Source organism: Rhamphochromis longiceps, linkage group LG7, assembly GCF_057381845.1.
Source record: "Rhamphochromis longiceps isolate RC_006_pf linkage group LG7, R_longiceps_female_GT1.1, whole genome shotgun sequence".
Lineage (NCBI taxonomy): Eukaryota > Metazoa > Chordata > Actinopteri > Cichliformes > Cichlidae > Rhamphochromis > Rhamphochromis longiceps.
The window spans coordinates 60,175,410-60,431,474 of NC_140563.1; the positions used below are offsets into that span (position 1 = coordinate 60,175,410).

At 40.5% G+C, this 256,065-nt stretch overlaps 11 protein-coding genes and 1 pseudogene across 20 annotated transcripts in view; 6 read left to right on the plus strand and 6 right to left on the minus strand.

The window, feature by feature from the left end:
• aebp1a (AE binding protein 1a) overlaps window positions 1-6,111 on the plus strand; it is a 22,802-nt gene extending 16,691 nt beyond the window's left edge. For both annotated transcript variants that reach the window (XM_085414638.1, XM_085414639.1), the window contains exons 13-21: window positions 493-572; window positions 715-838; window positions 1,147-1,343; window positions 2,052-2,225; window positions 2,343-2,468; window positions 2,559-2,805; window positions 3,304-3,443; window positions 4,996-5,095; window positions 5,192-6,111. In XM_085414638.1, coding sequence (XP_085270764.1) covers window positions 493-572; window positions 715-838; window positions 1,147-1,343; window positions 2,052-2,225; window positions 2,343-2,468; window positions 2,559-2,805; window positions 3,304-3,443; window positions 4,996-5,095; window positions 5,192-5,760 — 1,757 coding nt within the window. In that variant the 3' untranslated portion in view covers window positions 5,761-6,111. The remainder of the gene's footprint in view (window positions 1-492; window positions 573-714; window positions 839-1,146; window positions 1,344-2,051; window positions 2,226-2,342; window positions 2,469-2,558; window positions 2,806-3,303; window positions 3,444-4,995; window positions 5,096-5,191) is intronic.
• A 1,595-nt stretch (window positions 6,112-7,706) lies between these two features.
• Window positions 7,707-23,514, minus strand: ddx56 (DEAD (Asp-Glu-Ala-Asp) box helicase 56). Its single transcript, XM_085414640.1, has 14 exons — window positions 23,367-23,514; window positions 21,384-21,545; window positions 20,965-21,119; window positions 20,022-20,192; window positions 19,374-19,464; window positions 18,320-18,561; window positions 17,122-17,262; window positions 16,123-16,236; window positions 15,946-16,040; window positions 15,227-15,300; window positions 13,924-14,013; window positions 13,732-13,837; window positions 9,450-9,550; window positions 7,707-7,951 (listed from the first exon to the last, which is right to left on the minus strand). The coding sequence occupies exons 1-14, from the start codon at window positions 23,421-23,423 to the stop codon at window positions 7,868-7,870; spliced, it is 1,683 nt and encodes a 560-aa protein (XP_085270766.1). The 5' UTR covers window positions 23,424-23,514; the 3' UTR covers window positions 7,707-7,867.
• A 373-nt stretch (window positions 23,515-23,887) lies between these two features.
• Window positions 23,888-37,574, plus strand: LOC146666534 (dual specificity protein phosphatase 26-like). Of its 2 annotated transcripts, none has more exons than XM_085414642.1 (4): window positions 23,888-25,301; window positions 25,602-25,785; window positions 26,186-26,397; window positions 29,448-37,574. In XM_085414642.1, exons 2-4 carry the CDS (start codon window positions 25,607-25,609, stop codon window positions 29,651-29,653), a joined length of 597 nt encoding a protein of 198 aa, XP_085270768.1. In that variant the 5' UTR covers window positions 23,888-25,301; window positions 25,602-25,606; the 3' UTR covers window positions 29,654-37,574. The 2 variants fall into 2 exon arrangements, with proteins under 2 accessions (XP_085270768.1, XP_085270767.1); XM_085414641.1 differs by having other exon boundaries at window positions 23,888-24,645.
• A 5,391-nt stretch (window positions 37,575-42,965) lies between these two features.
• On the minus strand, window positions 42,966-45,448 carry LOC146666535 (peptidyl-prolyl cis-trans isomerase-like). The gene is made up of 5 exons (XM_085414643.1): window positions 45,278-45,448; window positions 44,468-44,498; window positions 43,752-43,840; window positions 43,487-43,659; window positions 42,966-43,392 (listed from the first exon to the last, which is right to left on the minus strand). Exons 1-5 carry the CDS (start codon window positions 45,344-45,346, stop codon window positions 43,257-43,259), a joined length of 498 nt encoding a protein of 165 aa, XP_085270769.1. The 5' UTR covers window positions 45,347-45,448; the 3' UTR covers window positions 42,966-43,256.
• Window positions 45,449-50,712: 5,264 nt separating this feature from the next.
• LOC146666536 (uncharacterized) lies at window positions 50,713-57,100 on the plus strand. Its single transcript, XM_085410987.1, has 3 exons — window positions 50,713-51,963; window positions 55,904-56,070; window positions 57,082-57,100. The coding sequence occupies exons 1-3, from the start codon at window positions 50,713-50,715 to the stop codon at window positions 57,098-57,100; spliced, it is 1,437 nt and encodes a 478-aa protein (XP_085267113.1).
• An 8,574-nt stretch (window positions 57,101-65,674) lies between these two features.
• LOC146666537 (zinc finger MIZ domain-containing protein 2-like) lies at window positions 65,675-98,443 on the minus strand. Of its 8 annotated transcripts, XM_085414647.1 has the most exons (22): window positions 97,986-98,304; window positions 97,586-97,769; window positions 91,294-91,369; window positions 90,245-90,372; window positions 89,335-89,452; window positions 88,155-88,357; window positions 85,495-85,663; window positions 83,800-84,018; window positions 83,016-83,228; window positions 78,082-78,165; window positions 76,635-76,812; window positions 75,984-76,125; window positions 75,559-75,637; window positions 74,940-75,071; window positions 74,700-74,805; window positions 73,405-73,562; window positions 73,247-73,314; window positions 73,087-73,155; window positions 71,536-71,777; window positions 69,062-69,183; window positions 66,886-67,095; window positions 65,675-66,584 (listed from the first exon to the last, which is right to left on the minus strand). In XM_085414647.1, the coding sequence occupies exons 4-22, from the start codon at window positions 90,277-90,279 to the stop codon at window positions 66,477-66,479; spliced, it is 2,655 nt and encodes an 884-aa protein (XP_085270773.1). In that variant the 5' UTR covers window positions 90,280-90,372; window positions 91,294-91,369; window positions 97,586-97,769; window positions 97,986-98,304; the 3' UTR covers window positions 65,675-66,476. The 8 variants fall into 8 exon arrangements, with proteins under 8 accessions (XP_085270773.1, XP_085270774.1, XP_085270771.1 ...); XM_085414648.1 differs by lacking the exon at window positions 97,586-97,769 and having other exon boundaries at window positions 90,245-90,389; XM_085414645.1 differs by lacking the exon at window positions 90,245-90,372.
• A 13,071-nt stretch (window positions 98,444-111,514) lies between these two features.
• Window positions 111,515-128,893, minus strand: LOC146666538 (E3 ISG15--protein ligase HERC5-like; annotated as a pseudogene).
• An 8,158-nt stretch (window positions 128,894-137,051) lies between these two features.
• LOC146666539 (putative E3 ubiquitin-protein ligase HERC3) lies at window positions 137,052-145,301 on the plus strand. The gene is made up of 23 exons (XM_085414653.1): window positions 137,052-137,372; window positions 137,469-137,589; window positions 137,799-137,875; window positions 138,508-138,729; window positions 138,827-138,918; window positions 139,165-139,295; window positions 139,411-139,535; window positions 139,624-139,697; window positions 139,777-139,892; window positions 140,000-140,059; window positions 140,351-140,456; window positions 141,033-141,228; window positions 141,342-141,490; window positions 141,600-141,716; window positions 141,904-142,002; window positions 142,396-142,551; window positions 142,642-142,782; window positions 142,887-143,056; window positions 143,252-143,315; window positions 143,405-143,475; window positions 143,572-143,755; window positions 143,875-143,974; window positions 144,742-145,301. Exons 1-23 carry the CDS (start codon window positions 137,147-137,149, stop codon window positions 144,957-144,959), a joined length of 3,015 nt encoding a protein of 1,004 aa, XP_085270779.1. The 5' UTR covers window positions 137,052-137,146; the 3' UTR covers window positions 144,960-145,301.
• Window positions 145,302-148,766: 3,465 nt separating this feature from the next.
• Window positions 148,767-166,800, plus strand: snrkb (SNF related kinase b). Its single transcript, XM_085414655.1, has 5 exons — window positions 148,767-149,088; window positions 150,889-151,246; window positions 151,361-151,755; window positions 162,132-162,273; window positions 164,274-166,800. The coding sequence occupies exons 2-5, from the start codon at window positions 151,011-151,013 to the stop codon at window positions 165,355-165,357; spliced, it is 1,857 nt and encodes a 618-aa protein (XP_085270781.1). The 5' UTR covers window positions 148,767-149,088; window positions 150,889-151,010; the 3' UTR covers window positions 165,358-166,800.
• Window positions 166,801-168,494: 1,694 nt separating this feature from the next.
• ano10b (anoctamin 10b) lies at window positions 168,495-190,491 on the minus strand. Its single transcript, XM_085414654.1, has 16 exons — window positions 190,067-190,491; window positions 189,893-189,955; window positions 188,003-188,265; window positions 185,283-185,456; window positions 184,250-184,387; window positions 174,598-174,714; window positions 174,311-174,427; window positions 172,677-173,015; window positions 172,402-172,584; window positions 172,197-172,252; window positions 172,035-172,109; window positions 171,544-171,708; window positions 171,171-171,362; window positions 170,958-171,095; window positions 170,763-170,879; window positions 168,495-170,672 (listed from the first exon to the last, which is right to left on the minus strand). Exons 3-16 carry the CDS (start codon window positions 188,256-188,258, stop codon window positions 170,649-170,651), a joined length of 2,091 nt encoding a protein of 696 aa, XP_085270780.1. The 5' UTR covers window positions 188,259-188,265; window positions 189,893-189,955; window positions 190,067-190,491; the 3' UTR covers window positions 168,495-170,648.
• Window positions 190,492-192,382: 1,891 nt separating this feature from the next.
• Window positions 192,383-231,217, minus strand: fa2h (fatty acid 2-hydroxylase). Its single transcript, XM_085414656.1, has 7 exons — window positions 230,821-231,217; window positions 201,435-201,560; window positions 198,255-198,397; window positions 196,563-196,663; window positions 196,279-196,451; window positions 195,220-195,472; window positions 192,383-195,129 (listed from the first exon to the last, which is right to left on the minus strand). The coding sequence occupies exons 1-7, from the start codon at window positions 231,100-231,102 to the stop codon at window positions 195,062-195,064; spliced, it is 1,146 nt and encodes a 381-aa protein (XP_085270782.1). The 5' UTR covers window positions 231,103-231,217; the 3' UTR covers window positions 192,383-195,061.
• A 15,096-nt stretch (window positions 231,218-246,313) lies between these two features.
• Window positions 246,314-252,442, plus strand: LOC146666543 (uncharacterized). The gene is made up of 4 exons (XM_085411375.1): window positions 246,314-246,368; window positions 248,385-248,421; window positions 249,480-249,703; window positions 251,699-252,442. Exons 2-4 carry the CDS (start codon window positions 248,404-248,406, stop codon window positions 251,805-251,807), a joined length of 351 nt encoding a protein of 116 aa, XP_085267501.1. The 5' UTR covers window positions 246,314-246,368; window positions 248,385-248,403; the 3' UTR covers window positions 251,808-252,442.
• Window positions 252,443-256,065: the final 3,623 nt, after the last annotated feature.

A 256,065-nucleotide genomic window follows, 5' to 3' on the forward strand; every position in this document is an offset into this window, starting at 1 on the left:
GCAACACAATCAGCTGTGGCCAAGCTTTTTTAATTACTGCATGCAGCAGAGCTAACACACATCAAACATCACAGCTCCACAGTCATGAGAGCTCTATCACTGGGACGTCTCAGCCTCTCTTTTATACATTCACACACAACTCCTGCATTGCTACAGTTATAACAGCTTCCTGTCTCAACCCCCGCTGTTGCTGGGCAGGGATTTTCTAACTAATTCTACAGTGAATTTCTAACCACATAAAACGTAATGTGAGAATAAACTAGAAATGATCTAAAACAGTGTTTTAATTCCCAATGATTACTTGTGCCAACACTAGACCTGTTAAACATTTTTGTTTATAAGCATATTAGGTACCCTTAAATAAATTAAATAAATTCTAAATGCATAACAAATACTTAAAGTGGAGTAGTGTACTTGAAACTGAAATTAAAAACTTCTGCTTAGTAAAATATCTCCTTCCCACTCTGCTAATCTCTTTGCCAACTTTTTCAGGAAGCCACCACAGTGAGAATGAGGTCAACCCATCCGATGACCTGGACTTCAGACACCACAACTACAAGGATATGAGACAGGTCTGTTTCTCACTTGGGACACTATCAGTCTACTCCATAATGCAACATTTCAACCTTGCCTCTCTAGCAGTATGCCAAAACCTACAAAAGCAATAATGTTGCAGCAACCATCCATAAATGTGTTTTTCCTTCACTCTTCTAGATGATGAAGGTAATAAATGAGGAATGTCCCAACATCACCAGGATCTACAACATTGGAAAAAGCTCCCAGGGCCTGAAAATGTATGCCATGGAAATCTCCGATAACCCCGGGGAGCATGAGCCTGGTAGAGAGATCTATAATATTTTTACTTAAGTGTAATTCTCTCAGCTGAAGCTCATCTTAGAATTGCATAATTTACACAGATTATGGTTCACCGTGAGACACAGATCTGAGTGTCATTACACTTGTTGCTGGCAAAGTAATATTTTGTTTTTTTGACTTGTAGACATTGCATGATGTCTGTCATTTAATGTACATGTATAACGCTTTGCATCTTTACAGAGCAATGTAAATAGGTTTTACCACATTCAAGTGGCTCTTAGTCCAGAAAATAAATTGTTAGTTGCGTTAATATGTTGTCTTTTTGTTTAGGTGAACCAGAATTTCGTTACACAGCTGGCCTCCATGGTAACGAGGCACTTGGACGAGAGCTCCTCCTGCTGCTTATGCAGTTTCTATGTAAAGAATACAATGATGACAACCCAAGAGTCCGTCGCCTGGTGGATGGTGTTAGAATACACTTGGTGCCCTCACTGAACCCGGATGCTTACGAGCTGGCCTACGAGATGGTACAATCAAAGGCTTCAAACTTTGTTTAGTGGCACATACCGCAAACAATGTGGAGAAAAGTGAAGCAATTGTGGAAGTGCCTTAAACCTACAAACTTTAATGTTCAACAAGGTTGTAAAAAAGGTCGAGCAGTCTGTGGAGAACAACCCTCGGTTCCATCAACTCATAGCTTATAGATACCATTTTTAGTGCAGAAGGACAATAAAATAGGTAACATTGTAAGTCAGGCCTTACTTCTTACTGACAAGTCACTACCATATGAATATCTAATATCTGCCAGTTTCATTGCTAAAAACATGCTAAAGGCTTAAAAATCCTAAGCTCAAGATTTCATCAACAAGATTTCCCAAACCAGTATGATACATGATGATGCCTGTGTCCGCCTTTCAAAGTAACAGTGGCTGTAAACATCTTTTTGTTTACAGAGCCATAATCAGTATGAAATTTTTGATCCAAATTTAGTATCTCATACCAGAATTTCTAATTTCTTAAATTAGTTACATTAGTTTAGAATACAGTTTTTAATGTTTTTTTAATTAAGTTGTTTTCTACAAATCTTGCATTTATAAAAGGAATTTTGTTGCTTCGTCTCATGTCTGAGCCTACTTGTCTTCACCACAACTGACAGATTTTTCAAAACACTGTAGAAAAATTATTCAGAGATCCCAGAGAGCATGAATGACCTAACACCATCCTCACTCCTGCAGGGATCAGAGATGGGAAACTGGGCCCTGGGCCACTGGACTGAAGAAGGTTATGACATTTTCCAGAATTTCCCAGATCTAAACAGCATCTTGTGGGGAGCTGAAGACAGAGGCTGGGTGCCTCGTATAGTGCCTAATCATCACATCCCCCTTCCAGAAAACTTTTTGAATGGCTCTGTGAGTTTGTTTACCGTCCTTTGGGATTGTGTGTGTGTGTGTGTGTGTGTGTGTGTGTGTGTGTGTGTGTGTGTTTTAATTTACTACAAATTTATTAGCAATCTTTATCTCTTTTAGCTTGCAGTTGAGACAAAAGCTGTAATTACCTGGATGGAGCGCAACCCTTTTGTTCTGGGAGCTAATTTGCAAGGAGGCGAAAAACTGGTCACATATCCTTTTGACATGCAGCGTCCACCAATTTCTGTATGGCTCTTTTACTAAGAACACCTAACAAAAGCACTCTTTGGCAGCTGTACACTTGTATAATAACTCTATGCTGTCTTAATGTTTAAGCTAACTGACAACCGTCGTTGGAGAAATAATGCAGAAATGAACGAGGACACCTGGGCTCGCATTCAGCGCCAGAATGAGGGTGCTCTGAGGGAGACTCCAGACGACGCCATGTTTCGGTGGTTGGCAATGTCATATGCCCACAGCCATCTAACCATGACAGAGACCTACCGAGGTTCCTGCCATGGAGATGATATCACTGGAGGACAGGGGATCACTAACAGAGCCACCTGGAAGCCAGTGGTGGGAAGTAAGTGTTAACATGACACAGCAAAAAGGTCATAAATGAAAAATATTTCAGTCAAGACCATTAAGGGGTCTTTCTGTCTCAAATCATCACCTTAGAACATCTCCTGATCGACCATCTCCTGTTTGCATGAAAAGTTTATGGTCCAAAGTTTGACCATTTATAATTTTACAATATTGCTGGAAAATGTACATTTTTTATGTGTCTTTCCTAATTTCTTACCATCATTGTGATGGTAAGAAAAACCAGTGAAAATGCCATGTCAAATGTCTTTATTAATATGACAATCATTATAAATGTTTAGGGTTGTTTATTAAAATGTTTATGCAAATCAGAAACAGTCGACCAGAATTCTATCACAAGATTTATCCTTAAATATCAAGGTTATCAAAAGGCTATTTTTCTGTTTCTCCAAAAATGGACAAATAAAATCATCTAAATAGCCAGATGATATTACAACTGAAGGAGAATATTTCCTCTAAAACACAATCTCCTCCACAGGTATGAATGACTTCAGCTACCTGCACACAAACTGCTTCGAGCTCTCCATCTTCTTGGGCTGTGATAAGTTTCCCCATGAGAGTGAATTGCCTCTTGAGTGGGAGAACAACCGTGAGGCTTTGTTGTCCTTTATTGAACAAGTGAGAATTTTATTTCATTATATTTACACTCAACAAAAATATAAACGCAACACCTTTGTTTTTGCTCCCATTCCCCATGGGATGGACGTAGAGACCTAAAATTCATTCCAGATACACAATATAACCATCCCTCCCAAACAGTGGTCACAAATCAGTCCAAATGTGTGGTAGTGGGCACATCTGCTATATTGAGATAATCCATCCCACCTCACAGGTGTGCCACATCAGGATGCTGATCTGACATCATGAGTAGTGCACAGGTGTACCTCAGACTGCCCACAACAAAAGGCCACCCTGGAATGTGCAGTTTTTTGCGCTATTGGGGGTCTGGGGACCCAGAACCAGTCAGTATCTGGTGTGACCACCATTTGCCTCATGCAGTGCAACACATCGTCGCATGGAGTCTATCAGATTGTCAATTGTGGCCTGTGGAATGTTGGTCCACTCCACTTCAATGGCTGTGCGAGGTTGTTGGATATTCGTGGGAACTGGTACACGCTGTCGTATACGCCGGTCAAGCACATCCCGAACATGCTCAATGGGTGACATGTCCGGTGAGTATGCTGGCCATGCAAGAACTGGGACATTCTCAGCTGCCATCTGCCCTGAACAATGTGAACCATGATTCATCCGTGAAGCGCACACCTCTCCAACGTGCCAGACGCCATCGAATGTGAGCATTTGCCCACACAAGTCTGTTACGGCGACGAGCTGGAGTCAGGTCAAGACCCCGATGAGGACGACGGGCATGCAGTTGAGCGTCCCTGAGACGGTTTCTGACAGTTTGTGCAGAAATTGTTTGGTTGTGCAAACCAATTGTTCCAGCAGCTGTCTGGGTGGCTGGTCTCAGACGATCTTGGAGGTGAACCTGCTGGATGTGGAGGTCCTGGGCTGGTGTGGTTACACGAGGTCTGCGGTTGTGAGGCCGGTTGGATGTGCTGCCATATTCTCTGAAACGCCAGTGGAGACGGCTTATGGTTGAGAAATGAACATTCAAAGCACGGGCGACAGATCTGGTTGACATTCCTGCTGTCAGCATGCCAATTGCACGCTCCCTCATTGCTTGTGGCATTTTGCTGTGAGACAAAACTGCACATTCCAGGGTGGCCTTTTGTTGTGGGCAGTCTGAGGTACACCTGTGCACTACTCATGATGTCAGATCAGCATCCTGATGTGGCACACCTGTGAGGTGGGATGGATTATCTCAATATAGCAGATGTGCCCACTACCACACATTTGGACTGATTTGTGACCACTGTTTGGGAGGGATGGTTATATTGTGTATCTGGAATGAATTTTAGGTCTCTACGTCCATCCCATGGGGAATGGGAGCAAAAACAAAGGTGTTGCGTTTATATTTTTGTTGAGTGTAGTTAAAAATTATATTTTCATGTCAGTTGCTTATCTGCTTTAGTGGTAGCTGAACGCAAGCTTTTGTCACGAAAAGTCTTGTACATAGCAGCTTTGATATGTCATTGACAAACGTGGAAATTAATGTTTTCTACATGTGAAATTTCCTTAAGATTCACTGGGATGTACTTTTCTTGTGCAGGTACATCGCGGGATAAAGGGTATTGTGAGGGATATAGATGGAAATCCACTTCCCAACGCGACAATATCTGTTGAGGGGATACGGCATGATGTTAAAACTGGTAAACTATTTTATATAGTGTTTCAGATCATGAAGATCCAGTCATTCGTTTACAGCATTTTTTAACATGACCTTTTTTAATGTAACCATTGTATAGCTGTGGGCGGGGATTACTGGCGACTGCTAAATCCTGGGGAGTACAAGGTAACAGCCAAAGCTGATGGCTACACCCCTCAGACACGGCTCTGCATGGTGGGCTATGACTCCGGAGCAACACCCTGCAGTTTCACCTTAACCAAATCCAACTGGGATCGCATCAAGAAAATCATGGCACTCCACGGCAAAAGACCCATTCGACTCATCACCAAAGCGAATGTAGTGAAAACAACTGCAGCCAGCACTGTGGCAGCCCCCAGCATTGATACAGAGCTTGAAAATCCCGCCAACACTCACGACATTGCGCGACGTAGACGGCTGCGGCTGATGCGTATACGGAGGCTGCGTTTGCAGAGGTTACAAGCCAGCCTTAGAACCACCCCTGCGACTACAATGACAACAACCACCACCACAGCATCCACCACTCTACCACCTGAAACCAAGAGAACAACCTCATGGTATGACTCTTGGTTTCCTGTGGATGAATGGTCCACTGAAAACCCATTCGATAGTGTTGTCTTTGACTCAGTGCCCACACAGGACTATCCTTTTGAATACACTATAGACTGATTACTGCACATACAAACCCAGATCTATCTTATAGAAAGTCCTTACTAACCAAATCTGCTGCAAGATCACAGCTTTAAAACAAAACAACAAAAAAAACCCACAAAAAACATCTTTAATGATTTAGCTTGGACAAAATAAGACTTGTTGGCAGCATTGTGTATTGAGGGTTACATTCTTGGGAACAAATATTTCTTGGAGAGAGATAAAGAAGAAATGGAAGTCTCTGCTGAGCAAAGACTACACAGCACATGTTTAATTAGCTCTATGTTAAATTAAACATACAGTATGTTCAATAAGACAGGATTAGGTCTGTCTTCATTTTTTTAATGGCTTCATAGAATCATTTCTGGCTTCAATTAAACTGATTTATTGTACTGCTGAATGCATTGCATTAAAATGACGTTATTTTCTAAATTACTATAGTCTATGTATTTATTTATAGTTCAAAGAAGGTCCGTAACAGTTCACTCATGGGGAAATGTGCCACAGATGTAGATTGTAGATGTAGTTATTTATGTAATAATAATGGATTGCATTTTATATAGTGCTTTTCTAGACACTCAAAGCACTTTACAATTATTCATTCACTCTTCTTCTATTATCTTTCTATTATCTTCCTTTTATTCTCTATGTTACTTGTTAAGCACCTTGGCATACCCTTGGTTTTTAAGTGTGCTTTATAAATAAAGTTTATTATTATTATTATTTATCACTCTCACATTCACACACTGGCAAACCATAGTTGTAGCAGACTTTTTGCTTGTTTTTTGTTTGTTTTTTAATAAATAAACCTGTCTTTGATGGGAGACCAGAGTGCCAGACAAGCTACCCCTGACTTGGCTTTTACTGCTCCAAGATCAGTTACCATTACTACATACATATGCAAAAATAGATAGGAAATAGAGCTAAAATTAGCAAAATACTCTATGATATGAACAGGTTTTCTCTTATTAATTACCTTGAGCAACAGTTATGATGTAGAGGAGTAGAAAACATTGAAACCTTACTCTTACTGAAGTCACCTGCAAGCTTCATTTGTAAGCTGCATTGTAAAAGGAATTGGTGAGAGAGATTTTGAGAGAAATTTGCCTCAAAAGTGTTACAAATGTGTATAACATGATTGATGACAAGCCTAGAGTAAGATTTGCAAATGTGTGTGGTGATTTGTGTGTAACTTGAGGTCTCACAATGCTCCAATCCACACAAATACTAAACAAACTAATCATAAAACAGTTGCACAAACACATACAGCCAAACCTGAATAAACAGTGATCATTTATACCCAAATTTCTTCCAAAAAGCTTCCTGTGCATATAGATGTCTCCCTAATGCAAATATTCAATTGCGTATCCTTTTGTTTGGCAAATCGCTGAAACTCCTTCAGATTTAATAGTCGTCTGGCATGGACCTTGGTCTTCAGTTTTACAGAATATTAATAGGATTCAATTCAGGGCTTTGTGCAGGCCAGTCATTTAATTTGGCTCATCTGGATGTAGTTCTACACCAAGGGTGATCGTTTTGGCAGGTGAAGCGACCACCCAGAAAATAACTGGTTTACAAGTTACTTATAATCCTATGGAGTATTAGATTGACCCACTCAAGATCCTTACCCTCCATGAACTTTAGAGTTTAAATAAACCATACTTTTAACCTAAAAGCATTTTCAGATCAAAATTAACAACTACTAAGGACTTAGATTCTAGGTCTAAAAGGTTAGAAACCTCAGTTTTAGCCTCTGGGCTTCTGAGTCAAATACACAGAGAAAAGAGAGAAGTCACGAGACAGACCAAATTATTGCCAAGTAACAAAGTACTAGAATTTCACTCAGGGAAACTAAAGTTTTCTAAACTTTACCAACGTTCCTTTGTTTTAGGTGTCATTTTGCAAACATCAGCATGCTAATGCTCATCGAATTACAGCACAACAGAGACACTGTTTGACAAAAAATGTATTCCAACATGTGTAATTATACAGAGCAAATGCACTGTGTATACAGTTAATTATTCAATGGATCAAATAAAACAGATATTGCTAATGAGATATAATAGACTGGTGTATGAGTGTAATAACATTTGCAACTCAAACGCATTCAGGTGTGTTCCAACGGCTATGACTGGCTCGCTTTGCCTTTTCTGTTTTTCCCTCCAGTGTACTGGAAACTCTTCAGTGGGTTCTTCCCCCGGATGTTCTTCTACCAAAACCAAAAGGGAACACATTAGCTCAGAACAAGGGGGTGATTTCATCAAACTAACTGGACATTTTTGTTTTAATATACATTTTATATTGTGAGCTTTGTAAAAGACATAGAATGGCATCTCACTAATATCAATTAGGGCTGCACGATTAATCGTTAGAAAATCGCGATCTCAATTCATACTTATGTGCGATCTCATTTCCAAATGACAACGATTTAAAAAAAAAAAAAAAAAAAAAAAAAAAAAAAAGACGACGACGATTGTACCGCATTTTGATCCGGGACGTACTCTGCATGAAAACAAGCGCTCACTCTTCCTGCTCAACAAATGACAAGGGCAGAGCCTTATACCACGTGATACAGAAGCTGTGCCGTGTGATGCTAAAATTAGCAGGGAAAAAACAACGGAGAGCACGTCAGGGATGACGAGAAAGTGACAGGAGAAAATCCGTCTTCGTCAACCACCCAAACACCAATAACAGGAACCTTATACAGCGCTTCCCTATACATGTCGAACTCCCGCAGGCACAAAGAAATTACGGAGGCTATCACTTATCACCTGACCAAAGATTATGGCTCCCATCAACACTGTGCAAAACGAGGGATTTAGGAAAATGATCAACACCCTAGACAAACGCTACACAGTGCCGTCCCGCAACTATTTTTCTATTGTTGCACTACCTGCTCTATACACGCAGCGCCGAGCAACGGTGGAGACGGAATTTCAAGCAGTACAACAACAAAACGTGAGACATTTGTTGTTTTTATGTTTATTTATTGTTTTTATGTTCAGTCTCAACTGTTACGAAGTTGATGTGCAGTTAATAAGTGCAATAAATATTTATACTGGAAAAGAAAATCGTGAGAGAATCGTGATCTCAATTCTAAGCCAAAAAAATCGTGATTCTCATTTTATGCAAAATTGTGCAGCCCTAATATCAATATAAATAAAATTGATAAAACGTGTCATCTAAGAGTGATGCTCAAAACTAGTTCATGCATTTATTACATCTAGGCTAGACTATTATAATTCATTATTATCAGATTGTGTCTTTTATCCTGCCAGCTGCAGTAGATGTCTGCCCCTCCCTGTTTCTGTTAGAGGTTTCTTCCTATTAAAAGGAAGCTCCTTCTTCCCAATGTCACCAAGTGTTTGCACACAGGGGGTCGTTCAACTGTTGGGGTTTTCTTCTGTACTATCATAGGGTGTTTGCCTTACAATATAAAATGCCTTGAAGCAACTGTTCTCATTTGGTACATTATAAGTAAAAGTGAACTGAAATTTAGAAGTAAGAAAATAGTACAAACGCTCACAACTCAAATTGCCTGATTTTGTTTAACTAAAATCTAATAGATATACAGTTTGTTTTCACAGTGAAACAGAAAATACATGACAAAAAATATGCCAAAAAGGTGAAACCTGGAACAGAATTCAAACTATTACACAGATCTGTGGCGTATCAAAGATCTGGTGTCCCTTCCAACCAAATCTCACCTTAAAACTGCTCTTGATGACTCCTCCTGGTCTCTGTATCTCTTTTCTCCGCCTTCTTCTGCTTGTCAGTGGATGTACCACGCCCTTCAGTGCCTCAGGAACTGCAGGAAAGTGAAATGAAAATGAAAAAAAATTGCATACTCAAATATACATCGATACATTGTAATTAGATCTTCCAGCACACTGATGCATCCTTATAAAATAAATTAATCCATGAAACATACTTAGGAGTAGAAAGCCACCATGCTTGCCCTTAGGGCTGCTCGATTATGGCAAAAATGATAATCACGATTATTTTCACTGAAATTGAGATCTCGATTATTTGACGATATTTATTTAACCCTTTAAGACCTACTACAGAACCAAGTCCGCCAGAGCTTATATTATTTTTTTACATGTTGTAGTGCCATTTGTGGGAGCATTTCAAGTTGCTATACAACTGTTATAGCCCATATTTTAATAATATGTATGCATTAAGTCCATAGTAACTACATTAATTGCAAAAAAGTGCAATAAACTACAAAAAAATTGAAAATCGTTTTTGGGTTTTTTTTTTTACATATATTTCTACTTGGAGAAATTTAAGAGGTTTATCCCTCAAAACTTTAAATACAAAAAAGTTACAAAAAAGTTGCAAAAAATAGTTTACAACAACAGGAAATTTATTTTGAGTGTCTTCATAGTTTTATTTTGGAGATACAGCAATTTTTATATACTGCAGGAAAAATGAAAAAACAATCCTATGATGCAAATTTGCAAAGAAAACAGCAGGTGCATCAAAATAAACTATTTCCAGCAGTGCAATTCGAGTTCTAAGCATCCCAGAAACTATTCAGAAAAGTCTAACATGACCAGTATAAGCCTATACTGGTCTTAAGGCCTTAAGGCCTACAAGTAAAAAACTACATTTTCCGCGAAAATGACGTCACTTCCGGTTTCGGCCAGGAAATGGCGGACATGCGACAGTTCGCGCTGACGTCTGTTTCACTGTGGGAAGTGTTACGAACAGCTGATCGGATCGGCAAAGCGTGTTTCTGGAATATTATGTTTTTGTTCCTGCAAGCGCTTTTTATGCAATTTTTGCAAAGCTTTATGTGGAAGGAAACCGTGACCGAGGACAAGCTGATGGCATAAGATGTAAGTACAACTCCTCCGGTTTCATATGCAAAACAAATTATTGCGCTAGCTTACACGGTTCAGGTTCTACAGGGATTTAAAAATAGTTACGCAAAACGGAGCGTGCTGCTCTGACCGGCTTTAAAGGGTTAACAATGACTTTAAAAAATAATATAAAATAGTGTGCAACACCACTGAAGTTTTTTTTAACCTCTCTTTTCAACCAAAGGCAGTCACTCTCTCCTCTCCAAATAACTTCTGCTTAGCTTTCCGAGCTTCCCTCGGGTCCTCTTAATCAGCGGTCTCCAACCTTTTTTGCGCCACGGACGGTTTATGCCCGACAATATTTTCACGGACCGGTGTTCCAGATCTACTGGCGTTTAGATCAACTGGCGTTGGTCGAACAGATGTGTGGCAAACTTGCGTTTCAGGAGCTGCTACTGACAAACCAGCAAAAAAAAAAAACGCCAAATGTGTCATCTGTGACACTTGTGAGGTTGTCTCAAACACACTCCGTCAGTCTTGATGCTGTTGAACAACAAAATGTATAAAAATGTGGCGAGTTTACCTGGTGATATCCTCATGCGCGACGCGATCGCGAAAACAGCAAACAAGTAATACCACGGCGATGTTGTTCACAGGACAGCAAGAGTAAACGATCGGGAGACTCTTGTCATCGTTATCGTTCCCCTCGCACGGTTTATTTCTCCGAATTCAGCGTTTTTGCTTCACAACTAAAGCGAGCAGTTTACTTTGTGCACTAACATGGACTCGAGTCAACCAGCGCCACCTCTGGCCAAGTGCCACAGCCTACAGCCAGATCAACTTGTGACACACATCTGCACCACGTTTGAATTCGTTTCATGCACAACACATTTGTACCTTTCAATTGTGTCTGTTTGTGCGTCATGCAAATAAACCTTTGAAAAGAATGAAATGACACTAATATTTCACTAGTTTTGTAACATCACGTGTCGTTAGCGTAGTCTGTCTGTGTCTTTTCTCTGCGAACAAACATGTTAGAGTTGGTTGTTATATACAGTCTGTATAAGTGTGGTTAATCTAATAAACATGTGTAAGGAGATGGCAGTTACGCTGAATGTACAGCAGTTACACAGTGATTAGTAATAAACAGTCAGACAATGACTCTGACAATCTCATTCAATCTTGCAGACTGAATGCACCTTCTGTGGAAAGTGGTACCACACAGTGTGTGTGGACTTCCCCTGTGCAGAAGGTGCAATTGAAAGGTACAAATGTGTTGTGCATGAAACGAATTCAAATGTGGTGCAGATGTGTGTCACAAGTTGATCTGGCTGTAGGCTGTGGCACTTGGCCAGAGGTGGCGCTGGTTGACCCGAGTCCATGTTAGTGCACAAAGTAAACTGCTCGCTGTAGTTGTGAAGCAAAAACGCTGAATTCGGAGAAATAAACCGTGCGAGGGGAACGATAACGACGACAAGAGTCTCCCGATCGTTTACTCTTGCTGTCCTGTGAACAACATCGCCATGGTGTTACTTGTTTGCTGTTTTCGCGATCGCGTCACGCATGAGGATATCACCAGGTAAACTCGCCACATTTTTATACATTTTGTTGTTCAACAGCATCAAGACTGACGGAGTGTGTTTGAGACAACCTCACAAGTGTCACAGATGACACATTTGGCGTTTTTTTGCTGGTTTGTCGGTAGCAGCTCCTGAAACGCAAGTCTGCCACACATCTGTTCGACCAACGCCAGTTGATCTAAACGCCAGTAGATCTGGAACACCGGCCTTTAAGGTGTCGCGGATAAATGAGGGAGGGGCTAATAATCGGCTCAGTCATTGAATGATCGTTGAAAGCCCAGATCGTAATCGTGATTAAAATTCGATTAATTGAGCAGCCCTACTTGCCCTGCCATCTTGAACACAGTGGCTGATTTGCCATTTTGCGTTAACTGCGTTTTATGTATGTGGACAGAGAAGGATCCACATGTGCAGTACACCAAAGGCAGAAGAGAAGAAACACGTAGGCATTTGCGTGCCACTGAGACAAATTTTAATTTGTCTGTCGACTTTCACACTCAACATATGAAGGATCATTCTTATATTTTTTTCATTTGAGAAACTGTCTCCACAAAAGAAGCAAAAATGCAAAGGGAAGAGACAACACAACAGGCATCATTATAAGACGCCATCTTTTCACCTCATTCCTCATCTGAAGTCTTTAGTCAGGCCTCTAACATACAAAAACATATGTAAACATTCTTATTTATTCCTGATATTGTTGCAAATGCTTATGGTCAACCAAATTAGACATGTGACCATCCCACCTCCGGACAGCTAACAACAAGCCAGTTAACAATAGCTGATTATATGCTAGCAATATACCAGCTAATGTTAGGTTCGAGTTTCCTAAAAAATGTACTTTCTGCTCTGATGAATAGTTTGCTCAGTCACATTATATGACAGTTTTACAAACAATGACTAACAGCAGGACAAACAGAAGCACTTACTGACAGAAAAGTTTAGATCTCTTCAGTAACTCAGTATCACTGTCATCAGACTGACTCGTGGATTTGTATCGAATTCTTTCGGCGTAAATAGATTTGACCACATATTGACAGCTGATTAACATTTTTTTGTCCTACAGCAACCATTATGGCTAGGATTATTGAACTGAATTGGGAGGCGTAAGAAAACAAAACTCAACTTGACTGAAATTTGCAATCTAGTGGTGAAATTTTACACAGTGTAACTTAAGCTCTGTAAGTTCTGAAAATATGCTACTGTAACTTAACTCCAACTTTCAGTTATCTCGCCCAATTACATTTTTCACAATAAAAAAAAATGACGTTCTGTTAATGTTAATTTCCTTCAATAAAAAATGAACTAACAGAATTTTAGAAGAAATTATCCAAATTTGAGCTAACACTATGTAAACCTAATTGTTAATGTGATGTGCTCATGGGTAATAGTTTCTTTCAGTATTGCATTTAGAGTCAAACTTTCAACAAAAAAAATGAATTATTTCACACAAATCACTCCTTACTAGCCAAGACCTACATGGCATCATGGAAGTAGAAGATCAATATTTTTTAGCATAAACAATATACATTATAAACAGGAAAAATATCTTAATGGAAAATTTTGGTTAGGGTGATATTCATATATAATCAGACACTTACTGAGATACTCAGGTACATTCTTAAGGTGAGGTTTGACAACAGCAGGATGGAGGTCTTTGTCATGCCGGAGTAGCTGCAGATCTCTGGGGTTGTCCTCAAAGTATGTCTGAGTGAGAGCACAAGCATGCAATCAAAACGTGTTCAAACACTTCTGCCTTCCTCTGTCTTTAGAAAAAAAAAATCATCTCTCACCTTAAGTTTTTCTGAATTGAGCAGCTCCTGTTTGATCTCTTTTAGTCTGGCCTCCTTCACTGCCTGCTTTGTCACTGAGCGCATTGCGTCCTAAAGAAAAACTAAAAATAATCAATTCCCCTTACATTACACTTAAAAAAGAAAAAAAAGGGGCTAGGACTTGGCGATAAAACGATAAAAATGGTTATCTTTCCTCGTCTTTCCATCAAAAGAAATATGAGAAATGGTCAACATAAAGTAGAACTTGAAATTTGACAGACATCACAAAAGGCACAATGAGAATAGCACTGGACCAAATCAATCATGTGCTCGAAAACTCAGCTGATGGCATTACTACACAAGACAACTGAACAGACACAGTCCAAAGGTCAAACGATGAACAACCAAGGAACTCATCACCATCTTTATTTCTAGCATTTTTCTACCCGGCTGCCTCCCATTCACGCACCTGCCTTCTGTCATGCTTCTACTGACTTTTGTTCTTCTTCTCTGTATACTTCACTCACTTAACATCACAATGTCATCTGCAAACATAGGGATTCCTGCCAACCTCATCTGTTAACCGAGATTCACAAATACACAGTGCAACTGCTTCTGGCTTCTCTGACCTACTCCATCAACACATTGTATCTGTAGTGCTCTTTCTCAGCATGAAGCAATACTGCTGCTCACTAACTGTCACCTCCCTTCTTAGCCTAACTTCAACAACGGGTTCCCATACCTTCGTGATATGTCTCATCCCTACCAGTACACTTTTTCTCCATTCTTTAGCCTCACTGTCTCACTCTCCAAGACTGTTTTAAAACAGTTTTGTCAGAAGGTCCACCGCTGTCTCTCCCACACATCTCCCTCCTTCAACTGAGCCAAAAATCTTTCCGCTCTTCATCCTCTGCCTCCTTCTCCTGCCTTTCCTTCTCTCTTGTTGCCTCCTAACATGTCTTCCCCCTTTCCCATTTCTTTTTTCAGCCAACACTAACACCCTGTTGGCCCAGAGAGGTGGTCATTGTTGAGTCAAAACTTGACCAATCGGTAGGGAAATCTTTTTTGATCAGTATGTTTGATTTGTCCAAGATTTTACACCAAATGCCCTTCCTGAAGGAACGCTCCCCATTTACAAGGGCGAAGGGACTGGCACAGAGTATACTGGCTTGTGCTGATATGAAAAACTGATTATAAGTTTGTTTGTTTTTTCCATTTGTTGTTCAGCCATAGACTTAACTAATGCCAACAATCAGCAAATGTTGAGGAATTTGCCATTTTTGGAATTAAATTGAGCTTCCAAAAGGAGGAGGAGGATACTCACCCGGCATCTGTACCTGAAGCCTTCAATCTGCTCCATTTTAAATTCATAAGGTTTGAGGGGAGAATTGGTCTCATCTAAACACAAACAGAATAAAAACAACTTACAAAAAATTATCTCACTCCATTTAAATATCATGCTACACTCTAAAAGTATTTGCACCCATCCTGATTTCATAGTTATTTTGTACATTTGTCTTCCCTTCACTTGTTGGTAGACAGCAGAATCCATACTTCCACCAGGTTTCCAGCAAAACAAAACATTAAAAACTGCAGTTTGTGTTTAGTCTGGTTATCAATTTCTTCGATAATGTGAAACATGCAAATGTGACAAATATGCAAAAAGATATAGGGTGCAAGTACTTGTTCACAGCACTGTATACTACTCCCTGAGGTTCAATATTTTAGCACTGAGACACATCAAACTCTGATGCAGCTGTAGAAGGTGAAGCTGACTAACTAGAGAAACGGTCTACCATTTCACTTATTCAGCGAAAAACTAGATGTGGGCCTTTTTCGCATGTGAAGTGAACATAGCCTAACTGTGTTTAAAGTAAAATGAAAAACAACATGCTACAGTCATCAACACAGAAACAGTCATAATGATAATGATGATATTAATGCAAGTGGATCTCTCTGCAACTCCATTTTTACTTAATTTTCACATTAAAAAGTCAGTAAAAGGTGTAGGCCTAAAATTAGATCAAAACACATCTTCATTACCCCCAGTGAGAGCTTCCTCCACCTCTGACAGCAAACCAAGCTCGGTATGAGATACAAATGACAGAGCGGTGCCCGGGTTGTCTGCTCTTGCCGTTCTGCAAGAATAAAAGTGGCCATCAGAGTTTGATTTTTAGTAAAGATTATCATGTCATTTTTTTTAAAAGAAACTGTACATACCTTCCAACTCGATGAATATACGATTCCGCAGTTTTTGGGAAATCAAAGTTAATTACATTGGCAACATTTTGGAAGTCCACACCTCTTGACACTCCATACTCTTTATCTTTAGCTCTAAAGAGACAACAAAACAGTCAATACAGTGTCCAAATGCAATTTTTAATAGGCTGGTTCTATCATCCAATATCTGACGACATGGGTTACGCCACATAATGTGGGTTTTTCAATGTGGCTGCAAACACAGCTTGTTTAGAAGGTTTAAATGTATTTATTGAAATGGTAAAATCTCAACTTCAGCAATCCAACTGACCATCAAACTCTTTTTCCACTGATAAAGACCAACAACCTGAAAGCTTCCATTTATCCATCCATCCTCTCCTGCTAACCCTGATAAGGGTCGTGGAGAGACTGGAGCCTTTTGTTTGACTATATTACTGTCTGTAATATTGTTAAAGTCCTAAATTATCCCCTTTAAAGTGTTTGCACTCACAACATCATGTACAGTAAGACAGGCATGGAGAACAGTGGCAAGGCAGCCCAGGCGGAGAAATTTTGCTTTTAGACTTTGTGACTCATTTAATTTCTATATGTGAAGGAGAAAAAAAGAACTATCCAATCAGATAGGTATTTGTGGTGAATGAAAGACAGTTATAGTTTCAAGCAGTTTTAAGCACCACATCCAAAATTCAAGCACTTTTCAAACCACGAAAGGGCAATGTTAAAATTTAAGCAATTTCTAGCATTTCAAGCACCCGTACGAACCCTGGGCACCATTTCTGGTAACCAGCACCAAAAGACTTCACTGTTGTCTATACTTAAGAATATAAACTGTAGTTTTACACTGTTGAGAAAGTCCAACTGGTTACTGAAACATCACATAAAATGTATTCTACTAACATTAGTTTTCCCCCTTATGGCATTTTTCCCCATCTTGTGCTGCTTCAGAATATTATCTCTCTAATATTTTTTATTTGAGTGTTAATCAATAGTCTGACTTACTTTCCTCCCTTCTTTTGGGCCTTTTTCTTCTCTTTCCCTGCAGTCGTCTGTGGTGCAGCGGCTGTATCAGTCAGACTCTGCTCATCTGAGGCGATGATGTAGTCATAAAACCCCTGATTAAACTGGGCAATGATGTGACACCTGCAACAGAGTGATACAAAACACAAACACAGAGAGAAGAGAAAGGAATCAATAATGCACCATACATACTGGATGACTGCCTGCTACAGTATACTTTTACTATTGTGGGTGTCATGTGCCGTGTCGGGTCCAAATTAACAAGACGCTTAAAAAGAAAACAAGCAAATAAACAAAAATCTTAAAACAGATGCATTAATAGTTCAAAACTATGATACTTATATTTGTGGACAGACTATTCTGTGTAACACTACACAAGCCTCTCCAATAGTGCCTTGAAACGTGATCCTTTGTTGTTACTTTGCTGTCTAGACTGATTATTGATTACGGTAGTTTTTGTTCTTTAAGTTATCCAGCTATTTATCAACAGAGGTTCCAACCCTAACCCACAGGTAAATTTACCTTAATTTCACCAACTTAGACTGCAGTACTAACTTTTCTTCAAAACATGCAGGGCATTTTACAATGTGGCGAGTTCAAAACTGGATTTGTGCTGCTACACAGAGCTCCCCATGGCTACGGTGCAGAACAAAGACCATCAGCTGCAGTCTAAGCTAGTGGAGCTGGAGCAGCTATTGGCTGCAAAGTGCAATATTTGAAGGACTTCCTTTTACTGTGCTCACAGATACTCGCATGCTTATTGAGCCCAATTCTTTTAATTTTTTTTTTTACACAATCTTGGGATCTAAAGTCTGATCTTCAAAGCGCATGTTTCATGCAGGTTCTGATGTTAATCATTTAAGGAAATATTACAGAATCATCTGCACTGTCACATTGCGTATAAAATCAATGAAATTGACTGTCCCTCTTCACGGGAGTCATTGACCAATAAAGTTTACTGCAACAGTCTAGATGGTCACAAAGGAACTCTGGCCTTTTTAACACTTATGTTCATGTTCATCAGTCCAACATCAGGAGAAAACTCAATAATTACACTGTATATAGCCCAATGTTGTGCTCTGAATAAGGTGACTGTACACCTTCATATTTCCACACAGAACCAAGTTGAAAAAAAAACCTGAAAATGTATATAACACTGTCCTGTGAATTCTCCTCTCACCTGGACTGGACCGGCAGTTCAGAATTGAGGACGCAGGCAGGAATGCCAAACTGTTCGAGAAACAGTTTGAGTCTATAGCATCTGTCCACAGTTCCCACAAACAATAACGTCTTCCCCTTAACCAGGCACAGCTTGAGCAGTGTGTACACAAGTAGAAACTTGTCCTCCTCCTCACATTTGATGCTGTACTGCTGCAGCTGGCTGCTGTCTGGGAGCTGGGATCCTTGAAGCTTCAGTATCACCTAACAAAACACCATATTCAAAATGGATGTGTGGGTCAAGACAAAACCAGAAACATCAACACATCCTGCATATCACCTCTGACTGCAGCTTAAACTTCACTCTTATTCTTCACTAAGGTTTTCGCAAGAGAATAAAGTTATGTTTTTTTGTACTCATTTACTTTGCGCAAGTCTTTAACTGCACAATGCAGAAGAGAACACTGATAATGATAATACAACAATGATCAATTCACACTGTGTGAAATTAACTCTTGGTCTCAGTCTGTACAGTATTAATTAGAAACATAGCAGGCTAAGAGTGTTTTCACAACTATAGTTCTTTTACTCTGGTCCGAATCAGGTGGCTAGTTGCTAACTTGTACTGACCTTCGCTTCTATGATGCCCCGCCACATCTCAGGTGGGAAGGTGTGTATCTCAAACTTACTAGTATTTGGGTTGAATCACGTTCATACCATAAATTTGTTAGAAACAAATTTATGGTATGAACGGTATGATTGTTTTCTTTTGTTCTCAACCCAAGTGCAATTACTGTGTTCTGTTAAATTTATATAGCCATTTGCTGTTACTGGTTGGGGGTTAAGGGAAGAAAAAATATAATAATAGTAAATCTAATAATAAATACTGAATAAATATATTCAGTAAGTGGGAGTCTCTGGGAGAAATCTGTGTTGATACCTGAGGCTGAAGGAGAAAGGCAGGGCTGATTTGACTTGACAGGAAGTAACTCAAATGTTATTAATAATGTATCTAAACATTCAATTGTATAGAAAACAATAAACCTTTGATCAAGTGAGTGTTAAGGGGACATTACAGGATTGTGCAGCAACAGCTCCTTGAGGCTCTGGACATCCTCATTAAATGTAGCAGACATCAGGAAAGACTGGTAGATATTTGGTAAATGGCTGTTTTAAAAAAAAGAAAAGAAAGAAAGATAAAAAAAAAAAACAGTTAAATTTGACATTAAGGCTACAATAACTAACCTAAACCCAACTGAAGCCAAACTAAATGTAAACACAGGCAACTTGTGGCTGCAGGGAAGAAAAGTATGTTTGGTGGTCTTTGAAAAAGACTGATGCTCCAATCTAAAACAGATTTTTGCTTCATTTCTTTTTTTACCAAGTTTGAGATTTTAAGAACAAGAACAGAAGAAAACTATGATGTGAAAAAAGAGACTTCTTTCTTCTTTGCCTCTTACATTTAAATTAGTTTGGAAAATGGATGAGTTGAAAACATTATTAGCTCGTGTCATATTCATAAGAAGGCTATAACCTATAACACTATTACACATGTAAGTTTCATGCAACTTTCACCTAAAACAGGCTGGGAATCTCTCATTTAAATCCCGGACGTTAAAAACAAACAAAAACACCACCTTTCTAATGCAAATTTTAAAACAAACAGCAGCAGGAGACGCTTGCATGAAGCGAGTTCCCTCTGGTGAAAATCTGTACACTCTCACCACAACAAGTTCTTCAGGTCAGACTCAAAGCCAAAAGAGAAGATTAGGTCGGCTTCGTCTACCACCAGCATCTCAAGAGAAGAACGCAGGACCAGGTTCTGTGCGTTGAGATGGGCAAGCACACGGGATGGCGTCCCCACAACTACATCCGGCTTCTCCATTAAAATGGGCCTGTCCACACATAAAAGTGATCATTTAAAATACATCTCCTCATTTGACAACACGGACTTTTTTATTAATCTATGAAGTCCACAATTACACTTTGCGGATTTAAAAATATTATATAACTGCAATACTGTGGAAAAATGCAGGCACTTGAAGTCTTTAGATTCTTATCACACAATCAGGGACTTTTGAGCTTGCTAAATGCACAACAGAACAATAAACCCAAGCAAAGCATAAAACAGGAAGGGGTAAGAGCAATTAAAATCAAAAGAACAAGGAGGACTGTTCACTAGCAAAATGATTGCAGATTTACAAAAAAAAAAGAAATTAATTAATAAATAAAATACTAAAAAAATGACCGTACCATGAAATCAAATACAGACGTTACAGTAGCATTGTACCATGATAGATCAAATTCTACTTTACTGTATTCATAATTCCATCAGTATTGACATGATCCCAAACACCACTGGCTGAAATGCAGCTCTAAAGCATGGCGAGGCCTCCACAATGTTTTAGAGATTACTGTAGCCACACACAGCTGCACCCATCTTCTGACGTGTTCCATACATGTTGGCACTAATCAGAACCAAAGTGAGAACAAAAGTAACCTGATGACAGCAATATTGAGGTCACTGTGTTTTTTTTCTGTGGAGTACTCTTTCCGTGAAGTTAAACGATAAATAAAAACTATTCAGACCACGTGGACCAGTGTCTCCCACACAGACTTTATTTGAACAGACCGCTTCAGCTTTCTGACTGAAAGAAATGTGCTGACCTCTGTGTTGACAGATCAACCTTGCTAGAGATGTCGGCCACTCGGACGTCCCTGGAGCAGTACGCTGTTAACTGTCTCATCATAATCTGAACTTGGTGACCCAGTTCTTTGGTTGGCACCACAATCAGAGCCCTCACATCTTGCTCACGCACAGTCTAACAGGAGAAACAACAAACAGTGAATAAACAACTCTGGAGTAAAACAAATTGTCTGGAGAACAGAAAACATCATCCTAAGCAATGGGAACACCATTTTGTTTTTTCAATTTTATACACTAAACAATAAAAAACAAAAAACCAAATCTGGATAGTCACATTCTCTAAGGTGCAGAGATCATCTAAGATGAAAGTAATATCAACCTACAGTGTGTAAACTCAGCATTTGAATCTGCTTCCAAAAACATTATTGCTGTTTCTCACCTGTTTGGAAGCCAGGATGCGCTGTATGACAGGTATACCATATGAGGCAGTCTTCCCAGACCCAGTCCGGGCTCGAGCCAGAAGGTCCTTTCCATCTAAAGCCAAAGGGATTACCTTTTCTTGGATCAGAGTGGGCTTTGACCATCCCAGATCTGCGACTGCCTGAGTCAAGAATAAAAAACAAAAAAACCCAGAGGTGAAACAAATTATTATAGTGACACAGACAAATGTCAGACAAATCTCAGTTTAATATTTGGTGCAGAGCATTCACCCATGTTGACTGCTGTGCTAAATGTAAATGGGGCAGTTTTCTCATCTACTTGAGCACTCAGAGTGCTTTATACAACATGTCTCATTTACTCAATCACACAACCACTTTTTCTACACTTAAGTGCTTAAAACACACACACACACACACAAAAAACCAAACCCCAAAACAAAACAAAAAACCCACTGAAAACAGGGAGGTACAGGGCTGGACTGAAAATGAATGAAAAAGCAGCAAGCATGTCCACAAAAACAAACAAACTCTGCAAAAAAATTTCAACAAAAGGACTAGCAACACAGCAGCAGCAGTGTAACATGGAGCTGGAATTTGTTTACACACACACACACATACAGCAAAGACTCTGAGCTGGCTCCCCCAAATGCAGCCCCCTTCGAGGCCCACCCTATCCCAAGATGCTTTGCATATTGGTGAAGAAATCTTTTGAACAAAAATGACGGACAGTCGAAGTGAAGTGGTCCAGGAATAAACTTGTTACACATAAAATTTGTACATCTGCCCAACCTTATTTATTTTATCTTGTGTGTATGCGTTTGTTTTTTTTGTTCTTCATTTTGTCATTGTTCTACTACCGGTATGTGTTTTACTCTATTGTTTAGTGTCCTTGAGTGTCTTGAAAGGTGCTTTTAAATAAAAGTTATTATTATTATTTCTGTAGGATTTTATGTCCCATTTCACCTTTCTTAGTTTTTCCTTTTGATTAAAATATATAAAATATGTCCATGGGATTCTAAGTCAAAATTGTGTTTTCATTTTGCAAGTTAACAAAAATAGCAACATTTTATAAAATATCTGTTAAATGCCATGGTTGAAGTGTCCAAAGTCAAGAGAGACTAAGAAACCCACACTGCAAAGTGAGAGGTGACAGGATAGACACTTTCCACCCTTGACGATAGGCCAAGACAAATTGTGTGTGGAAGATTAGAAGGAAGAGAAGCCAGAAGCAGCCAAGAGCTGGAGAGGAGAACAGGGAGAGAACAGACAGCTGTTCTCTGTAGCTGAGGGAGAACAGCTGTCTATTAACAACAACAACAACAAGAAGAATAATAATAAACACATTTAATTTGTAGTGCACCTTACATTTGCAAAACAAAAATTGGAACTAGCCCTTTTTTGTTTTACATTCTAACCGTAAAATTTTATTGCATACAATGAAACACGGATCTATAATTTTTGTAGTAGTTTTGCTGCTAAAAAAGAAGGACAAATTCAATATGGCGGACGCGCTGACGGGTCGCAGCAACGGGTGAGCCCCCTCCCTCAATGTGGCGTCTGTGTATGCATGTTTATGTCGAAATCATCATTTATGGGTTAACTGAATGCCCATTTAAGTAAATATCGTTATAACCGGATTTTGTCATACATGATAAACGGGATACTAGGAAGGCAGTTACAACCAGGAGAAAGTCAAAAACAATGTAGGGTAATCAAACTGTTATTAGCTTTTGATAAAAGTGCGAAACGGCGTCTATACTAGAAAACAGCGGACATGATTTCTATTACTTCTGTAATCCAGCATTTTTCCATGTCTAGTAATTTCACCTACGCACAACTTCATGTTTGCATAAAAACTTAACTCTGCCACCGAGCGAGCAGTTCCGACTCCCGAAGTAACTGTCGGATTTTCAAACTTCTCGGAGGATTTTATTCTCCACCTGAAAATTCACAGTTCCCCCGACAGCCTCGAAGTTTGTTACCTTTAGCAGGCGGTCGTCTAAGCCCATTTCATGGAATTGTAGCCTCTCATGAGCCATCGCTCGTCTCTCACCAAGCTCACACGTGCGTCGCAAGTTTATGACGTCATGTCGCTTTTAAGCACCTCCGAAATAAAAGAAAGAACATTTTGTAGTCAATCTCTACTTTATAACTAAAAAGTGTACTTTTTAAATATTAAACAGAGTTTTCTTGCTCTTAAAAAAGAAACTGAAGCATATTTCAAATACATAACCAAGGTTATTTATATATATATATATATATATATATATAAATATAAATATATATTTAAATATATATTTAAATATATATATATTTAAATATATATATATATATATATATATATAAATATATATATATATATATATGTATTTTTTATATATATATATATTTAAATATATATATTTAAATATATATATATATATTTAATATATATATATATATATATATATATATATATATATATATATATACACACACACATAACAAGACTTAGATGGTATGAGCAAGTGCCGTAAAGACAGCTTACTGGACAAAAGATGCTGTGGATGGAGCTGTCAGGCAGGAGGAAAAGAGGAAAACCATCATGGATGTCATGAAGGACCTTTAGTATGTTAGTGTTGCAGAAGACGGTGCTTCAGATTGGATGAGATAGGCATATGATCTGGATATATTCATTTTTACGTTAAATTTCAACTCAATATTGTTTATGACCAGTAATACTATTTTCAGGTTTATATACTTTTCTATATACTCTACCGCAAGTTACCATTGTGATGTACCCTGGCAAGCAACCACCTCAATAATGAAAACTAACCTCACCAAGACCATAATATTGCTTCATAATACAGGCCTCTGATAATGTTATTTATGTTGTTATTGTCTGATGCTGGAAAGAAATCGTACTATTTCACACAATCATTCCAAATAAATTTTCATTTTCCCTATATTTTTTTTTCCGTAGAAAGCCCAAATTTAGATTTTTTTATGGTTAGATTTTTTTAAGTGGGTCTAACGTTTCTTCATTATATTTTTAAATGATTTATTAAACCAGTTATTATTAAATCAGATTTAAAACTAATTTTATTAATTGTAATTTGTAATTCATAACATATATTATTTTCTGCACATGGGTCTTCCTAAAGAAAAACTAAAACGTAATCAGTTTTATGACAGAATTTTCCATCACTCTTTATACAAGGAGAACAACACCGCACTACTCCAGCGGTGTGATGGAAAGTTCCAGAGCAGATGGACCTTGTGGTAAGACTGCTATTCATTTTTTCCTACCTTGACATTTTTAATGCTTTACCCCAATTTGACCAGCAGATGGTAGCAAACACCACAATGACTAAAATCCATTAATGTTAAATAATACCATTAATGCCATCATTTCAGTTAGCAATAGCAACATTCGCATAAAAACTGAAAGATCCCTCTTCGATCCCAGGAGTGCTCACAAATCCTTTTGGGGTTGCGTCGGGAAATAAACGACCTTCAATTGCTTCCTTTAGTCACAATGGTGTCAAGAACTCGGTGTAAAAATCTTCCAAATCAAATATGCAGACTTACTCGCTGTGGCGACCCCTTGTGACCAATGTGACTAAAGGAGCAGCTGAAAGTCGCTTATTTCAACACAACCGACTATAAATTGCCACAGAGAAGAACTGGAGAAGCTCTTTGTACTGTGTAAGCTCACATTATTTTAAATTTCGTTAAATTTCGTTTTAAAACGGGAGCTATGTCCTCGGAGTCACGCACCTCAATGAAGACTTGTTGAGAAGACGGTGAAGATGCCCACTGAATGCAATAGCAGCTGTCTCGTCTACACAGTTATCCTCCCATAACAAATAAATTAGTCAACATGGCCGCAGAGCACCTAGCCCCACATAACTGAGACACGGAATAAAACAACACAGGTAAATACAAATATGGTATTCGCGTTTTTAAAAAACACGTAAAATTCATGATCTGCATGCTTTTGTTTGTATCCGCAACTGTAAACTAACATGCTACGAATTATTTACATAAAGCTATAGGTACATTTGTTATTAAAATGTCATATTCAAATAATAAACGTAAGGATTACAACACACAACCAGTTTATATTTTAATTTTATTCGTTTTATTCTGAACGCACGCGCGTGTGAATTTCTTTAATAATAATAATAATGATAATAATAATAAAAGACCCGTTCTTTTCATCTCTGTTTTCACAGATTTAATGGCGTTCATGTCTCGATTCTCTCGGTCCCGGAGCAGCTCCAGGTCTCCGAGCCGAAAAGACTCTGAACGTTCCTCCCCGATCCTGACCGTCTCCGAGCTAGAAAGGCTCCTTTACACGGGCAAAACGGCCTGCAACCATGCAGACGAAGTGTGGCCACGACTCTATATCGGAGACCAGTGAGTGTTTCTAACCTCTAAACGGTGGCAGAAGAAGTAAATACTCAGAGTGTCTTAATAACAGTGAATAAATACTTAAAGTATTAATTTCTTAGTAACGTATTACTTAGAAATAAAAATACCCATTACTACGAGTCAGTAATGAGCACCCAATGAGAACTAATTTTAATGAAGTAAATATTCTGGCATTCCACCATATAAGCTGAAAGTTGTTTAGTCTAAAGCAAGCGTATTTATCTAACATCTATATCTAGCTCCATCACCCAGCAGTATCTGTTTGTCTCATTCATAAGCTTAGGAGTCACATAAGAGTTACATGTCAGCATAAATCATACAAGTTATGTAGTCAAGTGAAAACAGTTTAACTGCTAGAGCTGGAAATACCTTCTCTCCTCTGCAGGGACATTGCATCAGATCGACGAGAATTGGCCAAACTTGGCATTACACATATCCTCAACTGCGCACAAACGAAGTGGCGCGGGGGAGCCGAATATTATGCTGGGATGAACATCACCTATCTTGGCATTGAGGCTCATGACTCACCAACTTTTGACATGAGTGTTAACTTCTATCCTGCTTCTGAGTTCATTCACAAAGCCCTCACCAGTGGAGGTTTGTCTGAGTCTGGGTGTGTGGGGGTCTGTGTGGGTAGATTCTCTGTTCTACTGTGTTTGATTTTAATTTTATGATCTATTAACTTTTAAATCTATGCACTCTTCCAATTGTTATTTTTTGCATGCTGTGTTTTTTGTTATTTAATTGCTTACAAGGTATCTTTGATTCTTTTGAAAGATGCCTATGAAAAATGTATTATTAATTGATAACATGAGGGAAAATTATCATTTCAAATAGCAGGTCATCTAGCAGTTAGAAGCTCTGTGTTCTGCATATCAAAAAAAGATCCCGGGGCAAGACTGAACCCCATATAACCCTGATGGCCTGATGGATAGATATTGACTAAAGTAATTTTAAGTAAAAATGAGTTATTATATTACTAGAGTAAACAAATACATTTGTTGTTTGACCTAAGACTTAAGACCTAAGACTGTTCTTTGACCTAAATGGTACATGGTAAATGGCCTGTATTTGTATAGCGCTTTTCTAGTCCCTAAGGACCCCAAAGCGCTTTACACAATCTGTCATCCACCCATTCACACACTGGTGATGGCAAGCTACATTGTAGCCACAGCCACCCTGGGGCGCACTGACAGAGGGGAGGCTGCCGGACACTGGCGCCACCGGGCCCTCTGACCACAACCAGTAGGCAACGGGTGAAGTGTCTTGCCCAAAGACCTAAGACCTAAAAAATTTTCAGACTGTAGTATCTTCTACATTTTAAATGAATCTCTTTTTGATCTAGGAAAGGTCTTATATAACTACTGGGAACGCTTAATGTAACCTTGCTTTAGCAGATTCATCCATTTGTATTTGAATGGCCCTGTTTTTAGTTTATAAATTTTCCCACTACATGCTGTTGCTTCTTCAAAAACACTTAAATGTTGTGTTATATAGTTAGACTTGTGTGGCTCAACAGGTCTAAATAATGATGCAAATGTCTAATGTAGTGAAGAAGAAGAAGAAAAGAGGAATTTGGGGCACAGCCCTTGTCTTAACTGGTCATTTAGCTTTTTCTTTAAAGTATGAACAAATATTTAGTATATTGCTTTACACTGATTACATGAAACTATTTTCATTTATATAAAATATGTATAAATATTTTTAGGGTAGCTAATAGTCTTTTGTAAATCATCAATTTATCCTAGTAATTTGCACTGGGATGAGGGGAGCAACCATTTGTGTTTAATAGCAGTGATCAGGGGCACAGCTATCCTAAAACCACGCTGAAGATTGTAATATAAACAAACATCCACAAGCTCACACTCTGGTTCTGTATGTCTCTTTTGCAGACTGTATAAAAATAATGGAAGTTTGTGACATCATCCATTGATTTCTGGAATCTGGCGTAATGTTAGTTTTGTGGCCACTGGCATGTTGTTTTTGGAGCCAGAGATGGTGGGAATTCCAATTGCAGAACAAACTGACCATTTTAAGCAAAACATTTTGACCTAACATTTTGTAATCTTATGGAATTGTTTATGTCAAAAATTCCACGCAGGAAAAAACGTAATCTAGAATTAAATTCCTCTGCATAAATTCAACAACCTGTGCATGCAGAACTTTGATTCACACTCTCACTCTTGCTCCTGCAAATGAACTGAATTTTGACTGTTTGGAGCAGAGCCCAAAGGAAGAGGGGTTCTAATGTGATTGGTCACTTTTAATGGACATTTCAGGTTACTGCATTAAAGCAAGGTGGCGCCATGATCAGCGTTGTTTTGAACCGTATTTGTGTACAATTTGGAAACTAAATTTGGAAGCCTCTCCAGTGCTTATGTTGCTGCCAAATGGTCACTCAGTGAAACACAGCTGTACACCTCTGGCTGCAGAGTTCCACTCACTGCGGGTTCAGGTTCCAGTATTATAGGTCATCTAGATAAAGTTACACGTCCGCTGAGCAGTGGACAGAGAGGAGTATGTGACAGACTGTCTTTTTACAATATATGACAACAATAAGTAGCTCATTTGTCTGATCTGAACAGTTCAGGTTGTTTCTATCATTTTACGTAAATCATCTTATGTAAATCTGGTGGTACTTAGATCTGTGTTTACTAGTAAAGCATTCTTCACTGTTTTGATAAACAGTGAACAAATGCTCTGATCAAATGCTGATTATCAGCATTTTACAGCTTTGGAAGAAGTGTCCTAAATCTGCTACTTATATAAAAGTAATACAATAGTGTATGTATATTCAGTAAAAATAACATTTTACTGAAATAAAAGTATAAATGTGCTGCAATAAAATCTACTTGAATCTCTATAAAAGTATTTACTCATTAAAGTCTCCACCCGAGCTGGAACAAATTCACTGTAGCTAAAACACACCATAACTTATTATTTATTTTGCCTGTTTATAGTTTGAATAAATTACAAAATCACTATGAAAGATTTGATATGTGTGCTGCACATCAATAATTTGTTGTCTTCAGGATTTGTTGACTTTTTGAAAGTTAAGTTTGCCATTTTAACTATAGCTGTAATTTCCACTGTACATGGGTGGATGTATTGATTTATCACTGGCTTCACTCTAATACAGAAAAAAATGCAAAACCTGAAACTCATCCAGTCATGATACGTGCAGTTACATGTGTTGCTGAAGGCTGAGCAACTTTTTATTGGCGAATGAAATGTCTGTATTTTGGCCAAAGTTATAATTGCTGGATCACAATGCACACTTACTTTCCTGAGCCTCGTTATGTTTGTTTGTTTGTTTGTACAAGATATTGATATTGTACAAGACTAATGGAACAGGAGTGCTGAGGCTTCAGAGCTCGCCTTAGAATCCTCCAGTTTTAAAGATTCATGTAATCCAGTGGCAGTTGTTGATATTTCCACTGCTACACAGCAAACAATAACTGTTGACAAACTTCATTTTTCAAATAGTAAAAAAATGCATTTTAAAACAACGCTGATGTTTCTGCCACAGTGGATACAAAGCAAACAGTTTTGTGTATGTGCTGGGTTCTTTGTGTGCATGGCTACTGAGTTCTATGCAGGTTGTTTAATTTGCGTGGACTTGTGATTATGTTTTTTGGTATGTGCAGGTAAGGTTCTGGTCCACTGTACTGTGGGAGTGAGCCGCTCAGCTACTCTGGTGCTAGCCTACTTGATGATCAGACAAAATCTGACGCTTGTGGAGGCCATCAAGACAGTAAAAGACCACAGAGGTGTCATCCCTAACCGAGGTTTCCTCCGCCAGCTGAATGGCCTGGACAGCATCCTGAGAGAGAGCCGAAAGACATCACCATAGAGCTGAAAATACTGTCAAGACACACTCCACCTGAGGTAGCAGCCCATTACACTGGGAGATATTCTGGGACCAAACTAGGAGCAACCTGTGAATTTCTGACTTTGCATCTCTGAATGGTAGCCAGTGATACCACAGATCAAGTGATGCCATTATTTTCATAGTCAATTTGCTCAGTTTGTTTAATCTTTGTAGTTCTGTAGACTCTGAAACAGCAGCACCAAATAATTTTATATTCCTTAAGATCAAAGTTTACTGGTACATTAAGATTCTAAAAAATTAGAAACTTTTATTAATAATTCCACTATTTCCTTCAAAGTGTTTTTTTCAATTTGTAACTGACCTCTGCCTTTCAGATTCATTCACGCACATAATGGTAGAAATTTTACAGCAACATCAGTTGACCTATGTAAGTTAAGTAGTAAAACCTTACCTTTGACGTATAGGATTCAAAAGTTGACTGCGAGTCCAAAATTGAGGAAACTGCTGCACGGGGTTTGAGTCAGATGTGAAACAGGAGTTTGGTGTGTAACCTCTGAATTATGTTAATTTAGGCTATGTCCACACTAGCCCGGATAGATTTGAAAACGGCGTTTTCGTCTGAAAACGCTCCGCGTCCACGCTGTGCGTCCACATTGAAACGGCCAAAAACGCTTACGTTCCAGTCCTGCGCATGCGCAAAAGTGGGTGAGAATTAAAGAATTTGACGAAAAGCTATCTGGAGCATGTACAAACTGATATTAATCTTTTTTAGGGCTGTCAAAATTGAGAGCAATCAAAACAACTGCTGTATAATGCCCTCCACTATCTTTGTTTAATTGGTCACATGAATGCATCACAGGACAAAAATGCATCATCGTTTTAGAAAGTCTGCGTTTTCGAGTGTGCACACTGCGACGGGACAGCTCCGTTTTGAAATATATGCATTTTCGAGAGCGTTTTCAAAACGCTGCGTTTTTCCTTGGGGAAAATGCCATCTCAGTGTGGACGGGAGGCCAAAACGGAGAGAAAACTATGCGTTTTCAAAAGAAAACACATTAGTGTGGACGTAGCCTTAACTTAGCTTCTATTTATTGATCTGAGATCTAGTTTCGATGCTCGGTAAACAATTTTTGCACAATTATGGCTGATAAGGGGAAAACACCTACGTTAAAAGTATAAAGGACTAGAAACAATCATTCTTATGGTTGACAAGTGCTAACATGTTTATTCATGGTACCATGTTTGCAGTTATCTTGACAGCCACAGATGTCCACAAAATTTATGCCAAAAGCTTTTACAGGATTCATCTACACATGTTTTTGGACGCTTCTGCAGTTTCGAACTCATATCCATTGTTTTTCTTTTTAGTCAAGCTTGTAGAGAACACGTCTAACAGAGATTCCTGTCTGACTTTTTTAAATTTCAGAAGAAAATAGTCAACCTGAGGCAGGTTATCGCCAACCTGATTAACATATCTGGGGTCTGAACCCAGCAAAGAGTCACAAAATAACCCCAGCAGACACTGTGATATTGAATAGGATGTTAATCTTTTTTGTTATCTAGTCTTTGTAGAGAAATAGTTCCACATATGAGTTGTGCCAAGGTTGCAGATGTGAGTTTACTGTTGTCTTGACATACTTTCTGAGTGTTGTCTGACTTTCTAGCAAGAGAAAGTATGTGTTCAAGAATGGTTTTATATCAGTATTTTAATGATTACAACAAAATGAAATAAACAAAACTGCCTCAACCCAGAGAGAAGTAACAATATCAAAAAACTTCAGCTGCTTAGTTTGAGCTAACCAACCACACACTGAACTATACACTGAACTACTCAGATCACAAGGTTTATAATGCTGTTTATTGGTCCTGGTAGTCCAGAAACGTTAGGTTTATAACGTTTTGTGTAAATTCCCTCTCAGTTGTTAAAATGAGAGGGAATTTACACAAAGGTAACACAAAGGTACTTGGCTTTAAAGTTATGTGAAGATAAGAATTTTAAAACAGACTCCATGTTCTTGTCTGTCTATTTGGAATTAACATTATGTGGCTGTAACTGCATTACAAAATATATTTTTAAATAGATAAGAAAAATGAAAGGTGCGAGTGATATTACAAAAATCAAATCATTAAGCCTAAAATTCAAACAGGCATTGTTGTTTAAAATAGTTGTATAGATTTGCAAGTCTTAAAGATTTGTGAATCCACTTCATGCCTGAAATTAAACTGGCAGATGTTTTAAAGTGGTTAATGAAGTTATGAGGTCCTTTGCAGAAAGGAAAGGTATTTTACTATGATCAAAAATTATAATATGTAAAAGTAGAATAGAATCGTATATTAAAATAAACCTCAGCCTGTTAAAAAAACATGATGAAAATTGGCAGAAGAAAATTGTTTGTGCTAGGAAATTTAAATGTTTGTGTGACAGCAACATTAGGCCCTGTGTGATACTCCATATCAATTTAATGTATTCCCTCATCATGTTGAAAGTAATTTCTTTAAATGTTCCACAACTTTAGCCCGAATCTTATGGATAAAATACACGGGTCACTGTTATGATTCAGGAGTGTCAGTAATTAAAAACTGATCACAACTGACCCTAAGCAGACACGTTCCTTGTTGTATTTTCTAGTTAATATAGAGCGTAAATAAGTTATATCAACCCCCAAAAATGTTCTTTGTGATTTTTTCCCCCGTGGTTCCAGTCACTTTTACATTTGTGAAGTGCCCTATAACCCGGGTCTAATCCAGCAAAGTTATGTAGCTTATAGAATTCCAGCGTAATTACAGCATATATAATGTAATTATTTGTTTGTGAACACAAAAGCAAATGCACCAATTGCAATTTGGTTGTTTGCTTCCAAGTTCCTTTTTTTTGCTGATTCAGATTTTTTTTTCTAAAAACTATAACTTACAGCATATACAAACAAACTTTTCAACTTTTCTCAAAGTAAAATATTATTTTCATACTAAAAGAAATAATTAAACTTCCTAAATCCCCCAAATTGCATTAAATAACAGGATCTTCTCTTTTTTAAACAGTGAAAAGAGGTACAAATAATTAACAGAAATGAGTTGGTATATACCCACTGTTATCTGACATATCTTAACTTACCAAAAGTAAGCAGGTGGATTTATATAACAAAACAAATATCAGGTAGTTGCATTATTTCCAGTATGTTTATAAATTTACCAGATAAAATTATGTTGACCTCTCTTTCTTTAACATTTTTTTTAATTTTCATAATTTTTCTTGTAACTGTTTTTTTTTTTTCAGAGCAGCTTCTGGTTGGCTCTGAGCTCTGAATAGCGTAAGGCTGTTCCAAGTAGATGGTCCCTGGCCAAGCCATTGTTGCATCTTTAATTAATTAGTTGCTTACAATTTGGTGTTGTGTAAGTAAACCTTTTTATGGGGTAATTTATCAAAATAAATTCGTGCTCTCTAAGTATCTCCCAGTCCAGTGTATCACCTTAACTTTACAGTGACTGTTAGCTGTCCAGAGTACTACTCGAAGTGAAGATGTAGTATGCTAGCTCAAGAAGCATTTTGAGTAGACATGCAGTGAGAGACAATACCACAGATGTGCCGTTGCAAAAGCTACCAACTGCCTGGATAACATACACAGTAATCATGCTGCGTGCACAAGTCGGGTAAAGTCTGCTGTTTTGTCTTGATGTTAAAAGTGAGGCTTGTAAAAAAAAAACTTTAGAAGAGCCAATTCTGTGCTTTTAACCAGCATTTCAAATACTTTCCAGTGTGTTACTAACGATTACCTCAAGAATGATGTTTGAAACACATATTTTGTGGCTTGTAGAATTTGTGCTGTGTAACATCACCATGTTGAAGTACAAGGGGGAATGAATTGAGCATTGTTACTCTCAGCAAATGGAGATAAAAATAACCCCCCAAAATGAGGATCTGTACAGTCTGTGGATATTAAAGAGGGTGTACTATGCTCATTATATATATATGCATATGTAGACGCATTAGTGTTAAAATATTGGATTTTCATATTAAACATGTTTAAAGTGTTTAAAGTAAATACACTGATGCCAGTGTATTTACAAGTAATTTTTATTTACAAGTAAAACCTCTGGCTTCACATTGTACAGTTTCACACAGCTTTTTTCTACTCTTAGCTCTTTATTATCTCAGTGAGTACAGATATCTCCAATAAGGTCATCTCAGGCACACAGCTCTAGTCTCCCAACCCATATGGTGTTCAAACCTGTTTGCAAGGAGCAGCAAATCTAAAGAAAGTTGGCTGTTCTTCAGACAGAGGATAAACTTAGTGCCTGCACCTACACCCAGCATAAAAGAAATAGTATAATCTATTATGATTGAAGAATAAAAATGAGAATCTGGAAATGAGCAGACTGTGCTATTACTATTGCTCTCAGCAGCTTGGTTGCTGGCAAATATGAAGTGTTGTCAGAATCTCCAAGTAAGAAATACATTCCTTCCCACGCACTGCTGACTCTGTTGTGCTTGTTCCAGGTCCATTGTGTAACTGACGCCACCAACATTAACAGGATGCTTACATTAGAGACTTGTATTTTGCGTTTTGTTTGGGTTTCCAGGTTTGGGTTTGCGGGGAATTGCCAAAATTAGAGACGGGACAGCCTGTGAAACAGGAAATGACTGCAGTGTAATCCATTTATTTCAACACAGTAACTGTATTCTTATTATCACTTTTTTAAACAGTAACTGTAATGGAATACAGTTACTCATATTTTGTATTTTAAATACATAACGCCGGTACATGTATTCCATTACTCTGCAACACTGCTCTTGGCAAGAAAGGGTGTATTTCACAAAATACATACCTGTATTTTGAACCATTGTATTGGAACGCAAAAAAGAACAACAAGCAATCTGAACTCAACTGTCATGACTTTTCAGTGACAATTTGTGTGCATTTTATAGGGAATTAATTGCATCTTAACTGGGTGCTTAGGGCTCAATAGATAATCAAATGGCCACATCAGACTATAACTTTCTGTTATAGAAAGCATATAAAGATGGATGGAATACCCATTATCACTTCCTGCCTTTTTAGCCCATGTCTTTGAGTGTAACTAGCATGACATTACCATAGTATTGTAGCCACAACTTGTGCCTGACCCAAATGGTAGCTCACTTGATAACAGTAGTTTATTGTTGTATATCTAAAATGCTGTGTCAGCCATAAGAGAAACTATTAAAAAATGTTAAAAAGTCCTCCAATGTTTTTATGTACAATATCTAAACAGATGCTAAAACATGTCTACATTACTTATTTGTTCAAAGGAGCTACCTGTCACTTTCAGTCATCAGATACCTTTTTTTAGAATCAAGCAACTAAACAGTGACAAAATATCACAGTGATGCGTAAAAGTCAATTTGACTACATATTTGCTACAATTGATAAAATATGTTTTAGTCAGGCTCATATCCTCTATGCTAACAAGAATAGGGAGCTGTGATGTTGTCCATCTTAATGTCTATGCCTTGCAGTATTAAAAATTACTTCTACTGGCAAAAACCCACTTTATGTGTGTTTTTTGCAAGGACTGTGGTGCTTTTTCAGTTCCGTCATTCCAATTCCATCGCAGGTACAATTTTTAGTGACCATTAACTTAAGGGCAATATACATAAAAAGTGATAAGTGAAAGAAATGCAAACGGAAGATGTAACATTGCATTCGAAGGGGGATAATGAAATGAACGTCCTGTTTAGAAATATCAAAATAATTTACATTTAGAATAAATAAATGCTAAAATAATTGCTCTTTGTGACATTTTTCATTCAGATTGGCCCATCCTTTAAGGAGGAGATAGGGTGCATATATACATACATATAGTGGAGGAAGTCATTGTTTGAGCCCCTGCTAAATGTGTAAGTTTACTAACTTAAAAAACAAATGAACTGTAGTAGTAGTAATTTCATTTTAATGGACAGAGAAAAATATCAACCAAAATCCAAAAAACATGAAAATTATGGTTTGAGTGAAATAAGTATTTGATCCTCAGGCAAAACATGACTTAGTACTTGGTAAAGAAGCCCTTATTGGTAGATGTAGTTGTGAGATGTTTTTTGTAGTTGTCACCAGGTTTGTGCATTGTAGCAAGTGTGACCCACGCTTGGCAGTGTAATTACAGAGTCTTCATTTACAATGTGCATTGTAATCTTGTGCTTGCGTGAGCAGCTTTCCAGCTTCTGGTCACTTGGCAGTGCTTCTTGCCCTCGCTCTTCTTGCTACTGCTCTCCTCAGCTACTGCAGAAAAAGTGGATGCATGATTATGATGATAGGTCCTTGCTGTGTCTGCCAGCCTCCCCTGACTCTACACCCTTACCCCGCTGCACCATCCCTCCTCTACGGCAGAGCCAAAGACAACACCCCGCCACACAAACATCTCAGGAGTGATTATGGCCCAGAAATTTTCTAAATCCTTTAGGTTTTTGGAAACTTGAAGCTTTAGCTGCCTTCACTGATTTTCTATAGGACTGACATCTGAAAACTGGCTAGGCCACTTCCTGACCTTAATATGCTTCTTTTTTTAGCCACTTCTTTGTTGTCTTGGCTATATGTTTGGGGTATTTGTCATGCTGGAAGACCCATCCACGATCCTTCAGTGTTCTGGCTTGGGAAAGGATGTTCTTGTTCAACATTTTACAGTACATGGCCTGCCAATTGGTTCCTTAATGCAGTGAAGTCATGCTGTAACCTTAGCAAAAAAAAAACAGCCTTAAAGCATAATGTTTCCAGCTGCGTGCTTGACTGTGGGGATGGTATTCTTTGGGTCAACATCTTTCTTCCCTAAAACGCTCAATTTTAGTTCTATATGACCACTGGACTTGGACTGATTCTTATATAGCACTTTTCTACTTTCCTAGAGCACTCAAAGTGCATAATACAACAAGCCACATTCACACAAGCACTGTCTTCTATGCTTTAAGTGCTTTCTATCTAAGCATTCACACACATTAATATGAGCTTGGGGTTAGGGTTAGGATACTTAGCATGCAGACTGGGGCAGCAAGGGATGAAACCACCAGCCTTCCAATTAGTAGCTGACCTGCTCTACCTCCTGAGCTACAGCCACCCCACTTTCACCTGACTGTTCCCAGAATCATTTAGAAGTGTGCAAACTGCACATGTGCTTTCTTGACCAGGGGGGTCGTGTGGGCTCAGCAATATTTTAATCCATTACAGTTTAGAGTGTTATCAATGGTGTTCTTGGCGACTGTGGTCCCAACTGCCTTCAGATCGTAGTCTTGGGTCATGATCATCCTTACCTATTAAGGCAAGATCTTACATGGAGACCGAGAATGACTGATAGTCGTTTTATATTTTTATTCCATCACACCAGCAGCTTTCTCACAAAGCTTTTCCTGAAGGCTTTGAGATCAGAAATTGTAATGTTTGATAGACTGAATATAGTCTTTGTGCTACATGGGCACATAACCAATCTGTGGAGGCCAGAATTCTGGCTGTAGGTTATAGGGGATCATTTACCTATTCCACTAAATGATATGCTATTCAATTTATAACTTTTAAGTAATGGAGTTGTCTGGATTTTTGATTGATATTCTGTTTCTCCATTAAAATGCAACTACAATAAAAATTAGAGACTGTTCATTTCTTTGTAAGTGAGCAAACCAAATTCAACAGAGGATCAGATCATTATTACCCTGAATATACTGTATGAACATTATTGTAAGAATATGGGATTCTGATTGATATGATTGATATGATGATGTTGCTTTAATGCGTCAATTAGTATTTGGAAAAAAAGGAGCATGGTTTGCAAAATTTGGCAAAGCATCCTTAGTTTTACTGAGTTAAAGCACAGGAGAGGCATATATATATATATATATATATATATATATATATATATACATATATATATATATATATATATATATATATATATATATATATATATATATATAGATATATATATAGATATATATAGATATAGATATATATAGATATAGATATATATAGATATAGATATATATATATATAGATAGATATATATAGATATAGATATATATAGATATAGATATGATAATTTCTAGATGGGACCTGTATTACCATTGTATTACCTATGCTGTATTGCATTTGCATGTTTTGTATCCGTGAATTTTTTGTGCTGTGATTGATGTTGTTCTCAATTCCTGTTTCTATCTCTATTGTTTTGTTATAGAGCCCTTTCTATAGAAAAACTTGAATTGTTTTAAATTTATTTTTGTATCACTTTCTGTGCGGTTCATTAAAGGAGACACTAGCAAATGAGATGTTAATGCCTTAATCTGTGTACTTCAAGTTGGTTTTTAATCTTGTGTGTCTGTTTTTATTGTAAATAACACTGAACATTGCTAATTTTGTTTTGATAAATTCTCTACTAAATGTAATAAAAATATTCTAACTGAGATATTTTACTGTTTTCATTTTTTACGAACTGTGTTGTGTCAGAGCAAATATTTTATATTTTTAATTTTAATGTTCATGCAAGGAAAGAGGACATTCAACTTGAAGAACACACAGACTCGCTTCAGAGACATAAAAACAGCTGATGATAATACCATAAGGTGATAATATACATCTTGTGTCAAACCTGTGATTTATGATCCCCATATCCCCCTGAAAATCAGAATCAAAGTCAGACTTACTCTCCACAGAAACGTGAGACTGTCGTACTGGAGCAAAGATCCCAGAGAAAAGCCAGTGTGGGTAAAATGACTCATGCGGGCCGCAAGTAGAGGTGACATGGGCCGTGAGATTGAGACCAAGGCATTAGAGCCTCTTAATGCGTGTTTTGTTTGGGTTTTCCACCAGCATGCAGTTACCAAAAATAAAGAGGGGACAGCTTAACATATGAAACAGGAAAAGACCGCCGTGTAATCCCTTTATTTCAACAAAGTAACTGTATTCTGAATACCATCTTTTTAAACAGTAACTGTAACAGAATACAGTTACTCATATTTTGTATTTTAAATACGTAACGCTGGTACATGTATTCCGTTACTCCCGAACACTGAGTACAAGCATCATTTAACTTTTCCTTGCTTTTCAGCATAAATGCAGGAACTTGCAGGTTTTATTAAAACTGTCATAATTGCCAAAAACAGGGTTGACCCATGTTTAAATGAGGATTGCTTCATATATCAACAGTTCTGAAAATCCCTTTTTAAAAAAAGGAACCTAGAACATGCTCTCTCTGTCTCTAAACCTTTTCATCACGTGCCCCCCCTGTAATGGCTCAGCACTGCCTGGTCTTGCAGTGTGTCCACCTGTTGTTGACACACCACCGCCTGCTCCGAATACATAATTTGCCAATGTCAGAGTTTCTGCAGAGATGGTAAAAATCAGTGGGCGACATGTTGTGCCACTGTCACCACAGCTGGGCAGCACAGAAACAGCGGCTCAGGGCAGAAGATTGCAGATATATCGGCAGATATATCAGCCCATCGATAACTCAGTTGGGTTCTACCATATTGGAGTTGTTATTGTTTTGGTTAATTGGTATTCGAAATTGGTTGTAGGTGTGAATATGAGTTTGCACTGTTGTCTGTCACTATGCATTATCCCTGCAACTGACTGACAAGCTCCATCTCTGCTATGACCATCAATTGGATAAGCAAAACAAAATGGATGGATGTCAACCATCACCCCCAATCACGACAGATGGAGGCCCCTTCCTGTACCTGGTTCTGTTATGACAGGAGTGGGCAACTCCAGGCCTTGAGGGCCAGTGTCCTGCAGGTTTTAGATGTGTCCTTGAGCCAACACAGCTGACTCAAATGGCTAAATTACCTCCTCAACAAGCCTCTGGAGAACTCCAGAGGCTTGGTAACGAACTAATCATGTGATTCAGGTGTGTTGACCCAGGGTGATATCTAAAACCTGCAAGACACCAGCCCTCGAGGCCTGGAGTAGCCCACCCCTGCGCTATGACCTGTTAAAAGAGTTTTTTTTCCTTTCCACTGTTTGTCAAGTACTTGCTCATAGGTGGTCATCTGATTTTTGGGGTTTCCTATTATTGTAGCACCTTTACCTTACAATATAAAGTATAATACAATATAAGTGTGATTTGGAGCCATAAAAAAAAATGGAAGTGAAAGTGGATAGAGGGAAGGTTTAGCTTCAGAATTAGGGGGCTTGGATAGTAATTTCACATACTGATTAGGGCTGCCACAAACGATTATTTTGATAGTCGACTAGTCACTGATTATTTTTGCGATTAGTCGACTAATCAGATCATCATCCACTGGACGTAAAACTACAGCTTATATAACTATCATTAGCTTACAGCTTTAAGCTTTTAAGGTGCTAACTAAAAATAAAGACAAGATGATAGTTTATTCAATTTTAATGAAATTTGCAGATTGTTTCGGTGAAGTTTAATGAACTCCTTGCTATCTAAAATATAACAGGACACCGGGGTATATTCTCCAGCATCTCACACTTCTGATAATCAGCTGTCTGCTTGACGTTTATTCAGCGGTGTAAAAACTATAACTTTAATCTCAGCCAAACCGATTTACTCAGGAACAAATAAAATACTAAAAAAAAAAAAAAAAAAAAAAAGCCAAACAACAACATTTTTAATTTATCTAAGTGACTCATATATATTTAACCTGAGTCGCGAAAGACTGCGGTGGGTTTGAAAATGATTTGCCGGGAGTCCGGTGTTCTCACGGCGCTAGTGACCTAGCCCCCGGCTAGCTATCGAGCTAGTGGGTAACAGACGTCTCCGAAAACGTCGGAGCGCTTTTGAAAATATGTGGTGTCCTGATAAACTGAGCCGATATTTGAGGTTTACACAGCTACATTCTCGCCTGAAAATATGTTAAACGTTTATTTTGTGACCCAGAAAGAATAATAAGAGTAATATTAAAACTAACTAGCTACCGCCATTGTTGGAAACTAAGCTGGGCCGCGCTATGATTTCTGGGACACAGCTGCTTCTTCTTCTTCTTCGGGGTTTAACGGCAGCTGGAATCCTTGTACATGCAGTGCTGCCATCTTCTGTTTCAGTCCGTTATTACACTCTTAAATCCTGCTATTATTCCTGCGTCTTTTGCGATCTTACAAAGCTTCAAACGACACGTCGACTATTAAATCAGTCGTCGACGATTTTGATAGTCGACATAATCGTGACTAGTCGACAAATCGTGGCAGCCCTAATACTGATCAGTAAAGTTTACATTTATTTCTTTTGGCAATCTCTTGTTTTAACAGATGGGATGTAATGCTCCAAGAAATGTGCCCCGCTTGTCTGCTCTGTGTTCTTATCAATCCCAGTGAGTATATGCAACAAAGAACACATGCTGTAAATACACCTGAAGGACAATGACTTGCAAACAAGCAGGCTTCTTCACGTTGCTGTGGAAATTTCAAGCAACAAGATAATCCAAACCACTGGAAACAGAATTCTGAAACCAAAGTATTATGTGATTTCAGCAAAAGTGGCAGAGCTGGCTAGATGACTTTAGAATTTAAGTTAATCTCAAGGGTTTGCATGCTCCCTAGTGCATGTGTGTATGTTACACCACTCTAAAAGATGCCTCTGTGCCCCGGGCAGCTTTGGGACATTCTGATCACTGCGTGGTCCATCTTATTCCAGTTTATAGGTAAAAACTCAAACGTGCCAAGCCTGTAGTCAAAACTGTGAAGAAGTGGACTAACGCAGCAAAGCAGGAACTGCAGGACTGTTTTGACTCCACTGATTGGACTGTTTTTGAAGCTGCATCTGAGAACCTAGATGAGCTCACGGACACTGTGACATCATACATCAGTTTTTGTGAAGACGTGTGTGTGCCAACAAAGACCTTTTGCACATACAACAACAATAACCCATGGTTCACTCCTAAACTCCAACATCTTCGTAAGGCCAAGGAGGACGCCTACAGAAGTGGTGACAGGGCCCTGTACAAGCAAGCTAGGAACACACTGACCAAGGAGATGAAAGCAGCTAAAAGGATCTACTCCCAGAAGCTGGAAGAACGGCTCTCAGCCAACAACCCAGCGTCAGTGTGGAAGGGCCTGCAGGAAATCACCAGCTACAGACGCCCCACCCACTGTTGAAGCAAACAAAGACCTGGCCAAGGAGTTAAACACATTCTACTGCAGGTTTGAGACGGACAGACTTCCACGCCCCACCCTCCCCTCCCCAGAGACATTGCTTCAGACATTGACCCCCAACACACCTTCCACCTCTCCCCCCTTCATCCTCCCCCTCCCCAATCCAGTCAACGACCACCCCCACCCTCCCCAATCCAGACTCAACGACCTCCACCACACCTCTCACCCCCCTTTCCTCCTCCCTGAAACTCAGAATACACACTGAGGATGTGAGCCGACTATTCCAGAAACAGAAGCCCAGGACAGCCCCCGGACCAGACGGCGTCTCACCCTCCTGCCTCAAAACCTGTGCTGAACAGCTGGCTCCCATCTTTACTCGCATCTTCAACAGATCCCTGGAGCTGTGTGAAGTTCCCTCCTGCTTCAAACGCTCCACCATCATCCCTGTTCCCAAGAAACCCACCATCACAGGACTGAATGACTACAGACCTGTCGCCTTGACGTCTGTGGTCATGAAATCCTTCGAACGACTGGTGCTAGCCCATCTGAAAGACATTACAGGCCACCAGCTGGACCCTCTGCAGTTTGCCTACCGGGCAAACAGGTCGGTGGATGATGCAGTGAACATGGGGCTGCATTACATCCTGCAACACCTCGACCGCCCGGGAACTTATGCCAGGGTCCTGTTTGTGGGCAGGAGAAAGGATCATCGGCACCCCCCTGCCCTCCATCCAGGATCTGTACCCGCCAAGAACCAGGAAACAGGCAGGGAAAATCATCACAGACCCCTCACACCCTGGACACAGACTTTTTGATCTGCTGTCCTCTGGCAGACGGCACAGAAGCCTGCAGACCAGGACCACCCGACACAGGAACAGTTTCTTTCCCCTCGCCATCTCCCTTCTAAACAGTTGACCTGTCACACTGCTCCCACTGCCAGACTGCAACTGCACCTTATGTACATTCTGTAGTATTCATTCCACCTCATTTCATTTCTGTATTTTATGTATATAAGTTTAGATTAGTTATTTATAGTTGGTTTACACAGCTTTGTGTATGTATGCGTATGCATATGTAATGTATATATAGACACGTGTGTGTGTGTGTGTGTGTGTGTGTGTGTGTGTGTGTGATTTACATTGCTGTGCTTGAGAGCCACCATCTACCGGAACCAAATTCCTTGTATGTGTCTGCACATATACTTGGCACATAAACACGATTCTGATTATGTATAAATAAAAGAGGGCATACACAAAAAAACATGCTTTCAATTAGTTTATTTATAACACCACCACCATTTTATCTAGATTTTGTTAACAAATGTGATCATGAAAAGGATAATGTTATAGGTAAAAAGAAATAAAACAAAATAAATTATTTAAACAAACAAACAAAAAGTAACACGACAAATGACAACACAGCAGAGAAACATTTTAGAAGGAGAAAGTTGGTCAACTTGGTGTTTTTCCCCATTCTGACTGTTGATATGCTGAACCATAAAAACTGACTGGCGTGGATAATAAAGGCTATATCTGATAAGGGAATGAGTTACACTATTTTAGTTCGCCACAGTCAGCAATGACAATCTTGGCTTTAGTTGTGCCACTCTTTGTGCCTTGCTTCTCCATTGCCTTGACAACATCGATACCCTCCACAATGTTGCCAAACACCACATGCTTCCCATTCAGCCTGGAGAGCAGAGGAAAGTATTAGTATGCGAGAAAGACACCTGAAATAAGCTGAATAGAACCTGAATGCAGCAGCATTACTAAGTAGAGCTTACCAGTCAGTTGAGGCTGTGCAGATGAAGAACTGGGAACCATTTGTGTTGGGCCCTGCATTGGCCATGGACAGTGTCCCCATGCCTGTGTGCTTCAACTGAAAGTTCTCATCAGGAAATTTCTCTCCATAGATGGACTTGCCCCCTGTTCCATTGTGGTTGGTAAAGTCTCCACCCTGAAGAGAAAAAATGAAGCACATGTGGTAAACATACATAAATACATACAGGTGAAAGTGAGGACACTACATATTCCAAGCCTCGACTGTACCTGGCACATGAATTTAGGGATCACACGGTGAAATGTGGAGCCTTTGTAGCCAAAACCTCTCTCTCCAGTGCACAAAGCACGGAAGTTTTCTGTAAAATTAGCATATTGTTGCTTACTTAAAAATATATAAAGCAACTAAAGTCAATAAAAATAATAAGCAAACTATTTTTCTGCTTTTGGTAAAAAAACAAACAAACAACAACAACAAACAAACAAACAAACCCTGAATACTCAATTTCCTGGAGGAACCTACCTGAGGGATTAATAAAGTTCTATCATCTTTACAGTAAATTTGAAACTTCATGGATAACAATGATAATTATATTTTAACATTTTTAGAAATACCATTTTGATTAAGTAAGTTATGGTGAATTATTCATCTCAGAAACATAATAAATAATGTCATAATAATATAACTTTTAGGCAGCTGTGGCATAAACCTTAGTGGCTGGTGATCTAGTAAATTTGTAAAGCATTACACAGATCCTTCTCTTTCTAGTATTAAGCTATAGGTGTTAGTATCTCCACGTGTCAGTTGATTCATGTATTATTTTCACAATCTCTATCACCCATAGCCCTGACAGATATTTAGAATAAATCCCGCTGTGGTTGAATGGGAACGAAAACTTTTCAGCAGTGAAACATAAATTGATTGTTGGGTGTGAGGAAGCTGAGGACGCACAGTGACACGGAAAATGTTTTTCTACCTCACCTACCTGCAGTCTTTGGGACCACATCAGCCCGGAGCTACAGAACACAGAGATTTCAATTAGTGGAAAGGAAACAGGGGATTCTGTTTTAAGGTTGAGAATTTATTGATGTCATAAATTGATGACTGATTATTGATTGATTGATGTAGCTTGCCATCACCAGTGTGTGAATGTGTGTGTGAATGGGTGGATGACTGGATATGTAAAGCGCTTTGGGGTCCTTAGGGACTAGTAAGGCGCTATATAAATACAGGCCATTTACCATAAAAACACGCAAGTTTGAGACCTGCTAAAGGATACTTGCTTTTATTTATTTGCTTAAATTTTAATATATTTGTAAGCAGCATATTTATCGACACTCAACCCTATACTAGAGACAGCAACCCCACCCTTCCCCAAGCACTACTCGTAGGAATTGACGATTCTGCGAATGCAACATCTGGAACATACAAATATAAGTAGTTCATGTAAAAAAAACCGTTAACCTGGAACACTGGAGTACCCGGAGAGAACCCACGGAGACACTGGAAGAAGCCATAGGCCGCACACAGAAAGGCTAGATTGGAAACCACAGTGCTAACCACAGTAGCACTAGGTTGCCCTCGGTTTATATTGTCACCTGACGATAACACTGACACCTACATGCAATTGCTTTAGCTAAAGTTAAAAAATAAATAAATAAATAAATAAAGCAGCGAGGTTTTAAATCTCATCAGACTATTGGGAATGAAATTGAGACTACTCCTTAGAAGATGACGAAGGCTGTAGCTCTGGAACGCAGAGTGACAAAATAAATGATAATAGGAAATCTCTTACCTCCATTACAATTCTGCCGGCGTTAGCGCCATCAATTGTTATGTCAAAGAAAACTCTGGGGTTTCCCATGTTCACAAATGTGCTCGCGATTCGTTCGTGATAGAGAATAACGTACTGAACCTGACAGCGACACTCGGGTCTATTTTTGGATGGGTCTTGCGGCAGCGATGTAAATGGCCTACAGCCAATCACAGCCGTTCCCTTTCAAAGACTCCAATGCTGACCAATTGGATTTAAGATAATCGAGGTTACGTGTGACATTTCCACGGCAACCCTCAAGGGCTGGGCAGGAAGCAAAACAGTTAGGTGCCTGACCTAAATTATTCCCTTTTGATAGACTTGTAGTCAAGACCACCTAAACCAAGACCAAGACAATACCAAGACCAGAGGGTATCGAGACCAAGACAAGACCGAGACAAAAAAAGTCTTTAAACTGCAGCCAGATGCTGCTTCGTTTACGGGTGTCAGGCAAATTTATGTGTTTTTGCGATGCACTCGCACAGCCCTCTTCCCCACCGCGGTAAAGTGAGCCGTCATTTGTGAGCCGCGGTCAAGCCAGCCGCCTCCTATCCGCCGCATAAATTTCCTTGCGCTTTTACACCAGTCTTTACGGTAGCGCCTTTTCGCTTTATGTGCCGATTGAAAGCCTATACCCGCGCACACGTGCACGCGCGCGACTGCTCGCGCGCGCATGCGCGCGCACCAATTACAATGTAACGGCCCGATACAGTCAATACAATTATGGAAATGTCAGAAATTCATTAAAAATCATCCTGAGTAGTTGATGTACAACTTTCAATACATCCCCCCTCTGGGACACCTACTGTACCTGTGTGCCAGGTTTCAGCCCGATTTACTGTAGAATTCCTCAGAAATTAAAGGGTACTTGTATTCAATGCAGTCGGCCAATACAGTAGAATTATGTCAATTTTCAAAAATTCATTAAAAATCATCCTGGGTAGTTGATGTCCAACTTTCAACACATCTCCCCTCTGGGACACCTACTGTACCTGTGTGCCAAGTTTCATCCAAATTTACTGTAGAATTCCTCAGAAATTAATGGAAACATTTATTCAATCTAATACAGCCAATACACTACAATTGTGTCAATTTTCAAAAATTCATTAAAAATCATCCTGAGTAGTTGATGTCCAACTTTCAACACATCCCCCCTCTGGGACACCTACTGTACCTGTGTGCCAAGTTTCATCCAGATTTACTGTAGAATTCCTCAGAAATTAAAGGGTACTTTATTCAATTCAATACAGTCAATACAATAGAATTATGTCAATTTTCAAAAATTCATTAAAAATCATCCTGAGTAGTTGATGTACAACTTTCAACACATCCCCCCTCTGGGACACCTACTGTACCTGTGTGCCAGGTTTCAGCCAGATTTACTGTAGAATTCCTCAGAAATTAAAGGGTACTTGTATCCAATGCAGTCAGCCAATACAATTTAATTATGTCAATTTTCAAAAATTCATGAAAAATCATCCTGAGTAGTTGATGTACAACTTTCAACACATCCCCCCTCTGGGACACCTACTGTACCTGTGTGCCAAGTTTCATCCAAATTTACTGTAGAATTCCTCAGAAATTAAAGGGTACTTGTATTCAATGCAGTCGGCCAATACACTACAATTATGTCAATTTTCAAAAATTCATTAAAAATCATCCTGAGTAGTTGAGGTCCAACTTTCAACACATCCCCCCTCTGGGACACCTACTGTACCTGTGTGCCAAGTTTCATCCAGATTTACTGTAGAATTCCTCAGAAATTAATGGAAACATTTATTCAATCTAATACAGCCAATACACTACAATTGTGTCAATTTTCAAAAATTCATTAAAAATCATCCTGAGTAGTTGATGTCCAACTTTCAACACATCCCCCCTCTGGGACACCTACTGTACCTGTGTGCCAAGTTTCATCCAGATTTACTGTAGAATTCCTCAGAAATTAAAGGGTACTTTATTCAATTCAATACAGTCAATACAATAGAATTATGTCAATTTTCAAAAATTCATTAAAAATCATCCTGAGTAGTTGATGTACAACTTTCAACACATCCCCCCTCTGGGACACCTACTGTACCTGTGTGCCAGGTTTCAGCCAGATTTACTGTAGAATTCCTCAGAAATTAAAGGGTACTTGTATCCAATGCAGTCAGCCAATACAATTTAATTATGTCAATTTTCAAAAATTCATGAAAAATCATCCTGAGTAGTTGATGTACAACTTTCAACACATCCCCCCTCTGGGACACCTACTGTACCTGTGTGCCAAGTTTCATCCAAATTTACTGTAGAATTCCTCAGAAATTAAAGGGTACTTGTATTCAATGCAGTCGGCCAATACACTACAATTATGTCAATTTTCAAAAATTCATTAAAAATCATCCTGAGTAGTTGAGGTCCAACTTTCAACACATCCCCCCTCTGGGACACCTACTGTACCTGTGTGCCAAGTTTCATCCAGATTTACTGTAGAATTCCTCAGAAATTAATGGAAACATTTATTCAATCTAATACAGCCAATACACTACAATTGTGTCAATTTTCAAAAATTCATTAAAAATCATCCTGAGTAGTTGATGTACAACTTTCAACACATCCCCCTCTGGGACACCTACTGTACCTGTGTGCCAGGTTTCAGCCCGATTTACTGTAGAATTCCTCAGAAATTAAAGGGTACTTGTATTCAATGCAGTCGGCCAATAAACTACAATTATGTCAATTTTCAAAAATTCATTAAAAATCATCCTGAGTAGTTGATGTCCAACTTTCAACACATCCCCCCTCTGGGACACCTACTGTACCTGTGTGCCAGGTTTCAGCCAGATTTACTGTAGAATTCCTCAGAAATTAAAGGGTACTTGTATCCAATGCAGTCAGCCAATACAATTTAATTATGTCAATTTTCAAAAATTCATGAAAAATCATCCTGAGTAGTTGATGTCCAACTTTCAACACATCCCCCCTCTGGGACACCTACTGTACCTGTGTGCCAAGTTTCATCCAGATTTACTGTAGAATTCCTCAGAAATTAAAGGGTACTTGTATTCAATGCAGTCGGCCAATACACTACAATTATGTCAATTTTCAAAAATTCATTAAAAATCATCCTGAGTAGTTGATGTCCAACTTTCAACACATCCCCCCTCTGGGACACCTACTGTACCTGTGTGCCAAGTTTCATCCAGATTTACTGTAGAATTCCTCAGAAATTAAAGGGTACTTTATTCAATTCAATACAGTCAATACAATTTAATTATGTCAATTTTCAAAAATTCATTAAAAATCATCCTGAGTAGTTGATGTACAACTTTCAACACATCCCCCCTCTGGGACACCTACTGTACCTGTGTGCCAAGTTTCATCCAGATTTACTGTAGAATTCCTCAGAAATTAAAGGGTACTTGTATTCAATGCAGTCGGCCAATACACTACAATTATGTCAATTTTCAAAAATTCATTAAAAATCATCCTGAGTAGTTGATGTACAACTTTCAACACATCCCCCCTCTGGGACACCTACTGTACCTGTGTGCCAAGTTTCATCCAGATTTACTGTAGAATTCCTCAGAAATTAAAGGGTACTTGTATTCAATGCAGTCGGCCAATACACTACAATTATGTCAATTTTCAAAAATTCATTAAAAATCATCCTGAATAGTTGATGTACAACTTTCAACACATCCCCCCTCTGGGACACCTACTGTACCTGTGTGCCAAGTTTCATCCAGATTTACTGTAGAATTCCTCAGAAATTAAAGGGTACTTTATTCAATTCAATACAGTCAATACACTACAATTATGTCAATTTTCAAAAATTCATTAAAAATCATCCTGAGTAGTTGATGTACAACTTTCAACACATCCCCCCTCTGGGACACCTACTGTACCTGTGTGCCAGGTTTCAGCCCGATTTACTGTAGAATTCCTCAGAAATTAAAGGGTACTTTATTCAATTCAATACAGTCAATACAATTTAATTATGTCAATTTTCAAAAATTCATTAAAAATCATCCTGAGTAGTTGATGTCCAACTTTCAACACATCCCCCCTCTGGGACACCTACTGTACCTGTGTGCCAAGTTTCATCCAGATTTACTGTAGAATTCCTCAGAAATTAAAGGGTACTTTATTCAATTCAATACAGTCAATACAATAGAATTATGTCAATTTTCAAAAATTCATTAAAAATCATCCTGAGTAGTTGATGTACAACTTTCAACACATCCCCCCTCTGGGACACCTGCTGTACGTCTGGGCCAAGTTTCAGCCAGATTTACTGTAATATTCTTCAGAAATTGCAGGGAACTTATGTTCAGTGCAAGAAAGGCTGAAAGACGACCACCACTGAACAAGACACACAAGCTGAAACGTCAAGACTGGGCCAAGAAATATCTCAAGACTGATTTTTCTAAGGTTTTATGGACTGATGAAATGAGAGTGAGTCTTGATGGGCCAGATGGATGGGCCCGTGGCTGGATTGGTAAAGGGCAGATAGCTCCAGTCTGACTCAGACGCCAGCAAGGTGGAGGTGGAGTACTGGTTTGGGCTGGTATCATTAAAGATGAGCTTGTGGGGCCTTTTCGGGTTGAGGATGGAGTCAAGCTCAACTCCCAGTCCTACTGCCAGTTTCTGGAAGACACCTTCTTCAAGCAGTGGTACAGGAAGAAGTCTGCATCCTTCAAGAAAAACATGATTTTCATGCAGGACAATGCTCCATCACACGCGTCCAAGTACTCCACAGCGTGGCTGGCAAGAAAGGGTATAAAAGAAGAAAAACTAATGACATGGCCTCCTTGTTCACCTGATCTGAACCCCATTGAGAACCTGTGGTCCATCATCAAATGTGAGATTTACAAGGAGGGAAAACAGTACACCTCTCTAAACAGTGTCTGGGAGGCTGTGGTTGCTGCTGCACGCAATGTTGATGGTGAACAGATCAAAACACTGACAGAATCCATGGATGGCAGGCTTTTGAGTGTCCTTGCAAAGAAAGGTGGCTATATTGGTCGCTGATTTGTTGTTGTTTTGTTTTTGAATGTCGGCGAGGATTCCGCACGGCACTCCCCTCCATTCACCTCGCGAATCTCCGCTCTCTTCCAAACAAAGTCGACGAATTACTGCTCTTAAACCGGACTAACAAGGACTTTGCACGCTCTGCTGCCCTCTGCTTCACTGAAACCTGGCTCAGTGAGCGAGTCCCAGACGCTGTCTTAAATCTGCCGGGCTTCCAACTTCACCGGGCGGACCGCGAAACAGAGCTCTCAGGGAAAACAAAGGGTGGTGGAGTCTGCTTCTACATTAATGAAGGTTGGTGTACTGATGTCACAGTGTTACAGAAACACTGCAGCCCACACTTGGAAAGTTTTCTCATCAACTGTAAACCTTTTTATTCACCGCGGGAGTTTTCTTCCTTCATGCTGGTCGGAGTTTACATCCCTCCACAGGCCAACGCGAACAACGCACTGTGCGAGCTGGCTGACCAGATTACTACCCTGGAGAGGAAATTCCCGGATTCCTTTACAATTATTCTTGGGGATTTTAACAGAGCAAACCTAAACTACGAATTCCCTAAATACAGACAGCATATAGACTGCCCCACCAGGGACAACATCATACTGGATCACTGCTACACCACTCTAAAAGATGCCTATCGCTCTGTGCCCCGGGCAGCTTTGGGACATTCTGATCACTGCATGGTCCATCTTATTCCAGTTTATAGGCAAAAACTCAAACGTGCCAAGCCTGTAGTCAAAACTGTGAAGAAGTGGACTAACGCAGCAAAGCAGGAACTGCAGGACTGTTTTGACTCCACTGATTGGACTGTTTTTGAAGCTGCATCTGAGAACCTAGATGAGCTCACGGACACTGTGACATCATACATCAGTTTCTGTGAAGACGTGTGTGTGCCAACAAAGACCTTTTGCACATACAACAACAATAAACCATGGTTCACTCCTAAACTCCAACATCTTCGCAAGGCCAAGGAGGACGCCTACAGAAGTGGTGACAGGGTCCTGTACAAGCAAGCCAGGAACACACTGACCAAGGAGATCAAAGCAGCTAAAAGGATCTACTCCCAGAAGCTGGAAGAACGGCTCTCAGCCAACGACCCTGCGTCAGTGTGGAGGGGCCTGCAGGAAATCACCAGCTACAGACGCCCCCCACCCACTATTGAAGCAAACAAAGACCTGGCCAACGAGTTAAACACTTTCTATTGCAGGTTTGAGACGGACAGACTCCCACGCCCCACCCTCCCCTCCCCAGGGACATTGCTTCAGACATTGACCCCCAACACACCTTCCACCTCTCCCCCCTTCACCCTGCCCCTCCCCAATCAAGACTCAACGACCACCCCCACCCTCCCCAATCCAGACTCAACGACCTCCACCACACCTCTCACCTCCCTTTCCTCCTCCCTGAAACTAAGAATACACACTCAGGATGTGAGCCGACTATTCCAGAAACAGAAGCCCAGGAAAGCCCCCGGACCAGATGGCGTCTCACCCTCCTGCCTCAAAACCTGTGCTGAACAGCTGGCTCCCATCTTTACTCGCATCTTCAACAGATCCCTGGAGCTGTGTGAAGTTCCCTCCTGCTTCAAATGCTCCACCATCATCCCTGTTCCCAAGAAACCCACTATCACAGGACTGGATGACTACAGACCTGTCGCCTTGACGTCTGTGGTCATGAAATCCTTCGAACGACTGGTGTTAGCCCATCTGAAAGACATTACAGGCCACCAGCTGGACCCTCTGCAGTTTGCCTACCGGGCAAACAGGTCAGTGGATGATGCAGTGAACATGGGGCTGCATTACATCCTGCAACACCTTGACTGCCCGGGAACTTATGCCAGGGTCCTGTTTGTGGACTTTAGTTCGGCTTTTAACACCATTGTGCCTGAACTTCTTTCCTCCAAACTCTCCCAGCTCAGCGTGTCACCAGCTACCTGTCAGTGGATCACCAGCTTCCTGACAGACAGAAAGCAACAAGTGAGGCTGGGGGAGATCACCTCTGAAACCCGGTCCCTCAGTATTGGTGCCCTCAAGGATGTGTCCTCTCACCACTACTGTTCTCCCTCTACACTAACGACTGCACCTCCAATAACTCTGCTGTCAAACTCCTAAAGTTTGCAGATGACACCACTGTCATTGGCCTCATTCAAGATGGTGATGAGTCTGCATACCGGCAGGAAGTTGAGCGGCTGGTACTCTGGTGCAGTCAGCACAATCTGGAGCTGAACACTCTTAAGACTGTAGAGATGACAGTGGACTTCAGGAGACATCCCTCAACTCTGCTCCCCCTCACCATATCAGACAGCCCTGTGTCGACTGTGAAGATCTTCAAGTTCCTGGGTACAACCATCTCCCAGGACCTGAAGTGGGAGACCAACATCAACTCCATCCTCAAAAAGACCCAGCAGAGGATGTACTTCCTGAGACAACTGGGGAAGTACAGTCTTCCACAGGAGCTGCTGATCCAGTTCTACACTGCGGTCATTGAGTCTGTCCTGTGCTCCTCCATCACAGTCTGGTATGGAGCAGCCACTAAACAGGACAGGAGCAGACTGCAGCGGACTGTACGGGCAGCAGAAAGGATCATCAGCGCCCCCCCTGCCCTCCATCCAGGATCTGTACCTCTCAAGAACCAGGAAACGGGCAGGGAAAATCATCGCAGACCCCTCACACCCTGCACACAGACTTTTTGATCTGCTGCCCTCTGGCAGACGGTACAGAAGCCTGCAGACCAGGACCACCCGACACAGGAACAGTTTCTTTCCCCTCGCCATCTCCCTTCTTAACAGTTGACCTGTCACACTGCTCCCACTGCCAGACTGCAACTGCACCTTATGTACATTTTGTAGTATTCATTCCACCTCATTCATTTCTGTATTTTATGTATATAAGGTTAGATTCGTTATTTATAGTTGGTTTACATAGCTTTGTGTATGTATGTGTAATGTGTATATATAGACACTTGTGTGTGTGTGTGTGTGTGTGTGTGTGTGTGTGTGTGAGATTTACATTGCTGTGCTTGAGAGCCACCATCTACCGGAACCAAATTCCCTGTATGTGTCTGCACATATACAGTGGGGCAAAAAAGTATTTAGTCAGCCACCGATTGTGCAAGTTCCCCCACTTAAAATGATGACAGAGGTCAGTAATTTGCACCAGAGGTACACTTCAACTGTGAGAGACAGAATGTGAAAAAAAAATCCATGAATCCACATGGTAGGATTTGTAAAGAATTTATTCGTAAATCAGGGTGGAAAATAAGTATTTGGTCACCTCAAACAAGGAAAATCTCTGGCTCTCACAGACCTGTAACGTCTTCTGTAAGAAGCTTTTCTGTCCCCCACTCGTTACCTGTATGAATGGCACCTGTTTGAACCCATCATCTGTATAAAAGACACCTGTCCACAGCCTCAAACAGTCAGACTCCAAACTCCGCCATGGCCAAGACCAAAGAGCTTTCGAAGGACACCAGGAAAAGTATTGTAGACCTGCACCAGACTGGGAAGAGTGAATCTACAATAGGCAAGCAGCTTGGTGTGAAAAAATCAACTGTGGGAGCAATCATCAGAAAATGGAAGACATACAAGACCACTGATAATCTCCCTCGATCTGGGGCTCCACGCAAGATCTCATCCCGTGGGGTCAAAATGATCATGAGAACGGTGAGCAAAGATCCCAGAACCACACGGGGGGACCTGGTGAATGACCTGCAGAGAGCTGGGACCAAAGTAACAAAGGTCACCATCAGTAACACACTACAACGGCAGGGAATCAAATCCCGCAGTGCCAGACGTGTTCCGCTGCTGAAGCCAGTGCATGTCCAGGCCCGTCTGAAGTTTGCCAGAGAGCACATGGATGATACAGCAGAGGATTGGGAGAATGTCATGTGGTCAGATGAAACCAAAGTAGAACTTTTTGGTATAAACTCAACTCGTCGTGTTTGGAGGAAGAAGAATACTGAGTTGCATCCCAAGAACACCATACCTACTGTGAAGCATGGGGGTGGAAACATCATGCTATGGGGCTGTTTTTCTGCCAAGGGGACAGGACGACTGATCCGTGTTAAGGACAGAATGAATGGGGCCATGTATCGTGAGATTTTGAGCCAAAACCTCCTTCCATCAGTGAGAACTTTGAAGATGAAACGAGGCTGGGTCTTCCAACATGACAATGATCCAAAACACACCGCCCGGGCAACAAAGGAGTGGCTCCGTAAGAAGCATTTGAAAGTCCTGGAGTGGCCTAGCCAGTCTCCAGACCTCAACCCCATAGAAAATCTGTGGCGGGAGTTGAAAGTCCGTGTTGCTCGGCGACAGCCCCAAAACATCACTGCTCTCGAGAAGATCTGCATGGAGGAATGGGCCAAAATACCAGCTACTGTGTGTGCAAACCTGGTAAAGACCTATAGTAAACGTTTGACCTCTGTTATTGCCAACAAAGGTTATGTTACAAAGTATTGAGTTGTATTTTTGTTATTGACCAAATACTTATTTTCCACCCTGATTTACGAATAAATTCTTTACAAATCCTACCATGTGGATTCATGGATTTTTTTTTCACATTCTGTCTCTCACAGTTGAAGTGTACCTCTGGTGCAAATTACTGACCTCTGTCATCATTTTAGGTGGGGGAACTTGCACAATCGGTGGCTGACTAAATACTTTTTTGCCCCACTGTACTTGGCCAATAAACACGATTCTGATTCTGATTCTGAGATGTATATTTGTGAATGTGGAGATGTTATATTGGTTTCACTGGTAAAAATAAATAATTGAAATGGGTATATATTTGTTTTTTGTGAAGTTGCCTAATAATTATGCACAGTAATAGTCACCTGCACACACAGATATCCCCCTAAAATAACTAAAACAAAAAAAAAAAAAAAAAACTACTTCCAAAAACATTCAGCTTTGATATTAATGAGTCTTTTGGGTTCATTGAGAACATGGTTGTTGTTCAATAATAAAATTATTCCTCAAAAATACAACTTGCCTAATAATTCTGCACTCCCTGTAGGTCTGTTGACAGAGCTCTGTACAGGTCTGCTCGAGCTGACCTGAAAAGGGGTCCCACCTGTCCAGCAACAACACATGGCATGGAATAATAGACATCATAAACCACAGAGGCAGAACTGTGAAAACAGAAAACCTGAGTGTGCAGCTAGCAGAGGACATAAACAGCTTCTTTGCCCGCTTTGAAACACCACAACAGCAGCATTCATCTGCCTCAGCCCTGCTCCCATCCTCATCCTCACCTGGTTCCTGCACCGCTCCATTCACTGTAACGGAGCACGATGTCAGATGAGTGTTCCTAGCAGTGAACCCCAGGAAGGCGTCCAGACGGAATACGTGGTAAAGTGCTAAGACCATGTGCCCACCAGCTCACCCTCATCTCCACCAGAATCTTCAACCTCTCACTGGATGAAGCAGCCATCCCATCCTGTCTAAAATCAGCCACAATCATCCCAGTACCAAAGAAGTCTCCCATCACCAGCCTGAACTATTATTGCCCTGTGGCCCTCACACCGGTAATCATGAAACTAGTCCTTCAGCACACCAAGGATTACCTCCCCCCAGAATTCGACCCCCACCAGTTTGCATACCGTGCAAACAGATTCACAGAAGATGCCATCACCCTCCACTCGGTGCTGAGTCACCTAGAACAGCGGCAGAGCTACGCCACAATGCTCTTTGTGGACTACAGCTCACCCTTCCACCACTCGCCCATTGAGAGCCTACTAACTTACTGCATCACAGTATGGTACAGCAGCTGCACTAAGGCGGATAGAGCCACCCTCCCAGCATGTTTGCAATGAGTAGGAGATGCTCTGTCTCTCACTGTACAACTGTATAGTGACAAAGGTATTGGGTTCTTTTCTAAAAATTGCTATAAACAGAGGAACCCAAACTGATGAAAAGTGGCGAATATTTTTTTTCAAATGACTATTTTTAGTGGATTTTTGATATAGAAGCAGAATGACAGAATGTTAAAAGAAGTTACTTTTAGTCATTCTAAGCTGGGCATTGCGTTCTCTGGCTGTTCAAAGCCATGGAACTTTAGACTTTCCAAGCAAATAATGATGGCCATACTGATGTTCTTTTCAGTACATTTTACTTTATGTTCATTTTCATTTTTATGATGTTTCTATTTTTACATAATTCCTCCCACATAGCAAAATTGGTATGGCCTGGATCTGTCCCACACAATGTGCTTACACATGGCCTGCGTACCGCAAAGAATGACGGCCCTATGGTGGCCCAGATCTGGTTTACCAGAGGTGGCCCACACATGAGCCAGCACAAGGCCAGTTGCAGACACACTGCTGGCCCTGTGCTGGCCCAGAACAGTTTCAGCTCTGGCCCCAGATGTCAGCCTAATGTGTACCTTAGCCATGTAAGCCATGTAATAACAACATGTGCTGGAACATAATAGTGCAAAAGTAACATGACGAAACTCTGTTCAGACAGTGAATGGACTGATTCTTATACAGCACTTTTTTACTCACCCATATTACTCAAAGTGCTCTATACAACATGTCACATTCACCCAATCAGGCCAAATGTGGCATGCCATCACATAAACAGTGCCATCTTACCATGCCAGAAGTCAGCCAGCAGTGCCGGCTTGACACCAGATCCAGGCAAGACCCGTCTGCTATGTGGGATGACTTGTTCTTTTGGCATTTTAGTTGTGAATTGTGTTTGGACTGTGTCTCTTGCCCTTTCAGTATTGTTTCCTTGTGCTTCTAAGTGTCCCTTTGTTTCTTTTTAGGTTATGTAGTATGGGTTAGAGATATTTTGTATGTTGTTTTTGTTTAATAAATCCGCCTTTTGGATTATTCCCTGATGTGCCTGAGTTCTGTTATTTAGTGTCACTTTGAAAGGACACACATCCAGCATTGACATATAATTGTTCTTTCAATTTTTGATAAAGATTACAGTGAATTGAGATGTAACTTGGCCCAGAGGTACGGTAGGACGCCCAGAGTAAGAAAGTGTTGAAAGTTGGACCTCAACTATTATGGGTGATTTTTAATGAATTTTTGAAATTTCCATAATTGTAGTGTATTGACTGTATTGAATTGAATAAATGTTTCCATTAATTTCTGAGGAGTTCTACAGTAAATCTGGATGAAACTTGGCACACAGGTACAGTAGGTGTCCCAGAGGGGGGATGTGTTGAAAGTTGTACATCAACTACTCAGGATGATTTTTAATGAATTTCTGAAAATTGACATAATTCTACTGTATTGGCCGACTGCATTGGATACAAGTACCCTTTAATTTCTGAGGAATTCTACAGTAAATCTGGCTGAAACCTGGCACACAGGTACAGTAGGTGTCCCAGAGGGGGGATGTGTTGAAAGTTGGACATCAACTACTCAGGATGATTTTTAATGAATTTTTGAAAATTGACATAATTCTACTGTATTGGCCGACTGCATTGGATACAAGTACCCTTTAATTTCTGAGGAATTCTACAGTAAATCTGGCTGAAACTTGGCACACAGGTACAGTAGGTGTCCCAGAGGGGGGATGTGTTGAAAGTTGTACATCAACTACTCAGGATGATTTTTAATGAATTTTTGAAAATTGACATAATTCTATTGTATTGACTGTATTGAATTGAATAAAGTACCCTTTAATTTCTGAGGAGTTCTACAGTAAATCTGGATGAAACTTGGCACACAGGTACAGTAGGTGTCCCAGAGGGGGGATGTGTTGAAAGTTGTACATCAACTACTCAGGATGATTTTTAATGAATTTCTGAAAATTGACATAATTCTACTGTATTGGCCGACTGCATTGGATACAAGTACCCTTTAATTTCTGAGGAATTCTACAGTAAATCTGGCTGAAACCTGGCACACAGGTACAGTAGGTGTCCCAGAGGGGGGATGTGTTGAAAGTTGTACATCAACTACTCAGGATGATTTTTAATGAATTTCTGAAAATTGACATAATTCTACTGTATTGGCCGACTGCATTGGATACAAGTACCCTTTAATTTCTGAGGAATTCTACAGTAAATCTGGCTGAAACCTGGCACACAGGTACAGTAGGTGTCCCAGAGGGGGGATGTGTTGAAAGTTGGACATCAACTACTCAGGATGATTTTTAATGAATTTTTGAAAATTGACATAATTCTACTGTATTGGCCGACTGCATTGGATACAAGTACCCTTTAATTTCTGAGGAATTCTACAGTAAATCTGGCTGAAACTTGGCACACAGGTACAGTAGGTGTCCCAGAGGGGGGATGTGTTGAAAGTTGTACATCAACTACTCAGGATGATTTTTAATGAATTTCTGAAAATTGACATAATTCTACTGTATTGGCCGACTGCATTGGATACAAGTACCCTTTAATTTCTGAGGAATTCTACAGTAAATCTGGCTGAAACCTGGCACACAGGTACAGTAGGTGTCCCAGAGGGGGGATGTGTTGAAAGTTGTACATCAACTACTCAGGATGATTTTTAATGAATTTCTGAAAATTGACATAATTCTACTGTATTGGCCGACTGCATTGGATACAAGTACCCTTTAATTTCTGAGGAATTCTACAGTAAATCTGGCTGAAACTTGGCACACAGGTACAGTAGGTGTCCCAGAGGGGGGATGTGTTGAAAGTTGTACATCAACTACTCAGGATGATTTTTAATGAATTTTTGAAAATTGACATAATTCTATTGTATTGACTGTATTGAATTGAATAAAGTACCCTTTAATTTCTGAGGAGTTCTACAGTAAATCTGGATGAAACTTGGCACACAGGTACAGTAGGTGTCCCAGAGGGGGGATGTGTTGAAAGTTGTACATCAACTACTCAGGATGATTTTTAATGAATTTTTGAAAATTGACATAATTCTACTGTATTGGCCGACTGCATTGGATACAAGTACCCTTTAATTTCTGAGGAATTCTACAGTAAATCTGGCTGAAACCTGGCACACAGGTACAGTAGGTGTCCCAGAGGGGGGATGTGTTGAAAGTTGTACATCAACTACTCAGGATGATTTTTAATGAATTTTTGAAAATTGACATAATTCTATTGTATTGACTGTATTGAATTGAATAAAGTACCCTTTAATTTCTGAGGAATTCTACAGTAAATCTGGCTGAAACCTGGCACACAGGTACAGTAGGTGTCCTAGAGGGGGGATGTGTTGAAAGTTGTACATCAACTACTCAGGATGATTTTTAATGAATTTTTGAAAATTGACATAATTCTACTGTATTGGCCGACTGCATTGGATACAAGTACCCTTTAATTTCTGAGGAGTTCTACAGTAAATCTGGCTGAAACCTGGCACACAGGTACAGTAGGTGTCCCAGAGGGGGGATGTGTTGAAAGTTGTACATCAACTACTCAGGATGATTTTTAATGAATTTTTGAAAATTGACATAATTCTACTGTATTGGCCGACTGCATTGGATACAAGTACCCTTTAATTTCTGAGGAGTTCTACAGTAAATCTGGATGAAACTTGGCACACAGGTACAGTAGGTGTCCCAGAGGGGGGATGTGTTGAAAGTTGTACATCAACTACTCAGGATGATTTTTAATGAATTTTTGAAAATTGACATAATTCTACTGTATTGGCCGACTGCATTGGATACAAGTACCCATTAATTTCTGAGGAATTCTAAAGTAAATCTGGCTGAAACCTGGCACACAGGTACAGTAGGTGTCCTAGAGGAGGGATGTGTTGAAAGTTGTACATCAACTACTCAGGATGATTTTTAATGAATTTTTGAAAATTGACATAATTCTATTGTATTGACTGTATTGAATTGAATATAAGTTTCCATTAATTTCTGAGGAATTCTACAGTAAATCTGGATGAAAATTCGCACACAGGTACAGTAGGTGTCCCAGAGGGGGGATGTGTTGAAAGTTGTACATCAACTACTCAGGATGATTTTTAATGAATTTCTGAAAATTGACATAATTCTATTGTATTGACTGTATTGAATTGAATATAAGTTTCCTTTAATTTCTGAGGAATTCTACAGTAAATCTGGATGAAAATTTGCACACAGGTACAGTAGGTGTCCCAGAGGAGGGATGTGTTGAAAGTTGTACATCAACTACTCAGGATGATTTTTAATGAATTTTTGAAAATTGACATAATTCTACTGTATTGGCCGACTGCATTGGATACAAGTACCCTTTAATTTCTGAGGAATTCTACAGTAAATCTGGCTGAAACCTGGCACACAGGTACAGTAGGTGTCCCAGAGGGGGGATGTGTTGAAAGTTGTACATCAACTACTCAGGATGATTTTTAATGAATTTTTGAAAATTGACATAATTCTACTGTATTGGCCGACTGCATTGGATACAAGTACCCTTTAATTTCTGAGGAGTTCTACAGTAAATCTGGATGAAACTTGGCACACAGGTACAGTAGGTGTCCCAGAGGGGGGATGTGTTGAAAGTTGTACATCAACTACTCAGGATGATTTTTAATGAATTTTTGAAAATTGACATAATTCTACTGTATTGGCCGACTGCATTGGATACAAGTACCCATTAATTTCTGAGGAATTCTACAGTAAATCTGGCTGAAACCTGGCACACAGGTACAGTAGGTGTCCTAGAGGAGGGATGTGTTGAAAGTTGTACATCAACTACTCAGGATGATTTTTAATGAATTTTTGAAAATTGACATAATTCTATTGTATTGACTGTATTGAATTGAATATAAGTTTCCATTAATTTCTGAGGAATTCTACAGTAAATCTGGATGAAAATTCGCACACAGGTACAGTAGGTGTCCCAGAGGGGGGATGTGTTGAAAGTTGTACATCAACTACTCAGGATGATTTTTAATGAATTTCTGAAAATTGACATAATTCTATTGTATTGACTGTATTGAATTGAATATAAGTTTCCTTTAATTTCTGAGGAATTCTACAGTAAATCTGGATGAAAATTTGCACACAGGTACAGTAGGTGTCCCAGAGGAGGGATGTGTTGAAAGTTGTACATCAACTACTCAGGATGATTTTTAATGAATTTTTGAAAATTGACACAATTGTAGTGCATTGGCTGTATTAGATTGAATAAATGTTTCCATTAATTTCTGAGGAATTCTACAGTAAATCTGGATGAAACTTGGCACACAGGTACAGTAGGTGTCCCAGAGGGGGGATGTGTTGAAAGTTGTACATCAACTACTCAGGATGATTTTTAATGAATTTCTGAAAATTGACATAATTCTATTGTATTGACTGTATTGCATTGAATACAAGTACCCTTTAATTTCTGAGGAATTCTACAGTAAATCTGGATGAAAATTGGCACACAGGTACAGTAGGTGTCCCAGAGGGGGGATGTGTTGAAAGTTGGACCTCAACTATTCAGGATGACTTTTAATGAATTTTTGAAATAAACATAATTGTAGTGCATTGACTGTATTGCACTGAATATGAGTTTACTGTGATTTCTGAGTAATATTACAGTAAATCTGGGTAAAAACTGGCCCAGAGGTAAAGTAGGTGTCCGAGAAGAGGATTGTGTTGAAAGCTTGGCATCAACTTTTAATAATGATTTTTAATGAATTTTTGAATATGCAACCAGACTGTCACGATGGCTGTATTGGGCTGTTCCATTGTAATTTGTGTGCGCGCGTGCGTGTGACTGTTCACGCGCGTGCATGTGTGCGCGAGTATAGGCTTTCAATCAGGATATAAAGCGAAAAGGCGCTACCGTAAAGACTGGTGTAAAAGCGCAAGGAAATTTATGCGGCGGATAGGAGGCGGCTGGCTTGACCGCGGCTCACAAATGACGGCTCACTTTACCGCAGTTCTTCCCCGCTGTCTACTGTCTCACTCACTTACAGAGAGGACAGACGCACGCTCCACTTGACTGTCGCGTCTCTCACCCTCTCTGTTTTTCACATAATGATATTATCCTATATGCTCGCATGTGATTGGCCACAATATGGAGGGATTGAAGCATAGCTGAGCCACTGTGTGAGAGCTGAGCAGCGAAAGGAAATTAAGTGAAGCTCTTAGAGAACTTACGTTGTGTGTCATGGATACTGTTGACTCCAAATCTCCCCCGACCACTATGTCGATCTGAGACAGCAACACCGAGAAAGCGAGACCAAGACAAGACCAAAGTCCATCGAGACCATTACATCAGTTACATTTGGGGTCAGATGATGATTCATCTGAGCCCAAAACAGCTTTCCACTTTGCCTTGGTCCATTTTTGAATGAGCTTTGGTGCACATACAATGGTGACACTACTGGATCATTTTAACATATGGCTTCTTTTTTGCATATGCTTCAGCCAACATTTGTGGATGGCACGATGAACTGTCTGAACAGAAAATTTAGGAATTTTTATACATAGTCCCCCATTTTCAGGTTCAGCATTAATTGTACAGTTGACTAACAAGCAGTTTCATGGTCAGAAGAGGTCTATGACAAATTAAGTAGATCAAAGATTTGAAGCTGATTCCAAATGTTGGATTTCCATTTGGTAGCTGCTCAATGGAACTCTCAATATGAGGTCCACAGAAATGTCAAGGTGGCCATCATTACACTGAAAAAACAGATAAATCAAAGATTAACTTGGGACAGCATGCTAGTAAGGGAAAAGTATGGAGAAAGAGAGAAATGGTGGAGGCAATGTTATGGCATAGGCATGGTTGCCAGTAGAACCAGACCACTACTGTTTATTGATGATGTGCCTGCTAATAGAAGTAGGATTAATTCTAAAGGCTATGCTCTGAGCCCAAAAATGCTGTAACATACAAACTATTTCAAAAAATTATTTATGCTATTAGTTTTATCCATTTATAACACAGAGTTTAAATATCCAGCTAAAAGCAGACTAATAGTTAACTATTAGTGAAAACAAAATTAATAAAGATGACTAACCCAAACAGCAGTTGGCATTCTGATGGAAAAAGCTTTACATACTATAAATACATTCAAAAAGCTAAAACTAAAATAAATGTTAAAGTTAAATAGAAAAACGCCATTGGTCAAATAGCAATGTTTAATTCTGATTCAGTTTCAGGAAGGGGACAAAGCAACTGTGAATACAATGATAATTATAATTAAAAAATAAATAGAAAATAATGGCAATTACAATGTGTTACAAAATAGGCAGAACATTTTTAAAAATCTTTTTTGTTTTTTGTTTAGTTTTTTTGTAGTAAATTTGTTTGTTCATACTTTTCAAATATAATTTTGCGTAGCTCAACGTGGAAAAGAATTTCTGTTGCTTTGTCAACACAATGTTGGACCACAACGAGTAAACAGTTCATACAAAAAAATGTCAACTTTAAAAAAACCACATTAAGAATAATTTCAACTTTATCTTGATGACTGCTGACTGTCCATTTTTTTGTCACACATGCATCTTTTATGTATGACCTTGATTTTTACAATTGGTTTAACACTTTTAAACATACAGTATACAGTGCCAACAATGATCCTTTATCCAACTAATAACATTAAAATGATCATGTTTAACAATTTGTCTGATACACACACACGTTCTCTAATGAAAACAGTTGATTATACAATACGTAAACCCGTGCCATGATGGGTTATAAATGTAAAACAATATAAAAACATACTAACTTTCAAATGGCAGAAAAATGCCATGACACACAGCTCATATAAAGTATTTTTGAAAGCCCTCAAAAGAGGGTAAACCAACAGAGGGAAAATGAGGCTTTGTACATTTCACAGTGCTGAAGGATGTCAGAGAGACAATGAATGTCAGTGCTCTCCCAGCTTTATGTTGTGGAAAAGGCCTACTGGCAATGCCTTCATACTTTGGGCTTTTTCTCATTTACTCTATGACGACATGTGTCTTTTAGCTCTACACCTTAACCACTCTCATTTTACATTGTAATCATGTGTGTATTTAAGAAAATGTTTTCTCAGTTTTCTTTATCTTGCATTATCATCAATTCCCAGAAGATGACCACAACTAAGAAATGCATCATGCTACCAATTAGTGGGTCTCAAGCAAGAAATACTTGTATGAATAAATATAGTTACTTATAGTATTTAATTTAAATAAAATTGCACAAAATCATCAATCTTTACCTGAATAAATGTAAACAAACTAAATTATGTAAGATTAATATTTAGTTATTTAATTAATAATATTATCAATTACCAAAAATGTCCAATGTAATCATCTTCAGTTTCCCAAGGTTGGCTCAAACTCATCAAACCACTGCTGCTTGAAAATAACTATAAATACTTTTAAATGACCCCAAGTTTACTGGGTTTGGATCATACCACATTCCTTTGCAATCTTGTAAATTTGAATTTTCTCATAAATTGACCACAGCGTTATAAGGTTAGATCAACCTCACCTCACCATTGACACCACTCATGGCTTCCCCCATTATAATCTCAGAAGATCTGGCTGTTCTTATAAATAGATCACACAATGCTTGTTTGGATTAACATCAACTTCCAACAGATATCACTTACAAATTTATGATTTATAATATGAGAATGTCAGAGCTGTGTGTGTGTGTGTGTGTGTGTGTGTGTGTGTGTGTGTGTGTGTGTGTGTGTGTGTGTATATATATATATATATATATATATATATATATATATATATATATATATATATATATATCAGCTCTTTCAATGATGGTCCCATGTAATATTTTCATATGAATAAAAGGGAAACTGCTCCAGCACCTCTTTACACCCTATATGTGATTTGACCTCAGTAACTTATTTCTGAGTTTAGTTTACAAAATACTGTTTTGTAAATCTTATTCACACTATGCTTCAAAATGAAAGTTTACATGACTTGTGATCGACATGTCATTAGCCAATACACAACTAGTTTCGCAGTCAGACCCGCCCCTCCTTGTCACATTCAAATGTTTGTTAACCAAAAGCTGAAAACAGTAAATTCAAACCTTCAAACGGGGCTCCAACTTGTATACCGTCTATCGAAAACACACTTATCCCAAGCCCCAGTTTGATTTAACTGGTCATTCTTGGGCAATGTGTTTATGTAAATAACCAGTGCTAAATGTTTTCTATTGCTTTCCATTGTATTACTAACAAAAATCTTAGAAAAACAATTGCTTTCAACTTTTTCAACTCAGAAAGTGAGCTCATAGTTGGATTTGACTTTCCCCTCAAAAATTAAATGCAACAATGAACCTGCACAGCCATGATACAACCCTGGCCGTTGGTCACATATTCTGTAGCATAAAATTGTCTTTCTTTTGGCTAATATTACCAGACAATGCAGATGCAGACAAATTGCTCGTCACTGGCAATATGCTATCTGAAGCCATATCAGTATTTGAGTCGTGAAGTTTATGTTGGAGTCTGTTGGTAATTAGTGGGATATTATTGGCTAGAGCCAAACAAGTTTATAAATAATCATTATACCATTTAGGAGCAGTGTATCCTATGGGGGAGTGACCCTGTTTAGCTTGAACCTTTACTTTTAGAACTGTGTAAACTTAACACACACAAAGAAAGCTACAGAATGAGAAAAATCCCAAAAGCATAATAGGGGTGCTTTAAACTAAAGGTGCTATGTAATGGAAGGAAATTCAAATTAATTGTATATATAAATAAATATATATGTTTTTTAAGCTGAGTTGGCATTAAAAATAAGCCAATAATAACCTTACAGAAAACCCTAATTTTAAGGCAAGAATACAAAAATATTCTTGCATGAAACTTTTTGTTTCCATTATCATACTTAACATGTGGACAAGTTACAATACAACGATCTGCAGACAATTTGCAGCACTCACGATGTGCAGAAGTGTATGTTAATGTATGAAAATCCCCAGTCAAATTTTGGGAACTCCTTTATGAATGTACACCAATAAAAAAAACCAAACAAAAAACAATTTAATCATTAAATACAAAATACTCCAGCCAGTGATTTGTGCTATAGTTTCAAATGCTGGTCTGTAGAGTCAATGCCTGTGTACTGTTGCATTCTTCAAACTCATAATAGTGTTCACATTTCGAGAGTGTTCCTACGTACACCTTAACACTGTACTCAAAGAATTTCAGCAGCAGGACACTTCAGAGCAACTGATACACAAAAAACAACATAACACACACAAAGAAGTTGGTGAAAACTGAGCCGAGCTACAGCAAAGAGAGAAAGAGGTTGGAATGGAAGTTTGACTCAGTTGTTCTCGAACAGAGAAAGCAGATCATCACTGCTGTTGTTGGGAAGGTCCGGAGGGCCCAGATAGGACAGCAGCTCATCTGGGTTGGTCAGCTCAGGAAGAAGCTTGATGACAGATAATTAAGGAAAAAAAATAGACACTTAAAATGTTTTTAAAATTAAATAAACACTGAAAGTTTGAGATACAGCAATCTTATTAAAACTGTATTCAAATCTTTATATACACAAACAAGAACTAAACTTCTTGTTTACCCCACTCTTTCTGTGGATCATGTTCATATTTCTGTTCCTTTATGGGAAATGTTTTGCTACACTATGTTTATACGTTTTTATGATTTCTTTACTATTCTTTTTTTTTTTTTTTTAAACTGAAAATTTAGTACGACATCAACAGGCCTCTACTCACATCTAGCGTATGATCTGTCCCCTCTCCTACAGGCAGTCCCGGGCCGCTCAGACCAAAGGTGCCTTCGCTCTGTCCGAGGGTATTCTGGGTATTGGTGCTCCGCTGTGGCAGAGGGCTGCTAGTGTCACACAGACTCGGGTTACTGTGCACACCTGAGCCATGCTGCTGGAGGATGTTATGAGAGTGGTCAATTTGTCCAGAATGAGCCGTCTGACAGGAAAAATAAAATAAAAAAGGAAACAAGAAGGGAATGCTTATTTTACAGTATCACATGGACAACATTATTCACCACAAATAATACAATAACGAAGCAGCTGCATGTGACAGGATTTGTTTTAGTGGCCGATGACTGTAAGTGTGAGCAAACATGTTGTTGATGACAGCCAAGCGCAGAGAAGCATGATTATAAGCTGGATGCCAAATGATTCAAACCAAAACAAATAACTAACCAATCAAAAGGCAAACACTCTTAAAGCTAATTGATAACTTTTAAAATATTAGGGGGAAACTTTACATTTTGTCTATTTTGCCAAGCACTTTCATGACCATGAAAGGTGTGCATTATTTTGAAGTCTAAAATCAGAAAACTGCTCTCCAAAAATAAAGAACATTAAACTTTTACAAAACACTCTTTTTTTTCTCACTTTTAATGAGGCAGTGAGAGAACAGTGTGTTACCCAGGAGCTCTAAGAGACCATAAAAGACTTTATATACTTAAATTTACCATAACAGTTCTGCTTACTTAACAGTTAATAATAATCCTCATCTATCTTATATTGGGGCTTGGTGCAGACCTCAGTTCATCCTCTATGTGAAAAAAAGCCATTTTAGCCCATTAAGGCCATGCTCCCACATAAGCCCACATTATTTCTGATGGGCTGCCCTTTGCAAAACAAGACCATCTCTGAATTGAGGATGGGGCCTAAGGGTACATCTTTCGCCATTTTACAATGCTGTGATTGCAGCCATTCCCCGACTCTCTGTGAATGGTACTCGTGGCCATTGATCAGTGGTTGTTGATAAATGGTCATGAGAATTTGCATAATTATGATAAAGGAACTGACCTCCCAGCCCATTGTTCCTTCAGTTGGCTGGTTTCAGTCATTATGCAAATGTACTGTTTATAAGATTGGGGAAACCTGCAGTCAGCTGAGACTGAAGAAGTCACTTGGATGTGTGATGAAACGTTTCTCCCACAAAACGCTACGTCCAGATGAACAGAATCAACTTTTGGAGAAGTGGGGTCACTGCCAAACGGTGTGGGTGAGAAAAAACAGTGCACAATATCCACTCAGTAACATCCTATTACAGCACTCATTGGTTAGGTTAGCCGTTTACTCCGTTCATAATCTAAATCAGGAGCGTCAAACATAAGGCCCAGGGTCAGAACTGGCCTGACAAAGACTCAAATCTCCCCCACTGAACAGCTTTAGAAAATCTAAAGGAGGGTATCAAGCTTGGACTTTTAACTGTATTTTTATATCTTATATAGCTTTTCCTGTTGATAAAGCTCTCCCCCATGGACATTAAGGTTGGGCGACGTAAAATTTTTCCAATCGTCAATCCAGTAAATGACGACAGGCGATAGATTTGTGCAAGTGACTTTTTAACAGGCAGAGCAATGTAATCATGCACGGACTGATTTGCACATTTAGAATTTATACGTTTTGTTTGGAGGGAATATTTTAACCTTGTTTCAGCATTAATATAGCTACTTTTTGGATTATTCATTTATTTATTTATTTGAGATGCGCCAAATCACACATAAGACTTAACATTACGTTGAAGATTTAAATGTTTTTTAAAAAGTTTGGATTTAAGAGCAGGAATCTCTGAGATAGAGGTTTTCAGTTGAGAAAACATAACAGACAAAATAATTTGAAACAAGAAGTCAGACTTCCAGTAGCTTCTAGTAGCTAGCCCTAAGATAAACTACTATGTGTGCTTCTTCAAGTAATGGACTGCATCAATTAGGGTTACATAAACAACAGTACAGTATATAAGAAGCCTTTGACTGTGGTGCATTTATTCTTGTTTATCGCTGAAGTCTACTTAGCATCAAAGGAAAATACCTGAGGAAACTGACCCTAATTCTCATTGCTGTGGCCATAAGGTCCCTCTTTTTTCCTGCCCGTTTATTTACATATATATTAATTGGGTATTAAAGATATCCAACCTGCTCAGACTGATAAGGGAGTGGAGGTGGTGGTCCAGAAGGTGCATACTCTCCTAGTATTGGGGTCCCAGGAGTGTTGGGGAAATCTGTAAATCCTGGCTGGTTGGAGAATCCCTGATTCCCTACAACAAAAATAATAGCAAACATTATTTCCATTGAGCAAATAAAAATGGGCCAGTAGATACTTTTTTTCCCTGTTGCATAATAGTACTCAAGGCAACAGTGGAGAGAGAAAACTTCCTGCTGAAGAGTCAAAGAGCATATCTTTATTGCAGTGCTTGTAATATTACTTAGGTCACCTCACATCTATCTTCTATGCTTGTCTATAGTTTCTGCAATGATGCACAATATATATCATGAGTTACAAGTGGGGATAGCATGGAAACCATGGAAACTTCATTTTCTGGGCATTTCTGACCAAGCAAACAGTCCTCTTTAAAATGGTATCAATTAAAGAAAAAAAAAGCTGTCAAAGAAAGTTGCACCGAAAAAAGTAGATCCAGCAATACATTTGTCAGGCTTTTAAATCCATCTGATTAGAATCAGTGGTTCCACATCAGATCAGGGCTCTTAAACCATTTTATAAATCAAAATTACGTTTTTCTTAAGACCTATTTAAAATCTCAACCAAAAAAAAATCTTGACATGAAATGGCTATTTAAGACAGCTTTTTTGGTATACAGCTCTTTAGCAGTGTAATCCCTATAATAATCCCTTAAACCACAGGGTATGGATTACTGGTATGATAATGGACCGGTGTGGTAAAGTGAATTTGGGAAAGTGTTTCACATCAAGTAATTTTGTGTTTTTACATCAGTAAAAATAAATGAAGACACATAAGCTGCTACCTTAACTCATTTGACTTAACAGAGTACTAAACAGACCTTATTTGATTGAGGGAGCATATTAGTTATTGTTATTTATCATTTTATAATTTTTATTTTTAATACAGTTACAGTCATGTAGGGCTTTTGTACTGAGCACTCAAAGCACTTTTTTAAACATGTATCTGGGCAACATGGGTTCAGTATCTTATTCAAGTATAGGTTGACATGTAGGTGGGAGTATCCAGGGATCAATCCACACTTTCTAACAGTGTTGCATCGGTTAATTGAAGTTTGTGGGCATGTCTTTATGCACAGTTTTTTTAAGGTCTCAACTTTGGTCTTGTTGTCCACAGGACATTGTTCCAGAAGTCTCATGGTTTGTTCAAATGCAAATTTGGAAAGTGAAGTAGTGTTGCCATGCTCTTTTTAGTGAGATGAGGCTTTCTGTACTTGTGCAGTGTTTTTCTAATCTGATTGTCATAAACGTTAACATGCTAACTCTGCTCTGTAGTATCTCAGATGTAGCTCTTGGGCATGGTGCCATTTCTCTGAGCATTGTATGACCTTGGCTTTTTGGGGGAAATTTGTTGGAACGATCACTCCTGGAAAGATGGCAAACTGTCTGTTTTCTACTGGGGAAAAGCTTCAAATTGTCTGGAAAAGGCCTTTTAACCCTTCTGAGAAAGAAAGAGAGAGAGAGACAGACGGACGGACGGACAGACAGATAGCAACAATTGCTACCTTAAAATCATTGCTGGCTGATATCTTTCCTCCTTGGTATCGTGATAATAGATAACTGTCACAATTTGTAAATGATACAGACTAATGAGTGAGGACCAAGAATGCTATATCATAGGTAGGCAGAAAACGAGCCAATTATTAAGGCTGGAAAAATGTAAAAAAGCATAACACAAATCTAATGAGGAAACCGTGACACTAAAATCAAACATGCAGGCAGCCGCCAGTGCTACTCAGCCTCCTAGTAATCTGAGAAGGTAATTTCATTTCATGGTGCAGGTATTCATTGCCACTCGCGCAATTAAATTCCTTGTGTGCAAATTCAACATCCTGTGTGAATAGAACTTAGCAGCTACACGCACAAAGAAGCCTTTGCACACGTGAGTCTGCTTTGTGTGTATGGGTGCAGCTTCACACTCTTGTGGGTAGCTTTTGCGCTAAAAGCTGCTCGCTCAAATCAGACTTTTCACTGTCTGGATGCGGAGCCCAAAGGAAGAGGGGTCCTAAAGTGAATGGTCACTTTAATGGAGGTTATTGCATTAAACAGAGTTACACCATGGCAGCAACTTAAGTGTTGTTTTAAAATGTATCTGTTTATAATTTCGAAAATAAAGTTTGCTCTTAACAACAGTTGCTGTTTGCTGTGCAGCAGTGGAAATACTGGCAACCGGTGTTGGTCAAGCTACTTGAAAATCGTAATTAGATACTAATTACGGATTACTTCTCCAAGAAGTATTCCGTAATTATTTTTTACATTTTGATCTTGGAGGTTAGGTGGGTTAGGGAATGTGAATAAAATGGAATCAGACTTAAACTGTAACAAAAAAATCTCATTATATTTTATGTATGTTAATTATAACCGCCTCTCTTCAAATTATAACAACAACAAAAAAAAGTCCTCTTTCATACCTGGCCGACTGTACTCTGGGGTGTTCCTGCCTCCTGCATTCAGACTTTGGTAGGGGGATGATGCTGGGCCCAGAGCAGCAATCATTTCCATCACATTTGGTAAGACCATGTGACTTGGACTGACTGTGCGACAGCGTTTGAGGACTGGTCCATCAGGCTCCTCTTTTATGTGAAGGTCAGGTTTAACAGGCACCGGCCTCCAACCACATACTGGGTCAATAGTGATCTCCTCATAGTCTGAACTGAGGAAGGGAGGGAAGGGTGAGACATGAAAATTGAGGACATTAAATAACAAAAATAAATAAAATGTGGAGCTTTTATCAAATTCTGTCCATTTCTAATATCATGTGTCCATAATTCATTAAATGCAGTTTTACTTATATAGCACCAGTTCCCAGCAACAGTCATTTTAAGGCATTTTATACTATGATGAGCTTCCAATATTAAAGAGAGAACCCAAACCATCTGATGATTCCCAATTAACAACACTGGAGTGATGAATGGAAACTAATGCTCCTGTTTAGATCCATCACTTGTTGTCCTCCACTTGTTCTGTTTCCTCATGTTTTTTAAGGACACACCACACAGCATGTTAAGAAATGCCAATAATAGCTATTTCTGCTAATAGCGCTTTTGGAATCCTATTGTTGGTGAAAAAAAAACTATTTTATGTCTTTCAAACTATGTTATCTTTGTCATTTCTCATAAATTCAACTAAAATGTGAACTAATTAAGTGTGTTTGCAATGGTCTGCTATTAAAGTACCTAAAAATACTATTTAAAACTGGTTCTTGGCTTAAGTTTTCTGTTATGTGTAGCGACAAGACTAGTTCATTTCATGAGTTGGGTGCCTTTTTTACACTTGAATGATTCAAAAGGTCAGAGCTAAGTTGTTCACCGAACAAAAAATAGTCCTCTGAAAATGGTCAAGTAAAGACTGGGCAAAAAGTATGTGAAAAAGCAAAACTTTAAAAGATTTTAAAAGAATAATTGGAAGCAAAATATAAAGAAATAAAAGGTGACTCAACATTTTTGTTGTGTGTGTGTGTGTGTGTGTGTGTGTGTGTGTGTGTGTGTGTGTGTGTGTGTGTATATAGCATTATTGTGAACCTTGTTCTTTTTAACCACAAAAATGTAGTGAACTGAAAATTGGCAAGCTCTTTAGATAGCAGTTTATCATTTTTCAGGATTATGGCAAATAAAGAATTACTTTGTTTTTTGTTAAAAATGACAGCAGTACAGAAGTGCGTATATCAATTAAATTCAATGTCATTTTACTTGTATATATCAACGGTAGTCGTCTCAGGTACTTTATATTGTAAAGACTGTAGAGACATAAAGAGAAAGCACCAACAATCAAACTACCACCTTGGAGCAAGCACTTGGTGACAGTGGGAAGGAAAAACTCCCTTTTAACAGGAAGAAAGCTCTGGCAGAACCAGGCTGGGGGAGTAGCAAGCATCTGCCATGACTGCTTGGGGGGTGAGTATCATGACCCAGTGGTATGGAAATACCACTGGTTAAGTAACTATTTACAGTAACAACACTTACTTTTGGATATAGACAAGAATCCCAAGCATATATTGGTCAACCTCCAGTCCTTCTAGCAAAGCTGTTTTACTGTGAACAAGAGGAGCAAACAGCTGGTGAAAACTTTATGCTGATTACTGATTATGAAAAAAGGGCAACAAGTCATTGTTAATGCACTTACTTGCAAACAGGGCATCGCCAGGTCCCTCTTTCACAGTTTAGCTGCAAATAGGACTCCAGATCAAAACACTATAAAAAAAAGATCAAAGATTTCCACGTTGAAAGAACTCCACCGAATTTATCTGGAGGTGTAAGTAATAAGTGCACACATGACCTTACCTGTATGTGCCTGCAGTCATGGCCTCTGGCTGGCAGCTGGATTCGTTTGAATGTGATGGGGCATTTGAGAGAAACTTTAATAGCCGTCTGCTCCACTCCATCCTCCCCATTCAGACCAGGGGTTCCAGGAATGGTGCCACTGCTGAAGTTTCTTTTTACTGAAACAAAATGACCATAAAAAAGAAAAAGATGACTACCCGAGTGCTCCTAGTACTCCTTTGAGGAGAAAACTCTACAGCCGAAATAGACAAAGATTTTTCTGTATCAATGCTGGTGTGAAAACTGTTTGTCCTGTACTGATCCCCTTGCAAAGTTTCTTTCAATAAATCCCCAAATCAGTTTTCTTTCAATGGTGAATTTTATTTTTCACAACTGGAAGTCTACAAAGTTAGCTCCTTCATTCTTAATTTTGTATTCTCTGTAACTTAGAAGGTAGAATGGGTCATTTACTAATCAAACGCTTTGTGGTTTGATCCCTGACTATGATAGTTTGCATGCCAGATATCCTTGGGGAAGCTGCTAATCCCAAAGCTGCTATTTGATGCATCCACCAGAGTATGAATGTTAGATAGAAAGCACTTAGACAGAAAAAAGTGCTTGTATGAATGTTGAATGAGACATGTTGTACAAAGTGCTTTGAGTACTCAGTAGTGCTATGCAAGTACCAGTCCATTTGCCAGTTGCTACTTTTCACCAATACTGAATACAATAAGGAATTCGGTTCATAAACTATCGTGTCCAATGATTAGCATTATCATATCTCTAGACTATAAGTGTTAATTGTCTCTCTGCTTTTCAAATCTATTTCTTCACATATCCTGCATACTTTTAAAAAACCAAGGTGGCTATGGTAAAACTGGGGTGGCTGTAGCTCAGGCGGTAGAGCAGGTCATCTACTGATTGGAAGGTTGGTGGTTCGATTATCCTTACTAACCCCATGTTGCTCTCTAATGCATCCATCGTAGTGTGAATGTGTATGAATATTAGATAGGCACTAACAGCTTAGAAAAAGTGCTTGTGTGATTGGGTGAATGAATTACTTGTATAAAGTGCTTTGAGTGCTCAGATAGGATAGAAAAGCGCTATATAAGAACCAGTCCATTTACCAAAACTGTTCAACTCGAGGCTTAGTCACAGAACCTTGGTAATCAATATGCGACCTCACAGCTAGTGTTGCATAAAATACAAATACACATACACACTATACCAAGTTGTACAGGGCTTCACTGAATGAATGCACAGTGTTAAGTGGAAACCAGTGGGCCCTGCTATAACTGATGAGGTTGATAACTCACTCTTTGTAATGCAGTGCTCGGCCGGCAGCAGTCTCTTCTTCATCAGACCCTGCAGAACAGACCTGACAGATGGCCGGTGCACCAACTGTAGAACAAACAGGTGGGACTGGGGACAAAGAGACATGAGGGGCAAACAGGAGTACAAAATGAGGTTAATTCATTAGTTCAATGTAACATACTGTACTAAATTTTCTGCATTTCTGTGACTGAGTCAGGAAACAGTCACATCGAGGAACTTACACAGCAGCATGCTGTCACTGTGATCTGTACAGTGTTGCGCCCTGGCTGACACACTTGCTTTAGATACAAGGGCTTGTGGGAGGTTTTGTTGTCACCTCTTTCAATGGACAGAGGAGTTGCATTAACACTGACCTGATGAAAATGAAGAAGAGAGAAGAAGAGAAAACGTCAACAAAATCCTGGCAAATTAATTACCACCTTTAGAAGATCCCTTCTAAAGGTGGTAATTAAAGTTGAAATGTGGGGACAGTTACCTCTTCAAAATGTTATCTCAAGAACTGTTTATAATTAGTCACAGGAAACCAAACCAATAAATACAAAACATATCCAGCTATCTCAGCTATCTCTATTATAGACCACTGAGTTTTAGACCATCAGTGTGATGACACAAAGTTTCCCCTTTCATATCCATTCAAATGCCTCTTTAAGGGTTCAGACTTGGCTTCAGGTTTAAAGTAACAATTCGATTTAGGGTCAGAGTTTAGTGCTTAGTCTAATCGTTAAACCTATGAATAACAGACATATGAATGCACTGATAATAAATGTCCATACAAAAAGCCAAACGTACATACGTGTGTATATTGACGTCCACAAATATATAACAGATATGGATGCTTACTTGCACAGAGGCAGGCCAGTTAGTGTTCATTTGTCTGTCTTCGTGGTGGTAACACTTAAACTGCAGCTCTAAATCTGGCCTGTGGAGGGAGACACAAAACAGCTGTCAGGGGAAAAGACTGGGTGGGGTTGTCAGACATTCTTCATTTGTTTTCTTTCTGCTGTTTTAAATTGCTCAGGAAGAGAGCAATTTATTTACATATCACACCACAGTCAAGCACAGTGTCCCTCAAATATTTTCAAAAAGAACCTATAACATTTTTTTCTTTTCTGTCATATCCTGGTCCAATGGTGGATGATATTAAACATGGTCAGTGTATGCACAAGTAATCTATGTAAGCCAAAGCTCAGGCTTCAAACTGTTCCAAACACTGTTTCTCACTTTGTTCTGCTCTCGTCATGTGACTGCAGTGTCAGTCTTTATACCTCATCATTAGTGTTTTGTAGACAGAGTCTCGCAGATGGAAGGCGTGGTTGCTGACAGCCAGGTTGTGCTCCAGTCTGAAAGGCTCCAATACTACACCATCTCGTACAGGGAAAGTCAGACGCAGGTCGTCACTGGGGTTACCTTGAATGAAAAGTTGCAGTTTCTGATGCATCAGTGAATTCAAGGTCTATCTGGTGCCTTGACAGACAACTGAGGCACGAGGTTGTGATCCCATTTTTTCAAATAAAACAGACACTTTTGTTTATGCCTAATTTTATCCTGAGAGGAGTCTGAAAGGAAACAAAAGTAACTGTACCTTTTTAGATGAATACTAAAAACCTCTGACCTGCACGTGTTCTCATTTACATTTTTTTTGTGATCAGTTGTTCTTTTGTGGATACAATGTTTATGACTCAATCAATTTTTAATTAAACATTTTGATGTTTGTTTGTTTTCTCAATTGTTAATTATTCTTCTACTCTGTTATTAACACTGTGAGAGCTGAGGTAGAGGCAAGTTTTCAGTGCCATTCATCACAAGATTAAGGAAATGCTACAGAGCCTAAATTCAAGTAATTTGTTATTTCCAGTCAAACTTCATCTGTATATCATCTTTAGCAGTGTACTTACTCTGTGGCAGCTGAGTCTCACCTGTAACGGGCTGCTGGGTGTTGATGTTGGCTTTGGTTTCTGTTGTAAGGTAGGGGGGTTTGGTTTCCTGGCCTGGAGAAAGGTAGGGAGGTATGGAGGTCCCCGGTGTCATTGGAGGGGTAGGATTCCCTCCCATTGGTGAGGTGGGATACCCAGGAAGCACCCCACCCCGAACTGGCTGAGAGACGAGGATGAGGAATATTTAGAGCATCAAACCTAACTAAAAAGTATTTTCGGTACTTCACTTGTTCCACATTTTGTCATGTTACAACCTTATTACTAAATGGATTAAATCGATTTTTCACCTCTCTACATGCACAACCCTATCTAATTTAAGCACATGTTGTTCTTTAATTTAAGTACTTTAACTTAAGTGCATTAGAAAAGTTCAAAAAGCATCTAGGACAGAAATAACTGCATTACACTTCAGAACAGAACTTCGGCTCTTTGTAAATACCTGTACAGACAGCATGCTAATGCTAAGCTAGTCAAGAACCCTGAGTAATATTAAAGCTGACTGAATTCTAACCTCAGCAGCCAGACGCTGAATTTCAACAGGCAACAAAAGCATGAGCATTCAGGTTGCAGCCTGAATACCTTTCTCCCTGTTCATGTTTCTACAGTAGAATCACTGCGGTGATTGCTTTGAAGCGTCTTTGTACTGGTTTTCTTCTTTACTTTATACTGTTAGCTTGTGTAAATACTGAGAGACAAATCATGTGTCCTCATTAGGAAAGGGATTTATGTTAGTGTGTGGGACTGTAGCCTATAGATTCATATTGTTAAATGCTAATTATGAGACAGTGATTTTCAGATAATTTCACAGAGAACCATGAAAGTAATGTAACGAGTAGTGACACAAAATACTTTCTTCAGTGTGTAATTAACTAACTACTGCATAACTTAAAAAAAATTTCTCTTTGTAATATGTGTAATAAATTTTTGGAGTAACGACCCCAACATCGATCATAACAAACAGGGGCAACATCTCCATCACGCACAAAAATTTGACAGCATGCAAATAATTGCACGACTGTAATGACTTTCATATGTTGTTCTTAAATCAGAGTTGGTGAGAACCTAATGCGAACTGACAAGGAATCAAATCTAAAAGTGATATCGATAATGGAATTAAAACTACTAAATTCTTATCAAATTATATGATGCCCCATGATGAACATTAGATACTGTAAGCAGTAGGAAACTAGCTTCTGCTTTACAATCCTCACACAGTCCTGCAACCAAACATCACGACTTCTAAGTAGAATGAATCAAAAACAGCATGAATTAAATTCAAACATTAAAAAATACTTAAACTTCTAACTTTTAGATATTAAAATCTTCATAAAATATAGGAAGCCATAGAATTTTAGTATAACAAAACTAAGAGAAACTGAGCTTAGGTGTTCAGTGTTGACAGCATGGGGTGAGTGCATGGAGGACTTACCCCGTTCACTGCAGCCTGTGTGAAGGCATTGTATCCTCCTGGTCCTCCAGTTGCCATGCTGCCCTGACCATTGAAAGGCTCTGACTGAAGACCACAGAAACCAAACATGACATTGAGTACCCAGGTATGTCGACACAAAGATGTGGAGAAAACACATCTGCAATTAATGCAATTCTGTTGTTAAACCCTTTGGATGAAAGGTGAGAGTCTGCACTTCACTCACATTGTATTAATTATTAGGGTCCAAGCACAAAATTGTGAAGGCCCTACTCTATCTACTCTGTGAAGCGAATAGAATATTTAAAACCCTAAACATACTCAAAAACGAATTCAATTTTGCACATGCATCAAAACTGGTGAAAATGTCTGTATTTTACTGGTTTTGGGACATGGACAGAGCAAAATAACTCTGTAGTGACCCCTAAAAAATTGCAAAGAAATGAGCCCACATGCTGTATTTCATGTACATGTATGAAATTTGGCAGACATGTAGCATCTGTAGACACACATAAAATCCTCTAGGAGTGATACCCTAAACCCAACAGGAAGTCTACCATTTTGAATCGAAGATAATAAATTTTGGCACCACTTTTATCATTTCAACTTGGCAAATTTAAATGTTTTGCCATGAAGCACGAAACTGCTGTAACTCAAAGACACATTGTCCAACATAACACTGTCTCTCCTAAGCTTCTCGGGGGTCATGAGAGTCCAGAAATGAACACATTGATATGTCAAATCTCAGCAAAAGTTGGTGTGCCACCTAGTGGGAACAGGAAAAGTCATGTAATATACTTTGAAATACTGGTTCACCAGATTCACGTGAAATCCAAATAAACATCAGACCTTGATGACACTTCAGTGTGAACACTTTTATTTAATGGCACACCCTGGGGTGGCTGTAGCTCAGGTAGCAGAGCAGATCAGCCACTAACCAGAAGGTTGGTGGTTTAATCACAGGCTGCTCCAGTCTGCATGCCAAATATCCTTGGGCAAGATACTAACCCCATGTTGCTCTCCGATGCATCCATCGGAGTGTGAATGTGTATGAATGTTAGATACTTAGCACTTAAGCTTAGACATGCTTGCGTGAATGGGTGTGATTGGGTGAATGAATTAGTTGTACAAAGTGCTTTGAGTGCTCAGACAGAGTAGAAAAGCGCTATATAAGAACCAGTCCATTTACCATTACCATTTACCCTGATGTAATGTCTCAAGCTGTAGAAAAAAGTCTCTTGGAACTATAGCCCAAACCCAACAGGAAGCCAGCCTTTTTAATTTAAAGGGAAATTTTGGCTGCAAATTTTGTATATTTGTTACCAATTTCAGGCAAATGGAGGCAAGTCCCTCCTTCAAGGGATTTCATCTGCTCAACATGATATTTAGTTAGTGCAGTTAAAGACTGTGATGATATTAAAGGGCAACACAAGTGGCAACAGGAAAAACGCATAATCGCGTGAATCTGCTTACTCACAGCGCGCAGGAGCTGTAGCTCGGCTTGACCAGGACCCTCCTGGACATGCGCCAGGGTGTCAGGCTTGGATGCTTGTACCTTCAATTTTGTTTAAAATCCACTTTGGTGTTATATAGAGGCAAAACTAGACTCTAAATAGTTCATCTTTATAACTCAATAAACTTCAGTTAGTTATTTTAACAAAAACAGCCAAGTGGTTTCAATTGTCCTCTCATTTCTGTTTTGTAAAAAATAAATAAATTGGTTCAAGTAGACAAAGCACTCGCCCTAGACTGCAAGACCAGACTGACCAACCTGTGACTACAAGACCTATGACTTGATGCCCCACACCTGGACTGAAGGACAATGGAATGTCTTTAGGACTGGAGAAGTGTAGTCACATGGTAACAAAGAGAGGGAAGGTAGTCAGAACTGAGGGGATCGTACTACCAGAAGGCAAAATTGCAAACACTAAAGACAGCTACAAATATCTGGAAATCCCACAGGTAAATGGACACCAAACAGGCTGCTAGGAAAGCTGCAACCACCAACTACACAGATGGTCAGAGAAATCCTGAGGAGATAGCTGAACGGTATGAACAAGATCTGGGCTATCAACATCTACCTGCTGCCCGTGATCAGTTACCCTGTTGGGATAATAAGCTGGCCAAAAGAGGAGATAGAAGCCACTGACATGAAGACGAGAAAGCTCCTGACCATGCATGGAGGGTTTCACCCCAGTCCAGCACCCTGAGACTGTACACTAAGCGGAAGGAAGGAGACCAGGGCATAGTGAGTGTCAGTACCACAGTCCAGGATAAGACAACAGACATCCACGAGTACATCAGGAAGATGGCTATAACCGACCACGTGCTCAGTGAGCAGAAACCCAAGAAAGAGGAGCAAGAGAAACCATACCATGCATTGTATGTACTAGGGCAGTCACAAACAATTATTTTGATAGTGGACTAGTAACAGGACACTGGAGTAAATTCTCTACCATTTCACACTTCTGTTTGACATTTATTCAGCTGTGTAAAAACTATATCTTTAATCTCAGCCAAACCAATTTACTCAGGAACAAATAAAACACGCCAAACAATAACATTTTTAAATGATCTGAGTGACTTATATATCATGTTCAACCTGAGTAGAGTAAAACGGCGGGGGGTTTGAACATGATGTGCCGGGAGTTCGCGTTTCTCGCCGGCTCTAGTGAGCCTTCAACCCTCTAGCTATCGATGGGTCTCCGAAAACGTCGGCGCACTTTTGCAAATATGTGATGTCTTGATAAATCGAGCAGATATTTGACGTTTACACAGCTACATTCTCGCCTGAAAATATGTTAAAAGTTTATTTTGTGACCCAGAAAGAGTAATAAGAGCAATATTAAAACTAAGTAGCTGCCGCCATTGTTGCAAACTGGAATTGGCTGGGCTGCGCTATGAATTCTGAGATAGGTTGGGCCACGAAGGATACACCCGACCCATCCTTCAAATCTGGGGAAATGAAGGACGCATTTTTCGGCCGGATTTGGGGGAGTCTTCGAATTTGGACAGGCTTCACCGCATCGCTGTAACATAATTGGCCTACAAATGCGGGCACAGGAGGATGCAGCCGCTAAATTTGGACAGCTATGAAACCGGACACTGCTTCTAGGTCTGGGTATCGTCACTGATTACTAGAATCGATTCGATTCCGATTCACAACGTCCCGAATCGATTCAATCCACGATTCGATTCAATTCGATTCGGGGAAATCTTGCTCAGACACTCAGAAATATTATAATTCAGATCATGCACCAGTACATTTCCATGCTTTTATATCTATAAAAAGAAAGCTGACACTTGCAAGACTTTATCAAAGGTGTAAGCATCACAGATGCCTTTGTGTCAAAGTAGCTGAGGATAAAACACAGAAAAACGATTTTATAAAAACATTCAGCAGTAGATCAAAAACGAAAGAAAACCATTAATCAACATCTGAACATTACCCGATGCTGCTGAGGTGAAGCAGGGCAAAGTTATAGAGGTTTTAAAGACACAGCTAAGCGTTTTGCAATTTTGCATAATTTTAAAAAGTTTACATTTGTTCAGAAGCCTATTGAACAACAGAAATGAGGCTTTTTTTTCCGGAAGTAAGTAAAAGGAGACTTGTGCGTAATAAGCAAGCGAATAATGCACAAAAAAGATTTTTAGACGGAAATTGTTCTTGAAGTGTACTATGAGAGAGAGAGAGAGAGAGAAAGCTGTGCATGAAGTGTGATTTTATCTCGGTGGAAGCAAAACAGCAAAAGTAAGAGGAAATTCATGACGATGTTTATGTGAAGGGTAGTTTGGATCTTTTTTTGCTGCTGGTTCAATCAATATTGTTTGGAGAGAGATAAAACCTACAGCTTCAGAATCTAGCGCAAAAAGGACGTAAACACAAAGCATGGACCCGCCAAAACATTAGAATCAGCGAGCTGTCGGCTTTCAGCCCGACTGTGTCCGTGCCGTCGGGTGAGAAAGGCGACATCTCGCTGATTCTGATGCGTCAGCGGGTCCTTGCTTTGTGTTTACGTCTTTGTGCAGAATCCGTGTACCTGCTCTCATTTATTGTTTTAGCTGTTTGGTGGTTGTTGAAATTTTGTGAGGTTTAACCTGAGATTCTGGCGTTTTGGGAAAAATAAATTTATATTGAAAAAATCGATTCAGGATTTTAATGAATCGATATCACGTTATCCAAGCTAGAATCGATTTTAATTGATAAACTGATAATCAAAACCCACCCCTAACTGCTTCTGCTTCTTCTTCTTCGGGGTTTAACGGCAGCTGGCATCCCTGGACATGCAGTGCTGCCATCTTCTGTTTCGGTCCGTTATTACACTCTTAAATCCTACTACTTATTCCTGCGTCTTTCGGGATCTTACAAAGCTTCAAACGACGCCTCGACTATTAAATTAGTCGTCTGCGATTTTAATAGTCGACGTAATCGTGACTAGTCGACTAATCGTGGCAGCCCTAGTATGTATCACCGGCTAGCTAGCGGATCTAAGAGCAGACCACAGCAACCTCCCCGAGCAGGTTTCAGTAACCATTACAATGGCAGACATCCAAGAAAGGGTCTCCAGTATGAAGCACTGGACAACACCAGGCCCCAACATGATTCAGCCTACTGGCTGAAGAAGCTGACTGCGATCCATGAGCATCTGGCAGTACAAATGAACCACCTGCTAGTTGATGAGAGAGACCCAGGCTAACTGAAAACCAGACAGTTCTGATTCCCAAGGACCCCCCCCCCAGAAGGTACTGGCACCATCTAACTACCAGCCAATAACCAACATTCTAGATATAGTTGTGCCAGGTGAAATAGTTTCAGCATCTGCTTTTATTCTGTACATTACAAGTTTTATTTAGGAATTTATAAGATAGTCAAACATCCTTAAAAATTATGTTAATCTCAAACATCCCAAAGCTGCTTGGCTCTGTTTTGTGGTCACCTTATAATACTGAGGAGGATTGGGCTGTCCAGCTCCAGGGGAAAACTGTGCTGGATTGTGTGATCCAGCAGAGTAGTGTCCCACGTGAGGCATCCGGCTGGAGAGGTAAGAGGGTGAGGTGGCGCATCTCTGCTGCGAACCAGAGGGGTATTGCAGAGGCTGGTTAGTGTACCCCGACATCCCACCAGAGCCATACTGTGGTCCAGAAAAACCCTGGAAAAAGACAGAGACGGTAAAGTGGAATTAGAGCTGTTTAATCCATAATTTAATGGGAAAGTATGATATTGCATGAGTTATCAAGTAAGTATCTAATTCTTTCTGCCTTTTGAATAAACCAAAATAGGACAGATGAGAGGTAGTTAGCACTGTTGCCTAACAGAAGGTCCTGATTTTGACTCCACCATCTGACCAGGGCCTTTCTTTGTGGAGTTTGCATGTTCTCCTAATGATTTCGTGGGTTCTCTCCGGGTACTTTGGCTTCCTCCCACGGTCCAAAGACAATTAGTGGGGATAGGAAGTGAAATGATGTTTTTAAACTGGTGACTATAAATTGCCCACAGGTGTTAATGTGAGTGCAAATGGTTGTCTCTTTGTTAGCCCTGTGATGGATTGGCGATCAATCCAGGGTGTACCCTGACCCTTGCCCTATGGTAGCTAGAATATGGTAGCTACCCCACCCCACCCCAAGTCCCTGATAAACATATACAGAAAAAAATTGATGGATGGAGGACAATATACTATAATATAGTTTGAGTTTGAGCAAACATTTGGTGGGATCACAGACCTCGGAATGGAAAGGCCGTTTGAGTCCTTGTTGTCCGCCTGGATAGCCTCCTTGATGTGGAATCCTCTGAATATGCGCAGGGTGAGAAGGATACAAGCCTCCGGTGGAAGGTGGAAGTCCAGACCTTGAAGAGATCATCCCGCCAGGGTTCATCCCTGGAGGGCCACGGGGGCCCGCATGAGATAGGAATTGGGTGCTGTAAGAGGATGTTCCGCCCAACTGAAAAGGAAAGGAGAAAAAAACAAAAATGTTATAAAGTTAACTGGATCTTTTCCACAGCATTGACGGTTCACAGAGTTCAGTCACAGCGAGTCAGGGTCTGCATTTATTAAGCAACTCAGAGCTGTGAAAGTTACTTTTGCCCAGTCGCAGTTTTGGTAGTTGAAATAAATACAACCTGTAACTTAAAATGGGAATCCCATTTAACTTAAGTCTAATCAATATCAATATAGTGCTGTGGATCAAAAGACCCCTACCTGATGTTTTGTTTTGGGTTTTTTTCCCATATTTGTCACACTTTCAGATACAGTACATTTTTCAGATTATCAAACAGTGTTTAATATTAGACAAAGATAACCCAAGTAAATAAAAATAGCATTTTTTTTTTTATTTAAAGTGTATTTTTTAAGGAAAATAAGCTCAGTATTGCTCAGCCTATCAAAATTACTCCAAGTGTAATTAAGAAGTCACACAAGTCTCATAAGAACCCAGAACAACATCTAAAAAACTGCAGGCCTCAGTTAGGTATGATGATTCAACAATGACAAAATATTAACAGATTGCAATTTTTGCTCAGAGTTTCAATGTAAAAATCACTGCTGACTAAAAAGAACTGTCAGGTTCATCTCACATTGCCAAAAAAAAAGTACCTTCGTTGTTCCCTGAAATTTGGGGGAAATATTCTGTGGATTGCCAAGACAAAAGCAGAACTTTTCTGAAGACTTACAACCCATTACATTCAGAATGAAACAGTATTTCAGAAAAAGTACATCATACCAACAGTCAAACATGATGGTGGTAGTGTGATTCTCTGTGACTGCTTTACTGCTTCAGGATCTGCACGACTTGCCATAGCTGATGTAATCATGAATTCTGCTCTCTACCAGAAAATCCTGAAGCTCAAACACACTTGAGTCATGCACCAGACGTATCTTAAATACACAAGTCAACATCTGAATGTTTCAAAAACACACCACAGTAGGTGAATTAAAACAATTCTGTAAGGAAGAGTGAGCCAAAATTCCTCCACAGTGATGTTAAAGACTTATTGCCATTTATTGCAAATACTTGATTGACATGTCTGTTTAAGCTAAAAGAGGATGCACATGATCACTGCCTGCTGCTCTCTTTGTGCTTTTGTGTCTTCATTAATAACTTCAGAGGAGATTATAGGCAGAGAGTGGGACATGTAACAGGTCCAACCTTGGATGCTAAAATTATCCGAGTCAAAAATTTGGCAATCAGGATCAACACGAACAAGTTGAAACTAGAGCTGCAACTACCAGAAACATCTGGTAACATCCAACGCAGAGTTCAGATGTTCAACTCACTATCATTTATGGAAAATAAAATCAGCTAATTACATCAAATGATTGCACCTGAACCATGAAAGCTATGTGCAGCTTCTCCCTTTTCTCTTCTTGCATGCCTCCCCTAACACAAAGAGATGCACATATTTTTCTCAGAGACCTTTACCTGGCCATAGCTCAGCTCCTGGTTCTGTTTTTCCTGTATTGCTGCAACAGTCGCTGTAGCAGTGGCAGTTGCTGTGGCAGCGGCGGCAGCAACAGCAGCAGCAGCAGCCTGAGTGAAATCTGAGGGTGGACGAACGCCTAGACCGGCACCTCCACTGTTTCCAGAGTAACTGTGGGGAGAGAAAGGAAAACTGGGAGATGAGTGGGATTAGTAAACTACACATAACTATGTGACGTTTTGTCACTAGCATGAGTCAGAGTCGTGGGTGAGAGCAACCATATTACATTACATGCATGTAATTAAAAAAAGCATTTCAGTCCTAACCACTAGAGTCAAAACAAGATATTTATATTTGATATGGCTCTGATTTGGGAGATCACCCTCTTCCATCCGATATATGAAGAGCCTGAGGCAGAAAAAACTATAGCAGGGAATCAAAACAAAACAGAAATGGAAAGAAAGAAATGTGGTGGGCTGCATAGCTGTTTGCAGTTGTTTAGCAACTGTGGGCAAGAAATATTTACTGAGGTTATGTAAAAGGTTACTAAATGCAGGACCTATCTCTCATGATGACCTTCTGTACCACAGTTAGATCAACTATCATCATTCCAGTGTTAACTGATGTTGGCTTCCAGCCTACTTCTTCAAGTGTTTCTACAGGGAGTGCAGAATTATTAGGCAAATGAGTATTTTGTCCACATCATCCTCTTCATGCATGTTGTCTTACTCCAAGCTGTATAGGCTCGAAAGCCTACTACCAATTAAGCATATTAGGTGATGTGCATCTCTGTAATGAGAAGGGGTGTGGTCTAATGACATCAACACCCTATATCAGGTGTGCATAATTATTAGGCAACGTCCTTTTCTTTGGCAAAATGGGTCAAAAGAAGGACTTGACAGGCTCAGAAAAGTCAAAAATAGTGAGATATCTTGCAGAGGGATGCAGCAGTCTCAAAATTGCAAAGCTTCTGAAGCGTGATCATCAAACAATCAAGCGTTTCATTCAAAATAGTCAACAGGGTCGCAAGAAGCGTGTGGAAAAACCAAGGCGCCAAATAACTGCCCATGAACTGAGAAAAGTCAAGCGTGCAGCTGCCAAGATGCCACTTGCCACCAGTTTGGCCATATTTCAGAGCTGCAACATCACTGGAGTGCCCAAAAGCACAAGGTGTGCAATACTCAGAGACATGGCCAAGGTAAGAAAGGCTGAAAGACGACCACCACTGAACAAGACACACAAGCTGAAACGTCAAGACTGGGCCAAGAAATATCTCAAGACTGGTTTTTCTAAGGTTTTATGGACTGATGAAATGAGAGTGAGTCTTGATGGGCCAGATGGATGGGCCCGTGGCTGGATTGGTAAAGGGCAGAGAGCTCCAGTCCCACTCAGACGCCAGCAAGGTGGAGGTGGAGTACTGGTTTGGGCTGGTATCATCAAAGATGAGCTTGTGGGGCCTTTTCGGGTTGAGGATGGAGTCAAGCTCAACTCCCAGTCCTACTGCCAGTTTCTGGAAGACACCTTCTTCAAGCAGTGGTACAGGAAGAAGTCTGCATCCTTCAAGAAAAACATGATTTTCATGCAGGACAATGCTCCATCACACGCGTCCAAGTACTCCACAGCGTGGCTGGCAAGAAAGGGTATAAAAGAAGAAAAACTAATGACATGGCCACCTTGTTCACCTGATCTGAACCCCATTGAGAACCTGTGGTCCATCATCAAATGTGAGATTTACAAGGAGGGAAAACAGTACACCTCTCTGAACAGTGTCTGGGAGGCTGTGGTTGCTGCTGCACGCAATGTTGATGGTGAACAGATCAAAACACTGACAGAATCCATGGATGGCAGGCTTTTGAGTGTCCTTGCAAAGAAAGGTGGCTATATTGGTCGCTGATTTGTTTTTGTCTTGTTTTTGAATGTCAGAAATGTATATTTGTGAATGTGGAGGTGTTATATTGGTTTCACTGGTAAAAATAAATAATTGAAATGGGTATATATTTGTTTTTTGTTAAGTTGCCTAATAATTATGCACAGTAATAGTCATCTGCACACACAGATATCCCCCTAAAATAGCTAAAACTAAAAACAAACTAAAAACTACTTCCACAAACATTCAGCTTTGATATTAATGAGTTTTTTGGGTTCATTGAGAACATGGTTGTTGTTCAATAATAAAATTATTCCTCAAAATTACAACTTGCCTAATAATTCTGCACTCCCTGTAAGGTTACTTTGGCAATGATAAAGATGAGTTCAGTTGCTTACGGTGATATTGGTAGTCGGACAGTATAAAACCATCTCTATGGGATGTAGTCAGCAAGCTAGGGGAGTTGTGCCTGTGTAAATAGTCAGTACTAAAATACACATGATTTCTTTGAATGTTCATTTTCCAGGGTGGAATGACTGTACAGCATATATCTTTTAATGACGTTCAAGGTAAAATGTATGCATACATACATTCACTTACATCTTTTTAATAATTGGTGTTGAAGGATCTACAATGTCTTTTAACTTGACATGAAAAAGCATATTAACCTATTAACTGGTGATCATAATTTACTACAACTAGTAGTTTCTCTTTGCCTTTTCTCTGAGCATAAAAAAATGTGGTTTCACAGCACCAACTAGACTGGCCAATAATCAGAACAATAGGATGGCATACCTTCCACTGTAGGCGGAGGCTGGGTTGTAAGCAGTGCTGGGACGTCCATACATGACTGGCTGGCCATAACCTTTCGAGACAGGATCTCCATATGACTGCTGACCTATGAACTGGGAGCCCATCCCAGGACCCATACCAGGGCTACCACCGGGCATCATGTGACTGCCAGAGCTATCGCCAGGGCCCATGGGTGCACCAAACACCTACATAGGAATAGGAGGAATAATTTCACCCCAAACAGTCATATAAACCATAAAGTGACGGGAAGATATGAAGGCAGACAAGGTGGTGGGAGACATTCATTAGACCAAAGTGTGGGCTTCCTAGGTTAACTCTTAACACTCAAACTGAAAGTTAAAGAGAGACAGTTTATTTTAAAATAATTAAGTAATTTTTTTTACACATGTACTTCTAAGTAGACTCAAACATGTTTTGGTCTTTGGGACGAAACAGTATTTGTGAAAGTTATAACAGCACTGTAGGTTAGGAATAGGACATTTAACAATGAAATGTGGATGTAACCGTTGAGAGCAGCTCAACTTCAGCCATATCAGTGTCCTGAAAGTAAAAGTCTTTCAGAGAAAAGCAGCTAGCCCATTGATGACTTTATTGTTTTCTAATCTTTACTTTTCTAATAGTAGATTACGGGACATTTATGAAAAAACAAAACAAAAAAACAATCATGATGAAAAATACCGAGCAACACACTGAAACACTGGTGCTCGAGCAGCTCTCATATCGTGCAAGGCAAAATTACTGTTTTCGTCAAGTGATTCTGGTGGCTTTAAGGAGAGTAATACAATTATTTTAGTCCCCTGTTGAACAGGGCTGAAAATCTCATACACAGTGTGCACTTACACCAGATTTTTCCTCTTTTTGGAGGGGCCGACATCCGTTTCGCTGCTGACCCCATCCACTACAATAAGCTTCCAAACAGGGGATTGCCTGACTACCATCTATTTTAGTTAACAAACTGAATATGCACAAGTACCTCTTACAAAATCTAGCCCTTTTAGTAAAGGGAAATATTTCACTTCTAGATTCTCAGTCAGAATAGCAGCCCTTGATTTTATACTCTGAATTAAACCCAGGCTTTGTATATACTTCTGAAATTAGTCTTTTGTATAGTTACAGCCAACAGGAGGAGAACAATGTCCCAGGATACCAAGTCATGTGTTACCTGATTGTGTGTGTGATTGGTCACACCCCACACAGTGGTTACTACAGAGAGAGATCCTGCGTGCTGATTGGTGCCTGGTTGCCAGGAGACTGGCTCATTTATGAAGGAGCCGCCAATGCTGCAGGAGGATATGAATACGAGTCACTGGGATAGTTGTGGAGGTTCAGCAGAGGCAGAGAGAGCTTTCATCTAGATATCAATAACATTAAATGTCAGAATATCAGACATAACTTTATTATTTCCTAACGAAAATAGATGATGAAAACAGACCTTATTACAGCTCATTTTACTGCTGTAGCACAAGGACGTGAGTAAAAGGTAATCATTGCACCTTTTACTTTGGCGAGCTAATGATGAACCATAACATGGTTTATTTATCTCACAGTTAAGGTTTCTGCTTCCTCCTTGAAAACCATTTACTGGAAAGGACAGCACCAGTCTCAGAGCACAATATTTAAAGGCTTACTGACACTGAAACCTTCAACACCATTATGGATGTTTTAGTTTTAATATTTTTAAATTACTCTTCCATATTTTGGTAAAGACATAGAAGTTTAATCTGGCATTTGTTCACTTAATAATCAGATTCAATATGTTTCTGTAACTTTTTTCCCCATTTTCCCCCTTTTTAACCATTACTGCTTGTTGTTGAGCTGCCTACACATTTCTTCCACTTCTTTCTGTAGTGAAACAGCAGTCATCAAGCTGTATGGCTGCACTCAATTAAGACTGTTTCGGCTTAAGCGAATCCAGATGCATCCAAAAAGACTTAACAGAAAACACTCTGGATTCCCTTTAATAGTTCAAACTGGAGGGAATTCAGTTATCTGCTTCTTTTTTTTCCTTTATTATTTACAGATCCATGCATCCAAGTTTTCTTCCTGGTCGGAGGTGCAGCACATACACTTACTGAGCATGTCTATAGTCAAAAGATTCTCCATCCATTCTCTATCCATCTGCATTGATTTATATTTGCCAGCATGGTTCTGCAATTGGACTTCTCTTCCTTTGATTTTCCATGACTGCATGAGGAAAGGCCTGCAGGGGAACATCAGCTATAGCCAGCACAAAACAGACTGCTTACGAATGACTGCTTAACATGTAATGTTTAGGAACTTTGTTAAATTAATAGTTCATAATAAAAATTATCATAATTTCATATGTGTTATGAATTTGTCTCCATAAAAACAGCAAAATGTGACCATGGAGTGCAGGAGGAGACAGAATGAAGAAGGGTTGATACTGGTCAGAATAGCTAACACACGCAGTGCACACTCCTATCGCTTGACACTACAAGTCGTGCAGCGCTGACTTCACTCTCCCTCTGAACCTGTGTCTCAAAAAAAACATCTTCCCCATCAAGTGAGACGGCACTGATGAAACTGGAGATGACAATGTCCCTTTAAGGCATAAAGCCATAAAAGAAAGATTTTATATTGGGAATTTCACAATAAACCATACTTTCAAAATTCTGAAAAACATAACTATTTCTTTTATTGTACCAGGCGTAGTGTAGGTATCACAGACAACCAATCAGTTATAGACAAATCTGGTGTAAGACCTTTAAAAAGCTTACTGCAGGATTGCTCTCTAAAATCCAAAGAAAACTGATTTAGTCTATTTGAGCCTTGAAATGCTTGGGACGTTTGCTTGAAAATGAAAGTTATTTAAGTTATTCATATTTTAATTTTAGAAGATATGATGTGGAAAGAGTAGTTTTAAGAACACTTCAAACATACATAAAAATAATTTGAAAATTTTAATGAAATAACCAATTTGTATATTTAAATCATATTAAATAAGTGATCAACTAATGGGAAAAATTTCATTCCATTATAACTTGTAGTGGCTTGCCTAGTAATGCAAGACTCATTCTTGCTTGGCTTAGCAGGTGAAGGGTCACATGATTCACCTGAGGACACTGAGCTTATGGTCACACTTGTGTGAGTGTGTGGATACCTTTGTGGAGGCAAGGAGGGTTTCATGCACTTGAGGAGGTTCATCGGAGTACCCCCACCATCCTCCAGTGGCAGCCCTGAGACGCACAGAAAAAGACGAATACTCAAATCTCATTTGGTGCCGCAAACAGCAGCAATTTATCATCACTGTAGCCCGTACTCTGTGCACAAAGACAGTGCCGTCCCACTCTGAGCAACTCACTTTAATGTGTGTGTGTGTGTGTGTCACTGTGCACATCAAAATGTTAGCCTATCACTGACTGCTCTCTTGGCTCTGATACCTCGTCAAGGAGGGGGAGGGGTGCTGCGAGCTATATTTAGCCTGCTGATATCAAAAGAAATTTAAGAGAACAGAGAGGCACCGTCTTCTCTCAGAACACCAATGTACAATAGTCACTTACCGACACAAACGTTTAAAGCTTAAGCAGAATTTTTTCCTGTTTTATTTTTATTTGAAGACAGAGATCAGTATCAATTTGATTATTTCTGAATCCAAAACACAAGTGAAGCTAGTTGATCATTTAGAAAAAATCATAAGGATGAAAAGATGAAATATTTGCCGTTTAAAATATTTCAATTAGACAATTTGATGCTTTTCATTATTAAAAAATAAAAAGCATTATTCAAAACAAAACAAAACATCAAATTTATTATCGCCTGGGTAAATAATTTGCTGTCACCCAAACATCTGAGTATGGTAACACATCTGAACACACCTTATGTGTGAACATAATTTTACAAATAATAAATACATAAATAAATTTACAGTCATTTTAAAGATTAATCTAAAAGAAATTTTAATGAAAAAAAACATGAGTTAACCATTAACTCCATCAGCCAATAGGGCCCATAGTTATAAAAGGGCACCAATACAAAAGGTACTTCTTTTGCTTCCTGTGTTCAAAGGAGTCCAAACCCTTACAAAATGAACTCAAGCCATTAAAAGAATGTGAAGAAACAACCACTTTAACTTTATGTCCAGAACATCTCTGTGTTGTGTTTAAGTGACATCAATTTAAGCCACCCGGACTCTAAGCTCATGTAACTGGGGGACAATAGGGAACAATGTATATTACTCTCCCAGTTGGTTGCTGGAGGTTTATGGTAGTGTGAAGTTGATTAAAAAGGCATATATAGCGCTGTTCTGAGTTCTGATTTCTTTGATCACTAGCAGGTTGCCGTGTCCTTCCTACTATTCGGTGCCATTTCAAAGTTGTAATATTGTAGAAAAATGCTAGTGTTTTGAATATACAGTCAATTGATATTTCAGTTCTCTAAAAGATTTTGTCACTGTCTTTACTTGTGCAAATTTATTTTAAGAGGGCCTTAATAAACAAGTATTATATATATAAAAAACAAAAAAAAACAAAAAAAAAAACGATCCATTTTGAAGCATAGTGTATTTTCAATCCATGTCTTTTAGATTTAAAAGGAGCAGTTCACAGCTGAGTGTGAAGCAATGGGTATAACAATTAGCCCTTCCAAGTCTGAAGCCATGGTCTACTGGTTCAAGGACGAGGTGCTGCCCCAAGTGAAGGAGTTTAAGCATCTCATGGTCTTGCTGACAGACAGGTTGGGACTGTGGCTATAGTGATGCAGTACTGGTCTGCTATGGTAGAAAGAGAGTTCAGCGTAAAAGCAAAGCTACTGATTTACCGGTCAAACTATGGCCCAACCCTCACCTCTTGTCATGAGCTATGGGTAGTGACCCAAAGAGCAAGACTGCGTATCCAAGTGACAGAAATTAGGTTTTTATCAAGGGTGGCTTGCCTCTCCCTTAGCAATAGAGTGAAGAATGTATGACTTTCATCTCCTATAGACATGTCTGTCTGTAAAAGTAAAACTTTGAACTACCGTCTCAAGACCGCTTCAGAAAAACTGCAAGAAAGTGTGGCTCCTTAGAAGAACAATATAAAGAAATAAGACTTCGTGTGATGAAAAGCTAAAAGCCTAAAACAACTCAATTACTTTTATTATGTAGCTAAAGCAAAATTGACATAACAGCTAATTATCATCCATGCAAATATAAATGCAATTTATATTTGCCAATATATTATTATACAAGAAAAAGGTTAAAATTACCTGATATTGGTACATCTGTAAAAGACACCCTGTCATATGTGACAAAAAAAGCATCAAACCTCCATAAATTGAAATGTCACATTTCTGCAGCTCTACTGTGCAGACAAATGTGACGCTTGGACCATTTTAATCTACACACACAGCATGTCTTAATTACAGTGTTCAAAAAAGGTTACACCACATGAGAACATGCAAGAACAGATTAAACTTGTTCTTTGACTTGGTCAATATATTAACACCGCTGCTTTTTTATTTGTGCCTTTTCCTCCTTTAATGACAGATGCTTTTTTCCCAGCACATTCTTCCTCACTGCTCTGCCACTGCTCTCCTCCTGGGTTCTCCCACTCAAGATTTTCTTTATCTGACAGTTACCAACTGACATGCTAATTTTCCAACATCAGAGCCTTGAACATCCCCTCCCACTTTATCTTTTCTCTGGCTTTCTATTTGCACTTTGTAGATTTAGGTCAGACACTTCATATTTTGTATAAAAAGAAAGAAAGAGAGAGTTGAATCTTGGATCATGTAACCACCATACTTGAATTCTCATTCATCAAAAAGCACTTCCAGCACTTTACAACTTATTGTTGTCTCATTACAGCTGGATGGCAAAAACCACACAAAAATAAATATGAAACATCTATGATGTCTAACTTTATCACAGGTTTAATGTGAACACAACCAGCACAGACTACCTGTACAGAAATGACAAAATGATGTCTAGCAGCATTTCATTTCTCACCATATGTTCTTTGCTTCTCTGTTACTGTCAACACACTGCCAGCCAAAACACCAAAGCCACTCAATCAACTCACAACTGACCCTCTGCTCCTATACCTGCATTCCTGCTTTCCAGCTCCTGCTTTTAAGAACGTTTTAAGAAAATTTCAGATAGTTTTTTTTTTTTTTTTTTTAAGCATAAATGCCTACAATTAATAAATTTAAGCTTGTCAAATGCAAATAATTGCTGCTTTTCTGAAAATGTGCAAGTTGGACTATTCAACAAAACACTATTAATCCATCACAAAAAATTAGAAACTGCAGCCCTATTTAACACTTCACTTCTCTCTCTCCCACACACACAACTGAAAAGAAAGTAAACCTCTGATGCAAATTCCAAAAAAAGCCACTTAACAATTTGACACACATTTGACTCCTAATTCACAGTATCTGAAAATCCAACTGTCTAGATCTTTTAGACAACTTGACCTCTGATCTTAACTTTGAGGTCAAGGTCTCTGGGACTTTGACCTTCAGATCAAGAACTGGAGACTTATGATACCTTTCAAAGCCAAAATTTTAAAAATGCAAAAAGCGCCACCCCTATACACTGATAAGAAAAAAATATATGTTCTGTTTTTGTTTTTTAAATCTCAGTGAGCGGTATCATAAAGCTTCTTGTCTGTCAATTAGTATGTGCAGCCATCCTTTACATTACAGCCATTCTGTGGCCGCAGTCCAATATTGTCAATGAAAACTGTGCTTATTTCAGTTTCGCTAGAAAACTTATGCTCTCCATGTTTGGTGGACATAGCTTCAGTGATTTAGCATTGTCACAGATAAGTTTCCTCTACCTTGGATAACATGTGTGATTCAAAGATGGAAAATGAAAAAGTTGTTCTTTAGCACATCAGCAAGAAAGGTTCTGACAAGAGGGAGATGGGATGGAAGCTCTGACTGTGTCTTGTTCTAACAAAACAGGTAAGTTGAGCAAGTGCAGACTCAGCCAGCACTTTTAGATTACCATCCATCCACTTTCGCTTATCCGTTTCAGGGTCGCGGGGGGCACTGGAGCCTACCCCAGCTGTCATAAGGCGAGAAGCGGGCTAGACCCTGGACAGGTCGCCAGTCTGTCGCAGGGCTAACACAGAGACAGGCAACCATTCGCACTCACATTCACTGCTCACAGTATCTGCCAATACAGAGCAGCAACCAAATACCAATGTTAAACTAATATGCTGCAATCCTCACTGTGGTGAAGAGTAGGAATGGGAATCGAGAACCGATGGTTGTGGAAAACCAGTTTACAGTTCCTTGCCTATTGACCCCACTTATCAGTTCTTGCACTCTCACTACAATCAGCTGATTTTACTTTGTGTGTCAGTGGAGGAAAATAAAGAGACATATGGATATTTATTTTTATTGCACAAAAGGACGAGATAAATGGTAAAGTGGAAAATGGCATCCAGGACAAAAACAACCGCATTATGCTGCTAACACAACTTTGGTTCTTTGCAAGCATCTGTGAAGACAGCATGCTAACGCTAACAAAAAATAAAAGTGATTATATTTAGACTGTATGAGGTAAGCACGCTTCTAGTAACTTCAGCTTCACATTTTCATTGCTGATCAAATAAAGCTGGTAAGATAAGATACCAGTTTTCGCTCTAGTTGCTAAGCTTTCCTCTTGAAATAACTTTCAGACACAAATAGTTGTGTTATCCTGTCAAATTAACACCATAAATTATAATGTTACAGATGGACACGACTGATGTTTGCTGGGTAGCTCCAAAATTAAAATTAGCTTTTTATTATTAGCCATAGCCACTACTCACTAGCTTAAGTTAACCTTCAGCTGCAACCCTCAGAATTATCAGAGTGTAGGCCCAGAACTTGGAGTACACTAGCTTTTGAGCCCCTGAAACTACGCTTGTGGCGATCTAGTAACTACTAATAGTTAAGCAGCTAACATCAGTGTGTACACTGGCCAGGTTAACCTTTATGAAAATGTTTAATGTGACAATATTGTTTAGAAGGAAACTTTACTGACCTTTCCAAATTCCTCCTACTGTTGTTTATTGTTAACTACTTTAACTGCTAGTAAAGCGGGCTGTGTGTGTGTGTCTGCCTGTCTGCAGCAATCCTAGATGAAGTTGTGGGCCAACTTTAACAAGAAATAATGCCTCTTGTCTGTTTGTGTCTTTAGTATTAAAACAAATGCAGTTCCAAAACAAGCTAAAAGCTCATTATTCCCCTCATATATACCAACTGATGAAACAATTGATAAATTTAACTAACAAGCAACTTTGAAAACAAACAGTTGTCACTTCCAAGGGGAAAAAAAGGTCGAATCTTTGGTGTCAGCTTCCCAAATATCACCTACATCACATGTGACAACAACCTGAAAACATTTTGGACAGAAGTGTAGAGAAAAGCTCAAAGCTTTTTTTTCTTAAACCTTAAGCCTGTTGACTGGTATCAGAATAACAGAAAATAATATGGCATTTACCAGTGTGAGTGGTCTATAGTAATTTGAAAAAAAAATCTAAAAGAAAAAAAATTATTTCCACTGAACAATAAGGAAAACAAAAGCTGTTTTTAAACATTAATACTAGAGAAAAATTTCACAATCAGTGCACCCCTAATGAAAACAATAAGTTGCAGTCATAGTCCAGAGTACAAAGTGCAACTCAATCCTAAACAAACTTCACTCATGTTTTCTGTTTGTTTGGTTTTTTCTATCCTATATTATACTGTACTAGACTAGTTATTCCACTAGCCCCTTTTCCGTTAGCACACATACCTTAGGCATAAATACAATCCTAGACACAAGTAAAAAAAAAAAGTGTTGAATTACATTCACTAAGTCACCAACTAGAATGTATGCCCAACTTCATCTTAAAAACTAAATAAATCAGGAAAAAGCAGCTAAAAGTCTTCACCATAAATATTCATTTGAGCCTTTTCTGAACATATAACGGGGTTAACAAAGGTAAGAATCTGTCTTTTCATGTCAATGCTGACCCAAAATAACAGTCTGTCTTCATGCCAGAACAACATGTTATTGTACCCCTCACACAATCCAGGAAGTCATGGCCAAGGAAAAACAAAACAAAAAACAGGGCACTGGCTACCTCAGCTCAGAAATATAAATCGCAACGCAACAACAACGACCACCTATGCCTATAAATGTCCCGAAACACCCAGTTAACGAAATGGACTGCAAATTAATGGTGACATACATTTAGACATGATAAGGTGAATATAAGGTGATAATCAGAGCCGTGTACAACATGCAAATCAACACTAGCACTCAACTCAAGAGTATCGCAGTACAAACAAAACATGCGGCTGTAATGTACGTGCAGCAGAACGGGAGGAAAAATCAGCAGCATAGATTGTGTGGAGGAGTTCAACCTCTGCGCGAGTGTGTAAGCGTCACTTTAAAAAAAAAAACAAGATGAGAATAGCAGATGTTTTGTTTCACCGACCTGCCTGGACTGATGATCAAACTCGGGTTGTTTTGATTCCGAATGGCGATTTAAAAGCAAGGAAACGGTGGGGGGAAACAATGCAATAGTCCCGTATTGGTTAGCTGCAACGTGCTGTTGTGACCCTAGCAGCAAGTCCGTGTATCGCTGTCTTGTGAATGCCAGCAGAGAAGTGGAAACAGAGCTGTGGAGGGATGTGAACACGCCGCCGGTTGGCACCGTTAGCTAAATGGAGGATGCTTAGCTCGCGTTGATAAGTTTGTGTAACACTCTATTTTCCTACCCTAAACTAATTAAGTAATTAGTTTAACTAACTAAGTAATTATTCACGCGATAATAAAAGCGCCTTACTAATTTCCTGGAACCGGTATTCCTGATAATAAGTGCCCGCAGAACTCACCCCGTATCTGCTCCAGCTGCCAGACAACGAAGCCGCTTGATTGTAGGTAGTTACGTTAGCTAAACAACGTTAGCTTAGCTACTAGTGTCGCAGTCGTGTCATTAAGACAAAGCTGCTTGATGGCCGTATTATCGAGCAGAGGCTAGTTGGGCGATTTATAATGCATTTTTGCAATTATCATTGCACACACACAAAGGTAAACTAATGTGTTTATATATTAACACAGCTATTCTCGTGTGTGTCAATACACACGATGACTCCAGCTGAGTCAATTACAATAGGTTTTTGCAGTGTGCTTTGGCAGGCAGAGAATGGCTGCTCTGTATACCTTGCTCATTGCTCAGTGACCCTCTAATATATTCATGAGATCACAGAGTCATTGTCTCCCACAGAGAAAGGCATTTTCACGTCCCTCCTCCTACAAGTCTGGCGGCTGAGTGACTGCAGACCAGAGCAGCAGGTCATTACACAAGAAAAGGAGCGATGTTGCCTGTGTGTGTTGTGGCGAGAGGGAGGGAGTTGGGAGTTGGGAGTTGGGGGGGGGGGGGCATCATCGACCATGACGTCACCTGCTAATGATCATTTATGTTTGATTCATGCACCATGCAACATGTGTGCTTTTCACTCATTCCCATCATACATGCACCTGCAATGCACATGTTTGACAGTATTGGCTCCTAGGCAGCATGCACACACACACACACACACACACACACTAAGAAAAGGTGCGTATATCACTTGATGCCTGGCAGTATTTTAGCAGCAGGGCCAGTGAGTGTTTTGGAGTCATTAGAGGTGTCTGCAGTGTCTTGCCAGAGGGCTAGTGCAGTGTGGAGAATAAAAAGTCCAGCTTGCCTGTATTTTTCCAGACCTCTGTTGCCCTGGAAACAGGTTCCCCGGATTTCCCATTTCTTCATTTTTCTCTACACTATCCATATTACCCCCCCACCACCACCTCCACCTTTCATGCTGCAGCTGCCTTGCTGCTTCCTCCCCCCACAACCTGCCGCATAGTACAATCACATACAATTCCAGTGTACTGCAGTCACTTCACAATGTCAAAGAACACCTCCTTTTCCTACACACATTCCTTTGCCTACACAAACAAATCTGACAATGTATACGGCTGAAGGATTAAGCCCATTTTGAATGTGAGGCAGAAGAGCCATCCTTGCTGCAACAATCTGTGCTCGGGGAGGAATGAAAAAAGCTTGTTGATGGGGAGGATGAGGAGACAGAGAGTAAAGCAGTGCTATACTCTGCCTTTGGTAAAAACACGTACTTCTGCTTCTCTAAAACCAGTCCTCTTATCAAATTAATTATCCTCATGGGAGCATTCTGTAGCGTTAACACAAATGGTTATCCATACTGTATACACCTATTTCATAACTGTAGGTATCATTTGGAACATTTATGCCTCTAAGTGCCAAATAGAGGAAGCATTCTGGATGTGTTGCCAGTGGTTGCAGTCACAGGAGAAATGCTCTATGTCCTCATATTCAGGCCTTTTTAAGTCATCCTTGTGTTTCTGTGCTGTTGTGTGTGCATTCCTTTGTAGTGACTTGTCTTTGGCAGCAGGCAGAACATTCCAGGGAAATGGTTGACCCAGAATAACACACAGGCGCAGAATGGCTGAAGCAGCGAGGTCCTCCTCCCCTTTACTGGCCGAGCTTGCAGAAACTCCTATTTCCTAACAGACACATGATTTTTCTCACGTGGGCAAAACATATCCATGCATACTGTGTAGATACAGCTGGCAACAAAACACACATGATTGCTACAAGAACAAAAAAGTTACTACACAAAATTAAATTTTTTGCTATACATACAAGAGATTAAGTTCCACCCAGTGTCATCAAGATGATCCGTTCTGCCTCTAAATCAATAAAATGGATAAAGGTGGACCCAAAAAGTTTACTATACATTAGACTTTGCCGTCACTATCTGATTAATTATAGATACAAGTGAAGTTTGCAACACTTTGCAACATTGTCTATTGCATGGACCTTAAAAGGAACCAATTATGTTTTTACTTATTCTCTATCATAGAAAAATTATACAATATGATAATCAAATAATGAGTTCATTATATGAACATGTAATATCTGTGAGCCAAAGCTTGGGCTCAGACTGTTCTTAATGTTCAGTTTCAAGCAGTGAGATCTGTGTGACATCACGGAGAGAAGATATCGCCAATATGGTCATCTCAAGCACCCAGCTCTTGCAGTTAGCACAGAAGCCCCGCCCACCCAGCCTACCTGGTGTTCAAGAGGCTCACGCTGTTTATGAGGGCCAGCCAGTCAGAAGAAAGTTGCCTTAAAAAGGAAAAGAAGGGAGATAAAATGTCTTGCTTTAGACAGCAGAAGATGTATGAGGATTATTTTAACTGAATAAAAGTGTCCAAGAATAAAAAATGTGGTACTCATGATTAGCATAATCTTTATAGGTCTCCATTTACCGTTAATTTTGTACTTACTATGGAAGGGCGAGTGAGTAGACAGGCATTTATATAACGTTTTCTAGTCTTATGGACAACTCAAAGCGCATTAAAATACTACAGTCACATTTACCCATAAAATAATATTCTATTCTGTATATTCTACACAATTTAAACGCTTAATGTTTCCATTTAACATAACATACATGAATTTGGACTACAGGTGAAAGATTACCTGAAGGGAACCTACATACTTGTTGTAACCAAGAACTTTCCTGCTGTGAAGCGTCAGCACTAATCACCACCCTAAACTGGTACCCTAGACTGGTACACTTGCTGTTCCAACCGAGCATTCAAAATGCTTTTACTAAAAGCCACATTCTCTACGCATTTACACACACACAAATCATGCAGAGCTATTTTCCAACAATCACACACTTACTCACTCTCCAACTAATAGGCAACCAACTTTACTTTCAGAGCCACAGTCAATTAAACTATGGAAAATTACGGTTTTTGGCATTCATAAGCTGGAAGGAAATCTTTGGAAAATGGCACTTGGTTCCCTTGATCTATGACCTCAGTAATCACTTTCCTGTGGAGTTTATGGTCTCAGTCACTAGGTTAAAGTCTTATTAGATAACAGGTCAGTGATGATTGATGTAAAGTGCAGATGACTGCCTATCCCTGAGTGTGATTCTGCCAGAGGCCTCTTCCACCAGTAGGGGAGTTCTTCTCCACCATCTTAATAATGCTAATACTACTACTACTACTAATAATAATAATTTGCAGCTAAACATCAGAAAAACAAAACAGCTATGATGGACTCCAACTGCTTTTACCTTTTAAAGAGACATTGCATTTCCACTGACTATTCACTTTTTGGAATGGGCAGCACAGTGAGTAGAAAATGAGCAGCTGTGTTCATAATAGACAATGTTGATTTCTTTGCTCTGCAAAAGCTCCCGTGCACTCATTCCTCAATGAGTCAATGAATCATTCAGCATATCATATGTAAAACAACTGTTTCAAATACACAGCACAGTTTTTTAAGCATTATTAAAGCAACCCAAACATAATTAAGATTTTTTGCAGCTCAGGTTAAGAACTCTGAGTATGGAGTATTTCCATATCATATTACCTTATTTTTGTATTCCATTATAATGCAGAAGAACTTAAATAACACATTGCATTTAAAATGACTTCTACAGCTGATGAATTATTTTCCTAATCCAGGCCTCTTCATTAATGATTTACACCATTTGTGTATGAATAGAGAGTCACTCAGATATTATGGGTGATCAGATAGTGCAATGTAGTATTTTTACACCTCTTTCATGGCTTCAAAGTTGCTTTGCATGAACTCCAATCATCATTTTGTCCTCTAACCCCTATACTTCATGTTTTTACGTGACTATCTGGCACCAAACTTCAGATGACTTCAAATCTTGGTAGAATCTGCTGATGTTGTCCACCAAAAGTTTCTTTCAGGTGCACTGATCTTAACATCTGGAGCAGCTGAACTCAAGTTGTACTATAACAGCCATAAATTTAAATACCTGGACAAGCTGCAGCATTCAGTGGGGGGAAAGCAAGTGCTGCATATTTCTATGTTTATATGTCTATTTGAGAATTTGCATTTTTTCCTTGCATCAGATCAGAAATCAGTTTTGCTGTGTTTATTCCATAGCTTTAGTTGATTAATCTAATTAATCACATTATTTTTTTGTTATTGTTGTTATATAACAGACAGAGACACTAAATCTCCAACACTCCTTCATCACCACATTGACAAAGCATTAAAAACATTATTCTGTAAAAAACTTTCTTGAATCCCCTCTTTTTTTTTGAGAATCTATACTGCATATAAAGCTGGTTCAATTTCTCATCTAGGCATACATACAATAATTAGAGTCATGTGAAAGAACTTGCAAAAAACAACAACAACAGCAGCAGCAACAACAACAGCAGCAACAACAAAAACAACAACAACAATATAGTAGTTTTTTTTTTTGTTATTATTAGTAGTAGTGGTAGTAGTAGAAATAGTCGCTATTATTAATCACTCAAGGTGGTGATTTTGTGGAAATCTGAACTTAAACTGTCATAACAGTCTCACTACTGCCATCTTGTGTCTCAGAATTGAACTTCATCAAATGTGGTGCATTGTTTTATTGTTTTTCCCCATTCTGGAGGTCCCTGTGTGGGGACCAGGCCGAAGAAATCGGTTCAACAACACACACACACACACACACATATATGTTGCACTGCTGCTCAACCCACAAATGCATTTTCTACACAAATGTGGCATCATTTCAAGGTAAACAAACAGGCTTTTCAACACTATAAGATTTGTTGCCAACAAAGATTTATACATGCAGAGGAGGAGATGAAGCAGACAAACCGATGACTTCATGATGTAAAGTCAGAAAGTCAACCTAACATCCTATCACATGGTCATATATAATATATGTTAATTGGACACTGTAATCTCCTAAACAAGTAACATATTTACATGCTTAATATCAGAATCAGAATCAGAATCAGAATACTTTATTGATCCCTGGGGGAATGCTGTTATGATCAAAAATCAATGTCTGTTGTTTTTATGTTTGGCTTCTTACATCAGAGTGTGTTTTCTCTTTCTCGTCCCTCCAAGGTGTGTAAGTGTGTGTTGCTTTTAGACTGCTGAGTGGCTAGTTCAAATGGATTCTTGCATCTGGAATGCATGATTGTATCCACCATATATATATTTCTATTTTTTCTATTTTTCAAAGAAACCTGTAAGTGACTTAAAGTCAAGTTCACTCATAAAACCTGTCCATCATAATAACGTTACAGGCTATGCAAGGCAATACATGCCAACCCTCCCGTTTTTTCTCGGACAATCCCGAATTTCAGTGTCCCTGAAACGTAGCTGTGCAAACTTCAAATACCTGAACCGGGGAGAACAGCAAACTCCCGGCAGGCTTTGGCCCACATCAGTCTAAAATTGTATGTAACCATGAATAACGTGTTGCCATGTCCACCAGGAGAGACTGGACAGTATAGATGTAAAACAAATATGCCAGCAGTTTATCTCAGTTAATGAGAGGAGAAGGCATGTGTTTGGCTCCTTCACATAGTGGACATTGAGTTGTTGTGTGGGACACCAGTAGTCCATGTCTGTTGCTGTAACAGTAGTTCATGTTTAGAGTAAAACATCCCAGATCACTGACTTGATAGGGGCAATAGTGTGCCTAAAAGGTTGCATAATTTTGCTAAGAGATCTGTTACTTTGTGGTAATCTTAGATGAGTAGTTTTATGGACAAAAACCACCAGGTCATTCAGTGTTCCCTTAGTGCTAATGTATAAGAGATGTTAGTGTAGTATAACTGAAGTAATGTTGTTAAGTCCTTAAGGTCATATTCTTTTATTTTCATGACTGTTGTCATGAAATCAATATCCTTGGTATCCTTATTTTCCTATTATATTGTTTTATGTGCTTTAATAATGAAGGCTTGTAGAGCAAGGCCACTTTTGACTCACAAAGTGATCACCCAGACTAAAAAACAGGAAGTTTTAGTGCACAGGCATATTAATAGATAAAGACACAGAAAGGAGGAACTTTTCATATAAGCAATGTTTGAAACTGTGTGTGACGTCTGAAGTACAGAAATAATACCACATAAGACACATGTTGAGCTAAAAATTTTAGAGCTCTTGCAACTGGCGTTTGAGTTGTGCAGGGGTCTCTCTCTTCCAGAAGATGATTGAATAAAAAGAAATATAAATGTTTTAACACACTATGAGTCGGTTTTCTCTGTTCTATCATGGGGACAAAAGAATCGGGAAACTTAACATTATATAATTCACATATAAAACTATGAATTGTCATTTTAAATGGTTTAAAAGCATGTAGAATAGCATATGTAGGCAAGTATATTTCTCCATTTTTTTTTTGTTTTATCAAGAAGCAAAGACGAAAAGGAAAAAAAAGGAAACAGGGCAGCGTTCAGTGGTTGAATCATCCGTCCCCACCAATGCCAAAACCAAATCTACACCCTTGCTTGCAGTTGTCACATATGGAAATCAAATGTGTGATAAGCTGCAGGATTCAAACACAAGTGTAACCTATAAACACATGTTCATACTTTTATTCCACAATCAGAGAAAAAGAAACAGAGAGAGAGTGCAGGACAGACAGACAGGTGACAGTCTCGGGTGTACACACTGCTACAAAACAGCACAAGAGAAGGAGGATTTAGTGTTTGTGTTATTACAAGTGCTAAACAAGAAGAGTTCCCAGATGGTACAGTGGACACATGTGTGACTCCTGTGATTAAAGCATCTTTCTTTCAGCTTAACGAGTGAACCGTCAGCTCGTTCAAACACACGTTAAAGTCAGTTTGGCTCGACACCACTGAACAGAGGCAGCAATATAACATAGCTAACATTAACAGTGCAGTGAATCCTGCTTGTGCAGTGATATTCAGGACTGCAAACCGAGCAGCATCACTGACTTTCAGCTTGTTGTGTTTGTGGATATATGACTGACTTTAATTATCCACAAAATCATCAGATTCTCTGTAAGATTAAGGTCAACTATCGAACGGCGTATAAAGTAAAGGCTTTAAAACAAAGTAAATGCTGAAAGTACAAACATCGCTAATGTCACATAACTTTGCCGGCATGTAGCCAACAGTAATGTTTTAATGTTCTTCATTATTAAACATTTGCACATAAATAAGTGACATAATATTCAGAACTTACTTTTGAAAGTTTACTCTTTGGCCGCCCCGCTTCCACTTCTTTGAAGTGTCTCCCAGTCCCAGTGCACTTGTTAGCATGTTTTGGTTCGTGCAACTGGTCCGTCCGGTTATTCTCGTCCTCATAGTACGCACCGTACATAGTAGTGCGCGTACTTCAAGCGTGCAGTCTCTTAATTGGGACACAGCCAGAGCCTGTTTCTCTGAAATGGGAAAATCAAGAGATATCAACCAAAACACCTGGGAAAGAATTGTGGAGCTCCATAAGTGTGGCTCAGTTTTGAATACAATTTGGTGCCATTTACAATTAAGAAATACAGACAATTTCTCTCTTTACTCTTAAAGTTAACAAATACGTTTTTTATATTTATCAATCTAAAAAAAATAAACATTTAGTCTGATTTGATGTTACAATTAAAAAAGTGTTTTTATTTGAAGAGTATGTAAATATCTGGTTTCAACTGTATATTTGATGATTGTCAGCACAAAAAGGGAGAGAAAGGAACAGAGAGTGAGAGAGAGGAGAATGAGGACAGAACAGAGATGGAACAAGAGCAGGTGAGACAGACCTCTTAGGCTACGTCCACACGTACCCGGGTATTTTTGAAAACGGAGATCTTTCGTTTTAAAAAATAATCCCGTCCACACATAAAGGCAGAAATGAAGGAAAACGCTGCTAGGAACATGCCAAAGCAGGAGATGGCGCTAGATTCCTAACCGTGTAGAAATGTTGGCCAATCAGAAAGTCTAGAAGCCTCGGTGGCAAAAAGTAAACAAAGCTGGGGCATAGAAGCAGAACCCAGTCGTATGTGTGGAGGGACAGTAACTGTGTGTGTATATGTAAGCATTTAAACACTGCAGAGGCTACAATTAACAGTAACAGTATTGTAGAAATTCATTTCACCGAAACAATAACGTGGCGCACACTGTGACGTCAAAAAAAGGCGCACATCTTTGACGCTGTGTTTTCTGCGTTTTTCTCGTCCACACGTAAATGCAAAAACTGAGTTTTAGAAAATATCCACACTGGCCGGAGTTTTTAAAAATCTCCGTTTTCAGTGACCAAAAACGCCGTTTACCTGTGGACGAAAGGTGCAAACGCATAGAAAAATCTGCGTTTTCAAAAATACCCGGGTACGTGTGGACATAGCCTTAGTCAAATGATTGTTTACCAAAAGTATCACCGTATCATAGGTACTCATGTATCTCGTACCTAGTGTTTCTTTTTAGGTTTGTTATTTTTCAAATTCTATATTTATTAAGTTATGCAGGCTTGTTTGCACAACAAGGCTAAATAATTATATAAACTTTTCTCAATCTAAATAGTGTACTTTGGTAGAATTAAAAAATAAGTGTAGTGCAGGTCTATGATGATTTTTAGTTCTATTATCATCTAGTTCTGATTCTTGTTCTGTCTTGGTTAAGTCCTCAGTAGTCCTGATTTTGAACTGTTGTAGTCCTATTTTAATTCCGGATCAGTCCTGGGTCTGGTTGAATTGGGGTTTAGTCCCTGTGTCTTGATACAGCCCTGATTTTGTTCTGCCTTGCTGCTTAATTAAAAAACTAGTTTAAGGTGTCCTGCATATGTGATATATTTTTTTCCTATATGAAGTCATTCTTTTTTGAACAAAACTCAAAACACAGCCTATTAATCTTTCAGTCATTTCTACCCCCCCCCCCCCCCCCCCAAAAAAAAAAAAAATCCCACATGCATACTACCCTTTAGGGCTAAGCCCTGGGTGTTTCAAATGTCTGGCTCCGCCTCTGTACTGAACACAAACTACATTTTTTGGACTGGCACAAATAATTTGTGTGCCTTCTTATTTGATGCAGCACACCTGATTGTTCTGTAAATAGATTTTGGTTATATAAAAAACGCCTGAGGCCTTGGCTGCATTTTTAGGTAAATAGTACCATATAACTTTGTTGTTTGCAAAACTTGTGCATAATTTTTTAGAAATGTACAATTTGTATTTGCATTTCAAGTTATGAAAATCATTTGTTAAACATGTTTGTGGGTTTTACAGTAAAAAATACAACTTTTTTGTACTCTGATTTTGAATTTTTTGTCTGAATTTAGATCAACTGTGCTAATATAGTATACCAAAATGAAAAAATAACTCAAATTTCAGATATTTGAGGTTGTGCTGAAAATAATGATACCAAACAAGGCAAGAAAAACATATTTTAAAGGTGAAATATAGAGGTAAAATCAAAAGTAGTCAAAAGTGGCCAATTATACCCTGGACCCCAGAGGGTTAATAATAAATAAATTAAATACAATTAAAAACGTCTTGTTCTATGACTACAATTATTTTTAGTTTAATGTTGAGTAACACATAATTAATCAGAGAATTAAAGAAATATGAACACTTAATAGTAACACTGACCATAAATCATGAATGAGGTTTAATGGAATATTAACACAGATGTACAAAAGCCCATTTACAGCAACAATGTCTCCTGTCTTCCAGTGGTACATTTTGTTATCTACTGTAAGTTTATCATGTTAAATCCCAACTTATCAGTCAAAAGTTTTTTCCAAAGATATCAGCACAGACCAAAACTACTTTGCTGATTAAGAAAATAATACATTGGACTCATTACTGTGTGGATCATCCCATTTTCTCTTTTCACACGGATTAAACCAAGTTGGCACTTTTCCATAAACAATGTGAACATTTGGGTGTGCCACTGCCTTCAACTTTTTATCAGCTTCATTTATGAAAGAATTTTCATGTCTAAACATAATTTTTTTTCCTGATATAAAATTTTAAAAATCCTTTACTTCCACCCATTTTAAGACGTTGTGACAACAAATTCAACAGATGCCAAATGAAATTATTATTTTTAAATTACAATTTCTTTTACGTTTGTTATTGTATTTCCTGTCGTTCAAAGGGCTAAGCAACATTGAACGACTTCAGAAGCTGTCTTTTTTTTTATGTTTGTCTTCAGAGTTTAGGAGCTGTGTCTCCATTTCACTAAGGCCTACAATTCTTCAAATAAACTACATTAATTAAATGTACCATTACAATGGAAGACTGCTGAGAACTGACTAAACATTTAACACACTGAGCATAAGGCAACCCATTTCCAAGTTTTTTTAGTTGAGACCTAAACTGTCGTGCTGATTAAGGAAACAAGACATTTTTTTGCCACATTATCATGTCATGATCATCCTATTTTCTTTTTCTGCTGTGAATAAACCACCCAGATCTTTAAAGCCTTCTGCACTTTCACATATAATATTTCTCCAATTCTTTTTGGAACTAATTTCATCTTCATCTTCAAAACAACTAGCTGGAGCTTCAGAGCCCAAACTAACCAAATGTAACTTTTCTTCAATCAGCGCAACAATTTTGAGCTCTTAGTTTGTTTTGTCTGCTCACAGTTTGCTGTCTGCTTCTTCTACTTGGTCCACGATTATCTCTGCACCATCTTTCTCCTGTTGTATTTCTTCTCATGCTGCACCTTCATGTGTCCTGTGCTGAGATGTATTTTTTCTCATTGAAATCATCTGGGTAACAAATTAAGCCTTCATACTTATCATGCTGCAGGAGTGGGCTCATTAATGTGTTAGCTATTATCTCCATCTCATCCAAAGCTTACATAACACGGGCATTTTCTTCTTTTTTTCTTGTTCATTTTAATTGACTTTCTTTACATGCACAAATCAAAAATGTTGTCAGGTCAATCAAATCTGGCTTGTTTAGAGCAATATTTGTCACCATGCTTAGTTACTCAACTGAGACTATATATGGACGTCTGCAACCTCGGTTTCTATCGCTCATTCTTACAGGTCATTTGGGATTATTTGAATTTTATTTACTTCACATATTACAGACATTGACTTTGTTTTTTAAATACATTCATTTTTTCAGTGAGGTGTCCATTTCTGTCTTTCCCCTTCAGCCAGGGGTGTGACATGAATGGTGGATGATGCATGTGATGACAGTCACACATAATTAAGGGTAAACGCTGAACTTAATCACCTGAAATCATCATAAAACAGACTGAGAGGCAACAAAGACATTTATTATTTGTATAGTAGTTTAAAAATATGTACAGCACCCTCATTTAATGTAATTAAAGGATGAAAGAGAGAGGGATTAGTTAATCCATAATGTTAACAGGACAGATCAACAATTGAATGACTCTATAAAATATATTGAGTCTTTGTATGCTCTAATGGAGCTCTGAGGTGTGCTGGATTTGATCACTGTCAATAGACACAATTAATCTGACTGACAGAGAGAAGGCCAAGACCTCAGGAGGACAGTTCATCATCAATCTTATTCAGCTTGTTTTAGAACTGAAGATGAAGATGAGAGGTGAGATGTCTGCATGCCCTCTGCTGGGAGTGAGTGAAAACACTTTTACTGACGGCTGGATCTAAATACTGAGTTTGGTGCCAAACGCACCATTAAACAGGGAACATGTCTATAGAAGAAGAAGATCTTGTCTTGTCTTGTTACAAACTTAAATTGTAAATTTCGAGTGTTGGAGCGGGAGTCAGGAGCACGTTCATGGAAACCACTTCTTTCCTTCTGTTTCACGATTGTTCACATTTCTCACTGTAAATAAACACACCGACTCTGATGGTCAAATCCTGCATTTGGTCCCGGTTCTTGCCACGCATCTTGACATAAATAATCAACACTTTGATTTAGAAACTGCATTTTGTGTTCACTTGTGTTATCATTGTCTTATATTTAAATTTGTTTAATGATCTGAACCAGTTTTTCACATCACTGTACGTACGTAGAAATTCTGCTCAAACTCTATGAACAGAATCATTCTAACAATGTGAAACAAGCTGTCACTGCATCTGTACTAATGCTCAGTTTGTAAGAACAGACATGCTACAAAACAACCCCAAGACATGCGGGGTTCTTCAGAGGATAAAGTGCTGGTGCCGTGTTCCACCGCCAGACTTGCACACAATGTTGCAGAGATGTGCCAGCCAGGAAAGCACAGGAGCCTTAAAGCCATTTCCAGAACTTTTCTTTTAAGTTAATTGTAATCAATCAATCATTTTATTACATGGTGTTTTGGAAATGTAATTAATGATCAAATGATAACTACAACAGCAATAATGATAATAATAATAATGTTACTAAGAGTTTTTAAAACAACCAGACCTTCATCCTTTGTTCTAAATCTGTGTGTAGAACACAAACATATTCATGTAATGAAATACAGATGAATCACTGACTTGTGACACTATTGTTTCAGTTTCTTTAGTCATATCGCCTCCTGTTTTCCTGCTTTAGCGATGCAGGCGTCTCTCTTACACCATCATCACTTTCTCCACTTCACCTTGAGGTAAACTTGCTTATTTGCAAAGAGAAGTAGAAGCATGACAGTATGTGCATGATCCAGAGTCATTAACAAACACACAGTGGTAAGAACAAAGTTTGCACAGGTTTTCTGTAATTTTGTGTGTGCACGTGTTTTTTGTTTGCACAGAATAACAACGTTTCCATACACATACTGAATGAGGACCAATGTTTTTGAATGAAAACTGGATCTACTTAGTTCTGCCTGTATTTTCTTCACATGTCTACACTGATATGAATGCACAATTTTAAGAGTTTAAGCAGCCATAGAGGGAACGGTGCCACTCCACCTTGGAAGATGAGGGCCGATTTAAACTTTTTATATTTTGTGTTTGATATAACTGACAATGACTAGGAAACCTAAAAAAGATGATACAACACATTAACACACAGAGTACATAATAACACAAATAATCGTACTGGCGATGATTGCTCGTATTGGGTGAATTAAAATCCACCAAGAATGCATTTAAGGTTTTGTTTCTTTCATTACACTTTCAGTTGACATGTGCTTTTCAAACGTTACATTTAAACTGTGTAATATAGTGGTCGTTCCATCCACTCACCTTTTATCTTTAATAGTTTTTTAGATGTTGGTGAAAAAAGTGTTCATGACAGTGTAGATTTCTGGTATTTTGTGTAAATTTAAACATGTAACAATTCAATTATTTCTAATAATAAAAAAGTGTGAAACTGACGTTGGACTTGTGTTTGGAAATGAACCACCCCATGTTGTGCAGCTTTGTGGATTTTATACTTACTGGATACATACTTATTTATTATATAATTATTATATATAATTTTGTGCACAACATCTGAAATCAGTCTGTCAATTCAGGCATTAGTGCTCAACCATCTCAGCTGTTGGTCAAATGCTTTTTCCATCAAACTCAGGTCATAAAACCCCAATATTTTACTTTATTAACTTCCTGTGATTCGTTGCTTTGTTGTGACTCTTGGGACATACTGAAGAATAACATTCGCACTTATTGTTTTACACGTTAACATGAAATACAGTCCTTACAAAGGAAAGCTTTCTTCTTGTTCTTAGTCAGTTCATCAAAGACCTCCCAAAACATCTGTATGGTGAGATGGTCTGCGCTTTATTCACCTTCATAATGTGTGTTCTAATCATAGTGAAAGAGACTGTTAGTGTTGGGTAGATAGCTTGTACTGGAAGGACTGTAAGGTGCTTGTTCAGGTTTGCAGCTACCACTCCCCGAGTATCGGCCAGAACACTGCTCAAGGCCCGGATGAATGTTCAGAAGGGAGACAATGAAGACACCGAGGATAGTGCAGACTCTTGTATTGACTTCACACAGTTGAAGGTAACAGGGATTGTCAGAGGAGCAGGTATTGCATACAGGTTTAGGTGTGTGTGTGTGTGTGTGTGTGTGTGTGTGTGTGTGTGTGTGTGTGTGTGTGTGTGTGTGTGTGTGTGTGTGTGTGTGTTGTGTGTGTGTGTGTGTGTGTGTGTGTGTGTGTGTGTGTGTGTGTGTGTGGTCTGTTGCTCATTAATGCACACTTCTCACGGAATAACCAATTCTCTGCCGGTAATCTGGAGCAGAAAAGCTCAGGTGCTTTGCCCACGTTTCTCCCTGGACATAGTCTCTCATACAAAGCGGTGGGGTGACCTCTACTGGCCACTCTAAAAACTACAGGTGAACTAACAACTGAACAGAATAAAACCATAACTACGGGGCCTTTTGTACAGCCGCCCCCAAATGTATGAAGTACATTTGCTCACAACAAAAGGCAATTTTACAAACAAAGTCACGGTGATTGTCCTTTGTCTTCGTCCGGGAGGGCAGGCAGCACCACCAGCCTCGCCACAGGTCGGGTGAAGGTCCGGTCCTTCACCTAGATGTCAGCAGACCTGATGTGCCCGTCGGGACTGGGGTGGACTTTGGAGATGCAGCCCACGAGCCAGGAAGCACGAGGCAGCTGAGGATCTACGATCATCACCACTGAACCTTCTGTGACATCTGCGGGGGATGACCGCCATTTCTGCCGAAGCTGCAGGCTTGGAAGGTACAGCCGGATGAATCGAGACCAGAAGTGGTCAGCCAGCACCTGGGAGTGCTTCCACCTCCGGCGACTCAGGAGCTCTTCTCTGGGGTAAGCCACTTGAGGAAGTGCTCCGTCAGGCCGCCCCATCAGAAAGCAGTTGGGGGTCACTGGATCAGGATCACTGATGTCAGACGGGACATAACCTAGTGGTTTGGAGTTCAAGATGCCCTCCACCTCCACAAGGACCGTGCGGAGGACCTCTTCTTGAAGGGGTTGGGATCCTACTGTAGTGTAGAGTGCCGTCTTGACAGACCTAATCTCCCGCTCCCACACTCCCCCGAAATGAGGAGCCGCTGGTGGATTGAAGTGGAAGACGATCTTATGGGGAGCCAGGAGCTTCTGCAGGTCAGAGGTCATGGCTGCAAAAGCTGCTTGGAGTTCCCTTTCTCCCCCACGGAAGTTGGTCCCTTGGTCTGAGTACAGCTCAGCTGGAGTTCCTCTCCTGGCAATGAAACGGCGAAGTGCCATTAGGAAGGCATCTGTATCGATGGAGGTTAGGACATCAAGGTGGACCGCTCTGATAGTTAGGCACTTAAAGATGATGCCCCACCTCTTCTCCACACGGCGCCCGATTTTGACCTCAAAGGGTCCAAAACAGTCCACGCCTGTCGAATAAAAGGCAGGTTTGTAAAGGCGGAGGCGCGCAACTGGCAGGTCCGCCATCTTGGGAACAGTTGGTCGGGCTCTCCATCTGCGGCACTCAAGACAGGTCCTTTGAAAACGCCTAACTGCTTCCCGGCCTCTCAGGATCCAATGAGTGCGCCGAATCTCCGCGAAGACCCTCTCTGGCCCTGGATGGCGCAGGCGACTGTCGACGTCCTGGATGAACAGGCGGGTGACTGGATGTGTCGGATCCAAAACTAAAGGATGGGAGCTGGTAAAGGCGAGATCTTCAGAGCGGCGAAGACGTCCACCTACACGGATGACCTCATTCTCGTGGTCGAACTCAGGGGATAGTGCGAGGAGACGACTGCTGCGACTGATGGATTTCCCCTGCTTAAGAAGTCGATACTCCTCAGGGAAGCTCTCCTGTTGAGCTTCTCTCAGGACGTTCATCTCTGCTCGAACATAGTCATAAGCCGATGAAGTTCCACCGCCTTTGGCCGCCCCATGCAACTGCGTAATAGCAGCTTCCAGCAGCTGTGTCCAGGTGTCATATTTGCTGAAGTTCGAGGTGGCGGGGTCGAAGGTGGTAGAAAATCCACAAAAGGTCTCTTTACGGAGCTCAGATGGGCCTGGAGGCTCAGCCAGGGTGCCACTTGGCTCTGGAGGCCACTGTTCTGGACCTAGGAGCAGGAAAGGAGGCCCTTGACTCCATCTATTGGGTCTGGTCAGCTCGAGAAGGGACTTCCCCCGGGTTATATCATCTGCGGGGTTCTGGGCTGAGTCCACATAGCGCCAGGTGTGCGAGTGAGTTAATTCCTGGATCTCAGCCACGCGGGTGCCGACGAAGACCTTGAAGTGGCATGACTGGGACCTCAACCAGGTGAGTACAGTTGTGGAGTCAGACCACAGCACTATTCTCTTTATGTCCAGAGTGAGCTCATTTCTCAGGAGACGGGAAAGATGAGCTCCGGAGAGGGCACCACACAGCTCAAGTCTAGGCATGGAGAGAATGCGTTTAGGGGCAACACGGGAGCGAGCCATCAGGAAGGCTAGATGTGAGCTGCCATCACCTGTCACTGTTCTCATGTAGGCCACTGCGCCATAAGCCTGCTCTGATGCATCACAGAATATGTGAATCTCTCTCTCACTAACTGCCTCCATGATGTGCTTTGGGAGATACGGGCGAGGAAGCAGGACTTGTGCAAGGAACAGCAATTCCTCTTCCCAGGTTTTCCACTGCTGGAGTAGTTCTGGTGGAAGCTGCGGGTCATCCCATCCCCTCTGTTGATCCCTCACCAGCATCTTGGCTCGGGTGGTGTACGGTAGGATAAAGCCAAGTGGGTCGTATTGGCTTGCGAGAACTTTATAAATATTCCGCATGGTGGGGGCGCCATAACTGATTTTGCGGTGTCTGTAACCCAAGGTGTCCATGGGGAAGTGCCAGCTAAGGCCCAGAGTTGGCTCAGAGGTGTCTGATTTGTCTTGAGTGAGCCAAAGTTCTGCACTTGTGGATCTGAGGTCTTCAGGTAGGTGGCCAATGGTGCTGGGTTCATTACTGGCCCACTGGCGAAGGACAAATCCAGCAGAAGACAGAAGGGCTCTTAGCCTGTCCACTAGGTCCCGGGCTTCTTCAGGGGTTGGCACGCTCTGGAGAAGGTTATCAACATAGAAGCACTGTCCCACAGAGTGACGTAGCGGATCATCTCCTTCCGTGTGGTCCCTGGCGTGGCGCTGCAGAGCGAAGGTTGCACAGCATGGGCTGCAGGTTGTACCGAAGGGGAGGACCTGCCATTCATAAACGGCCACCGGTTCCTCGGGGTGCAGATCCCGCCACACAAACCGCAGGAGGGAACGATCCTCGGGAAGAAGGCAAATCTGGTGGAACATACCTTTAATGTCACCACTAATGGCTACGGCATGCTCTCGAAAGCGAAGGAGGACACCAAGGAGCGATGCGCTCAGGGTAGGCCCAGGTAGAAGATGTTCGTTGAGGGCTTGGCCTTGGAACTGGAACGAACAGTTAAACACAAGGCGATCTTTGCCATTGTGGCTAACAAGGTGGTGAGGGATGTACCATGACTCATCTGCTTGAGCAACCTCAGAGGGGGACACCTTAACCACCGAACCGGCCTGGACCAACTTCTCTATCTCCGCCCGGTAGATCTTAGCTCGTTCTGGATCTTTCTGGAGCCTTCTCTCCACACTTCTCAAACTGGGAACGACAGCGTTAGGGCTAGCTTTAAGGTGTGGCATGTTCCCGCGGCGAAGGAGGGGGGTGGCATAGCGTTGGATGCCCTCGACATCTACACGAACTGTCTTCTGCTCTAGCAGGCTAACTGCATAGTTATCTTCTCTTGAACGGGTAACCACCTTGCCTTCTGGCACCGGGACAACATCTACCTGCCATAACTTCTCTACATGTTTGAGTAGCTCACTCACCTGGGGAGGAAGGGCAGTCGTGAAGAGGCACTGTTGTGGCAGCGAAGAGGAACCTATAAGGCTGGAGGGACCCTGTAGTGTCCACCCTAACCTGGTGCGCATAGCAGCAGGACCACCCGGTGGACCAAGACGGACAGCTTCAGTTGGAGTGATGAGCTGTGGGTGGTCACTGCCAATAAGAAGGAGAGGTTTGACCTTCTTGAAGGACTGGAGAGGCAGGCCTCGGAGGTGTCTGTACTTCCGCTGCAAGGACTCCACTGGGTAGCTGTGCTCGGCTAGGTCGATACGGGTGGTGGTGAAGGCGTTGCGGACTTTGTACTTCAGCTTAGGTTTGCCACCAGGGGAGATCTCAAATGAGACACATGATCCATGCAGAGTTTGCACATCTTGCTTGATAGTGCGCAATGGAAGTGTCTCTGGGATGCCTTGAAGGTCAAGCTTCTGGGCAGCGGTGGGTAGCAGCATAGTCCTCTCTGACCCATCATCCAAAACTGCGTGAGTGCTCAAAGTCTTGCCATTATGGTGAAGGATGACTGGGACAACCTTTAATAGGACTTGGCCGCTCTCTGTAGGACGATCGAGGTACAGGACGCCCGTAGGATTCTCACCTTCTCGTGGGGGAGCAGACACTGGGCCATGTGGCTTCAAGGACTTCGAATTCACGTTGTGAAGGACCTGCAGATGACGACCCTGACACAGGCTGCAGGGTTTCTTGAGGGTACACTGTGCTGCCTGATGGGAGCGTGCGCAACGCCAGCACCTCTTGTTAGTCTTTATCCAGTCTGTGAGTTGTTCGCGACTCAGCTTGATGACCTCCTGACACTGACTCAGGTGATGGGCACGGTTATCGCAAAAGGCGCAGTAGGGTGGCTGCCTAGCTTTGTTTGGAGTGGTACCTAGTGACCTGGGTGAGCTCTCTCCACTGTGAAGAACCGCAACAGAGCGTCTGCTTGGTCTGACATCAGGCTTCTCTCTGGTGATCGCTGGAGTGGGCAGGCCGTCATAGTCCTGACACCAGGATTCGTACTTTAACCAGGTAGCCAGGTCATCCAGAATGGTTATACATGCACCGACGGAAATCAGCTCTTTGCTCTGAAGGAAGCTTACTAAGGAGTCGAGCCACATGGGAGCCACACTGGAGTTCGACCTCCCCATCAGGGCCTAAAGTCTTCAGCATGCCCACGAGCGACTGGATGTGGAGAGAGAATCGCTCAAATGCGGCTGCATCCCCTCGGCGGATGTCAGGTGAGTCCATGACAGCAGCAATTCTTCTCAGGGCAAGCTGGTGGGGCTGCCCAAGCCTGTCGTTAAGAGCGTTCATAGTGTCACTGAAGGGCGTGGCAGAATGGAGGTAAGCGTCCGCTATCAACTTTGCTTCCTCCAGGTGTAGGTGATCTAACAAGACTTGGTACCTGAAGAGCTCTGAACTCTCCGGGGGCAATAAGTTCTCTAGCGCCATCTTTAGACGAGCAAATTCCCCAGGATCACGGCGTGAGAGCTTGGGAATGCTTGGACAAGGCCCCCTGTAGGTCAAGAAAGGAGTAGATGAGGACGGGGGTGGAGTTGGCAGTGGTTGCAATGGAGGGGGGTGTGCTCTCAGAGGCGGCGCTGGAGGGTAGGTGATCCTTGGCTGAGGAGAAGTGAACCCTGGCCTAGATTCATGTGGGGGGATGATCTGACTCTCCTGTGCAGCCATAGACTCCCTCTTCAGATCCTGGAGCTCTTTCAGCATCGTATCGATGCGGTCTGCAACTGGACCCTGGCTGGAGACAGACTCCTCCTTGAACACAACAGGAGGAGGTGGTGGAGGCCAGTCCTCTTCCTCTTCAGCAGGGGGTGGCTGGAGATGAACAGCAGGGGCTCTGGGCGGTGGACTGAGCTGCAGACTCTCTGCACGGTCCAGCAACTGCAGCAAACTAGCATGAAGGGCCTGGAAATTAGCCAGCCCGGCTCTCATCTCGTCATGCGACTGCTGGAACAGGAACCTTTCACGCTGTATATCTTCTAACTCTGCTCTCAATGGTGTGACATGGCCGTGTGAGCCGTCATCAGAGGGATCAGACGGAGGATGGTGGGAAGAACGGTTGTCGCCTCCTGTCCCACTTTCCTCCTGGTAACCTGCACCAAGCCCAGGGAAGTCAGTCTCATAAGCTTCATAGCGGAGGGGACGACGTACATTACGCCGTGGGCGCGCACCAAGAGCTGAGAAGTTCTGAATATCATCCATCTTGTTAGGGTAGAAGCAGCTTATATCCGGCTCGAAGGACCATTAATGTTGGGTAGATAGCTTGTACTGGAAGGACTGTAAGGTGCTTGTTCAGGTTTGCAGCTACCACTCCCCGGAGTGTCGGCCAGAACACTGCTCAAGGCCCGGATGAATGTTCAGAAGGGAGACAATGAAGACACCGAGGATAGTGCAGACTCTTGTATTGACTTCACACAGTTGAAGGTAACAGGGATTGTCAGAGGAGCAGGTATTTCATACAGGTTTAGGTGCGTGGGCATGGGTGTGTGTGTGTGTGTGTGTGTGGTCTGTTGCTCATTAATGCACACTTCTCACGGAATAACCAATTCTCTGCCGGTAATCTGGAGCAGAAAAGCTCGGGTGCTTTGCCCACGTTTCTCCCTGGACATAGTCTCTCATACAAAGCGGTGGGGTGACCTCTACTGGCCACTCTAAAAACTACAGGTGAACTAACAACTGAACAGAATAAAACCATAACTACGGGGCCTTTTGTACAGTTAGATATACCAAAGATAACTCATTCACAATAATGGGATGTGATAAAAGAATTGCAGACAAATTACATCTTTGTATCACTAACAGCTGTTTATCTGTTTCAGCTTTTCCCAGTCACTGAAGTCTTTGCCCACCATCACTTCTTGCAGCTCCTTTGGCCTGAAGAGTTTCACCAAATCCTGCTCACACACCAGGAAGAAGCCTCTCTTGAACTCCTGAAACACATTCTCCACTGATGTGTTGAAGGCATGATTCACGTAGGCATCCACAAACTCCTTCAGAATCAGAATCAGAATCAGAAACTTTATTGTCATTGTCATGAGAACAACGAAATTAAGAATGGTCCCCGATCATTGCATCATCCCTAGCAATATCAAAATATAAATAATGTTTGGAAGATAAAAGTAGTGATTTACATCCACACTTTGGTCAAATCATGAACTGTTCTGTTCCATTTTGTTTAAAGAGTGGTCGCTTTATATCTCTGCCACTGATATTTTACTGTGGTTACTTGGCCCATGGTAATTCATTGTGTAGAAACCTGAAAATTAGTGGTGTGCTTCAAGGATATGCATTTGACCTCTTTCTGTTAGATGCTTCACATTGGCCACAAAAGAGTTTATGTAATAAAGCTTTGTTTCTTTGTAGATGATATGCAGTTATATATTTCTGTAAGCTGACTTTACAGATCAGCTGCCTTTGTAGGCTGATGTAGAGTTATTAGATTAGATCATAATAAGTTATGACTTGTTATTATCTATAGCATGAAATCTTTTTTTTCATCACTTGTGACTCTATTGTACTACTGTACTCTTGCTTCTTCAAATCGTGTTAAGGAAACCTCAGACTGCAGTAATTAGGGATTTACTGACACCAGGTAAGCAATGTTTAGTGTAAAATACACATTTTTATTGTTCCAACAAATAACCAATGTTACATATGTTAAAGATTTGTTATTGGAAATAATTCAACCCCACCAGAATTAAACAAAACACAAAGAATAAAGTGATAAATAATACAGAAGTGCTCTATTGGATTGTATTACATAGTCAGATGTTTATAGCAATATAGTAGTTATAAAGCAATACATTCTCCTGTTCATGTTTGTCTGAGCATAAAAATTAGATTTGATTCATAAGAATTATAATGCAGCAGTAACTTAAATTATTGGATAAATTATGACATATTAAGAAAAGTCAGATAATTCTAAAGTGCCTCATGATGCTGATGCTGTTACACAGCTGTCTTATGTGGGGATGTTGAATTTTTTGCATTTGCTATAGTGTAATATTATTGTAATACAGTGTAAATTATCCTGAGGTACCACAGGAAATAAAAAGATGAGTTCCAAGAGTAAAAATAAATCTCATCCCTCCTCCTCGGCTCAGACACAGTGCACGCTCCTTTAGAGCTGCATACGATCCACCATCACAGTGTGAATTCTGTATCTGCTAGCAGGGCCTCTGTCAGTCTGTCTCACATGATCTCCTTAGTTGAGTAAAAAGGCAGATACAGATTAGAGTGACATGTCTCTGACTCAGGGAAGTGCTGATCACAGGTGCCGCTCTGAATAGCAAAAACCTTCATCTTGACCTGGTCAATGACAAAAATAGGAGCTCTCCTGTAACCAGTCAGGAACCCTGAAGAACAACAATGGAAAGAAAATATAATTTTACTTATCTTATTTTTTTTTGAAAACTTTTACATACATCTTATCATCATCACATCACAGGAAAAAGTATTTTTGCATATTTGTCACATTTATGTGTAAAAAGTAAATACAAAACACAATTGTTAATTTATAATTTCATTCATTAAGGGAAAAAAATATTCAAGCCTAGCTGGCCCTATGTGAAAAAGCAATTGACCTCTAAATGTATTAACTGGTGGAAGCATCCTGGCAGCAAGAACTGCAGTCAAGTGTTTGTAATAACTGGTAATGAATCTTTACATAGCTTTGGGAGGAATTTTGGCCCACTTTCCTTGGCATACGTTTTTGTACTTTGAACAAGCATAATAAAAACAGAATTAGGGCTTTTTTTTAAAGGCTTAACGAGGCTATGAAGAATCTTTCATTTCCATCCATCCATCTTCATCCGCTTTATCCGAGGCCGGGTCGCGGGGGCAGCAGTCTAAGCAAAGAGGCCCAGACCTCCCTCTCCCCAGCCACCTCCTCCAGCTTATCCGGGGGAACTCCAAGGCGTTCCCAGGCCAGCCGAGAGATATAATCTCTCCAGCGTGTCCTGGGTCTGCCCCGGGGCTCTAGAATTCGCAATTTACAGTTTACAGGTGAAGATTTTTCCGCAATTTTTGTGAATCGCCTGTTTTTAACTTAAATGGGGCATGCCTGGAACACCTCACCCAGGAGGGCCCATCCTTGTCAGATGCCCGAACCACCTCAACTGGCTCCTTTCGATGTGGAGCAGCAGCTGCTCTACTCTGAGCTCCTCCTGGATGGCCGAACTTCTCACCCTATCTCTAAGGGAGAGGCCAGCCACCCTTCAGAGGAAGCTCATTTCTGCCGCTTGTATCCGCGATCTCGTTCTTTTGGTCACTACCCACAGCTCGTGGCCATAGGTGAGGGTAGGGACGTAGATCGACCGGTAAATTGAGAGCTTTGCTTTTACACTCAGCTCCCTCTTCACCACGACGGACCGGTGCAGCGTCTGCATTACTGCAGCTGCAGCCCCAATCCGTCTGTCGATCTCCGGCTCCCTTCTCCCATCACTCACAAACAAGACCCTGAGATACTTGAACTCCTCCACTTGGGGCAGGAACTCATCCCCGACCCGGAGTGGGCACTCCACCCTTTTCCGGCTGAGAACCATGGCCTCAGATTTGGAGGTGCTGATCCTCATTCCCGCTGCTTCACACTCGGCTGCGAACCGTTCCAGTGTGAGCTGGAGGCCCTCACCCGATGAAGCCAACAGAACCACATCATCCGCAAAAATCAGAGATGAGATTCTGAGGCCACCAAAGCGAAAGCCTTCCGCCACTTGGCTGCGCCTAGAAATCCTGTCCATAAAAATTATGAACAGAACCGGAGACAAAGGGCAGCCCTGGCGGAGCCCATCACCCACCGGGAACAAGTCCGACTTATTGCCGGCAATGCGAACCAAGCTCTTGCAACGGTTGTATAGGGATCGAATGGCCCGTAGCAATGGGCCAGACACCCCATATTCCCGCAACACCTCCCTCAGGACACCCCGAGGGACACGGTCGAATGCCTTCTCCAAGTCCACAAAACACATGTAGACTGGTTGGGCAAACTCCCATGCACCCCACCCTCAAGTATCCTGGAGAGGATAAAGAGCTGGTCCAGTGTTCCGCGACCAGGACGAAAACCGCATTGTTCCTCCTGTATCCGAGGTTCGACTAACGGACGAACTCTCCTTTCCAGCACCCTGGCATAGACTTTCCCAGGGAGGCTGAGGAGTGTGATCCCCCTGTAGTTGGAACACACCCTCCGGTCCCCCTTCTTAAAGATGGGGACCACCACCCCGGTCTGCCAGTCCACAGGTACTGCCCCTGATCTCCACGCAACATTGCAGAGGCGTGTCAACCAGGACAGCCCTACAACGTCCAGAGCCTTCAGGAACTCAGGGCGGACCTCATCAACACCAGGGGCTCTGCCACCAAGGAGTTGTTTAACTGCCTCAGTGACCTCGCCCCCGGAGATTGGCGGGTCATTCCCCTCATCCCCAGACTCTGCTTCCTCCTCGGAAGACGCGTCAGTGGGATTAAGGAGGTCCTCGAAGTCCTCGAGGTCCTTCCACCGCCTGACAATTTTCTCAGTCGACGTCAGCAGCGCTCCGCCAGCACTATACACAGTGCAGGTAGAGCACCGCTTTCCCCTCCTGAGACGCCTGACGGTTTGCCAGAATTTCTTCGAGGCAGTCCGAAAGTCTTTTTCCATGGCCTCTCCGAACTCCTCCCACACCCGAGTTTTTGCTTCAGCCACTGCCCGAGCCGCATTCCGCTTGGCCTGTCGATACCTGTCGGCTGCCTCCGGAGTCCCACAGGCTAACCAAGCCCGATAGGACTCCTTCTTCAGCTTGGTGGCTCCCTTCACCTCTGGTGTCCACCATTTGGTTCGGGGATTACCATTCACATAGGCCTCCACAAACTCCTTCCTGTTTAGGAGGGAAATTTTTAAATCAGCAAATATTTCACCGAGACAAAGGTGCTGCAGATGAACCTCACAAGCACGTCATGTTTTATATGCTTACTTATTTTGACTTGTCAGTGGCTTTCCAGGAGTTTGAGGATCCAGGTCAACATCTATTCCATCCCAGTTTATCTGTAAATTAGTTATAAATCAGATGAGTTTAGCTGCAAAACCTGAGAATGAGACAGATTACTGATCATCTTCTATAGTAAAACACATACCCAAAAGTCCATGTAGAGATTATCCAGAACATCATCTTCATAGTTTAAGATGGTCTGCAGAGTCCTTTAAAGAAATTAAAACAAAAAGTTGTATTAAAAGAAGTTCAACTATGTACATTTTACAGCAGTCACAAGTTACTGTAACTTTTGACACACGACAACTTAAAATACATCCATCCATACATTTTCTTCTGCTTGTCCGGGGCCAGGCTGTGGGACCAGCAGCAGCATGTGTTACTGAAATGAAATGGATACTTACCGTCCTACAGTCGGGCTGAACTCCATCATATCCTCCAGTGTCGGCTCTAAACTGAGTAGCTTCTTGAACAGAACCAGTGGGAATGGTAAGTGTATGATACACTGGTTGTACAAGGCCAAGCCACACAGTAGTCCAAACAGGAAGAAGTTTCTCTTGCTCTCCTCTGTTGCCTGCATTAATAAAAGTTCACTTTGGTTCTATTATTGCTTATCGTTAAAATTTCAATCCTTTAACCAATTTTATACAGTTGGTGGGCTCAGTTTTAAAGTCTTACATTGGAGGGAAACCATGCCAGGGTTTTGGAGTCATTGAGCATGAACATCCCAGATTCTTCTGACACCATTTTAAGAAACAGGTGGTGAAAAAGGTCTCGTTTGTAGACATCTTTGGTGTTTGGGTCCTCATCAAAATGGACCTGAGAAATAGAAATATTAGAGATGCTTCTGGAAAGAACAGTTGCAGAAGAATGGCTATGCATTAATCATCAGGGGAAAATCAATCAAATATTCACCACAAGGTGGCTTCTTGAAGTCGCTGTGAGGAGCAGCTGCCAGCTCTCTGAAGGTGCTTTCGAAAAGTGATGCGCGCTGCAGCTGCAGTTTAAAAAATTTGGGTTTTGACTGGGGAATCCATCCGTAAGGAAAAACAAAAAGCATCTGTGGAGGCGCCTGCTGTTCATTCTGCACGACAAAACAAAGTATCATGATTTTAAAATAAATTCTCTATTTAAATTCCAATTGTGATGTATATAAGGCAGCTGGTGAACCAAGTGAGCTAGACTGGCTCTTGCTTCTGTTCTGAGGTTCTGAAACTGACGCCTGCCTGAACTGTGAGTGAAAAGAGTGCTGAGAGAACTAAAACAAATAAAACAACAAAATGTTGGAATCTTCTGCAGCACTGAGGGCAGCTGCTGATTTATGATTGTATTCTGTTAGTTTATTTTCTGTTGTGACTCCTTTGTTTTTTATAGATGGTTGTTTTGTCTGTTATATAAAACTGCTGAATAGTGTAGCTTTAAAGTGCGATCACTAAAACACACTAATGCAGACTGGAAAATTACAAATTCTGCTATTGTTTTCCTGTAACAGGGTGGTTAAGTTACCTGAGTGAATGCAGAATTCATGTCAAAAACCAGCTTCTTTGATTTCAGATCCATCACAAATGGGTACTTGCAAAGAATCACAGGCAGATCATCTGCATTCTGGAAAAACAAAGAAACAACCCACATAAACAGTTAGTGAGCTTAACAGTGTGTTAACATGAATGAGTCATTTTCTGGGTTGACTGCCATCTTAGCAGGTTCAAAGTACTTGTTGTCAGCTGACCTCACCTTGAGTTTTGACTTTGTTCGCCAACGTTTGAGATCCTCCTTTAGAAACATCTGGCTAAGCTCGAGGCAAAAAGTTGTTTCTGGGATTTTCTTGTTTATCTCATTGGTCTTAAAACAAGAAGTGGTAGTATTTGTTATACTGGCTGTGTGAAAATCCAACTTTTTTTTGTTGAAAAGCTGAGCAGTAATACATTTAATTAATTTTTGATCATTTCTGATACTGACATAGTACATATGCTGGAGGATTAGCAGTACGTTTCTGGCTTGAGCGTTGCAAGAAGCAGACTTAAAGATTGGGATCCACGAGAGGGCCGTCTTTCACACCTGAACATATCTGATCGTGTCGGAGGGTGACAGTGAGGACCACCATTCCCCTGAGGATGACAAAGTTACAGTCAGCTCTTCACTGGCTGATATCATGGTTTAAGAAGTCTAGAGTGTTTGTTAGAATAAAATGCTATCATTTAATACATTGATGCATTTAAACAGTATATACTAATCCAATAAATACACTTTTAATAGACGTGCTGAAGGTTTTAAAGTTCTTAAAGTCTGCCTAAATGGTAGCAGCGACTGCATCAGCAAGCTTTTTGCTCTGTTGCCATCTGCATTTCTCTATGCATGCATGCAGACGTTCATTGAGAAGCAGGAAGATCCTCAATCCTTCCACTCCCACAGGGTTCATATCAACAGATGGAAGCAGCTGCAGAACAGCAGTCTCAGCCTGTTGATGCAACTTATTATTAATTAAAGGTTTAATTAAAGTCCACTTCTTACTTTTTTAGTTAATTACTCATCAGTTTACAAACGTGTGTTAGTCACATTCCAGTTCAATACCTCTGCAAAAACAACATCTCGAATCACCAGCTTCTCAAAACTTCACCGTGCAAGTGACAAGTCCAAACCGGAGTACTTTGGTGAAGTTTGGAAATGTTTATCTTTGCTGACATGAAGAAAATGACAAATGTGTATATTCAAATGTTAAATTCAACAGATATAAAGAAGTCGTGATCATGCTCATAAATGGTGTTCTTACCTCCTGTCAAGAAAGCTTTGATTCATACAGGATGGAGATGTGAGCATCCTGTGAATTTCCCTGTGAAGAGTTCATGAGGTTAGTCAGTAACACTAAGACTACAGTGTACATGCTGTGCAGCAAACCAGTTACATACAACAACAATAACAGCTGCTTTTGTGTTAGACTTACTCTTTTAGATTTTTCCACAGCTTTGGATTGTATGCAGAGACCCATTTGTCAATCATGTTATCAATAGAGTGTTCTGTCACCTTGTTCTTTGTGCCACTGCCTGACTCATGATCAGCGCCCTGTGAAAGAAGCAAAGGTTCATGTTTGGTTTAGACACATGACCTCACAAGTAGATATAACTGGTAAAGCCATGTTTACATCCTCCCACAGGTATCCTTACTGCAATGTATGCATTTGTGCTGGTACCTCATTAGGCGTGCATGTTGCAAATGAAGTGCTTCCTCCTGCATAGATGTTAGAAATGTCTAGAATAAAAACAGATGAGAAATTATCTACCTAAGAGTGAACTGTACTGTATGGGATGGTTTTTCAGTTCCAGAAAGAAATATAAGATATAGCGACTTGCTCTTACAGTGGGCTTAATTTGTGACATTTAGGCAATAAACCTTTTTGTTGTTAACTGTGGTTAACTCGGTTATTTGGATCAAATTCAGGTCCAGTTTTATTTGCTTAAATTATTTTTTTTTATCAGCACTTTAAAAACATACAGCAGAAAACCTAAAACCTGCCGTGAGTTCATGACATTTATTTTTAGATTATTTTAAGTTTTCCAGTATTTGATGCGTGGCCAAACATTTTGTCTATGATTATATTCAAGCCCTTATAGTCAGAATTACTAATTATTTTAAACTAAAGCTTTACCCAATTATCTATTGGGCTATTGGCTCATCTGTGTTACACCTGCAGCAAGTGCAAAGCCCAACAGTGCAGCTCCTCACTGGTGTCAGAAGACGCAGTACCTCTGAGTAGCACTTTTTATTGCTGCATAGTGAATATATGTGTGTGTCTTTGTCAGGTTTATAACCTCTATCTATACAGTTGGATGTGACACACCTTAATTATTACTCTAATAATAAAATTATTTAATTGTTACTGTTATTTTTGTGAAATTGTAAATTGAATCGACTCTTCTGTTCAGATAAATGTATTTACCATGTGGCAGTTGCACAGGTAGTGGCACTGATGCCTGAGTCTCGTCTCCACATCCCAGCTGCCCTTGTTCATTACACCCAAACGAGTACACCTTCTTGGATTCTGTCAGTACCAGTGTGTGACAGCTGATTGAGAAAAGAGTGCATGAAAAGGAAAGTCCACAATGTAAAACATTTTAAACATCTGTGTTGTTGGTGGACCTCAGTATGATCACTCTGAAGATATAAGACAGAAGTTGAAGTTTCCTGTTCGCTCAGCAGTAAACGCTTTTCTTTTTCAATTACAGTATTTATGATATAATTATAATTAAATGTTACCTCCCACATGCAACCTTTGTGACCTTTGCCCCCCAGAGCTCTGCAACAAGCCGAGGACACTGTTCATTTTGTAACGAGTTGTGGCCAAGCTGTCCATATTGACCAGAGCCAAATGTAAACACTGCACCGTCCTGAGAACCAGACAACAGTCCATATTAAATTTTTGCCATGTACATATAGTTATCTCAGGAGTTTGTGGAAAAGCAATCAGAAGCCAAAGAATAAGAAACAAAAAGGCACTTTCATAATTAATGCAAAATGAACAATGATAGTATGAAATTACTGGAATTTCTTCTTATTAAAAAACAGACAAATAAAAGAAACCTCAGTATAAATAACTGGAGTCAACTAGTGCGTTCATGTTCACAGTGTACACACGGGTGCTCACACACACAAACTACTCCCTTTTTGGCTCCTACCTCAAAGCACACTGTGCACTGTCGATCTTATGTGCTGCACAATAATGTTTAATATTTGGTATTTACAGTTATATTCCCATATATCATCGTGATGTTGTTTGTTCTATTGCTCTCGTTTTCTTCTGCTTGTTTTCTTTTTTCATTCTCAACAGGTGAAATTAAAAAAGAAAAAAAACAAAACAAAACAAAAAACAATAACATGTAATATTTAGTATCTACTGTTAGCTAGTTTATTGTGATTGTGTTGTTTTTATTATGTTGCTCTTTGTTGTTTGTTTTCTCTACTGGTTTTTTATCTCCATACAGGTGATCCAGGTGTTTTGTTTGTTTTTCTTTTTTTTCTTCCCCCCTTTCTCACCATCTCTTCTCCCCTCTATTTTTCTTTCTCTCCCTCTCCCCCAGTCATGTCTGTCCCGTCTTTAAAAAACGAAAATAAAATAAATACATAATTATAATAAAGGGCAATCAAATGGACCAATATGGCAAGGCCATGATGATCCACTTGGTAAACTAAATCCACTTGGCATCTTTCTTGGCCTTCAGACAACAATTCTGATGGCTGAAGATCCAAACAGGACAGGCAAAAAAAAAAAGAAAAGTAATTTATATGTCTACAAAACAGGTTCAGTTTGTAACTGAGAGAGTTACAAACAGCTCAGTAGTGCTGAATTATATTTCCAATAAAACACAATTTCATATGTTGTAGTAACAACACACTGCCACAAGATGGCAGCCTAGGCCTACTTTACCATGCTGTTCCAGTAAAAAAAGGAAAAGTGACAGAGCCCTGAAAGAGTGACAGTGACACTTTTTATGAACTCATCTGTAATGTGTCACCTTTTCTGTAGAATGAAAAAGTGCTTCCCTTCTTTTAAAGTAAATACAGGCTTACAAAGATCCTCTAAACATGTTTCTGAAATAATCCTAAACACAATCATTAAATCAAAAATGCAAGAAACAATTTATTTAATCATTCTTTTTAACTTAATTCCTTAACTTAGTAAAAAAAAAAAATAGACAAAAACTTTTCTGCTGTCTCACCTCTGTCAGTTTTCATGCTTTTGCAAGAACAGGTGGAGGTGCAGGTGGAACTTTGACTTCACTGCGGTTTGTATGTGCAGGCAGGAGTGTGACATCTCAGAACAGCAGAGGATTGTCGAGCACAGTGACTCCTGCTGCGACGCCCCTGTCTGACTGTCCTGAGCTCTTGGTCCTCAGCAGACGGCCCACACACTCATTCATCACCATGTCTTTACCCTGCCTGTAAGAAAACCAAGAAAAGGCTAACATTAGAAACAGCCACCAACCAATCCCTTTTACTCCACCACCCAAAAACCAGTGAGAAACACTAGCTAGTATTAACTTGGAATCAAAGTCCACTAATCCCCAGACTCCCACCATAACATACAGTCCAACACAAACTCCACAAACTGTCTTGCTTCAGCTGACTTTCCTTCACCTTCTCTCCAGACAATCTGTTGTGCTCTTTTCAGCACAAAGCCACACTCCTGCTCACTGATCCTCACCTCTTTTTAACCTAGTCTCACAACTTTGTCCCATAGCTCGCACATCCTTTCCACCTCCATCTTTCTTCCCAGCCAACTGATACATATCTTTTGTCCTTCCTTAAAAGCCAGCCTAAGAAATTCGATTTTATAAACGCCCGATAAATGAAACTGTCATTTTCAAAAATCGCATCATCCAAATTCATGCAGCGTGGCTAAATTAAGAATGAATAACAAACCCGAGCTTCCTTGCTAACATGATTAACAGCTAAATACTATCACAGTGGAGGTGTAAAATTACTGCTAAAATAGCTCATATGAACTCTGATACTGGACTATGTATTTATCAAAACAAATGATCTGATATTACAAACTAATGATTGCTTTTTACAGTATTAGCCCAGAGTGATGTAAGGCAGGGTGGTTAGTCAGCCATAACCTGCTGACAACTTGTATCTGGTAGCTTTTTCACATCCTGATCAATGTTGTTGTCAAGTGTGTCTCATATACACTATTATCTCAGTCACAGTACAGCATGCATGAATCACAGTAGATACACAGTAATGCAAAACAGCAGGCAGTCATGTATGTGTCGTCACTGTTTTGACTGAGGCTAGCTCATACATGGAATGCAAGCAAATGCTGCATGTGTGTGCAGATCCACACATGCACTGCTTAAACTTCCCTAGTTTAACAAATGGTGAGCAATAAACAGAAGTTTTCAACCTTTTTAAAGATGCTTCTATCCCCCCTGCTGTACCTCCTACTTCTCGCTAAGACTTCAAGACAAACCGTTCTGCTACTGACAAGGCCACTGATACTGTTTTGTCCCTCTCTGGACCCTGAAGACGAGCACAACCACAGAGAAATAAATCAGAGGAATAAAATCCAAATGATATTGCTTACACTGAACAGCAACACCCAGGTGAGGATTATGTACACAGACTGACACAGCGACAGGTCTGTTGTCACTTATATCAGCCAATCAGGGCAAGACTTGGTGTTCCTTTTTTTTTTCAAAAAGGTCTCAAAGACTTTAGAGTCAGACTTGTTACAGATCATCAACTTTTCTTTAATGTCAGGTGTGTTTCCAGAATCACTAAAAACTGCTGTAATAAAACCTATACTGAAAAAGGACAATCTTGACAAGACACAAATGAACAACTACAGGCCGATCTCAAATCTCCCATTTTTAAGTAAGATCATTGAAAAAGCAGTTTCTCAACAGCTCAATTACTTCTTAAAACAGAATAACTGCTATGATGCCTTCCAGTCAGGTTTTAGACAGAACCACAGCACTGAAACTGCTCTGACCAAAGTGTTCAATGACATATGTCTGAATACAGACAGTGGAAAAATGTCAGTCTTAGTTTTACTGGATCTCAGTGCAGCATTTGATACAGTTGACCACAACATATTACTCAAACGACGGGAGAACTGGGCAGGTCTTTCAGGAACTGTACTAAACTGGTTCAAAACATACTTAGAAAACAGGAAATACTTTGTATCAATAGGTAACTTCACATCTGAGCAGACAAGTATCACATGTGGAGTTCCCCAAGGTTCCATCTTGGGACCCTTTCTGTTTAACATTTACATGCTCCCACTGGCACAGATTATAAAGAACAACAAAATAAACTATCATAGCTATGTAGATGACACACAAATATATATCACAATGTCACCAGGAGACCAAGGCCCTGTACAGGCTCTTGGTAAATGCATCGAGGAGATTAATGACTGGTTGTGCCACAATTTTCTCCAGCTAAACAAAAACAAAACTGAGGTAATAGTCTTTGGCGCCAAAGAAAAACGATTACAGGTCACCAGAGAACTTCAATCTATACACCTAAAAACCACAAACAAGGTGAAAAATTTGGGTGTAGTGATGGATGCAGACCTAAACTTAGAAAAACACATTAAGACAATAACAAAATCAGCTTACTATCACCTCAAGAATATTTCAAGGATAAAAGACCTGATGTCTCAACAGGACCTGGAAAAACTAGTCCATGCATTCATCTTTAGTAGGCTTGATTACTGTAACAGCATCTTTACAGGTCTACCTAAAAAATCAGTCAGACAACTACAGCTCATTCAGAAGCTCATTCTGCTGCTTGAGTCCTCACTAAGACCAAAAAAGTGGACCACATCAGTCCAGCTCTGAGGTCCTTACACTGGCTGCCTGTCCGTCAGAGGATAGACTTTAAAGTTCTGATGCTGGTCTATAAAGCTCTGAATGGTTTAGGACCAAAATACATCAGTGACCTCCTGACCCAGTATGAACCTTCCAGATCCCTCAGGTCATCTGGATCCGGTCTTTTATCAGTTCCCAGAGTCAGAACCAGACACGGAGAAGCTGCATTCAGCTTTTATGCTCCTTATATCTGGAACAAACTCCCAGAAAGCCTCAGATCAGCTGAAACACTCAGTTTATTTAAATCCAGGTTGAAGACACCTATTCTCAGCTGCATTTGAATAAAGCACCAAATCCACACTTTTAAGCTTAAATTTCAAAACTTATATTTAACTATTGATTTTATCTACTGTTCTGATTTTATCTGTTTTGATTTTATATACTGCTTTGTTTGTTTGTTTGTTAATTAGTTAGTTAGTTTGTTTGCTTGTTTTAATCAATTTTAAATCATGCTTTTTATTTGTTTTTGTTTCTAATGTCTCTGTAAAGCACTTTGAATCACCTTGTTGTTGAATTGTGCTATACAAATAAACTTGCCTTGCCTTGCTTTGCTTAGCAGGGAAAGAAATAAACTTAATGATAATGATGTTCCAGTTTCTCATGAATACGAATCACTTTAAGCAAGTCTGCAGGTTTCATTTTAGTGTTTTTAACTAAACTCTTTGATATAATCATTCTGAGTGCAAATCAAAAGGTGGACCTGTTCAGAAGTGTAGTTGTCAGGCATGTAACTGTTCCTGAAATACACCACAGTTTGCCGTCCCGTGACACTGCCCTACTTCTTTGAGCCTCTGGAGAACAACATCAATCCAAAACAGCAGACAGCCTTTTCAAATACTTTTCTCTAAAGAATGCAAATATGAAGTATTGTTGCTCCCCTTTGTTTCTGATAATGTCACTTTTACAAATTGTGTCCCATCAGCTCTCATGGCTGGTTTGGCTTTGAGGGTCAGGGAGGACAAAAAGCTATTAAGGACCTTTTGATCTGCAGCCCAGTTCTCCTCTAAAGTATTAAGGATGAAGCAACAGTGCTCCTCTTTGCTATTCTGAAATGTGTGTTAAACACAGTGTAGAAGGTAAGTAGAAGCTTACACATCACCATCAGCCATCATGCTAAATTTGCATCTTCAAAAGTCAATGCAGCCAGACTCGAACCTGATTATAAATGTTCAGGAGACACTGTTTCATGTTTAGTGTTAACTTAAATCACTCATCATTTACAGTATTACAGAGTTCGGGGTTATGGGTTAGCACTATCATGTTACCCGTAACTGTATTAACTATGGTAGTAACTTAACTAGCAGTGTTGGTCAAGTTACTTGAAAAAAGTAATCAGTAACTAATTAATGATTACTTCCCCCAAAAAGTAATCCCGTTACTTTACTGATTACTTATTTTCAAAAGTAATTAATTACTTAGTTACTTTTTAAAACCATGATTTATGACCTGAATAGGTAATAAAGCTATAGATCTTTCAGCCCAATTCTACTTTTTCTGCATAATCCATCATACAAAATGTAATCAAATGGAAAAGTCTCTTTTTAAAACTTGTTTTATTAGTTTTAATCTTTTAACTTTATGCATCAAGCAAAAATTAAATTATATGCAACATTCTGACTAGAAGAAATTTGTGGAAGAATCCGCGAGTCTCTCTGTGAATTTCCAATCCCGTAGTAGCGTACTCGGTGCTTGCTCGGAAGTTAAGGGTTTTTTTCGGTGTAAAAAGAAGTTTCTAAAAGTTTTTGTCACTTTTTACGGAATCAAACTCAAAGTAAGCTCAGTATTTCCACGCTTTAAACGCTGCACGGTCATACTCTCTCTGCACTCCTCCATAGATTATCCATTGTTGATCTGCACACAGCTGTTATTGTCATGAGGCACTCTGGCAAAAAAATTACGGTTTTAGTAACGCAGTAACGCAGCGTGCTTACGGGAAAGTAACAGTAATCTAATTACCTTTTTTGCAATAGTAATCCCTTATATTACTCGTTACTTGAAAAAAGTAATCGGATTACAGTAACGCTTTACCCCGCGTTACTGCCCATCTCTGGCTGTGAAACACTAATAAAAAATGATTAACTCAAGTTTTTGCTGCTAAAGTTGGTTCTATCAGCTGCTGAATCACAGGATGTACTTGGTTATAGTCATTTATGCATTTTGGGTTGCTTTAAATAAATAATGATGTGTTGTAATCCAGATCTAGAACCTTAAACTGCTTTTTGTGTCTGTAAATGAATTTCTTTCTTATCATTGTCCCGATTGGTGTCTGCTGACACTTGACACTCTGTGGCTCCTGATTTGTCTGTTGTCAAGGTCTCACCTCAGTGTGATTCCTCACGTTTTGTCATGATTAAAGGATGAATGTGAACACCGCTTCAGTCACTGTGTTCACTTCCTGATATGTCAGAACTGTGCTCACGTCACTCACTTTTTTAACAACATGACACACTGCTGTAAACTTGAAAAAAGTAATCGGAATACAGTAAAGCGTGGGCAGTTAACATCTCTGTTAACTAGTCATGATAGAAGCCAATATTTCTGTCCTAACATGGTCTGAATATGTTTCACTACAAGCTAACATTTACAGCATGACTTTAAGCTAGCACCATAAAGATGGTAAAAGACACTGTAATATGTAGAAATGCATGTGAAAAGTGTTATATTAGCAATGGTTGTGCTACTCCACACAGCCACTTTAACATTAATGACACTGTATTTGTTACCTGTAAACAGTGGGTCGTGTGTGATAAAAGCTTGTGCAGAAAGTAGCACGTGTAGACTGTCCCATAGCACTGTATGAAGTGATAAGATGTGAAAGGACATATATAGGGTACCTTAAAGGGCGGCTTAAAAGTGTTTCCCTGAGCTTTTACTTGCAGCTTGATATCTAAATAAATGTAAATAAATGTGAATGAAAAAAAAAACGCTGGAAAAAGGAGGAGCCCGGAGCTTCGTCTTTCGCTCGGCCTACCCCGCTGTAGCAGACGGACCATCAGAGACTCGAACTTGGCCGTTAAACTCTGGGGTCTGACTGCTGGCCTCTTAATGCTGTGCACCACACAGCCGGCCAGTTGACATTAGAAAAAAAGGACATTTATCTTCTGTTGTTCAACATTTTTCTTCCTTTTTTAAAAAAAATATCTGTTTAGCTTCTTGTGCAGTATTGTTCCACACAAATGACACATGGAAACCTAGCTATTTTTTATTGCCTTTCACAAAATGGGACTGCCAATGTTGCAGGTGTTACTGTGCCAAAGTCTTCCTGCTAACCGGAAACCTGCTGGCAGCACCACTATGTTCTTACCACAGTCTTCAGCGTCAGCTTTGTTGCCTCTTTTCGGCACACCTACCTAGTCCCACTCATCCACTTTATCTGCTCATGGCAGATTTCCCCACACTGACCACTCCTTGGATTAAGGTAAATTCAAGCAGGTCATTATAAAAAAGACACACAGCTTGTCATCTTATCCTCTTAAAAGCACTCTGTTCATTTGTTTGCTAGATTAGCCGTTAGCATACACACACTGTGTTAGAGGCTTGTTGCTACCTAGTTAGCGATGCTACACACCTGTTACTGTGTATTTTTCAATGATTCAGCACTCCTTGGATTTTTAGACAGTAATGAGATCATCTGCACACTCCCCAGAGGTCCAGAGTCCAAATGTGACCTCTAGCACCAAACGCTTGCTGCAGTTGTTGGTGTCAGAGGTGACACACAAGGTTTTCAGTGCGATTACTTTTTCATATAGGACCAAGTATGTTTGGATAGCGTTTTTCCCTTGAAAACTGCCGTTTAATATTAGACATTGTTGTCTAATGTTATAAATGTATTGATCTGAAACGTGTAAGTGTGACAAATATGGAATAAGATACGAAAGCAGAAAGGAGGCAAATACTTTTTCACAGCGCTATAGTCTGTAAATGGTCTTCTTTTGGCTATAGTAGATCTTTTACTTCTTCATTTTTTAATTGTTTGTTAAAATAGTTTTTTCGATCATATTGAGTATAGACGAATGCAACTGTGAGCTTTAGCGATTAGCCCGTTTCAACAGGACCGTGATCCCGATGTGTGAGACAGCAGGGTGCTGCCACTGGTGTTGTAATGTGTGATTTAGTTCCTCCTAACATTTCAGTTTGCTTCCAGTATCTATCCTCTGTGATTACTGGCTCTTTAGACAGATTTAATAGAAGTGTGTGAGCTATTGGCTCAGTATAAAGGGTCAGTAGTGTTTTCACGTCACCTATCCATCCTCCATTTAGTCACCCAAAGCATGTAGTAAATACTCCTCACTTTTATTCATCTTCTCTTAAATTCAGACAAATTCCCACTTGTCCCGCTTTTACTAGTCCCCCCAAAGCGCTTTACACACCCAGTCACCAAGTGTTTCTTCCTGGTCTCAGGTACAGCAGTGATCTCTGCTCCTATTGTCCTGGGGGCTGTTGGTTTCACCTCAGCTGGAATAGCAGCTGCAGCTCCTGTGGCCAGTGGAGGAGTGGCAGCAGGTAGTGCGGTGGCTGTTTTGCACTCAGCAGGTCAAAAAAAAAGAAAGAAGAAAAATCCCCTGAGTTGGTGAATCATACGTCACACAACTTAAAATGCTTTTCACCATTTTAACTCATAGCTCACCGTTTTAACTCATGAGCTAAAACTCCCTGCTTTTTTTAACCTGGTTTTGCTTTTTAAAGAATCTAATGATGTTGGAGGGAGGACTCGTTTTAATTAGGATTCATGTGGATCTGCTGGGATAAAAAGACTGGATTAGAGACCCTCTGTGCCCAAGGAAAGGAAATTGGTCAAAATTTGGAAGAAAAAAATATTGTTTTCAAAATAAACTGCATTATTCCTAGACTCTGATAAAGTAGCTTTGCATGATTCAATGTTCAAAATAATCCAACCTTTTCGTTTTAAACCAAGTTTCTTTTGGTTGGCTACCTCCACAAGCAAAACGTTTGAGCAGTCGGTGGGTGGAGCCTCCATATCTGACCATATCTGCTCTATCTGACATCATACCAAGCCATGGCTATTTATACAGACATTTATTTTAAACTTTGGCTATGTTCAGGTGGGGGAACCAGCATTTTGAAAATATATCTGTGATAGAAAACAAGGGAAAGTACAAAAGGTCTCCTGTAATATAGCACTGATTTCCAGGCAGTTGCAAGGGAACCAAGGCCAGGGGCATTTGAGGTGAGGGTAGGAAGAAAGAACAAAAGACAAGCTGTGAAATAAAGAAAGAGTTAATAATTGTGATGACTAAATTCGAAGTGGTGTATAAACAAGAAATGTCCCTTGTTTCTATGGTCTATGGCAGTCGATATATCTGATCCTGAATTAATTTACAAGCTCTCATTTGCATGTCTTACACTTATCCACCTCCACAGAGTGCAAATGTCCAAATGACGTCTGCATTGATACTACACATCAAACAAGGACAACGTTTCACACAATGACGTCAGTGTATACTTAACCAATCCCTGCAAGCAAAAAGCTTCTGATTGTTCCAGACTCTCCATTTTCTCCTGCTCCTGGCACAGTATCACTTTAATTTAAGTTGAAATCCTTAATAACCTCAGGCACTCCCAGCAACCCCACCTGTTAAGAATGATTACACAGTATGAAGACTAACACAAATGAGCATAATAACACACTTTAGCTTAACTGTATTACTTACTACTTTATACATTTCACGCTCACATGATAATGTACATGCTGTAGTTTGTTTGTAGTTTGTAGATTATTAAGTAAAAATGTGAGCCCATCTCTCAGCATTATTAACATTTCCCACACTGTACCACGGAAACATACTCTTTACCACTGAGTTTGCTGGGATCTTTTATTATTTATTTATTTATTTTCGAGTTTTCTTCACTCACTTTTTAAATACAACCTCTTCCTTAACAGTCCTGAATCCTCCTTCTCTGCGTGTGAAACGAAACCCACATAACTACACAATTTTCGTTTTCGTTGTCTGACATATTTATCATCAGTTTCACTTTCGCTTTCCTTACTTTAACTGATCAGCTGACTCGTGTTATTGTTTCCTTTCGTCACGCTGTTCACACCGTATTTAAGTTTTGTTTTCCAGGTAAGTTTCGTTTCTTGTTGACAGACTGCAGAGTGACACAGTGAGGATCAGCTGTTGCTCCTAAACACACGACAACATGTTTTCCTGGGGAGAGGACTGTCAGCGCGGGTTTTACGTGAAAGACGGCTCCGGTACCGACAGCACGACCACTGATGATGGAGTTCATTATTTAAACATCAGCTATCACATCGCGGATCTGTCGGCAGGTCGAAACGTGCTGGCTTTCGTTAAAAGTAACGGAAACGCGTTTTTTATCCAAATAAACGAGAGCGAGGATGGGAGAAGAGCGAGAGGCAGGCAGAGTGAGTATCGGTGTCACTAACAAGTTCACTCTCTGCTACATTTAACCGAACTGTGTCCACTCACACCTGCTGTGTTTGTGGCTTGTGAATCTGCAGAGTTTGTGAAACACAAAGAGAAGATAGAGGCTGTGAGTTGTGGCGATGATGTGGTCGCACTGCTGTCTGAGAGCGGCAAAGTTCTCTGTGTGGACACGAGACACCCACCTTTCACTCCCAGGTAACAGATACAGATTATGCTCCACAGACTGGCATAAAAAGTCATATTATGTATTATTATTATTAGTAGTAGTAGTAGGCAGGTAGGTAGGTAGCACCATTGTTAGTATTCCTAGTCCTAGGACAATGCCTATATTTGGATTTTGTATAGATATATATATATATGGCTTCTTTCAGCTCTGTTCTCTTCTTCTGCTCCATCTTTTTCAGGCCACTCGAAGCTTTTTCTAACATACACGTTTCTCAAGTTGCTTGTGGGAGTCAGCACTCCGTTGCACTCACCAAAGGTACAGTAGAATTCTGCAAGTGCTACAAATGGACAAGTAAAAATGATTAAAACAGACTGAGTCAGCCCATCCAGCTTACATTCAATCACATTTGGTTGCACTTCATAATACACATGTAATTTTATATCATAGTCTGTTTTCATGTAGTTCATGTTACTTTGGCACGTGTGTGTACAGGTATGTATCCCTAATACATGCATGGTATCATAGTTTATCTATCTATCAAACAAACAAGGGATTGAAGTATCAGCTGAACCGTCAGCGTATGTGGTTGGGCAAAAAGATACACTTATAAATTGGGATTGCAGCTGAGATTAATTTTTGTCCTCCATAAACATTATCCTTGATTTTCACACTTGACTCTCCATCAGGAATTTTCACATTATTAACATTGCAATGCATGTCTACATTTCTATTTGAAATGGAAATTTCTTGTGCATTATTTTATAAAAATGTAATCAACTTTCTTCAGCGTGACTTATCTTCCTAAAGATTTATCTTTAGGAACTTTGGGATCTGCACCAGGATATAAAATTTTATTATATAAAAATTTTACTGCACACCCTCAGTTTGTGACCATCCAACTGATGGGCTTGTCATAACATTGATCACGAACTCATAAACTCCCACAGATGGTCAGCTGTATACGTGGGGTCAGGACTGCAGGGGTCAGCTGGGTCTGGGTACGAGAGAGTCTGTCTGCAGATCACCTCAACATGTGCCATCACTGTCAGCGATCCCCGTGATCCAGGTCGCTGCAGGAGGAGACCAGAGTTTTGCCCTCTCTGTCTCTGGAGGTGTTTTCAGCTGGGGAAGAAATGACTGTGGACAGCTCGGGCTGGGAGACACTAAAGGTACTGTGGCTTTAAAATAAATGTCCTAACTTTATTGTATGTTAATGAGCATTATAATCTGGTAACATAATAACACTGACAATCCTTTTCCTTATAGACAGACACACACCAGCTCCTGTTCAGTGTTTGAATATGAAGAAAGCTCAGCGCATTTCCTGTGGACAGGACCACACCGCCATTTTGACAAAGGTTAGACAACAGGAGCTTTTTAGTGCTCTCCTTTAAACTCTTCTTCGGTTTCTACCAGCTCCTAATGGAAAAATGTGGTTGCTAAATACTCCATTTGTTCATTGGTGTAAGCTGGTGCTGGGACAGCATGGCCCAGTTTCTTTATCTGAGCCTTTTGCTACCTGCTGTATTGTAACAGTACAGTGAAGAAAAACAATAATAATGGCTGTGGGACTTTACACTGTGGTTGTGTGTTTGGCTCCTCAGCATGGTGCAGTGTTTACATTTGGCTCCGGTCAACACGGACAGCTCGGTCACAACTCACTACACAACGAACTGCGTCCTCGACTTGTTGCGGAGCTCTGGGGGGCAAAGGTCACCAAGATTGCATGTGGAAGGTACGACACACATATTGTTTAAATTTATGATGTAAACAGTGCTCGAAGAAAGCAGTTAGTAAAGTGTAACTATGGTTTTTAGGTCTAAATATTTAGTATATTATCATCTACACAGGAATCACACTTTAGTGCTGACCGAATCCAAGAGGGTCTACTCCTTTGGTTGTGAGGATCAAGGGCAGCTGGGACATCGAGAGGAGAGTAATCCATCTGTGCCACTGCCTGTTCGACTGCCACAGGGTAACTACACCTCTGTTATTAATGATTTAAGGATACAATGAATTTGCTGTATCTGAGAAAGAAATGATGTGTTTACCTGCCATTTCAGACACTGGTGAGCCCAAAATCAGAAACATCTTCGCAGAAGATAACTGTTCATTTGCAAGATGCTTGTCTGATGAGGTACTGACACTAACACATAAAGTACAGACCATAATGGAGGAGGTGTAAATATGTAAACAATCACTGCTTTCTTTCACAGGGCATTCACAAGGGTTCAAAGACTAACTGTGGCATTGCATCACAACACTGTCTTGATGACATGGTTGACAAATGGATCTCTGAATGTGATTCAAAGCCATGGAAAAAGAAAAAACAGTACGTATGATGCACTGGCAGTCACAGCTTGTTGATTTGCCTGGTGTTTCTGTGACTCAAATTATTCATTTTTTCTGCAATGGAATGAAAACATTAAATCTTCACAGGGAAATCTACAGGGCATTTTCCTCTGCATCCTGTCTGAATAAAAGCTTCCTTGAGCAAAGGTAAATACACAGTTTCTGTGCACCACATTCTTCTTTTTCTCATCTCAAAGGTGGGCTATCTAGTCTCTCGGGCCTGAAATAACTAAAGTATGGCTATAGTTGCTATATATATATGTATGTATATATATGTATATATGTATAGATAGATAGATAGATAGATAGATAGATAGATAGATAGATAGATAGATAGATAGATAGATAGATAGATAGATAGATAGATAGATAGATAGATAGATAGATAGATAGATAAGTGCAATACTTTGATATGGACTTTTTTCTTTTTCTTCTTAGCGGTGATAAACATTTCCAAACTTCACCAAAGTACCACGGCTTAAACCTGAACCATGCACAGCTTGCTTTCAAGAAACTGTTAACTAAGGAAAGTGCTCGGGCAAAGGTATGTTGAATACAGAAGTAATCTGTAAGAAAAGTTATGTGTTTGTTTGTTTGTTATTTTATAAATATCTTACTAATAATTTGAGAAATCTGTGTTTGTCCATAAATGCCTAGTAATATAAAGCTAAATCTGTACAGACGTGTCACACAGACACAAATATCTTCTATGTGTTGATTGAGAAACTAATAAAATACTAGAATTTAATTTGATGAGCATCCAAATCAGAACTTCAGTTCCTCACTCGTGGTGTTCAGATGAGCGGTTCTTGAAAAAACTGCAACCGATATTCAGTTTGTTCTGCATGGCCACATTCTGATCAGACAGTCATACACACATGACACATTTAGTGAACGTATCCTTATAGCTAACCTTTTCGACAACTTCAGATTGTAACTGGTTACACTCTCCCTGACCAGGCACTGCTCTTGTCTGTGTTAAATGAATGAACTTCCTGACTTTTAAAGAATGACTATATAGTCCTAGCATTTTTCCTCTGAACACCGTCGAACAAAAGCCACATTCAATGTACCTGGAGCTACCTGCTGTTCAGTGATTTTTGGAATCATCTTCAAACAGATCGAGGCTGCTGTGCTACACCTGCTCCCTTCCCTTGATCAGAAACCAGTTGGAGTGGAGGGGTTGAGAATCTACCTTCTTCTCAATGAGCTTCTGCATGCAATCCAGAAACAAACATGGCAACAGAGCACAGAGCTTGCTGAGGCGGTAGCTGGTGCAGTAGCAAGGTTGTCGAATGAAAGCCTTAAGATCATAGGTACTGTCACAGCTGTCTACATGATATCACAATACTCTTTTTAATCTGGAAGGTGAGAAAGTGCTCAAAGCTTCATGGCATGTAGTTTTTATCTGCTCTCTGTTTTGCTTCAGGTGACTGGTGGTCCTCGCTGTCACCCTCCACCATGGTGCGATACGTTAAGGTGTGGAAGAAGGCCCTATCAGAGATCTTGTCCTTCAAACCTGTACCTCGCAACTCTGGAGTCAGACATCTGCTGCTAGTCCTCCAATATATGTACAATGTTAGTATAAATATCCTAAAACAGTCATTTTACTCCCTCTTAAGCCTTTATCTGTCAGTTATTTTACCTGAAAAAAAAAGAAATTTAAAGTCAAATGTTTCCTTTAAAGGCCAACAGCAGGGTTGCAGAGTCTCGAAGGATACCAGAAAGTGATTTTTGTGTGTCAGCTGATGAAGCATTCCTTTTTGAGGATTTGCAACATTGGCTTTTACAGTCACAACGAAAGGTAAAATGTTCTGGTCTAAAGTAGTGTGTCTGTGTGTAATCTACTGTGTCATACTTTGTTATTCCATTCTTCTCATCTTTGATTCTGTCACTTTTAGTCAATGCCTAATGTTGATGTTGATATTACAAAGAAATGGTTTTCATGTGTTGGTAAACCTAAATGATCTATGTGGATTTTTCTATTTCAGTATGCAAATGCTGAGCCGCTCATCCTGTGCAAGTTCCCAATCGTGATGGATCTGCAATCAAAGAAAACAGTGTTCGACATGAATTCTGAATGCACTCAGGTAACTTAAGCCTGAACCAAGCAACTGCTTTATCTTCCACAAATTTGCTTTACACTACCTGCAATATTTAAAAACAAAACAAAACAGGAGGAGTTATTTAATTAGTCAGCAGCCTGATAACCTGAGCAGTGCTTAAATGACACAGATTATTCATCAGGTGACCGGAATTGTGTCAAATGATAATATTGTTCTTCACTTATGAAACTATCAGCAAATTTAGTCCCAGTAATCTTGTGAGGCAGTAGTCATTGTTATTATGGATTACTGTGCTGCCCCCCAGTGCACAGCAAAATAAATGCCATTATAAGAAGTAAGACTTGCTGTATTCAATAAAATGTCATTCAAAGAGAAATAGAATTTTTAAAAATATTTTTTTTGTTATCTCTATTGTAGAGACAGCACCAGATGGCTTTTGGTTTGCCTGATGAATTGAATCCTCAGTCAAATCCATTTTTTTTTGAACTGCGGCTGCAGCGTGCGTCACTTTTCGAAGGCACCTTCAGAGAGCTGGAAGCTGCTCCTCACAGCGCCTGCAAGAAGCCACTTGTGGTGAATATTTTCCCCTGATGATTAAAGTATATCCAGACTCTTCTGCAACTGTTCTCATCAAAAACTTCTGCAACTCTTATATTTTCGCAGGTCTATTTTGATGAGGACCCAAACACCAAAGATGTCTACAAACGAGACCTTTTTCACCACCTGTTTCTTAAAATGGTGTCAGAAGAATCTGGGATGTTCATGCTCAATGACTCCAAAACCCTGGCATGGTTTCCCTCCAATGTAAGACTTTAAAACTGAGCCCACCAACTGTATAAAATTGGTTAAAGGATTGAAATTTTAACGATAAGCAATAATAGAACCAAAGTGAACTTTTATTAATGCAGGCAACAGAAGAGAGCAAGAGAAACTTCTTCCTGTTTGGACTACTGTGTGGCTTGGCCTTGTACAACCAGTGTATCATACACTTACCATTCCCACTGGTTCTGTTCAAGAAGCTACTCAGTTTAGAGCCGACACTGGAGGATATGATGGAGTTCAGCCCGACTGTAGGACGGTAAGTATCCATTTCATTTCAGTAACACATGCTGCTGCTGGTCCCACAGCCTGGCCCCGGACAAGCAGAAGAAAATGTATGGATGGATGTATTTTAAGTTGTCGTGTGTCAAAAGTTACAGTAACTTGTGACTGCTGTAAAATGTACATAGTTGAACTTCTCTTAATACAACTTTTTGTTTTAATTTCTTTAAAGGACTCTGCAGACCATCTTAAACTATGAAGATGATGTTCTGGATAATCTCTACATGGACTTTTGGGTATGTGTTTTACTATAGAAGATGATCAGTAATCTGTCTCATTCTCAGGTTTTGCAGCTAAACTCATCTGATTTATAACTAATTTACAGATAAACTGGGATGGAATAGATGTTGACCTGGATCCTCAAACTCCTGGAAAGCCACTGACAAGTCAAAATAAGTAAGCATATAAAACATGACGTGCTTGTGAGGTTCATCTGCAGCACCTTTGTCTCGGTGAAATATTTGCTGATTTAAAAATTTCCCTCCTAAACAGGAAGGAGTTTGTGGAGGCCTATGTGAATCATGCCTTCAACACATCAGTGGAGAGTGTGTTCCAGGAGTTCAAGCGAGGCTTCTTCCTGGTGTGTGACCAGGATTTGGTGAGGCTGTTTCGACCAGAGGAGCTGCAGGGAGTGCTGGTCGGCCAGGATGTGTATGACTGGGAAAAGTTCAAACAGGTACAGTCAGCCAAACAGACACAGGCTGTAGTTTCACAGCTGCAACAGAATACCTGTGTACGTGTATGTGCCTGACTTTATCAACTCATTTGCAAAAAAATAATTTTCACTGTCTACAGAACACAGTTTATGAGTTGGAGCATGTTCGCCATTCCACCATAAAGATGTTTTGGGAGGTGTTTGACGAACTAACTGAAGAGCAGAGGAAAGATTTCCTTCGTAAGTACTTGACAAATTTCTACAGCTTTTCACTGTTGAAATCTTCCCTGTGATATGTTATTAAAATGTGGGCAATATTAAGGACTTGTGGTATGTACAGTGCTGTGTAAAAGTATTTGCCTGCTTCATAGTCAAAGTTAAATCTTTGACATGATCTAAAACAGACATGACAAAGGACCGTGGGAAGATCCAGACAATTTCTACACAAGGTATTTAGAAAAGGGGAAAACAGCTCATAGATACAGCAGGAAGAGACAAGGGAATCTAAACTAGACACAGTGCAAACAAGGCAAAGGACTAACAAAAATCTCATAAAGATAGTAACTAAACACAGGGGAAGCACAATAAATAAAAAGAGAGCTAGAATACAACAAACTTTAACTGGAAACAGAACCCAGATAAGCAAATAAAGAAGGTGTAAAACTAGAAACACTAAACTAAGAGGAAAACTAAGGCTCTCAAAATCAAACAGATAAACACTGAGGAATCACAACTTACTTGACACAAAGGGATACAAGACAAACAAATAGACCAGCTCAGACACAGGGACATGAAGTACACAAGAAATACAATATATAATGAACAGAACTAGATGTGAAACCAAAACGCAGGGTTGTGAATGCAAAGAAACAAATCACAAAATGCTGTAACCATTCTAGTCTATTAGAATGAAGTGGCTAGGTCAGAAGAAACCCTATGTACTTATTGTAACAAGATTTGTTACAATAAGTTTGTAATAAGATTTTCCTTCCACTGCTGTTCTTCAGGGTTCCTGACTGGTTATAGAAGAGCTCCAATTCTTGGCATGGACCAGGTCCATATGAAGGTTCGGGTCAAGCAAATTCAGAGCAGCACCTGTGATCAGCACTTCCCTGAGGCCCTGACATGTCACTCTATTCTGAATCTGCCTTTTTACTCAACTAAGGAGATCCTGCGAGACAGACTGACAGAGGCCCTGCTAGCAGATACAGAATTCACACTGTGATGGTGGATCGTATGCAGCTCTAAAGGAGCGTGCACTGTGTCTGAGCCGAGGAGGAGGGATGAGATTTATTTTTACTCTTGGAACTCATCTTTTTTTTCCTGTGGTACCTCAGGATAATTTACACTGTGTATTACAATAATATTACACTATAGCAAATGCACAACTTGACTTTGTAAGATTTCTCTTTTAAAAAAAATTCAACATTCCTACATAAGACAGCTGTGTAACAGCATCAGCATCATAAGGCACTTTAGAATTATCTAACGTTTCTTAATATGTCATAATTTATCCAATAATTTAAATTATTCCAATGAATCAAATCTAATTTTTATGCTCAGACAAAGATGAACAGAATAATTTATTACTTGTTATAAACATCTGACTATGTGTAATACAATCTAAAGTATCACTTCTGTATTATTTATCACTTTATTCTTTGTGTGTTATTTAATCCTAGTGGGGTTGAATTATTACCAGTTATAAATATTTAACAAATGTAACATGGTTATGTGTTTGAACAATAAAAATGTGTATTTTACACTAAACATTGCTTACCTAGTGTCAATAAATCACTGAACACTGCAGTCTGAGGTTTCCTTCACACTATTTAAAGTAGAAATCATAATGAAGTGCAGATTTTATTTGATAATATTAGTATCTCAGACCGTTGCCCACGCTATGTTTCTGTATACTTATGTCAAAGAGAAGAAAAGTTACTATGCAGTCCAGAGACTCTGCTAGAGCGCCGTTCAACCACCAGATGGATCCAGATTTAAATCCAGTGGCTTCATTTGTTTTAACATTATTTGTCGACTTGAACAGACGCACCAATAAGCTGCTAATTCAAATCCAAGTTGAATGAAAATCTTTACGGAGTCTAGGAACCTGAAGCCACCTGAAATTACATGAAAAAAGACAGTAATATCTTTCACTTTAACCTTTTTTGTTATTTCCTGCCTCTTTTGAGCTAAAAGAGGCCACACAAACACGTGAGATATCGTTGGAAAGCCAAGGATATCCTTTATTGAGCACATCGGGACTTAGTAGGGCAGCTCAATAAGTTCAAAAGATGTAAAATATCCATTGCAGAGGACATAAAAAATACACTGCATCTCAGGATCTCACATGATTCTGAAAGAGGAATAATAGTGTAACCCTGATGTAACAATAGTGCTGTTTGAATCGCATGCTTTTGGGGGGTTTTGCATTTGAAGAAAGAAAGAAAGAAAGAAAGAAAGAAAGAAAGAAAGAAAGAAAGAAAGAAAGAAAGAAAGAAAGAAAGAAAGAAACCACTAGATGTCCCCACTATTCTGCTGGTTGGCTGTCTGGTTCGATGAAACAAAGAACAGCTAGGATGAGATCATCTTGCAGACAAATGCAGCTTTGCAGAGTAACAATGCTTCACATTCAAAACCAAACACAACAAAAAACATCAAATAAAATCTTCATTCAAGAATGAAAATATCTTACACATCAATTCAAATTAACATATACCTTTGAACTTATATTTATGCATGACATCATTAATAATACTATTTGGATTCTTTAAAGAGACAGCACAGGTTTTCTTTCTGAATAAGGAAAATTATAAATTGAGACTTTTTTAAAATTTCAGTGGATCAGTTTTTTTTTTCATGTTGACTGTGACAACAAATTCTATTCTTGGACTTGGAGAGTAGCTTTTCTGAAATAATCCTTATTTATGTTAAAACATTTAAAGGTTTTGGCTCTTCCCTTCCTGAGGGTTTGTGAGGCTTCTCCTCACAAACAGAAAATTTGAACATCAAATCAGCTCAGTGTTCACAGTTAAAGCTGTGTGCCTCAGATGACGACGATACCAGCTCCCAGCAAAATGAAAGAGATCCAAAATAATAAAAAATAGAGCTCTTGCCTCACATTGTTTAACATAAACTGGCCTAATTACGTGAAACTAACTATCACATTTAATGTGATCATCCATTATTGTAGCAAATGACAGAAAAGAAGAAAAAGAAGAATAGGTCAACTTTAAGCCCTGATTTCCCTCGAGGCTTTCTGAGTCACTCTGTGTGATTTCCGGTCAAATGAATAAAGTCATATGGTCATGGGAAGACAACTGGTCAGGGGATCAGTGGGACAGATCCGCTACAAAAAAGGACTACAGGGAGACAGAAAGTGACCACAAAGCGAAAACTAATGCCATAAAAAAGAGGCAAAAAACAATCACAAATGCAAAACAATTCACACAGATGCATAAATTGCCCTACAAAGAGACACAAAACTATCCTAAATACATACAAATACAAAAATATTGCAAAGAATTCTGACTTATTTTAGGTTGGAAGGACCAAGGCAGTAGGACACATCTGCTAAACAATCAGTAAACTATAATTCCAAAACTATTCACACATATTCAAGATTCAAGGACTTCATTGTCAGTATAATATACACAGTATACAGCATACCGAAATGCCGTTTCACCCCAATGCTCATCTATGTGTTTATGGACCTTGCTTTGTGCACTGGTGCACAGTCTTGTTGGAACAGGAAGGGGCCATCCCCAAACTGGGAGCATCAAATTGTGCAAAATGTCTTGGTACACTGAAGCAATAAGAGTTCCTTTCACTGGAATTAAGGGGCCGAACCCAACTCTTGAATAACAACCCCACACCATAACGCCCACTCACCAAACTTTATACTTGGCACAGTGCAGTCAGAGAGTACTGTTCTCCTGGCAACCGCCAAGCCCTGACTCATCCATTGGACTGCCAGACAGAGAAGTGTGATTCATCACCCCAGAGAACACATCTCCACTCCTAGAGCCCAGTGGTTGCGTGCTTTACACCACTGCATCCGACGCTTTGAATTGGGTTTGATGATCCTTAGATCATCAAACCCAATTCAAAGCCTTAACCAAAGTCTTAACCATCTAAGACCATGGCTCACCCATTGCATGAAGCTCTCTGTGAACTGTTATGGAGCTAGTCCGAAGGCTACATGAAGTCTGGAGCTCTGTAGTGAGTGACTCTGCAGAAAGTTGGTGACTTCTGTGCACCATGCACCTCAGCATCTGCTGTGATTGTACTTGCTGTGAATGTTGACTAGTATGTCATGGCTTAGTTGCTGCCATTCTAAACCTCTTCTACTTTGTTATAATATCAGACAGTTTACTGTGGAATATTTATGGTTGCTATCATGGTACCATGCTGGAATTCACTCAGATCCTGGGAGCGACCCATTCTTTCACAAATGTCTGCATGCGTAGGTGCTTGAATTTATGCATCTGTTGAAGTGTTTGGAACACCAGAAATTCAAGATTTGGATAGGTGAGTGAAGACTTTTGGCAATATAGTCTATTTACATTTGAACTATGAAGAGAGAAAGAATATAAAAAGCAAAGATAACACACGCAAAAATTTTCACACTGAAACATAAAGTGGCTGTATGGGAACTGGGAACTGCCCTCCAAGGATCCAAAAGACAACCAAAAAGACAAATCTTCAACAATAACACTGAAACTAATGAAAAGAATTACAAAGAGGTGGCACAGAGAAGCATAAAGGAACTATAGATAGAAGGAAAAAGAGCGGTTGCAAAGAAAAACGAAACCAGCACAAAGACTCATGACATCTTTGATATCTTGTAAGGTCGAGGGCCCCGCTGTGCGTCTGTCCTGGGGCCCCTGTCCTGTCAGTACGCTATGCTATAGCTCTTTCTTCCCTGCTCCTGTTTACAGAGCGAAACACCTCAGCCGTTACATAATTCTTGGACTTCCGAAGCGTCCATTCAGTTATTTTCCTCTCCTCACTGCGTACAAGAGGCTCGCGACCGCTGGCTGCTCCGCGCGAGCGAGCGAGCGAGACGAAATATGCATTGACGTCAAAAGCTAGCCGGACACGCGCGCGCGCACGACAAGTTCCGTTCTGCAACTTCGATGAGCGGGCGCGCGGTCGCGGAGCTCGAGGACACGGAGAGAGTGCGAAGTGAGGCGGGCGGTCATGAGAAAAGTATGGACCGGGAACATGGGAGTGTTGTGAAAGACAGCAAGAAGCTGCCGACTCACACAGCAGAATTCAGCGGGGACACCGAGCGTGGAGCCGCGGAGTGACCGAAAGAGCCGCTCGCTACTCGGGATATTTACACGACAATGGTAAGTTAGCACCGCCGCCACCGCTGTATCTTCACAGCAGTAACGGCACTTTACTGCCGTAGCTCTGTCTGTGTCCGTGAGGTTGTTGGTAATGGTTGTTTTGGAGGATGACTACATGCGCGTGCGTGTGTGTGCCAACTCGGGACTGCAGTTGAGGCCAAGAAGAGAACAGCTGGCCTTAACACAAGTGTGGCAGCCCCGAGTCAGGATTACGGGGTGCAGTGGATGTGATACAACTGTACAACCGAGGACATTAGCACATATCTAAGACAGGGAGGCCTGATTCTGCCCGGAGAAGCTGTTCAGAGGGGCTTTAAATAGGCTGCCGATAATAGTGATGCTGCGTTATATACTGGTGATAAATAAATCATAGTGTAAAAGGTTGTAGATGAAAAAAACAGTTGTCCGTTTTGATAAAATCATATGTCTGCCTCAGAATAGCTCAAAAGGGTCCTCTGAGCCTTTGTTTGAAATGATTGTTGTAGTTGTCAGTGTAATCAAGTGAACGCTAACTCAAAAGAGATGCAAAACAGTTAGAGAGAAGGCACAAAAACAAGCAGAGATGATGCCAAATACACTCAAAACTCCCGTCAAAGAAGTGGAAAATGACTGCAAAGAGATGTTAAACAACTGCAGAGATACAACATGACAAAAAGTAGAGAAAAACAACTGTGGAAAGAGATGCACGGTGACTGCAGATACTCAAAACAACAGAAAAGTCACAGAGAAAAGCCCACTTAGAGATACAAAGAGATGCAAAAGTTTCTTCTGCTTATGGGAAGAAAAAAGTTGTGAAAACAACTACGGCGTGAGAAAAATAAAAGCTAAAAGTTTGGTGGAAAAAAACAATATTAGCTACATTTTTAACACTAAAAACTAAACCGAAAGCAAGCAGAGTCTGGGAAATAACTGAAACGAAATCAAAATGAAAACAGAAATGTAAAAAACTGACTTGCAGGTAGGCACAAAAGAACAATCACACCGTGAAGCAAAGGGACTCTACAGAAATTATGGAATAACTACAGATACAGAGTACCTACAGAGATGCAAAACAACCCCTAAGAAACAGTATTTACAAATTTTTTTAAGGTTTTATTCACTAAAGGGGCTATTAGCTGCCAATGGATACTTCAGAGGTGTAGAACAACGTTTTTTGTTTTTTTTTAATTTACTGGGCTTAAAGTTTTCCCACACAACAAAGATTTAATTTCTAGTAACTTTGAACAACATCTACTTTATTTTTCTGTTTTTCACCTTTATAGATGAACTCCCATCCGTGTGTTTACCTGTTTTCCTCCAACTGAATAACCTAATAAAAATCAAAAGAAAGCAGCAGTGAAGCTGGGGATGATATAATGATGATATCATCAGGTCTATTGCCACCTTGTGACCCTCTTAACCGAACTAATGACACACAAACACACTCGCGTACGCGCACAGATGTACATTATGGTTTCTTGTTACAGTATTGATTAAGCGTGCCATTTGTGCTTGATGGTGTTATTTGAGATGGAGCCAAACGCAGCCCCTCAGACAATAACACAATATTTTACACTCTGTTGCTCTTATTGCTAGACTGTAATTCTGCTACACTCTAATCTAGTCCTCGCTACTTAATTTAACCGTGTCCTGTTTTCTGTGCCTTTCGTTAAGCGATGTTTAATATCAGCCTCTTTCTGGTCCCGTGCCTGATGGCAGCAGCTGACCTCATCGAAAGCCCTTTTCCCTTCGGGCCAAAGGCCAAAATAATCAGCACAGTCAATTTAGTTTCATTGTGTTGTCATTTCTTTGTCCAACCAGGCGACTCTTCAGCAGTGAGGAACTTCGCTGCCTTGCACCTTCCCTCCCTTTTTTCAGTCCTTGACACCTTCACGCAACCAATTTCCACCTGCTCCCTTGTGAAGCCCCTCTCAGTTTTAAATATGGACTCCTCTGGAGGTATAAATGCTTCCCAGGATGAACATCCGGACCTGCAGAGCAGCCCTGGTCGCTCTGATCTCAGCGGACTGTACCATCTGGGTCGGACGTTGGGCAGGGGTCACTTTGCTGTTGTTAAACTGGGCCGTAATGTCAACTCGGGGCAACTGGTGGCTGTCAAGATGATAGACAAGACAAAACTAGATGTAATGGCAACGAGCCACCTCTTACAGGAAGTGAGGTATGAATGATAAAAAATAAAGATTGAACAGATACTGATCTCAGACTAAGAAGCTTGCTGTTCAAGATGAATGGTTGAAACCATCTTTGTTTAAATGTGTCCCTCCATTATCAGATGCATGAGGCGGGTGCAGCATCCCAACGTGGTTCGCCTTTACGAGGTCATCGACACACCCACCACTCTCTACCTGGTGATGGAACTGGCTGAGGGCGGTGACCTCTACGACTACATCCTCCGCCACGAGGGAGGCGTGGCCGAGGTTACCGCCAAGCGTCACTTCGCCCAGATTGTGCGTGCTGTGTCCTACTGCCACCAGCTGCATGTAGTGCACCGGGACCTGAAGCCTGAGAACGTGGTTTTCTTCCCTCAGCAAGGTGCCGTCAAGCTCACTGACTTTGGGTTCAGCAACTTATTCCAGCCCGGGATGATGCTGGCCACCAGCTGTGGGTCGCTGGCATATTCTGCTCCTGAGATTCTGCTGGGAGAAGAGTACGATGCTCCGGCTGTGGGTGAGACAGAGAAAATGTATTTTCTTTTTTGTATCTATGTGTTGTTATTTTGTTTTGTTTTTTAAGCGCTGAGCTTGAGATCAGAGATTTTAAAGCTGCCAGGCAAACCTGGACAAAGGGAGGCAAACATAAAATGCAAATTAGTCTTATATAACATCATCATATTTAGAAATATCCGCTTTGTTGGCTTTGTTTTTATACTCTGTTATTATGGTAATATTATGAGGGGGGAAAAACAATATTTGACAAACTGTTGAACAGTGGTAGAATGTAAGAGTATTTTTAGTAGGTTTATGATATATCCCACAGAAATACTCACAATACTCACACAATACTTCCTTGTGTTCCTAAATAAATTCCAAGTAAATAATTATATTGTAGTCATTAATTCTATATCTACATTTAACGAGGCAGTAATCAGCTGCCTCGACAGTGAGTTCCTCATCCTTTGGATGGACTAGCTTGCCTTCTTGGCCTGCTCTGCAAGCCTCCAGCTTACCTCAGATCTCCAGAACAGAAAAAAGGACTATGCACTCCAAGAGAGTGAAGCTGGAGTCCATCTGGCTGCTGAACGAAAGCCTCGAGACAGCTGAACAACCACCATAATAGCAACATGCATGTCTCTACAGACACACTAGCCAGGAAAGACTGTAGGTAGTTGTTGTCTCAGTTATATAAAGTGTCAATAATAAACAAAATATATCTGGGTGGCCCTCTCAAGTACAGTGGGAAAAACTCGCAGTCCAGTAAAACCAGTGACAGGGGCTCATAAGTAGACAGGTGAGCACAAACTGCACTGGAGTGTTTGTATTATCAAACTTGAACATTTTTAAAGTGTAAATAGCAGACATTGGTCAGTTCTACCTCCTCAAATATGTGATAATGAACTTTGTTTTGTGTATTGGAATGCTTAAGTTGTTATGCATTCTAACACATACATGACGGAGAAATTAAAGCAGTCAGTGTGCTCTATTTTTTCTCGTAAAATCGATTAATAGAGAAACAAATTTACAGATTTTTCAAAAAATGAAATGATTAAAGGCCTCTGTACTTTTGAGCGATGCCCAGAGGTTGCATGCAGCATCAAAGTCTTTCTTTTCTTTGATTAGCATGTGTAATTTTGCCATCGAGGCTTCAATATCTGTTTCATGTCATTTAATTATTTTCCACTCTGAGCAGAGCAAACTTGCCTGAGGGTAAATTCAGTAGCTTTCTACCAGACGCCTTATCATTGTCGGCACCCACATCAGATTTTACCCATTCGTCATGGGAGCAAAGTTGTTAAAATATACATTTTCGTCTGAGGATTTTAACATTTCTTTTTCTTAACCTTAGATTAAGTAGTTTAGAAAAACTTACTTTTTTAAAGTCTGGTTGACGGCTGTTGAAGATCTTTTGTTCACACAGTAGAGTCAGCAGATTAGGTAAGATAAGATGAAGCTGTTTTGTCATGTGCTGTTGCCAATGGGTGGAAAAATTACTGATTGTGTTTGATGCAGCTGCAACAAACTGCTAACACAGTCAAAATTCACCAACAAGCCTGTATTGTCTGTTTCCGTGAGCCCAACTGTTTGTGTGGGTGAACAGTAGGTGCCCATATTTGTCTCTTTGACCCTGTGTAGGTATCCCTGTGCATTTCCTTGTGTCTCAGTGTGTCTCTTCCATATTTGTGTGCTAGTATGCAATTGTCTGTGTGTGTGTGTGTTTGTATATCCGTTGAGGATTAGTGTGTGTATCTGGGTCAGTCTAAGCAAGCCAGCCAGTCATGAGCCAACTGGGCACGTTCTGCAGAGGAACCAACCACTGCAGCTCACCAGCATGCCCCCACTCTGCATAACAAGCATTTGTGTGTGTGTGTATGTGTGCGAGAGGGAGATGAGGACAGAGACAGATAGCAGATAGAGAAACTACTGTGCATCACTGTTTATCCTTACTAGAAAGGCTGCTCTGTACTGTTGGGATTTGTGGGAGTTTAGAGGTGAAGCCGGCAGATAGATTGTGGGATTTGAGTTTATAGAAACAGAAGGAGAATTGAGGGATTTGGTCTTGCGCATCCCGGGGGGGCAGGCAAACTCAGCATGTGGGCTTCAGGGATGTCGGTGGTCTTATCTGCTAAGCTGGAATAGGCTGGATTTCGGCAAGGTCTGGTTGCCGTTCTGTCAACTACAAATGCATCTGTCTTGAATGTAAAATAGTTTGTGCTCTTGCAGAAGGGCTTTTACTGGCATTTGCACATGTAAATGGATCAAAACAAGAAAAACTGTAATTTAAGAAACCAGTGCTTTGAATTTGCTATATTGTTTATGGGTGTCGTAAAGATGAGAATTGTGATCTGAAGAATCTTTTCACACGCACACATAACTTCAGCATGACTTACAAGTTGCATTAGTTCCTTTTTAATGTCACTTCCTGTTTCTAAAAGCGTCCACTCGAAGGGCGTCCATTGAAATCCATTTATTATTATTACATCCTTTAAGCCTGTTTTCTGCTTCACTTGACTCGAAGCGCATTTTTCTGTTCTATTTTTGCTCGTCTTAGTGTGACTCAAACTGTAGATTTCATGTTTATGTCGTCACTTTGACAGAAATGTACACTTCCATCACTCCGTGCACACATGCATCTATATATTCATGAATGTTTGTCGTAATCCTGAGCTGCACAGAAGAAGAGATGTCCCTCAGTGATCTCAGCTTAGTAAGATGACTCATAAACCTATCTTTGCACGCGCACACACAGACTGCAGTCTGTGTCCGTTTGATATTTCAGTCTGATATAATCAGGCTGCTGTGGGGATTTTGTTTTATACTTTAAAGCCTGAAAGTATACTAGATGTACATCTGATAACTTTATACAGGATGTCACCAAACCAGTAAATCGACAAAGCAGCTTCTGTGGCTTTTCAAGGGGCTTACATGTACTATAATATTGGACTGACATGCAGGGGAGAGGGGATCTATTTTAACTGTTCAGCCTTCTTACCCACAGTTCTAGTTATGTGGTACAAAAAGCAATATAAAGCAGCAGCTAATAATCTGAAACTTCTCTTCAGGGGGGCAATAATTTGAAAGACACCATGCAGCATGCTCGGCAATGCTTGCTACCTAGATAGCATAACATTCTGTAAAGTCGGAGGATGAAGGATGAGAGCTCTTTCTGCTTCTGAGCTCAGAGCTCCTCCTTACACAGCGACAGGGAATCAAGTGAGGCCGAGATCATGCATGATGATAAAAAGTGTACAGAAAGTTTTGAAGAACTCCGAATGGAGATCGTACCAACGCTGCAACACTAATAAGCTTGCTGTATGCTGACTGTGTTTAAAAAAAACAGCAGCAACAATAAGAGGTGTTGTATCTGACAGAAGAAGATAACAGGCAGCCTGCTAAGGACTGGCTCTGTACTAGCCCTTTGTCAGATGTTAATGTTTGTTAATGAAAGCATATGAGTACATTATTTATTGTTTTGGTTTAATTGGTTTTATTGTTTCTTTATGTATGATGACATTAAAACCTTCTAGCAGCAGAGTGAAGCATTATAAACCAATAAAAATGTTGTCGTGTTCAAAAGTCATATTATTATTATTTATTAATAATAATAATAATCATAATAAAACCCTAATATACTGTAAAACTTTCAAAATCTGCAGTCCAGCAATAGTTAACATGCAGCTTGATTGAAGACGTGGTGCTGGTGTTTGATGACGGTCATATGATTTAGAGTAGAGGCAGGAATGTCTGCAGGACTTCTTGCCTTTGAAAAAGATAAACACTGCAGTTACATAATATCTGCCCTTTACCGTGTGCGTGCATGTGTGTACACTTTCTGCACTCTAAGTGTAATTGTTAGGCTTCACAGACCAAGGTCATCGTGTTAACGATATATGTGGGTCTTTTCCTTATTTTTCCCAGTCACTGGCTAATGAGAATTAGTTTGTCATAAATTAAAGAGGACAAAAATAGTAGCTTATCAGTGTGGGAAAGAGCTCTTCCTGAACAAATGTAAATATGACAGCAAGAGGTGAGTTATGACAAAGAGTAGGGCTGTGCAATATAGTTGAGGGAAATGTCAGATAAGAAAAAAGGAAGAGCTAAAGTGGTCGGGTATGTTCTGTACAGGAGGAACTTCTGCTTTTGGCTGATTATTCTGAGAGTCAGCTACAAATGTTTGTGTTTCTGACAGCTGGTTGCCATGGAAAGGTTCAGCAAAATGCACTAACGTTATAAAGATGGCATAATCAGAAAAACCCCCCAAATGTGATAGAGGAAAAGCTGCTTTTTTACAGACTGAAGCATTAAATGTATGGGCTTTTTTGTGTCAGTTAGATTCTCTAAATACCTACATGCTAGATACAGTGCTTAGTAAGTCAGAAACAGTAATGAAATCTGGGGGTTACAGGTGGCTTTGAACTCTTTGATGTGCTCTCCAGTGTCGACAAATGTGTTCAGTCTTTGTATCTGGCTGCCACATCATACACACCACTCATTTGTCTGCTTTAGGGTGGAGGGTCATGGCTGCTCATTACCCAGTGGGGAGTAGCACATGTAAAGCCCCCTCTGAACATCCTATTTTAGACCAAGGAAGAGCTTCTTTACCGAGAGGTTTTCCGCACAAAACCTCTTTGTTGGTGTTTTCATATCAACCTCAAGGCTGCTTGACTGTTTGTAGCAACAAGTACTTTTCCAAAGCTTGAAAACCACAGCACCAGCAACGTTGACACATACTAGGAAGTATAATGGTGCAGTGAACAGATTATCTCTTAGCAACTAAATCCAAAAACAGATGCATCCTTCTTGGGGGGAATATTGTGCAACAGTGTGCATCAGTCGATGTTTCTGGGCACAGCATGTGATTTGTAATGGCTCTCTCTTAGGACCTAAGAAATGCTTCTCAACTTTTTTTTTCTTGTTCTTTTAAACAGTCTTTGCTGTCACCTGCCCGAAAGTAGCCTAAAGGGTTATTCTGCGTCAGGTCAGCAAACGCTTCCCACCTGACCATCTCAATCCAGGAAAATGATGCACTTTTTTTTAATAGGAATTCAACATTAAACATGCATTTTGGCATATTTTTTAAAATTCCAGTATTTCAGAATTTCATGTTGGATAAGAGAGCAACATGAAAGCAACATGGCTTTCTGTGATACCAGGGCGGGGGGAAATTTTCTGTTAATTTAATGAACTGATGGCATATCCATAAATGAAATTGATTGCTAAAGTATTTTAAATGGCATCATCCTATTCTGAATAAATAAATACATTCTTAATGTGTTAAACTTCAGTAGTCAGTGTAAGGCTTCAGTCACACAGGCCTGGAGACCTGTCGGCAACCAGTATATTATCTGAGGTGGAGATATCTAGTAGTTACTGGTTGATTACATGGCCAGTGGCTTCTGGAGATTTCTGGAAATTGCTAGCTGAATTGGTCACAAAAAAAGTGTACGGTGCTGCACCGAAAACCTCCTTGCAATTGCTTAGGTTGCCTGCAGGTTGCCATGGTCACCAGTACTTTGTATTACTCATCAAATGGCAGTGAAATTGTGACCAAATGTGTTGGTTGCAGCAGTAAGATACAACTTTTATTTTGAAGGTGTTTACAGTGTCACTATAGTTTGGTGAGAAAATAGCGAGCATTTGCAGACGAATCGGTACATGTCATGCAAACTGAAGGCAACAGCAGCAATCTGTTAGCAACTAAAGCAGTCATTAGCAGGGTTTTGGTGCAGCAGCCACTCACCAGTCAGTTGAGACTGTTCTTATATAGACATTTTTCCCAGAGATTTCCAAGGAGGTCACCAACTGGTCTCTATTTTAAGATATCAATGGCACAGCAAAATAAGTTCCTGACTTTGTCATAAGAGTGCCTACAGAGCAAAACCTTGTTTGAATACTTTTCTGTTGTGTTTAAGGGGGGAACTGTACTTCCTGACTAGTTCAGCTACTTTTGTGTGGACTCTCCAGTCTGCTCACTGTAAGCTTCACATTTGTTTTAAGGGGATGAACACATGATTCAGTAGCAATATTAGTAAAATTACATTTACCAGAACAACCTGAAAAGTATCTGTATGAATGCCAGTTTTGGTCCAGAATAGTTCGCTAAATGTAATTTGCCTGAATTTTTGATACGCACTGCAAAAAAATTTAATAAAAACTATCACATTATTTCATTAATGTTCCAATTTAGCGTTTTGGCCGGTGTTGTTATTTACTATTGTTTTAAGTTTATTACTGCATTTCTTTTGAAGTAACACAGTTTCATGTCAAGGTAACCACACCAGATGACTTCACAGTTATTAAAATAATATGAGTATGTATTTTCATGTATCGACAACTTCCTTCCTTATCAAGATTTTTATGAAAGACTTAGAAGATAATCATATCAAAATAATAACATTTCCCAAGATCATGAGAAATTCCTGTAATACATCGGTTACTGATGATCTAACAGCATTTTTCATGCTGGCCAAATGTGGGCAAAAAAAGGGCTGCATTTATATTTAGTCTGAACTTGAGGACCCGTTGGAAACGAGTCAGCTGTGCTGACCCTTTCTGACGTATTTGGCCTTGAAAAGTGTACTTAAAAGGAGATGGCCCCAGTAGAGAACCACAGATCAGTCATTAACTCTTTGAAGCTGCAGTGAATTCTGTGCACGAGGTTTTGTATCGCAACAGTTTTCATAGTTTAACTTATTTTCTAACGTGATTCAGCCTATATCTGCATCTGGTTTGTGTTTACTTTGTATGGATGTATGTGTGTGTGTCTGCTGTTGATCTTTGTCCTGTCAGCAGGCCACTAATGCATGGTAAGAATGTGTGATATTCCCCAGTGAGCAGAGAAAAGTACACTCCCAGCACTCAGTGGTTTCTCCTCCCTGTTGCATAATACGTCCCTGGACCAATATTAGCGTGTGCATGAGCGTGCGTGCGATAGTCGTGTGGTGAGAACTGAGGGCTCTTGTTTGGACTGTCATGAGAACAATGTGGAACAATGGCTGGATGTCTGATCACATACGGGGCTGTTACATGTGAGAATCACTGGATGGAAGAGGATTTGAATGTACCACAATGTTTTATTATACTCCTAAAAATATTTTTGAAATCCTTTTATGTCTGACTTGCTCAGGATTTAATAAGGAGGGTTTTGTTTTGTGTTATTATAACGGTGTGTGTAGCTGCAGGCACACTGCATCTCTGCAGTTTCAGGATTACCTGTGCCCTAAAACATGTCCACTATTATGTGTTATTTTAAACTAATGTGAACTAAATTAGTTGCAAAACTGATTGCACTGCAAGTGTGCTGTGTCCACAAGGGCTTCAATTCTGAGAAACGGATGTCGATATTTAGAAAACAAACAGCATCTCAGGGTTATGGTTAGCAGTCTAGCAGTCTCAGGTAATACATGTGTCATTTTTATTATTAACTCTAAACCTCCCCCACATTTTCCGTATAAATGTTATTTATTGTGGTTACTGCTCGTCTTTCTTGTAGCACCAGTGTGGGACAGCTCTCCAGTTTCATTGAACTATTGCATAAAGTTTGACAATTATGTGGTTTGATGACCACATCCTATGGGGTAGCTGCATAGGCAGAGACCACATTTACTTACTTCTGGTGCAAACATTTCGTTCTATAAGCAGGCCTGAAATATGACAGATACTAGGTTACTCCTAGTAGGATTTCAAAGGGTAAAGAGTTCGAACATGTGCATCCGGTGCTTTAAATGGAACAAATCGAATCGGCAAGATTGCTGATTCACTTTGTTCCATTGAATCTTTTTTTTTTTTTTTTTTTTACTGGAAACATTTGTGTGTAGCGTGTTAGCATGTGTCTGTTAGCACTGAATGCAATAACCTTTAAAATCAGAATCAGAATACTTTACTAATCCCTAAGGAAATTGTGTGGGTTACAGTTGCTCTAAGACAGTAACAGACTAACCTAATTAAATAATATGATATATTACAAAGAAAGATCACTAATATATACAAATCACTTAAATATCAAGACTATTATAGAGGTGAAATATATATGATTGACATTTAACTCTAACCTGTAAAACATTTGTTATTTTACTGTAGAGCATGTGCAAAGGGTGGAGCTATTACGGTGTGTACAGTGTATTACATGGAGGAGTTGTACAGGGTCGTTCAGTGGTGCTTTTTGGTTATCTCAGTCTCTCCAATCTGTTCAATGTGTCTCAGATCTAAAAACCAGTCTGCCTACGGCCCAACTCCATTCTCTCCCACTCTTTCCCTTTTATTGTAAACTAGTAAAAGTTTTGAAAAAGCCCTCCAAAATAAAAATAAAAAATAGCTGGGGTATATGTGTAAATTAATTAATTTCAAAAGACGAAGCGATTGTCATACATAACATAACTAAACTCTAAAAAGCACTTGTTGTACTACTACTGTTTTATTTGTACTCATTTCTTTGTTTCATTAAGAAAAAGGGAAATCGAGGCAGCAATTTATTGACATATGCAAACATAAATGGAAATACAGTGTAAGGCGGGTCTTTGTTTTTTGTTTTTGTTTTCCTGGTTCTTAAGGTCATAATTTTCAGATACTGTTTCTGTGTTGCTGATAGATTTAAGGGACTCCCACTTCTTCTTTTTGTCCAATTTCCTCAAATTTATTTTGCTGAAATATGGTAAGTTTTCAGCTAATCCCTCTTTGGTAATCATCCTGTAGGTACAAAACTGCTATTTTATGCATGTCTCTTGGCATTTTTCAACTAAATTCAAATAGAGAAATCTGATCAAACTGTCTGCTTTTGCAACAAAGTATCTTTCTGGATGACTTTTTGGTCTCGTTCAGTAATATCAAGTCTCTTTTGATACAGCGTGATGTTCATTTTTTAAACGTCAGTTCCCTTCAGATTTAAACTGGTTGTGTCACTGACAAATGTTACTAAATGAGCACGCTGTGTCCCCTTAGTTCATTATCTCATAACACAACCTCATTAACCAGTGATGATTGTCTTTCTCACAGTCAGGAGTACAGCTTAATATTTTATTACTGGTGTGGACAGTTAGTTTGAACCGAGATTATTGTTCATGTTGTGATATCACTGATGTCACAGGTTGAGCCTTAAGCTGAATTAAAGGACAAGTAATATGAGCTGGTTAATGAAGGATTGATAGTTAAGAAGCTGAGGCACTAAAATCTTTAGGATTTCGCCCCTTGGAACGGTCAATGTTTTTGAATGTAGGTATTTGAATTCTGACGAGCGTTACGGCTTTTACCAGACCTCGCCTGCTTTAACCATGCATTAACAGCCCCTCAGAGGTATCGCAGTACAGGCATGACAAGTGTTTGTATCATAGTTTCAGTCTCGGTTTCACAGCTGTAATTCTTCTGCAGGAAAGAACACAAAAGATGTGTAAATACGCTTAAAAAAATTAGTTTTAATAGCTTTATATGTGGAGCGCAGTGTTCCCTGAAGAATCCACAGTGGAGGGGAAAACTGAAAGATTAGCAGCAAAAGCTGTAAAATCAAGGTCAGACCACTTTAATTACCCTTTAGGTCGCACACGAAGGAAACGGGATATCAGCAGAGACAGGTTTTAGCGATGAAGATTTACGATCTGTGATATTTACAGTGTTACATTGGGGCTGGCACACAATGCAAACAGTGTTCAGTGTTCTTTTTTCCAGTGTTTGGGAAGCAACACGAGAAGAGGCATAAAAGATAGAAGGGAGTTCATTCTCAGAATAGCACAACACCACAACAAGCCATCTGTTTGTTATGGCCTTCAGCCCTCAGATCGCTTTCCTCAGCTTGCGTGAGTTTCCTTGACCCGGCTGCTGTGTTCTTGCCTCACTGAGGCCGTTTTGAGTGTGAATCGACTTCCTCTTGCTACATCAGGACGGGAGAGGGAGGGTAGGCAAGTGGAAAAGGGGAAGGAAAGGGAGGAGACGGGAAAAGGGCACGCTGTCAGCAGTGCTGTCGGTCAGGAAGCCCGGGCATGTGTGAATGTGGTTTTACAGTCGGGGTCAGGAGCGCTTAGCCGAGTTGTCTACAGCTTAGCGCTTAAAGTTTTGACTCTTAAAAACCGGACATCCAGCTGTTACTCACAAGCTTTCCTCTTAGATTGTTTCACGTCATTGAGGAATGCAGTAGTTTAATCTGAGCTGCTCTGTTGTGTGTACCCTGACCCTAGACCTCACTGTTGCTCTAAGGCAGACAGGAGACCACTTGAGATCAATGAGTAGAGCTACATTCAAAAAGGCAATTTTTTAAATACCCTATCTGACCCGTGGAGCTCGGAGTATTCTAACTATGATGAGAGAGCAGAGGGATGGGAGGCTATTTTCAGTCTGGAAATTATTTGCTATTTAAGGCAAATTTTTGTGATTTTTGTGTGTGTGTGTGTGTGTGTGTTCCAGATATCTGGTCTCTGGGGGTGATCCTCTACATGCTGGTGTGTGGAGTCCCTCCCTTCCAGGAAACCAACGACAGCGAGACTCTGGTCATGATTTTGGACTGTCGTTACTCCATTCCTGAACATGTGTCTGACGAGTGCAGAGAGTGAGTAAAATCTTAGCTTACAATCAAGGTCCTCTCAGGCCAGATCTTCAGAGGAAGAAAAAGGTTTTATTATTCTGAATGCTTTATTTTTGATTTCTCTGCCAGAGGGTTCTGCTGTTCAGTAGATGAGTTAAAAATCTGCTGACCGTAAAATCATCTCATTAGCGTGCGTTTCACTGAATAATTTCAGTGTCCTAGTTTCCTCAAAGGCTCCATTACCCTGCTGCACATATAGTTCTCCCTAACAGTGTGAGAATCATCCCAAACATTGCAACACAGAAACTTCTGGGTCTTTAGTTTTGCTAATCCGGAAACAAAATAAAGCTCACAGGTGCACATCTGTCTTCACAATCTTACCTTCACTCCTAACAGTCTGATCCAAAACACACACACTGGGTTAATATCGGGACAGCGTTAACACCTCCAAACCCAGTTACAACCTCTGCAGGATGTCCTGTGAACATAAACCAGGAAGTTCTCAAATCCTAATAAGTCAATTCAAATACACAACATTAATTTTCAAAAATCAGATATGTATTTTCTTGCCTGTTGTCCACATTGATGTAATTTTGTTGTGGGGGGTTTTTTTTATGAGGAAAGGAGAGAATTGGGAGCTAGATGTACCGCCCCCACTCACAAGGAGATTACCTCTGATTGGGTCACTTCCAAACCTTTCTACATAACTTCATTAGTTTGATCGCCGATCTTGGATCTGGTCTCTGGAGGATATTTTCATCTTGTTTTAATTTGTTGATAAAAGTGTCAGTACACGTCATCTTTTTTTCTTTTTTTTTGTCCTTGTGCATTCATTTTTACCCCTTAGCTGAGCAGGCGGCGTGAACACGATAACTCGAGGCAACGCAGGATTATGATATTGACTACTACTAAATATCCTAAACAAGTTCAAATTTCAATGATCTCGATCAAAGGGTCAGAGGTCAAATTTTCTGAAAAACTTGAGAATCCCATAACTCAAGCAGGAAGTCACATAGGATATTGACATTTATACCACAGGTGCATCTACTAAGAGTCTGAGGGTCCGCATTGGCGACCGCAAATATTTTTATTAATTATCGTCTTGTTTTTTTGTGAGGGAAAAGGTCATTGAAAAAAAAAGTGATGTAAATTTAGTCTGAGCGACATGTCACATTGAGCTCCTTTGTGTACCAAAGTGTTGTGGAGTCAAATGTAAGGCCATCTGTGCATCAGCTAAAGCTTGCAGAAAATTGGGTCATTCAGTGAGGCAGTGATTACAAGCACAGCAGCAAATCTACAATGACTGAAAAAGAAAAGAATCAAGGTGTCAAAGTCCAGACCTCCATCTGACTGTAATGCTGTGCAAGCACCAATCTTTTTTGTTCTCTGTGTTATGAAAGAGGGAAGTTCAGATTACTGGCCAGTAAACCAACAATAAATCTGACTTTCAGCAGCACGCCACTTTTTAGGCTCATTTCACGGTTCTTGTCATCATCGAGCCGTTTCCGTACGACACGGGCACCATTAGAAATACATCGTTTACACACCGTTTTTTATTTACATCACAAGTGGGGAGTCAAAGGCCTTAGCCTTGAATACCAAAGAGTGTGTGTGTGTAAAAAAAACAGAAGCTTTATTTCCATCTTCCTCCCCAAAGGTTTTTTCCAGCTTGTCTTCGGTCTTCTGAGGTTAAAAAGGCAGCAGCCATAAATACTCTCTGCCCTGTGGTTTTTGTCAGATTATCTGCAGCAGCAAACACATCCTCGAACATCTGACCCGGCACTTGTCATATGACTCTGCCCTCGGTCACACAATGGTGTGTTTCAATTGAGAAGAGGAGCTGAATAGAACAGAAGATCCTTCTGGACATACGGGTTTTAATAAGTGTGCCGATGGCCTAGATCAGATCAGAATCAGGTCGTTTTCTGTGTCAAATCAGTCGCTCCAAAAGCTTATCGCTTAAAGTATAACAGACGTTTACATCACCTCCATCAAACAATAAAATTCTCTGTCTTTCCTGTCAGTCTGATCTCCAGGATGCTGCAGAAAGATCCATCTCGCCGCTCCTCACTTGATGAGATTGAGGCTCACCACTGGCTCCAGGGGTTGGATAACGCCCTCCTCAGTCCAGAGGCCCCACCGCACTGGCTCTCAGGGGCCCTTTCTCCCAGCTCTCCCCACTCAGGAGTGCCTGAGTGCGGGGATCTACTCGCTGCAAGGCCATCGTCTGACAAGCCCTTCCCTGCTCCGTGGCAGCCCAGCCTCAGCTTCACCCTGCGTCCACCTCCAGCTGAAGAGCCTCCCATCACCAAGAACCTTCCTGCACTTCAGCAGATCTGTGAGGAGGAGGAGGAGGAAGAAGAAGAAGAGGAGGAGGAGGAGGAGGAGGAAGAGAACGAAAGTATGATAAAAGAAGGGGAAGGCTCTGCCTCTTTACTAGAGGGAGAGCCAGAAAGAGAAACTAAAAAGACACAGGATGGAGCAGACAATCAAGACAGCAGTGAAGAGGAAGAGTTAAGAAGCTCATTGGAGGTGATGAAGGAGGGGGACAAAGCAGAGGTGGAGACAGAAATCAAAACTGAAGACAGTGGGTGTGTGATTTCAGATCAGCCAGTCAGTCATGGAGACAGGCTGGTCAGTCAGATTCCTGAAGTCTCGCCATTCTCCCAGCTGGCTTTGGGTGTGCCGTGCTGTCAGGGCCAGCATGACATCACAGCCCGAGAGGAAGGAAAGGACGAGGAGGTGGAACCCAACAACAACACCAACAAACCCCATCCTCCTCTCCCTAAACCTGACCCCCATCACTCCCCGGTGTCCTCCGCCAGGCGGAACAAGATGGAGCTGCAACGAGGAGGACGAGAAGGCGACAGGGGAGGAGAAAGCGGTAGAGATGACCTCTTAACAGACAGGTGTCAGCCCCACAGCGCAGCGACGACCCGGGAGGAGTCTGCCCCGAGGGTGGAGCAGGGAAAACGGCACAGCGTGAAGCTTCGTGAGCGTCTCTTTCAGTTTCCTCTGTGTGAGAAAGCTCTGGCCTTCAACATACCGACACACAACAAGCCCAAGATCCTGCCGCTGGCTCAGTACAACTGCTGCCACGTGCTCTAAGTGAAACCGGCCCCGGCGATATTTGTTGTGCTGCTTCCACATTAGGGAGACAAGGGCTGTTTAGCGGTCCGCGGGTCACCGGCTACCGAGAACAAATCGCGTGAAGCGGCAGACCACTGAGCTCGCTGCTGAGGCTTTCTGCCGCTGAGTGTACATGAAGGACCGTGTACAGCTTCATACGTGCAAACACTCCGCTCTAGCACTTTGCTCGTCTGGTAAACACCCAGAGAGCTGGTGCTGAGTACAGTAGTCAAACTTAGTAGAACCTCGTCCCTTTGCTGCTGTGTACAGGAGCCACCACAGAACTAAACGAGACTGTTTCCAATGTGTAGCTTAGAAACTTTACTGGACCTAACTGTATATGAACTTGGGAGACTGAAGAAAGAAGGTGATGGAGAGAGAAGAGAGAGATCTGATAACCACAAGCAGTTTTTATTGAATAAGCTAAAGTCCATTTTATTTGTTTGATGGTGCCTAACAGCATAAAATGGATTCATACTTCACATCACAGCGGTGTCATTTTAGTCTCGACTGCAAAAGCTCTGAAAGTCATTAATTGATTATCTTCTACAGATTCCTTATTTTATTACATATGTATAAGATGGACCTTTAAACTAGAGCTGCAAGTGTTTTTTTTATTATTGATCAGTCAGCCAAATATTATGATGGATTTGTTTATTTTGTCAGGAAACTGTGAGAAAGGGTGTTTGACCAGTGGACCAAAACCTGAATTCTCTTTAAATTGAGACTAAAAAAGAGGTTTTTAAAAAATAGACACATTTGACATCATGAGAACATCGACTGTTGGATTTTTTTTTTTTTTGGAGAAAAACATAATTATTAAAATAGCTGCAGATTTTTTTTGGGATGCACAGATGTATTATGTGACCGTCTACGCGCTTTATTTGGAATCTGATTCTGCTGCAGAGTAGCACTACTTTCCTTTTGCACATCCTGCCTGTGTTTGAAAGCTCTTATTATTAGCTGTTGTAAAGAAAGACGGAGACTGTTATGATATGATAGGACAGAGATGATATGATTTCCTGTCCTCTTAATCCTTGTTTCATACATATATAAATATATATTAATAGAATGGCTTGTCCTAACTTACCATATAAAGTGTTTCTAGACTCACTGGTCACTGATTGGGATGCAGATCTTCCATTTTTCTTTTTAATTCTGCTAAACATGGTAACTTTTTTTATTATTATTATCATTATTATTATTATTATTATTATTATTATTTTGGATGAGCAGATATAATGTTCCTTGATTAATTTTTTTTATAATGCGACAAAGATATGAATTCTCTAAAGAGATATGTGACTTTGCGCATGTTAATACTGTCATTTATCACAATATACCTCCACGTGTCTTGGACCTGACAGGACAGTCGTTGTTTCTATGTTCTCGTGTGACTGTAATTACCTTGAGGTAACCCACTGAATAATGAATTGCACACAGTATGACTACTGTAGCTGGCAGCTTTTAACAAGCGGTGTCCGGGGACTGGATGGCTAGATTTGTTGATCATTCGGCCCCAACCACAATGGCTTGTTATTGTGTAGCCGAGGAGACTCCATGTGGGATTATTTTGACATATAATGGCTCTGTGTGTTCTGTATTTTTTCCTTTTCGACGCAGATACAAAGGTGTAATGTTTTGTAGGGTGACAGAAGGTCAAAGCTGTACAATAAGCTACATCTTGCTCCTATAGTTCAGTAACCAGAGCTTGCTGTTGTCAGTCACTGCAGCTTCATGAGCTCAACAAATTGGATTTCTCATCAGGACCCGCCATCGTCGGTTCCCCACCTACATAAAGAGCGGCCGTCACGTGAAATCTGATTATCGCTCATGTTTCATCAGCCGTGGAAGCATAAAATCTGTGCAGTAGAGGGATAAAATTATTTGCTTCTGTGTGATTGCAGCCTGTCTTTCCTCAGTGCGTCTCTGTCTACTGACCTGCATTATAACTAGGACCACATCTCTATGGAGCCATGAACTTATTTTTCTGTATTTATTTATTAAAATGGAATAAGTCAGCAGGATGGATGGTGTGCAGTCTGTTTATTTCACAGAAACTCGCATTGAAAACAAAATGCTCTTCTTGAAAAGCTCATTTCCACCTTTATGTTTTTATTCTCTACTTGATTCACAGTTCATAAAATCCTTACTACCGATCCACTGAAACAAGCTGTTTTAGCTTCTCACCCTTTAATGCAACTTTCTTCTGATTGGCTGCTCCTTTAAAACGAAAGATGCAAATAGCAGGTAGGTGGGGCTTCTGTGACCAGAGTTTTTGGATCACAGGGAGTACTAGTAAATACACTGACTTCCTTATAATTTTTTTAAATTATTATTATTAACTGACAAGTGGCAGAGGAAACTTTCACACCATGCCTTTAGGAAAAGAAACAACATTATGAAAACACCTCACCACACACAAAACTGTAAATATTTGTCACTGTTAAATAGTTTAATATTACTGCTGCAGATGTTTAACGCTGACATCCCTTTGAATACTTTCTGTATATGCAATAATACTTTTAAATACAGGATTTTTCTGTTTTTCAAGCCCTCAGCTGTTGGCTTTCAGAGACATAAGTCAAACTTCAATTTTCCAATTAAGGGTCAGGGGAGGAGACAGGCAACCAAACCCCATGCATGTTTTTGGACTATCAAGAGAACCCAGGTTACCCAGAAAGTACTCACACAGTCATAAGGAGACGCCACACAGAAGGACCTCTGACTAGATTCAAACCCAGGACTGCTGTGAGGGAGCAGTGCTAACCAAATATTATAATTACACATTATAAGCAGCTGAGTTACTAAAATAATAAAATACAAGATTTATTATGCAACTCATAATGTTGTCAGCATTATATTAGTGTCATTACTGCAAAGATGTGGACATGTAGCTTTACATAGTTGTTTCACAGTAAAAATGCACCATGCAAAGAATACTGTGTGCTTTTTCTTGCAAGAGTATGATTGTGTCTATCAAATATTCCCATCATTTTGTTTAGTTCTAAACGATCCAGAAAAAGGAAAACAAACTGCACAAATGAGCCCAGATTGTTGTCCGTTAGTTTTCTGGTGATCAATATAATCAAATACAAGAACTTCACAACAAGTAATTCCTTCTGTCAGTTTATTGAGACAGCCAGCAAATGCTGTGGTCAGAGCTGAAACTCCGATCCTTGTCTAAAAGTTTCTTTTCATTAACTCGTGACCACTTCACACAAACACACACAGGCCTACGATTAGTGTCAGGATTGTACATGTGCACCTGAAGCCTCTTGAGAAACTCTCACCATCTATCAGCACCTTTGCTGAATCAGTCCTTCAGCAGGGACCAGGCTTGTGGAAAGCTGCATGCAAGTAAAATAAAAACGTGTGGTGCCCCCTGGTGGCTGAAAAGACTACTAACGCCTAAAAATAATACAATAACTTATCTAAGAACAAGACACCACTGTTCAGCATGTGCAGAGGGCATGGTGGGCTTCCCCTAGCGGCTTCACGTTCTGCACATTTCTCATAATATCTCAGATTAATCTGCACTGAACAGTGCAATAACACTCGTATAGTGATAGAGACTACAAGGTTTCAACAAGCAAGTAAAAATCCCACACATACAAAAATAATGCATTTCTAAAAGCAAAGCACATAGCGATTCTTTGGTTGCTCCTAACTGCTTTCAGTGCAAACATTGGTACACAGTTTACTGTATTTAGCTCATGCTAAATGTCAGGAAGTGCATTTGGTGTAAAATTGTGAGATCAGCTGTGAAGGCAGCTGCTGTGGTGATCCCTTATGACAAGAAAACAGTTGAAAGTAGCTTTTATAGTTGTCGTGTTGACAGTATCTTCAAGGGAGTATCCACAGTATTTCCTATTATTTGGTCCTTTGCATAAAAGTACATTTAGCAAAATACACCACTGTGTTTTGCTTTTTCGCTTCCAATACTCACTAAACTCACCTGTCATCGCTCCTAAAAATACAAGCTGTAAGTTCAAGCTGGAGGTTTTAAAAGCTGCAAAAATCAGTTTTTGGTGTCGGCACAAAAAATGTTTCTTTGTAAAGTTAATTTAAACATCCAGCAAGCACACAGTGACATTAGCATCTATTTAGAATTGTGCCTTTAGAGGACTGTAAACATGGATGAGCATTTAAATCATGGATGTAGACAAGCATGTATTCAAAGTATTGATTCAAGCAGCTTTAAAGGCTAACTTTTCATGGACAATTGTTGGTTTTTGATATTTACTCCATTGAAGATACAGTCGCCAACTATGAATCCCAAACTGCATCTTACCACCAGGTGGCAGCAGTGAGAAGAAGAAGACCCCAGAGAGAAAACCATGAAAAATATTGCCAAGTGTACTGCCCATCTTTAGAATTGCTAGTGGCCTTTCTTAAATATTGATTGTAAATGCTCTATACATTTTCCTTTAAAAAAAAAACCTGCTTTACTGTAGGACAGTCTATTTGTAAAAACACAACAATTTAAAAATAATGTAAAACCTTTAAAAAGCAATTAAAACTGTAAACAGACTATGATGTTACAAGTCCATGGCATATGCTGGATCGATCCAGCCCACTTAAATCCCTGTGTATATGTATCACGATGAAGAGATATCAAATAAAGTGAAATTAAGGCTTCGCTGCGCTCAATTGTAATACCACTTTGAACCACAAGATGGTACAGCGAGTTAGTGTGTCATCCAATTATTCAAGCGAGAGTTAGCTCAACATTCACACTGAATTTGTGTTACTATCTTACTTGCCCACCTATTTTGGTAACTAGAAAAGCACAGGCCATGCTTTAAAAAAAGAAAAACATTAGATTAATCAGGAGTCAAATTGTAAGATAGCAACGCTAAAGATGCTGGTTGGGCTGGACTACTACTCTAAAATTTTCTTATAAAACACTGCCACCTTGTGGCGAAAGTTCTAATTACATTTTAGAGGGTTTCTGCAAAAAATACCTTTGGCCTTCACCTGCAGCGTAACAGTTACATTCCCTTTGCTGTCTAATAAACTATTTAGCTGCTGTTTCAATTGCACGGATATTATGAAGATGCATTTCAAAGTGTGCACATCACAGAAGCATTGGCTTAATCAGTGAGAAAAGAGCTGCAGATACACTTTGGGATCACACAGGGGCACAGCAGTAAACATCGTGGGCCCCGCTGGAGATCCACTACTTTTCTCCTGCTGGGTTCCACACAACGCTAAAGATGGTGGCCTCCAATGACATCAAGAACCATCCCATCAACCTTGAAACACAGTTAGGACACTTCAGGTTGCAGCTTCTGAGGGGGGAAAAACAAAGAAATTATGTCATATGGATGAAGGAGTGCACCAAAATGCTAGACAATGAAGTCAGTGGAGATGGCGTTAACCTGTTCTTTCAGGGCCTGCATGGATGTGTACTCCATTTGATCCCTCTTCTTCCTGATCCAGTCGGGTTCATCGGGAATCAGGGCTGCCATAATAAACTTGATTAAGATCAGCACGTGCTGCAAAACACACGAAGATAAACATGTCAGGGGTATACACAGAAATGTGTTTGATTAGCTGTTTAGTTCTCTTCTTACCTCCCCAAAAACAGCCAACAGCAGGACGTTCGTGCTGCTCAGGCCGCCCTCGCGACACAGCTCTTGTAACCGTGGCGACAGCAGCAGCAACCAGCAGTTAGAAATAACAGAGACGAAACTCAAGACCTCGAAGGCAACCTGGGACACGAGACAACAACGTGAACTGTTTGCTCATAAACGGGACGAGCGTGACAAAGGTTCTGACCTGCTGACCTGCCACACGCCCATGTTAGCCACAGGAGGGGAGAAGGGCTTGCGGAAGAGGTTGCAGATCTTATAGGCGTCTGATCGGATCTCCGTTATGTTGTTGATGAGCAGCAGCACGGCCGTCAGAGGATACACGCAGGAGAAAAGACTCAAATACCCAAACTGCACCAGGAGCTCTATATATTCTGCAAACAGGCCCTGGGACACCACAGGAAGCTATCACTCTCAGTGTATTATAATCAAACTGTGTTTTATAATGTATTTATTGGCTTTATTCACTGATACTGTCCTGAAAAAATATTTTTAGTTGCTATTGGCCAGATTATATTTTAAATATTTCACCCTATCAGTGCATGCCTAATGTTTTCTATATCCTCACAGGAAAAACAGGCAGGGTTCTCTGGTTCCGGAATTTGTCCTCCTTAGGGTCATCTTCACTCTCTGTCCTGTGGGGGGCGCTGATGAATCTGTCCACCAGGAAAGGTATAACCACCTCTGTCACCTGGTTAACCAGCTGACTCACGATCAACAAAGACGCCAGGCGCTGAAGAAAGTAAAACAAGGAATATAATTCTGCCACCCTTTACTTCTTCCACTTTTCCACTGATTATCTAAAGGAGTTCCCCAGAGCTTCATATTAGGACCACTGCCCTTCTTTCTATATAGAATCATTTTTTTGCAGTTATAGCTTGCTTATCTCTTTCAGTTTATTTACACAGTTAAATGGGTCTGTTTAGCAGACACTGAAATAGCTGTACAGAATATGTAATGTTCAACAGAAAGATTTTATTACAAAACAGGTGGGCGGAGTTAGAAACTCTAAATGAAATCTTTTGGCTTCTACCATAAAATGCGCAAGACGTAGGTTACCTTACGAAGCAGGGGCACATCCTGCTTGAAGAAGGCAATGTGGAAGAGCACGGCAAAATTGTTGAAGAAGGTGAACTGAAGGAAAAAAGGAGAACCTGTCAAAGAGGAATCCCTGTACTTTATAAGATAATGGTTCAAAAGGAGAGGAAAGCAGGAACTAACCACCAAAATCTTGGCTGTCAGATGGTTCTCGAAGGCGGACTCCTCTCTGTGGTTTTCTAGAGGGACGCAGTAAAAGCATTTCATTAAATGTGCAGGATTTCTATCCTAAAAATTGCCAACACACATACGGTTCAAATGAGAAACATCTCCACTGCATTAACAAACTCATGGGTCTGTATTCTCCTTGCAGTTCAGTCTCACTCACCATATTCAGTCAGACTCTGCGCCACGTTCCTGTAAACATTTCCTAGCATGTTTGTGTAAACGATGTGAAGCACTGAGGGTATGTAGAGCAAAGCCTGAGACAGCAGGGAGTTCCAGTCTTTGTGTAGCTGTTTCACCTGGGCCTCCCCCCAGTAGAAACACATCATACCGAGTACCACTAGCCCTGCAGGAGGAGGCGGGACAGGCATTTCATCTTTTACTGCTAAATCTTTGCAGAATCAGAGAAAATAGAGCAAAAAACATTTCTGCACCTACCTAGAAACAGCCCCACAACTGGGACCGACACCAGCACCATGCGCAGGTCTCTCTTCCATTCAGGGAAAAGAGGCTCCACGCGACCTGTAACGGGGTTTACGCCGAGGTCACCGTAGAAATTGGGCCGAGGCTCTGCAAAACGCTCTGCGAGGTTCATGGTCCCCCAGCGGTACGACAACGAGGAGCTCCGGCGTTTCCACAGCTCCATGAACACCGTGGACCAGATCATGCTGAACATCGCCTGAAGCATGTGGCCGCTGATCATCGGTCCTGAGTCATCATCATTAATTATGACCTTCGATCCCGAGACCGAATCCACCATTTCCTTCTTAACCTCACCTGTGATGACAGGAAGAGTTTTGTGTCCTGTCAGTGACATCCATACAGCAGGGCATCTCATGTTTAATAACTGGATTTAATCAGTCTGGAATCACTGGTCTTTGTGGGAGAAGATAGGACTTTAATGAAAAGGTGGGAAAAAGCCAACAACAGTCCTGCTTCAGACTGTTTCCAATTCATATAAGTTCACTTCTTCTTACAGAAAACATTTACTTTGAGCATTAGTTGTATTTTAAGTCAATTCGAGTCACTCCAGTGACAGTGAAGTAACAGGAAGTAACCTCGGGCAGAATCAGGCTCAGGGGGATGAGGGTAGGAACAGAAGACAATTCTGTGTAGGTGTTTTCTTCTTTGAAGCACAGTATTTTATACTGTATATGGTAAAACAGCATATTTCTTACCTGAAAACTACAATTTATGAAAACAACTAATAAAAATCACCATAAAACTTCCACAACTGGTTTCTGAAATAATTCTTAAAAAGTAAACTCTCATCTTGACATGTTTCTATTAAATATTAATACAAACTTCCAACAGAAGAAAGAAATGTAGTAAAAAGGGTCTGCCACTGTGCTTTGTGTTTAATTACTGGCCGTGGGAACTGCATACATAACTGTTTTGTCTGTGTTAGGTTCTCATGGTTGTCTAAGGAGCTTGAAAAGAAAGCAACTGGACTTCTTTAAGTTTCGTGAAGACGTTTCACAGCTCATCTAAGAGGCTTCTTCAGTTCTAAAACCAAATGGTAACATGACAGGGTGATGCACGGTTTCACAGCGACTTCACCCGAAACCGCTGCTGTTAATGACTCATGCCTTTTTTCACACCTTGGCTCCAGTGTCAAGTCACATGATTAATAGGTCAACAAACCTCTTAAGGGACAACGCCCACCTGGGCTTTGACTCTCCACCATTTGATTTTAGAACTGAAGAAACCTCTTTTATAGTAGATAAAGTCCTTTATTTCGGACAGTTTTTCTCTATTACTCAAAAAGAACAAATATATATCATATATTATAAGTGGCCCATTATATAAAGTAATAATTAGAGAATTAGAGAATTTTTAAAAAATGTTTGGAATCATGTATGCTTTTCGTTCCACTTCTCACGTGTACACCACTTTGTATTGGTCTTTCACGTGGAATTCCAATAAAACTGATTCATCTTGTGGCTGTAATGTGACAAAATGTGGGAAAGTTCAAGGGGGCCGAATACTTTTGCAAGCAACTGTATAAGCATGTTGTTTTTGAGTGCCAAATACATCATAAAGGCCATATGTGGATAAATCCACACACCTACCTGAGAAGTATGAGATGGCCAGGCCCAGTATTGCAGGTGTGAGCAAAGACCAGGTGTAGAAATCAAGGAAGCTGAAGTAAAACGCCACAGCGCTTCCAAAATAGTCATTGACTGAATCTAATAAGTTAGACAGAAATATCTGGTGTGAGCACATCCACGCAGCCATCGATTATGAATCTTAATACGTTCCAGGAGTGACAAATGCATGTAATGTAAGATTTTTACAGCTATTTGAATGAACAAAACTGCACGCAAGCTTAAAAGCAGTGTGTTGTATTTCCACCCACCAAGTGGCTGAGCCAGCTGATTCCCCGAGTACCAGGCTTCACCGAGGTCCTTCAGTTTTTTTCGGTTGTGGAGGGGAAACGTGTCCACAACAACACCGGCTGAGGAAAGCTTCTGCCCTGCAACATCACTCAGTGTCATCACATCGAATCTCTTCAACCCAGGATGACTTGAAGACTTAAAAATAATCATAATCCCTAAACTGTACATATAAGCACATCTGAGGGAAGCAGTTCAGATCAGCGAGAAACTTTGCCATTCATATGCCAGTCCCACAAACCAAAGAAGAATAACTGCACATAAAGCCGCAGCTAAAAGTAGGTCCTAAGCAAAAGTGATGTTCATTACAAATAGGGATGGGTACCGGTATCCGTACCGGTAGTAACATAAACGGTAGTAACCAGACCGAAAAGCAGCGCACATGCTTTATTTCGGTGCTTTTTTTTCCTGAGATGTCATACACTTTGAATTCTAGCCAATCTTTTTATGTTTCTGAGGATAGTAGGCGGGCCCAGGTACGTACGTTCCTTTAGAGCAGAGCTACAGATTAAAAATGCCCAAGGTGAAGCGGTCAAAAGTATGGCTGTACTTCACAGCAAAATATGTAAACTCAGCAGCCTGCAACAAGTGCTTTAAGGTGATACTGTGATACTGTCAAAGGAGGTAACACCTCAAATCCGATGAAACACCTGGCGACGCATAGCGGTTTTTTTTTAAAAGCCAAAAAATGCGCCATATTTGATAGCTTGCTGCGAGACCTCACACCGAGCACATCTACTGCGGGTGGGTTGCCGGTTATCGGACCCTGCCAGTGTAGCAGAAATGATGAGGATGATGATGCAGCAGCAGCCGTTCTTCTCTGCGTGAGTAGCTTAATGTTGTTGGTGTGTAATTTACGTTGAGTAGGCTAACCACGTTATTACATTAATGCATGTAAGGTGAACTAGCAAACATCATCGTAGTTACATGCGGCTGTCTTCTTGTTTAATGGCAGATACTCCCTTCACCCTGGCCAAAAAGGCTAAAATGACCAAAGAAAAAGTGGAAAACAGTTAAACATGAGAGGTTTTTGGACAAAGTTTGTGTTTTTTCCATTGTTTAAGCACTGCTTCCAGCCAAGAGTGATACCATATATGCCCCATAGCTGCAGAAAAGGCTAACATTGTTATATTTTTACAAAAAAAACAGCTGAACATGAGAGGTTTTTGGACCAATTTTGTGTTCTCCATTCTTTAAGCACCGGTTTGAGCACCGTTTAAGCACCAACACCGTTTCAAAAGTACCGGTGTTAGATTTGTATTGTTGATTGTCATTTATGCTTAGAAATATTTACTTATATATGCTTAGAGTTTTGTAATTAGTTGTAGATTGGTAGAGGTTTTGATCCTTGATAGTCTGCAAACTTTGTGTGTATTAGACAGCACTTTGGGAGCATGAGAGGTCATACCGTGTCTTATTGTTTTATGGTAGGATTAACGTAGTTGCGTCTGTTCTAGTCTAAGTGCTCTTTGTTTAGATGAACTGCAGGACTTCCTCACCGTGTTATCTAGGATGAACCATCTAGGGTGAGGGGGAGGCTACCCTCTTCCTGACCAAGGATGTTTGACCCTTTGATCAGCAGTCCACACACACACACACACACACACACACACACACACACACACACACACACACACACACACACACACACACAGGCAAGGTACTCTTTGTGTGTATGTAGACGTCATATGTTAATGAACTTATGCATATTCATGTAACCTCAATAAAAGAACAGTGGTACGGGAGAACGGACGAGAGCAACTGGGGTCAAGCGAAGGAACGGTGCCTGTCCGGTTCTCTCCCGTGCATGAGAAACATGAAGAAGCTTGCCTACTTGTGTCTTGCTTTGCAGTGTAATTATATTGCCTTCAACGTTCCAGCGGATGGGTTCAAGCTACAAACCTATCATTAATTGGTCCTTCGAGAGCCGGAGCCCTGGAATCGCATTCACCGAGGGGAGGAGGGACACGCTGAAAGACTGACGTCAGCCAGGAAGTTCCTGTGGATTCGCTGTCTGTCTTTTCTCCTCGATGAATGGCGATCGGCGGGATTCGATGCTGATATTACACGCTAAGCAACACCAAGTAAGTTTACAGAGGCCGACTCTATAACCGTGTCGTTGTGCAGTCTCCGCCACTTTGTGAGGCGTTGAGAAGTTCGCTGCTTTGTGGAGCGAAACCCGGGTTCCTTGCTACTGTGTGCAGCAAGAGGTTCCTTACCGCTTTGTGGGGTAAGAGGTTCCTTACCGCTTTGTGGGGTAAGAGGTTCCTTGCTACTTTGTGCAGCGAGAGGTGAGTTCTCCGCCACTTTGTGAGGCGTTGAGAGGTTCCGCGGGGTCCAGATTGTGCTGGACAGTAGGCCTATTTTGTGTTGTTGTCATTGTCGTCGTCGTTGTTGTTGTTGTTGTTGTTGTGTGAGTGTGTGCGGAGCAGAACATGTGGTCTGTGACACCGACTGCTGTTGTTATCATGGGTTTCTAAGCAACCAAGAGTGAGTCGGAGGGAGACAGACGTTTGTGCTGGACTTTGCTCCTGGCAGCACAAAGTATTTATGTAAAAAAGAGAGAGAGCGATGGCTCCTTAGCTGCGCGGGTTCACGCGAGCGCGGTCACGCGGACCTGAGCCGTGCGGTTAATCGCAGGCTTATAAATGGAAGAGATTCAAATGTTAGAAGTTTTCAGAAAACACACCAGCCTTGAAGAGCGTGTGGAGAAGGCCAGTCCACAGCACTTAAGATATGCTCTGGTGAATGGCTTTCCCCCCACCCCTTGCTGACACAATGTTTATTCTTTAGCTTGCCCTGATCGACAACAGCCTGTGTGCCAGACCATAGATTTAATTTAGGTGGATAGTTGTTAAAAGTAATCTACATTAAGCTTGTGGTTGCTCAAATTCAGTACAATGACATATGAGGTGAAGTGTTATAGATAAATATTTAAGCTAATGAAGTGCATAGAGGCACTTGACCTGTGTGAAAGACTGTCGTCTTATTATGAGCCATTGTTGAGATATACCGCACACCTGTGAAAACAACTAATATGCTGAACCCTGTATGAAACATCTAAAAGTACGTGATGGAGAAGCTGTGTTGAATATGAAAGTGTAAGACTTTGCCGCTGTGGGAAGAGCATGCAACTACTGTGTGATGTTGCGTTGCGTTTTTTTCTTTTTCTTCTGAGCTGATGAGCAAGCTACACATTATCAGATCAAGAGCTGTCTGAGAACTACTCAAAGAGAGGGAAACAGAGCTAGGATAACTGTGATAACTGGAGTGTGCAGCGTTTCCATGAGCAGTTTTCCTGCATCTTGACTTGTGTGTAGAGTGTTCATAACATCAGCATCATGTTTTTGTTTATTTGTTTGATGGGTTGAAAAATAGTTAAATAAACTGGTGATCATATTTACGGATCACCATGGCACATATCATCAGCCATGTGATTTATTTTTGCAGATGACAAAGTGAGTGTGAATGTGTCTGACGTCACAGTGTTTTTGTGCGCTGTGTAAAAGTAATTGCCTTTGATTGTGAGTGAGAGCGGTGATTCTGCAGGTCACCAGCTATTGTAACGAAAAAAAAGAAAAAAAAAAGAGTGAAAAAGAAAAATCATAGGAAAAAGGTTTTGTGTTGATCAGCCAAAAACAACTACAATTTCATTTTCTGCTTTTAAGAAAAGACTGTTCACAAAAACACACACACAGAGAGAGAGATGTGTGTTGATTAAGCAGTGATGATAATAATGAAATGTCTTAGTTTGTCACTTTCAGGTGAAAAGCAGACCTGAATCAATTTTCCACATGCAGCAGTCGGAAGAAAGTTATAGTTTAACATCATTGGAAACATGCAGGCCAAGTTTCTGGCTGACTTATTTACAGCGCCATGTGTCTCTCAACCTCACAAGCAAGCAAGCTCTCACCCCTCCCTGAAGACAAGGAATGCAGCTCCAAAGCAATAACATGATAAAGAGACAGCAGCAAGTCCTGAGCAAAGAGTCCCAGCAAAGCAGCAGCAATGTGGACAAACAGCATCAGAGAAGAAGAGCAAACCCATCATCCTGACTGATCGGATGGATGGCACTGTGTTTACAACAAGCTGCAACTTCACTGTGCATGTGAAGAAAACGTTTGAGGAGAACTGAACAGTTGGAGTTTGACATTTGCCACCTGTGGAGTAAAATGGCAAGAAGAGACAGTGGAACACAGGACAAAGCTGAAGGAGAACTGCCGGCTGTTTGGACTGTTGAAGTGGGAGAGGACAAAAGAGTGAGAAGACTAGGTGAGAACACAGAGGAATGCTGTTATTTAATGTGGGAAATCAAAATTTGGGTTAGCAAACCTGGGGAAAAGAAAACTGACTGCTTAAGTTGGAAAATTGAGAAGGAGTCTGGATATATGCAAATATAAAAAACATATACATCATATACAAAATCACACACACAAGCAGAACATGCATTAACCCTACTAACACAAACACAAGAGAGCTCATGAAGATTAGACAACATCTTCAGCATGTGAGTCTGTTTATCATCTTGTCCAAGTCACTTAGTGTGATGCAAAGACCAGTGGACTCATAGCACATTAGTTAAGAAATGATTAAATAATAGCAGAGAAATGTGTAGGAAAGGCACAAACACCCATGCAATGAAAATTAGCTTGTTATCTTTCATCAGTGTTAAAATAGTGTCAATTTAGCAGACACTTGTTATTAAATACTGAATTTATCCAATGCAAAAAATTGACTCTCCAGGTTGCAGGACAACAGTTTAACTTTTGTGGGAAAAAAGATCCTGGTTTGACCAACCAGTGATCAGACAATAAATTTAGTTGTTAAAATGGTAAATTGGGAGAAGCTTCCTGCTTGATTGAGGCAGCACATGTAATTTACTGTATGAGGGAAATTGTCTTTTGTGATACTATTTTGAACATGCTTTTCTGTTGTCCTGTCAACTTAGTGGGTTAATAGCTGATATGCAAATTAGTTGATCGGTTTTAGATTAATGAAAGGTGATTGAATTCTAGCACGAGTGAATGAGATGTGTTGGAGTTTGTTGTGTGTTGAGTGGAGACTCTAAAACACTGAGTTTCCTGTTTTGATGTGCGAGTGAATCCTGTATTTAGATACACAACTCTGAATACGTCAGAACAAACTTCTTTTGTGAAGTGCATGACAGCATGTCACATGTTTTATGATGAAGGGAAAAAAGGAAAACTGAATAAAATAGATCTGTGGCCTAAATGAGTGAAGAGCACAGACCTGGTGATTAAACTCATAAGTTAAAGAAGACATTAGGCTTATGTTGTGAGTTGTGCAGCTGATGGTTGGTTTGGAGTGAATCTAGCTGATGATTCTTCTCCTGTTGTGAAGTTGATGAGGAGTTTGTGTCATGACTTAACAAGGCCTTTTTATTTTGATACTTTCACAGTGCACTGAAAGTTTTGTTTGATAATCTCTGTTATTTTTCATTTTTATTTTTTGAACAGGCACTGATTTTGTTTGTCTATTTCTTTTCTTTAAGCAGATCTGCACGTCGGGAATTAAAAGTGCTATACGACCTGTCGAGAAAGCTGTTACAAGTGAGTTTTCTCCACATTGAAATGGACTCAGGAGAAAGCTACTTATTGGGACAATATTAAATGAGAGTCCCTGTCCTAAAAAGGATTCAGCGATGTAATCCTATCTAAACTTCTTTTTCTTTTTGAAATGACGTCATTTTGCTGAGAGTGGAAACTAAATGCGACGATAGGTTCCACTATCAGCAAAGAAAGAAAGAATGAATGAATGAATGAATGGAAATAGAATAAAAACAAACTGACTGACTGGTAAAAGCTGACAGGACTTGACCACGACTCAAGGTTAACCTCCACCTAGACAGGACAAAAGGGTGGATGATTTTATGTGTTTTTGTTACAGGAGCAGAAAGATGACAGCAACATTCGAGGTTGCATGACGATTTAATCTTTTAAATGCCATTTTCTCTGTCTGTGAATTTACTATGTGTGTGTTATTCACTACCTTGTGTTGCTTACAGAGGTAATGGTGACAAAGTATGCAATACGCCTGCGCAAGCGCTAACATTTGCATTTTCTTTTCTACAGCATTGCAGTTTTTCATGTGTTTGATCATGTGATTTATAAGAGGATTACTTAATGTTTTTTTACTATAGGATTTCTGGGTTTATATGTGTATGACATTCTTTCTACAGCTAGGGATGGCTAACTTTATGGTGTTTTTATGGCACCTCTGGAATGTGGATGGCCGACGCCTGCCCACCAGGACAATCAATGTGTGTTGCTAATGTTTGTTTTTTGAGACTGCATGTACAAGATTCAGCAGAAGCGGACAAGTGACATGAGACAAACAAATAAGAGATGCGGTGTTATGGAATAGTTAATATGGGCTCATTTGCTGGCCACTCTTGAGCCCATAAATAATATATGAGTGGAGTGACTTTGCTTACGAGAAGTCACTGATTACATTACTGTTGACTGAGTACATGGGATGATCCATGTCTGAGGCAAATTATGGTAATAATTGTAGTTTACTGATTTGAGAAAACCTGCACATGACACTTGTCTTGCTAGTGCTGAATGCTTATTACTTTTATGATATAATTGTTTACAGGTATGACGTTTGATTTCACTTCCAGATTTTGCTTTCCAGGCCATGATGGTGTGTATGCAGGCTCCTGGCAGAGCCAGGTGTTATGCAAAACACACTAACATTTTTATTGCAGGATTATAGGTCCAGGGTGGTGCTGCTCCAGGGGAGGAGATGCCCTGATGTTGCCTGGGATATGATCTAGCTAATCTTTTTCTTTAAGACAGGAATCCAGGTTTGGTGAGTTGACGCATGGGTGTGTCCATGCGTCAAGAGGAGGGGTCCAAGGATTAACATTAAACAATGTTTTTTATTATTGTTGCAGTGATTTGTGTGATTAGCCGTTTTATTTACAAATATTAAACCTATGCAAGTGGTGCACCCATGTTCAGATGAGGCTTTGATGGCCTATAAGTGAAGTTCACTGAACTAAAGAATGTGGTTTGATGATTGTTGACATACTCTCCAAATAGTTTGTCTTCCTAGCAAGGAAATACAGGTGCAGCAGTAATCTCCTGAGAAATCTTCAGAGGCCCAGTGAGAAGCGCATAGCTGACAGGACCAGGCAGTGGTTGAGGTCAAAGGTCAAGCTGGTTGGGGCCCATCATGAGATCAGACCTTGGAGCCACAGCAAGGACCATTTTAACTGCCTGCAAAATAGCGAGAGACCCTCCTGGATTTATCAGAGCCACTGCAAGAGGTCGAGGGCCCAGGAAACCCCGGCACCCTCAAGACAGCACAATAGAGAAATCTCACACTTGGTTGTTTCAGTGGTGAGGGGGGAGTGCTGATTGAGCCCCCGTAGGGTAAGCTCGCACTTCAACCTCCAGCCTCTGATCAACTCTAGGGCAACCAAGTGCGAGGCGTGACGGACCTGTGTGCGACCAGGACCCTCTTGGTTACCTTGACTACGACGCTCATCCTTATAGGACCCCAGCTGGTGCCGGAAACAGCTGAACCAGGAGGAAGGCAGAGGAGATGGACACATGACAACTCTCACCTAAGAGAGACAGATCCAGCAGGCCCAAAATCAGGACTATGCATGACGAGAAGGAGTGCCTGAGAGGATCGTCCACAGGATGGGAGCTGAGGCCAGGAGAGAGGCTTCAGGAGGATCAGAGATCATCTTCAGCACAGCAGACATCACACAGAGAGCTTCCAGGAGATCAAGAGGAGACTTCCCACAGCAAGATTTTAAATAAAATGAAAGATTCAATATTGACGCTGAGAAAGACAATTAAGGTGTACGACGTGCTCTGCCTTAAATCTTCAGCAGCGTTGGGATATGAAAACTCGAGGGATGAGGGCTCCATCGACAGCGCAGAAGGAGTTCGAGGATGACATCATGATTCTGTGAAAAGCACAGGAACCAGAAGCTATGGTGGTGATGACAGCAATTTCCTATGAACATCATCTAATGCTGTGCCACTGTACTGTGCATACGATGACACTCTGAAGGCTGCTGGGATCATAACAGCAGTAAGATGACGGAACCCAGCACCCTTTCCACAGAGAGCTTTTTCTGCAGAGCGTGGACAATTAAGGAGTCATAAATATCCCCCTCACAAGACGAAGGTCTGAAGTCAGGTGATGGGGGCTGGTAAGAGGCCATAAAACTGGAGTGCTGAGAGGTCTGCAGCTTGGAAATAGCTGAGACCCATGTTGACGAACAACAAAACCAACTGGTATGTTTGAATGTTTATTCTACATACATTTGGACTCTGGTCCTATGGACAGTGATGGAAACAACTGGAAGAGACATTCATGACGCCCTGCAGAGCTTAAACCACTCTGCAGAGAGACATGTGATGTGCACACCCGGAGGAAGCATCACCAAGCTGGGATGTTTTTGAAAATGTTATCTTCTTATTTTCACTATTAAATTAACAATTTCTTTGTTTGCTCATAGGATGCAGTTTGCCATGAGATGAGATCAATGAGGAATGGGATAACTGCTTATACATTTGTTGAACTGTGTACCTTTTCAGTAATTTAGGGTGATTTGACGTATGCTGAGTATAAAAATGTTTGCATTGAAACTGTCAGACATGAGGTATTCATACCTGGGAACTTTTCAAGCATAAAGGTCAAAAAGGGGGGAAATGTTAGATTTGTATTGTTGATTGTCATTTATGCTTAGAAATATTTACTTATATATGCTTAGAGTTTTGTAATTAGTTGTAGATTGGTAGAGGTTTTGATCATTGATAGTCTGCAAACTTTGTGTGTATTAGACAGCACTTTGGGAGCATGAGAGGTCATACCGTGTCTTATTGTTTTATGGTAGGATTAACGTAGTTGCGTCTGTTCTAGTCTAAGTGCTCTTTGTTTAGATGAACTGCAGGACTTCCTCACCGTGTTATCTAGGATGAACCATCTAGGGTGAGGGGGAGGCTACCCTCTTCCTGACCAAGGATGTTTGACCCTTTGATCAGCAGTCCACACACACACACACACACACACACACACACACACACACACACACACACACACACACAGGCAAGGTACTCTTTGTGTGTATGTAGACGTCATATGTTAATGAACTTATGCATATTCATGTAACCTCAATAAAAGAACAGTGGTACGGGAGAACGGACGAGAGCAACTGGGGTCAAGCGAAGGAACGGTGCCTGTCTGGTTCTCTCCCGTGCACGAGAAACATGAAGAAGCTTGCCTACTTGTGTCTTGCTTTGCAGTGTAACTATATTGCCTTCAACGTTCCAGCGGATGGGTTCAAGCTACAAACCTATCAACCGGTTTGGCACCGGTATCGGATAAAACCTAAACGATACCCATCCCTAATTACAAACTAAACTAATTATTAGACCAGCCACAAATTAAGTCATGAAAGCCTTGAAAATCCATAAACCTTTGTAGGGTTGCAGCTGTATTAGCCCACAGCTGGAAGGGGGTCCTGGCAAACGCACCATGATGATAAATGACTTAAGAAAAATTACTAACACACACGTGGATGTTGTTTCTTCACACTGAAAACATGACAAAAGCACAAACCACACTCACAGATGTTGTCTCTTTTTTGCAGCATGCGGCTCTCAGGCAGGCCGGGTATCCTCAGGTCCCTCTGCACCCGCAGTCCATCCAGCTCATACTTCACTATGTACTGTCGCTCCGCCAGCGTGAGAAACACCTCCATGTTATCTGTCACACACATGAACAGAGATGCATTAAACAAACGCACATAGAGATTAATCTTTTTTTTCCTTGACCCCAGAAAGCATTTAAAGGTCAAATAGTGAAGATTTTAATGAAATCCCACATTTATTTTGTACAATACGTGAGTGCACAGTTTAACAAAGTTTTAAAGGTATTATAAAAGATCAATCTAAGCAGATACAGGAGATTTGTGCAAAAGGTCAAGCTCAGATTGTAACATCAGATGACCCTCGCTGTCATGCTAAAACATCCAAAAAATGCATTAGCTGGCCTTTTCACAATAAAGTGTTTTCTAATGGTTCAGTTGGTTCAAGTAGACTGGTGAATGTTTTTCCATTATCATCCTTTGAATCAGCATACTCAAAAATCAGTCGGAATCGCTTCAACGTTTACCCATGATGCTTTTCCTGACTTTCTGTCATCTGTTACAGCTTTGTCAAACTGAGGAACTGAAACTGCTTGCTGAAGTGAAAGAGCTACATCAAGACGCAACAGCAGACAAATGAGGATTATTTTGAGCTGTGCATCATGCAAAGCTACTGTAGTGGAATCCACGAAGAAAAATAAGGAGCTCAAATTGAGCACAGTAGTAAGAAGCTCACTCAACTGTTCGAATGCTCTTTGAACCCACACGAGTAATGAAAGAACACAGACTGGACTTTGTACTGTGAACACCTGCCAGAGTGTTTGTGCAAGTCATTTTATTATTTTTAGGAAGCTACTATTAGAGAGGAAATTCATGCAAAATAAATAATTGTGGATATTCCTAAATCGTTCTTGGATACAGTGCTCTAATAAGTCTCCCTAAGCTCTACAGGGTACTTCCTAATGTCTTGTTTAACCATGTAAAGTGTGCTCCCCCAAAGCTGCTCCACTGCACCTGAATCTTTAAAGTTGTCTCTGTCATTGTAGGAGAAGGCCTCCATGTCCCCGCTGCGGTAAGTCTTACAAAGACCCAACTCTTCAGCGGCTCGTAGTAACGTGCAGCGGGGGGCCGAGACCACGATGATATCACCGCTGGCGTCCTCACCCGGGTGGGCCAGTAATGCAGCACCTGTTCACAGTGAAGCAATGGTTAAACGGGGACAAAGAGCTGAAAAACCTTAAACATCCTTACACTCAGGAATGAGAGAATCAATTCAGTCTAAAACACGTGCAGTGCTGCGAAGAAGCATCTCCTCCCCATCCTGATAGCTTAATTTTTCCATATTTGTCACATTTACATATTTCAGATCATTAAGATAACCTGAGTCAATAAAAAATGCACTTTTTAAATTATGATTTTATTTATTAATAGAAAAAAAATCTAAAAAATCTATTTTAAAAAAGTAAATCACAAATCATCTGTGATTAACCCCATTTCTTGGAAAGCCGAGTGATATGTTTGTAGCTTGAACCTATTCGCTGGAACGTTGAAGACAATATAATTACACAGCAAGCAAGACACGAAGTAGGCAAAGTTCTTCATGTTTCTCGTGCACGGGAGAGAACCGGACAAACGCCGTTCCTTCGCTTGACCCCAGTTGCTCTCGTCCGCTCCCCCGTAACACTGCTCTTTTATTGAGGTTACATGAATATGCATAGGTTCATTAACATATGACGTCTACATACAAACAAAGAGTACCTTGCCTGTGTGTGTGTGTGTGTGTGTGTGTGTGTGTGTGTGTGTGTGTGTGTGTGTGTGTGTGTGTGTGTGTGTGTGTGTGTGTGGGGTCAGAGTGTGACCCCATAAATAACTTCCCTAAACCTGCTGGTCTGGAAGTCCAACAGTTCATCTAAACAAAAGGCACTTGGCCTAAAACAGATAAAGCCACGTTTATCCTGCCATAAAACAATAAGACAAGGTACGACCTCTTCCCATGCTCCCAGGATGTAGGTGTGCATTCCAGTGTGGAATACACACCAAGCCTTTGCAGCCTGCTAAAGATCACACATCCTATCACTACACAATTGATTATACACCTCTAAGCATATATGGTTAAATATTTCTAAGCATAAATGACAATCAACAATACAAAACCTAACATTGAGTACACTTTCGCTAGCCACGCCCAGGCCTGCCAGACCTGTCGAATCAAGAAATAATTTAAATAGAACCTGTCTGACAAAGTGAAGGAGCTAAAAGATCTAAAAAAAGCAACGCATCATGCAACGATCTAAATAAATAACTGAAAAACAATGGCACTGGAAAGGGTTACAGCAGGGGTAGGCAACTCCAGGCCTCGAGTGCCGGTGTCCTGGAGGTTTTAGATGTGTCTTTGATCCAACACAGCTGATTTAAAGGGCTAAATGACTACTCAGCATTTCTTGAAGTTCTCCAGAGGCCTGGTAATGAACTAATCATTTGATTCAGGTGTGTTAACCCAGGGTGCAATCTAAAACCTGCAGGATACCGGCACTCGAGGCCTGGAGTTGCCTACCCCTAGGTTACAGAGTCATTTCTAAGGCTTTGGGACTCCAGAGAACCACGGATATAAGAAACGTGGAACAGCGGTGAACCTTCCCAGGATTGACCAGCCAATCAAAATCACTCCAAGAGCACATCAACGACTCACAGGAGGTCACATAAGAGCCCTATACAAATATTTTAAGAACTGCAGGTCTCACTTGAATCAGTTAAGGTCAGAGTTCATGTTTCAACAAGAAGAAAGAGACTTGGCAAAAATTGCATCCATGCTAGTGTTGACCACGAAGAAGACAAAGGCTCGTCTCACATTTGCCAAAAAAAAAAAACTCTTGATGATTCCCAAATATTTTAGGGAAATATTCTGTGGACTGATTAGACAAAAGCAGAACTTTAAGGGGCTTTTTGAAGATTGCTGAAGGAATTTTTGTCCCAATCTGAAAGATTTATCGCAAATGCTGTTGAAGTTCTTGCTGCCAAAGGTGGCACAACCAGTTACTGGGTTTAGAGGGCAGTTCCTTTTTACACAAGGCCACTTTTTTCCTTTAATAAATGAATTTAGAAATTGCACTTTGTACTTACTCAGGCCATCCTTGTCTAATAATAAAACTGGTTTTTCTCGCTGCACCATAAAGCACGAATGTTCATCCTTTCATACAGATTTCCCCAACCTTTCCCAACTTTGTGGTCCCTGCTAGAATTTCAGTAAGGTGTTATGTGGAGATGAGTTTGTCTAGTTTGCATAGCATTGCTTCAACACAAAACACTGCAAAGAGTCGTGGACAGAGCAGTTTTTATCCATTCGTCCAAACATCTTTAGTTGCCATAACAATGATAACAAAGTGAAAGAACATAAATATTATTATCTTAAAGAGTAGTTTCTTTGTGTCTGTGTGTTTATCTGATATGACATGTGGTTTATGGCTGGCATATGCTTTCTGTGCAGCCATGTCAGACATTTTCATAGGAGTCATTTAAATGCATTTATCTGACATGTAGCTTGGAAATGCAAATTCAATCAAATGTTTAAAGAGTAGCAATGTTTCCTGGAAATGATTCTCCTATTACGTTCATTCCTGGCACAAGAGAAATCCTCATAAATGTTTGATCCGCATGCTTTTTCTTTGAAAGCGAGTTTCCAATCGATGCAGAAACTGAAGTGAGCTCTGTGCTGTTGCTGATATCTGAGCCCTCACCTCCATCTTTCTGAGGAGCTCCAATCACCTTGATGAGCCAGCGCTTCGTCTCGGGGCCGACTTTCCCGCCAAGCTTCACCAGAACCAGCGGCTCCACCCGCTCTGAGAAGCAGCAGGGGCAGCTCACTTTGGTCCAGCCGGATCCAGCAGACGGTTTGCTCAGCAACTTTCCTCCTTTTTCATCTTTAGCCTCCAGCTGTTTGGCTGAATCACCGCAGCCCCCAGCTCCACCTTCATCAGCGCCTGCCTTACTCATGATAAGACTGGACACAAATGACAATAAAACGGTATGTTAACTGGTGCTCTTACCCTCAGTGCTAACATCGCCACCTTATTCCCCTTATTTAGTCACACTAGCTTCGTGGCTCAAGGGTCAGCAGTGACAACTGTGACAGACTGTTCACGGTCTCCAGAGGTAAAGAAGACTGATCATGGTGATCGCCACAAAATTAACCGTACCCAGAGGATAAATGCCTAATGACTGTATAACAAAAACCGCCAGCAGGCTAAAGTTTCAGCATGTGCATCCTGTAAAGATCACAAGGCTGTGGTTAGCTATAGACAGCTCACAGACACTGATCCTCAACTTTTCATTTAAGGTCAAAAAGTTATTTTTCAGATTTAATTGGTGACTAAATACACACACAACTAATGACATTTGTATCAACCTCAGCTATACTTGTGTGTTAACACTGTTACTGTGAGCAGACTAGCCTTACTGACCACTCAAAACACTTTAGAGACTACACAAGTCACATTTAACCACACATACATACAGAACTTTATTTACCTCATATTCATGGGCACTTTAGAATTATAATTAACGCCATACATATATCTGGACAGTGGGAGAAAGCCAGAACACACAGTGGAAATTCACGACAGTGGGAAGGAAAAACACCCTTTTAACAGGAAGAAGGGGAGGAAGACAGGACCAAAAGCATACTGTGGAAGAGAACCAGAGATGAATAATAACTAATGATTAAATGCAGAGTGTGTGTGTATACCCATATAATACGTGGAGAAAAAAAAGGTGAGTGAAGAAGAAACACTCAGTGCATCATGGGAAACCCCCAGAAGCCCCAGCAGCCTAGGCTTATTGCAGTGTAACTAAGGGAGGATTCAGAGTCACCTGATCCAGCCCTACAGTGACAAATGCTTCAGGAAATCATTCCTACCATTCACTTTAAAACTGAATCATAACTCTTGTTTCTGTGACAGGTGAACATACCTGTGAGACATGAGACTGCACACAAATATCATCCTGCAGCTGTAGCACATTACTTCCCTCCTGTGATCAATAAAGTATCTAACTAAACATATACTTCAAAAGTAGCATAAATAAAGTTAAATGCAGCGTTTTTTATAATGCAGGACAAGATGGAGGCGTGTTATTTATCATATTAAGTGACTCCACTGAGACCTTTTACAACGCATTATTTACACCATGAGTACAATAATATAACAGCTTATTTATTGCTAGCGTATGTTTATGCATCAGCTATTACATTATGGTAACTACCAGGCAAGCAAGGGAGGTTTTAGATTTGCATGTGAGGCTCACCACGTCATTTTGCAGACATCTGCATGCTTTGGCTGTCATTTCAGTTACTTGGTGAACTCTTAAAATACGAACTTCCTACAAATGCTGCAGTTTCTTGGGTGGAAGCTGTGGTTATATCAGCTCTAACAACGTTTAAAGAAAAATAGCTTCCTCTATTTTCACTGTATCTGCACTTGAACACACACTGACCAAGAGATACGCTTAGTGAGGACGTAACTGAAAGCAGTAGAGCACTTCCTGTGACTGAGTTATGTTTGTGCAGGCGGGGAAAGTGACAGAGAAGCATTCAGCGGTAAAACAGAGGATGAGTCAGGAAAATACAGCACCTGGCAGGGCGGGGATGATGAGGTTCTGGTCTCCAGTCCTAAAGCAGTAGCCCCTCCAAACTCCTGTTTCAGCACACACACAAACACACACACACACAACAGTGGACATGAAGGCAACAACTGATGAGCTGTTGTGAAAAAGAGCAGCACACTCTCAGCCTTGCACACACTTACCCAGCCTCAGCTTCAGGTTCCTTCCAGCTTCCTGTCTATTAATTTTTAGGTGTGTGTGTCTGAATCTATTGCAGGAATGCGGAGAAACTTCCCAGAGGCCACAGGGTGTGGAGGGTTGTTTGGTTTCTATTCAGGCTCCTCCCTCCTGTCTGCTCACGGTTACACTGCTGCAGCCGCACCCCAGGGTCCTACTGCACCTCTGCTGCTGTGTTAAAAACAGACAAACCTACAGATGTTCAGACGGTTTGGGGGTTGAAGCTAACCTATAGCGCTGGCTTTGAATATTCCAAAGAATAAAGTCTTGAAAAAGAAATGCGTGAGTAAATCTGTGAAAACACAGAAACAGGATCTTATGCAACAGAAACACGAGGCACACAGAAGTGTACACAGTAGGCTGCTGACACAAAGATTTTGTTGTTGTCCTCCTACAACACCAGAACCATAACATTGAAGACACAGAGCATGCGTGGGTAAGGTTTTAATGCAAATTTGGAGCCAATCAGATTCTCTCAACCTGGATCAGTCAATTCAATTCAGTATAGCGCCAAATCACAACAGCAGTCACCTCCAGGTGCTTTATATTGCAAGGTAAAGACCCTGCAATGATACAGAGAACCCCAACAATCACTTTAGCATTGGGGTAAGTGGGAAGGAAAAAGTCCTTTTTAACAGGAAGAAACCTCCCAGAATCAGGCTCAGGGAGGGCGAGCCACCTGCTGCCACTTGTGGGCGAGGGGAGGGAGACAGGTTAAAAGACTCTGTGGAAGGAAAACCAGAGATTAAGTGATCTAAGTTGGCAAACCAGCCTTTAGTCAAGACCCCAGATCAATGAGGTGAAAGTGAAAGTCTAACTAAGGAAACATTAAGACTGAAGGCTTCATTTTGAGGTCAAAAGCTACTCTCTCATCCTTCAAATGGAAATTGTATTCTGTGAAATATTGTGATTGCAGCGGTGGACTGGGGCTACCTGCATTTTACTAATGGTGTTCTTGTAAAACAGGGAAGAGATTATCAGCAGATTAATCGGTAACCAATAGCTACAGAGTAGCAAAGATTAGTTAAAATGATCTCCACTGATCAAACAAACAATAAAAAGCTGCTTACGCACAACGATGCTACTCGAATTAGATTGTTATTAGGTTATAACATGGTGCAAACAGTCCGTAAGTGTTAATAATTATGGCTTATATTGGCGTGACTGTCCCTGTGACAGATGGGCAACCTGTTTAGAGTGTACATGTTCCTGAGAGCCTCAGTGCACAGGACACAACCATGAACTGTGAGCTGCTGTCGAGTATCTGTTTTCTTTCATAAAACACCTTTTTAAAAAAAATAAAATAAATTAGGGCAGAAATAACCCTGCACACCCTGCTTCTTGTGTTCAAATTAATCCACACATGCAGTGAATACACGGTCATTTTATTAGGTACACACTGACAGTATTAGATTGGATGCCTTTTTCTTCAGTCTTCCTGGTATATAACAACTAAGGCATGATGATCACACGGTCGCTGCAGATTTGTTGGTTTCACACCCCTAATGTGAACCTCCTGTTCCACCATGTCTTTAAGGTGCTCTGTTTGATTGATGTATGTTGACTGTCGAGGCCATTTGAGTGCAGTGAACTGCTTATCGTGTTCAGAAAAGTAGTTGCTTAATGATTAAACTAGATGATTAAATAATTCATAGGAAGTTGTTTGGCCCCAAAGTGTACCAAAAAAACATTACTACACCACCACCCTAAAACTTTAAGACAGAAAGGATCCGTTTTTTCATGTTGTTAACGCCACATTCTGTCCGAATTTGTGTCTGAAAGTGTTGCAATAGAAATCGTGACTCATCACACAGCGCAAAGTTTTTTCACCCTTTTGGTGTACAGCTTTTGTGAGCCTCTGAATTACAACCACAGTTTCCTGTTCACAGCTGACCGGAGGAACAGAAAGACTGCGTGCTGTTCTGCTTCAGGGCTTGATGTGTTGTGCATTCGGAGATGCTCGCCTGCAAACCTTGGCTGTAAGGACTTTGAGTTACTTTTGCTTTTCTTTTAGCTCAAAGGGATCCAGATATTTTACTGTGACCGCTGACATGAACAACCACGTCACATTGAAAGTCTTTTGAACCCCCCCAAAACATCTCTACATTCAGAGGCAAAAGCAACACCTCAGTTTTTAAAATATAAGATTAAAAGATTCAAATACTCCACCCTTCATCTCTTACAATGTAATTTAAAGTCATCATCCATCATCACGCATCACGGTTGCAGAATGGAAGCCACCACAATCAGCGAATAAAAATAAAAAACTGGACAGGCCAACATCAGAAATATACAGATATTTATTTACAAATACCTTTGCATTTGCATGGACTTAAAAATTCCAAAACAAAAGTTAAGACATGAAAGTAAACAAATTTAGGAATTTTTCTTTTTGCTGCAAAATTTAGCACAAGAGAAAAATTTCACAAGTTAGAATCATATTTGCTGTTTTTCCATTCTTACCATATAAATATACATAAATAAGATCTGTTTTTTTTTTTTTTTTTAAAAATTTAACTCCAACAAGTGGAATCATTTCACTTTGCCTAGCAGCCGGCACAATCATGTCTTATCATTATTATTAGAACCATCAGCATAACAGACATTAAAAACATTCTTTAGGTTCTTTTTGATGAGTTAATGCTTTCTGCACAAAGTCTTGAACATTCATAATCATCATAATCACAGCTAAAGATCAACAGATATTTGTAGACAATGACACATTTTGGTGCTAAATCAGTTAATAAATCCACTCATCTCGTCATAGTGGAAACATTTTGGGGTCCCTCAGCCCTCTTTAGGTTTACACTTCACTGTTATTGCTGCAGAGAATTTGTATAAAAATAAATGAAACAATTATTTATTTATTTTTAAAAAAAGAGGAGTATAAATGGTGTTAAGGTTCTGCATTACAAATCTTCTTGAATGGTTAAAACTCAGATGGATTAGATTACATACAGCTGTATGTACACTTTTATAAGTGGAAGTATTTATTCAAGCTAGAAAAGTAGATAAAAAATAAATTTCCTGCAGCAGCAGTATGTTCTTACTGTTCTTCAGTTATTCATGTAAAGAGTGCGAATTAAGTTTGTTCTACTTCACTTATCGGCGTTGTCGGGCATTTTTCAGGAGACATTTTGCGGATCCACCAGTCAGTGTCAAGACTTCCTGCTGTAAAGTCAGATTTGTTGATTTATCGTCATCCTAGGGAGGGTCTGCAGGGCCAAAATAAACCACCGACTTTAAAGTCGTCCTATTATGCTTTTCCTAATTTTCTGTAATATTTGTGCCGTTACAGAGGTTCGTACCCATGTGCAAGTGATCCATGAGACAGAAGCTCAGGCTTCAAACTACCCTAAACATTCAAGTTTCAGATAGCTTTCCTTTACTCCTGGCTCTGTATGATGTCATAGAGAGCAGATATCCCTTATATATATTCAACTAAGGAACACAGCTCTGAGAGGCATCCAATCAGAAGAAAGTTGGCTTTAAGAGGAGGGGATAAGAGAGCTAAGATGGTTTGTTAGTATAATGTAAATAAGCATTAGTTTGACGTGTGAGTCATGCCAAGCTACACTTGAAACATGGTGTTAGAAGTTGCATTATAGGTCCCCTTTAAAAGGAAGTAATCTCTATGTCAAGATTACTTTTAGAAAATAACACTTCCAAAAATCTGTGACCTTTGACCCCAAGATCCCCACAGCAGGAAATCAGACAGCCTGGCTTCATGCCTTCAGATTTGTCCCCCGTCACCCTGACAACCACACTCACTCTCTAACATATAGTCAACCTGACAAAATGAAGACTGTGCGATTAAAGAATCTCCTCTACTGTACAAAGCTTCAAACAAAATATTATTTTTACATCTTTGTTGAATTATTAATGAGGAAAAAAATAAAAAGATGGAAATATTACAGACTTGCAAAAATATATCTCCACAGGGGTTTCAGACATTCTGAACTCTGCTTTTACATCACATTAACAGTACATGGAATTAGCCTCCTACAGTATAAACTCACTCCTGCAGATTTGGTGATAATAAGTTAAACGTATCTCAGCAAAAACAAATGTGAAACTGAAGGTTTTCCAGGCACGGCTGCTTCTTAAATCAAGCGAACCCAAATGTGGTGGAGGGAACTTTTGTGATTTGTTAGCAGCGCAACAGTTTATAGCAGCGTAGCAGAGAAAAGTGACAGTGACGAGGAATATGTAAGCTGTAGATGATGCGAAGGCGGGAAGAAGCCTTTTTCCTCAGTAGATTAAATAGTTAGCGTACTCTCTCTCAATCTCTGTCACACTTTCTCTCTCACATGCACTCTTTCTAATCATCTCTCACCCCCTCCGCTCCACCCGTCTTCAACATTCACCTACCATCTATCACTTCCTGTTACCTCTTGAACAGTGTGCGTTTGTGAGCTGTGTGAGCATTGTGCTGTCAGATTAGTAATTTTAATCACAGTTGTCCCCCTGTATGATTTTAGACTAAAAGATTAAATCTAATTCAAATTGACCACATGCATCACAAAAGAGATTTTTCTCTCCACGGCCCCCTCCCAGCTGTATGCGGCGACATTCTGAGTGGTGATCAGGTGATAGGTTGGTGTTGGTAAAGCACAGGGGGCAGATTTCTTAAATGAAAACAGAAGAAGAAGTAGTAGAAGGAAAAAATGGCACTGAAAGCCCTCACATCTTAGTGGAAATGATCACAGTGAGTAAATAGTGCAGGCAGGTTGACACACACCCAGGTGACTGAGCTTAAGGTAATATTGTGGTGCTGGTTAATGTGTTACACAGAGTATTAATGGACTGGATGCAGTGGCCCTGAAGTTCCTCCTAGTCTGTGGAAGTTATATGGCTGCAGAGATGTAAATAAGGAGTTGGGATGGTTGGAGAAGGCAGGCTGGGGGCTAAAAGAGGGTGGTTGACAAGTCCTGTGGCCCTTCGGGGGAGCCGTTTCCATGTCAGAATTTTTCATCAGGGATGGTTGTGTTGAAGGGGTGGTCCCAGAATGTGGTGGTGATCCCGAAACCTGGTGAGAAAAATAAAGATCCCCATCAGAAAAAGAAAGAAAAAACAAAACCATATTTCTTCTAAGGCCGTTAGCAAATGTAATCCTCACCTGATCTCTGGTGCTCGAAGTGGTGTTTGACGTGGTAGGCCTTCAGGCTGTACAGATATGAGCCTTTCTTCGGAGAGCCATAGTGAAGGTAGTAGTGGATCATATCGTATACGACGTAGCCGCCCAGCCCACCGACAAACACGCATACTCCGAGGATGTCTGGGAGCACGCAATGGATGGACATGTAGAAGACCGCCACTACTAAGGAGGCGAGGCCGGGAGGGAAGACCAGCCGAGAGCCGTCAAACGGAGACTGGAGAGAGAAAATAAATAAAGATTTATGTACAGTGGCCATTTTATGTCCTTTTTCCCCCCCGCAACAAAAAGCCATCACAGGTATTCATCAGACAGTAATTCAAAAATGATCAGCAAGTGGCGATATCTTTCACAGCATTTTCCTCAGCCTCTCCCAACAACTTGTTGCTGCCGTCAAACTCAGATTAGAGTCTGAATATTACAATATTTTTCTAATGTTTGTTTTTGTGAATAAAATATGGATTAGTAAGATTTGAAAAATCATTGTATTGTGTTTTTTTATTTACAGCTTATAGATAGTCCCAGAATCTTTGGAATCGGGGGGTTTGTGAGATTTTGTAGTGCGACTTTTATAGCTTCTACAGGAAAAACATCACATTTCCTAATTACACCGACTATCAGTTATAAGGTTTTACATAGAAGAAGCTAATAAAAAAATACTCTAATTTTACAACCTAGTAAAACAGAAACTGAGATGAACAGCATTTTTCCCCACATGCTTCTGCATTGTTTATTTTAACTCTTTATTAAGCTAAGCTAAATCAGTTTCCCCCTGTGGCTTAAACTATACTGTGGTTAATGTTACAATAATTTAACTTACAATATTTGCACATCCGTAACTACTTATACTTGATATGTATTCAGTTCATAAAAGTATTTGGAAACAGGACGACGTTTGCGGCCCCCCTCCTCCCTGCAATATAAGATTACCACCTCAGCTGGTGCCATAAAGGATGATTTTAAACAAAAACAAATATTGCTTTGATGACTCACAGCTGTGACCTCAGCAGTGGTTGTTCATACCTTATGGTGCTGTCCATGCAGGAGGAAGTGTAGCGTGATGAGGTAGTAGTTATGAGCTGGTGGATTCATGTGAAAGACGAAGCGATGGATGCAGTACTCGATGAATGACCACAAGAACCAGCCCATCATAAAGAGGACAGGGAAAAAGTACTTGTGGATAGGGATAGAGAAGCCTGGGAACACACACATGCTCGGCTATAGATGGCTCAAACAGAAATGTGGACACACAAATGAAAATGAAAACACAAGTGACTGTGGCACAAACACAGGTGTGTGTGAGTTACCTGAAGTGAGGGCTAGCCTGGTGGTGCCCTGTGCCAGGGTGGTATAGCAGTGCCAGCTCAGATAAAACACAATAGGGAGCCACACAATAGGTACCCAATACCTGAAAGCAAGAGAGTGTAAGCATTAGTTCACGCTCTCACTCTGTTACTAGAGGACAGTGTATTTAGTTTACGATGTGGGCCATTAATCTGAACTGGGCCAGAATGGTGAACGACATGAGGTAAAGTTACAGGAAACGTTCTCAGTCCAGACTTTCCAGTAATTATAAAAAACATTTTGTTGTACTACGTTGTTTTATTTCCCCTTCTGGTATAGAAAGGGATTTCTGTAGTAGATAATAAAATAATAATAATAATAATAATAATAATAAATAAAAAAGAAACAAAAATAAACAGGAACTTTATCATTTAATTGTTAATCTATTACTTAATTACTTTGGTGTAGTATGAATATGGGGTCCTTCATCAATAGGAAAAAGTTGTAAATCTTTTAAAAATACAAAATCTATGCACTTCATATTTCACAAAGTTGTCAAGCTGGCCCGACTGGAGCCTTTGCTGGGCCATTTCTGGCCCCTGGGCATTATTTTTGACACCCCTGGTGTATGGCTTTGTCCACGATGCATCAAAACAGGAAAAAGAGAGAGCAGGACGTGACCACAGGTGTGACACTGGTTAAATCGGAAATGACTGGAACCTCAGGTGAAGGTGGGTTGCAAAGTAGCTTGCAGAGGTAGGCTGAACAAGCATAAAATTGCATACATTTATAAAATTGCACTTTTCATTATAATTCAATCTTTGATCACGCCACTGAAGCAGATGTGTTTGCTTATCCTTTGGCAATCACAGAACTGCCGACAGAATTTTCAAGGTGGGAAATATTCTTTACATCAGAGCCCTCATCGTGTGGCCATTACACACAATGATTTGCGGAAACCATTGCATAAATGTTTCCATTTACTTTCCCTCAGTAATTGCTTGGCCTCCAGTAATACTGAGGAAACTTGGAGTTATTTTATTTGTTTATTTTTTTTAAACCAGGATGTGTCCTTCAAAGACCACAACAAACAAGTATGCAGGACACTTTTCTTGTATTTGTGCAATACCTGCAAACACAGAAACATCCTGTCTCAGAGTAATACTGAAAAACTAGTTCGTGATTTATTAGTTCTAGGCTGGACCATTGTACCTGTATACTAGAGCACTTCACATTCGGACTGCGGGCTTATGTCTGGTTCCTACAGTATTTAGAAGTAGAATGGGAGGCAGAGCCCAGAGCTTTCAGGCCTGTCTTCCATGGAACCAGCTCCCAGTTTGAATTTAGGAGACAGACACCCTCTATACTTTAAAATCAGGCTTTGATAAAGCATAATTAGGGTTGGATCAGGTGAACCTGAATTCTCTCTTAGTTATGCTGCAATGGGTCCAAGCTTCTCTTTTCACTCCCTGTATGTTTATAAACTGCTAGTGTATTAGTCATTAGGAATTATTAATCTCTAGCTCTCTTCAGCAGTGTCTCTTTTGTCCTGTCTCGGGTCCCTCACCTCCAGCTGGTTGATATATAAATATAAACTTAATAAATAACAGTAAAATTCTGTGAAAATGTTGCACGAGTGATTGCCAAGCCTGCAAAACTGAATGTATGTTCTTATCTGATAAATGGCTAATTTTTCTTCAAGCTTCCTTTCTTACCAAGAAGTTTTAGTGATGGCCTCCATGATGGGGTTTCCAAACAGTCTGATAGGTCTGTCAACTGGTTGGTGTACCCACGCATCATATTTCTCTCTGAGGTGGCCCACCTGCCATGCCAGGGGCTTCCGCCAGTCCACCAAATCCTGCAGAAGTACAACGAAATGAAATGAGTAAAACCCGTTCTCTATACACGAGGAGGGGGGGGGGGGGGGGGGGGAATCCAAAAAGTAAAACAAAACTTCTCCAGCAGGTGGCAGCATAGAGGTAAAAACTATACTGCTCCAAGGACTGGTCAGACCAGGAAGTGTTGCATGTGAAATTTGCTTGTTGCGTGCATGTGCATTTGCAGGTTTACTTAAGTCTAAGTGAAAGCTTTTACAAGCTTTTCACAAGTTCCCTGTGTTTACAGCCACACAGGAAATGGGCTGCCATGGTGTGTGATGCGAAGACTGTCAGGTTTCACACTATAACATTTGGAAATATCAGGTGGAATCATTCTGGTAAGGAAACAGGGTGGGAAGGAGTCCTGAGTCAGAACTTGACCTTATGGCCCCACTGGTGTGAGTTGAGAAGAGTGAAAGAGAAGCAGCAAGTCCACTCTTTAATCTTAATTTTCCTCTTAACCCTGACACTTTCCTGTGATTAGTCACAAAATGATGCTTAGTGACCATGTGATGATGACTGTGTGTGTGAGAGACACCCCTATCATGACATCAGGCACAATCACCGGACCTTTACTGTTCCGTGTGCGGCAATTAATCATGTGTTGGCTGTTTACTGCAGCAGACTGTTTAGCTACCGGACACATATCACATTGTTTTAATGGAGCTAGCGACCCTGAAGAAGCGCTGCGCTGGAACACTACCATCTCTGTTCTTTATTACCCCTGCTCATTCAAGGCATAAATACAGCTGTGAACTGCAAAAAAAATAAAAATACTTTAAGCTATCCACAGATTAGCTGCTGATACGACTACAAAGTTCAACTTTAAATAAGGGGGGAGCCAAAAAACAAAGCAAAACCAGAGATGCTGCATCTTCTGTCTCACATGCTCTCCGTTTCTTGGCATCAACTGTAAATTACTCGAAAAGCAAACGTCTAACTTGATTTAATCCCGAGGGTGAGGTTCTGGTAAGCTCACTTGCAGTCATCCCCACACTTCTCTGCATATCTATCTTTATTTTATTTTTTGATTTGTATGCTTAAGTCCCAACTAACACTGGCATCACCCGAGGCAGTTTAACTCATTGAGAAAGCTCACATCCATTCAATTGTATGCATCTCTGGTATACTATATACACAAGCACACCTTCGGGTTTGGATTTATTAAAATCAGCGTGTTGTTTTATTTATTTTGGGGGAAATTAGTTGGTAGAATTGCATCAGAGCTGTGAACACACCAGGCACAAGTATCTGTCAACACGTTGACGTTACATGTTTACATAATCTGCCCATATGCAGATCGACTTATGAACACCTGCCAAGCGAATGAAAATCTGCCTTTTCTGCTACTTCTCACTGCAGTAATTGACATACAAAACACATTTTACAGTCGTCTCTCACACATGAATAATGAAACAATGCCAGTAGAAAATAGAAGCTTCTCTTTGCCATAACAAAGTTTGGTTGTTGCTTTAACCAAAACCATATCGATGAAAAATACATAATAAATGTGCACAATAAAGTAAAGAAATGTTAAAGTCAAAAACCTTTAAAACAGAAAATGTGATTGCAGACAAACTCTTAGAGATACAAAGAGAAAGTTTAATTTTTACAACACCGTCTTGTATATAACAAGAAAAAGAAAGAAGTGAAATTGTGTTTGTCACATGCTGCAAGGAGCTTCCCACAAACAAGTGATTTCACACAAAAAGAAAAAAAAAAAAAAAAAAGCTGGAAGATCACATTAAATTCCACTGTTGTCATATTGAAGTGGAACCAATGACAGTAGAAAACATTGCATTTTATACTTGTACAGTCACTGAGTGTAACCTACTGATGGATATACTGGGATGACTTAAAAAAAAAAAAAAAAAAAAAGACAATCCAGCTAGCATTTGCTGGTTATATAAAGCCCCAAGCTCAACATTTACTCTAAATATCAAGAAGTCTGAAAATTTACAGTGGTGCTTCGCTTGCATAAGAAAAGATACAGAAACCGGTTTCTGTGTTTAATAACAGGTGAACAAAGCCAAGCCAAGTGTGAAGACATGCTTCAGATTCCTGGTGTTACGCAGCTTGCAAATGTGGACGGACTGATTTAGCTTGAGTAAAGGTGAGTATCGAACAACCAGGACATTAAAGCGGCTACGATCCAGCTTAACCAGTTTGAAAACAAAAAGCGGGCCTTTTTCTTTTTTTTAAATGAGGAAGGCTAGCACATGACAAGTGTGCTGGTGATAATAACAACATTTTGCATAGCGCAGAAACTGCATGAGTGTTGCACATGGGTACAGTTACCCATGTTTGAGATGTGTGAAGGGAGTGTCCGAGCATCAGGATTCAAGTTACTGGAAGAAGCAAACCCTCAGAATGAAGGGCTTAAACTGACAGATCCCTGTGTCACAAAAACACTGGTGTTTGAAACCGGCCTTGCAAAACTTAAGTGTGTGAAGTCAAGAGTCATGGGTCTCGTTCAATAAAGCGTTGCCTGGCAGCAGAGAGAGCGATACAGACTGGTTGAATCTGTCATTGTGGTGCTGAGCCTGTTAAAGTGGAAAAACACGTGTCAAACTGCACCATCACATGAGCATAGTTTAAATGAATGTCTGACTGTGTGTGCTTGAAGGTAGATTTCAGCACGCAGGGACAAATTCTTCTAGTATGAACATATAAAAAACACCTGCACCATTTTGAGTCTAGACTTTCAGCACTGGCTTAGATTTAGGAGTTCAGCAATGCTGCTTTGTCTTCTGTTTTGTACATGCTTGTGTCTGGCAGTGTGGGAAATCATGCAATCTGCAAACAGATGAAGCAGGGTGAATAACCAGATGGCTGTTCACCTACCCCGTCACGGGTAAGCAAATACACTTGTTAGGTCATCCTCCACCTTTTGTTTCCAGTGTCTGATCGATTGCTGCATAATTTCAGCAAAAGCACACATTGACTCAAAAAAAGATGCAGAAAAGACGCACTCTTCATTTGATCGCATATTAGCCCCGTCTCAAAACACGCACACACCTTATCGAGGTCCACAGAGCTGCAGAGGCTGTATGGGTCGCGCTCATCCTCGTCTTTCGCCTCTGTCGTCTGCTGTGCCCTTTCTCCTTCGGTCTGTTTATTGGCTTTATTTCTCGCTCTCAGAGTCTGAGAAAAAAAAAAAGAAGAAAAGAAAAAAGGATGCCATTAGCAAGTATAATTTATTATTAAAATGGCCTAAGCCAACCACAGATGGAGAAAGACAGATACACATATTTATAGTGCGTGGCTTATGCAAAACAGGTAGACAGCTGCACAATATAGTACCTATTACATAGGCTATGTCTCATTAAAGATATATAAATAGAACAGGAGTCAGTCTTTTTGACAATTATGGCCCATCTGCCCTTTGCCCTTTTACCTCAGCCCCATAAACCGGGTTTTAATGGTTACAGTCACGTGTGACATATACCATAATGCTTTCAACCTTCAAATCGTTTTGTATCGCTGGACATCTCCAACAAAGGATCATGCTATCACATATTGGAACACTGACAGTCAGTCATTACTTTGGTTTGATGTTTAGTTTGTGTTCTGCTACACAGAAGGAAATGCAGATATAAATGTAATACAATACGCAATACAAATGACTCAAACATATGTTTACATAATTCTTATTTAAAAAGGCACTGAAGGCACAGCTGTTGCAACTGGAGAGAAGCCATGTGGATAATGATGACAGCAGGTGATATGAATATGCAAGGAGTCCAAAACCATCTGAGTGTTTTCCTGATCAGATTTGTCCTCTGATTACTGACATCCAAAGATGAGCTGTAGCTAATGCAGACACAGTGCTGAAGATTTATAAAAGCACAACAGATGTTTTGTGTAGTGCATCATTTACTTTTAAAGAAATGGTAAATGGCCTGTATTTGTATAGCGCTTTTACTAGTCCCCCCTAGGGACCCCAAAGCGCTTTACACACCTATCCACCCATTCACACACTGGTGGAGGCAAGCTGCAGTTGTAGCCACAGCTGCCCTGGGGCAGACTGACAGAAGCGAGGCTGCCATATTGCGCCATCGGCCCCTCTGGCCATCACCAGTAGGCGGTAGGTGAAGTGTCTTGCGCAAAAACACAACGACCGAGACTGTCCGAGCTGGGGCTCGAACCGGCAACCTTCCGATTACAAGGGGAAACTCCCAACTCTTGAGCCACGATCGCCCTCTTCATTATCTTCATTATAAAGAATAAACATGTGTCCTGGTCTTCATCACACCATTCTTGAATATTTTGCCAGAGCCAAATTGTGACACAGCACATAACCATCTGATATTGATATCTCTTCTACCTTATATGAGTTGGAGCCAATTAATGACTGATAGGCTTGCGTAATATTTTTTTTTTGTTTTTTTTTTTTTTTTGTTTTTTTAATTGATCAAGATGCAAAATGCAAACAACATGAGGTCACATGACAAAGAAATAAAAAAGGAAAAAGAAAAAAAAAAGGACAAAAAGGTCTGTGATAGACTGATGTTCTGTCAACAAAGCCTTGATTAGTCAAATTAATTGATTTATGCAAAACTGCACTAAGCAACAAACGGACAAAAACCCACAAAAAGATACATTAGCTCTTTCCCATGAAAATAAGAGCAGCTTGGCCTTTTAAAGCCACCTGCCAAGTCTTCATGCAGTAGACTGTGGGCAGATTATCCTTGCGGCCTTCATAAAAAAATTAGAATGCATGTCAAGTTACATTCTGTTTGTATGAAGTCAGCTCTGGGAATTGTCGGATTAACGCCCTGTTCTGATCGACAGCCCACGTCAGTCAGGTGAAATATTCATCAGCTGGTTGGAGTCACACATAAGGCCTCCTATGGTTTGTTACTAACATCACCTTGGCAATTCAACACCTACAGAGGCAACGCTACACCCCCTCCCCCCATTATCACACCATACTCATCAATGTTTCTTTAACTTGATTTTCACATTCTCATCTTCGTGACTCTCGCTCGCGCCTTATTTTATATTACAATAAATCATCGTATCTGTGAATTTACAGCCGGTAACAACCTTCCACAGTTTTTTTTTGTTTTTTTTTTTTTAAATTAAAACAGCAGAAATATTATAAACAAGCCAAATCCTTTAAGCCAGTTTCATAAAGAAGTTGGTGGTTATGACCAATGTGGTTCAGATATGAGAATACTCGTGACGCTAATTAGAAGCAGAAACTAACAGCTTATAGCTGCTACCACGCCTCCATTTTTAAAAAAAAAAATCTCTCACACACACACACACACACACACACACACACACACACGTAATGGCGAAAGCAATAAACAGACACACCCTCTGTATCTGCAGCAGCCATGGCCTACGTGAAACAGTGAGCAATGCAATGTTTATTGAGCTCTACCTCGTCCCACTTTATACATATGTGACTCAGGCCTTGTTCCGTCAGTGAACCCTGCAGGTGTGGTGAGCTCAGGGTGAGGGTGGCCATTACTGCGAATGTAAATTTTCCACCAGATTTTCATTAAAATGGGAGGATCTGCGGCCTATTTTTGGCAAGGATGAGGTTAGTGATCCTGGATAAGCTGCTGCAGGTTTACAGAGCCTGTATTTGTTTGTGCTAGAAATAAATACAAAAGGTCAGGAAATAAACAATTCTTTCCCCTTTTCTTTTTTAAATGTTCAAAGCTTTGGTGTCACTCTGTTCTGGGAACCTCTCATGTACATTCATGGAAAGCCAAAAATCAGGGAGATCAGCACCAGGATACCCTCAGAGGGAAAAAGAAAAAGAAATGACAATGGCCAAGTCACAAAAAGCATGAAATTGAGGAACTGGGGTTGATGTGGGCTGCAAAGCGGCTTGCAGAAGGACTCAGTACAGAGAACAGGTGATCAGAGTCACGCCCAGTGTGCAGGAACTAACAATGTGTTAGATTTTTGACTCAACTGGGCTTTTACAGATGATTTTAGACAGCAAGTCTGATGTGAAAAAAGAAACCAAAAACTAAACAAAAACTGTGCTTGAAAAACATAAATGACACCCAGCTCCCCAAAACGTAAAAAAATACTACCTGCATTTTCATGAAAGTAGCTTAAAAATCCCCCCAAAAAGCAGGCAGATACTCATTCATCTGGTTACTAAGCAAAACCTCACTAAATATGCATCAATATTTACCAACTTTTAAAATAAATATAATATTACCTGTTCAAGTCTCGGTCAGCAGGTAATGCAAACACACACCTCACGTTCATGCCTTGACAAATACATTCAAACCTTCACATACCGCTTTAAAGTAAATTGTTTTTAGTAAAGACAGTACACAAACCCTACATGTGAACCCTCTATTACATAACCCCCTAACAATAAATCATACCCACTGTGGAACTCAGCACCACACACCACAAACATATAAGTACACAGGAACAATGCTCGCATTAGAGCAGCAGAGGATCTTTTAGTTTCAATCCTCCAGTTGAGATTCAAGTCATCATTTTTGTAAGATCAGTAAACCCAAGTCAACTTTATACTGAAAAAGAGAAATTCTGTATAAATATACACATGTATATTAGGGGTGCAACGATACACAAAATTCACGGTTTTGATCGGTTCGATACTTTGGTGTCACGGTTCGATATTTTTTCGATAAAAAGGCATGAACATTTTTTTGTAATTTGCCATTTATTACAATTATAAATATATATTTTAACTCAAAAGTACAGTTTTTAAATTTAATGTTGCTGAAACAACAAAATAATAAATCTGATCGAGAAATCACTCATCTTTGGAAAAGAGAGTTTATTACAGAGAAATGGCTCTTTCCAAAATAAAAGCTATACTATACGCTATATTCTCAGCAGCATATTAAACATATCAGGTCCCCATACGGAGAATCATGGCTGTCTAAATGACTCGGGTAAAGTTTGTAGCATGCGTGCTTGTTGTTTTTGTCTGCTTCCACTTGTCTTGCACTAGGATAATGTCGGTGTTAATGTGCAGTCATATTCATTGTGTTCCCACTAGTGCTGTCAGCGTTAATCTCGTTAAAATGACATTAACGCCATAATGCGGCAAATCTCCGTTAACGAGTTACCGCGGATCGCCCCGTGCGTGGGGCTGGACGGCGTCAACACGTTAAGAAGCTAACTGCACTAACGCACTAGTTCCCACCAATTGAGCATTGCGTGGTACATCCGAGATACTGTTTTACTTTTGTCCATGTCTGTGAAGGACCCCGGCCCACGTAGACCGCGAAGGCCGGGTCCTCCAAAGGATGCAGCCGACGTTTTGGGACACAGCTTCAGTTTCGGGTAGCGTTGAGGCAGTAGCCATGTTGCAACGAGCTTAGCTTCTGTCTTGCTAGCTCAGTGGATCTGCGCTTGACAGTGCAGCCTAGGCGGAGTAGTCGAACGAAGATCCACTGAGCGCTCAACAGAAAATTTTGTATTGTTCAATACATATGCGTACCGAACCGAAAGCACTGTATCGAACGGTTCAATATCGATACGAGTGTTGTTGCACCCCTAATTAATAAATTACGTGTGTGTGTGTGTGTGTGTGTGTGTGTGTGTGTGTGTGTGTGTGTGTGTGTGTGTGTGTGTGTGTGTGTGTGTGTGTGTGTGTGTACGTACACACACACACACACACACACACACACACACACACACACACACACACACACACACATATATAACAGTAATCTTTACTCTTACAAAAGTGTAATTTAAGCTGTTTACAAAACATCTGATCAATCGATATGAGAAGTTATGGAATAAAATAACAGCATTTCATGTTTGTTTAATAGCTCAAAACCAGCTGCTAAACAAGAGATAACATCAAACTTCCTGCAGTACATGCTAATCTCAAACTTGCAAACAAAGTGAGTGGATGACAGACTTGCTATTAACGTCATCAACAAACAACATTACATTCATGTTGTGTCTGTTTGCTTCTTCTTCTTGGCAATAAAATGGAACAGCATCAACAGGCTAGATGAACAGGACAAGCGTGATACAAAACAGTCAAACTAAAGCGGTCAAATTTGTGCAATGGGCATGTACCAAACCAAATTTAAGAATAATGTGGAAAGTCTCAAGTTCTTTTGTCCTGTTTGACACTAAATTACTTAGGATGTGAAAGAAAGGTGTAGTACTCGGCAGTTCTGACAGTTACATACTCGGAACACTTGGGGTTTTTTTCCCCCCCTCTTTTGTAAGGTGAAACACACAACCCTATACTAGTAAATAACTGCTATTTAGTTCAGTTATACTTATCATTGCTACTGTTAAATAAGAATTCAATTTAGATCAGAACAACAGTGTTCAGTCTTAAGACGCAAATGAAGTCAAGACATGAAATTTGTCTTGTTTAACCATGAAACATCAAATCAATAACATGGATAGTCTGATGACTTTTCCTGGAGTTATTCACCAGTAATCTTTAAGCACTGAAGGTGTAAATGAGGATAAAACTTCACTAAACCAACTGTAATGATTACCTTTTATGATAGCAAAAGCAAAATGTGCGAAGCCATCAACGGCTTTAACATTCACCTTTGAGAGGCGTCACATGGCAGCTTGGTAGCCAACAAAGGACATGTCTGTGACACAGGAAAGAGCAGCGACAGTAAGAGTGTGCCAAGGTGAGCCTTTGAGGTTTTGCATAGTAATACAAAACAAAAACAATAGCTATTAGGGAAATTTAAAGCCACAGCGCCATAGTTACAAGGTGTCCCTCAGGCTGTTCATCTAACAAGTCGCCAAAGTTTCGCTTTGTTTGCACACCTGACTTGGAATAACCAAGACAGGAAGCAATTCAGCAATTAACAGAGTGGTCACTATTATTTATAGCTAAATGACCTCACCTTTAAACTGTATCTTTTAGACAGAAAAACAAAGTGAATTTTACATTATTCTTTTAACATTGACAAGAATGCCCCTCACACTTGATACGTGTACACACTTAAATGATAAGTACTCTCAGTGCAGACTGCGCAATTTCCTTTGTTGTGTATTTGATATCAATCGCCTTATTTCTCGTGGCAGACTAAAAAAAAAAGATCACAGGTCCTGTTGCCATTGAGCAAGCAAATATGGTTTCCCTCAAGCAAATAAAACATATGTGCCATTTACCTGAAACAAATAAACAAAACCCCCATCTAGGCTGCAAGCGACCTACTTTAAATTAGTCTGAAACAACACAGTGAAACCACAACAGTCTTTCGGAATGCAACTGAAAACTATGAAGAGATGTGGCGTCTCTTTGTGGTTCTACTTTTCCACTTAAGGAAAGACATCCCTAATATCTAGACATTTGTTAATCACATAAATTTTAAACAGAGCACCGAAAAAGAGACATGCATCAACTCTAATAACCCAAACTTTCACACATTAGGACTTGAACAAATACCAAAACTATAACTTCATACAATCCAGTTTTGTTCTCTCATTTTTCATCCATGATTAATGAATCTGCTTGTAGTTTTATTGTATTCATAACAATTTCTAACAAGCACTGAGGGGTAGTAATTTTATGGTACACAAAACCTTAAAAATGTTAACGACATCTGCATCCACAAAGAAATCTGTTTACTTAGTTTAAGTCAAAACCCCATCCAAAGACAAGAATACATTAAGTAAAAAAAAAAAAAAATTGAGCCATTTAGTGTTGGTGGGTGACGATTTCAAGGCAAAATTAACATTAAGTTCCACCAGGAAGTGAAGGAGGAAATTACATACTTGAGCATACTTGTAGACCAATGTTCATACCATGGATGCTGTAAAACCACTATATCTAAATATTGGTTGGTTCACAGTAAACTGTGAAATGAAATTTTCAACTAAACATCGCTATGTATATTTAAGAGACTGTTTTCTTTGACTTTCCCCATTTGGTCTCAGCGAGCTGGACGTATCCACAGTGTTTTGGGTTTTTAGTAGAATTATAGAAATAATATGGCTCTGTGTGACACAGACTCAAAGATTAATAACATACTATAGTTACACACTCTGTTACTTAGCACTAATTAGCAGTTATGTGCATCTGTGCGTTGCTAACCAAGCTTTCTAGCATTAGTCGATAACTTGGCACTACAGCCAAAAGTTAACCTCACATACCAGCACTAAGACTGCCTAAAACCAAAACAATTTTTAAATATAGAGTTGCTAGAGGGAGATGATTCCCAGTGTCCACCCCTAAAAGGAGCAAGGCAGTATTAGGAATTCTACTCATTGCATGAGGACAGATACAGTCACATCAGAAGCTCTAAACCCCATCATGAGAGTGTGGTGAAGCTGATCGCTGTTTAACCAAAGAGGAACAGCAGTCACAAGCCAACTCAGAGTTCCTCTTTGCTTTGTACTCAAACTGTACTGATTTTCCACTTTGGTTAAAATACTTGTGGCTTAACTATAGGAATCAAATGTATGTAATGCAAATTAGTTTTACTCAGGTAAAGGTTCAAAGAGGGTTGGGACTAAGCAACAAAGCTGCGCTAATCTCCTGATTAACACTTCAACCCCAATGCCTTTTCTCCTCCACTCAAGGTTCAAGGTTCTTTATTTGTCACATGCATAGTTATACAAGTATAACACACAGTGAAATGTAGCCTGACATGCTCCTAGACATGTGCAAAAAAATTGGGGGGGGGGGTGTAGAGGAAGTATACATACACACACACACACACACACACACACACACACACACACACACACACACACACACACACACACACACACACTGGGTGAATGTGCAGTAGTAGCAGCAAGCAGGTGAATTCTGTACATTAATATGAATAGACATCTGACTATTTTACAGGATAGACAATATAAACATATTTAAAATTAAAGGAATTGAAATGTACATTGTGCGTTGGTTTAGTGTCTGGAAGAGTCCTGTCTCAGTCAATTATAGATGATGTGAGAGGGCAGGTGTGTGTGTTTAGGGCACGGATGGCTTGGGGATAGAAGCTCCTCTTGAGTCTCTCTGTCCTTGCCCGGAAGATGCGGAACCTTCTACCAGATTGCAGAAGTTGGAACAGTTTGTTGCCAGGATGGGACGGGTCCTTCAGTATCTGCGCTGCTCTAGTCCGGCATCTCCTGGTGTAGGTGTCCTGAAGCGGGGGGAGAGCAATCCTGCAGCAGCGTTCTGCTGTATGGATCACTCTCTGGAGAGCTTTTTGGTCCTTCACACAGCTGTTCCCAAACCACGATGTCATGTTCTGTGCGAGGATGCTCTCCACAGCGCCTGTATAGAAAATCCTGAGGATCTTTGGGGAGACCCTGAACTTCCTCAGTTGTCGTAGGTGATACAGGCGCTGCCTAGCCTTTTTGGTCTGGACCTGAATGTGGGCAGCCCATGTCAGGTCTGAGGAGATGTGGACACCAAGATACTTGAAGGACTGCACCCTCTCCACTGGAGCTCCATTGATGATAATGGGCTTGTAGTCTCTGTGCTGACCCCTTCTGAAATCCACCACCAGCTCCTTGGTCTTGCCGACGTTCAGCTGGAGGTGGTTGTCCTGGCACCACGATGCCAGATTCTTCACTTCATCCATGTAGGCCGTCTCATCGTTGTTGGAGATGGCACCCAACACCACTGTGTCGTCAGCAAACTTCACAATGGTGTTGGAGCCATGGGTGGCCACACAGTCTGAAGTGTAGAGGGAGTAGAGCAGTGGCGAGAGGACACATCCCTGAGGTGCTCCTGTATTGATGGTGATGCTGTTGGAGAAGCACCTGCCCACCCTCACCACCTGAGTTCTGCCAGTGAGGAAGTCCAACACCCATGCACACAGACGGCTGTTAAGTCCCAGATCCCTCAGCTTTGTGAACAGTCTGCAGGGCACTATTGTGTTAAACGCTGAACTGTAATCAACAAACAGCATTCGCACATAGTTACCCTGTTTGTCCACATGGCTGAGAGTGGTGTGTAGGACGTGGGCGATGGCATCCTCTGTGGATCTGTTGGATCTGTAGGCGAACTGCAGCGGATCTGTGGTGTCTGGGATGGAGGAGGAGATGATGTTCTTCAGCAGCCTCTCAAACACCTTCATTACTACCGAGGTCAGTGCAACTGGCCGGTAATCGTTCAGGGATGAGGGTTTGCGGTTCTTGGGCACAGGGATGATGGTGGATCTTTTGAAGCATGTGGGGACCACAGACTTCGCCAGAGACTCGTTGAAGATGTAAGTGAACACACCTGCTAGCTGGTCAGCACAGCAGCGCAGCAGACGTCCGGTGATGCCGTCTGGCCCCGCCGCTTTCCTTGTGTTCACTCTCCTCAGTGCCGCTCGGACGTCATGCTCCGCGATGCTGGTCACCGGTCTCTCGCTGATGACGTCACTGTCCTCGGTAGTCAGGCGGTAGATAGCATTAGCCGCCTGGCTAACCTCGAAACGGGCGTAGAACTGATTCAGCTCGTTGGTGAATGCAGAGTCAGCGTTGATCAGCGCAGTGTCCCTGGCTTTGTAGTCTGTAATGGTGCGTAGTCCGTGCCACATACTCCGTGTGTCGCCCTGGTGGAAATGGGACTCCACACGTTCCCGGTACCGGCATTTGGCATCTCTCACCGCGCGCCGCACGCCGTATGAGGCCGCTTTGTAGGCGCTCATATCGCCAGTGGCGAGACCCGCGTTGTAGGAGGCGGTCCTGGCGTTTACTGCAGTGCGGATCGATCTGTCCATCCACGGTTTCTGGTTTGGGAATGTGGTGACTCTCACAGTGGGGATAATCTCCTCCGCTAGCATATTGACGAAGCATACTGCTACTTCCGTAAACTCGTTGATGTCGACTGCGCATGCTCTGAACATGTCCCAGTCGACGTAGTTGAGTGAGTCCTGTAGCGTAGCTTCTGATTGGGCAGTCCACCGTTTTACCTCCCTCGTGGTTACTTCTTCCCTCCGTATGCTTTGTTTATACTGGGGGATGAGGAAGATGGCGTTGTGGTCAGACTTCCCAAAAGCCGGGTGTGAGACAGCTTTGTAGCCCTGCTTGTATGGCGTGTAGCAGTGATCCAAAATTCGATCCCCTCTCGTTGGACACGAGACATGCTGGTAAAAGTTTGGCATGACTTGTCTGAGGTTCGCTTTGTTAAAGTCCCCTGCTACAATGAGGGCTGCGCCCGGGTCCTTGTTTTGAAGCGAGCTCAGCACATCATGTAATTCGGACAAAGCCATACCTGTGTCCGCTTGGGGTGGGATGTAGACCGCCGTGGCGATGACCAAGGTGAACTCACGGGGCAGATAGAAAGGGCGGCACTTAATGCTCAGGAACTCCAGATGTGGCGAGCAGCCGCTGGAGAGAGTAGAAATGCTCCTGGCATCACACCACTTTCTGTTTACCATGAAACACACTCCCCCACCTTTGGTTTTGTTTGACTCTGCCGTTCTGTCCGCGCGGAGCACAAAGAATGAATCCGACGGAGTTACGGCCTGGTCCGGCACGGTGGGGGTCAGCCATGTCTCCGTGAAGCACAGAATGTTGCAGTCCCTCATGTCACGTTGGAAGGTGACCCTTGCTCTTAGGTCGTCGAGCTTGTTCTCCATGGATTGTACATTGGCCAGTAGGACACTGGGCAGTGGTGCGCGATGCGCCTGCTGTCTCAGTCTGTTCCTAATACCAGCGCGTTTCCCCCGGCGCTTCTTTGTTCTGCGCCTCGGATGAGCGGCCCGTACTTTGTTGTTCTCCGCGCCGCGTAGAATCTCTGGCGGCCAGGAAGGGTCGGGTTTAAAAGTGTCCAAGATTAGATGTGCAACCTTGGCACCGATGTTTATAAGTTTGTTTACTCGCTTTCATACATTTCAGGGAGGTCAGTAACTGATTGTCCATCTTCAGTTGTATCTATGGAGGAGTGCCTATGTACACACCACAGGCCTTAAGAGAGACAATGGGTAGTATGCCTGCAATGTTGATATGACTTTCACCCATTAGAACATCAAGAATGACACCTATTGACTGCATTATAAAGAAGCAGGACACTTAAGACCTGGCATTACTGTTCTGTCTTATACAATGGGCATACAGCAAGCTTACATATACTCACAACATATATTCTAAACCACCAGAAATCCTTTGAGGCCTTTTTTTAAACCCCAACCCCCAAACTTCAAGCCAAAGCTCATGGAGATCATAAGCTCAGACTAGCCTCTCATGATAAGATGAGAATGAGTTTTCTTTCTGAAGTGTTGAACCAAAGATTGAATAATCTTATTTAATGGAGGGAATGAGATAGAGGAGTAACACATAAGCAGCGCTCTGTCCCAACAGGAGGAGGAGAAATCTGCAAGAATGACAGACCAAAAAAAACAAACAAAGGAGATGTTTAGAGTGGGGGGTAAATGTGGCCTGGTACCAACACAACACTGAAACTATAGTCAGGGGCCATGGGGAGAGAGGGAGGAGGAGAAAGGATGGGTGGGTGGATGAGTTAAATGAATGTGGTGAGAGGGAATTAAACATTTTGAGGGCTGCGAGGGGCACAAAGGCTTATTATATCTCCCCTTATGTTACAATAATGGACGCACACATTAAAACAGGGCCAAAGATAACAAGATTAGCATATGTGCAAATAAATCCTCCTTTACAAGCCTGATTTCAGACAGTTTAACTCTTGGCTCTGTATGAGTGTGAATAATTTTCTTCAGATCGGCTCCCCTTTGCAAACGGAACAACAAGTGGGTGGAGCTTCTGTGCTAACAACCAGAAATCAATGACATCATATAGAGCCAACAGAACAAACAAACCTTATAACAGGGTTTTTCAAGCACTCTGAAGCCTGAGAACATATGCTGACCTCACAATCTGAATTTTTTACCATTTTCAGTATGAGGCTGTGCCACTGTAACAGTATATACATATATAACAAAGGATAGGCCCCGTTTAAGGCAGCAGATCCACAGGACAGCTTTTATAACCACTGGTCTCTAGTTACAAAGCAGAAGGAGGAGGGCGAGTCAGCGCAATTGGGGAGGCTGATGGGGTTTATTACATCCAGAAAGATAGTATAAAGATTAAGCAGGGCCCTAGAAAACCTCTGCCATCAAAAAATAAAACATTTAGATTAAACATTTATTATTGCTTATATCTTCTTAAATTTTATGACCCTTCCTGATTCCACATCAGCCACTCTAAACCTGTGCACAGAAAACAAACTTTCTTGTACCATTTACGATTCACGTCAGGCAAGTCAGAACAAAGCACGCAAAAAATAAAAGTGAGAATTATTGTCATGGAATTAAAGGGTATGTAAAAAACACTGTGTGCCCCACATATCTCACGAACAACACACCCCAACTTTATGTCCAGTATGGGGACTAAAAGTCTGAGGGCAGCCTGGGAAAACCTGAAGCGGAACCTGATAAGCGAGCAGTTTATTCTGAAAAACTGTACCTGTGCAAGAGCTTTGTGACCATTGTGTGGGCGTGTGTTTGAACATGTATGTGAGGGCGTGTCAGGTGCCGTTGCCTAGTAGAATACACGTGTAAAGGCTGAAGTTCAGCAGAGGGTTTGATAACACTGAAAAGGCCGTGAGCTCTGAATCCTGATGATCACTTATCTGCAATCACTCACACATTTTACAGAAAACCTCAAGTAAATTATTTACTTGATAATCCAATAGGAACGATGGAGCTCATCTATGCTTCAGATTTTAATCAGGGACACGGTATAAAACCTGTGACCAATAAATACATATGTCAGTGTTTTGTCTTAACAGTGAGGCCAATGGTGATGACCAAATATTGATGATATATTCTGCATTAAAACATCTCAAAGTCTCACATACTGGCTCTGTGTGTGTGGCGTGTGAGGGTGGGGGAGAATAAAGTACACCACAACCAGTTAAAATATATGTTATTAGCCTATTGCTCATTCATAAGCCCAGGCCTGTTCCTGCTTTTTTAGATTTGATAACAATGACATCAGTGTCAGCCGGAAGATCACATGAGTTTCTGTGAAGGTTGAACGCATCTCTCACTCACACACACACACACACACACACGATAGCTAGATGCAGAGAGACACGCACAGTCACCTCTCCTCTTCCATGAATATAGAAACAGCTGCACCTGCACCCATTATTTATATTACTCAACATGCATTATGCACTGATGAAACATTTCACCGCTCCCAAATTAGCCAAACACACACCAGGATTAGGATAAGTGTGGCCAAACCCTTTGTCCTCAGGTGTAGGTCAGAACTCTTCCGACTCAATGCATCTTTAATCCAAAGTCTGTAGCTCAGATACTGATTTTGGTTGTGGATCTGCTCTGCCTCCCTAATTATGGGTCAATCCATTTGATTAAATTCCCTGCTGTTCCATGTTTAGTTCATTTAGGAAAGCCGAAATACAGGTGAAAGGAAACAGGTCCTCAGTTCTGATTTACCGGCACGTTACGTTTAACATTTCCCATAAAGTTTCCAGTTCAGATACAATCATATAACTAGTTGTTGCCGAGTGGATTAAAGAATTCTCTTGTATATTTAGAAGGTGCAGGACCGGTGAAACGGAGAGCAGAGGAGGGGAGAGAAGCTGTAAATGGCAGAAAGCGTGACAGGCACACACATTAAGCTGAAATAAAAACTTGTGCATACAAGTTGGATTTTTAAAAAGAATCCCCCCCCCCCAAATAAAATAAAATGTTCATTTATCCAGTGCCATTTGAGCAAAACCTCAAAAAACTACTACAACATCTTTGTGATAAGGGTTTTACCTGGTTAGGAAAAAAGTGAATAAAGACATGCAAATAGGAGCACTAACGCTGCCGACTACTGACTACACTGCTATCGCCATGATTTCTTTGACAGGAAGACCTAAGAAGAAAATAAATAAATAAAAAGAAGTCCCTGTCATCACCTTCTTTCAGAATGTCTCAATGTAAACAACATTTCAGGTGTACAATGAATACACAGGGTTGTACTGTTCCTGTATCTATTTGTTTAATGCCAAATCAGCTGCAACTATGGAGGAATCTAGAAAGGCAGACCTTCTGCACAGAGGGGCAAATATCCTGCATGAGGTGGGAGGGGGGAGAAAAAGATGGTGGAATGGAGGGTGGGTGAGGGCGATGACGCATAACTGTATGTGTGTGCGTGCATTGATTACAAGATCACTAAAAGAACCAGTCAAACCTGATTGACCAGGGCTCAAGATTCCACCCTCTCCATCTCTCTGGCTGTTGTGAATTTTTGTCTGTGCAAGAATCAAAGGCTCTTTGTAGCTAGCCAGCTTGTCCATATAGTGTCATATTCCCCACAATGACACATGTTAAGTAGTGAGTGTCATACAAACACAATGCAACCTCCTTCACTATGCTGCTATGCTCTTTATGCACTTTGACCATGAAACAACATAAGCAACGAGCAGACCGAATCTGAAGGCCCTTGATCATAAAATTACAATTAATGCTATTGAAGGTATTCGACTCCCTCAGCTGCATTAGTCATGGAAGCAGCAAAACATTTGTGTCTGTTTGCATCAATCTATAGAGGAAGTGTTTCCATTCAACTAAATTTCAATATCAGGTGACAGTTCACTGGTAATGGATCAGAACACTGTGAGGCTCTCAGACTTTCTGTACTCCATTCAAATATTTATTCCCTTGCAGATCTTTTTTGCTCAATTGTCACGTACGCATGTGTAATTCATTCTCCTGTCCTCATTCATTCGGCGACATAACCTGGTTAGATACACACCAATCACCTGTTCGGATTATTTGTAGTTAGGGCTGTGCGATATGACCAAAATCTCATATCCCGATATAAGAATTGTATCGTCCTGATAACGATATAAATCACAAAAATGTAACATTTTCTGTAAATTCTGTGAATCTCAGGCAGATCGTCTTGCAGGAAGTGTTTCCAGCTGCGCGTCATGTAGCTGGAGTCCAGTGTTTTAACCGATGCATGAAACTATACATTTTTAGACATAAGTTGTAATGGCCACTGTTTTCTTTGTGAGTATTTATTACATGGCGTGCTGCGGGGAAAAGCCCGTTCTAACGTTTGAGTCTAAGGTTTATTTTTTAGCACCTGGCAGCTCTTTTTTAATTTTCATCCGTAAATAATCTGCTCTTTCGCGTGATTCAGTTTATTTTGAAAAGTCTCAACAGGATCTTGAGCTTTATTGTGAAAGGTTTATGTGGAACATAAACAAGCGGACACGCGATGGTGTTACAGTCGTTGTTGCTAACCACAACGCATAAAAACAGGCGCTTGTCCGTCCCTAGTGTGGTTATATTAAATATAAGAGAAAGAGAGAACTTTAAGAAATGAATCTAGCCACTACAGTGACCATCAAAACGGTGAAAAAAAAAAAAAAAATTGCCATAAAGAGTTTATTTTGCAACACCACGAAACAAACGATAGCGTAAAATGAAACGATAGGCGTTTTTATATAGTCATCCGATATATATCGTTATATCGAACAGCCCTATTTGTAGTCATATATAAACCCTTTAATTTTTTAATTTTTTTGGATTTGTTTACACCTGCCAGCCCCGTGTGTCGGGACATTGGCGTGGCCTTGCGATCCTGTACAACAGCAAGTATAAGGTATCCTCTTTCTGCTCCTGCCTACTCCTCGTTTGAATCCATGCTGATTCAAATTAATGGACCAACCCCCACAGTATCAGTTGCCGTTTACCATCCACCTAAAATCAACTCTGACTTTTTAACTGATTTTTCTAACTTTCTCGCTGAAACCCTACTTTTATCTCCAAATATACTACTGCTGCGCGATTTTAACATCCACATGGACAACACATCAAATTCAGCCACAAGAGATTTTATATCTTGTCTGGACAATTTTGGCTTACACCAATATATGGACGTTCCCACACACTCCAAAGGACACATTTTGGATCTTGTTTGCTGTATTGGTGTCACCCCTAAGAATTGTGCTGTTTTGGACATGCCTTTTTCAGACCATAAATTAGTTTTATTCAATGCTAGTCTCCCACTATACAAAAATAAACTAAACCGCTCAATTACTTTTAGAAATAGTAGGGGCATTGATCTATCAGCTCTTTCCCATGGCATTAATAACTTACCTACCATTGATGCCTCAGCTTCCATAGACGACCTGGTATCTCACTATAACAATGAACTTATCAACCTCTTAGATACCTTGGCTCCCCAAAAAACGCAAACTGTTTCTTTCTCTCGCTCTGCACCATGGTACTCATCTGAACTTCGCCAACTTAAAGCTACTGGACGCTGCCTAGAACGTCTCTCCAGGAAAACAGGACTTACTATTCACAAGGACATGTATCTCAGTCATATACAACACTATAAAGAAGCTATTCATCATGCTAAATCTGCTTACTACACCTGTGTTATTGAATCTGCTGAAGGAAACACTCGCACTTTGTTTTCTACATTGCATAATATTGTTAAACCCCCAGATACCTTTGCCATACATACACACTCTGCCACAGTTTGCAACAAATTTATGGACTTTTTTTTTTTTTTTTTTTTTACACCAAGATTGAGAATCTTCATCAACAACTGCCCTCGTCCTGTGAAATGGTCAATTGTTCTATCTGCATTTTTTTTTGTCCTTCTCAGCTGTGATCCTCTCTATCCCATTTGGAACTTCCCACAATAACTCAGCTATCTTCCATAATTACTAACTTAAAGTCATCATCATGTAAACTTGATCCACTGCCGACAAATCTTGCCCCACTGATTGCTAATATCGTACACTCCTCTCTCATATCTGGTTCTGTTCCTTCTTCTCTTAAAACTGCAATAATAACTCCAATACTGAAAAAGAACGGTTCCGATCCCTCCAATCTAAATAATTTCAGGCCAATTTCAAATCTCCCTTTCCTAGCAAAAAATTCTTGAAGAGATAGTGGCTGCACAGGTTCATCATCATCATCATCTCATTGGAAATAACAGTTTCAGTCCGGCTTCCGTTCATGTCACAGTACAGAAACAGCCCTAGTAAAAATCACCAATGATCTTTTGGTTGCAGCTGATTCTGGACTTATATCCATCCTCATTCTCCTTGACCTTACAGCAGCTTTCGATACTATCTCCCACCGCATCCTCCTTCACAGATTAGCATCTATTGGCATCAATGGTACAGTACTCGCATGGTTTACTTCTTATCTCTGGGTCCTTTACTTTTTATCATCTATCTCCTACCCCTAAGTAATATTTTTAGGAAGCATAACATCCAGTTTCACTGCTATGCAGATGACACTCAGCTCTACCTATCCTCCAAACCCACAGCTACTCTCCCACCCACATCCATTTCTGACTGTTTAAGTGAAATCAAGGTCTGGTTTACTCCCAACTTTCTTAAACTTAATGGCAGAATTAATTTTAATAGGCACCAGATCAAAACTGACTACAGTTCCAACCAGTCTTTCGTTATCCATTGATAACTCAGTTTTGTGGGCGATCGTGGCTCAAGAGTTGGGAGTTCGCCTTGTAACCGGTTCGAGCCCCGGCTTGGACAGTCTCGGTCGTTGTGTCCTTGAGCAAGACACTTCACCCGTTGCCTACTGGTGAAGTGGTGGTGGTCAGAGGGCCCGGTGGCGCCAGTGTCCGGCAGCCTCGCCTCTGTCAGTGCGCCCCAGGGTGGCTGTGGCTACAATGTAGCTTGTCATCACCAGTGTGTGAATGTGTGTGTGTGAATGGGTGGATGACTGGATATGTAAAGCGCTTTGGGGTTCTTAAGGACTAGTAAAGCACTATATAAATACAGGCCATTTACCATTTAACTCTGTTGTCACACCCTCCCCTCAGGTTAAGAGTCTTGGTGTCATTCTCGATAGCACTCTGTCCTTCACAGCACATAAATAATATCACTCTGTCTTCCTACTTTCATCTCCATAATATTAACCGTCTTCGTCCCTCACTCACACCACACAGTACCGCCATACTTGTCAATGCTCTTGTCACATCTCGTCTAGATTAATGTAATTCTCTTCTCTATGGTTTACCTCATAAATCCCTCCATAAACTGCAGTTGGTTCAAAATACAGCTGCTCGTATTATTTCCAGAACTAGATCCACTGAACATATAACACCTGTTCTTAAACAGCTCCATTGGCTTCCAATTCACCTCCATGTCAATTTCAAGATCCTGCTTCTCACTTTCAAAGCGCTTCATAACTTTGATCCTCCATATCTATCCAATCTTCTCCATACATACTCGCCCCTTCATACACTCCGCTCTTCTTCAGCTTCCCTTCTGTCAGTTCCACCTGCTCGCCTGACTACCACGGGACTCAGAGCCTTTAGTTGTTCTGCCCCGAGACTTTGGAATGCACTTCCACTTGCTCTACGGACCACACACTGTCTCACCACTTTTAAATCACTACTCAAAACCCATCTGTTTAGAATTGCATACACCTGATTAGGCCATTTTTACCTTGCTCAGTTTTTATATTTGCTTTTATACTTTTATGACCGTTTATGTCTAAATTTAATGTTTTTTATGGTATTGTTTACGTGCTACTGTAAGGTGACCTTGAGGGTCTGAAAGGCGCCTATAAATAATGTATTATTATTAATTAGATTTCAGCTTTACTAACATTCAAATCTATTTTACTAGAGCTACGTCACTTTTTAAGAGATGCCGATCAAGCCAATCAAACCAATATCAAATATACATGCTGCCCCCCCAAATAATGTTATTTTTACATTGGTATTCTCTTTGTGTGAGCATGCTGTTTGTGTGAGCACCCATATGGAAAAGAGATAGTAAAAACTTATATGTGATTACTCATGAAAGTGGCCACTTTCTCATTACTTTCATACATTGTTTTAGTAAGTATCCAAAACATACAAGTTTCATTATATAAATTTTCAAGGGATCTTATATCTGTTTTCACTCTTATATGCTTTTCATACAAGTCTCACACAAGACAGATACAAACTTTATAAGATTTATATATATATATATATATATATATCTTTTCCATATGGGCATGCTAAGCCACAGTGTGAAATAAATATCTGGATTGCATCCAGATATTGCTATTTGAGAATTACGCTACAGAATTCTGACCACTTCCTTTGTATCTTTATCGCAGAGCTCAAACTTCTGCAGAGAGCTGACATTAATTATTGTGTCAGACGAGGCTGGGTGTCACATGACTGTGGTGGTGATGAAGAAAACAAGTATTTGAATACAAACCAAACAGCAGTTTTGAGAGGAGGAATTAGCAGAAGTTCAGCCAGTAGCATGACTGTCATTTACACCCCACCAGCAAATCATGAAGCAGTGTCCTGTACATTTTACCCCAGGAGTCTCTGTAATATCAAAACCCATCTGTAATACGGGAAAAAAACCAAAAAAACAAAAAAACAAAAAAAACAACCCTAACTGAAGTGTAGTGCATGTTATAGTTTCACAACTGTCACACAGCACACCGAAACCTCACCTCTCACCCAACTACCCAGATTTGGCTCTCTTTGACTTCAAGTGTTTAGCTGTTGATTTGACACGCTCGTGTGTCAATCACAAAAACACGAGAGAAAACTGTTCAGAACAGAGTGTAGAGAGTAATCTGAAGGAAAAAAAAAAAAAAAGAACAGCAGCTGCACATAACCCATTACAGAGGTGCACAAGAAAATTCCAGGACTTTAATGACCACACCTCTTATTAATACCTATACTCTCCCTGGACCAAAAGCCTAACAGCTTTCTCCCGTATGTTTACTCTGGTTTCCAGCCTGTGGTGTATAATATATTGTGACCATAAGCAAGACCCAAATCCAAAAGGCAGGAGCAAATTCCCCAGATATCTGACACATTTATCTCTTGCTCCCACTGTGTACTGCTGTGAGCCAACTCTTTTCACCAGACACTAAGATGTCGCACTCATTTCACAGCATTCCCCAGAGACAAAAGTTTGTCTAGAGACCTTAACCTGATGAGCAGCCACATTGTACTGCACACAAAGTCTCCCCCTTTAATAACACTTTCGCTCCCTAAAGACGATACTGCAAAGTTCTTCAGGCCTTTTCATCTCCTGCACCTTCTCTGGGTGTGACTGAAAGTCTTGTCTGTTTCTCCCACACCTTTAACTGTTTGTTTTTCTGAAACAACACACCTCTGAGCATATGCATGTGTGTCAATGTGTTGGGCTCTCCCCCTGAGCTATTAGTCAACCTGCTGCATCCACGAAATCTGTATACACACACATAGCCCCATCAAGGCCTACATGCTGGAAAGAGTGCTTTTATCATTGTGTAAAGCTAGAGAAAGAGGTGGGGTGGAAGGAATTTTAATGACTAATACCTCTCAGCTAATCACGACAAATAAAACAGCAGGTTTTCCCCTCCATGTTGTGGTATTTGTTTAACAAATATAAATATATATTTCAGAAGAAAGAACTCACACAGTTACAATGAAAAGCTTTTATTAGTAATGTTGACGGCTTCATTTATAATTGATAATCTGCATCACCTTAATTAGAAAGGCTTGGACGCACTTTGTGGCTCCACAAAGTTTTTTGGGTTTTTCTTTTTTTTTTTTTTTTTTTTTTTGGGGGGGGGGGGGGGGGGGGGTGTTGTTTTAAGACAAAAGCTGACAGAGACTGCCCTAAACCCTTAACCTAAGTTGTGGAGGATGAAAAAGGACATTATTTTTAAGGTCAGGGTACTTGGGGATAAAACTACTAAAAATTGTAAGTTGTTAAGGGCAACCACGTACCCTGAGACCAGTGTGCATGAACACAAATTAATATTTAAGGAATGCTGTGGTGAAATGAATCAATAAGAGAAAAGACTGCTGGCAGGCTTCGGTGTCACTCCTGTGGGACCTTTACCTTAATCTTTCAGGCATATGTTTGTTCTGTTCCCCTCTGACCATCCACCTAGTGCACCTCCACCTTGACCCCCACCCTTCCTCAGGTGTTTCTGTGGTGATGGCGTAAGCCACCTGAGGCCTGCACCTGTGCACTAATTGCTGCGTCTGCAGTCCCTATAGCAGCAAAGGTCAACAATGTTACTGGTAATGTATCACCATGGCGATAGAGGAAAGGCGGCGCTTAAGAATAGTAAAAGAGGTAGTAATTCACTTGTACAGCTTGGTGGAGGGAGAAGTGATGACACAGGTCCTGGAGAAGAGGGCTTTTTTTTTGTTTGTTTGTTTTTTTTAAAGGAAAAGGAAAATGTAGGTCAAAAAACCTGCTCTGAAGGACAAAGTCTTTAATAAACAATCATTTCACTGCTCTGAAAGCTAGAGGCCACACACATGTGGCAGTTAGCATGTTTTAATACTGATATTAAAAGGTAATATTTGGATCAGGTCCTTCCGTCTTCCTCTCTGTGCCCTCTGATAAAAGACAATCCCGCCATTGAGTGGGGAAAGACCTGTGCACACGAAGGTCTGCATTCCTACGATCCACCGGCTCGAACTGGACGCCCTCCAGAATTCAGTCCACAAAACTTAACAGCCACCATCATGGCACGCCTGAGTTTATACTTTATATTCATCATCACCCACTCAAAAAGTACATAACTAGGCTGTTGTACTCCAACACTGCTATCTTAAATATGGCCACTCTCTGTTCAGCTGTTGTTCATTCATGTACACAATCCCCTCATTAGAGATTTACATTTAAGAATACAGCTACTATGCTCTCAAGTTCATGACTATGCAGCTCCTTTTTCCTGCATGTGAGGAGTTTACATGCCAGCTTCTGTTCTCTGTCTGCAGTTTACAGAAAGAACAAGTGCGACAAACAAGCTGAATGACACAAAATGGATGGAATGTGTTCAGCACTTTTGGGCCAGGTATTTCCACATACTGTCCAGAGGCTGATAGGCAGTGTTGGCTCAGTTCCTTCAAGACAACAGGGGCAGGGTCACAGAACAAAGTTGCACCTGGGAATGAATGTGCAGTTCTGTTTTCACTTGACCTGAAATATGCATGAAGAGAACTAGAAAGTGCTGAAGTGGATAATCAGTGGGAGAATTTATACAATTTTTGCAAAACAGAAATTGCTATGCAATTGCAGTAGTGCTTCTACCCTGTACTTCACTTAAGTCTGCTACAAATGCGCACACAAATGATATCACACATAATGATATCAGCATATGTGCAAGTAATCAATGAAAACAATTAAGAGAGCTTTTCTACTTTTCACTCTAAATGATACACAGGATGTGCTCACAGTGATGACCATGCTCAGAAGCCCCACCCACCTGCTGTTCAAAACCTTCTGTTTACAAAGAGCAGCCAATCAAAAGGAGGTTGGCTTCTTCTTCTTTTTTTTTAAAAAAGGATGTTTTTGGAGGAGGCAGAGGTAAGGTTCAGTAAGTCCCAGTTTAATATAAAGAGGGATTACTTTGAAATTTGAATCATACAACGTTACTCTATTAGAAGAACAGGACAGAGCTGTAAGAACAACAATACAGAGCTTAAAATATGCATCACATGTTCACTTTAATAACATGGAAACAATGTTATGCATAGTTACTAATCAACAGGAGAACTTCTCAGCGTAGTCAAACATTTGTGTAGAGTCAGGTCTAATAAGATGACTAGATTTTCTAAATCTAAATTTGCAGTAGCCTAAAAGACAAAGAAAAAAAAGAAAAAAAAAGTATTGATGTGAGTGTCAGCAGGTTTTGTGGATAAACGGATCATCTGTCATACCAAAAACAAAAAACAAAAGTGAATGAAGTTAAAAGCACTTTCAACCTTTGAGAGGTTTAAAGTGCTCTTAAAAGAGGGTTAAAATGCACACCTATTGAAAAAGAACTCAGCTGTTATGAATACAGTGATAGATGCCTCTGCTCTCTTCTTACTGGTCCACTTCGGATTCAGTCCTCTAGTATATATTTAAATTAAAAAAAAAAAAAAAAATTGAAACAAATCAATACTGTTGCGAATGAGTACTATTAATACAACAGTGAGCTTTAGTATCATTTAGTATACGAAAATCCTTTTTTTTAGCACCTTTAATGTTAAACTATCTATGGTTACACATTATCTGAGCAGTCGATCTCAGAAGACACTGCACTACTTCCTGTTTTAGTTTGTTTTTAAATCATGGAAAAAAAAAAAAAAGTAATTTCAAAACACCATTTGTCAGTAGGAGAAATGAACAACTATTACAAACCAGTTCGATTTGCTGATAGTGTAAACATTACCTAGTGTTTGATAGTAAACCTCCCAAATGCGTATACACATACAACCTGTCATTCACACACCTGGGAAAAGAGAGTCCTGCCTCCTGCTCTGACTGCAGTGCAGCATCTACCATCTGAAGATCAACTCTTAACTGGCAGTTCTTAGAAAGATTATCACTCAAGAGATGTTGCCAATCTCAGGTGATCTTGACATTTGAGTTTCTGAGGTACCGTTTAGAAAAAAAAATAGAGATTGAAAACAATTAGATTCTTCCTTCTCACTCAAGGATGCATGCTTCCTACTACGAAATTGTTGCTTCTAATCTCTTTTTTTTTTTTCTTAAATACTGCTGCTTCCTCAAACAGCACGCTGTACAAGCTCACAGCTTTCTAGATACAGACTTGCTTGCAGTCTTATAGTTTTCCTATGAGGCAGTCTCCCCTGAGACAGAGAATAGACTGTACGTCTTTCTACTTAGCAGGGGGTTAACCCACTGCTCCACAGCTTCTTCCTAGAATAAGAAAACTAGGAGCATTCTTATGGAGCATCGACCTCAAGCTGGGATCAAACATGCAGAACAATTAATTTATTTACTGATGACTCAAAAATATAAATGTCTTAATGGGAGTGTTTTAGATGGCATCTAAAACAGTGGCTTAATATTTAGAAGACTATTTCTTTCTTATTACAGTTATGGAATAAGCACGAAATCAGTTTAGCACTAAACTTTGGTTTCTCTTTTTCTGCAAGCAGATTTTCCCACAAACACAGAAAGCCCACCTCTGGCTAATAATATAGCTGATAAGAATAATAACAGTATTGAGATTCATGTCTGAAGCCCAAACTGTGGTACTTCCACTGATTTTTCTCTCCAGTCCACACAAATGTATATCACATTTATCACTAAACGGTTGATTTATTAATTTGTTTCCATCAAAAAACAAAGAACTAAAACTGCTTTAAAGTCTCAGAGTGTGTTTCTGCACTGGTGATGTGAGAATGCCAGTTACAGCCAATCAGCAAATTATTAAAGAGAAAAAACAAAACAAAACACACACATTCGCAGCAGTTTCATTGGGAAGGGAGAGGGTGAGCAGTTCGTCAGCCATGAATAGAGAACGAACTATACAAATGTGATCTTTCACTGAAATGACTGGAATATCCTGTTGAGTCAGTTGGTCTGTCATGTGACCTACGTGTTCATACTTTCAGAATTTCACACCCATGGTAAATCAATAATTAGTCATCATTCAGAAAAGTAATCTAGTGACAACATAATCTACTCTTGGCGTTATATGATATTAAGAGCACATATCTTTAAGATCTGACCTGAGCTGACCCAGCAAGCCTGATTTTTTTTTCCTGCTAAATGAATGATTAGAGAGACAATCCAGCACATAACAGCAGGGTGCAAGATGCTAGCAGGCAAGGCATACACATACGTGTGTGTGTATATATATTAGGGGTGCAACGATACACAAAATTCACGGTTCGGTTCGGTTCGATACTTTGGTGTCACGGTTCGATATTTTTTCGATACAAAAAAATGTTCATGCCTTTTTAATTTGTCATTTATTAAAATTATAAATATATATTTTAACTCAAAAGTACAGTTTTTAAATTTAACCCTAACCCTTGTGCGTGCTTTTTATTTTGACAGCGAATGCGCACCTGCGGACCACTTATGTGCAGCCCTGGTTATTTAGCTCCTCATATTGCAGCCACAGAAATTATTTTGTCCATGAAACCATAAAGCTGCACTTTCTTTTTGCCTTATAGTCTCATTTGTCATAACTTCTCCGTTTTGTGGTAAGCTTTTCTTTGGCTGTCACTTCTTCACCCTGACCTGTCTTATTTGGCTCAGCAGAACTAAAATATATATTCTGCTGGTTTTACACACGCACTCACATAAGCTCAGCGATTCTCTGCGCGATCAACCTCTCACATGTTTAAGCTTGCTGCGGGAGATTGCACTTGTCATGTTTGCATAGTAAGCTAACGATTAGTAAGCTAATGATTAATAAGACGATGTCAGAGGAATTGGTGCGCAAATTATCATCACTCACAGATCAGTGCTGTCGCTCTCTATACACAGTTCGCACGATTGCAAAGTGAAAGCAAAAAAACAAGCGCAAATTCAAACGCGATTTCAATATGTCACATATTGACAGTGGCTCACCGATGCCAATGACATAATTACCCAGCTACATTTCTGAAAGAATGCAAAAGCATTGACATATATTTTTCCTTCCTACAATAGCCCGACGGGCAGGGTAGCCCGTCTGAAAAAAAAAATCGCTAGCCCAGGACGTCGGGCTAGCGATTTTGCGAGTCCTGTATCTGATTGAGGAATCACTCATCTTTGGAAAAGAGAGTTTATTACAGAGAAATGTCTCTTTCCAAAATAAAAGCTATACTATCCGCTTCTTCTGGGCTATATTCTCAGCAGCATAAGGAGAATCATGTGCTAACAGCTGTCTAAATGACTCGGCTAAAGTTAGTAGCATGCTTGTTGTTTTTGTCTTTGCACTAGGATGATGTCAGCGTAAATGTGCAGTCATATTCGTTGTGTTCCCACTAGTGCTTTCAGGTTAATCTCGTTGAAATGACCTTAACGCCACAACACGGCAAATCTCCGTTAACGAGCTACCGCCGATCGTGCATGGGGCTAGACGGCCAACACCTTAACGAGCTAACTGCGCTAACACACTAGTTCACACCAATGTAATTGAGCATTGCATGGCACATCCAACATACTGTTTTACTTTAGTCCATGACTCGCTTACCTTCAGGGTCATACGTCACATGAAAACCAAAATAATTCCAAACGCCAGATCTGAATGAGGGTGGGGGAGGTGCCCTGCGCTCTTCCTTCTGACTATGCTGTCTGTGTTGAGCGCTCAGTGGATCTGCGCTCGACAGTGCAGCCTAGGCGGAGTAGTCGAACGCAGATTCACTGAGCGCTTTATTAGTCCCACAAGGGGAAATTTCAGATGAGACTGAAACCAGCTTTCTTGGGATTGGCTGTCCCTCACAAACCAAAAGGGTTAAACGGCATGTGGGAGGGGCTTCTGGGTTCAACACAGACAGCATCGTCAGAAGGAAAGTTGATAAAATAAATTACAAATGTTGTATTGTTCGATACATATGCATACCGAACCGAAAGCACTGTATCGAACGGTTCAATATCGATACGAATATCGTTGCACCCCTAATAAATATATAATATATATATAAAAACACCCAGCACGCCCCTGCGGGCGGTTTATCCTTCAAGCTCGGGTCCTCTACCAGAGGCCTGGGAGCTTGAGGGTCCTGCGCAGTATCTTAGCTGTTCCCAGGACTGCGCTCTTCTGGACAGAGATCTCCGATGTTGTTCCCGGGATCTGCTGGAGCCACTCGCCTAGCTTGGGAGTCACCGCACCTAGTGCTCCGATTACCACGGGGACCACCGTTACCTTCACCCTCCACATCCTCTCGAGCTCTTCTCTGAGCCCTTGGTATTTCTCCAGCTTCTCGTGTTCCTTCTTCCTGATATTGCTGTCATTCGGAACCGCTACATCGATCACTACGGCTGTCTTCTTCTGTTTGTCTACCACCACTATGTCCGGTTGGTTAGCCACCACCATTTTGTCCGTCTGTATCTGGAAGTCCCACAGGATCTTAGCTCGGTCGTTCTCCACCACCCTTGGGGGCATCTCCCATTTTGACCTCGGGACTTCCAGGTTATACTCGGCACAGATGTTCCTGTACACTATGCCGGCCACTTGGTTATGGCGTTCCATGTATGCCTTGCCTGCTAGCATCTTGCACCCTGCTGTTATGTGCTGGATTGTCTCTGGGGCATCTTTACACAGCCTGCACCTGGGGTCTTGCCTGGTGTGATAGACCCCAGCCTCTATGGATCTTGTGCTCAGAGCTTGTTCTTGTGCTGCCATGATTAGTGCCTCTGTGCTGTCTTTCAGTCCAGCTTTGTCCAGCCACTGGTAGGATTTCTGGATATCAGCCACCCCCTCTATCTGCCGGTGGTACATACCGTGCAGGGGCCTGTCCTCCCATGATGGTTCCTCGTCTCCCTCCTCTTTCTTGGGTTTCTGCTGCCTGAGGTATTCACTGAGCACTCGGTCAGTTGGGGCCATCTGGTGTCAGGAGTGGGACACTAATATATATATATATATATATACACACACACACACACACACAAACACTTCTTGCTGTTGTTAAAACTTTGTACCCACCCCCCTTTATATTTTTTCTCTTGTTTCTATAGGTTTCGTTTCATCTGACTCTTGATTTCTTCTCACTTTGCTTGAAATTGTTGTGAATTGCTTCAATACACTTCTGTAAACAGTTTACATGCACAGTGATCTATAAGTCAAGGACTTTTATTGTGAAAGGGAGGAAGAAGCCTCGTTTGCCCTTGTGCAGAACACATTCTGGTACAGAGCAGACATTGTGCCAATCTGCCTTTGAACCCAGAAGCCCCTCCCACATGCCGTTTAACCCTTTTGGTTTGTGAGGGACAGCCAATCCCAAGAAAGCTGGTTTAAGTCTCATCTGAAATTTCCCCTTGTGGGACTAATAAAGGTATATCAATCAATTCAATTCAATCCTGAAGGGCATGATTAGTTAAAATGGCTTCTGTCACATAAAAGACGAATGAAATACGGATTATTTTGACAGGAGTCAAAACAGGTCCTCCATACACCCAGTCACTGACCTCAGTCGTGAACTGCATCCAAATGAGGCACAATTTAGTCTTGAAAAACTCGTTTTTACATTGTTTTTCTTAGCTGCTGTTGTTGCTTCAAGAGACAAACACCAACATCACAAAGAGCTCATGTGAAACGGTGTGAAAATGTGTGTTTACATAACTGCCACGCAGATCCTCCATCAGCCATAAGCAAGACAAGACATTAAAAATGACAAATTAAAGGAAAAACCCATACGCTTGGCCTCTATAGTGTGGGGATCCAGTGGTAGTAAAAGGCAGGGTCTGGCATCTTTTGGGTCAATCTGACTCCTTTGTAGTCATAGCACCCTCACCCACATTTTGTCAGCCCCCCCCAAATGCACATGCATGCATTGTCAACTACATGCATGTGCAGAACTCACAGCTGACAGACAAAGGGGTCCAAAAGTAATTTCCTTTGTACTTACAGCTTATCAGTCACTAACCCTCAAAGTCCCACAGAGCATTTTGTTAGAGCAGTTGTGTAAACTTTCTGTGCAGAGACGCAACCAACAAGCAAGGACACACGTGAGAGTGGGCAAGCCATGTAAATGTGAACTGTGTCTGCAAGAGATTTATGCAAACTCCCTCCTCACACGCACAGAAACACAGAAACCTGCAGGACCTGGCTGGGTGTGGATTCATTTTACAGAGACAGAAGGGGGCATGTTTCCCCCCAGTCTGCAGCCCCCCTCTCCCGGGACAAGACGAACCAGTTTCCTTCTCTCGCCTTCTTTCAGAAACACGCACACAGGCACAGGCCTTGAATCATTCATTAACAGGTCTGACCCCTCCACACCCACCAGAGCTCACCAAAACCCCACAGGTCTCTCATGTCACCTGTTAGCCCCTCCCTCCTCCACCTAGGAATTACACAAGCATTGCTTTTCCATCACCAACACCTTACTCCCGTCCTCAATGATCAATACCAGTTCCCTTTTCCTCGTTACCTAAGAAGGAAAACGCCCAATAAAGTCAAATGAGAGCGGATTATACACCTGTTGCTCCAAGAGCCCGGGACTAGTTTCCTTCTCCTAATTCTGGGTCTGGAATCAAATGAAGTCTATAAACACTTCTAAACCTCCTTACAGTAGAAAATGTGAGACTGTTGACAGCTTTTTAACAAGGTGTGAGGAATATTGATCTCACCTGCCAGGGCTCGTGGGGAGGGGGGGGGGGCAGGGGGGATTAAAGACGCCAAATGACAAACATGCGAGAAACTTCTGAAAGTTGACAACGGAAATCTGGGATCGATTTACATTTTTATGACTCTAAAGTCCACAGAGCTAAGTTCACAAGAAAGATATTAAACTTTAACCTTTCAACAGGTGTGTGGTTCAAAAATGAGATATCACTTTAACACATCTTTAACTACATCGACAGAAGATGCGGGGAAAAGGTTATATATATATATATATATATATATATATATATATATATATATATATATATATATATATATATATATATATATATATATATATATATATATATATATATATATATATATATATATATATTCCTCTTAAGTTGTTTACTCTGAGGTCAGCGGTGTCATCCTAGCTAGTTAGGGAGGAAGGGAGGTACCTGTGCCTCGCCGGTGACACTGTCTCTGTTCAGTTCCCCGATGTAGTACTGCTCCATCCACCGCCGGGCGTTTTCCGAGTGCCGGTGTGGGGGTCCCTCCATCGCCTGGCGCACGTCCTTGCCGGAGCGGCTGCGTATTAGTGCCTCCCCACCCGGGTGCATCCGCAAGAAGGCTGTCACGTCGTAAACCCTGGTCCCCATCAGCACCCAGCAGGACTCCTTGGTGCAGTGGCGGGCTACCTCCGTCTCCGTGAAGTAGCGGGGGGACGTGGACGGAGACATCCTGTTAGTGGAGATGTAAAAAGGTCCACCTGAACTGAAAACTGAGAGCAAGTCCTCCTCAGTGGACAGTCGACCTGACTAATGAACTGACTTTCGTAATGACACTGGAGGCTTTAAACTCCTGCCGTTCGCGAGACACTGACGAGAGAGGCGGGGTTTGTGAGGCGTTCACCAAAGTCGTAGTTAGTAGGTCTTAAACTGACTTACAATCACGTCTGCATATACGCGCATCGAAAACTTCTAAATAATATGCTACGGTGATTACTTATTCTTTTTTTTATGATTGCAGATTTTTAATATTTTATTTTAATATTTTATAACAGTAGCCAGAAAAGCCGTTATATTTACACAATAGCAAAAGCAAACCCTCCCCGAATACAGCATAACTCTCCTAAGCACCTGTTGCTGTTAAACCGATACAAGCGACACAACCGCTTAAGAAGTCTGTTCCGTGGACCCAACCTGCTGCTAAAGACTATTATAAATTGCTTTACAATATAATAGCTGAAAATTAACATCTCTCATGTTGATTATTCCAAATGAAACCGTTAAAGGACGTCAGTCAGATGACATCACATTCATAAAGAGGAGTCACGTTATTGGTCATCACTTCCTGATCAATAAAAATCTGGCGTTTGCTGCGCAGTTTTTCAACGTTAAATAAATATTTCCTTCCTTTTATAAAAGACCACGTATGTATTCACCCATGAAATTTTCATGTTAACATCAGGACGCGTTGAATGTATCATGTTGAAGGGGTAGTCTATAGTTTTTAAAGGGTCTCTGAAATTTCATCTAAGGTCGCTGTTGCATTCACGTGGTTTTGGAAAAAGTGCTTTTCCAAGTGTAAGTAAATTTGGTACTAAGGAGTGCTACAAAATCGTGTTTATGAATTCTTTTCTTTAAATAAACAAACCTTTTTTTTAAAAAAAATAAAACACTCGTTTGTAATTTGTTATGTTTGGCGAGAGAAGAACGTATCGTTGTTATAATGATTATTATTGTGTATTTATTTTACAGCTATTTAAAAACCAATTTAATGTAAATATTTAAAAAAAAAAAGACGAAACTTTGGTTTGGACGGCCTATTCAGACTTTTTTTTAAGTTATTTACGTTTGGATGCTAAATGAAAACCCCGATGTGGTTGTGAATTGTTATGCTTTAATTGGACAGAGATGCGATAATTACGTGAGCGTGAAGGCGACATAAGACCCAGCCTTTGTCCAAGAGCGCCGACCTGCGTGTTTCGTTAAATATTAGTTAAAACGGTGTCAAAACCTCGGTGGAAAAAGTGATCGAAATATGAAGTGCAATTAAACTATTCTGTGACTCATAGTGGCGTCATATGACTCTTTGCTGATGATGGGTATGTCATGCCTGATAATGAATGTTTTAAAATCTGTGGCCGTTATTCTGCATTGAATGCTTTATCATTTTAATACTTTGGGTCTATTTTCCTAATAAGAAACTTTGTGGATGCAGGACTTTTATATATGACGGAGTGCTTGAAGTACAGTGCACTACTTCTATTCGAGTTAGACACCACTTAGTTAAAAGCATCACCTAAACTTAGAAATCTCATTAGTGGTATTGGTCTTGCTCAAAGGCATCTCCAAAGGCGGTAATGAAAAAAATTGCCTGCATAGCTGTTGGCATCAGTCTGCAACAACAGTGACTTTCGACCAGGCACATGTACATGCAAGCGAACAAAACAATAACATTCATATTTAATCTTTCAATAGAGTAAAATAAGCCGTTCTATACAATAGACATTATACACTGGAGTCTGCTATATAATATGGCCAGCTAAGAACATAAAAAAGCAAATCCGAGCATTTATAACAGCGTTATTATACAAGGGACTACAACCCTCGATATGTGTTGACCTGTTAGAGGGGTGCGATACCAGCAGGGGGCAGGAAAACATCAAATTGCACAACGAACCTCACAGATGAAAATTTCCAATCAGTCATTTCACACGTGATTAAAATGGACATTTTTTTTTTCATTTTCATCTGCAAAGGTCGTGCGCCAGTGTAAAGGAGGCATACAAAAACATACGCTGCGATCATTGCAGTGTGACGCAATTCGATGCTCGACTCAACTGTCGAATGTGTAATTTCTATAAAACATCTGTATCCCATATAGGTATTGGTCCTCACAGTGCCCCTAGGCCAATGCAAAGTTAAGAAACATAAAAACATACATAGATATGCCGTGATATTTACAGTTTTTTCTGATTGCTTAAACCCTAACTGTGATTCCTGTAGCACAATCTCTAAAACTATTCAGACTTATAGCAAAACCACTCACTGAGTTTGCAAAACTAAAAGCACAAAAACTGCTTTGCACTCAGTTTGCAATTTTGTAACACACACTTTGCAAAACTGTAGGCACAATTCACTGCACAACACTCAATTACCAAATTTCCAACACACTCCTAGCAAAAGTATACACATGTATGGCTATCATTAACACTAATTTGCCAACTGTCTGGCACACTTTCACATGTGAGAACTTTTTTAGATAATTAGTTCACTTTGCAATCAGCCTAAGCACTATAATACAGGTAAGCTCTGTGTGCGGAGTACAATGGAGGGAGCAGAAAGAGTGAGAAGTAGAGGAGGCCGAGGAAGAGGATGTGGAGGTGAAGAAGTAGGATGAAGAGGACGACAAGGACAAGGAGGAGCAAGAGGAAGACGAGGAGGGGGGAGAGGAAGATGAGGAGGGGGGAGAGGAAGGGTAGGAAGAGTAAGAAATAGAATTGCTGATGACATCAGAGCTACAATAGTGGACCATGTAATCAACCGTGGAATGACCCTGAGGGTAGCTGGCCAACGGGTCCAGCCTAACTCGAGCCGCTACACTGTAGCAAGTACCATAAGGACATCTTGAAATGAGAATCGGTTAGTACAGTCACTTCGCACAAAGATTTGTAGCACTGCCATATGCCAATGAGAAACACACCAATACCACTGATGTAAAAATACTGAAATTGTTACTTTACAGAATTGCTAGATGACCAGATGCTGGGGGCAGAGGAAGCATGTTCACTGCAGACCAAGTAACCCATATAGTCATTATGGCGATTGCAAATAATCCTATACTTGGAAATAAACACTTGTTTTTGTTTTGATGTGTTTCAAGTACACCAGTACTTGAAGTTTGGATCCCTCTATGCTTATGGATCTATGACAGAAGTATGAGCTCACACTGACATGGCCTACCTTGTGCACAGAGAAAGCAAAAGCCAGATGTGTTTTGTATTCATACCATCAGTGTGCAGTTGGCGCATTGTGTGCTTAGTAGATGATGGCTTGTGTGTACTGTTTGATACGGAAACACCATTTTTACGAAGGTGTGAAGAGTTAATCTAGCTGTGTTTGCTTTTGCAAGAGAACTACAATGTTTTGATGATTGGGTGACAGGTTTTCTTATTTGTGTGAAGAGTTTTGCAAAATTAGCCAATGGTTACAAAAAATGTGCTTAAGCAATCAGAAAAAACTGTAATACTAGTCTATTTTCCAGCTGCTCTGAAAAGTGTAATAACTAAAACCATAAACCATAGTATGATGCAATACTGCAGCGCTAGCAGTTAGTTATGGCACATGTACAACGCTACACGTACACGGCAATTTTGGATCACTAAAAACCGAGATTTTGAATACATTTATGATTTAAATTCAAATTTCTGTTTTCAGAAAAGGAAAGGTGGGATTTTTTTTGTCTTTCTTTGCCAAAGGTGTGCTTTTTCCCCTCCTTTTTTTTGAAGTGTGTGATGTGTTTTAACCACATCTTCTGTTGAAGGGGTCCCTTTGCGCCCTGCACACCTGGAGATAAGTAACTCACCTCACTCACTCACCATAGGGAGGAAATCCCTCATTTAACACCTGATCATTCCAGGTCCAATCCTCTCCGATTTCCATGATTTTCTTTTTCTTTATTTTCTACCTGTTGGAGCTTTTTATTTTTATTATTTTGAAATTTTGATGTTGGCTTACTTATATTTTGGGGTTATTTACAATTTTTTTTGATTCAGTAAAAAGGACTAGACTTGTTATTTCTCTTCTTCATTCTTCTGTTAAGTTTCCTACAGTTTAATTTTCTATTCACTGCAACTGAGAAATAATACTTACCTCTTTAGCATTTATGGAGCCTAACTCCTTCAAAAGGATAGAAAAGGTTGATAGAAATAAGTAAGACAAAGGGGACAAGATAGGAGAGAGCAGAGAGAAGAGCCGGAAGGGGGGCGCCCGATCTGGCTTTCCACACCTCCCTGATCCGGCGGGGTTCTTTTTTTCCCTTCTTTTTTTTTTGGCTGTTTATCTTGTTAAGTCAGCCAGGAAGAAGTGTAGGGCCATTTTTTATAAGTAAAGGGACTGGTGTAGGACCAGTATGCACTGGGGTGGGTCTATGTTGTTTGTTTTTTTACCAGAACAGCAGAAGCAGCAGGAAACAATAAAAATTGGTCTTTTGTTTATTGCTTGCCAAACTGGATAAATAAATCATAAAATGCAACTTTCAAGTTTTGGACATTGTACTTGTTTTGCCTGCGTACAAAGAATTACAGCAGCAGTGACTTGTTGATTTTAAATTATTGGATGTTTGGTTGGACAAACAATGGAATCACCACTACACTACCAATAAGATAAGATAAGCCTTTATTAGGCCTGCAGTGACCAAAAGAAGCTTTTTGGTCACTGCAGAAAGTACAAGTTAAGAGCAGTAAATATTAAGAAAAAGAAAAAAAACAATACAGTAGCATAAGATAAGATAGAATAACATACTATGCAAAATAGAATAAAATATTATATACAATAGAATAAGTACAATACATACAATCTGACAGCAAATGAAATAAGCAGAAATTCAGATGTCATTTTTTTGGTGGTATTTTATTGATTAATGAATAATTTGTTTGGTATTATTATCTGAACAAAAAAATACCAAATACAACTTTCACCTCAAGGTCTCTTATACTGCAAAGGTAAAGACCCTGCAGTGTTAGAGAAAAAACCCAGCAAAAATCCCTTTTGAGCAAGCACAAGGCAACAGTGGGAAGGCAAAACTCCCTTCTAATAGGAAGAAACCTTCAGCAGAATCAGGCACAAAAAGGGACAGCCATCTGCTGCGACTGGCTGGGGGAGAAGTTCTTTTTACAATTTTATTTTAGCCAGTTATTTTTTGGGTTATATTTAAAATTTACTGGCCAATTTGAGGTGATCAGTTGTTTGTGTCCAATTGAATTTAAACAAGTGAAGCCCTAAATTTCATCTTTAAAAAAAAGTGAAAGTCATGGCTGCAGTTACTTGAGGGTGACTGTTGGGTAAGAAACATGAAAAGATGGCTTTGCGTATTGTGGAGAAAAAACGTTTGATTATAGATGGTTTCTTTTTTGGGAAAAGATACTTTTTGAAATAAAAACTAAGCACCCCCTCAAAGAGTGCTTGACCCTCCGTTGTTAGAGTTACAGTTTTTTCTGATTGCTTAAGCACATTTTTTGTAACTATTGGCTAATTTTGCAAAACTCTTCACACAAATAAGAAAACCTGTCACCCAATCATCAAAACATTGTAGTTCTCTTGCAAAAGCAAACACAGCTGGATTAACCCTTCACACCTTCGTAAAAATGGTGTTTCCGTATCAAACAGTACACACAAGCCATCATCTACTAAGCACACAATGCGCCAACTGCACACTGATGGTATGAATACAAAACACATCTGGCTTTTGCTTTCTCTGTGCACAAGGTAGGCTATGTCAGTTTGAGCTCATACTTCTGTCATAGATCCATAAGCATAGAGGGATCCAAACTTCAAGTACTGGTGTACTTGAAACACATCAAAACAAACACAAGTGTTTATTTCCAAGTATAGGATTACTTGCAATCGCCATAATGACTATATGGGTTACTTGGTCTGCAGTGAACATGCTTCCTCTGCCCCCAGCATCTGGTCATCTAGCAATTCTGTAAAGTAACAATTTCAGTATTTTTACATCAATGGTATTGGTGTGTTTCTCATTGGCATATGGCAGTGCTACAAATCTTTGTGCGAAGTGACTGTACTAACCGATTCTCATTTCAAGATGTCCTTATGGTACTTGCTACAGTGTAGCGGCTCGAGTTAGGCTGGACCCGTTGGCCAGCTACCCTCAGGGTCATTCCACGGTTGATTACATGGTCCACTATTGTAGCTCTGATGTCATCAGCAATTCTATTTCTTACTCTTCCTACCCTTCCTCTCCCCCCTCCTCATCTTCCTCTCCCCCCTCCTCGTCTTCCTCTTGCTCCTCCTTGTCCTTGTCGTCCTCTTCATCCTACTTCTTCACCTCCACATCCTCTTCCTCGGCCTCCTCTACTTCTCACTCTTTCTGCTCCCTCCATTGTACTCCACACACAGAGCTTACCTGTATTATAGTGCTTAGGCTGATTGCAAAGTGAACTAATTATCTAAGAAAGTTTTCACATGTGAAAGTGTGCCAGACAGTTGGCAAATTAGTGTTAATGATAGCCATACATGTGTATACTTTTGCTAGGAGTGTGTTGGAAATTTGGTAATTGAGTGTTGTGCAGTGAATTGTGCCTACAGTTTTGCAAAGTGTGTGTTACAAAATTGCAAACTGAGTGCAAAGCAGTTTTTGTGCTTTTAGTTTTGCAAACTCAGTGAGTGGTTTTGCTATAAGTCTGAATAGTTTTAGAGATTGTGCTACAGGAATCACAGTTAGGGTTTAAGCATTCAGAAAAAACTGTAATAAGGTTCCCGGCCAGAACTTCTACAGCTTGCTGAGTAAGATGATCCTAACTATTAAATTGGCTCAGTAGTAGTATAGTGATATACACTAATAAAATATTGTAATATACTATTGTTATCATATAGAAAGAAAAAGATGATAATATTAATAATGATATAATATTAATAATAAGAAGCAACCTAGTCAGTTATGATGTGAGGTGGACGATTGATATGCAGTAGTCTGCATCAAGCTTAAGGTTTGCTCAAACTCAGTATAATGACATATGAGATGAAGAAAATAAAGAAACCATCTAAACTAATTAAGTGCATAGAGGCACTTAACCTGCTTAAAAACCTGTCATTTATCCTAGATAAAATATTACTGAGATATAGAGCACATCTATAATAACAACTAATAAGCCAAACCCTGTAGACAACAGCTAAAGTTACAGGATTGAGAAGCTGAATTAAATATGTGGACACCGCTAAGTTGATGAGCATGTTACACATGCTCATTATCTGAAAGCTGTAATAGCACAGGCATTTGGAGAAAAACAACGCTCGTTAGCATCCCTAGTGAAACTTAGACTCGTGTAAATTAGACTGTTGCGTCAGGCCTGCCTGCATGTGCAAGCCTACGTAGCCGCAGCAGAGGCAGTAAAAGAGTCAGCTGCACGTATGCAGTCATACGTGCATATGAATTGCACACAGGCCAAAATATAAATATATCCACTGACAGCCAGTTTATTTTTTCAGCAGTGCACCACTTTGCAAAAATTTGGCATAACAGAGGTATGGTCACCTCTACGGGTAACCCAGTGCAACACGGCAGCTTATTAAAATTCTTATTGGAAGTGATCACCTTGCCAAAACAATTGGCACTTTGCAAATGTGCAGCACATCAAAAAGACAACTCCGTTGTCACAAAAGGAAATAACTTTGCAGACCAAACAGCAAAGCAGGCTGCACAACAAATGATAACGTTTCTAACATCCGAACGTTGTACACAAATACCACTTGACGTACTAAGAGACGAACAAAAAGCTGCAACAATCACTGAACAAAACAAGTGGCTGAAATGTGGAGCACCACTGAAAGATGACTTAATGGTCTGTGATGGAAAACCAATATTACCAGAGTCGTTACACAGGACAGCGGTTGTAGTGACACATGAAGTAACACATGTGTCAACAGGAGGGAAATATAGTATAGATAAACAATACACACTTTTACACTATAAATTTTTACACTATAAATTTTGAAACTTTAGCGAAAAATTTGTAAGAACATGCCTATTCTGTCAAAAACACAACTCACAAGGAAACTTAAGACCTAAGAGAGGCCAGTTCTCCACACCATCCACATGGATTTTATTGAATTGAATGAATGTCAAGGATCAAAATATGCCTTAGTGATCATAGATGTGTTTTCAAACTGACCAGAGATATATCCAGTAAAAAGCCGAGGCAATCTCCATTGCAAAATGTTTATGTAATCATTTTATTCCAACATATGGTATCCCTTCTCTGGTAAGATCAGACAATGGGACACATTTTGTCAATGATGTGATCAGTAAGGTCTCTGAAGCACTAGGATTCAGCATAAGAAATCATTGTGCTTATCACCCATGGAGTGCAGGGTTAGTAGAGAGAACTAACGGTACCATAAAACAGAGACTCAGAAAATGCCTGAAATAGATAAAAATGCAAAGAGTTTAGTTTATTTAAAAGGCAGTGTGTGTGAGAGGATTATGAAATTATTGTGTGAATGACGCTACATTCTAGATCAAAAGTTAGTTGAATTACAGAGGGTTTGTAGATTGTAATTGTTTTGAACTGCTGTGCGACGCTTCTCAAGTCTCTTGCAGATTAAACCCAGGCGATAAGGTCCATACCAAGTACTCCTAATGACACCAACAGCTTGCAAAATCGCTGAGAGGCCCTTTTGGATCCACCAGAGCTATTGCAAAAAAGGTGGAAGTGAGTGACAGCACAACCTAAAGACACCACCACCCCGACTCTTTGGTGATCTACAGGTGAAGGGAGGGCTGATTGGGTATATCCCGCCTTCTACTTCTCGCCTGTACTCTACTCACCAGAGTAAATCGGTGTGTCTGGTAATCATGAAGATTATTCTGTTTACCACCTTGGCCCTGCTGCCTTCAGCATGGACCCTGATGCACTTAAAGGATCAAGAAGCCAACTTGCATAGGAGGGCATGGACATATGACAACTCACACCTGGTTGAAGTGACACAGGACCACATCCATCCCTGGATGAACAACGCCTGGTATAGATAATATAGCCCTCTCCTGTACTCACTCTACACCTACGACTGCACTGCCACTAACAACTCCAACATCATTGTGAAGTTTGCGGACGACACTACAGTGGTGGGTCTTATCACCAACAGTGATGAGACAGCTTACAGGGAGGAGGTCAGCGCCCTGACCCACTGGTGTCAAGACAACCATCTCACCCTCAACGTCGCAAAGACAAAGGAGTTGATAGTGGACTTCCGGAGGTGCAGAGAAGTACACACCCCCATCACCATCAGCGGCGCTGCTGTGGAGAGAGTGAGCAGCTTCCGGTTCCTTGGCGTACACCTGGCTGAGGATCTTACGTGGTCAGTACACACAAACAAAACAGTGAAGAAGGCGCAGCAGCGCCTCTTCTTTCTCAGGAGACTGAAAAGATTCGGCATGAGCCCCCGCATCCTCAGGACCTTCTATCACTGTGCCATTGAGAGCATCCTCACTGGATGCATCACCACCTGGTATGGCAACAGCACCGCCTACAACAGCAAAGCTCTCCAGCGAGTAGTGCGGTGCTCTGAACGGATAATTGGAGGTGAGCTTCCCTCCCTCCAAGACATCTACAGGAAGCGGTGCCTGAGGAAAGCGGGGAGGATAATCAAGGACTCCAGTCACCCCAGCCATAAACTGTTCAGACTACTTCCATCAGGAAGGAGGTTCTGCAGCATCTGGTCCCGTACCAGCAGACTGAGAGACAGCTTTTTCCACCAGGCCATCAGACTGCTGAACACTTCATAGACACCTCAGCTTCACTACTGGAACTTTAACATTATGCACTCCATACTGTACAGTAATGCCACTGTTTTGCACATGTCTCACTCTGTATATTTATTTTATATATTTTATTTATTGTTTACTCTATTTAATTTGTAAAATATGTACACACACACACACACACACACACACACACACACACACACACACACACACACACACACACACACACACACGTAGAAAAATATTTAGTATACACATCCAGAAATGCATATACTATTATATATTGTACATATATTTATTAGTTTCAGATGTAGCCATTCTTGTATTTTGCTTGTTTACATTATTGTATTTGCACAACTCTGTTGCTTGTGAAGCTCGCACACAAGAATTTCACTCACATGTGCTGTACCAATGTACCTGCACATGTGATGTGACAATAAAAGTGATTTGATTTGATTTGATTTGATATAATTGCACAGAAGGCAAAGATTGTTATATATGCTCACACATGCCTGCTACAACACAGCATGCTATATTATATGGCAGACCTATGAACATGACTCAAGTGACATGCACAACAAGCTTTGCCAGTCTAGGTTATCAATATTCAGGAATTGTCCTAAACCACAGCGACCCCCTGACTATTGGATTATCGTTTTGGGCTGTTTTAAAATGTATCGACCACCATCAACAAAGAGCAAAATCAGGAAATTGATGCCATAAGAATAACTGTTATGCAACACAGAGTTGCCCTGGACATGATCTTGGCAGAAAAGGGTGGACTGTGTGTTTTGTTCAATACAACTTGTTGCACATATATTCCAGACAATGTGCATTCTGACAATATGACAAATGCTCTACAATTAAATTGAAAACTTGTGTAAGTTCGAGCGCGAATATGACATCTTTATCGCCGCTGCCCACAGTGACAAAAATGCTAAGACTAAGGCCTATTTACTCCTCAATCTGGCGGGACCAGAGGCCATTGAAAGAGAGCGATCATTCACGTATGCCCCCGCAGTCATATCAGCTGAAGGCATAGTAGAAGTCGCCGCGGAATTGAGGGAAGACCCCGCATGTCTAAAGAGAAAGTTCAGGGAGATCTGCAACCCAGAGACCAATGTCATAATGGAGAGGCATAACTTTAACAAAAGACAACAGAAACCCGGTGAAACCATTGAAGCATATGTGAGCACGTTAAAGAACATGGCCAGAACCTGCAGCTTTGGTGCACTACAAGACGAGTTAATCAGAGACAGATTAGTATGTGGTATAACCAGTGACAGCGTCAGATGTTCCCTGCTTAAAGAGACGGAACTCACTCTTGCCAAGGCGGTGCGTATATGCCAAATAAGCGAGCTCACAAAAACAGGTAAATCTCGTTGCTTTCGGAGGCACGAAGATCAAGACCACAGGCACAGTTACTCTCAAGTGCAAGCTAGCTGGACAATTACACTCAACAAAAATATAAACGCAACACCTTTGTTACTGCTCCCATTCCCCATGGGATGGACGTAGAGACCTAAAATTCATTCCAGATACACAATATAACCATCCCTCCCAAACAGTGGTCACAAATCAGTCCAAATGTGTGGTAGTGGGCACATCTGCTATATTGAGATAATCCATCCCACCTCACAGGTGTGCCACATCAGGATGCTGATCTGACATCATGAGTAGTGCACAGGTGTACCTCAGACTGCCCACAACAAAAGGCCACCCTGGAATGTGCAGTTTTGTCTCACAGCAAAATGCCACAGATGCCACAAGCAATGAGGGAGCGTGCAATTGGCATGCTGACAGCAGGAATGTCAACCAGATCTGTCGCCCGTGCATTGAATGTTCATTTCTCAACCATAAGCCGTCTCCACAGGCATTTCAGAGAATATGGCAGCACATCCAACCGGCCTCACAACCGCAGACCTCGTGTAACCACACCAGCCCAGGACCTCCACATCCAGCAGGTTCACCTCCAAGATCGTCTGAGACCAGCCACCCAGACAGCTGCTGGAACAATTGGTTTGCACAACCAAACAATTTCTGCACAAACTGTCAGAAACCGTCTCAGGGACGCTCAACTGCATGCCCGTCGTCCTCATCGGGGTCTTGACCTGACTCCAGCTCGTCGCCGTAACAGACTTGTGTGGGCAAATGCTCACATTCGATGGCGTCTGGCACGTTGGAGAGGTGTGCGCTTGACGGATGAATCATGGTTCACATTGTTCAGGGCAGATGGCAGCTGAGAATGTCCCAGTTCTTGCATGGCCAGCATACTCACCGGACATGTCACCCATTGAGCATGTTCGGGATGTGCTTGACCGGCGTATACGACAGCGTGTACCAGTTCCCACGAATATCCAACAACCTCGCACAGCCATTGAAGTGGAGTGGACCAACATTCCACAGGCCACAATTGACAATCTGATAGACTCCATGCGACGATGTGTTGCACTGCATGAGGCAAATGGTGGTCACACCAGATACTGACCGGTTCTGGGTCCCCAGACCCCCAATAGCGCAAAAAACTGCACATTCCAGGGTGGCCTTTTGTTGTGGGCAGTCTGAGGTACACCTGTGCACTACTCATGATGTCAGATCAGCATCCTGATGTGGCACACCTGTGAGGTGGGATGGATTATCTCAATATAGCAGATGTGCCCACTACCACACATTTGGACTGATTTGTGACCACTGTTTGGGAGGGATGGTTATATTGTGTATCTGGAATGAATTTTAGGTCTCTACGTCCATCCCATGGGGAATGGGAGCAGTAACAAAGGTGTTGCGTTTATATTTTTGTTGAGTGTATATGACCTGCAATTCCAAGTTGTAAAACACGATGTGCAACCCATCGGATTAAAGGACAGCGTGCGAATGAAACTGGTTAGTTTCAGCAAGGAAGTCTACCAGGTTGACACAGATCAGGATGAGACACTGGCGCAGAAAGTGTTTCATGAATACACAGACCTGTTTAAAGACGAAGTCGGTGACTTACCTGTAACTTACTCAATGAAACTCACTCCAAACGTTCCTAAGGATGCCCTTTGGCATCAACACCGCTTCTGAAGTCTTCCAGAGAGCCATGGAACAAATATTCATGGGATATCCATGAGCAGTGATTGTGGATGACATCCTAGTGGGAGGCAAAGGAATAGAGGAGCATGACAAAAATTTAAAAAAAGTTCTGGAGTGGGCCAGAGAAGTAAAACTCAAACTGAATCCAAAACAGTGCAAGTTCAGACTTAAAGAAGTGAGCTATGTGGGACACATATTCACTGACGAAGGACTAAAAGCAGATCCAACTAAAATCTCCGCTATCAATGAAATGCCACCACCAGAGGACAAGACGTCTCTCCAACGTTTCCTGGGAATGATCAACTACCTGGGCAAGTTCATCCCAAACTTAAGTGAACTGTCAGCACCACTTCGCCAGTTGCTTCACAAGGATGTGGTGTGGAGCTTCACTCAACATCAGCAGGATGCTTCCAACAAACTTAAAGCATGCCTCACTAGCCCACCAGTACTTCAATACTATGACATGCACAAGCCAGTGACTCTCACATGTGAGGCTTCCCAGCATGGTCTAGGGGCTGCATGCCTTCAGGACGACAAACCTGTGGCATATGCATCAAGAACTTTAACTCCAACGGAGAGAAGGTACGCTCAGATAGAGAAGGAGTTACTAGCTGTAGTGTTCGCATGTTACAGGTTTTACGACTACATCTACGGAAAGCCAGTGGTCATTGAAACTGACCACCAGCCTTTGGTCACAATCCAAAACAAACCTTTCCTCACAGTCCCGGCACGGCTACAGCGCATGATTACAAAAGTTCAACTTGACTCTGGTGTACAAGAAAGGCAAACACCTTTACATCGCAGACACACTCTCTCACACACCAACGCTGGATGAGCAACCTCTAAAGGAAGAGAGGCGCGACTTCGAGGTAATGTCACTTCAGCTCATCTCACCAAAACGCCTACAAGAGCTCACCGAACACACCTCAAAGGACGCTACCCTACAGACACTTGCTCGCTACATCCAGCAGGGGTGGCCAAAACAAGCAAGTAGTGTGCCTATAGAAATAAAACCATTCTTCAGCTACCACGATGAACTAATCATCGACAACAATGTCATTATGAAAGGCAACAGAGCCATCGTTCCAGCATCACTACATGATACCTATCTGCAGGAACTACACAAGGGACATCCAGGCATGGAGTCTACAAAAAGGAGAGCAAGGGACAGCGTATTCTGGCTGACAATAAACTCTGACATTGAGAACAAAGTCAAATCATGCAGCATTTGCAACAGTCTAAAGCCTCACCAACAAAAACAACCCCTGAAACTACACCAAATTCCTGATCTTCCCTGGTCCATCACAGCCACTGAGTTCCCTCAGTCAAATGGACTCAGTGAAAGAGCTGTCCGGAGTGCTAAAAGACTCCTTGAAACATCAAAAAGAGATGGAACTGATTTCTATTTCTATTTCTCTTTCACGCCACGAGACAACATTCTTGGCACACCAGTACAGAGGCTGCTATCAAGACGAACGCGGTCAACCCTTCCTGTGTGCAAAAAACTGCTAACACCAACAGCAAAAGTGACAACCACTATCAAAACTCAACTCACAAAAAAGCGTAAAACTCAAAAACAGCACTACGACAAGTCCAGCAAGCTGCTCAGTCCATTAACACCAAGCGAGGTGGTGATTACAAAAACAGAGAGGACATGACAAGATTGGAGTTGTAAGTAAGGTATGTGCTGAACCTCGCTCTTATGTCGTTGAGTTGGGTGGAAAAGAATACAGGCGCAACAGACAACATCTTCTGCCTGTGAGTGAGCCTCAACCCGAAAAGCTCGCTACAACACAAGATGAACTGGACACGTCTCGACGAGCGGATGAAACTGAACCTAAAAAAACACAAACCAACAAACATGAAACAATTCAAGTTCAACTCGACCCACCACAACATGGCACAAAGCAGTCAGAACAGATGATAACACCTACAAAATGCCAAGTACGCTCTGATGACAAGTGTTTAAACCGAATAGTAAATACGTGGATTAAAAGCACACTGGTGCTGTATTTTCTGTTTTGAAATGTGTTTTATCTCGTGTTATGTTATTGCATACTTGTCGCAGTTATGACAATGATTACTGTGAATTTCATTTGATATTTGAACCTTCATTTTGTTGTGTAATCCATAACCTGATAAGTTCTTCCATTACGGTGGTGTTGTTTGATTTGGGTTTGCCTGAAAAGTGCAAAATTAAGAAGGAAAAAAAAACTGAAAAGGGGGATGTAGATAACAGCAATGTTATGTTTGTCCATACTGCCTCCTGTTGCTGCTGTTACGGAGAGTTCCAGCAGGTGTCGCTGTGGTTCTCTGTAGGGGTTATGTGTACTTCCGGTTACGAGTGTACGGACGTTCATGTTGGCTGCTAATAAACACCTGGCATACAGTTACAGCGGACTGATTATTATAAGCAAACCTACAGGTTTGAAAACTGCTTGAAACTATAATTGTATTTCATTCACCACAAATAACTATCTGATTGAATAGTTTTCTTATCAGATAGAGATATCAAGTAGTAGTAATAAATAGTAGTAGTAAATAATTTCCCAGTATGTGTAAGTTACACATGCTATTTTTTAAAATTATCATTATTTTTTTCTTAGCTAGCAAAAATAAATAAATTGTTGACATGCGTTTAGTGTAACACAATACGGCAGCGCTAGTATAGCAGTTAGTTTTGTTTTGTTTTTTTATTAGTAATATGAACATACAAACAAAATGCACCATATATTACAGATTCAGAGAATAGACATTTCTTACATATTAGCAACTTTCATACAAGAAAAAGAAAATATAAAGATGGGGTCACATAATTTAACAGATTATTAACTCACTAAATCAAAATCTTCTATAAAGGAAACAAAAAAAGCAGCCTTTTTCTTTTAACTAAGGCTAAAAGATTTAACCAACAGGTTTAAGTCGTTTTTCCAGTAAGCTAGTGTTGATTTAGTCTTAAAAAAAGCGACATTTATGTATAAATTGCTTGCACAAGATTGATAACACATTAACACCATAATTAGCTTTCTTTTCTTTCAAAAACACTCCAAACATTATCATATTTAAGGTAAATGGGGTATTGAATCCCACTGGAATAAAGCCAGGTATGAGTATAGCAGTTAGTTATGGCACATGTACAATGCTACACGTACACGGCATTTTGGAGAGTTTGAATACATTTAAGATTTAAATTAAGATTTTCAAAAAACTAAATTTCGGTAGTCAGAAAAGGAAAGGTGAGATTTTTTTCTTTCTATGTAAAAGATTTGCGTTTTTTCCTCCTTTTTTGAACTTTCTCAGTGTTATAACCACATCTTCTGTTGCACGGGTGCCTTTGCATCCTGCACACCTGGAGATAAGGAACTCACCTCACTCACTCACCTCATTATATATGTTCACCATATGAACACACTATGAAAAGGATGTACATTTTTACATACAATCTGACAGCAAATGAAAAAAGCAGAAATTGAGATGTAATTTTTTTGGTGGTACTTTATTGATTAATTAATTAATTTTTGGTATTATTTGTTGATTTAAAGAAAATACCTGGAATTAGACACTGATACAAAACTAGTGGAACAAAAAAGAAAGATGAGGAGGGAAAAACTGTTAGTGGTCTCCACCTGTATAATCCTTTCTACTTTGAGGGTTATTGCCCCTCTACCCTACCGCATGTTAATTTCATTAACACCAAACATTAACAACCCCCTCTGCTAATTAACCGAGCAGATCAATATCCCAGTTTTAACTGGCTTGATGCTATACGCTGGTTAAAAAGTATTCTTATATTAGTAGTAAACATCTGCAGCACACCATCTGGTGGCGGTGATGCTTCCTCCTGCTTTTTACAGTATTTCAATGAGCTTAGACAATAAGTGTAAGAGACAGTTTTCTCTGTAAACTAGAAACCGCATCAGAGCTGCAGTGCCTGTCTAATCATTTATTGTCACTTCCTGTCAGTGATGAGGATCCTACTGATTGACGATATGTTATGCACCAGTGCAGCGCATTGTTAAGGCAGGTCGCACTGACGAAGTCTTTTGTCTTTCAGCAGTTTTCTGTCTCCATCACTATATTTTTCCCAGTTTTATCATTTCTTCTTTCTGTCACTCTTCCCCAACCCCCCCCCCCCCCCCCCCTGCTCTAAAACATGTTTTTATCCCATGTTTCTCTGAACAACAGCTGCTTCTAAATATATCCTGCAAAACAAAAGAGTCCTCAATAATAGTTGGTGTCTATGTAACATGAAACAACAGGTGTGTGTGTGTGTGTGTGCTTTGAGAGTGACCTCACTGTGATGTGATGTGAAGTGATGTGGTGTGGGTGGAGTTAGTCTGTGGTTTCTGAAGTATGATTGGCTCGTTGTGTGGCCTGGCCATGCCACCATGTATAAAAAGGAAACCACTCACACACACTCATGCTTATTTCTTTATTGCAGACTACATTAACCGTTCTCCATGGCTGCTGTCGTTCCTGTGAGTATCTACGTGTGTCTGTGTGTGTCCATGCAGGTGTCTTAATCATCAGAAATAGGTCAGTTCTGTTATTTCTGTATTCTTCATTGTGTCAATGAACTGTGGTGCTGCAGAATCAGTGAAAGTGGCTGAATGAGTGCATGGGAATTTTGTTTCATCCTCAATGTTATTCAAATGTAATACCATTTTAAATATTGTAGGACAATAGAAAAGGTATTGATTTCTTTGTGCATGATCAGTGTGTGTGTGCGTGTGTGATCATGCCTGCATTAATAAAGAACTGTTGGTAGGCCAGTGCAAGCGATCAAGTATCAGTCCTGTAAATGAATCTGCAGAGCTGAATTCTCTTTGCGAGATCAATCCTCCTTTGTGTGTGAGTTTCTGACATAGAGGTCGATCAAGTCAGTGACAAGAAGACAGCCACTCCTGTGCTAATTAAAAGTGTGTGTGTGTGTGTGTGTGTGTGTGTGTGTGTGTGTGTGTGTGTGTGTGTGTGTGTGTGTGAGGGTGTGTAACATTTGAAGTGTGAATGTCAGAGGCAAGATTGCGTGGTCCTATTGTGTTCCACTGCCTGAGCTACAGTATCTATTATGCTCCAATAGATTAACAGGCTGGGAAGCCAACAATAGCGAGATGCAATTAAATACTTATCTGTATTTCCCATGATGCATCAGCAGTTGAATGATTTGTTAGATAACAGGGTGTGCAAAAATAGAGCAGAACAAAAATAACAAATACAGTTCCAAAGAAGTTGGGACTGTGTAGAATGTAAATAAAAAGCAGGTACAATAGTTCGTGAATGTAATAATCTCACACAATATATCATGTTTAAACGTACATATTTTACTATTTCATGACAAACGTTACCTTAATTTGAATCTTGAGCAACACATCTCAAAAGTGTTGGGATGGGTAAAACAACAGGCAGTGACACGATTGGGTATAAAAAGAACTTGAACACAGCTGCTATAATACATGATTCATACACTGAATGATTTTGTAGGAAAATACTTTGTGCATATGCTAAAAATAACAAACTCTCCATCCTTGAATCCCAGTTTGTGTCCTGCTATGCCAGCGTTCAGCCCCTGCAGCTATTCGGAAGGGGACCCAGAGGGGGCAACTATTTGTCGCTTCTCACAAATCGGGGTCCCCGCTGCGCCCCGCGTCCCCGCCTGGCATGCCACGCTCCTAAGATGACCCTGCGGCAGATCTGTCGCATGCTGAAGGTGATGAAGCAGATCAGGAACAGAGAAGCTGCTGCCGCTGCATCTCCCACCAGGTGACTTACATCTTTAGTTTGTGATCAATAACCGGGGCTGTGATTGACAGAAAATAGTTAAAAATTCAAATGAATGTAACTGTAGCTTTAAATACTAACAGGTGCAATCACTGAAGAATTAAAGAGAACTGAGTATTCAAATTCAAAACGATTTCTTATTCAGAGGATATAGAGGGGTTTTTATTTATATATATATATATATATATATATATATATATATATATATATATATATATATATATATATATATATATATATATATATATATATATATATATATAAAACCTCCATCCTATGTGTAAGATAAAGAGAGGGAGAAAAAAATGACCTAAATCTGGCCTAAACAAAATATATTGTTTGCGGTTTTAGGTCCTCTCCTTCATAATAGAGGTCTACAGAAAAATACTTTTCTTGTTGCAGGAGATATTTTTAATTGCAGTATCATAAATGATCACTTAGAAAGTGGCTAGCCTAATCGTTGGCGCCATTTTTAGCTCTCTTGTAATAAAGAGGCTAATACTAGTTTGTAAGTCAGCTGATGGTAGGACTAGAGAAGGACTGTATTCTTTGATTGGTGTTTTCTTTTTTTTTTCTTTTTGTTAGCACAGCTGATCCAATGTGGTGTGTGGATTGTATATAAAATAACTAGTCCCTGAAGCTTGCGTTCTTTGTAATATCCTGAATGGGGTGTGTGCACTGCTTGCAAAAAAAAGACAAATTATGATAAATCTATGAGATAATGATCCTCAGATAATTATTAATAAAGTAAACATTTTGGGTATTTTGCAGTAAACTCAAATGTTATTTTACGGTTTGTTTGTTTAAAAAAGTATATTATTTATTTTGTAAGGTATTGTCCATGTAAAGTAAAGTAATAGTAAAACTGGGTGAGTCAATACGGGTGTGTGTAGCGTCCTGAAGTTCAATGTGCAATGTCCAAGCCTCATTTGTATGTTGTCACCAAAAAGCAGCAGTCTCCAAAACCTATAGTGTTACCATAGTGTGTATCGCATTCTGTATCTTATTTTAGGATAATAGTTTGCCAACAGCAGTTGGTTAGCAGTAAACACAAAGTGAAGCTTTTGGCCTGGTGATCATTACACTGTGTAGCACGCGTTCAAAAAATAATAGTAATAATATCACCTGGAGTTTCTGAGTATCATCTTTTGTGATTAAGGTTCATTAATTATAAGACATGAAACAGAACAGAAATGTTTCAAAGGATACAAACACAAAAAGACTTCGTAAAACAAACTGAGTACTTACTAACGCTGCTACCTCTAAAAACTGTCAAAAGTCTCAAATGAGGCCAAGTTTACTAAAGGGCAATATTACTGACTATGTTTAAATAATATAAGACAAACCATGTTCAAGTCACCTTTAAATAAACAAAAACAATTTAACAGCATTTATTTGTTGTCTGGTTTCACTTATGGTTAAATACATTTTATTGAGACTTGATGGCGTGATAAGTGAAAAACTAATGTAGGTGTTAAAGCTTTCTGTCTGGTGATAATGTAGCAACAAATATTAACTAACGAGTGCTCAGTAATTCATTAATAAATGGATTCTGGGCTGTATTCATCCATTTTGCTTGGGTTAGGTTGAGCCAGTTAATAGCTCACATAAGGCTGATGCATGCAATTTATTATTAAAGCTTCACATTGCAGCGCCTAAAGACCAACCTTGACTATCAGTATCTGTACGATTGAAGCAAAGTTCAGAAAGTTTCTTTAGTGATAATGAAAAGCATGCAGATTTGTGTGTCCACCCATTAGGATGATTACTACATTATTGATGCATGAGGGTAATAACCACAGTGTCTGTGCTGGTCTTGGCTGCCCCAGACTGGACAGTGATCACATCAGTGATTCTACCAGCAGAGGCCACAGGAGCCGGCTGTTAATTATTAAATGCTCCCGTGTCACCACCAGAACAAACAATCACACTTCCTCTTCTCATTTCTCTGTGTCTGGTTTCTCTCTGTGTCCACAGGAAGCAGGGCTCTGCATCTCCGGCTCCAGCGTCTCCAGGCGCCAAGTCAGAGAAGAAATGTGTCCCCAGCTGTCTCAGGCGCAAGCGCAGCATAAAACGTGTGAGCTGACCCGTGACACCCGGATGACTTCAGACAAACTTATTACCCAGAAGAAACCTATTTACTATCACATTCACGGTGACGTGGGAGATCATCATCTTCAGTCCCCCTCCAATGAAAAGGCTTTAATGAATTATCTAATGATGCTGGAGGGGCGGACACTTGACTTGCAGCCCACTAGGAGAGGATGAAATGGTCTTATTCCCTCCTGGTTTAGAAAGCGGAGTTCCTCTTAAGATTTTTTTTAAAGACAAAAATACTTAAAGCTACAATTTTTAAAGCCAGATATTGTTGGTGGGAATCATTTGATGGATTGTTTGATGTTTATTTTTAATTCAATTTGTCCCCTTCAGTCTCCAAACTTTTATTAAATTTCCTCTACTTAACCTCCACTTTACCTCTGGACATGTTTTTGTAACTGTGTTTTGTAGTTGCTTTTCAAACACTTTAGACCAGTTTGATAATTATACCTTGTTTGCTTATTGAAGAAAAGCGTGTTCTATATGTTTCTTTCAGTATTGACACAGCCACCTCAGAAATCCTAAAGTTTAAAATAGTAAAATGGCAGCTGATTCCTCTGTGCTGTTCTTTACATGCAGTGTTTTATTTCTGTGTTTATTTATCTGTGCAATAAAGCTTTAAGAAGTTAGTGATAAAATGTTTTGCTTTTGAATAAAAACAAAAGAAAAAAGATTAAAATTAAAGATTTCAAAGTAGCCTTTGACTTCCACAGCATATTAACACACTCAACATCCACCTCCATCTGGTTAGTTTAGTCATATATTATTAAAAGTTATTACATTCAAATGTTCAAACTATAAGAACAGTATACATGACATCAGACTATGTAACGTATCCTCGAAGGGTAAAAATGCATCTTATGGTGTTCTGTTTGTGAAATGTGGGCAATCTTCTTATCTTTGATCAGACAGAGAATTTGAAGTATTGAGTGCACCCAATGACTCAGTAGCTTGCTGTTTCTCCTCTAGCAGGAATCACTTGCAGTATGTTTTCAGTCATTGAGGTTTGTGGGCATTCAGTTTTATGCACAGCATTTTAGGCTGTCAGACAGATGGCCTCACTCACTTTGACTCTAGAATGCTTTGTTATGCAAAGGATTTCATGGTCAATGCAACTGCAAATCATCATCCCTCTACCACTGTACTTGACAACTGGTATGAGGTGTTTCTGCTGAGATGCTGTGCAAATGTGGCATTGGATTATGGCCAAATGCTTCCATTGTGGTCTCATCTGTCCAAAGGACATTGTTCGGAGGCAACTTTAAAACCTAAAGATTGCTACAATGTTTTTCTTAAACAGCCCTTTGAACAAGCCACTCTTGTTCAGTCTTTTTTGAATTATTCTGTCATGATGCTGAACCCGAAATTCCTCCAAATCCATCCATCAGAGTGTGAATGTGGGTGTAAGCTAGAAAGCACTTAAAGGCGTAGAATAAAGTGCTGTATGAAAGAGTGATGAATGTGGCTTGCATAAAGCATTCTGAGTCCTCGGCTACAGTAGAAAAGCATTATAATAATGAAAGGCTCATACAGAGTCATCTTAGAGAAAGTAGCGCTAACCAGAAAACACTTTTTGCTTTTAATCCAGTGTTCGTGACCTCTAAGGTCCTGTGTCAGGTCTTTGCTACATTTCTTTCCTATTTATTAAAGAAATTACTTTCAGGTGTTCATCTGCTGCCACGTCTTTCTTTTGGGTTTTGATCGGTTTTGATCAGTGTTAACAGCTCAAAAACAAACAAAGAAAAAAAACCCAAAACATTCCTTTGAAAGTGATCAGGTACACAGACTGGAATGAAAACTTTGAAAGAGCTTCACAAAGCCAGGAGCCAGGAAGTCTGAATTCTAAGAAACAAAGTAAAAAGAGATGTAGGAGTGACAAGACTGTCACACAGCGCCCTAATGCACCTGTAAAGTAAGACAGCTTAATTACTGATCTTAAGAATTAGATGCTTTGGGGGAAAACACTCATGTCCATCCTTTTCCTTTTGCTCATCTGGAGCCGGGTCGCAGGGGCAGTAGCCTAAGCAGGGAAGCCCAGAGCTCCCTCTCCCCGGCCACCTTCTCTAACTTATCCGGGGAAAATTGAGTCGTTCCCAGGCCAGCCAAGAGATATAATCTCTCCAGGATGTCTTGGGTGTGCCCCGGAGCCTCCTCCTGGTGGGACATGCCCAGAACACCTCACCTAGGAGACACCCTATCCGATGCCCGAACAACCTCAACTGGCTCCTTTCGAGGAGCAGCAGCTCTACTCTGAGCCCCTGCCGGATGGCTGAGCTCCTCATTGTATCTCTAAGGGAGAGACCAGCCACCCTTCAGAGGAAGCTAATTTCTGCCGCTTGCTTCCGCAATCTTGACCTTGTGGTCACTAACCAGAGCTTGTGACCATAACTGAGGGTAGAGATATAGATCGACCTGTAAATCGAGAGCTTGGCTTTTTTACGATCAACTTTCTGTTGACCGATACAGCATCTGCAGTAGTTCAAACATGACGTACAAATGTGGGTTGCAGCAAAGATGTGAAGCAATATGTAATTTATGAACAAAACACACAAAGAAGCCGTGAGGCACCATTTTAGCAATAAAAGCATGGATGTAATTAATGAGATTAACAGTGACTTTGTTCTATTAAAGAGTCTAGTAAGGCTCAGAGCGAACCTACACAATATTAGGAATCTGTGGTAGATAAATGGAATTCTGCCATTGCTCACTTTATTAATTGCATCTTATTTCTAGAATTCTTTGAAAGTGTCAATCCAAAAAGGTGTCATATATAAAGCCACAATATTTTTTAACTAAAGAAGCTAAAGTGTTCATATTATTCAAAGAAAAGAAGACCCAAATTCTATGTAAAAGTAAACATGTTGATGAAGAGGTATCACGTGAACCAACAGAAAGGCAGTCAGATGGAAAAGTAGTCACTGTAAAAGGATCACAAAGTTCACAACTCGCTGTTTGTTTACAGCCCAGAATTATTCATTTGCTGGCTAAATAATGTGGAAACTACAGGTCACCTGTACATTTGCACACGAGCATGTGTGTGTGGACAAAGAGAGCGTGCAGTGGCCACCGCTGATCACACAACACTACTGTTAAAAGTTTGATGTGTGTGTTGGTGTTGGAGAGTAAGCGAACGTGAGCGAGGAGTCAGGTTGTAGGACAGGAAGCCTTCCTTTTTTCAGTATAAGAAGAAAGCCAATACTTCAGACCTGGACACAACAACAGCAACTAATGCTGGTGACCTGTAAAAGACAGCTATACATTGTGATCAACCATTCATTGTACAGGTTTAACATTAAATAAACAAACAACAGGTCAAATAGACTGGAGTCCCCTGACTGTGCTGTAACACAATCTCATATTTAGTCTCTGAAACCAATGCTAAATAAAACCGGTATTCATTTACAATAGAAAACATGTAGAAAATGTACAATTTAAAGAAAAAATGGTAATTTTGAATTTGATGGCAACAAATATGTCAAAGTTAGCACTGTGTAGCATTTTTTAATAAACAATAGTCTAAGTCTGAGAGCTGAGGAAACAAGCTGCCGAACTTTTGTGAGAGGAACTTTGTCTGATTCGGGATTCTAGTGCTTTAACTGTCCTGGTTCTTCTTTGGTGTATTTTGTATTTCATGATGCACCAAATGGTGAAAGGTTTGGCCAATCAAGGGAACACAGACTTTTTTTTTCATATGAAGCCCTGCTGTTGTCATACACCAATCAGACATCATATTATGACCACCTGTCTAATATTGTATTTGTCCACCTTTTGCTGCCAAAACAGCCCTGACCCATGGAAGCATGGACTCCACTAGACCGCTGAAGGTTTGCTGGGGTATCTGGTACCAAGTCCGTACCAATAAAGTCCTTTAAGTCCTGTAAGTTGTGAATGTAGAGCCTCCATGGATTGGACTTGTTTTGTCCAGCACATCCCACCAATGGTTGATTGGACTGAGATCTGGGGAATTTGGAGGCTGAGTCAACATCTCAAACTCATTGTTGTGTCAGTTCCTGAACCATTTTTGCTTTGTGGCAGGGCACATTATCCTGCTGAAAGGGTCGCATCCATCAGGGAGTACCGCACCGTTAGTCTACGTGGTCTACGGCGTACGTGGTGCCAGGTGATGCCCAGGTAAGCGATGCAAACCCACCAAGTCATCCACGGGATGTAAAAGAAAACATTATTCATCAGATCAGGCCACTTTCTTCCATTCCTGTTGTTGTCTGTCGTTGTGACCATTGTTGCCA

Bases quoted from the DNA above. Each gene is read 5' to 3' on its own strand.
- ddx56 (XM_085414640.1), bottom strand. From the start codon at position 23,423: ATGGCTCATGAGAGGCTACAATTCCATGAAATGGGCTTAGACGACCGC. The intron at 16,237-17,121 runs GTAAGTCAGACT...TTGTCTCTTTAG, and splicing joins GCCCAAAAGAAGGGAGGAAA to AGCTAAAGATAAAGAGTATG. The intron at 16,041-16,122 runs GTATGTACAGTT...TTATTCTTGCAG, and splicing joins TATATTCATCGAGTTGGAAG to AACGGCAAGAGCAGACAACC.
- LOC146666534 (XM_085414641.1), top strand. From the start codon at position 24,552: ATGACAGAATTTTCCATCACTCTTTATACAAGGAGAACAACACCGCAC. The intron at 24,646-25,601 runs GTAAGACTGCTA...CTGTTTTCACAG, and splicing joins CAGAGCAGATGGACCTTGTG to ATTTAATGGCGTTCATGTCT. The intron at 26,398-29,447 runs GTTTGTCTGAGT...TGGTATGTGCAG, and splicing joins CAAAGCCCTCACCAGTGGAG to GTAAGGTTCTGGTCCACTGT.
- LOC146666535 (XM_085414643.1), bottom strand. From the start codon at position 45,346: ATGGGAAACCCCAGAGTTTTCTTTGACATAACAATTGATGGCGCTAAC. The intron at 43,660-43,751 runs GTACAGTCGAGG...TTTTCTCTTCAG, and splicing joins TCCCTAAATTCATGTGCCAG to GGTGGAGACTTTACCAACCA. The intron at 43,393-43,486 runs GTAAGCTCTACT...TCTGCTCTCCAG, and splicing joins TGCACAGCCTCAACTGACTG to GCTGAATGGGAAGCATGTGG.
- LOC146666536 (XM_085410987.1), top strand. From the start codon at position 50,713: ATGCTGGTCGGAGTTTACATCCCTCCACAGGCCAACGCGAACAACGCA. The intron at 51,964-55,903 runs GTCGCCTTGACG...GACCCCCACCAG, and splicing joins GACTGGATGACTACAGACCT to TTTGCATACCGTGCAAACAG.
- LOC146666537 (XM_085414646.1), bottom strand. From the start codon at position 91,337: ATGAACCTCCTCAAGTGCATGAAACCCTCCTTGCCTCCACAAAG. The intron at 75,638-75,983 runs GTATAAAGACTG...CTCCCTCCACAG, and splicing joins TACAAAACACTAATGATGAG to GCCAGATTTAGAGCTGCAGT. The intron at 67,096-69,061 runs GTTGGATATCTT...TTTTCCTGTCAG, and splicing joins TCCCTTATCAGTCTGAGCAG to ACGGCTCATTCTGGACAAAT.
- LOC146666539 (XM_085414653.1), top strand. From the start codon at position 137,147: ATGTTTTCCTGGGGAGAGGACTGTCAGCGCGGGTTTTACGTGAAAGAC. The intron at 139,698-139,776 runs GTACTGACACTA...TTTCTTTCACAG, and splicing joins CAAGATGCTTGTCTGATGAG to GGCATTCACAAGGGTTCAAA. The intron at 143,316-143,404 runs GTATGTGTTTTA...ACTAATTTACAG, and splicing joins ATCTCTACATGGACTTTTGG to ATAAACTGGGATGGAATAGA.
- snrkb (XM_085414655.1), top strand. From the start codon at position 151,011: ATGGACTCCTCTGGAGGTATAAATGCTTCCCAGGATGAACATCCGGAC. The intron at 151,247-151,360 runs GTATGAATGATA...CTCCATTATCAG, and splicing joins CACCTCTTACAGGAAGTGAG to ATGCATGAGGCGGGTGCAGC. The intron at 151,756-162,131 runs GTGAGACAGAGA...TGTGTGTTCCAG, and splicing joins GTACGATGCTCCGGCTGTGG to ATATCTGGTCTCTGGGGGTG.
- ano10b (XM_085414654.1), bottom strand. From the start codon at position 188,258: ATGAGTAAGGCAGGCGCTGATGAAGGTGGAGCTGGGGGCTGCGGTGAT. The intron at 172,253-172,401 runs GTGAGTGAGACT...GCGTCCCTCTAG, and splicing joins GCAGAGTCTGACTGAATATG to AAAACCACAGAGAGGAGTCC. The intron at 172,110-172,196 runs GTTAGTTCCTGC...TTTTTCCTTCAG, and splicing joins TGACAGCCAAGATTTTGGTG to TTCACCTTCTTCAACAATTT.
- fa2h (XM_085414656.1), bottom strand. From the start codon at position 231,102: ATGTCTCCGTCCACGTCCCCCCGCTACTTCACGGAGACGGAGGTAGCC. The intron at 201,561-230,820 runs GTACCTCCCTTC...TTTTTTTCTCAG, and splicing joins GTGTCACCGGCGAGGCACAG to ACTCTGAGAGCGAGAAATAA. The intron at 196,452-196,562 runs GTAACTCACACA...GTGTGTTCCCAG, and splicing joins CAGGCTAGCCCTCACTTCAG to GCTTCTCTATCCCTATCCAC.
- LOC146666543 (XM_085411375.1), top strand. The intron at 249,704-251,698 runs GTGACTTACATC...CTGTGTCCACAG, and splicing joins GCCGCTGCATCTCCCACCAG to GAAGCAGGGCTCTGCATCTC.